At 43.2% G+C, this 228,517-nt stretch overlaps 2 protein-coding genes across 4 annotated transcripts; one reads left to right on the top strand and one right to left on the bottom strand.

The window, feature by feature from the left end:
• Positions 1–45,514: 45,514 nt before the first annotated feature.
• On the top strand, positions 45,515–178,514 carry LOC139583257 (teneurin-2-like). 3 transcript variants are annotated; one of them, XM_071414123.1, is made up of 28 exons: positions 45,515–45,937; positions 111,724–111,948; positions 124,203–124,425; positions 133,266–133,504; positions 144,129–144,251; positions 151,390–151,595; positions 151,814–152,009; positions 153,802–153,903; positions 154,269–154,463; positions 156,293–156,493; positions 156,826–157,011; positions 160,281–160,427; positions 162,300–162,510; positions 162,939–163,058; positions 163,218–163,479; positions 163,893–164,160; positions 164,521–164,664; positions 165,325–165,577; positions 165,690–165,710; positions 169,000–169,232; positions 169,831–169,985; positions 170,428–171,302; positions 171,659–171,834; positions 172,943–173,178; positions 173,548–173,844; positions 174,041–175,661; positions 175,777–175,907; positions 176,040–178,514. In XM_071414123.1, exons 1-28 carry the CDS (start codon positions 45,877–45,879, stop codon positions 176,775–176,777), a joined length of 7,845 nt encoding a protein of 2,614 aa, XP_071270224.1. In that variant the 5' UTR covers positions 45,515–45,876; the 3' UTR covers positions 176,778–178,514. The 3 variants fall into 3 exon arrangements, with proteins under 3 accessions (XP_071270224.1, XP_071270235.1, XP_071270244.1); XM_071414134.1 differs by lacking the exon at positions 45,515–45,937 and adding an exon at positions 102,030–102,531; XM_071414143.1 differs by lacking the exons at positions 45,515–45,937; positions 111,724–111,948 and adding an exon at positions 102,031–102,531.
• Positions 178,515–180,123: 1,609 nt separating this feature from the next.
• On the bottom strand, positions 180,124–187,254 carry LOC139583269 (cysteine-rich and transmembrane domain-containing protein 1-like). The gene is made up of 3 exons (XM_071414155.1): positions 186,899–187,254; positions 185,884–186,235; positions 180,124–180,726 (listed from the first exon to the last, which is right to left on the bottom strand). Exons 2-3 carry the CDS (start codon positions 186,209–186,211, stop codon positions 180,614–180,616), a joined length of 441 nt encoding a protein of 146 aa, XP_071270256.1. The 5' UTR covers positions 186,212–186,235; positions 186,899–187,254; the 3' UTR covers positions 180,124–180,613.
• Positions 187,255–228,517: the final 41,263 nt, after the last annotated feature.

Raw genomic sequence — 228,517 nt, forward strand, 5'->3', positions numbered from 1 at the left:
GCGCCACAATACTTTTGAGCTAGGAACAGGAGCTAAAGCAGTAGAACATTTGAGGTACCAGTACTCAGCTCCGGTGAGCTCCTGCTTCTTATCCCTTGCGCAAATACCCTACAGCTGTGTCTGTCCCGGGCTCACTGGCACTGGAAACTCTGAGGGCCTAAAATATTTTAAGTTCGCTAGCTCAAGCTTCCTTTGGCCAGACCCAAGTTAATAGTTGATACAATATTTCAAGTTCGTTGCAGACTGGCCATGCGTATCCATTGTGATTTATAGGATATATTTTTTATCAGGATATTTTCTGATAATGTTTTTATCTGCAATGTTTTTATTTGTTGGCTTGATGTAGGCTATTTTTACATAGTTGGCAATGACAATATAAGTTACTTTTTAGGTTTGTAACATTTTCATTTAGATTTGGATAGAATTTTGATTAACCACATGACAATTATTTTGATATATGAAGACGTTATTATAAATTATTAAATGAAACTGTTCCACGAAAATGTGTATACAGTAATCCCTCGTTTATCGCGGGGGTTACGTTCCGAAAATGACCCGCAATAAGTGAAATCCGCGAAATAGAAAACTTTTTTTTTTTTTACAATTAGCAACTATTACATGTATACAAATACAGTGACTCACGTGTAGGCCGTTTCGTCGACATTATGGGTTTAGGAGATGTTCGAAATTACAAGATAATTTGGCCAACTTAATGTAAATTTGCCAAGCTGTTTTATGTACGTACACATAACTGCACGAGACGACAAAATGATAGCACAATTCGTAGCATGTTTTGATACAAGAAGCGGGAGTGAGTTTTTAGCGAATCAGAATGCAGAGCACAATGCACCAAAAAAAAAAAAAAAATGCATTATGAAAATCCGCGAAATAGCGAATCCGCGATAAGTGAACCGCGAAGTGGCGAGGGATCACTGTATATGAAAGCCAGCAACTTCAGAAGAGTAATGGCAGAATCTGAGAAAGCCAGCCAGAGCGTGAGGAGAATTGTTGAGTCAGGTTAAGGTTTTTGCCTTCTGGTTATCTAGATCTCTGACTCCCACCCGAGTCATTAGTGTCTTATTTAATCAAACAGTAAGATTAAAGCATCAGATAAGCTCAATGCATATAGTTAAATTCATTAAAACACATAAGGTGTGTCTATATATGGCAAAATACACGTTTAAAATGTTGATCAATCGATTGGTCGAAAGACGACTTTCGGGTCGATACAAGATTTCTTTTAGTCGGGGACAGCCCTAATATGGTGTGTATATAGATCAAGTTGCATTTCATAAATCTGGGCAAAGGCTTGCTTTTGGATGTTCAGATCTCACTAGTGGTACTTTTAGAGGAGACCTGGGTTGATTGGCAATTAGCTATTGTTAAATCCAAGAGGAGGGAGGCTGTGTAATTCCATCTACACAGTGTGTTGCAGTTCCTTGCATTTCTAGAGGCCCTATTAACTTCCTGGGTCCCAGTCAGACCCCACACCAGGGCACTCTATGCCCGTAAGTGGTTCCCTATTTATTTTGCATAAGATTAACAATAATGCACTGGAGTGAACCTTGGTTTTCACCCCCCTCCAAACCAAAATGGCCTGTAATGTGGATTTCCAAGGATGCAGACGCCTTGAAAATTTGCCCGGCTTTGAAAATGAGCCAGCCGGTGAAAGGGGTAGGATACAGTAGCCTTAATGTCTTCGCCACAACTAAGCCCCCATTGCTAAGATAATTAGCTTCAAGCCAGTAAAGGCTATTACTGGCTTTTTCTCCCTTAAACCTTTCATATCTTTTCAGTCATTTTAGTTTGTCTGAACTCAATGTACAGAATGTACCTACTTCAACTCAACAACAAACGACGTCTATTCTCATGTTTAGATGAAGGCCTTTCAGATCATGTTGATGTTCAAGCCAGAGAGCAATGCATCGTGTTAACCAAGATTTTGAACCTGTATGCTATTGTAATCCAATTCATGTGTCCATGAAATACTATACTATACTCATCCACTTGTGCGCCGAGCAAAGTATATCTACTGTAATAGCTGCTGCCTCATCTGAGAAAATAAAAAGGGAACACAGCAAAGTGATAGTGATAGTGGGAGTAGAACCCTGATGCATTGATGGAGGACTGAAATATACTCATAGAGCAATCTCTTGAATTAAAGGGTCAGAGACAGATGCTCCACAATCAGTCGAGGAGCAGGATAAGACACTCTGAAATTACCCTGATGGGCATTTATAAAGCTGGAACTCCAGGAATTGCACATGTCAGTGGCCAACAGTCTGAAAAGCACTGTGCAAAGTGACTGAGATCAGCGAACATGTTACACGCAGCAATGAGGAAACAATGGGGATGATCAATGTCAATGTATGGCGAGAATTCAGTTGATTCATGTTCATATACTGTACAGCTGATAGATATCAAAGATTTGCCATGCCCATGATCACGGTTTAATAAGAAAGTATTTGCTCTATTTGCCTAGGAAATGCAGCTGCATTTCTCTTCAGATATTGATTAGAACCAGGCATGTCAAGTCTGAATCCTTCTGGATGTTAAAGGCATAAATGAAACCCATACATCAGTTATGCCTCCAAACTTCTCTCCCCTTCTGCACCTTCACTTTTATTTTTAAAATGCAGTGAAGCGAGAGAGGAACTCTGAAATAGAAAATGAAAGAAACATATTCGATTTCATTACAGTTATGAGCTTTCATTAAGGGCTGTTCTCCTGTGTACCTGAGAACGGGAGTAGTTTCAGAGAAAGCGGCTGGGAGTCCTCTATTTCAGCTCAGCAGGGATTTTTCTTTGGAACAAAATCTCTGGCATCATTATTACTTATATTAACAGTGCAGACTTGCCTAGGGCTCTCAAGAATTTAGATTTGCACTATGAGGCACAGGTTTGGCTTTGTATCACTCTGAAAAGTAATGGATTTTATCACGGAAATACTGGGTGGCTTTTTCAATCAGCGCTACTCAGCTCAGATGTCTTTACTTATAGAAAACCTTTTGGGCGGAGAGGGGGGGGGGGGGGGGGGGTTGTGCAGAGGAGGGCGGAGATGGGGGGGGGGGGGAAAGCTCCAAGACAAATCTGTTTTTCATCCTGTTTGTCACTGGACACGGCCCGTATCCCTGTAGTTGCAGTCGTGTGCAGGTAGATCTGACAGGCCTGGTCACCTAAGCTTACCCACTCATGTTAACTCTTTCAGACCACAAACACTCTGCCAGTCCTGGACATGCAGCTCGGATATGCATAAAACCATCAATCAGGTTGTTTGAGAGGCCTGAAAGAAGACAATTGAAGTGATGTCAGTCTTGAATTGCCACGCCTTACCTGCTGGAATGCGAACAATGCTGTGTTGCCATAGAAACAGTTTCCTCGACAAATGACCTTGCCTCCTCCTCTCTCCTATTTCAGCACCTCGTTGAAAGGGGCTTCTGGCTCACAGGGCCTGCGTGTTTGTGGATATGTAAAGTGTGTGGACCAACACTGGGACTGAGGAAGATCCTGGGCCGTGACTAAAATGTGTTTGTTAGGGAAATGACCTTGTCTTTTTCTCCCTCAATCAATGGAAGCTTGATGTTAAAACATCTGCATCATCAGTATAGCGCCCATGCCTTTCTATTCTCTTTTGGTTAAACAAAGATCCATAGAGGGTCTCTATTTGAGGGTTTACAAAATAGCTAATCTTTTCAGTTTAGAGATAGAGTTAAAATGTCTTGTGAATAAGAATGACCATACAGTATGTGACCCACCATGTAGCAACATTTGAAATTGTGTTTCTTACATTGGAAAAAAGTAGAGACTCAGAGCTAGGAATGGTATATCATACACTGCAGTTGAGGGACAATAGGAAAGTAATTATGCTTTGAAAGTTGATAAACCTGTAACCCCACTTTTGAGAAAATGGCCCTTGAACAATTTGGTACACCCACTGGAGAGCAACGTTCACACCCTCTTAAGCCTTAGCCCCCACCAACTCTTTAAGGATTCACATGTGAGGCCATGTGCTAAACAGAGTGAGTAGGGTAGTGTAGTGAACAACCAAAGACTTCAAGACAAAAAGTGGTTAAAGTAGTAGCAAAAAGTTGTAGTAAAAATAGACTTCATCTAGTCCTTAGCCTATATCCTAATCTGACTTTGGTGCAGGTCATGTTTTTCTTCACATTACCATCTCTGGTAAACACACACTATATCATATAAAATCAAAGTTTATTTGTCACATGCACAGGATAGAGAAGGTGTAAACGGTACAATGAAAGGGTTACTTGCATAGTGGAGGGTTTTGTTCAGACATGTAGCTAGCTAGCTAGCAAAACAATTACCCATAATCCCAACCCATATTACTAGCAATACAAACTGAGTGACATAGCTAGCCACCATACATGAATCTGCAGCTAGCTAAAGCTAATCAACTAGGTTCAATATTAGCTAGCTCGCTAACAGTAGGCTATAACTAGCAATGCAAATGGCTTTCTGAGATACAAATAATATTACTACACAGATCACACAGTACATGTAATGTTAGCTAGCGAGCCAGCAAGCTAACATTAGCTACTTAGCTAACAGTACCCTTGAATTTACAATGAAAATTACTTTCTGACTAAATTTGAAACGTATAATATCTGAAAATGTAGCTAGACTCTTACCCTTATACATGGATGAACGCTTCTCCCTCTCTGTCATTGATGCCATGTTTGCCCTTAGTTTGAAAATGTAATCCGGAGACAGGTGTTTTATACAACAGCCTTCTGTGTTCTCTTTTTGACTCCCTTCGCATTTGCAATCATACTCTGCTTCCATCGGGTATTCCACTGATTTCAAAACTCGGTCAACTTCTTCCGTGACAAAAAAACTCATCACTGTCATCCAAAGACTCTACACTATCTGGTTCAATTAAAATGTTTTACCTAAATCCGTGATTTCCTCATCGTCTGATTCATTTTCAGAGTCTGAGAGAGTAAGCATGGCACGATCATCCTCCAGAAAGTAGTCCACCGCAACTTTTTTCCCACTGATATTTGTCGATAGCCCCTGTTAAATTCAGGGCAGCAATGTTGAGAGCAGTAGCAACACTTTTGCAGTTCTCCATGTTATCTTTCAAAAATACCACGGTAGCAAGGATTATCTACACATACTGAGCAGCTCGTGTTATAGACAGAAGCATGCTACATGGCAGACCAATCCAAACTCATCTCTCAGCATGTCCAGCCCATCCATTATCTCAGCCACTCATGACTAGCGGGAAGGTTTGTGTCGTCTTCCGTGACTAAATCAGCTAGGTATGTCATATATAAATATTTACAGATGGCATACAAGTTTGTTATTAAGGCATATTTTGTGGTGGCAGGTAGCTTAGTGGTTAGAGCATTGGGCCAGTAACTGAACGGTTGCTAGATCGAATCCCCGAGCTGACAAGGTAAAAATGTGTCATTCTGCCCCTGAACAAGGCAGTTAACTCACTGTTCCTAGGCTGTCATTGTAAATAAGAATTTGTTCTTAACTGACTTGCATGGTTAAATAAAAAAATAAAAAATAAAAAAAACATGAAAGTTCACATGCTCCAGAAGGAATTTCTGCCAAAAAATACATTTCAATGAAAAAACGTTTTACGTTCAAATGCCTCTCCTGTGAAGTAATAACGTGAGGCATACGCCTAGCTTCCTGAAATGGATCACATACACATCATGACCAAAAGTATGTGTACACCTGCTCGTCGAACATCTCATTCCAAAATCATGGGAATTAATATGGAGTAAGTCCCCCCTTTGCTGCTATAACAGCCTCCATTATTCTGGGAATTATTATTCCATTAAATGTTGGAACATTGCTGCAGGGACTTGCTTCCATTCAGCCACAAAAGCATTAGCGAGGTCGGGCACTGATGTTGGGTGATTAGGCCTGGCTCGCAGTCTGCATTCCATTTCATTCCAATGGTGTTCGATGGGGTTGAGGTCAGGGCTCTGTGCAGGCCAGTCAAGTTCATCCACTCTAATCTCGACAAACCAATTCTGTTTGGACCTCACTTTGTGCAAGGGGGCATTGTCATGCTGAAATAGAAAAGGGCCTTTCCCAAACTGTTGCCATAATGTTGGAAGCACAGATTCAATAATCTAGAATGTCATTGCATACTGTAGCATTAAGATTTCCCTTCACTTGAACTAAGGGGCCTACCCCAAACCATGAAAAACAGCCCCTGACCATTATTCCTCCTCCACCAAACTTTACAGTTGGCACTATGCATTTGGGGAAGGTAGCCTTCTCCTGGCATCTGCCAAACGCTGATTTGTCCATTGGACTGCCAGATGGTGAAGCGTGATTAATAATTTCAGAGAACACATTCCACTGCTCCGGAGTCCAATGCCAGCGAGCTTTACACCACTCCAGCCGACACTTGGCATTGCGCATGGTGAACTTAGGCTTGTGTGCAGCTGCTCTGCCATGGAAACCCATTCCATGAAGCTCTCAACAAACAGTTATTGTGCTGAAGTTGCCTCCAGAGGCAGTTTGGAACTCGGTAGTTAGTGTTGTAACCGAGGACAGATGATTTTTACATGCTATGCATGTCAGCACTCGGCGGTCACGTTCTGTGAGCTTGTGTTGACTACCACTTTGCTGCTGAGCTGTTGTTGCTCCTAGACTTTACACTTTACAATAACAGCACTTACAGTTGACCGGGGCAGCTCCATCAGGGCAGGAATGTGGCAAACTGACTTGTTGGAAAGGTGGCATCCTATGACGATGACAAGTTGAAAGTCACTGAGCTCTTCAGTAAGGCAATTATACTGCCAGTGTTTGTCTATGGAGATTGCATGGCTGTGTGCTCAATTGTATACACCTGTCAGCAATGAGTGTGGCTGAAATAGCCAAATCCATTAATTTGAAGGGGTGTCCACAAAGTTTTCTATATACACTGCATTCGGAAAGTATTCACACCCCTTGACTTTTTCCACATTTTGTTACGTTACAGCCTTGTTTTAAAATGGATTAAATAAATACATTATCATCAATTATCATCAATTATCATCAATCTACACACAATACCCCATAATGACAAAGTGAAAACAGGTTTTTAGAAATGTTTGCAATGTACTAAAAATAAAAAACAGTATTCAGACCCTTTGCTATGAGACTGGTGCATCCTGTTTCCATTGATTATTCTTGACATGTTTCTACAACTTGATTGGAGTCCACCTGTGGTAAATTCAATTGATAAGGTCCCACAGTTGACAGTGCATGTCAGAGAAAAAACCATGCCATGAGGTCGAAGGATTGAGACAGGATTGTGGCAAGACAAAGATCTGACGGGTACCAAAACATTTCTGCAGCATTGAAGGTCTCAAAAAACACAGTGGCCTCCATCATTCTTAAATGGAAGAAGTATGGAACCACCAAAACTCTTCCTAGAGCTGGCCACCCAGCCAAACTGAGCAATTGGGGGAGAAGGGCCTTGGTCAGGGAGGTGACCAAGAACCCGATGGCCACTCTGACAGAGCTCCATAGTTCCTCTGTGGAGATAGGAGAACCTTCCATAATGACAACCATCTCTGCAGCACTCCACCAATCAGGCCTTTATGGAAGAGTGGCCAGACGGAAGCCACTCCTCAGTAAAAGACACATGACAGCACGCTTGAAGTCTGCCCATGAGAAACAAGATTATGTGGTCTGATGACATGAAGATTGAACTCTTTGGCCTGAATGCCAAGCGTCATGTCTGGAGGAAAAGCGTGGCGGCAGCATCATGCTGTGGGGATGTTTTTAGTGGCAGGGACAGGGAGACTTGTCAGGATCAAGGTAAATATGAACGGAGCAAAGTACAGGGAGATCCTTGATGAAAGCCTGCTCCAGAGCGCTCAAGGCCTCAGTCTGGGGCGAAGGTTCACCTTCCAACCCGACAACGACCCTAAGCACACAGCCAAGACAATGCAGGGGTGGCTTCGGGACAAGTCTCTGAATTTCCTTGAGTGGCCCAGCCAGAGCCCGGACTTTACATCTCTGTACGAGACCTAAATAATAGATGTACAGCAATACTCCCCATCCAACCTGACAGAGCTTGAGAGGATCTGTAGAGAAGAATGTGAGAAACTCCACAAATGCAGGTGTGCCAAGCTCATACCCAAGAAGACTCAAGGCTGTAATCGCTGCCAAAGATGCTTCAACAAAGTACTGAGTAAAGGTTCTGAATACTTATGTAAATGTGATATTTAATTTTTTATATCTAATAAATCAGCAAAAATGTAAAAAACCTGTTTTTGCTTTGTCATTATGGTGTATTGTGTGTAAATTGATGAGGGGGAAAAAATGGTTTAATCCATTGTAGAATATGGCTATAACTGTCACGTTCGTCGTAACGAGGAGACCAAGGCGCAGCGGGATTTGAATACATTCTTCTTTTATTAAACGAAGAACACTTAAACAAACTAACAAAATAACAAAATTAACGTGAAGCTATAAACAACTAGTGCTGACATGCAAATATACATGAACAACTACCCACAAATACAGGTGGGAAAAGGCTACCTAAGTATGGTTCTCAATCAGAGACAACGATAGACAGCTGCCTCTGATTGAGAACCACACCCGGCCAACACAAAGAAATACAAATCATAGAAAAAGGAACATAGAATGCCCACCCAAATCACACCCTGACCAAACCAAAATAGAGACATAAAAAGCTCTCTACGGGCAGGGCGTGACAATAACGTAACAAAATTTGGAAAACGTCAAGGGGTCTGAATACTTTCCCAATGCACTGTACATGTATATTGTATTAGAAGAACATACTTAAGCAATAAGTCACAAGAGGCAGTGCTGTGTCATGAATACAGTCACAGGTAAATGGCATTGTTCGGCCCGACGCGATAGTGGAGGGCCAATCAGCACATTTACCTTTGACTGTATCAAATAACAATAACAAAAAAACATAAATTCATACAATTTAATTCCAAATCGGGTTGTTAGTTCTTTTGTTCATGATGCAACCCAGTCTTTAATAATTTTTGCATAGTTGCTTTGCAAAAAGACTGGTCATCCGTTCTAAACAAAATATTTGCTTCGCAGGCTGGACAATGCTCTTGTCAAACACTGAATCTGGAATGACTGGCTGCATTTTTTTAATTTTTTTTTTTTTGTCTATTGCCATTTACTTGAACATGTCCGTGATAATGACGTTGATGCGTGATTTCGACTGGCTCAGAAAAAAGTTGTCTCATCTGGGCACCGTTCACTCTATGTATGGTACTAAAGAGATCAAAATTCAAAAGTGAAACATTAATATATATGAATCCCCACTATACCAAACAAAATCCTCGGCTGGAAGCAAGGTTGAGATACAAGAGATGATTCGGACAGCAACATGAACATAATATTCTTACGGAGGCACATTGATCATTTCAGATGGAACTGTTAGCAGGCATAGGTGTGTCTGTGACGGCCAACATAGCACGGTTAGGAACGCTGCTCGCACAGTCAGCATCCAGGATCCAAACAACCAGTTTTATAAAGTACAGTACAGCACATTACAAAAGAATCTTGACTGACGGTAGAGTTGTGCTGTCTTCTTGCTCACCCACTCAGCCTACGTGGAGCTGGCCCCCATCGGTATCAGCTATTTCCTGTCAGGTATGCACTACACAGGTATGTGCCACAGCCATACTAGAACTGTATCCTCTGCACCTTCCTTGGGGACATATACAGGTGTATCCTTCCTACTCTACCCCCTTTGTCTTACTGTACCTGTTGTGTACCAGTGAAGATTCCTCCAGTGTCCAGTCCTAAATAACCTAACCAACTCCCCTTACTCCTTCTGTGGGTGGGTCCAGATCATCTTCAAACTGTTTGTTGTTTGCTTATCGATCATTTTAACATTTTGCTTGTGTTCATGTTTGTACCATGCCTGCGTTAAATGTTGTAATATTTCATGTACATCTTACCTCATACTAATATCTAATATTCACAATTATACAGTGTCTTGTCTTGATATCCCAGGGCGATCAATCTGAGAATATGAGCTGTGCACAGTCGTCTCATATTCTGCTTGTCTGTACAGTGGACGCAGGTCCACGTTGATCATGATACATGTATCCTTTATGATTGATATTTCGATTGTTATTCTTTGATACTGCTAATATCACGCTCATGATGTCTTAAAGGCACAGTACAGTACACAACCCATATGCTGTAATTGCTAAGCCCTTCCTTTTAATGTTGTCCATTATCAATTCACTGTAGTCATCTAATGAGCTCTTGTTATTAATTGATTTCCTACTTTTCAGCTGATTGCAAGAGATCGCATCCACAGTGTTGTTTTAATTAGTGCAGCAAAATGTATTGGGTTGAGCATGCCTTTTTGCTCAATTTCTTATTCTGGAGCTGAAACCTAATTGGGCCTCTGTTTTATTGACTCACTGTTGTACTTTTAATTTCAGGTAATTGTTTTTGTCCCTACACTATTGTCTACTCTACACAACGTGTGTGGATAACCCATAGGTCTTCCTCTGACTCGCTGTCTCAACACATAGTTGAAGTACCTTGTTAAGGGATTGTTGATTAGATGCTATTGTACTTCTTGATTAGCTGCTGTTGTACTTCTACAAGCGGTAGGAGTGGTGAACGTTTTAGTTGTCACATTGACATGCAGCACTGCTGCTGCTCTTCTTTCTCCATCCATTACTCAGAACCCCCATCTTTTCCCTTCTGCTATGTACACACAACACCTGGTGATGGTTCCTGTGTGATTGTGTCAGATTGTTATTTAGAGCAGAGTTGTATTCCGTGTTATTGCTGAAGCATTTCTCTTGCCACAAAGCTTCGTATAATACTACCGCTTTAAAGATGGAATCATTCATAGAAACAACAGCAAAGTGGTCACCTCACCTGTGCTTTCGAAAAAAAAAGCTGAGGGATGGGCCTGGAGAAATGTAACCGCTCTCAAATTCAAAGCGAGATCTATGTATGACTGACCATCCATGAAAATGATATTTGTAACAATTTTTTAACTATTTTACATTTGATGTTTTGAGGCCATACAGTGTTTATTTACATTTGCATTATTGAGAAACATTGGAGTAAAACAAGCTAATACTGTATGTTGGGTTCTCATGGAGTGTGACAGTTGAACTAAGCTCACGAGGCATTTCTAAGTTATATTCTTCAAGAATCATCATTCATTTATAAGTCCAAAAATGGTTGGATTCTAGCTTTAACATTATTTTCTTCTCCTTGTTCTCCTTGTTCTCCTCCTCCACATCACGACCTGTCTTCATACACCCTCGTTTTCAATTCATCCTACTCAAGCCACAGGGTCTTATGGCAATTTTGTCATAATAACCTGGACCATTACTATCTCTGTTATGTCTCATTTCTCTCTATTACACATTTCTCTGACCATGGAGCAGGAGCACCTACCGGTCTGCCAAACATGTCATAATGAAAATTACATTTCTGGTCTATTTCCCCCCATTAATTGAATTGCTTATCTTCAGATCTGCATAGTTGAGCAGTGTTTCCGCTGCAGTCACTTAACTGTGGCGCTGCGCCATGGCAAAATCATTGCTGTCACGGCAAAATAAATAGGCAAACATGCATTCTGACAAGCAGTCAATGCACAACAATTCTTGCAATTGCAGAGAAAACAGACGTTTTAAAGGCCTTTGTTAAAAAGAAGGGGATCCAAGCTTTCCATTACTACTTTATTTATTTTTCAACTTCAAAATATGCACAAACTACACCCTTTAAAACCCAGAGTTTTTAGCAGCGGCATGGTTAAGCACCTTACCAATCCGCAATTCACCATGAGTGCATAGGGGAGAGTGGGGCTAAATGTAACATGGGTCAATTGTAGGGTAACTTGGGGTAAAACTTCACCCTTCCTCCAAATCCTTTTTTGGGAGTGACTTAAAAAATAGTGATGAGACGGATTACATTTTTATGTTGAGCAAGAGTAGTGGCAACCAGGTGGCTGGTTAACCCAATGTACTCTAACTGGTACGCCTAGATTATATTCACTGTGTTTATTCATGTTTTTTTGGGACATACAGTAACATTCATCAATAGGATGCTAACTAGTTAAAAGATCACATTTGCGATCGAGCTAAAGATTAGACCAATAGGATAAATGCAGATAGGCATCCCCATGCTTCAGCCTATTTATTTATAGCCACTATACTGCATCTGTTGGGATACAGGTGATAATGCTTATTGCTAATAGCATACCTTATAATATGGACTATGCATAGGCTATATGCATGGTCCTATATGTAAAAATAATTTGAACAAATAATTTTACCAATATGTTATAGGGCTCATCTGGTAGTGGAAATTATGTTGCCAGCATAATTTTTTTTAAACTCATTTTGGAGTAGCAGGTCCTTTTTTTAAAGTCACTAGAACAGAGCTTCTCAATCCGTCTACATAAAACATTTCCGGGAGGACCCTGGAATTTCTTATACAGCTCTTTGTAGATGTCCACTCTGACGTAATGTGGGGACTGAGCTTGCACATGATGCCCTTTATCTGAGATGCTGTTTTTAAAGAAATGCTAACATTTCAGCAAACAGTAGCACATCTAAATGTCACTTCTCTTTTTACGCCTGCTTCAGCCTGCCTGCCCCACAAACCTCTCAGAATAATATGCATACACATACAGCATCTACCCACCCCTCCTGCCCTGGGTGTAACTGGGTTGTTGCTGTTCTCAGGGAGCTTCACACTGGCGGAGCTGGGAGTGAGTGACCAACAGGCCCAGCACCAGCACCAGCACCAGACCCAGCACCAGCACCAGACCCAGCACCAGCACCAGCACCAGGCTGCCTACCACTCCTCCCACTCGGAGCTGGGCCTGTTGCAGCAGGGCTACTCCCTCAGCGCCGGCTCCGACGCAGACTCTGACCCAGAGGGGGTCATGTCGCCGGAGCGTGCAGTCCAGCTGTGGGGGGGTCACGGGATCAAGTCCCGTCGCAGCTCCGGCCTCTCCAGCAGGGAAAACTCAGCCCTCACACTCACCGACTCAGACAACGAACACAAGTCTGACGACGAGTCAGGTAGGACAGACAGAGAGAGAGAGCGAGAGAGAGAGGTGGGGAGGGATTGGGGGAGTGGAGAAAGAGCGATGGAGAGAGAGGCTGAGGGAGAAAGGGGTAGCTGAGACTGAAACCAACAGAGAAATGTTGTGAGGGTGGGTGTCATATAAAATGTATGGACACAAAAAGACAGAGCTCCTTGGAAGTGCACTTGCAGTTTTTTGATGCATATGTTTTTCTTCACTTAAAATGTATGTCATTGCTACCAACCCAGTCTGGCTGAATGTCACTAAACACTAGTGCTGAGCAATTAAACGAAATGTCTGTTATTTTTCCTTTTTTAAATAACTCATTGACCAGGGTCAGTTCAATTATTTGAATTCCATTTCAGTTTTGTTCTGTGAGGCAATGCGCAGTTTCTCTAGAGATAAATCAGATCAAGCCCGAACTGTGCAATGTAGTAGGGAGTTGTAGTTTCCAACAAGCCAATATTCTACATAGTTTAGCACAGAAAATGTGGTAATTAACTGCAATGACCATAATCTATTGCGCTCCTACTTGTCCGGTCTCAGATGGAGAAAAGAGACAGAAGAGCGGGCGATGGAGAGGGATACAGAGCTTTTGCTTCATGAGCTATCTTTACCTGTAAATACATGACGTAAGATTGATAGTTGGTATTCAGTCATAAAAGTATGCCTCATTTACTTTGAATAACTACTAAAATTGTGATTTTGCCAGACAGCAGCTCTATAGAGATGAGATTATGACTTGGAATGAAATAATAAAGTCATCAAATAGGCCTAAAACAAGTGTAATATACACAACAACTGAAATATTTTATTAAAGTAAAGTAATGTGAATAAATGATGGTTAATAAGGGATACATAGTAATGGGCAGTCACTACCATCATGGGACTTGTATTAATTGTTATATTCTGTGTTGTTACAGCATTTAACCCACATAATGGTTAGTGCATTTAATTTCTAAAAAAATAATCAAAACCCGAAATCGGAAACCGTGAGAATGTTTTAATAATCGACCTGAAACCGAACTGACCTCAAAAAGCACCAATCGCTCAGCACTACTGAACACAATATCAGTAACTAAATGTACCAATTAGAAGTGTTTTTGAATGGACCCAGAGCATTAGAGCCACCAACACTGGATCCTGATCAGGACTTTGATCAGATTAAGTCCTGGACACGATCTCTCCCACTGTGCTGAGTCAGTCAGCCATGCTGCTCTGCCTGGCATGGCGCCCTCCTCTGATTGACAGAATCGCTTAGAGATCAGCTCTTTTGCTCCTTCTCGGTCTCTTCCTCCCTCTATCCCGTTGGCTTCTTCTCCGCTAGCCATCTCTCTGAAACCATCACCACACACAGAGAGAGCATGCTACTGTAGAGTATACCAGCACCACTCTGACTCTCATTTCTCACTAACGTCCTAATAGTATGCATACTAGGATGGCAATGATTTTGTGATTGCTGCCAATGAGAATATACATTTAAGTGAAATTATATTGTTTTCCTCTGGTCCCTTCTCCTCCATCTCCTCCTGTGTTTACTTGGGCATCGGGGGTTTGTGTATGTGAAATGATCTGTCTTTTTCTTGGCCCCTCACCTGTGCACACTGAGCTTGGCAGTAATGGCAGGTTTTAGAGGAGGTGTTGGAGTTGGATTTTGATTTGTGTTTTAACACGCGTTTGTCTACCTGATTATATACCTGGTTGTGTTTGTAGTTTCTAGACAATGGAAGGTGATCCCGTTGTTTGATTCTGTTAGAACTCTGTGAGTTTGGGGGCATGAGGACTCATGCGGTGGTCTCCCCGTAGGTGTCGCGCGTCACTTCTCACTAACAATAGTGCCACCCCGGCTCACGCTGCAAATGACGTGGGGCTGATTTCCACTGGGGAATCATCTGCATTGTTCACAGTACAAATATGCATCAGGGAGCGCTCACAAACCTTTGTGGAGCCTGCTGATGGTTTTTTTCTCCATAAAAGGTTTATTTTTCTGTGTGAAAGCCAGAAATTAAATCCCTGCATCCACCAACCACCCTAGCCTAGAAGTTATCTTAGAACACATCCCCATGCTTATCCTTCAAAAAGGCCACGGCGCTGCATGATCCATTTTAATGTGCCTTTTTTATAGATTGGTTCGTAAAGTGTTTGTGTAGATTGAATTAAATGCGCACGCAGCAAGACTCCAGACACTAATGTATTCTCACCATGGGAGCTAATTAATAAGGACAGCGAAGCGAGCGTTCGATTTGATCAAGAGACCACGGGATGACTAGTGCCAGAGTGCAGGGGACAGTGTTTGTCCTGTGTGTGAGACGATGCAGGGCGAAGCGAGGGGGGCACTGTCTCTCTCGGTTCTGCTCATTATCACCTTACTGTGTTTCGTGGTTGTTCTTGGGTCAGGGGGGCCTCTTGGCGAACACAGCTGAGATGAACTGAGCCATAGTGCTGTCGTCACCATGCCCAGCGACTGACTCCAAGTGACTCCCCTGCATCTGGCCTGTCAGAGTGTCACAGACTTCTGTTGGCCCTCTAGCTCCTCCATAGCGCCTGCTGCCTTGCCTCGCTCTCCCCCGCTGCCTTCTGGGAGCTGTGCCTCTGTGCCAGAGACGCAATGAGAGAGGGCCCTGCACGCACGCCACAGTGGAATAAAAACAATTGGCTTATTAGCATCCCGGCCCTCATTAAAACAGCAGGATTTGTCTGTTATTTGTTGTATTGAAAGTCTTTGAAGCTGATATCTGAGTCCCAATGCACTGGTGCAGAGGCATTTTCTCCATCGGGTAAAGGCAGACTTCATAACACAATAATTGTCAATATAGAATACAACTTAGTAGGAGACAAAGTTTGTGAAGAGCTGAAAACATTATATTAATATTTAATGCTAATTCACAGCGGGGAATATAAGGGGTTGTACAGTGAAACACAACTTACTGCCATGCCTACTGGGATCAGAGAGGAGTGTCAACTACAGTAGCATACAGTTGATGCCACAGGTGTATCTTATCAACACACAGTAGACTACAGCTTCAGTTGTTGCTTACAGTTTTTGACAATTGCTTCCACATGATTTCTGAAGAAATGGCTCCTTTTCTCTAGACTCTACACACAAAACCCCCAAAAAACACACACACAACATGCAAAACGTCACACATCTCTTGCAAAACAAAACACTTCTTTCAAAACTATTTTAACTCTTCTGAAAATGGTGTTCTTGCATCCAAACTCTACACACAAACCGTCAAATGATTAGCTCTTATACACGCCAACTACACATAGATGTGACAAATGTAAAGCACTACTATCTTGTGTCTTTTGCATGTTCAGTGTGCAGTGGAGTCCACGGCAGTTTGTCATAGCACTCACACGTACATGTATGTACAGAAATATATACAGTATGTATGCATATTCAGTATAAATTTACACTATAAACAGAAATACAAGGGGGGGGGAAATATGTATTTTTTTCTCAAAACATTATATTTTCATCCAGATTTCAGTAACAGACAAAAGAAATACAGTGGAAGATAAGCAAATAGGCTTGTCCTTGTCCTCCTCCTCATCTTCCTCCTTGTACTTGTCCTCTTCCTCCTTGTCCCCGTCCTTGTCCCCTTCTTACTCTCACTCCTGTTCCTCTAACTCTCTCTCCAAAATTGGCCTCCATTGTTGTCCAAACCAGGAGAGACAACCTGAAGCCTATTTATAGTGCTCAAGCTCTGATTTCTATGGGAAGAAATGAGCTATAAGTGTTTTGACACTGGGTGTAGATAATCGGTAAACGAGTGTGGCATTTTGAATGGCAGTGTTTTCCAAACTAAACACAAGACCTAGTTAGTTTTGAATGATGTGTCTAACGTAGAGAACCGTGTTTAGTGTTTTGCGCAAAGTGTGCTTTGCGATCGCAAGCTAAGTGTAAAGCTGAAAATGTGCTTGCAGTTTTGCAGACTTGGTCTGAAGATTAGGTACATGAGTTAATGGTTTCACCGAGTGTGCCTCAAGTACTACTTTTAGTGTGTACGCGATTGTAAAAAAAACTGTAATAGATTCCACGTGTCCGTAGTATAGCATAGATTCCATGGGTTAGGCACTCAGAAACCACACACGTGTACCTGTATGTTGGTGGACGTAGTCATCCTTTACGATGGAGTGCATGTAGGAGAAGGCTAGTGGGAGACTGACAGGTGGATTCCTATCTATCTAGTTATAACCTAATCACACATTTCACTGGCTTCCCATATCTCATTAACAAACATCAATCTAATTATGAAGAGATTTGTTGAATTTAACAACCAGGGCGTGTCTGCCTGTCTCCCTCTTTAAATCTCCACATTGTGTCACTTGGATTGTTAAATGAATGGAAATGAACATGTCTGTCTGTCAGTAATGGAAAATTATGGCGCAAGTGGGCAATCATTAGTGCTGAAGTCAAATCTTAGCTATGGTTTCCAGGACAACCATCCTCCTTGAAACAACATTTGGCAGGCCCTTTGGGTCTGGGTGTATTTCAGTGTGCGTGTGTCAACATTCATCCTCACTCCTGTGAATGATGTCTCAGGTTGCCATAGGCTTGGTTGTTTTCCAGTGGGATTCCAATAGTAGTGTAGCTATGGCACTGGAATGAAGGGCTGCTGACTGTCGTACGCTGTTGTTGGATTACAACCCAACACGACTGACAAAATAGCATTGTGAAAGAGTTGTCATAATGTAGGTTGGCCACACTTTCTCCTCTTTTTTTAACGAATAGTTCTGCCAAATGTCACTAACTTAACAGTCAAAATGTTCTCCATATCACATTTGTTTCTTTCTGTCTTATTTTGATAAGAGTGGGAGGGTGAGAAGTAATAAGGGTGCCCTCATTTCATTTCATTTGTGCGTGCTGAAAGTGTTGGGATTGGCAGCCAGCTAGGCTAACGTTAGTGCAGCGCAGCATGACAGGAACAGGGGCCCAGCCAGGCGAGGCATTTCCTGGGCACAGGTGTGACAGGCGCTAATGAATCCACTAATGGTAGCCGTTCCCCTCCATGCTTATCTGTCCCACTTCTATCTATACTGTTATTTCACGATTGTTTACAGGCCATTAGCATTTGTTATGTGATAGAATAACACACACTGGGCCTTTACTGCGGTTGCCTGTTGGGAAAATGGCGGTGACAGTGCTGAACGTTTATTTAACGTGTCGACGGCTACAGCAAAGGAGGTAATTGAGAATTGATTTAGCAATAATGACTTTTCATATGTTCCCCTGCACAATGCTGATGCTGTCTGATTAACTTGCAAGACTGCAATTTGCCACTTAATGGGGTCTGCCCTTTCCCTTTGCAAAAGAGGAGCTGACTTTTGGAGTTGTGAAAATTCACTGTTTGAAATTGTCATTGTCTGCTTTGAAAACCGATCCATCTTTGTCTTGTTTTACTTGTTACCATCAAAGACAGAGATAAGAGCATTGTCTTGGCGAAGGATGTGGAACCAGGGATTGGCTTTGTGGTTACCGCAGTCAGACGCACTGTCTGTAGTCTCCAGTAACTAAGGGGATGCTGTTATGCAGGGTAGTTAACATAACTTAACCATTTACACACTCCATTTGTAAAACCTCTCAGATTAAAGATTGCTTGCTGGGGAATGCGCAGCTGTTCCCCACCTGGAAATTGATTGCCGTTTGGAGGAGGCAGATGAAAACAGAGCTTCCGTAGTTTGTTGTTGAAAGTGCCTGTCCTCCAGCTGTCTACCCCATACCCTTATTTCCATATTGTGCCCCTCAACATATCCTCCGTTCATCATTTGAGTGTGCTCACAGAGGCAACACTAAGGTTTGAGTGCACTAAGAGTCATACCAGCAGCGTGATAGTGCGCTTAGTCATACCCACATAAATACTGTAAAGGTGTGCTTTACCCGTATCCGTAGCACTACACTGAATACAGCACCATTCAGTCTACAGCACATTTGTACTTACTCTGCATATCAATACAGTGGAGTGAAGCTTTCCTTTATACATTCATATAGCAATGGGGAAACATTGTTTGCATTCTTGTGACTATATTATATTTGCACTCGTAATGTGCAGGGAGCAATATGATATTCTCAGGCACGTACAGTACACTGATGTGACAAATGATGGCAATGTGGAACCCGGCAGGAAATGACACATTAGATAACAGTGTGCCACATCTCTTTTACCAAGCACATCTGGTGGCAGATTTAGTCAATACAATAAAATGTCAAAATCACAATGAGACTCCGGAATAGAGCGGGAAACCCCACTGCTTCTTTAAATTGGATTCAATGTTCTAGCTCGGAAAATGGTCAAGTCTAGGAGTATGTGAGAGCACCCAGTGTATGGATTGTGTTGAGAGGCATGACTGACAATGTGTTAGTTCTAGATAGGGACTAGACTGCAGATAGAAACTTGGGTTACTAGGATGTTAGTGTTCAATAATAGGGATGTAAAAAAAATATATATATTTTCTTGTTTGTGTGGGGGGAGGGGGGTCTGTGTACTTGTCTTGTCTTCATATTTACCATGCTGTATTTCTTTTTAGTTCTTATTATTAAAATGTGTGTGTCTTCCATCTCAAGCATACTTCGATGATGAAGGTGATGATGAGGATGAGGAGGATCTGTACAGCCACCACCGTTTCAGTAAGTGCCATCTCACTTTCACCCCTCTACTGTGTACTGCAAAGGCCTCTGTGCTCTTACTACAACTGTGCCTTTACAACCTTCATCTGCGGCTGTTACCTTGATACCACCATCAAAACACACTGTTGTGAATTCATCCTTCATGGCATTGTTCAGTGCTCTGTCGTTGTTTTTCATCCTTTCCCATTGTGTTGGGCTGAGTGGGTTGTTGGGGAAGGCCTTTTGTCAGGGTGTTCATGCATCCAGGACATCAGGTCCCCTATGAGCGGGAGGAGGATTAGCTGCACTCCTGTCCTGTGGCTGTCTGTCAAGGGAAGAGAACAGGGGACAAACAGGCATGGACACTTAGTGGCAGTAGCCTGTTGTAACTGAACAGTACTGTTTTCCCTGATGAGAAGTTGTCACACAGAGACAGATTGCTTTCTTCATAAACCACTCATTAGGAACTCCATTAATCACAATTCCTTAAACAAACCCAGGGCCAATTAGCTTCTTTCATCTGGAAATACCAGTCATCACTGAATTGCTTTTCAGTCCAGCTATTTCAGGCATTTTACAATTATTTGAGCAATTGCCTCCACAAAGGCAATTCAGCAATGAGTCTGTTTTTTTTCTCCATTAGTCAAAGCCACAGCCATATGTTGTGCACAGGGTAACTGAGGGATCATCTGTGTTGTTGTATGTTTAAGTAAGTTGAAGTGTTACAATCATTATTGGAGTTTTAAACATGCTTGATTTAGGCCATAAATGATATATGTGTCACAGCTTATCTCACAGTTTCTCCTCAGCCACCAGCAACATGTATTTAGCCATTGGGAGGGATAGAAGCAGCATCCCTATGGTAGGAGTAATGGTGTTATCCAAAGGTAGTAAATACCACTGGTTAGAATACTGAGTAATATCCACTGGTGCCATTCATATGGCATGGAGATGAAACTGAATGGGAGTGGATTGTAGGTCGATAACAGCAACCACTACTTTGTTACCTAATCAATCACCTGTCAAACATGCACAGGTCTCCTTGGTGCTACACCAGCTCATCATGACCCAGTTTGGCTGTACCTGCCTCTCCTTCCCCAACCCTGTCCCTCCCTGACCCTGCAGGTTGTGTGTGGGCCTATGTGATTACTCCCCTCTCCCAGTCTCCTGCTGTGTGCTGGGGAGCAGAGTGGTGTACAATACAATAGCGCAAACAATCAGAACCTTCATTCTAAGGCACCACAGGAACATGATTTTGCTCCTCAGGGTGACTCAACAAGGGGTTGAGCCTTTCTTTGTACCTATCATTTTGCTCACAGTGCAGCCAGCTTTCTTCAATTGCAGAATGCTGCCTTTGTTATTTGATATCAGATGCTATCTCACTTTTATGAGATTGTATATCCCGTCATTTTAACAGGGTATAATGAGTCTCTGCTTCCATTTGTTCAACATGCTAAGTCTACTTTTTGATTTCATATGTGTAGTTATTGTGTATGAATCAGTATCCAGATTTGGAATCCTTGGTTGATGTATCTAGGTAGGTATCTGCTACAGTTATTTCAAGACCTACAGTACATTGCAATACATTGGAGGGATGCATCATTTGATCAGAGCAATTATGCATGAAAACAGCTACATGATTGGCACATTGTAAACATAGTTACTTACATTCTTTCATTAGCACAGTTCTGATAAACACACTGACGCACATCACTGAGCAGCACATTTCTGCTTTCTCACACTGAGCACACTTGTTTGCTTGGGCTAAATTACTATGGCCCAAACGTTTTCTCCAAGTACATGCATTGAAACTGTGCCAGTATTCCCCTTGAGATCGAATCTGACATAGAAAGGACAGTGATCTAAAAAGACAGTCCGGGAATAATAAATCAAAACTCTTAGGGATTCAGCAGAATAGATATACAGTAAGGAAATGTTGGTTTATTTGTGGCGCTACCTGTGATGGATGGTGAATAGTGATCACTCTAATCAACGTCTGTGGCTGGGAAAGAGCGCTCCAAATTGAACATTATCAGGATGTTGAAATCTTTAATCCCACTGTTTTTTGGCACCTAATTATCATATGCTAGACTCATTTTCCCTCTAGCACAGTCAGACTGTAGGGAAGGATGGGCATATCATTCACATTCATCACTGGATGGATGTTTGCTTTTACACAATAATATTGGTGCAATTGAAAAGTGTCTACTACAAACTATCGCTAAAGATTATTGTGAAGATGTGACCTGCTGCAATGCAAGGTCTACTATTGGATTGAATGTACTACAACACTTGAATAGAAAGGGATTTTGCCCTTTTAGTTTCTAAGGTACAGTAAATAGAAAATGGATACTTAAAAGAGATTTCCCTTCCCACATCCATGTGTCAGTAATTAACAACCCACGTAAGGAAGCCAAAGCAATGAATTTCATTCCATGTTTTGAATTCTTGTCTTCAGAGAAGCATATGAATTGCAGCGTCTTTTATACCATTGGCATTTGGGATTGAAAAATAACCTGAATAGCTGTTTCAGCCAAGCGGATGCGAACAAGTATTGTTGACTTCCTGGATGTCCCTTTATCCTATTGTCACGTTTGTTGTAATGAGGAGACCAAGGCGCAGCGTGATATGCATACATTCTTCTTTTAATGAAGAAAGACCACTAAACAAACTAACAAAGACCCGTGACGCTATATAAACCGAGTGCTGACAGGCAACTACACATGGACAAGAACCCACAAAACCAAAAGGGGAAATGGCAACCTAAATAGGATCCCCAATCAGAGACAACGATAAACAGCTGCCTCTGATTGGGAACCAATTCAGGCCACCATAGACCTACAATATGCCTAGACTTACAAACACCCCTAGACATACAAAACCCCTAGACAATACAAAACACGGATACCCACCCTCGTCACACCCTGACCTGACCAAAATAATAAAGAAAACATAGATAACTAAGGTCAGGGCGTGACACCTATACAGTACAGTAAACACACACACATTGTAACAAAGCAGTGATGTAATGGCAAAGAGGAACTATCCAAGTCAACTGTCTGACACAATCTTGACTGTACATGAATGACGGAAATGCGTGGAAGGCAGGCTCTGTATTACTTGCCTGGATATCCAATGACTTTCACGCAGTAGCCAGAATCTGTCTGTAACACAATGTGACTCAGTGATGATTATTTGTTATTGCGTCTGGACAGGGGCCAGCCAGCGTTGTGATGTCATAAAGGTTCTCCAACTGATATCAACATAAACAAGCAGGATATTGACTGGGCTTGCAGGGCCCCCTTGTGTTGAGTTCGTCCCGGATGCGTATGGAGATGTATGATATTAATTTCCTGTGCCCCTCAGTATGTTCTTCAGGATCAACAATTCAGTTTTGGGGTATTTCAGGGACAGTTCCTCATCCTTTTTTCTCTCTTACTCTTTCTCTCAAATGCCATGACAATCTTTTTTCAAGGTGGATCAACCAAATGACCTAAATATACCTGAAATGTCCTCATTTTTCAACCTCTTCTTTGACTCACTTTGTCCCATGCCTCCTGTTTCCCTCTACTTCTAAAAGTGTGAGCCATGTAATTCCTCATTCACATCAGTGTCTCTAAACATATTTAACACACTCACAACTAGTCAAAAAGCTTGAGTTGTCTTAAAAAAACACAAAAACAGTTTTGAAGTGGATGTGCAGTTACTTAATCATTGATTTACCAGTCAGATCAACGTTGCTCCAATCCTGCAGGACACTAAGCATTTAATCTGAGAACATATGTCAGCTCTATTCCTCGGTGGCTTCTCTTCAGAGACCGAGGGGAGAAAGATTGTCTGCTCTTTGGGGACAGGATGCTCCTGCTGTTTGATAAGCCAGTAGTCAGAGATGTGGGTGGCTGCCAGCCTTCCTCTGCTCTCTGTTTCTCTCTTTGCCGTCAGATCTTTTGTTCTTGTTTCTTAAAACACCAGTGTCACTGACAGTCTCTCTATTCCTCCCACTTCTTTTCAAATGAAAACAAACATGAGATGTTTGAAACGAAGGAATTGTCACTTTACCGATGCAGAGACGAGGCAGATGCTCCTTTCTCGTTGTGCACTCAACGCTGCAAGACCAAAATAAAAGCAGTCGAAAGTTGATTTTCTGAAACACAACAAAAAAAAAAGTGTCAGTGAGTTTGTTGATGAAGAGATTGCCTTGTTTTTATGGGAGCCTTGTCTGCGGAGAGGTAGAGCTGAGCCGATGGCTTCACCTGTCACACGTGGGATTGATCCAATTGGTGTTGGCTATTGATGTGATCTATGCGCCGATCCATAAGTGAATCCTTTTAGTCCCAGCAGCTCTTTCTCAAACTGCACTTTACATCACTTATGTTCTTCAGAAAGCTTTCATACCTCTGCAGCATGTGAGAGAGCCTTCATCTCTCCCCACTGCATGCAGGGAAATGGCACAAACACTTGCCATTCCTGCTGCAACGTTGATGCAGTGATTAAACATGTGGATGTCTGAGAGAGAGGGGATGCCGTCCTCAATCTGGGTTTAGGGCCGGCCACAGCACTTTCCTGCTCTGCTGACAACCCTATCATAATACCTCCTCTGTTTGGAAGGGGAATCTAATGAGGGGTTGAAGGAACAAATTGGAAGATTGAGGCCTAATGATCCTGTCTGCAGGGCTGTTTACTGAGCAGGCCATCAGTGGTGGTCCCCAGTGGCAGGCCTAGTGCACCGCACAGCAGCAGCAAAAAGCACCGGGCTCTCTGGATCCATTTCACACATTCACTCTTCCTCTCTGGATCGGCTAACAGGAGCGGTCAACTTTCTCCCCAGACACCAGCATTGTAGAGAACTGGCTCTTGGTAATTGACAGGAATTATTATGGAAATGGAGAGGATTGCGAGAGATTAACCCGCCAAAATTAGTATTGGAATGAGGCTGGCATTGGCAGGCGAGGGGACTTTGTGTGTGCCGCCTGGACAAATTGGAATTTTTGTAGCCCTTTGGTTGTACATTTGCTGGCTGTTCCATCCTCGCCTTGTTCAGCTCTCATTGCCACACACTGTTTATTCCTGGCCATCGCAAAGTGTGGCTCCAATATCATCATCTCCATTTCACCTGATTGATGACTCCTGTACTGGAGCCATGTACATAGCTTACCTTTTTAAAGGTTATATAACCCTCTTCCATTGCAGATGTCAGATAAGGCTGTGGTGTAGTTTAACCAGGCCTGGCCTATGTGATGCTATTTATTATAGGGGGAGATAAGGGTACTGAGAGGAGCCAAAAGAGGAGAGAGGCAGGCGATGCTCAGCAGTCCAGAAAATAGTCTAACACACTCCAAGGTGGAGGTTCTTATATGGACCCATGCACTATTTATGTGTGTGTGTATTTAACTGTTGTTGTGATATGGGTTTGGTTGAGTGTTAGCTCTAGGAAGACACTGATGCAGGCTGGAAGGAATCATAGTAGTGCAAGTATTCAAGTGTCTTTAGTACTCCTAGACACAAATCCGGCCATGCATAACATGCATAAAATTGCCTTGTGCAATATCGTTGGAAAGCCCAAGTCTAAATAGAGAGAAATACTGTAGCTTGCCATTCATTTTGTCATGCACCATGGCCTCATGAGTTTGAGGGATGTAACATCAATATTCATCATATTTGCCATACATTTTAGACCCTTATCCAGAATGATGATTTTTGGCCTGGCATTTAGCACATTATCCATTCATCATTATTCCAGCTGTAGCACAATAACAAAATGTGAATGTCACTAATTTTCTCACAGCCACACATCACAACTAAGGTGTGGCTCACACAGGCAGACTACTCAGAATAGTCATTCCCTATTCTTCACACCCAGCATTAGAACCATCCCTCTAGTCAGAAGTCAATTTCCACCAGCCCTCTGTCTCTAAATCTCCCCTGCAGTATCAGGGTATTAAACCCACCACCCTCAGGCCACCTACGGGTTACAGCTTTACTCCAGTGGCACGTCCAGCCTATACGGTACACATACTGTATAGCTGTGACCTAGCGTTGCCCTGGCAAATCTTCCCATTAATCAGGTCACAGAATGAAAAAAATGTTCCATGATTCTTCGCCCGCTCTGGGGCCGCCACAACAGACGATGGGCAATGTGTACCATTGAAGATAGAGGGGCTGGCTGAGTTTCAGTGTTGATTACAGCCATTTCAAATGGGTAGAGTCGTCTCTCTCTGCCTAAACACACAACTGTGTCTCTGTCAGAAATCGGAGCGATTACAGGTGGAAGGGAAGGTTGGAGAGAGAAAGGTATACAACATACAACTGTTTCAACAGCTGTAAGACTCTACCGCTGAGCTCAAAGTCAGGCTGAATGAGAGAGGGCAGCAGGCTCGGCAGAAAAGCATGTTTTTCTCCATTCAATCTAATTTTAGCCTTTCTTTTGCACAAATTGTTGTTGTTTTTCTTTGATGCGCAAACTGTCATATTGAATGTAATTTTCCACTGTAGTGTCCTACCACGCCATTACTCATACATCAAAGTATGTATTGAAAATTGTATTGATCTTCAAGTGAGCGGTTCCGTCGGAGTAAGTGGCTGAGCCATCGCCTGTTCTTATCGAGGTAGTGTAAATATTATTGTTGTGGTTGATGTGGCTGTCGTTGCTGGCCCTCCTGCTGCTTCTGTTAGGCATGAGGATTAATGGGCAGAGGGGTGACTCAATGAGGGCTTGATCTCGTCATTTAATAACAAGAGCCTTAAAGACGCTCCTCCCAAGAGAGGGGAGAGTGCCGATACTAAAGGTTCTGGCCCAGATGTTGGGCTGTGTGGTCAGAAAGGAAATGTACTCCTGATGGCATTGACATGACTTTCCGTACGTGAACAAACCCCTGGTTTGACAGTGACTGCCTAACATGCGTGCATGCAGCCGGACCCCACATCCCATTTGCACCGGAAATTCTCAGGGTATGAGTCAGCTGGTTGCCATGGATACTGTTAAACCAATTTGACTGATTTTTCCCCCGCTGTCTCACATCCCGGTCCATTGTTAATGTCTGAAGACCAGAGTGCTAAATATGCCCTCAGCCACAGTTGGGAGAAAATGCCCCCAGCTAACCAGGATGATCTCCAGTCTCATTTTATCACATCACTAAGATTATATATGGGGCCATACATAATGGCAGAAAAACACTTTTCATAGTTTTAACTTCAATATAATTCATGGAAACAAACTTACATTTCAAGGAAGTCATAACTTCAAGGGAAATAGTGTGTGTTTCTGTAATTGAGTGCAGTGGACTGACATAAGCACTGTGACAGCAGATCTGCAGGGGAGTCGGAGTGCAGAGGATCTCCGAGCCACTCCTGCTGACCCATGTGGTGGGTCTCAGCACACGGCCGGGGGGCTCTTAGTGTCATAGACAGAAGACGGCCTGTCACTCATCAGTCTGGGAGAGCAGGCTCACCTCCACGCATCATTAAACACAGAGACGGTCACCACAAACCCGAGCTTTCCCTGACAACCTCCCTGTCTCCTTCCCCTCACCCATCCCTAGCTCCAGCCTCATCCCCAGCCTCATCCCCATCCCCAGCCTCACCCAGCCCCAGCGTCAACCCAATCCTCAGCCTCAGTCTCAGCCCCAGCCTCAGCTAGCCTCTGCCCCAGCCTCAGTCTTAGCCCCAGCCCCGTCCTCAGCCAGCCTCAGCCCCAGCCCCAACCCCAACCACAGCCTCAGCCCACTCTCACCTTGACAAATGGGAGGAAATCAGATCGTCACCTATGCATTATTGATTTTCTGCTCGGTTGATCTCTATTGGCCATGTTTGTGACTGTCTCCCTTTGGGGTGGGGGGGGGGGGGGTGAAGTTGCTCACTGTAGTCAAAGTCACCGAAGTTCAATGACATGGTTACAGGCACCTGTCACTCAGAGACCAGACCGGAAGCCAACCGTACAGCACTCATTAATGGGCGAGACGGACAGAAAGACTAGTGGGGGGAATAGTGTGAGATGTTGATTTCCTGCAGATATGCAATTTACTGGAGTTCCTAACTGTTCGTAAGAGAACCTTGAATTGAACCTAAAACAGGATAGAGATGCAATTTATTTCAACTTTCTTTTCTTAGGGAGGAAAGAGGGCTTGACTCACAGTATGTGTCATAATAATCCTCTGAGGAGACAAAAACATGTGGCCCAGAGGTACTGTATGTTTGAAAACTGTGGCCTCAAACCTTAAATAACAAATCCTTCCAAAAGAATGCATCAAAGGTTTTACTGTTTGTTCAAATCTATTAACATTATATACAGTGTAGGTCAACTTGGCAGTTAACATAGTTTATTTGTATCTGATAATATAAATAGTTGTTGGACCTCCGCAAGCACAGTGGCATGTATTCATGAATAACAAGGGAAGCCAGGCTCCCCCCCCCAAAAAAATATTTAAAAAATAAAAAAACTACATATTAATTAATTTATGTTTAGTCTCTTTGTGTGTAATCCTTTTCCTTCAATTCACAAGAGGCTGAATGTATCTCACTGAAGAAGGAATCCAAACAAGTGAAACAGCGCCCCTCTGTCTCTGTATATGTAGCCCATCTATCTGATGCTGTCTGGTCAAAAACAGTATGATACTGTAGCTTTGAATGCAAGGGAAGCCAGTGAACACACTATAAAATAATAGCCAATCAGCGTTGATCTAAACTAAGTGAGCTCAACTGTGAATTGTCCTGGCGCACCCCCAAAAAAGTGTCAAGGGAAGCCAGTTTGAATTTGCCTTCACACCAATCAAATCACATAAATAAAAAAACAAACGTACATAGGTCGGGGTGCCTTGTAAGGATCCAATGGCGGGTGAGTAATCCCCCTCTACCATCAGTCCTATTAGGCAACGTGCAATCATTGGATAACAAAATGGATGAACTCCGATCAAGACTATCCTACCAACGGGACATTAAAAACTGTAATATATTATATTTCACAGAGTCGTGGCTGAACGACGACATGGATAACATACAGCTGGCTTGGTTTTAGGTCTATCGGCAAGATAGAACAGCTGCCTCCGGTAAGACAAGGGGTGGCCGTCTGTGTCTATTTGTAAATACCAGCTGGTGCACAAAATCTAATATTAAGGAATCTCGAGGTTTTGCTCACCTACAGTATCTCATAATAAGCTATAGACAAAACTATTTACAAGGGAGTTTTCATCTATATTTTTCGTAGCTATCTATTTACCACCATAAACCGATACTCCAATCAAATCAAGTTTATTTTATATAGCCCTTCGTACATCAGCTAATATCTCGAAGTGCTGTACAGAAACCCAGCCTAAAACCCCAAACAGCAAGCAATGCAGGTGTAGAAGCACGGTGGCTGGGAAAAACTCCCTAGAAAGGCCAAAACCTAGGAAGAAACCTAGAGAGGAACCAGGCTATGAGGGGTGGCCAGTCCTCTTCTGGCTGTGCCGGGTGGAGATACTGGCACTAAGACGGCACTCAATGAGCTGTATAAGGCCATAAGCAAACAAGAAATAGTTCATCCAGAGGCGGCGCTCCTAGTGGCCGGGGACTTTAATGCAGGGAAACGTAAATCCGTTTTACCTCATTTCTATCAGCATGTTAAATGTGCAACCAGAGGGGAAAAAAACTCTAGACCCCCTTCACTCCACACAAAAAGACGTGTGCAAAGCCCTCCTTCGCCTACCATTTAGCAAATCTGACCACAACTCTATCCTCCTGATTCTTGCTTACAAGCAAATACTAAAGCAGGAAGTACCAGTGACTCGCTCAGTAAGGAAGTGGTCAGATGACGCAGATGCTAAGCTACAGGACTTTTTTGCTAGCACAGACTGGAATATGTTCTGGAAATCTTACGATGGCATTGAGGAATACACCACAACAGTCACTGGCTTCATCAGTAAATGCATCAATGACGTTGTCCCCACAGTGACCGGACTTACATACCCCAACCAGAAGCCATGGATTACAGGCAACATCGGCACTGAGCTAAAGGGTAGAGTTGCCGCTTTCAAGGGAACCTTGAACCTCAAACTACAGGTCAACACTTAGAAAACAACAAACTTCAGTGATATTTTTAATTGTTTTACAAGAAGCCTTGCCTCCAAAATACAGTAGTGTTGTCAACAGAAACATCTCAATGTCACAGCAGTGTTGCAATGCACCAGTTTAACACTCTCCCCTCCCTATAAATGCAAAGCCAGTAGGATCTATCAGCGCCATGGTGTACCAATTGCGCTACAGAGGACTATGAGTTTGACATCCCTGCTCTAGGGAAATTCAGGTGGATGTTAGAGGGACTTTTTACTGAATGTTTGTTTTATATGGATGTGCTTTGCTTTTAGTGTTTTCTTTGTGTGTGTGTGTGTGTGTGTGTGTGTGTGTGTGTGTGTACAGTGTATTCGGGAAGTATTCAGACCCTTTGACCCCGGACGCTTATAAGATATCCCGCTATGCCCTCCGACAAACCTTAAAACAGGCAAAGAGTCAATACACGACTAAGACTGAATCGTACTACACCAGCTTCGACGCTTATCGGATGTGGCAGGGCTTGCAAACTATTACAGACTACAAAGGGAAGCACAGCCGCAAGCTGCCCAGTGACACAAGCCTACCAGACAAGCAAAATAACTTCTATGCTGGCTTCCAGGCTAGTAACACTGAAGAATGTATGAGAGCATCAGCTGCTCTGGACAACTGTGTGATCACGATGTGAGTAAGACCTTTAAACAGGTGAACATTCACAAGGTCGCAGGGCCAGATGGATTACCAAGACGTGTACTCCAAGCATGAGCTGACCAACTGGCAAGTGTCTTCACTGACATTTTCAACCTGTCCCTGACCAAGTCTGTAATACCAACATGTTTCATGCAGACCACCATAGTCCCTGTGCCCAAGAACACCAAGGTAACCTGCCTAAATGACTACCGACCCGTAGCACTCACGTCTGTAGCCATGAAGTGCTTTGAAGGCTGGTCCTGGCTCACATCAACACCATTATCCCAGAAACCCTAGACCCACTCTAATTTGCATACCGCCCCAACAGATCCACAGATGATCTATTGCACTCCACACTGCCCTTTCCCACCTGGACAAAAGGAACACCTACGTGAGAATGCTATTCATTGACTATAGCTCAACGTTCAACACCATAGTGCCCTCAAAGGTCTTCACTAAGCTAAGGACCCTGGGACTAAACACCTCCCTCTGCAACTGGTTTCTGGACTTCCTGACGGGCTGCCCCCAGGTGGTAAGGGTAGGCAACAACACATCTGCCACGCTGATCCTCAACACGGAGGCCCCTCAGGGGTGCGTACTCAGTCCCCTCCTGTACTCCCTGTTCACTCATGACTGCATGGCCAAGCACAACTCCAACACCATCATTAAGTTTGCCGACGACACAACAGTGGTATGCCTGATCACCGACAACGATGATACAGCCTATAGGGAGGAGGTCAAAGACCTGGCAGTGTGGTGCCAAGATAACAACCTCTCCCTCAACGTGATCAAGACAAAAGAGATGATTGTGAACTACAGGAAAAGGAGGACCGAGCACGCCCCCATTCTCACAAATGGGGCTGTAGTGGAGCAGGTTGAGAGTTTCAAGTTCCTTGGTGTCCACATCACCAACAAATTATCATGGTCCAAAAACACCAAGACAGTCGTGAAGAGGACATGACAACGCCTATTCCCCCTCAGGAGATTTGGCATGGGTCCTCAGATCCTCAAAAGGTTCTACAGTTGTACCATCGAGAGCATCCTGACTGGTTGCATCACTGCCAGGTATGGCAACTGCTCGGCCTCCGACCGCAAGGCACTACAGAGGGTAGTGCATACAGCCCAATACATTACTGGGGCCAAGCTTCCTGCCATCCAGGACCTCTATACCAGTCAGTCAGAGGAAGGCCCAAAAAACTCCAGCCACCCTAGACATGTTCTCTCTGCTACCGCGCGGCAAGCGGTACCGGAGCGCCAAGTCTAGGTCCAAAAGGCTTCTTAACAGCTTCTACCCACAAGCCATAAGACTCCTGAGCAGCTAATCAAATGGCTACCTGGACTATTTGCCCTGGCCCCCCTCTCCCCACCCCCTTTTTTTACGCTGCTGCTACTCTCTTTTTTACTTTAGTAAGTACTTTCTTTACACTTTTGTTTACATTTTAGTATTTCTTCTTCTATGTATTTTTTCTTGTTAACTGTGTTGCTGGTTAAGGGCTTGTAAGTAAGCATTTCACTGTAAGGTGTTGTATTCAGCGCATGTGACAAATACAATTTTTATTTGATTGGTATAGTGGAGGCAGCTTCTGTTTTCTTTGCGACTTGCGGTAGCCTAACTCTCCATGGTTCTAAATCAATAGTTTGTTTAGTAGACTGAACATTTCAGAAACATTAACTTGTAGACCATTCTGTAGGTCATGTAACTGTTTGTTACATGCAATATGCTTTGTCGATGTCACTGGACAGATGTTGCTCTCCAGTTTTGTGATGAAACATAGGTGTGGTTGAATTTATTCTGCCACTGTGTCTTATTGTCTCAGCCTTAGGAAGACACAAGGCATATAAACTAATGAGCAAACAACTCAATTATCACAACACATACAGTACCGGTCAAAAGTTTTAGAACAGCTACTCATTCAAGGGTGTTTCTTTATTTGTACTATTTTCTATATAGCAGTATAAAAGTGAACACTTCAACACTATGAAATAACGAAATCATGTAGTAACCAAAAAAAAGTGTTAAACAAATTCTTCAAATAGCGACCCTTTGCATTGATGACAGCTTTGCAATCTCTTGGCATTCTCTCAACCAGCTTCATGAGGTAGTCACCTGGAATGCATTTCAATGAACAGGTGTGCCTTCTTAAAAGTACATTTGTGGAATTTCTTTCCTTGATGCATTTGATCAGTTGTGTTGTGTTGTGACGAGGTAGGGGGTATACAGACGTTAGCCTTATTTGGTAAAGTAACAAGTCCATATTATGGCAAGAGCAGCTAAAATAAGCAAAGAGAAATGACAGTCCATTATTACTTTAAGACATGGACAGTCAATACGGAAATCTTCAAGAACTTTGAAAGTTTGTTCAAGTGCAGTCACAAAAACCATCAAGTGCTATGATGAAACTGGCTCTCATGAGGACTGCCACAGGAATAGACCCAGAGTTACCTCTGCTGCAGAGGATAAGTTCATTAGAGTTACCAGCCTCAGAAATTGCAGCACAAATAAATGGTTCACAGAGTTCAAGTAACAGACACATCTCAACATCAACTGTTCAGAGGAGACTGAGTGAATCAGGCATTCATGGTTGAATTGCTGCAAAGAAACCACTACTAAAAGACACCAACAAGAAGGAGTCACTTGCTTGTGTAACGGGTTTCGTTCTCCTCGTCTGAGGAGGAGTAGCAAGGATCGGACCAATACGCAGCGTGGTAAGTGTCCATAATGATATATTTAATAAATCAAAACGAACACTGAACGAAATAACAAAAGTACAAAACAAACAACCCGAAACAGTCCCGTATGGTGAAACACTAACACAGGATACAACCACCCACAAAACCCAAAGGAAAACAGGCTACCTAAATATGGCTCCCAATCAGAGACAACGACTGACACCTGCCTCTGATTGGGAACCATACTAGGCCAAACACAGAAATAGACAACCTAGACATACAACATAGAATGCCCACCCACATCACACCCTGACCAAACAAAACATACAAACATACAAAGCAATCTATGGTCAGGGCGTGACAGCTTGGGCCAAGAAACAATGGACGGTGGAAATTTGTCCTTTGGTCTGGAGTCCAAATTTGAGATTTTTGGTTCCAACCGCTGTGTCTTTGTGAGACACAGTATGGGTGAACGGATGAGCTCCGCATTGCGTATTTCCCACTGTAAAGCATGGATGGAGGAAGTGTAGAAAATAGTACAAATAAAGAAAAACCCTTGAATGAGTATTAGTTCTAAAAATTTTGAGCTGTAGTGTAGGTTTTTAATATGGCTTTTTCCCCTGACTTTTCTTCCCCAGTGACTTTACCCACGCACCGCTACTGCGCAAGCAAAACCCACATGCAACCAAAGTTTCCTTGTAACTAACAAGAAATGTTTTCACTGAATAGCTGTCACTGGAATAGCTGCCACATTCTCAGTGCTGCCATATTCATAGCTCATTTCATCAATATGCGTAACAGAGTAACAGAGTCATCACTGTGAGTGAAATGTGACTTAAAAGCCCATGTATTGTGCGATTTCAGAGGTTTGATCCTGATCTCAAATGTTACAGCCATATTGCTTTAATCCAGCTCTTTAGCCTTCTGTGGTAGTTGGTCAGCAGTCCATTCCTAATGTAGTACACTACCCATTGGAGGAGACACATTTGAATGATGAGATGAATATAATTTGCAGTTCAGTATGGGCTTGTGAAATGGGCACATGTTCACCATGCTAAATCTCCAGAGTTGTGTGACGAACAGCTTGTCACACTGGCCCTCTTGTTAGGAGTTTGCAGATGGCATGTCATCCATCCTTAGAAGTCCCTTTCCTCTCTCTCTCTCGCACTCCATTCCCTCTAGCCATTTCTCTTTCATTCTGTCTCTCTGCCACAGGGCACTTTGACGCTACCATGCACCCATTTTCCTTTGAAGGTGTAGCTAAACCAATCTGTTCCATGAAGTAAGCTCTTCCATATTCAATGGCTTGCTTTTGATTGCAGTTTGAATAGATGTGAGGGAAGATAATGACGAGTTTGTTTCGTGCTCTTTTACAGGCAGGTAATGAATCTCTTTGTAATGTATTTATTATTGCGTTATTGACACTAACCCTGACCCTGAAGCGATAATTGCTTTTCAGTGGAATGTTACTGGTAGCTAATCAATACCACAGTATTGTCAATGCCTTTGTCAATACCACAGGTAAAGTCTGTCACCGATTTTCTTTGCTACAATTCCAATAAGAGGTTGTAGAATGTTGCGGTGGGTCCCTATCTGACAGAAACCTGAGACTTGGAAATATTGCAATAGGACTATCATGTTTCAGGAGAAGACCCAGATGCAGACAGTGTCGAAGTAAAAAAGTTTATTACTAGAACAGGGGGCAGGCAAAACGACAGGTCAAGGGCAGGCAGATGTCAGTAATCCAGGGTGGTGTGACAAGGTACAGAACGGCAGGCAGGCTCAGGGTTAGGGCAGGCAGAATGGTCAAAACTGGGAAAACTAGAAAACAGAAACTAGAAAAAGACAAGAGCAAGGGGAATAACGCTGGTAGGCTTGCCCAAATAAACAAACAGAGAACAAAGGTATAAATACACTGAGGATAATGGGGAAGATGGGCAACACCTGGAGGGGGGTAGAGACAAGGACATTTGTCAATTTGAAATAAAGATAAGACCTTGTGGCCATATTTAAATTAGTGTGAATAATGATTGTCTTAATCGTATCTGAGCAAGAATTTAGGGTTTGGGCTACTAAAATGCAATCATATTTATTTCCTGCTTGTTGCAATGTAAAACAAAGAAGAGTCATCCTATCATTGTCATCAAGAGTAAGGAGGAGGGGACAGGGGGTACATGCCCCCCTCAATGTCAGAAGCAGGTAAAATGTTGTTGTTCCCTCCCCCCAATAACAAAAAAAATTACAAAATCTTTGAGAATTACATTTTTAAAAACAAGTCGCCTGATTTATTGAGGGACTTTTATTTTGAAAAGACCCGGCTGCTGGAACGTTAGTCACATCCCCCACTGACTGCTTCGTTCTCACTCTCGGTTGTTACAAGGTGTGTGGCAGTGTGTGAGTGAGGAAAAAGCACTGTGCAGTACCACCGTCATTACTCACCGCACTGGGTAAAGTAATTGTTGTTGGCAACAACAAAGGAAGTTTAAGTAAAAAGTGTATGTGAATAAACTTTGATATGTTAGAACGAACGTGAGCAACTATAAGCTTTCTCCTGGCTATTAGCCATTGGTGTAGAGGTGCCTGGAGAAGTGGGTATACTCAAATTTTACCCCCAAAATCCTGACCTCCGTAGCAAAATGTGTCCCCTCCCAATGTTAAAGTCACTCCTACGCCACTGGTGAGAGCAAACATGAGCTGAAGTTACTTTATGGAATACTGTAGATCAGGGATGAGAAACTTTGATGGGGTGCGGGCCACTAAAAATCTGAACTCATCACGGGGGGCCGCAGTTGCTCACGGGTCTGCGTACCCACATCCATACACCCCCCAATTCGACGATGATAGCAAGTTTAGATCGCTGGCCGCTAAACTAACTGTGCAATCTAAAAAATGTTAGCTGACATGGGTTAATTGACTATCAGTGATTGACATATCAAGAGAAAAACTGCTGATGCACAACCAAATTTTGAAATTGCACTTTGTGTGTATTTTACTATTCTAACTCGCAACAGGAAGTTGAAACTGCTTGGATCAATTTCCCCAAAAAATAAAACTATATATACAGTTGAAGTCGGAAGTTTACATACACTTAGGTTGGAGTCATTAAAACTCGTTTTTCAACCACTCCACAAATTTCTTGTTAACAAACTATAGTTTTGGCAAGTCGGTTAGGACATCTACTTTGTGCATGACACAAGTAATTATTCCAACAATTGTTTACAGACAGATTATTTCACTTATAATTCACTGTATCACAATTGCAGTGGGTCAAAAGTTTACAAACACTAAGTTAAACAGCTTGGAAAATTCCAGAAAATGATGTCATGGCTTTAGAAGCTTCTGATAGGCTAATTGACATCATCTGAGTCAATTGGAGGTGTACATGTGGATGTATTTCAAGGCCTGCCTTCAAAAAAAGTGTAGACCTCCACAAGTCTGGTTCATCCTTGGGAACAATTTCCAAACACCTGAAGGTACCACGTTCATATGTACAAACAAATATATATATGGGTTGGGGGGGATTGATCCGAAGGCCTTCAAAAGGGGGAGAGGGGTTAGATTATACAATTTATGCTGTAGATTATACACTTTATGCTGTAGATTATACACTTTATGCACTATAACATTAATATATTCCCCAAAACCCAAAACCAGAACAGAATGCTGTTCATTGACTACAGCTCAGCATTCAACACAATAGTACCCTCCAAGCTCATTATTAAGCTTGAGGCCCTGGGTCTCAACCCACGCCCTGTGCGATTTGGTCCTGGACTTCCTGACGGGCCACCCCCAGGTGGTAAAGGTAGGAAACAACATCTCCACTTTGCTGATCTTCAACACTGGGGCCCCACAAGGGTGCGTGCTCAGCCCCCTCCTGTACTCTCTGCTCACCCATGACTGCGTGGCCATGCACGCCTCCAACTTGATCATCAAGTTTGCAGACGACACAACAGTAGTAGGCTTGATCACCAACAATGACGAGACAGCCTATAGGTAGGAGGTGAGGGCACTCGGAGTGTGGTGTCAGGAAAACAACCTCTCACTCAATGTCAACAAAACAAAGGAGATGATCGTGGACTTCAGGAAACAGCAGAGGGAGCATCTCCCTATCCACATCGACGGGACAGCAGTGGAGAAGGTGTAAAGTTTTGAATTCCTCTGCGTACACATCACAGACAAACTGAAATGGTCCACCCACACAGGAGGCTGAAGAAATATGGCTTGTCACCTAAAACCCTCACAAACTTTTACAGATGCACAATCGAGAGCATCCTGTCGGGCTGTATCACCACCTGGTACGGCAACTGCACCGCCCACAACCGCAGGGCTCACCAGAGGGTGGTGCGGTCTGTACAACGCATTCCCTGGGGCAGACTACCTGCCCTCCGGGACACCTACAGCACCCGATGTCACAGGAAGGCCAAAAAGGACAACAACCACCCGAGCCACTGCCTGTTCACCCTGCTACCATCCAGAATGTGAGGTCAGTACAGGTTCATCAAAGCTGGGACCGAGAGACTGAAAAACAGCTTCTATCTCAAGGCCATCCGATTGTTTAACAGTCATCACTAACACAGAGAGGCTGCTGCCTACATACAGACTTGAAATCATTGGCCAATCTAACAAATGGATCACTAGTCACTGATGTTTACATATCTTGCATTACTCATCCTATATGTATATACTGTAATTTATACCATCTATTGCATCTTGCCTATGCCGCTCAGTCATTGCTCATCCATATATTTATATGTACATATTCTTACACACAAACTTAGATTTGTGTGTATTAGGTATTTGTTTTGGAATTGTTAGATTACTTGTTGATATTGCTGCACTGTCGGAACTAGAGGAACAAGCATTTCGCTACACTCGCAATAACATCTGCTAACCATGCGTATGTGACCAATCAAATGTTATTTGATGTCTCATGTTATTTCTGCTACACACCATGTATTTTGTGTGCAGTAGCTGTATCTGTTTAAAGTTTCTTACATGTATACTTTTTATGAATACAAAGGGATAAATGAAACATACGACTTCTTGTTCTGTGTTCATGCACTGTATAATGACTTCCCATCACAGAGAAGATGTAGCTAACAGGCTTTGTATCAGAGTTCTGATTGGGATTTACTGTTCCAGAGCTCCAAATCTTTCCACTGTCGGAGCTGTGACAGCACTTTGGCAGGGTCTGGGCTGGTACAGCCAACCGTATCGTCATGCAAATGTTTCCCTTCCTCCCCTCATATGTCAGATGCTAATTAGCAAGTATCTAATTAGTGTTAGAAGATTAATCACTCTTGGGAAGGAGTTGGGGGGGTTCAGTGGCAGCGTGATGTGACAAAGATGCTGGGAGCTACGCTACTGTGTGAAGGCTGAGGCTCCCCTCAAACAGAAAACATGTGGAAGGAATGGGAAAGCCGATGAGTCACATGGTTCCTGTGTCTCTCTGTGTTAGCCTAAAGCTCATAATGACCAAGATAGCTATTATATAGGGAGCTGTGTGATGACCCCACATTGGTCTGAGGTTGACTGAAGGGCAGGTGCCATGTTAAGACATTCAGTGCTATACTGGATGTACGACCGTTCATAACAGAACCGTCTACATTGTGATACAGTCTTACTTGTGGCGGTGAGAGGAATCGAATACTTGTTCAGTGAAAGTAGGGTAGGAGAAGTGGTCAGAGATTAAGCCTCTTAACCTTGGTGTTACTGTTCTTTTTAATAGTCTGCGGTCCCGCACGAGAATCAGTTAACACGAAAAGATGAATGATGGATATGAATGGAATAAATGATAAATGAGGGAATAAATGATGATACCATGAAGTGACACTCTATTTTCTTCTTTACTCAAAGGAGAGTGTTTGATTAAAACCAGTTCCCTTGTTCCCTTCATGGTTATAACCAAATCTGATTCCACCTATTAGCTCTAGTGCAAAATCAAGGATCTGTTATTATAAAATGAATGCTGCTGCCTTAAATACAATCAAAGTTTGAATTACTATACTAATATATCCTCACATTATGCTTAATTAAACTATGTTTACTGTTGTGGAAAAACAGTATATGGTACATTATTGTTATCTAGAAACTTTTTTAAATTGCACCAGATTATTCAGAACTATGGAGCTGGAAATGTAGTGCATCTAACTTAACATTATTCAACTCACTACTAGATACTTGACTTTGGCTTCTCAGAAAGGAATTTAATGTGTGCTCAGAGAGTTAAGAGGGTGGCTTGTGGTGTGGTAGCAGGACATGGCCAAGAGTAGTGATTGTTCATGCAGTTCTACAGACAGCCCGTGGCTACTTAGTAGGCCAAACGGGAGGTGTCTGTTAAGTTTTAAGTTTAATTAGATGAATGCAAAATGAGGCAGCGCTAGGGGCGAGTGAACTGGCATCTAGATGTATGTTAATTGCCATTTGCATGCCTGGCTCTTTGAGGTATGGAAGTGGGAGCGGGGGGGGGAGCACTGAGTTTATCACTGATATAATTGGCACAGGCTTGCTCTTGGTGCTCCCGATTTGATTTTCTTACTCTCCCAGCATTGACGGAGGCGGCTTATGGTAGAGAAATTAACATGACTTTCTCTGGCAACAGCTCTGGTGGAAATTCCTGCAGTCAGCATGCCAATTGCTCGCTCCATCAAAACATGAGACATTTTACAGTGGCCTTTTATTGTCCCCAGCACAAGGTGCACCTGTGTAATGATTATGCTGTTTAATCAGCTTCTTGATATGCCACACCTGTCAGATGGCAAAGGAAAAATCCTCACTAACAGGATGTAAACAAATTTGTGCTCACAATTTGAGAGAAATCTTGTGTGTATGGGACATTTCTGGGATCTTTTATTTCAGCTCATGAAACATGGGACCAAAACTTTACATGTTGCATTCATATTTTTGTTCAGTGTATGACCAAAAGAATGTTGACACCTGCTCGTCGAACATCTCATTCCAAAATCATGGGCATTAATATGGAGTTGGTCCACCCTTTACTGCTATAACAGACTCCACTCTTCTGTGGAAGCCTTTCCACTAGATGTTGGAACATTGCTGCGTGGACTTTCTTCCATTCAGCCACAAGAGCATTAGTGAGGTCGGGCACTGATGTTGGACGATTAGGCCTGGCTCGCAGTCGGCATTTCAATTCATCCCAAAGGTGTTTGATGGGGTTGAGGTCAGGGCTCTGTGCAGGCCAGTCATGTTCTTCCACACCGATCTCGACAAACTATTTCTGTATGGACCTCAATTTGTTTCATTGTAAGCTGTAGCGTTAAGATTTCCCATCACTGGAATTAAGGGGCCTAGCCCAAACAATGAAAAACAGCCCCAGACCATTATTCCTATTCCACCTAACTTTACAGTTGGCACTATGCATTTAGGGAAGGTAGCCTTCTCCTGGCATCAGTTGGACTGCCAGATGATGAAGCGTGATTCATCACTCCACAGAATGCGTTTCCACTGCTCCAGAGTCCAATGGCGGCGAGCTTTACACAACTCAAGCCGACACTTGGCATTGCGCATGGTGATCTTAGGCTTGTGTGCGACTGCTGGGCCATGGAAACCCATTTCATGAATCTCCCGACGAACAGTTATTGTGCTGACATTACTTTCAGAGGCAATTTAGAACTCAGTAGTGAGTATTGCAACTGAGGACAGACGAATTTTACGCGTTACGTGATTTTACGCGTTACGAGCTCTAGGAAGAGTCTTGGTAGTTCCAAAATGTTTCCATTAAAAATGATGGAGGCCACTGTGTTCTTGAGGACCTTCAATGCTGCAGAAATGTTTTGGTACCCTTCCCCAGAACTGTGCCTCGGCACCATCCTGTCTGGGAGCTCTAGAGACAATTCCTATGACCTCATGGCTTGGTTTTAGCTCTGACATGCACTGTGGGACCTTATATAGACAGGTGTGTGCCTTTCCAAATCATGTCCAATCAATTGAATTTACCACAGGCCTTTATGGTAGAGTGACCAGACGGAAGCCACTCCTCAGTAAAAGGCACGTGACAGCGCGCTTGGAGTCTGCCAAAAGGCACCTAACAAGATTCTCTAGTCTGATGAAACCAAGATTAAACTCTTTGGCCTGAATGCCAAGCGTCAGGTTTGGAGGAAACCTGGCACCATCCCTACTGTGAAGCATGGTGGTGGCAGCATCATGCTGTGGGGATGTTTTCAGCGGCAGGGACTGGGAGACTAGTCAGGATCGAGCTTACAATTAAATTACAATTTTACAACCTAAAGCAGGAAGTACGAGTGACTCGCTCAATACGGAAGTGGTCATATGACGCGGATGCTACGGTACATGACTGTTTTGCTAGCACAGACTGGAATATGTTCCGGGATTCATCCAATGGCATTGAGGAGTATACCACCTCAGTCACCGGCTTCATCAATAAGTGCATCGACAACGTCGTCCCTACAGTGACCATACATACATATCCCAACCAGAAGCCATGGATTACAGGCAACATCCGCACCGAGCTAAAGGCTAGAGCTGCCCATTTCAAGGAGTGATATTTTAATCTGTGTTTCATGATCACGTCTGGTGTGGATGGACAAAATCAACATGCGCGCAAGGGCGCACGCGGACACGTGTGTGACTGGTGTAGTCAACATGTTACAAGGAACGGGACAGACATGAATGCATACAAGAAAGCCAGTTACAACCTCAGACGAGACATCAATCACGAAAAAGGAAAATATGGAAGAAAGGTGAATCCTATTACACCAGGTTTCACCATCAATGTAAATCCCTAGTTATTTTGTTGCTTTGACATAGTCATTTCTGAAGATTATTATTATTAGTCTGTCCCTCATTCTAAGGTCAACCCTGGTATGTGACCTGAACTCTCATTTTAATATAGTGAAACTATTGCTTTTTGCTTTTACTGCTTTTACTCAAATCATAGTGTAAAAGCAGATGAGCCAGTTTGACTATTTTTGTCCATTTTCTTGTGTTTTGTGAGAGAAAACTGAGTGGGTTGAGCAAAACGCGTCAACCCTGTTACCCATAGATAGACAGCCTAGAAATGTTTTTGCAATTACATTTTTTTTGTGACGCTGGCATTCAATTGCCACTCCCTGTTGCACACAACAAGCTTCCATTCCCCCTGTCAAGAGGGGATTTATGGCAGATTTTTTTAATGAAATTACCAACCCTGTTACAGTCAACCCTGTTACGGTCAACCCTGTTAGTTTATTTGGCACCCTGTTACGAAATTAGTTGAAAACAAAAACATTTTGTACCAATTTACTCTTCTCAACAGACACCGAATCAGTGTAAGGACCCACATACGTATCTACCTCAAATACCTCGTACACCGGCACAGTGTTTTTTTTTTATTACTTCCTCATCTAGGTACCCAACATATACAATTATCTGTAAGGTCAGATTCAACCACAAAGACCAGGGAGGTTTTCCAATGCCTCGCAAAGAAGGGCACTTATTGGTAGATGGGTAAACATTTAAAAAGCAGACATTGAATATCCCTTTGATCATGGTGACGGTATCATGTTATGGGTATGCTTGTTATCGGCAAGGACTAGGGAGTTTTTAGAATTTAATTTAAAATGCTAGAAGAAAACCTGGTTCAATCTGCGTTCCAGCAGATACTGGGATACCAATTCACCTTTCATCAGTCTGGTAATACGAGGCTACGAGGCATCCTGACACATACAATAAAGGACAGTAAGTTAAAGCATTTAGATTTGTGTTCACTTTTAGTTAGCAATGAATGTTAACATGGACATTTTGGTCTCCCCTGGGCTCTTTTAATCGCTGTAAAATACAATTGGAATATTGTGGGGAAGTGGCTATGCTACCTTTGCTCTTATCCATGCAGGGGCACATTATCGTGGTCGGACAATGCCATATAGTTGTTTCACACGGGATCGCACATTGTGAGGGCTTTTTTGATGGACAGAAAATGTGTCCCTTACCATATCATCTTGATAACTCCAGCAGTACATAGTAGGCCTCACTAAATTCAATTTCTCCTCTATTTGAATGTCTTTGGTGCTGAACATCCAAGCACTTTAATCGTTGACATCCACTGTCAACACAGGAGGGTCTCTGTTAATTCAGATAAATGATACTGTAGCTGAGGGCATTACTTATATGTGAAACACTATAACATGGACATGGTCATGTTCCTATTGGCTTTATAGACGTGTGAATGTCTGATATCTGTACACTACTGATATTACTTAGTTTTCCCCAAACCAATTTTCACAATATACCCAAGATTAGATGATAACCTGCAATATGGCTCAGATAGGTTGTAGGTATGAAATGCATGCCCGGCTCTCAGATATATTTCCTCCAAATCAACAGTAATAGCAGGCCTACTCTCTGATATATTGTGTGTGTGTATAGTGCAGTATAGTGTAGTGTCCTCAGGGACTGCTGTAAATGAGGACCCAGTGGGCCCATGATGAAACAGCTGAGGCCCTACAGAAGTCCATCACACAGTAGAGGAGATGAGCCTTACTGTATTTACTCCTACCAGTCACATTTACTCCTCTCGCTTGGCTTTTTTTTCTTCTTCACCTGTCTGGTGTTTTTTCCTCGTTCTCTGCCTGTCTATTTTCCTTTTAGTTTCCTGTAAAGGTTAACCAATCTTTGCTTAATCTCTGACAGGAAGACAAATGGCCAGGCTCAATCAGAGCTCAAATCCCCTCTCCCTCCCCTCCTGTTGCACGGGCCCTCTGCTTCCATACACACACACAGGCATAATTTAACGACGGCTGTTGCCGCAATATAATGTGATCCCAAACATTTGAAATAAGCTAAATTGCCATTTCCATAAAAAATGTATTCTCATACTTCAGGCATTTGCTTGTGGTGGGTCTTTTAGTGCCTGTCCAGTGATTTCCAGTTATGTCTACCTGATCAAAGTTCTGCTGGAGACGGAACTCAGTGGTTGGTGTTGGAATTACGCAGTATGAGTATGAATATTTACAGTCGGGAAGAATGAAATTGCAGAGCCTGTGAAGATCAAATTTACACTTGTAACAAACATGTGAATATGAATAACTTGATTCTCTTCCTGTGATATCTTATGTTCTCACGGCTTAGAGAGAATAATATTTGATCTCATTAAAATGACTGGGATATCAAAGCACAGGTGGACAGTTGTCAAGCTGTTCTACTTTCTAGATGTGTTACCATCGCGCCAAGCTGACTGATTTTAACTGACGTGGCATAGTAGGAGCCTTGCCTTCACAAGATTGTATGATCCATAGAAAAATGACATACCACTAGTTTACCAGCTCTCTTTAAAATATATAAATCATGTCTCATAAACATTCCATGTGACCTAAAATAGGCCAACTCACCATGCTGTGAGAAGATGACTAATCCATCCAGACCAGTATTATAAATATAGAAAGCAGGTTGATGTTTATTGTCATGAATATTGCCCTGGGGGCAAAACTGAGAGATTTCCACTAGATGGGCCAGCTGCAAAGTCAAAATTGACTATGTCAAACAAATTCCTGAAAACAAAAATAAACTTTTTGGTCTTAATTTAAGGTAAGGTTAGACATTATGTTAGCAGTGTGGTTAGGGTTAAGGTTTAGGGTTAGTTTTAAAACCAGCTAGTGTGCCAGCTAGTGACCACTCTGCAGAGCTGCCTCCAGGGCAAGATTCATGACCCTAAATGCCAACCTGCATATAGATCAGAGTTTGGTTGACTCTGTGCTATTGTGTCCAACACTCCAGATTGGGCTTTTAAATTTAGACTCAAGACAACAGGAGTTTTCTCACACTCCTACAGAACTGCAGCTATGGATCAGTATCCTTTGATCTTTGAGCAGCCCGGGTCCCAGCTCTGCAGCCCTGTTGAACCAGGAAGTCACCCAGGTGGGAGAGGATGGAGAGCAGGAAGCCAGCATGTCCTCCTGGAACCCAGTTCTCCACTGAGTTTTGGACCGGGCGGCAGCATGAAACTTCACAGGAGCATCGGCTGTTGACAGGACACAGCTTGCTCTAGCACTGGCTACTGTCATAGCTGAGGTGATGAGACCTTGGCCTACCTAGGCTACTCTTCAGGCATAACCTGCTCAAAGCATAGAATAGTAATAGTAGGATAGTCATGTTTCAAATAAAATAGTGTGGTGACCACTCATTAACATTTGTAGTAAGCATACTCTGTTATTTCAATGACAAATTCCTTTGTGGGAATAAATACCACTGGGATTCCTGATTGGAAATTAATGTAGCCTATTTACTGTCTTGAATTACTCCCCAAGTACTGATCTATGTTGGAGGTAAAGACCATCATTACAGTCTCATCTACATTGTTTTTAATACATTTTCTGACCCACAATCTTCAAATCAAATTGTCCTCTCTCTCCTGCTCTCTCTCCCTCTCTCTCCCCCTCTCCCTCTCGCTCTCCACATCTCCTTATTCCTAGAGAACATGCTTTACCACTTTCCAACCCCCCCTGTTCTCTGCTGGTAGCATCTTCTTTGTGCAGAACAGCGACGAGGCAGCAAGCTCCATGCTCCCTCACTTCAGAGCAGCTCTTTCTTTGAAAAGCGCCCAGCCCTTTTTCCCGTTCTATTCCTCTCACTCCCAAATATATTTTTCTCCACTAATTTACTTCGCAAACTCGTACTACATGTTGTGTACGGGTGAGTGAGATGCAACACAATATTCCAATAAACTTTACCACAAACTGAAATTATTCTCTTCGGGTCCTGTCCGCGCCTAGTGCCAACACCTTTTGATTTAGAAGTATTATTGAACATTGCGGACCCGCGTTGCTTTGAGACTTTGCTGCAGAATTGACTTCAAAGCGCGGAGAGAGTGGCCGCGTTTGTGCGGAGATATGCGGGGAGCGACGCACCAGTCTGGCTTGCACAGAACGAAAGGGCTGTTACAAGAGCCAGGTAAGGATACCCTTTTAACTCGCACGATTTATTTCAAAGTCAGGAAGAGCGTGCGGTTAACGTGTGATGGAGACCGCGTGAGTGTACCTGTTAGATTGACAACAGACAACAGAAGTGTTAAACTTGTAAGGGTTGTTATTTGAGTCAAGCCATAGACAGTGGTCTCAATAGAGATGGAGCAATTGTGAAATTAGAGATTAACCTGGACAATAACTTGTTATAACGTGCGTCAAAATCTCTCTGTATGTTTGTTACAGAACCGTTAATCTCATTAGTCTATTATGAGTCGTCTTTCCGCCTATTTTTTGCTGTCTGAAATATCAACGGAGATGTGCATCATCTTCACATAGTCGAATGACAGACGGAACGCGTGAGGAAGACCTGTGCCTCTTTATCTGTTGTGATTAGTTGCATATATGCCGGATGCATATATAAAGGAAATATCTTATTCTGTTGGTGGTAAACTCATTTTAATACATTATTTGTAAGCCTGTAATTAAAATTCTTATATAAAGCAGTAGGCCTATGACTACATGTTGAAGTGCTTTCGCATCATTGCATTGGTTTTTGAGAAAGCATTAATGGTTGTAATATGTGTATTGTCATGTTATTAAATGTATAATTCACCTATATTACACATATATTTTTTTTTATTGGGGAAAATAGCGTACTCTACCTCGAGATTTAGCAACCCAAGATTGAGCTGATTTTTTACATAGCAAAATTATTGCATTAGCATTATCAGAGCAAAACAATGTGAGTGACAGGACCCCTGCTAGCATCCTCCAAATAGCATGCCTGAAAATCCTCAAAGTAACTTCAAATGTTGTAACATAATTTCTTGGGGAGGTTGAATATAATATCAAATGTCAGATATTAACTTTGAATAAGCACTTTAAAAAAATGTTTGTCTACTACACTGTTATAGGCCTATGTGGTATTCACCATAATACTGAGATTTAATTTGATTTATTACAGTACAATTATTAATTTCTCACTGGTGATTTTTGGTCTGTTTTTATTATTGGTTGAAAGGGAAAGATGCAATTTAGATGTAATAAAACTGACTTGAATGGAGCGTCACCAATTCATAGCACACACACACACCTCACACACTCCCACTCCTACACATACAGTGCCTTCAGAAAGTATTCATACTCCTTGACTTATTACTGGTTACATGTGGTCTGGTTACACGTGGTGTGAGGCCGGTTGGGCATACTGCCACATTATCTAAAACGACATTGGAGGTGGCTTATGGTAGAGAATTGAATATTAAATTCTCTGGCAACAGCTCTGGTGGACATTCCTGCAGTCAGCATGCCAATTGCATGCTCCCTCAAAACTTGAGACATCTGTGGCATTGTGTTGTCTGACAAAACTGCACATTTTCATTGCGGGGACAAAAAAATGGCCCCGGCACAAGGTCCACCTGTGTAATGATCATGCTGTTTAATCAGCTTCTTGATATGCCACATCTTTCAGGTGGATGGGTTATCTTGGCAAAGGAGAAATGCTCACCAATAGAGAGAAAATACATTTGTGCACGAGATTTGAGAGAAATAAGCTTTTTGTGCGTGTGGAAAATATAACAGATTTTTTTTTATTTCAGCTCATGAAACATGGGACCAACACTTTACATATTGCATTTATATTTTTGTTCAGTCACAGTCTTTTCTGAAAGTATTCATACCCCTTGACTTTTTCCACATTTAGTTGTTAGCCTGAATTCAAAATGGATTAAATAGATTTGTTTCTCTACACACAATACCCCATAATGACAAATTGAAAACATTTTAGCAAATTTATTGAAAATCAAATAGAGAAATAACTAATTTATATACTATACTGTAAGTAGCTCTATTCACACCCCTGAGCTAATACTTAGTAGAAGCACCTTTGGCAGCAATTACAGCTGAGTCTTTCTGGGTAAGTCTCTAAGAGCTTTACACCTGGATTGTGCAACATTTGCCCATTTATTATTTTCAAAATGCTTTAAGCTCTGTCAAATTGGTTGTTGATCATTGCTAGACAACCATTTTCAGGTCTTGCCATAGATTTTCAAGTAGATTAAGTCAAAACTGAAAATTCACTGTCTTCTAGGTAAGCAACACCAGTGTATATTTGGCCTTGTGTTTTAGGTTATTGTCCTGCTGAAAGGTGAATTCATCGCCCAGTGCCTGGTGGAAAGCAGACTGACTGAACCAGGTTTTCCTGTAGGATTTTGTCTGTGCTCAGCTCCATTCTGTAAATGTTTTGATTGTGAAAAACTCCCCAGTCCTTAATGATTACAAGCATACCCATAACATGATGCAACCATTTGCAATCTCTATTTAAACCATTGTAAATTCAGTCTGTAACACAACTAAATGTGGAAAAAACCAAGGGGTGTGAATACTTTCTGAAGGCACTTTACATATGAACCAAACAGTTGTAAACAAACCAGGCCATGCAGTGGCATCGCGCAGATTCGCAGGCCGAAAAACTGGGGCAGAGAGATAAATGTGCTGTTTTATACATAGAGATCCTATTACATTTTGAGAGGCTATGTCATTAACCTTCAAATTCCCGAATGGAGTGAAAATGGCATCCATATTGGTCAGGGAAAAATCGAAACCAGTCTAATGGGAATTAATGGCAGTAGAGGCATAATCCAGATTTTTCTTATGCAGGAATGAAAAAGTAAGGCATGTGATATATCAGAAATTGTGTAATCGAATTACCGAATTAATATTGTCTTATAATTATAAATACAGTTTATACGGGTTTTATACAAATGTTGTGTATAAATAGCCTGTAAATATATGTAAACAGGAAGCTGTGATATGATTCAATATCAGTACCTGTTGCATTGCAAGTCCTATCATCAACTGATTTGGGCCAATGTATGGCTGTAGATTGACTGCATTGTTTGAATGGAATATTGGCAGTTAGACAAATGTATGGAATTATTCATCTAAAACTCTCTGGCTAGCTAGCTAACAAACATAGTAGGCCTACAGTGCAGATAAATTCTTAAAATGCATTATTTTACGCTATCTTATCACAACACTGGCAAACCGTGGTTTGCCAACTCCCTGACCAAAATGGCTGACATTTAGGTCATCAAAAGGCAGCTCATGATCCATTCTATTATTCTAATTCTTAAATCTGTGGTTTTATAGCTAATCTCATGCTATTTTACACATTTTGCCATGAGGAAGAGAGCAAATGTTGCAGTTTTAAAGCTAATTTCCTGTAATATATATATTTTTTAATTTATGACATGTTCATATGCTATCTGGGGGGCCCAACCTCCTGGGAGAACCCCAACCATGATTGCAGGAAAATAGTTATATATCTCATCAATATTCTAAATATTCTAAAAATGTGTTTCGTGTTTATTCCTTTTCCACATCATTGCGGGATTAGTATTGGTTCTCTGTAAGACATGCCTTTGCTTCATTTGACATTTGAAGCAGTGGGACAGATTTCCATTTCATTCTCTATATCTGAAATTAGAGGAAGTCTTGGCTCTCTCAACATGAAATCCTCCTGCTGAAAACATGGGCACGGTTAAGAGGACAGGAGAAGAGAGGGAGAGGACATGAAAGAGGGAGAGGAGATGAAAATAAAACAATTTTCTGCCCAGTCAAGGTGTGTGTGGGTGTGTTGTGTAGGTTTCACCTTTACATATGTCACATCTGTGCAGCGTGGGGTGCAGAGGAGGCTGGGGGTGACTGAGGCACGTCCAGGTTTTTACGAGGCTCTTAAAATTTGACCGGCAAGAAGCAATTTACCTCAGCCTAGGACCCATAAACCTTATGACAGACAGCGGGAGAGGGCGTGTGATTGAAAAGCTTCCCAGACTCCTGTCCAGCATGCATTATGAGGAGCAGCAGAGAGGCATCTTTCAGCAGCTTGTCCATATCAATCCTGACTGCTCTTGGTTCAGGAGCGGGGATTCTGCACACCAATCACTCACCTCTGTCCGTCTCGATGTACCACACTGCTATGTGAACAGTGTTTGTAGAAGGCGCAATTTCTCATCCACCCTGATCACACGCCACTGTGAAACAAGAGTGAAATTTCATGCTGTTTTTCTGCAGCTTGGAGAGGGAGAGAGGGATAGGATAAATGATAGTGGAATACAGGTCTGTTTCCATTGGTCCAGAAAGCTCCTTTGTTACAGTACAGACTAATTACACCCACTTGTGCATCTTTTCTGGCAAAAAAAAAGAGAAGGAAGGTTTAAATTGAAAATATGGATTCCATTAACCTTGCAGGCAAAGGGCCACTCTCCAGCATCACATTAGCAGTGAGGGGAATTGGGGAACGCATACAATTCTATTATTGTTTTATAAGCTGACAATTTGTTAATTTGCTGTGTCTGAAGTGTAAACGGACTGTTTCATCAAGAGCATCTTAATGGGATGTGCGTGATGGAAGCGGCTTAGAGGTGTGGAGGGCCCTGATAAACAGGAGACTGTTGGGATACACACACATGCTCGCGCGCACACACACACACACTCATGCATAGAGGCACACAAAAATATTATGTATACTCAAATACTGACACATGAACACATCAACGTGTTGTTGTAATTGTTGGCAGGTCTGAAACTTCTTGATAGATAATGCCATTCCCTTGCTCAAGGCATGCTTGAACCTGCTGTTGATCTTTGTTGGTGTCAATGGCAACAACAGAGTAATGGTGTCTTCTTCAGTGTGTAGTGTAGTGTCGTAGCGTGCACGTGGCAGTAGCCCCGCTTGATGGTCTCTACTGGTACTCAGCCACAGGGGCTTCTGTTGCATTGAGATTGCTGGGAGGTCAAACTCAGATTAACCTTGAGTTTAAGCACCATCTCAGGGTGGTGTCACAAACCTACTGTATATACAAACATATGAATATCTTCAACAATGTAGTTGAAATACAATCATAAACATAATTGGATCGGGTAGTAGAAGATATGAAATTATTATTTTAAAAGGAACTGTGATGAAGACTTGGTCAGACATTTGATGGGTCAGTTTAACATGTACCCCTGACAATCTCTGTGTGTACTACTGGCCGTGTCCAAAATCCTTATGAAAGTATTCACACCCCATTACTTTTTCCAAATGTTTTTGTGTTACATGAATTCAAAGTGGATTACATTTAGATATTTTTTCTAAACACAATACCCCATATTGTCAAAGTGGAATTATGCTTTTTGAAATTTTTACAAATTTATAAAAAATAAAAAGCTGAAATGTCAATGATTATTCAACTCCTTCATTATGGCAAGTCTAAATAAGTTCAGGTTCAGGGGAAAGTTGCATGGACTCCCTCTCTGTGCAATAATAGTGTTTATCATGATTTTTGAAAGACTACCCAGTCTCTGTATCACACACATAATTATGTGTAAGGTCCCTCAGTCGAGCAATGAATTTCAAACACAGATTCAACCACAAAGACCAGGGAGGTTTTCTTTCTTAACATGTACCCCTGACAATCTCTGTGTGTACTACTGGCCGTGTCCAAAATCCTTATGAAAGTATTCACACCCCATTACTTTTTCCAAATGTTTTTGTGTTACATGAATTCAAAGTGGATTACATTTAGATATTTTTTCTAAACACAATACCCCATATTGTCAAAGTGGAATTATGCTTTTTGAAATTTTTACAAATTTATAAAAAATAAAAAGCTGAAATGTCAATGATTATTCAACTCCTTCATTATGGCAAGTCTTGTTATGCTGGTGAATGAGGACCCAAAAGCGACTTAATAGAAACAGAGTCTTTATTCCAGTCTTAAACAAAAACCGATACTCCTGGATATTATCTTAGGTAAATCCAAAACAGGAAAACTGAAATCCTCTCGTCAGTAGAGAGGAACGACTGGAGACGCGGCCACAGACTGCAGGTCGCTTCGGGAAGGCACAGGCCGTAGCTGACATAGACACCTGCTCACACGCAGCATCTGAAGAAGGCAAAAACACGACAGGGCGGAACAAGGACACAGAACAGCAAACATCAAACAAGGATCCGACAAGGACAGAAGCGGAAAACAGAGGGAGAAATAGGGACTCTAATCAGAGGGCAAAATAGGGGACAGGTGTGAAAGAGTAAATGAGGTAGTTAGGAGAATGAGGAACAGCTGGGAGCAGGAACGGAACGATAGAGAGAGAGAGCGAGAGAGGGAGAGAGGGAGGGAGAGAGAGGGATAGAAAGAGGGAAAGAACCTAATAAGACCAGCAGAGGGAAACGAATAGAAGGGAAGCACAGAGACAAGACATGATAATCAATGACAAAACATGACAGTACCCCCCCACTCACCGAGCGCCTCCTGGCGCACTCGAGGAGGAACCCTGGCGGCAACGGAGGAAATCATCAATCAACGAACGGTCCAGCACGTCCCGAGATGGAACCCAACTCCTCTCCTCAGGACCGTAACCCTCCCAATCCACTAAGTACTGGTGACCACGTCCCCGAGAACGCATGTCCATGATCTTCCGTACCTTGTAAATAGGTGCGCCCTCGACAAGGACGGGGGGGGGGGAGGGAAGACGAACGGGGGCGCGAAGAAAAGGTTTGACACAGGAGACATGGAAGACAGGGTGGACGCGACGAAGATGTCGCGGAAGAAGCAGTCGCACAGCGACAGGATTGACGACCTGAGAGACACGGAACGGACCAATGAACCGCGGAGTCAACTTGCGAGAAGCTGTCGTAAGGGGAAGGTTACGAGTGGAAAGCCACACTCTCTGACCGCGACAATACCTAGGACTCTTAATCCTACGTTTATTGGCGGCTCTCACAGTCTGCGCCCTGTAACGGCAAAGTGCAGACCTGACCCTCCTCCAGGTGCGCTCACAACGTTGGACAAAAGCCTGAGCGGAGGGAACGCTGGACTCGGCGAGCTGGGACGAGAACAGAGGAGGCTGGTACCCAAGACTACTCTGAAACGGAGATAGCCCGGTAGCAGACGAAGGAAGCGAGTTGTGAGCGTATTCTGCCCAGGGGAGCTGTTCTGCCCAAGACGCAGGGTTTCGAAAAGAAAGGCTGCGTAATATGCGACCAATCGACTGATTGGCCCTTTCTGCTTGACCGTTAGACTGGGGATGAAACCCGGAAGAGAGACTGACGGAAGCACCAATCAAACGACAGAACTCCCTCCAAAACTGTGACGTGAATTGCGGGCCTCTGTCTGAAACGGCGTCTAACGGGAGGCCATGAATTCTGAACACATTCTCAATGATGATTTGTGCCGTCTCCTTAGCGGAAGGAAGCTTAGCGAGGGGAATGAAATGTGCCGCCTTAGAGAACCTATCGACAACCGTAAGAATCACAGTCTTCCCCGCAGACGAAGGCAGACCGGTAATAAAGTCTAAGGCGATGTGAGACCATGGTCGAGAAGGAATGGGAAGCGGTCTGAGACGACCGGCAGGAGGAGAGTTACCTGACTTAGTCTGCGCGCAGTCCGAACAAGCAGCCACGAAACGGCGCGTGTCACGCTCCTGAGTAGGCCACCAAAACCGCTGGTGAATAGAAGCAAGCGTACCCCGAACGCCGGGGTGGCCAGCTAACTTGGCAGAGTGAGCCCACTGAAGAACAGCCAGACGAGTAGAGACAGGAACGAACAGAAGGTTACTAGGACAAGCGCGCGGCGACGCAGTGTGAGTGAGTGCTTGCTTTACCTGTCTCTCAATTCCCCAGACAGTCAACCCGACAACACGCCCTTCAGGGAGAATCCCCTCGGGGTCGGTAGAAGCCACAGAAGAACTAAAGAGACGGGATAAGGCATCAGGCTTGGTGTTCTTATTTCCCGGGCGATAAGAAATCACGAACTCGAAACGAGCGAAAAACAACGCCCAACGAGCTTGACGTGCATTAAGTCGTTTGGCAGAACGGATGTACTCAAGGTTCTTATGGTCAGTCCAAACGACAAAAGGAACGGTCGCCCCCTCCAACCACTGTCGCCATTCGCCTATGGCTAAGCGGATGGCGAGCAGTTCGCGGTTACCCACATCATAGTTGCGTTCCGATGGCGACAGGCGATGAGAAAAATAAGCGCAAGGATGGACCTTATCGTCAGAATGGAAGCGCTGGGACAGAATGGCTCCCACGCCCACCTCTGAAGCGTCAACCTCGACAATGAATTGTTTAGTGACGTCAGGAGTAACAAGGATAGGAGCGGATGTAAATGCTTCTTGAGGAGATCAAAAGCTCCCTGGGCGGAACCGGACCACTTAAAGCACGTCTTGACAGAAGTCAGAGCTGTGAGAGGGGCAGCCACTTGACCGAAATTACGAATGAAACGCCGATAGAAATTAGCGAAACCGAGAAAGCGCTGCAACTCGACACGTGACTTAGGAACGGGCCAATCGCTGACAGCCTGGACCTTAGCGGGATCCATCTGAATGCCCTCAGCGGAAATAACAGAACCGAGAAATGTGACAGAGGAGACATGAAAGGCGCACTTCTCAGCCTTCACGTAGAGACAATTCTCTAAAAGGCGCTGGAGTACACGTCGAACGTGCTGAACATGAATCTCGAGTGACGGTGAAAAAATCAGGATATCGTCAAGGTAAACGAAAACAAAGATGTTCAGCATGTCTCTCAGTACATCATTAACTAATGCCTGAAAGACAGCTGGAGCATTAGCGAGACCGAACGGCAGAACCCGGTATTCAAAATGCCCTAACGGAGTGTTAAACGCCGTTTTCCACTCGTCCCCCTCTCTGATGCGCACGAGATGGTAAGCGTTACGAAGGTCCAACTTAGTAAAGAACCTGGCTCCCTGCAGAATCTCGAAGGCTGACGACATAAGGGGAAGCGGATAACGATTCTTAACCGTTATGTCATTCAGCCCTCGATAATCCACGCAGGGGCGCAGAGTACCGTCCTTCTTCTTAACAAAAAAAAACCCCGCTCCGGCGGGAGAGGAAGAAGGCACCACGGTACCGGCGTCGAGAGAAACAGACAGATAATCCTCGAGAGCCTTACGTTCGGGAGCCGACAGAGAGTATAGTCTACCCCGAGGGGGAGTGGTCCCCGGAAGGAGATCAATACAACAATCATACGACCGGTGAGGAGGAAGAGAGTTGGCTCTGGACCGACTGAAGACCGTGCGCAGATCATGATATTCCTCCGGCACTCCTGTCAAATCACCAGGTTCCTCCTGAGAAGAGGGGACAGAAGAAACAGGAGGGATAGCAGACATTAAACACTTCACATGACAAGAAACGTTCCAGGATAGGATAGAATTACTAGACCAATTAATAGAAGGATTATGACATACTAGCCAGGGATGACCCAAAACAACAGGTGTAAAAGGTGAACGAAAAATCAAAAAGGAAATGGTCTCACTGTGGTTACCAGATACTGTGAGGGTTAAAGGTAGTGTCTCACATCTGATACTGGGGAGAAGACTACCATCTAAGGCGAACATGGGCGTGGGCTTCCCTAACTGTCTGAGAGGAATGTCATGTTTCCGAGCCCATGCTTCGTCCATAAAACAACCCTCAGCCCCAGAGTCTATCAAGGCACTGCAGGAAGCAGCCGAACCGGTCCAGCGTAGATGGACCGACAAGGTAGTACAGGATCTTGATGGAGAGACCTGAGTAGTAGCGCTCACCAGTAGCCCTCCGCTTACTGATGAGCTCTGGCTTTTACTGGACATGACATGACAAAATGTCCAGCAGAACCGCAATAGAGGCAAAGGCGGTTGGTGATTCTCCGTTCCCTCTCCTTAGTCGAGATGCGAATACCTCCCAGCTGCATGGGCTCAGTCTCTGAGCCGGTGGGAGGAGATGGTTGAGATGCGGAGAGGGGGAACACCGTTAACGCGAGCTCTCTTCCACGAGCTCGGTGACGAAGATCTACCCGTCGTTCTATGCGGATGGCGAGTGCAATCAAAGAGTCCACGCTGGAAGGAACCTCCCGGGAGAGAATCTCATCCTTAACCTCAGCGTGGAGTCCCTCCAGAAAACGAGCGAGCAACGCCGGCTCGTTCGTCACTGGAGGCAGCAAGAGTGCGAAACTCTATAGAGTAATCCGTTATGGATCGATCACCTTGACATAGGGAAGCCAGGGCCCTGGAAGCCTCCTTCCCAAAAACTGAACGATCAAAAACCCGTATCATCTCCTCTTTAAAGTTCTGATAATCGTTAGAACACTCAGCCCTTGCCTCCCAGATAGCTGTGCCCCACTCCCGAGCCCGACCAGTAAGGAGTGATATGACGTAAGCGATCCGAGCTCTCTCTCTTGAGTATGTGTTGGGCTGGAGAGAGAACACAATATCACACTGGGTGAGAAAGGAGCGACACTCAGTGGGCTGCCCAGAGTAACATGGTGGGTTATTAACCCTAGGTTCCGGAGACTCGGAAGACCAGGAAGTAGCTGGTGGCACGAGACGAAGACTCTGAAACTGTCCTGAGAGGTCGGAGACCTGAGCGGCCAGGGTCTCAACGGCATGACGAGCAGCAGACAATTCCTGCTCGTGTCTGCCGAGCATTGCTCCCTGGAACTCGACGGCAGTGTTGCGAGAATCCGTAGTCGCTGGGTCCATTCTTGGTCGGATCCTTCTGTTATGCTGGTGAATGAGGACCCAAAAGCGACTTAATAGAAACAGAGTCTTTATTCCAGTCTTAAACAAAAACCGATACTCCTGGATATTATCTTAGGTAAATCCAAAACAGGAAAACTGAAATCCTCTCGTCAGTAGAGAGGAACGACTGGAGACGCGGCCACAGACTGCAGGTCGCTTCGGGAAGGCACAGGCCGTAGCTGACATAGACACCTGCTCACACGCAGCATCTGAAGAAGGCAAAAACACGACAGGGCGGAACAAGGACACAGAACAGCAAACATCAAACAAGGATCCGACAAGGACAGAAGCGGAAAACAGAGGGAGAAATAGGGACTCTAATCAGAGGGCAAAATAGGGGACAGGTGTGAAAGAGTAAATGAGGTAGTTAGGAGAATGAGGAACAGCTGGGAGCAGGAACGGAACGATAGAGAGAGAGAGCGAGAGAGGGAGAGAGGGAGGGAGAGAGAGGGATAGAAAGAGGGAAAGAACCTAATAAGACCAGCAGAGGGAAACGAATAGAAGGGAAGCACAGAGACAAGACATGATAATCAATGACAAAACATGACAAGTCTAAATAAGTTCAGGTTCAGGGGAAAGTTGCATGGACTCCCTCTCTGTGCAATAATAGTGTTTATCATGATTTTTGAAAGACTACCCAGTCTCTGTATCACACACATAATTATGTGTAAGGTCCCTCAGTCGAGCAATGAATTTCAAACACAGATTCAACCACAAAGACCAGGGAGGTTTTCCAATGCCTCGTAAAGTAGGGCACCTATTGGTAGATGGGTAAAAAAATGAAAAAGCAGACATTGAATATCCCTTTGAGCATGGTGAAGTTATTAATTAGACTTGTGTGTGTCAATACACCCAGTCACTACAAAGATACAGACGTCCTTCCTAACTCAGTTGTCGGAGAGGAAGGAAACCGCTCTGAGATTTCACAATGAGGCCAATGGTGACATTAAAACAGTTACAGAGTTTAATGGCTGTGATAGGAGAAAACTGAGGATGGATCAACAGCATTGTAGTAACTACAAAATACTAACCTAATTGACAGAGTGAAAAGAAGGAAGCCTGTATAGTATAAAACTATTCCAAAACATGCATCAAGGCAGTAAATTAATACTGCAAAAAATGTGGCAAAGCATTTCACTTTTTGTCCTGAACAAAAAGTGTTATGTTTGGGTTAAAGCCAATACAACACATTAATGAGTACCACCCCCAATATTTTCAATTATAGTGGTGGCTGCATCATGTTATGGGTATGCTTGTAATCGCTAAGGACGGGGGTGTTTTTCATGTTAAAAAAGAAATGGAGGCCTCACGAGTGGTGCAGTGGTCTAAGGCACTGCATCGCAGTGCTAGCTGTGCCACTAGAGAGCCTGGTTCGATTCCAGGCTCTCTCGCAGCCAGCCGCAACCGGGAGACTCATGGGGCAGCGCACAATCGGCCCAGTGTCGTCCGGGTTAGGGGAGGGTTTAGCCGGCAGGGATGTTCTTGTCCCATTGCGCTCAAGCGACTCCTGTGGCGGGCCGAGCGCAATGCACGCTGACACGGTCGCCAGGTGTACAGTATTTCCTCCGACACAATGGAGGAAACACTGCCTGGGTTACGCGGGCATTTTGTCAAGAAGCAGGGTTGTGTTTCGGAGGACGTACGGCTCTAAGACCTTTGCCTCTCCCGAGTTCGTTTGGGAGTTGCAGTGATGAGACAAGACTGTAACTACCAATTGGATACCACAAAATTAGGGAGAAAAAGGGGTTAAAGTATTATTATTTTGAAATGGAATAGAGCTAAGCACAGGCAAAATCCTAGAGGAAAACCTGGTTTAGTCTGTTTTCACCAGACACTGGGACATGAATTCACCTTTCAGCAGGACAATAACCTAAAACACAAGGCCATTGAAATTGTCACGCCCTGACCTTAGAGATCCTTTATTCTCTATTTTGGGTTAGGTTGGGGTGTGACTAGGGTGGGCATTCTAGTTTCTTTATTTCTAGGTTGGCCTGGTATGGTTCCCAATCAGAGGCAGCTGTCTATCGTTGTCTCTGATTGGGGATCATACTTAGGCAGCTTTTTCCCACCTGTTGGTTGTGGGATCTTGTTTGTGTATAGTTGCCTTGAGCACTGCATAGCTTCACGTTCGTTTTGTTCTTTATTGTTTTTTGCCGGTTCACGTAATAAAGATGATGAACCCAAACCACGCTGCATTTTGGTCCGATTCTTACAACAATGCTTGTGACAGGAGTTGCTTACCAAGACGACAGTGAATGTTCCTGAAGGGCCGAATTACAGTTTTGACTTAAATCTACTTAAAAATCTATGGCAACATCTAAAAATGGTTGTCTATCAATGATCAACAACCAATTTGACAGAGTTTGAAGAATTTAGAAAATAATAATGGGCAAATGTTTCACAATCTAGGTGTGGAAAGCTCTTAGAGACTTACCCAGAAAGACTCACAGTTGTAATCGCTGCCAAAGGTGGTTCTACAAAGTATTGACTCAGTGGTGGGAATAGGCCTACTTACATAAATGAGATATTTCTCTGTTTCATTTTCAATAAAAAGCATGTTTTCACTTTGTCATTATGGGGTATTGTGTGTAGATGGGTGAGAGAAAAATATATATATAATACATTTTGAATTCGGCCTGTAACACAACTAAATGTGGAAAAGGTCAAGGTGTATGAATACTTTCTGAAGGTACTGTACATACTACACTGAACAAAAATATTAATGCAATATGTAAAGTGTTGGTCCCATGTTTCATGAGCTAAAATAAAAAAGCTTATTTCTGTTGCCAGATAATTTAATATACATTTTTCTACAATAAGGTTCCAACGCTGTTTTAGAGAATTTGGCAGTATGTCCAACCGGCATCACAACGGCAGACCACATGTAACCACGTCAGCCCTAGACCTCCACATCCGGCTTTTTCGCCTGCAGGATTGTCTGAGGGGGGTGCTGGGGAGTATTTCTGTCTGTAATAAAGCCTTTTCTGGGGAAAAACTCAATCTGTTTGGCTGGGCCTGGCTCTCCAGTAGGTGGGCCTGGCTGCCAAGTGGGTGGGCCTATGCCCTCCCAGACCCACCCATTGCTGCACCCCTGTCCAGTCATGTGAAATCCATAAATGATGGCCTAATTTATTTATTTCAATTGACTGATTTCCTTACAGTACCAGCCAAAGTTTGGGCACACCTAGTCATGCAAGGGTTTTTCTTTATCTTTACTATTTTCTACATTGTAAAATATTAGTGAAGACATCAAATCCATGAAATAACAAATATGAAATAATGTAGTAACCAAAAACAGTGTTAAACAAATCAAAATATGTTTTATATTTGAGATTCTTCAAAGTAGCCACCCTTTCCCTTGATGACAGCTTTGCACAATCTTGGCATTCTCTCAACCAGCTTCATGAGGTAGTCACCTGGAATGCATTTCAATTAACAGGTGTGCCTTGTTAAAAGTTAATTTGTGGAATTTATTTCCTTGATGCGTTTGAGCCAATCAGTTGTGTTGTGACAAGGTAGGTGTGGTATACAGAAGATAGCCCTATTTGGTGAAAGATCAAGTCCATATTATGGCAAGAACAGCTCAAATAAGCAAAGAGAAACGACAGTCTATCATTACTTTAAGACATGAAGGTCAGTCAATTCGGAAAATGTAAATAACTTTGAAAGTTTCAGTCGCAAAAACCATCAAGCACTATGATGAAACTGGCTCTCATGAGGACCGCAACAGGAAAGGAAGACCCAGAGTTACCTCTGCTAAAGAGGATAAGTTCATTAGAGTTACCAGCCTCAGAAATTACAGCCCAAACAAATGCTTCACAGAGTTCAAGTAACAGACACATCTCAGTATCAACTGTTCAGAGGAGACTGCATGAATCAGGCCTTCATGGTCGAATTGCTGCAAAAAAAACAAAATGTAGAGATTTTGGTTCCAACCACTGTGTCTTTGTGAGACACAGATCAGGTTAACCGATGATGTCCATGGAGGGCGAGGTGTGATGGTGTGGGGGTGCTTTGCTGGTGACACTGTCAGTGATTTCTTTAGAATTGAAGACACCCTTAACCAGCATGGCTACCACAGCATTCTGCAGCGATACGCCATCCAATCTAGTTTGTGCTTAGTGGGACTATCATTTTTTTTCAACAGGACAATGACTCAACACACCTCCAGGCTGTGTAAGGGTTATTTGACCAAGAAGGAGAGTGATGGAGGGATCCATCAGATGACCTGGCCTCCACAATCACCCAACCTCAACCCAATTGAGATGGTTTGGGATGAGTTGGACTGCAGAGTGAAGGAAAAGCAGCCAACAAGTGCTCAGCATATGTGGGAACTCCTTCAAGACTGTTGGAAAAGCATTTCAGGTGAAGCTGGTTGAGAGAATGCCAAGAGTGCGCAAATCTGTCATCAAGGCAAAGGGTGGCTACTTTGAAGAATCTAAAATCTAATTTGTTTAACACTTTTTTGGTTGTTACATGATTCCATGTGTGTTATTTCATAGTTTTGATGTCTTCACTATTATTCTACAAATAGTAAAAATAAAGACAAACCCTTGAATGAGTAGGTGTGTCCAAACTTTTGACTGGTACTGTAACTCAGTAGATCTGAGAAAAGTTTGCGTGTCGCGTTTATATTTTAGTTCAGTATATTTAGAACGTACTGTTTAGTAAAACTGAATACAGTAAGCAACAAATATCAGCATGCTCGGCTCATCCTACTGAGAATGCATCCTCGAATGAGCAATTGCATTGATTCCCTCCATTCGTTCATTTTGGTCGAGCGCGTCCCCTCAGTTGATTATCAGCTGTTGTCAGACACACTTGGGTCTCAAAAGACGATTCTTTTCCTCAATAGTGTGCAGCAAATTCTACTAATGACTATGCTATGCTTCTACAAAGTATTGAATCAGGGGTGTGAATAGGCCTACATACAGTATGTAAATGAGATATTTATGTATTTCATTTACAATTCATTTGTAAAAATTTATAAAATATGTTTTCCCTTTGCCATTATGGGTTATTGTGTGTAGATGGGTGAGAAACAAAAGCAATTTAATACATTTTCAATTCGGGCTGTAACATAACAAAATGTGGAATAAGTCAGGGGGTATGAATACTTTCTGAAGGCACTGTACATACTATTTAGAAAGTACTATTGAGAAAGTAGTAAAAATGAATACAGTAAGCAACAAATATTAGCATACTAGGCTCATCCGACAGAGAATGCATCATCTAATGCTCAATTGCATTGATTCCCTTCATTCGTTCATTTTGGTACAGCTGATTATCAGCTGTTGTCAGACACACTTGGGTCTCGAAAGACGATTATTTTCCTCAATAGTGTGCAGCGAATTCTATTAATGAGTATGACATCCTGGCATTTAAAGCATACTACATTTTCGAAATTTCACATGCGATAAAACATTCTTTTTTCAGCATACCCAAAATGCCGACTATTTAGAACGCAAGTATGGGTATTCAGACACGGACATTGATACATACTAAGGTATAAATCCTGTTGGTTATTATTTCATATAGAGTCTTGTCTAGGATTGTGCTCTCTGTCACCTCAGCAGCATCCCATGTCCTAGCCAGTGGAGAATGATGCATGTTGATTCTGCTTTGGCTATCACTGATTTGAGGTTAAAAAAAATAAAAAATAAAAAAATAAACATCTTCTCATACCGCTATGTCGGCCTTGGGCGATTTGTTTTGATTGAGTGGCCCCCAAGAGGGAGCAGTGAGACAGAGATTCGATCAGCTTGTGTCTCCTGTTGCTGTCTGTTGCTGTGAACCAAAGAGAAATTGTCATGCACGTGTAGCACAGAATCCGCTTTGACATTTGAATTGTAGATATGGTAGAAAAAGAGAACGAGAGATGGAAAAGGAGAACAGAGTATTTGGCCTAAAAGAGCTATTTACCGTCTGTTTTCCCTGCATACTATCAAACTGCCTAACTGCTGGCCTAACAAACGAACTGTATTGTTTAAGTGTGAGACCTTGGAGGTCAGTCTTCCCAAGATGGAGAAAGAGAGGGAGAGGGAGGCGGTATTATTCCTGCTGTGATCATAGAGAATGATAGAATACATCATTGTATCAGTCGTATTATGGCATCTGTGAGCACACGGTCAGCTTCCTTAACCCATAAGAAGTCTCACTCAGTTGCATACTTTAAAATGGTGGAATCCCTCAATGGCACTGTCCATGCCAAAATAGGTTATATCCATCTAGAGTCCCCTATCTAACTCTATGGCTGTGATGGATTGTATGTGTGTTGTTTTCTCTCTCCTCTCCTCGGCTGTACCTCCTCTGCACCTGGGAGGCTGCCTGGCTGTATGTGGGCTCAGATGGAGGTGCAGGGGACTGTGACACGGCTACTGCTCTTTAGGAACTATCCAGCTCAAGGTCACAGCTGCAAAGTCACATGGAATCGGGTTCCAGGCTGCCCCTCATGATCCTTTTCCCACACTTACATTATGCTGTGTGTTTGTGTGTGAGTCATTGTCAAACTATTATGCTATAACCTCCATGTATATTGACAAAAGCAAGATAAAGCCCACTGAAATGTTAGCTGGTGTGTGTGTGTGTGTGTGTGTGTGTGTGTGTGTGTGTGTGTGTGTGTGTGTGTGTGTGTGTGTGTGTGTGTGTGTGTGTGTGTGTGTGTGTGTGTGTGTGTGTGTGTGTGTGTGTGTGTGTGTGTGTGTGTGTGTGTGTGTGTGCACGCGCGCTTGTGTATGTACAGGTAACTGCCAAAATAAAGGAAACACATAAGTAAATGAGGGATACAAAATATATTGAAAGCAGGTGCTTCAACACAGGTGTGGTTCCTGAGTTAATTAAGCAATTAACATCCATATAATACTTAGGGTCATGTATAAAAATTGCCCATTATTATGGCTAGAAGAGATCTCAGTGACTTTGAAAGGGGGGTCTCAAAGGAGCATAGAGGTTTTAAAGGGTCTGTGTGTGTGTGTGTGTGTGTGTGTGTGTGTGTGTGTGTGTGTGTGTGTGTGTGTGTGTGTGTGTGTGTGTGTGTGTGTGTGTGTGTGTGTGTGTGTGTGTGTGTGTGTGTGTGTGTGTGTGTGTGTGTGTGTGTGTGTGTGTGTGTCAATCACCAGAGGCCAGGGGAGGTGTTAATTTTGGAAGTGGGCTGCTCAATTGACGGCTACATGGAGCAGGCCTTTGCCGAGAAGGTGCTTAAGTACCAGCCCCTCGTGGCACGCTTGGACAGCCTCGGGTGGAGATGCAAGCTGGTGGCGATGATATTCGACAGTCTCAGCCATGTACACAGGCTTGCAGTGCATGGCCTCCAGATTGCGGGCCTGACAAAAATTAGGGCAAAGCAATTGGCTAAGTACTGCTCTGTTTCAGCTGTCGTGGGCAGCCTAGCTATTTGGAGAAGGAGGTGCTTTCTGTACCCTTTAGTGTCATGCATACAGGGACCTCTGAAATGTTTGGATCCTTTATTTGTACATTTGATTAGTGGATTCAAATAAAGTATTTAAAAAGTGTGTGTGTGTGTGCGTGCGTGCGTGCGTGCGTGCGTGCGTGCGTGCGTGCGTGCGTGCGTCACCAGATCTCAACCCAATTGAACGCTTACGGGAGAGAGATTCAGCATTTTCCCCCACCGTCAAAACAAAACACCAAATTATGGAATTTCTCGTGTCACATTCCTTCAATAGAGTTCCAGACACTTGTAGAATCTATGCCAAGGTGCATTGAAGCTGTTCTATTAAGACACGTTCTGTTGGTGTTTCCTTTATTTTGTCAGTTACCTGTAGATGTAACTGTATGGGTGGCTGGCCAGGGTTCCTGGGTGTCTCTGTGGTCAGTTGGAGACAGGCAGTGGCAGGCTCTCAACCAGGCCTAAGTTTGCGCCTCACTTCACCCAGTGCTCTTTCTAGCGACTCATTTGCATGTGGCATTTCCATGTGCTCTCCGTCTCCCTCATCAGAAACCCTCTGATCCATTACTCCACCACTCTCTATCTTCCTCACTCTACTCTTCCCCCCTCTCTCCATCCCTCCCTCCCTACCTCCTCCCCTTCCTCATTTTCTCTCTCTCTCTCTCTCTGTTTCTCTCCTGCCTTTCTATCTATCTTTCTTTCTTCCCTTCTCTCTTATTTCCCTCTTTTTCTCTCGCTCTATCTTGTCCTTTATTTTCCCAGGTAAGAACCCAGGTGTAAATGATTTCATGATAAACATAACCTGTGTTGATTCGAAGTGGGTGGGTTGTTTTTTTCCGCTGATTGAACTGGATGAAATTGTATCAAATCAAATCCAAATGTATTTGTCACATGCGCCGAATACAACAAGGGTAGCCCTTACAGTGAAATGCTTACTTACAAGCCCTTAACCAACAATGCAGTTTTAAGAAAAATACCTAAAAAAATAAGAAATAAAAGTAACAAATAATTAAAGAGCAGCAGTAAAATAACAATAGCGAGGCTATACACAGGGGGTACCGGTACAGAGTCAATGTGCGGGGGCACTGGTTAATCGAGGTAATTGAGGTAATATATACAGTGGGGAGAACAAGTATTTGATACACTGACGATTTTGCAGGTTTTCTTACTTACAAAGCATGTAGAGGTCTGTAATTTTTATCATAGGTACACTTCAACTGTGAGAGAAGGAATCTAAAACAAAAATCCAGAAAATCACATTGTATGATTTTTAAGTAATTAATTTGCATTTTATTGCATGACATAAGTATTTGATACATCAGAAAAGCAGAACTTAATATTTGGTACAGAAACCTTAGTTTGCAATTACAGAGATCATACGTTTCCTGTAGTTCTTGACCAGGTTTGCACACACTGCAGCAGGGATTTTGGCCCACTCCTCCATACAGACCTTCTCCAGATCCTTCAGGTTTCGGGGCTGTCGCTGGGCAATACGGACTTTCGGCTCCCTCCAAAGATTTTCTATTGGGTTCAGGTCTGGAGACTGGCTAGGCCACTCCAGGACCTTGAGATGCTTCTTACGGAGCCACTCCTTAGTTGCCCTGGCTGTGTGTTTCGGGTCGTTGTCATGCTGGAAGACCCAGCCACGACCCATCTTCAATGCTCTTACTGAGGGAAGGAGGTTGTTGGTCAAGATCTCGCGATACATGGCCCCATCCATCCTCCCCTCAATACGGTGCAGTCGTCCTGTCCCCTTTGCAGAAAAGCATCCCCAAAGAATGATGTTTCCACCTCCATGCTTCACGGTTGGGATGGTGTTCTTGGGGTTGTATTCATCCTTCTTCTTCCTCCAAACACGGCGAGTGGAGTTTAGACCAAAAAGCTCTATTTTTGTCTAATCAGACCACATGACCTTCTCCCATTCCTCCTCTGGATCATCCAGATGGTCATTGGCAAACTTCAGACGGGCCTGGACATGCGCTGGCTTGAGCAGGGGGACCTTGCGTGCGCTGCAGGATTTTAATCCATGACGGCGTAGTGTGTTACTAATGGTTTTCTTTGAGACTGTGGTCCCAGCTCTCTTCAGGTCATTGACCAGGTCCTGCCGTGTAGTTCTGGGCTGATCCCTCACATTCCTCATGATCATTGATGCCCCACGAGGTGAGATCTTGCATGGAGCCCCAGACCGAGGGTGATTGACCGTCATCTTGAACTTCTTCCATTTTCTAATAATTGTGCCAACAGTTGTTGCCTTCTCACCAAGCTGCTTGCCTATTGTCCTGTAGCCCATCCCAGCCTTGTACAGGTCTACAATTTATCCCTGATGTCCTTACACAGCTCTCTGGTCTTGGCCATTGTGGAGAGGTTGGAGTCTGTTTGATTGAGTGTGTGGACAGGTGTCTTTTATACAGGTAACGAGTTCAAACAGGTGCAGTTAATACAGGTAATGAGTGGAGAACAGGAGGGCTTCTTAAAGAAAAACGAACAGGTCTGTGAGAGCCGGAATTCTTACTGGTTGGTAGGTGATCAAATACTTATGTCATGCAATAAAATGCAAATTAATTACTTAAAAATCATACAATGTGATTTTCTGGATTTTTGTTTTAGATTCCGTCTCTCACAGTTGAAGTGTACCTATGATAAAAATGACAGACCTCTACATGCTTTGTAAGTAGGAAAACCTGCAAAATCGGCAGTGTATCAAATACTTGTTCTCCCCACTGTACATGTGGGTAGAGTTATTAAAGTGACTTATGCATAGATAATAACAGAGAGTAGCAGCAGCGTAAAATAGGGTGTGGGGGGGCAATGCAAATAGTCTGGTTAGCCATTTGATTAGATGTTCAGTAGTCTTATGGCTTGGGGGTAGAAGCTATTTAGAAGCCTCTTGGACCTAGACTTTGCGCTCCGGTACAGCTTGCCATGCGGTAGCAGTGAGAACAGTCTATGACAAGGGTGGATGGAGTCTTTGACCATTTTTAGGACCTGCCTCTAACATCGCCTGTTGCACTACCGTACCCTCTGTAGTGCCTTGCGGTCGGAGGCCAAGCAATTGCCATACCAGGCAGTGATGCAACCAGTCAGGATGCTCTCGATGGTGCAGCTGTAGAACCTTTTGCCAAATCTTTTCAGTCTCCTGAGGGGAATAGGTTTTGTCGTGCCCTCATCACGGCTGTCTTGGTGTGCTTGGACCATGTTACTTTGTTGGTGATGTGGACACCAAAGAACTTGAAGCTCTCAACCTGCTCCACTATAGCCCCGTCAATGAGAAGGGGGGCGTGCTCGGTCCTCCTTTTCCTGTAGGACACAATCATCTCCTTAGTCTTGATCACGTTGAGGGAGAGGTTGTTGTCCTGGCACCACACTGCCAGGTCTCTGACCTCCCTATATGCTGTCTCATTGTTGTTGGTCATCAAGCCTACAACTCTTGTGTCATCGGCACAACTTAATGATGGAGTTTGAGTCATGCCTGGCCGTGCAGTCATGAGTGAACAGGGAGTACGGGAAGGGACTGAGCACGCACCACTGAGGGGCCCCTGTGTTGATGTGGCGGATGTGTTGTTACCTACCCTTACCACCTGGGAGTGGCCCGTCAGGAAGTCCAGTATCCAGTTGCAAAGGGAGGTGTTTAGACCCAGGGTCCTTAGCTTAGTGATGGTGTTGAACACTATGGTGTTGAACCCTGAACTGTAGTCAATGAATAGCATTCTCACATACAGTGCCTTGCAAAAGTATTTATCCCCCTTTGGATTTTTCCTATTTTGTTGCAATACAACCTGTAATTTAAATAGATTTTTATTTGGATTTCATGTAATGGACATACACAAAATAATCCAAATTGGTGAAATGAAAAAAACGGAAAAGTGGTGCAGAAAAATGAAGCCCCTAAATAAGATCTGGTGCAAACAATTACCTTCAGAAGTCACATAATTAGTTAAATAAAGTCCATCTGTGTGCAATCTAAGTGTCACATCATCTCAGTATATATACACCTGTTCTGAAAGGCCCCAGAGTCTGCAACACCACTAAGCAAGAGGCACCACCAAGCAAGTGGCAACATGAAGACCAAGGAGCTCTCCAAAGTTGTGGAGAAGTACAGATCAGGGTTGGGTTATAAAAAGATATCAGACACTTTGAACATCCCACGGAGCACCATTAAATCCATTATTTAAAAATGGAAAGAATATGGCACCACAACAAACCTGCCAAGAGAGGGCCGCCCACCAAAGCTCACGGACCAGGCAAGGAAGGCATTAATCAGAGAGGCAACAAAGAGACCAAAGAAGGAGCTGCAAAGCTCCACAGCTCCACAAAGCTCCTGGTCCTATGGACACAGTATCTGTCCATAGGACCACTTTAAGCCGTACACTCCACAGAGCAGAGTTTACGGAAGTGGCCAGAAAAAAGCCTATGCTTAAAGAAAAAGATAAGCAAACACATTTGGTGTTCGCCAAAAAGCATGTGGGAAACTCCCCAAACATATGGAAGAAGGTACTCTGGTCAGATGAGACTAAAATTGGTCTTTTTGGCCATCAAGGAAAACGCTATGTCTGGCGCAAACCAAACACCTCTCAACACCCCGAGAACACCATCCCCACAGTGAAGCATGGTGGTGGCAGCATCATGCTGTGGGGATGTTGTTCATCGGCAGGGACTGGGAAACTGGTCAGAATTGAAGGAATGATGGATGGCGCTAAATACAGGGAAATTCTTGAGGGAAACCTGTTTCAGTCTTCCAGAGATTTGAGACTGGGACGGCGGTTCTCCTTCCATCAGGACAATGACCCTAAGCATAATACTAAAGCAACACTCGAGTGGAAACATTTAAATGTCTTGGAATGGCCTAGTCAAAGCCAAGACCTCAATCCAATTGAGAATCTGTGGTATGACTTAAAGATTGCTGTACACCAGCAGAACCCATCCAACTTGAAGAAACTGGAGCAGTTTTGCCTTGAATGGGAAAAAATCCCAGTGGCTAGATGTGCCAAGCTTATAGAAACATACCCCAAGAGCCTTGCAGCTGTAATTGCTGCAAAAGGTGGCTCTACAAAGTATTGACTTTGCAGGGGCGAATATTTATGCACACTCAAGTTTTCCGTTTTTTTGTCTTATTTCTTGTTTGTTTCACAAAAAATATATTTTGCATCTTCAATGTGGTAGACATGTTGTGTAAATCAAATGATACAAACCCCCCAAAAAATCTATTTTAATTCCAGGTCTAAGGCAACAAAATAGGAAAAATGCCAAGGGGGGTGTGGTAACCCGTGGGGTGTTGGGTTGAGCGTGCAGCGATTAACACAGAGACTGGGACACAGATACCGTTTTAGTCAGCAAACACGACTTTACTAGGCCATAAAATAAACATAACAAAGAAAATCACATAGGTTTGTCTTGGTCCTTCTTCTCAGCTTTGGCTATGTGTCGGTCTTTCCCGGTTCTCTCCCGCGGTGTGCCACAGTGCTCCTTTTATGTGGCCTCCGCGGCTGGTTGGCACTTTCCCCTATTTACCTCCACTTGGAGCCATCCGTGTCGGGTTTCCCAGCTCGTGTACTCCCAGCAGAGGGAGCCAACGTCGCAGCACGTACCTCCCCTCTATTACCACCCCCCGGGGTAGACCTCCCAGGATACCACAGGGGGTGAACACAAGCCACTGTAGGTGTTCCTTTTTGTCCAGGTGTGAAATGGCAGTGTGGAGGGCAATAGACATTGCATCATCTGTGGATCTGTTGGGGCGGTATGCAAATCGTAGTGGGTCTAGGTTTTCTGGGAAAATGGTGTTGATGTGAGCCATGACCAGCCTTCAAAGCACTTCATGGCTACAGACGTGAGTGCTACTGGTCGGTAGTCATTTAGGCAGGTTACCTTGGTGTTCTTGGGCACAGGGACTATGGTGGTCTGCTTGAAACATGTTGGTATTACAGACTCGGTCAGAGACAGGTTGAAAATGTCAGTTAAGACACTTGCCAGTTGGTCAGCTCATGCCCGGAGTACATGTCCTGGTAATCCATCTGGCCCTGCGGCCTTGTGAATGTTGACCTGTTTAAAGGTCTTACTCACATTGGCTGCAGATAGCATGATCACACAGTCGTCTGGAACAGCTGATGCGCTCATGCATGTTTTAGTGTTACTTGCCTCGAAGCGAACATAGAAGTAATTTAGCTTGTGTCACTGGTTAGCTCTCTGCTGTGCTTCCCTTTGTAGTCTGTAATAGTTTTCAAGCCCTGCCACATCCGACGAGCGTCAGAGCCGGTGTAATACGATTCGATCTCTGTATTGACGCTTTGCCTGTTTGATGGTTTGTCGGAGAGCATAGCGGGATTTCTTATAAGCTTCTGGGTTAGAGTCCCGCTCCTTGAAAGCGGCAGCTCTACCCTTTAGCTCAGTGGGGATGTTGCCTGTAATCCATGGCTTCTGTTTGGGGTATGTACGTACAGTCACTGTGGGGACAACGTCATCGATGCACTTATTGATGAAGCCAGTGACTGATGTGATGTACTCCTCAATGCCATCGGAAGAATCCCGGAATGTATTCCAGTCTGTGCTAGCAAAATAGTCCTGTAGCTTAGCATCTGCTTCATCTGACCACTTTTTTATTGACCGAGTCACTGGTGCTTCCTGCTTGCATTTTTGCTTGTAAACAGGAATAAGGAGAATATATTTATGGTCAGATTTGCCAAATGGAGGGCGAGGGAGAGCTTTCTACACGTCTCTGTGTATGGAGTACAGGTGGTCTCGAGTGTTTTTTCCTTCTGGTTGCACATTTAACACGCTGGTATAGATGAGGTAAAACGGATTTAAGTTTCCCTGCATTAAAGTCCCCGGCCAGTAGGAGCGCCGCCTCTGAATGAGCATTTTCCTGTTTGCTTATGGCTGTATACAGCTCATTGATTGCGGTCTTAGTGCCAGCATCGGTCTGTGGTGGTATGTAGACAGCTACGTAAAATACAGATGAAAACTCTCTAGGTAGAGAGTGTGGTCTACAGTTTATCATCATCCAGTTTGTGCACCCTGTTGTCACAACCTTTACTTCTGTTTTCATAAATAGCACTAGAATTGTGTCCTTGGGTGTGGGACTGCAGGGGTTGTATCAAATCCTTTTCGATGAAATCCTTTTTTAGAAGGTGAGACATAGTAAATGTGAATGCGGCTGAAAGCAAAGCCCAGATCACTGCTGCTTTCTGACATTTGCCTTTGAGTCATCCTGGCTGAATATAGCCCAAACACACCGCTCCACGCACATAAGAGGTGCAGGAAGTGAGGCAGTGGCTGGATGAGGAGGAGGTTACTGTATCACCTTGTTTTGGAGACAGTGATGTAGTGGGAGCCAGCCTCCTTGTGAGAGGATCATTGCAGTGACAGACGTGACAAATAACCAGAGGTAAACTGGGGGGGGGGGTTGAGAGTGGCGCGCCGTAGCATCTCCATCCATCAATAGGGCTCAGCGTCAGGCAGCCCACAGAGGCCATTCCTCAGCACACAGACACACACCGTACTGCCTGCCTGCCAGGCTGGAGCGAGATGCTAAGCGTCTGTCACCTCGCCCTGCTCGCCTTACCCCCCTAGCCTCACTGCTGGCCACTGGTAATCTGTTACTCACTCTCAAATACCACCGGTGGAGTTGTGACCTTCAAACTGCAAGCTAATAGAATGCTTACATTTAGTCCTGTGCGTCTTTTCAGCTTTCAAATTCCACAAGAGAATTTCAGCTTTCAAATTACACAAGAGGCTGAGATTTTACATTTCCGTGCTCATACAAATGTGTGCTGTGTTTTTTTGCATCGATATTGAGAATAAAGTCTCCAACCCCATTTCATGTTCTACATCAGAGGAACTGTTTGATTAGCGTGTGTCGGAGAACAGCTCTTGACAAAAACCACCATTGGACCACCATCAATATCCACAATGTGCCTGGAAAGGGAATCAATGGATGGAGAATCAGCCCGCCCCTTTCCTTCTACTATCAACACAGCTCTCGACACACTCCAAAATGAAGCCATTAGGCAGCTCATCCAGGTCCCCACCTAGCTTAGAGAGGGATGGAGGGGCTCTGGACTGTTTGTTATCCTGGGACTTGTCCTCACTAGACCATGTACCTGTGTCATCCCAGCGACCACACCCCCTCTGCTTTATGGTGTAAGTCAGGGCTTTATGGCTGGTTTACAGACCCACCAAGGAGCCCCACAGTGGGGGAGTGGAAGGTGGAACAACAAGGTTAAAGGGAGGTGTATTCATTGCTCTGTATTTACGTGTGGTTTTCCCCTTAGAGATGAGTGTTAAGGCTGACCGCTGGCCTGGAGTTGGGAGTTGGTTCATCAGACAGGGTTCGGTTTAAAACAGATCAATGGAGAGAGAGAAGAGCTGTGAGGATATGATGGTCCCTCTAATTAGGTGTGCATGTTAGCTATCGCAACCAGCTCTCTCAGTCTCACATCAGAATTAGACGTTCATTCATGTTTCTCAAACATAAAATTTCGAAGTTGCTCCAAACGTGAAATGTTGACGTGTTTAAGGTTAAGTTAAGGCATTAACTCCAAATGTTGAAGGTTAGTGTTAAGTTCAGGCATTAACTCCAATTTCTTAAGGTTAGACATTAACTCTGAATGGTTAAGGTAAGGGTTATGGTTTGGGATAGGGTTAAAACCAAAATATAAAAACAACTTTCTGTCACTGGATTTGAAATTGCAACCTTTGGAATTAGAGGGAGATGCTTACACCCATCCACATCCGGATTGTTGTACCAAAACCGAAACCTATTTGAAGGTAACAGCGCTCTCTGGTGCCCCTAGTAGCTGGTTGTGCCGGATTTCCTCAGACATGAATGGACGTCAAATACTGACTTGTATCACGGGTAACCTGGCTGAGCTATTGTCCCATGTCCCACTGTCAGTTTTCTTTCTGTCAGTTTTCTGTCTGTCAATTTTCTGTCTGTCAGTTTTCTGTCTGTCTGTCAGTTTTCCTCTCTGGACAACAGCAAGGGCAGGCGGAAGACATAACATGAACTAACTCAAAGTACCCATCGTCCATGACTATTTTTAAATGTATCTATGTCTTTGTTAAAAAGAGAAAATATGCACATCCAACAGAACAGAAGAATGTATCAAAGAAAAAACTCTGGCATGCTCTGGTATGCTCCCATTAACCAGACGCACAAAAAAGACAACGCTTCGATCAGAGTTGGATCTTCATCAGGTCACACCACTGTGAAACACACCTACTTAAATAACCTCTAGAGGCATGTACATCCAGTCAATTGAATACATATAATATGTTAACATCACAATAAAGATTACACAGTAGAAATATATGTAAAAACATGAATACATTTATGTTTGTTGATCCACGTCAAGTAATGTACAGTAGGTGTGCGTGCGATAGATAAAAACGGGTGAGACAAACGTGTCAATCATTTTGTATACAATATTATATAGGGGAAATGGCAAAAAAACACCCCCTGTGAGCTGAACACTTCTTGTAAATAGAGTGTTGAGGAAATGTATCGTTCTCTCCACATGGTATATTCACATGTTCAATTCCCAAGTAGCAGAGCGAGGACAAGTTGTGCTTTGCCTGGGAAACGCGCACAGCAAGGGGACATTTGATATCATTATTTCTTATGCAACTCCTGTGTTCTGTGATTCTTGTTTTAAGCGCTATGTGTGTCTTTCCCACATATGCTAATCCGCATGGACACTTGATTAAATAAATGACATTGGTGTTGCAGGATATTTAATTTGGATCTCTTTGTCAGTCTCTGGGTGATAAAAAAAAAAAAATCATTTGTGAGTAAATGCCCACAAACATAATTCTCATCTGGAATATCACTAAGAAAGTGGCTCGCTGGGGGCGGGGTTAGGAGGCCCACTTTCATTAACATGTCTCTGAAATTGTGGCCTCTTAAACAATGCCTAAACTTCATCTTCATTAGCCCCCGAGTTTGTCTGTCAGACTTCTAGAGAAACGGAGCATTGCAGCAGGTTCCTCCAGTTGGCCATTGATCAGCTTATTGTGCTCCAGTGCAGTTATCAATGTTTTGATAGCTATCTATTTATCTATCTATCTACATCAGGTGTGAGTGGGTTTTGAGGCTGTGTTTTGACAGGCAACCTACAAAAAAACAATGCTGCTGACATTTTCAGAGGTGCTTTACGTAACGGCAGCAGCAGCACTCACTCAAGTAGGCCGGTGTTCCCTTGTGAAGGGACTGAGCCTGAGCAAATCTTCTCGTTTGACGTCACCTCCTACACCTTTTTTTGTAGCTTTCTAAACTGATACAGGGTGCCTGACATAAAACACACATCTTCATTAGCTCTATCTGTATGACTGTGTGAGTAGTGTAATGGAGGCCCTAATAACAGTGTTTGTGTGCTGCTGTGGGACGCCTCTGATAAGGCCGCGCTGCTTCTCCACTGCCCATTATTCAGAGTGATGCTCTCATATCGGCCCGGTGATGTATGGCTTGATTTATCTGCCAATTTCCATCTGGTGGGGGGGGGGGGGCAGCACATGCTGTTATGTTTCCATGCCAATGGGCCTCCAGCTCCCATTAACCAAGATGTTATGGGCTTGTTTTAATTACAATTGAACTCTCGTCTCGGATCGGCTCCCTATATTTTTTTTTACACGTGTGTGTGCCTGTGCTTTCTGTGTGTGAGGTGTTAGCATGGATGGAGAGATTTATGTACAGTAGAGAACGTTGGTCCGCAGGCCATGGGTTGCAAGGGTCTTGACGTGTTAGGTCTCAAGGGTAAGTCACACACAGAAGTGAGAACTGGATATTTTACAAGCATTAGACATGCTGTGTTCTTTAAGCCCAGTGGCTGGGCCTTTTAGAGACTCTTTCCTAGGGAGCCCTGCAGCTGCTAAAACAGCCAATCCTGCCCCCCGCTCAGGGTCCGTGCTCCTCTTTCTTCTGCCTCTGAAGTGCAGTTAAAGCTTCTATCCCTGGTGGGCTGGATGACACAATCGCCATAATCTACATTTTTTATGAAGGCAAGGGTGTGTTTGATTTCCCACACAGACACTAATTGTCTGGGGTCTTCCCCGGGTGGAGCACCGCCCTGTCAGCGGTGGGCCCCTTCTGCTTTGTGCAAAAGGCTAGAAATATATTGTTTTTTAAATATTTTTATGCTCTCCTCTCTGGCCACACTTAGCAGATAACAGTTGGACTTTGGACTCTGTGGAGAGAAGGGAGAAGGGAGATATAAAGAAAGAGAGGGAGGGAGAGATGAGAGCTAGAGAGAGAGAGCTAGAGAGGAAGGGAGAGATGGAGAGAGAGAGTAAGGGAGATAGAAGGTATTGATCCTCCATGGCAACATGAATGGGGTTTAATTACCTGAACCTCATCTTGTGCTGCTCTGCTCCTAACCACTCTCAAAGGAGTGTGTGTGTCCGCGTGTGTGTGCGTGCATGTGAGGAGGAGATACTAATTGCTTGCATCTGGTACATTCTTAGAAAAAAGGGTTACAAAAAGGTTATTCGGCTGTCCCCATAGGAGAACCCTTTTTGGTGGAAAGGAAAGGGTTCTATCTGGAATCCAAAAGGGTTCTACCTGGAACCAAAAGGGTTCTACCTGGAACCAAAAAGTGTTCTTCGAAGGGTTATTTTATGGGGACAGCTGAAGAACCCTTTTAGGTTCTAGATAGCACCTTTTTTTCTTAAGAGTGTGTGTTATGGACTGGATAGGCCTGAGTGGATGGTTTAACTGTATTTCTGTCTAACTCAATGCTTAGCGCTGCATGGATGTAGCTCTCCCCTTCCACCAGCACCAACATGGCAGTTTCCCTCTGATCAGGATCGAACCTGCTTAGCTTCAGCATTAGACAGCAGAGCGAAGCAGGCAGGGTGGTATAGCTGCAGGCTATATCAGCATCACTTGGCTACTTGTGGGACTGGGAGTATCAGAACAGCAGGTTTACCACACCTGAGGTAGCTGAAACTATTACATTATTTCTGTCATCCATTTCACATCAACCGTGGTTCATGAGGAATGTTTCTTTCTTCTCAGTAGAGCATGGATTAAGTTGTTGATGGCATGCTAAAAGAATTGGATAAATCAATAGGCATTTACATGCAATGTGCTATTTTCATATTCATTGATAATGTGTAGCAGACATACGGTGCATTCTCCTGAATAAAGCACCATTCTCTACAGCTAAATGGTTGCTGCTAATTGCTGTATTAGATGATCTAATGAAAAACCGCGCTCAGCTCTTAACTGGAAGTCGTAGCCTGCACATTCGGAACTCACTGCAAGATCAGTGGGTTTTTTTCTGTTTTATTTCACAGCAGGAGTATCTAGCCCGTTCACTCGATAACGTGGAGCCCTGAGTGACATTTATAGCAGGCATGAGTGACACTCCAGTGTGCAGTGCCTTATCATCATTCCTGGGTCTCCATTACTGTCAGGCCCAAAGATCCTCTCTCACAGCTACCTGTGAGGCTGCAACGCAATGTGATCCCTCTCTGATTATAATGATCATAGGTGGTGGGGAGCATTCTCCAGTCTTTTTCCCATTTAAAAGTATATCTGGTGAACATCTAGCCCAGTTTATTGTTGTTCTGTGTTCGACTCTGTTGATCAGGTGCGATAAAGAAGCGAAGTGCGGCAGCAGGTATTTTGATGAGAGTGACTATTAGTTTCCATTGAACCATGGGGAGCCATATTATTTCAGCCACACCCAATTAGCTCCCAGTTTGAGTGGCGGAGGGTCGTTTCACAGTCTGACGCCCTTGCCTCAGCGCTCGGCACGCAGGCAGAAATCTCACAGACAGCCATGCATGACAATGAGACAGGGGGTGGAGCAGCTCCATTCACAGACCAATTATGTGCCAGGAATCCCTCCTCTGCTGACACTTCCAGGAGGACATCCGTCTGGGCCCCGAGCTCCATTGGCAGGTCCACGCCGAGCTGTGATAGGTCAGAAGCACGGCTATAGACTACAACTGTTGTTGTTGTAAATCCTCACACTGTATAGTCAGGATGAACACATCGACATCAGCTGCTAGTCGAGATGAAATGTTGAAATGTCTCGAGTGCTGTTGAAATGGGATTTCAGTTGGCAGGATGAGTAAAACACACAGTGAAACTACACAAGGCCAGGTAGAATAGAGGGAGTATTAGAGTAGGCTATGCATGCTGGCAGAATGCCGTTAGTTGAAGTGGTCTGCAGAGGCCTTGGGTCTAAACTAGGAACAGTGTTTTATAGTTCAAATCAAAGTTTATTGGTCACGTACACAGATTTGCAGATGTTATCACAGGTGCAGCGAAATACCTATGTTTCTAGCCCCAACAGTGCGGTAATATCTAACAATAAAAATAACAATACACATACCAAAATCTCAAATCCCCCAAAAATATCAGAACGAGCAATGTCAGAGTCCGGAATAAATATAAAGTGCTAAAACAGTATGTAAAAATGGATCAGTGACCAGTATTCAATGACTCTAGAAGCCTTCAGAAACTTTCAATAGAAAGACAACAAGGAAGGAGGATGTGATGATGTTTAAAGCATCCAATGTGGTCCATGTCAGTATTGACCCGCAGTGCTATTGCCAATATCTCAACCTGATGAGCATTTCATTGATGAGTTGCTCCTCAACTATCTGCCTCCCTTCCCATCTGAATCAGTAACTTAATTGAACATCTCCCTGTTAATTAAAGCTCTCGTTGTTTTTTTCTTGCTGGTAAACACAGCTTCATCACAAACAGAGGCGTGTGTGTGGCTGCCTGCGTGGAGGCCTGGCAGGGAGAAGGCAGACAGGTGTAATTGGAATTCTGGTGTGAAGCGGGAGCAGGAAATGAATGTGACAGGATCAGAGGGATCAGGTCCTCTGCAGGAATCTCAATTAGAGCACCAGGCCCAGGGGAGGGAGGGAAACTCTTCCAAACTAACTCCACAATTTTCCACAAAAGTTTCAACCTAATGATGCCAGCATAGACAGAGCCTTTCCCTGTTTTTGTGTCTGTATGAATCTGTAAAGGGAGAAAAAGAATGCTTCTGTTGTGTTTGTGTGAAATGCAAAATACCCACCGCGTAGCCAAGGTGATGGTATGAAATATGAAAATATGAAAGGCGATAGTGTCATTTGGAAGTGTTTACTTTAACCCTCTCTCCACCTGGGTGGAATCACAGATGAGGCGTGAATTATTTTTCAGATAGGCCAGACCCCAGTCAGTCAATCAGAATGGAACCTGCCTCTCGTTTTCCTGTTGTTTTATCCTTCCAACAGTTCAAGCAAATTTTCAGTCAGAATTGTTGTTTTTTGTGTTAAATATGCCCTAGTTAAATGGTTTACTTTACACATGACATGGAGGTGTGCAGGGTTGGAATAAGGTTGTGTGCTTGTGTTTGGTTCAGGGAGCACGCATACAGAATGCATAAAGAGTGCATACAAAGTGGGGCAAATGGGTTTGTTTAGAGTGGAGGCGCTGCTAATGTGCTTGTTTGTCGGCTCATTGACCTTCTGTATTTGCATGCTAAGTTTTGCATGGTAACTGCTGCCAACGACAGGTTGTTTTGCATGTGTTAAGCCAGGCTACAATGCTTGCCCGCCCGCCACAGCGCTAATACTCCTCAATTAGAGCACTTTCAAAAGGTTTGATTTAATAAACAAGGAGGAATTTCAATCTTTTACTGCTCCTGGCCTCATTTGCTTTTCTTGACTCAGAATAAGTGACACCCATTTTCTCTGTAATAATGTTAATCCTAATGAGCTCGAGCCGTAAGCGGTTCCATCATGAGGCCTTAATGATGCGTGTGTTGCCTGGCCTGTCTGATGTATTAAGTAAGGCCCTCAAATGAATGCTATCTGGGGACAGAGAGAGAGAGCTAGCTTCGGCAGTGGGCCCCAGGCCCGGAGCCCAGGCCTGCAGTCTTCCTCCGGCTGCACATTCCCACCATCTACTTCCCCTTTGAAGAAAGCTGTTTGTCAGATAACGCAAGTGGGCCTCTAGATACCCGACGGAATTCATGTATTGCAGCCTCCTGATGCGTGAAGCAGAGAGGAGAAGGCGTAATGTCAAAGGGATGTTCCCTGGCGAGATCTCTAGCTAGCTCTACCCGCAGCCAGACACCCGCCGCACCCACTGAGAGAGAGAGAGAGAGAGAGAGAGAGAGAGAGAGAGAGAGAGAGAGAGAGAGAGAGAGAGAGAGAGAGAGAGAGAGAGAGAGAGAGAGAGAGAGAGAGAGAGAGAGAGAGAGAGAGAGAGAGAGAGAGAGAGAGAGAGAGAGAGAGAGAGAGAGAGAGAGAGAGAGAGAGAGAGAGAGAGAGAGAGGCAATTTTACAGACAGGAGATGTGGAACATGCTATGTTAAGGCACCCTATGATTGTATCCCTCTGTCTGATATTTTTCTAAGTAGGCCTACTACATTTCCATTAAAAAAGACAAGATCGTCCTTGTATCATTTGAAAGGTATTGGCCCACTAGGCCTGATATCTACTATATCTACAGCATTTCACCCACACAGCTGCTTTACATTCAAACATATCAGCCTCATAATCATGTCCTATGGTAACAAAATGGACTTCATTAAAACCTGAAAGACAAAATGTATGTTTGGAATATGAATTTATACTTGCAAAGAGCTGCTGCTATCTGCATTTGATGTTAAAATACCGTATCACTGAAGCCAGTGGCTGTCGGTGACGTTTAAGATGAGGGAGGATTTTTTGTGGCCTTATTTCTATTACAGCATATTGGAAGACTGTCATTCATATTCCATTTACCCAGCTCAATGTAACATTGATAGGTTTAGGCTACTACATGACACTCAAATTTTCCCTGTTACCATCATGAGGTTGCTACAACTTAGCCTATGAATGAAAGTTTACAATGTAGGTGGAAAGGTCGAGAGAATTTTGAGTAATCATTCACATTCAATACCACCTTGCACACTCTTGCCTGCATCTAGCTGATCTAGGGTGTAATCATTAATCCAACAGTTGCAAATGACAGTTTCCATTGGAGAAATTCAGGTATGTTTATTCCCGTTTCGTTTCGTTTGCTTCAGTTTAAGAAATGTTTTTCAACAGAATCGGCAGAATGAATACACCCCTGATTACACGCTAACACAACTCACTTTCATAGCAGCCATATAAAAAACCCATGATCACTTTGCTCATTGTATATATCATTCCTTCTCGCAACTGCTACGCGCTCTCCTTCTCTAACCTTTTCCCTTCGCTTGGGGACTTCAGTGCACAGCACATCAGCTATCTATGACCAGGCGAAAAAACCTTTCCAAGCCAAAACATATCATGACTGCTAACTGCTACGCACAGCCTACATCGTTGTCACCTCATAGTCAACATTGAAACTGGAACTAACGTGTTAGTAAATCCGCTACAATCATGCAATACAGTGTACAGTCAGAACTCAGTTTAGCAGATACACCGGCAGGCCCCGGTGGCAATAAATTAATAAAATCAAAAGCTTACCTTAACTTGGAAGAGATCCAGTGTTGGATAGCCATAGCCAGCTCGCTAATATAACAACCCTCTCTGTTTAAGCCGGGTGTTTGAGAGGGCTGAACTAGCTAGCTGCATTAAGTTTTTTTTAAATACAACCAAATCTCTCTCTTTCTTGCTTCTCCTTAATTCTGGAAGAAATTAATTTGTTCAAAACTGTTTAACTATTATCTTTCTCTCTCTTTGAGTCAACTACTCACCACATTTTATGCACTGTAGTCCTAGCTAGCTGTAGCTTATGCTTTCAGTACTAGATTCTCTGATCCTTTGATTGGGTGGACAACATGTCAGTTCATACTGCAAGAGCTCTGATAGGTTGGAGGACGTCCTCCGGATGTTGTCAAAATTACTGTGTCTAAGGAAGCGGGTGAGAACCAAGAGCCTCCTAGGTTTTGTATTGAAGTCAGTGTACCCAGAGGAGGACAGAATCTAGCTGTCCTCCGGCTTCCCTATGGTGCTACCCTACAGAGTGCTGCTGAGGCTACTGTAGACCTTCATTGCAAAACCGTGTGTTTTAATCAATTATTTGGTGATGTGAATATATTTGGTATAGTTTTGTCTAAAAAGTACAACCTTTTAAATGTTTCAATATTTTTATTTTTATGAAAATCACTGAAGAGGATGGTCCTCCCCTTCCTCCTCTAAGGAGCTTCCACTGGCTGAAGAACATTGTTCATCCAGCATTCCGATCAACAGGCATGGCTGGCATAGGCTGCCAGTTGGGGAAGAGACAGACACAAGCTTTATCACTATCACACCTTATCCACAGCCCCGTCAAACAAACAGATGTCCATTCTGAATGTTTTCCTTATCAATAGTCACACCACAGTGTGTGTACGTTTTTCCCACACATTTTATAGAGGGAGGATAATTAGTGTGCATTAAAAAATCGCACAGGAAAACAACTATCAATACATTTTCCAGTCTGAATTCCCTGGGGCTTCAACCTTACATATTTTGTAGTGAAAAAGGTGAGGTGATTATATGTTAGCCTCTCTTCTTCAGAGCTGTGTGTCTATCTGTGCAGGGGCATCACGCATCCATTATTTTAGAGGGAGCATGAAGTACATGAGAGTTTAGCATTTTTCAAACACCTGAAACTGCTTGTTCCTGCAATCTAGAGCCATAATCATTACGCCTAATTCTATGTAAAAAAATAAAATAAATAAAAATAAATGAAGGGTAAAAAAAAATAAAAAAAATAATGAAGGGTACCGTAACACTTTTCCGTAGGTTGGGTTTATTTTAATCCTACCCACATGCCCACAGCTGGCAGTACCCAAGTAATCATCAATTAGGAGCACAGTTGCAAGGGACTCAATCATAATGGTCATGGTCAATTTGGTTTGACATTTGATATCCCTATGGGGCTAGTTAGGGACCATAAGTAAATTACACAATGTACATGGGACAATATTTTGAAATGTCAATAGCTCCAAATGTCAATGACTTAAAAACCTCAAACCAACTAGAAATTGTAGAAATTCAAATACAAATATTGAAAGCATTTAATGAGACAAGTAAAATATATGCTACATTACTATAAATATTAATAGCTAAATATAGAATATAAGATAAACAGAATTGTAAAAATATATATACTGAATATTTTTTAATGGCTATATATAATACAGATCGAGATGAGGGCGATGGAAATGCATTTGGCAGTTGATCTGCTTCTGTTCTGTGGGGGCGGGGTGGTCTGCCGGGCATTGGGATGACAACTCGTGATGAGGAGGGGTTTTAGCGGGTGGAATAGTTTACTTAGTAGCAATGCAAATATCATGGTACAGCTACGGTATATAGACACTCAATCATCATGTTGCTTTTTAATGGTACGTTTACTTTTTCTTGCCACTGTATGTTTGTATGTGATCCCTTTGGAATTACCTGGATTTCTGCATAAATTGGTCATAAAATTTGATCTGATCTTCATCTAAGTCACAACAATAGACAAACAGTCTGCTTAAACTAATAACACACAAACAATTATACTTTTTTATTCCTTTATTGAACACACCGTGTAGACATTCACAGTGTAGGGTGGGAAAAGTATGTGAACCCTTGGATTTAATAACTGGTTGACCCTCGTTTGGCAGCAATAAGTTCAACCAAACGTTTTCTGTAGTTGCGGATCAGACCTGCACAACGGTCAGGAGGAATTTTGGACCAATCATCTTTACAAAACTGTTTCAGTTCAGCAATATTCTTAGGATGTCTAATGTGAACCGCTCTCGAGGTCATGCCACAGCATTTGAAATCAGGTTGAGGTCAGGACTCTGACTGGGCTACTCCAGAAGGTGTATTTTCTTCTGTTGAAGCCATTCTGTTGTCAATTTGCTTCCTTGTTTTGGATCATTGTCCTGTTGCATCACCCAACTTCTGTTGAGCTTCAATTGGTTGACAGATAGCCTTACATTCTCCTGCAAAATGTCTTGATAAACTTGGGAATTCATTTCTCTGTTGATAAGCTGTCCAGGCACTGAGCTGTCCAGGCACTGAGGCAAGCAAAGCAGCCCCAAACTATGATGCTCCCTCCACCATACTTTAGAGTTGGGATGAGGTTTTGATGTTTGTGTGCTGTGCCTTTTTTCTCCACACATAGTGTTGTGTGTTCCTTCCAAACAACTCAACTTTAGTTTCATCTGTCCACAGAATATTTTGCCAGAAGCCCTGTAGAACATCCAAGTCCTGTTTTGCGAACTTCAGACGTGCAGCAATGTTTTTTTGGACAGCAGTGACTTCTTCCGTGGTGTCCTCCCATGAACACCATTCTTGTTTAGTGTTTTTTACGTATTGTAGACTAGTCAACAGAGATGTTAGCATGTTCCAGAGATTTCTGTAAGTCTTTAGCTGACACTCTAGGATTCTTATTAACCTCATTGAGCATTCTGCACTGTGCTCTTGCAGTCATCTTTGCAGGACGGCCACTCCTAGGGAGAGTAGCAACAGTGCTGAACTTTCTCCATTTATAGACAATTTGTCTTACCGTGGACTGATGAACATCAAGGCTTTTAGAGATACTTTTGTAACCCTTTCCAGCTTTATGCAAGTCAACAATTCTTTATCTTAGGTCTTCTGAGATCTCTTTTGTTCAAGGCATGGCTCACATCAGGCAATGCTTCTTGTGAATAGCAAACTCAAATTTTGTGAGTGTTTTTTATAGGGCAAGGCAGCTCTAACCAACATCTCCAATCTCATCTCAATGATTGGACTCCAGGTTAGCTGACTCCTGAGTCCAATTAGCTTTTGGAAAAGTCTTTAGCCTAGTGGTTCACATACTTTTTCCAACCTACAGTGCACTGTGAGTGTTTAAATGGTGTATTCAATATAGACAAAAAAATACAATAATGTGTGTCATTAGTTTAAGCACACTGTGTTTGTCTATTGTTGTGACTAAGATGAAGATCAGATCAAATTTGATGACTAATTTATGCAGAAATTCAGGTAATTTCAAAGGGTTCACATATTTTTTCTTGCCACTGTATATTATGATAAATATAATTGAAACTTGTGTCTCATAATGGTAATTGGTGAAATAAGTATAGCCAGTTATAATTGTAATGGCTTAGCAGATAATAAGAAAAGACAATCAGTATTTACCTGGCTTAAAGAGAAGGAATATATTATCTATTGTTTACAGGAAATTCATTCAACAAATTTAGATGAAGTTTTGTGGAAAAGGACTGGGGGGGACAAAATATATTTCTCCCATGGGTAAAGAAATTTAAAAGGGGTGAGGATTTTAATTAACAGTAATTTAGATCCAAATGTGCAAATTGTCCAAACAGATCATCAAGGTAGATGGATTATTTTAAATATGTTATTGGACCATAAACAGATATGGCTTATTAACCTATATGGTCCAAATAATGATGATCCAAGCTTCTTCGAAAATATATATAAGAATTTATTAACTCTACAAGCAACACTATATTATTATAGTGGGATATTTTCATGCGGTTTTAAACACCTCTATGGACCGTAAAATAAATCACTATCACCCTCAAGCACTTAAGGAAATCATGAATGGTATGGATATATTGGAATTAGTGGATATATGGAGGCTTAAAAACCCTGACCTAGTGAGATATACAGTTGAAGTCGGAAGTTTACATACACCTTAGCCAAATATATTTAAACTCAATTTTTCAAAATTTCTGACATTTAAGCCTAGTAAAAATTCCCTGTCTTAGGTCAGTTAAGATCACCACTTTATTTTATGAATGTGAAATGTCAGAATAATAGTGGAGAGAATTATTTATTTCAGCTTTAATTTCTTTCATCACATTCCCAGTGGGTCAGAAGTTTACATACAGTCAATTAGTCTCTGGTAGCATTGCCTTTAAATTGTTTAACTTGGGTCAAACGTTTCAGGTAGCCTTCCACAAGCTTCCCATAATAAGTTGGGTGAATTTTGGCCCATTCCTCCTGACAGAGCTGGTGTAACTGAGTCAGGTTTTTAGGCCTCCTTGCTCGCAAACACTTTTTTAGTTCTGCCCACAAATTTTCTATAAGATTGAGGTTAGGGCTTTGTGATGGCCACTCCAATAACTTGACTTTGTTGTCCTTAAGCCATTTTGCCACAACTTTGGAAGTCTGCTTGGGGTCATTGTCCATTTGGAAGACCCCATTTGCGACCAAGCTTTAACTTCCTGACTGATGTCTTGATATGTTGCTTCAATATATCCACGTAATTTTCCTACCTCATGATGCCATCGATTTTGTGAAGTGCACCAGTCCCTCCTGCAGCAAAGCACCCCCACAACATGATTCTGCCACCCCCGTGCTTCACGGTTAGGATGGTGTTCTTCAGCTGGCAAGCCTCACCCTTTTTCCTCCAAAGATAATGATGGTCATTATGGCCAACAGTTCTATTTTGTTTCATCAGAACAGAGGACATTTCTCCAAAAAGTACGATCTTTGTCCCCATGTGCAGTTGCAAACCGTAGTCTGGCTTTTTTATGGCGGTTTTGGAGCAGTGGCATCTTCCTTGCTGAGCGGCCTTTCAGGTTCTGTCCATATAGGACTCGTTTTACTGTGCATATAGATACTTTTGTACCCGTTTCCTCCAACATCTTAACAAGGTCCTTTGCTGTTGTTCTGGGATTGATTTGCACTTTTCGCACCAAAGTACGTTAATCTCTAGGAGGTAGAATGCGTCTCCTTCCTTTTTTTAATGATATTTTCACTATAAGGTCAAAATAACACTGACATTTTGAAAATTATGATAATGCCCTCTTTGTGTAAGAGCTGTTTTAAAACAAATGCCAGTTCAAAGGCGAATTGAGTTGTTGCACACGTGCACTTCACATAGTAGGCATTCCCTAATGGAAATATGCAAATAAATGCTAGAACGTGCCAATAGGATCTCACTAAATCGTGATTGGCTCTGCCCAACTCCTTGCTTGTTCTCCCCACTATGATTAATTTGCTCTCATTGCAAACAACAGGCTCTGGTCTATCTTGGGTTAGTTATAACAAATTATGGTAGCTAGCAATCTAGCTAACAAAGTCTGTGAGCTAACTAATGCTAGCTAGCTAGCCTGTTGACTGTTGTTCAAGCTGCAGTCAGTCACCCAAAACAGACCAAGGTAGCCTACTTGGTTTAGCTCGTGTCTTGTCTTTTTGATGCTAATGTTTTCTTTCATGACTGTCCAAAATAAAATGCACAAATTGACAATTTCAAGATTATTTGTCTTTAGGTATTAGAGCTAAAATGAACTGTTTTTGGATTAGATTAGTAGACTAGCCAGCCAGCCAGAAGAAAAAGAGAGGGTATATAATGATTAGCTAGCTACATATCTCATGTTTATCTGTGATATGATTCCGAAAAAAAATGTGTACGCTTTCTGGCTTTTGAATGCAAGAATGAATGTATAACCCTTATGATAGATCCCTCAAACTCAACGCTGGACCTCGAAGGCAGTTCCACTGCATTTTTTCATTGTTCCCCTCTAATCAGGGACTGATTTAGACCTGGGACACCAGGTGGGTGCAATCAATTATCAGGTAGAACAGAAAACCAACAGGCTCCCTACATCATAGGGCAAGAGTTGAATAACCCTGTGATAGATCATATGATTTATGAAAGCTCACTAAAACAGGTGTTCCTTATTTTGTAAGGATCAGAATAGAAATACCTTTTACTGTGAGTTATACCTTCCAAAGCTTGAGTTGGAAAACATTCACTTGAAAACATACTTACATGCTTTGATTTTGACTTTCATTATATCACTGTTTACGATGAATAATGACAACAACCTTTAATTGCAGTCTGGTTTCTTTATTTACTTTCAACAACAGAAAACATTCCAAAATGTGTAATTCAAGAGTGTTTACTTTATAATTTATCTATTTTCAAAGGATAAAGCTAAGAACGTTAACAACTTCATAGTTAATAAGAGTATAACAATATATAAGAAAATGAAACGGATTCTACAAGATCCAATATCACTCCCAAAAAACACAACCCTATGGAACAATTATTGGATAGCTTTTCAGAATGCACCGAAAAATTGGTCCACATGGAACACTAAAGGCATAGAAACCGTAAATGACTTGGTAATAGGAAATACATGTATTTCCATGACAGAATTAAAAAAGCAATTTTGGACTGACCAATGTAGATATTTTCAAGTACATGCAATACATCACGAAATACATCACGAAATGTTGATTTGAAATCTTTTGGACAACAGTACAATCTTGAGGGAAACCTGTTTGAGTCAGAAAATGATACTCGTATGATAGGTAAGATATACAAAACCTTGCAGAGAGCCAATCCAGCTCACAACCTCTCAGAAAAAAATATAAACTATTGGAACCAAGACAGTGAAGGACAAGATGGAAGGAATGTTGGAACATAACCAATGAAATAACAGGTAACGAAAATGTACGCTTAATCCAGTATAAACTAATGTACAGTGCATTCTGAAAGTATTCAGACTCCTTCCTTTTTTCCACATTTTGTTACTTTACAGCCTTATTCTAAAATGTATTAAATAATATGTGTTCCTCTTCAATCTACACACAATACCCCCTAATGACAAAGCATTGTTTGCAAATGTATTTTAAAAAAATACTTATTTACTTAAGTATTCAGACCCTTTGCTAGGAGACTAGAAATTGAGCTCAGTTGCATCCTGTTTGCACTAATTATCCTTGAGAAGTTACTACAACTTGATTGGAGTCCACCTGTGGTAAACTCAATTGATTTGACATGATTTGGAAAGGCACACCTGTCTTATTTTTTTTTAACTAGGCAAGTCAGTTATGAACAAATTCTTTTTTTCAATGATGGCCTAGCAACAGTGGGTTAACTGCCTTGTTCAGGGGCAGAATGACAGATTTTAATCTTGTCAGCTCGGGGATTTGATCTTGCAATATTTTGGTTACTAGTCCAATGCTCTAACCACTGGGCTACCTGCCGCCCCAAGGTCCCACAGTTGACAGTGCATGTCAGAGCAAAAACCAAGCCATGAGGTCGAAGCAATTGCCCATAGAGCTCCGAGACAGGAATGTGTCGAGTCACAGATCTGGGGAAGGGTACCAAAAAATGTCTGTAGCATTGAAGGTCCCCAAGAACACAGTGGCCTCCGTCATTCTTAAATGGAAGAAGTTTGGAACCACCAAGACTTTTCCTAGAGCTGGCCGCCCGGCCTAACTGAGCAATCAGGGGAGAAGGGCCTTGGTCGTGGAGGTGACCAAGAACCCAATGGTCACTCTGACACAGCTCCAGAGTTCCTCTGTGGAGATGGCAGAACCTTCCAGAAGGACAACCATATCTGCAGCACTCAATCAATCAGGCCTTTATGGTACAGTGGCCAGATGGAAGCCACTCCTCAGTAAAAGGCAAATTTGGAGTTTGCCAATAGGCAATAGGTATGGAGTTTGCCAATAGGTACCTAAAAGACCATGAGAAACAAGATTCGCTGGTCTGATGAAACCAAGATTGAACACTTTGGCCTGAATGCCAAGCATCATGTCTGGAGGAAGCCTGGCACCATACCTCCGGTGAAGCATGGTGGTGGCAGCATCATGTGGTCAGGATATTTTTCAGCAGCAGGGACTGGGAGACTAGTCAGGATCCCAAGAAGACTCGATGCTGTAATCGCTGCCAAAGGTGCTTTCCTTTCATCAAAGTACTCAGTAAAGGGCCTGAATACTCATATAAATGTCATATTTAAGTTTTTTATTTGTAATAATCTGCAAAAATGTCATCATTATTTGGGTATTGTGTGTAGATTGATGAGGGGGTGAAAAACAATTGAATTAATTTTAGAATAAGGCTGTAACATAACAAAATGTGGGAAAAGGGCCGAATACATTCCAATGTATATAATTTAGTATTCAGAAATTCTACAGCACAACGGCAGGGTCATGTCTTAAGTGTAAAACTAACAATAAATCAATAATCCATACCTTCTGGGAATGCTATAAAGTCCAAAAGTTATGGGCGGAGTTTGAAAGTTGGCTGTCAGAAGTATTACAATGTAAATTTACTTTTAATCCATCTGTCTGCATATTTCAAGTAATGTCACATGAGGGGGCAGTGAGATACTTGATGGGTTGGACTCGATGGGTTCTTCTCGTCAATTATCTTGAAAAAAACATATACTTAACTGGAAATCCTCCATTGTAAAGACAATGGAAAAATCATGTGCTTCATTATCAAAATATGGAAAGAGCTTGGGCTATGGAGAGGAACAAAATGGTGCAATTTGAGGTGTAGAGTAGTGCAGGCACTGGAGATAGGAGAGAGAACATGTGGGTCTGGGTAGGAGTGACGTTGTTGTCTTTTGTATGTGTATGTTTTGTATTGTTTGAAAAATATAGAAATAAAATCTTTAAAAGGAAAATAAGAAAAAATCATATTTGATATAAGTTATCTCCAGTATCATCACAAAGTATATTTTGCATAATGATGAAATGTACTTTGTGATGATACTCAAGATTATATCATACTAAGTATTAGTGTCGTTATGCGTTTCACAGGCCTAACACAGCAAGTAATACTGCGTTACTGTGTGGTGCCTCTCATACGCAGACGATGGTCCACCATGCAAACAGGCTTTTCTGGTCCTGCATCTTCTGGTGACCTACTTCCTCTTCTGGTGACCTACTTCCTATTCTGGTGACCTACTTCCTCGCCTCTCAGTGGTCCAAAGAGGCTCAGGGAAATAAAATAGAAAAACTATATTTTGTAGTTATATTAAAAAAATTAACGCACACAGTGATTTATTAGACAAATGTATTTAAAAAATATAATTATGGTGGCTTTAATGAACCAAATCTAAAACGAACCAAATATAAAACGAGGCTAAATAAGAAGTGCAGTCACCCTTTAAGAACTTTTATGCCTTAGGAGTTTAGTACAGCTGCCACACTGGTATACAGTATCATAACCCAAGAATTAAAGCCAGTTTTGCATTTTATGAAGTCTAGCAATCTTGCCAGCAGGCATGCCACCTAAAATAGTTAGACAAGCTAGCTACTCTAACTTGATTGATAGCCTGAAATGGCTTGGTCGCTAGTTATGAGGTTGGGAGATTATCTATCTGGATAGCTAAAAATGTTTTAAAATAATAGTTTAATTGTCACATACACCAGAATAAAATTGCTAGGTGGGTAGAATTACAGAGAAACAACAACATTTTTGTTGTATTTATTTATCAAGAAGGAATCAAAAGGCTACATCGCGTGATCAAATTAATTTACAAACATACCTCCTGGGAGAACTGCCCATTCTCGGCAGCTAAGATCAAATCAAACTCTGTGCGTGTCACTCTACACTCTATCTCCTCCTCCACTGACGATGCTGTCGGCACGCACTCGAGCAGGGGTATTCAACTCTTACCCTACGAGGTCTGGAGCCAGCTGGTTTTCTGTTCTACCTGATAATTAATTGCACCCACCTGGTGTCCCAGGTCTAAATCAGTCCCAGATTAGAGGGGAACAATGAAAAAAATGCAGTGAAACTGGCTTCAAGGTCCAGAGTTGAGTTTGAGGGCACTTAGAGTATCCAACGTCCAGCCTAGCATATCTTTGCTCCGTTTTGCACCTTGGAAGGAATCACTTACTAGGGAGAATAGGGAGAATTGCCTGGTCCATTCAGTGTGCCCCCTCTGCAAAATACAGCTTTTTATAAATAATGAAGATACAACTTGGGCTTAAAAATTAAGTTGAATAATTAATTAAATGAATATAAAAGAGGAAAATGTGTGTGTGGGCATGGTGTGAGAACAGAACCTGCTGTTGTTAAGGAAGCACTAATGAGCCTGCTGTACCTGTCTGGCATCCAGGTCCAGCTCTTTCTCTTCTCCACCTCTCTTTATCCCTCCTCTCTCTCTCTCTCCCCTCCTTTCTCTCTCTCTCTCTCTTTCTCTTTTTCTCCTCTCTTTTTTATATGTATTTATCTTTCTCTCGTTCTCTCTCTCTCTCTCTCTTTACGAGAAGAGAACACAACACAGGACCTGGAGGGGCTATCTGATGTGAAGAGCCCTGCTAGCCTCTCTCTGTCTCTCCCTCCAGTCTGGAGCTGCCTGCCATGCTGCCTGTTAGAGCCCACAAAGTCAAGGGCAGAGAGAGAGAGAGTCAGTCCTGGGTGATCCATGTGTGGGGAATGCCTCCTCGCAGATATCCTTGGTGTGCAGGGGTGGAAACGAAGGGAGAGTGTTGCTCACAAATCTCATTAAGGCAGCAGGTGCCAGGAAGGCTTTAATTGCAAGGCACGTCTTCTAAATCGCCCCTCTGATGGCCGATGGGGAGGGCAAAGCAATTGGCTGATGATTTTGTCAGAGCGTAGTGCACCTGATAGAGACGGTTTTGGCTGTTAGGACTGGAGGAGCTACCAGGGCCACAGTGAACAGAGACCAGAGGAGACTCCTTCTTTTTCTGTCCCCCATTAGTTAAATAAAGGTTAAATAAAAAAATTAAAAAATATATTCAAGTTCAGTCCAAGCTAACTTTATTTCTGCTAATTAAGGCAACTTTCATCACCCCTGTCAGGCAGCTCAAATATTGGGAATTAGAGTTCATCTCCACAGCTTCCTTCCGGCCCCGACTTAAGTCTGACGGAGGGAGGAGAGTGTAATGAACCAGGGCCTGAGTTGAGTTCTGTCTTGTGTGGTTCACCACAGGTAGGCTAAGACAGAGGATGGCTACCTTCGCAATAATGAAGCCAGCGGAGTATTTTTAGCCTTTGGTTTTCTCCCATATCATTTCTCATCCCCAGGGACTTCAGCCATTCTGCATCGGAGAGTTTCTTTGAAGAAAAAAAGTCTAATGAAAATAAAGTATTTTAAACAAACGTAGGATTGAGACAGACAGTGGCTACAAGATGTCCGTGATGGATTTTGTTTTGCTCGGTGATGCAACAAGTCAGCAACTAGATGATTTGCGATGCCCATAAACAATACCATGTCATGTGTTCCAGTTTCTAAATTAAGACTTATGTTTATCTGATGCAGGATTCTATGCCTGGAGATGTACTCAGTAATTTATGCCTCTCTTTGCATAATTTATTCACTGTAATGTTGTTTGACTGCAGAATTTTGCCATCACTCACTCCTCTTTTCAGAGAGTCTGAGCTGGGAAAGAGAGATAGAGCGAGAGAGATGGGGGGGGAGCAGTGGCGGAGTTATATTTATTTCTCTCTAGATCCTCCCAGGTGAAGTTTTCCCCCCGTCCATTTTGTTGGCGTTAACGTTGCATTTCATAATTGATCTGCTTTTAAAAAGCAAAAGCCAATGCCATTCAATTCACTGGAGGCCCAGAGCTGTCCAATCAAACAGTCTAGCAATATCCCTCTCTATACCTCCTTGGAAGCAGGGAAAGTGGGTTGCTCTTGAGGTGCGGTTTGATGTGCCTGCTTCTGTTTTAGCTGAGCTGTTTACCCCCACACAGCACACCCCACCCAAATAAGGTAATTGGATTCTCTCCCCCCAGCACAGTGCTCATATTGGCAGTCCATAAATCGTGGGGCAGAAATAGCTCTGCTGTGTTTTGTATGTGTGTGTGTCACCTGGTCTACTGTTCTCTCGTTGTGTATGTGACGCTGCAGGAGTCCTATCTGGGTGGCCAGGTAACATTCCTGAACTTCACTGGGCGCGTTTACACAGGCAGCCCAATTATTGGCAGATGATCTGATTGTTCAAAAGACCAATTAGGGGGGGGGGGGGAGTGGCTTACATGTGATGGTCTGTGGTGGTCCAAAGACTGTGTGATCACAACGGAACGAATTATGCTCCTTTTGCGCTATAAATACTGTACATACAGTATACATGGGTGCACATGCACCAACCCCCCTTACTCCACGCCGGTCCAGACTGCAATCTCTCAGATACGATAATGGGGAAATTCAGTGAGAAAACACGAAGTACTAGTTGTGAGCTTTAGTCAGATCGGCTACGTTCAGTGTGGAGTGAATGCTATGCAAATGTATTATTAGGATGTGTTCAAAAAGAGACTGAAAGGAGATGGCGTGGTTGAGAGAGAGCGGATTGCCACAATCACCCTCCATGAAAGAATAGAGAAGGACGTTTTGAATCGCAGTCTGTAAACATGCATATGACCAACATGCTATCAGAGGCACCCAAGTGACTTATCCAGCATAACTAAATCGATTCATTGTCCATCTGAAATGTACTGTTTACATCTGTCAAAACAATGACAGTTGTGGTCTTTGAACAGTAATCAATGACATTCAGTCGTAGAAATCAGTTGTAATGATAGTGACAACAGCAGGTGTGGTTAATCATTGGTTGATTGATATCTTCTCGCCCCTACACTAGAAGGTCCCAGGTCTTTGTCATTGTCGCTGGTGTCCCAGTGAGTGGTGGGCGTTTGCCACACAATGAGTCGTCAATGTCGGGGTCGCTTATCCGCATCTGGCAATGGTGGTTAAAAACGGACAGGGTTGAAAGGAGCAAGGGAAGCATTACAGGCGGATATTGTCAGATAATAAGTCACTTTCCCTTTTTGTGAGGTTATTCCTGATTCGACTCATTTGGACGGCATTAGGCCTTTGCTGTTGTTCTACAGGAACCCCCCCCCCCCCCCCCCCCCTTCTATCCTCCTCTAGCTCTTCTCTCGCAAAACCCCTATCATGCAGCCAGCTCCACTCCACCATGCCTTCCTCCCACTCTCCCTCCACATGATCGATAGGTCACCTCACTTATTAGACCCTCAAACGTATTCCTCAAATTCTTCCTTTTCCGTTCTCCTCTCACTCCCACTCTCGCCTTTATCTCTCTCTTTCTCTCTCTCTCTCTCGCCTGTCTCCCTCATCCCCCACTTTCTCTCACCCTCTATCCTGTATTCTGGCCTCGGGGTCAGTGCATCACTAGATAGATCTTGCCTATTCTTGTACCCTTTAGATTCTGTCCTATTTTCTCTCCTCAGTCTGTCTCTTGTAATCCTGCCCTTTGCCCTGTCATTTCTTTCTCTTTCTCTATCTCTCTCTTCCTCTGTCTCTCTCTCTCTCTCCATCACTCCCTCAGCTGGAAGGCTGTGTTAGGACTGTAAAGATGACAAGATGACTGATACATGTTGGAACAGGTTGTTGATGGATAGATTTTTCTCACTAACACTTCCCGAGAGCAGTGTCCTGTTTCCCAGGTACACATATAGTATGTAGGTATACAGTATACTCAAAGGTAAATGTCAGTTATATCTGTCACGTCTTTTATTTCACAAACTAGTCTCAACACCAGTCTTTGGATCTTGATTCTCTTTCCCGAGAATCAGCTAACGCTTGCATAGGTACTGACAGACCGCTTTGAATCAGTGTGTGACAGGACTACCCATCAAGAAGCCCATCTATCTCTGGCTCCAAGGTGTGGGAGACTGTATTCTCCCTGTTTTTGGTCCGCGGGGTGACATCAGTGCCATGGCTCGTTAGCCACTAACAAGCCCCATCACAGGCCCTTATTAACATCCTGGAGTCAGCAGCAAGATACTAGTGGAGTGAATCACTGTCCTTAATGTGCTGTGTGCTGCACTTTCTATGACGTCCCTATGCCCCCCCCCCTCCCAATGTCGCTAACAACCTAGCACCCCGGCCCCATCACTCTCCCCTTTCTAATTTAGCTATTTGTTTTGGAGTGTCCTCCTCTCTCTCCCTTCATCTGTCTCTCTCTGGCATTCTGTCTTGCTCTCCCTCTCCTCTTTTCTGTCTGTCTCTCTCTCATCTCCCTCCGTCTGTCTATCCCCCCCCTTATCTCTCTTTGTCTCACCGCCCCTCGCTCTCTTCTCTCTCTCTCTCTCTCTCTCTGTCTCTCCCTCCCTTTCTCTCTGTGTGTGGTGGTGTGACTCCAGGTTTTAATTAAACTCTCACAGCTGGCAAGGGCACATCATATCCTATCTCATCAGCCCTGCCGCCTGGCTCCCCTCAGTGTCACTCTCTCAACCAACCTGGCTGTGTTACAGCCCCCTCACTCCATCTACCCCCCCCCCCTTCCCCCCACCGCCATCCATCCCTCCCTCTCTCCCCTCTCCTATCGACGCCTAGGGCAAGCCACTTTGTATCCTGACACTCCACTCCTTTCCATCCAGTCGAGATTTATTACAAATCATGCGCCACTGAAAATATGTATAGGAAACTGTAGGGTTTTAGACATGTTGATCTGTTGTGTTGTGTACGCCATTAAACCTGGAATGCTTTCATATGTTTATTATGTTATTTGTAGTAGGGTTTGTATTGTTGTGTGTTGTGTTGCTTGTATATGCATGTGTTGATAGAACGCAACAAGACCTATGTAGACATCCATTAGGAAGATAATGTGACAGTGAATGGAAGTCCTCGCTGTGGAGAAACCGCAGTTTACAAATGTGAGCAGGGGAACCACAAAAACTCTTTCACATTCAGGAGACTAAATGTTTGATGGATGGCGTTTGCCATGAAGAAATGGGCATTTTATCTCTCTAAAGGTTTTGTAATTGCTGCAGAAAGAGGATCCAGTACTCAGACATATTGCTGTAATGGGATAAAACAGGGGCAGGACTCTGGCAGAGCAGTGCCAGTAATCTGATTCTCCACAGTGTGTCTCACTGCTTCTCCTGATCCTGTCTCAGATCTTCGGGTTCACTTCCCCTCCCTGGGTGATGGGGCAGCATGGGAACTTGGGACACGGTCCTGCAACGTTTCAAAGCTGCCGGCTGGACCTGGATGGCAGCAGCTCTGGTGCTCTGGCAGTCTTTGTATGAAACAGGAGGCATTTCCGAATAAATATTGAAGGAGTAAACACATTACTTTAATTGTATTGTAATAATGTGTATTGCATTATTTGAAAAGCCTTTATGGTGATTTAATGTCTTCTTAACAGGGCGTGGAAACATATGTGTGGGTTTAGCTCTGATTTGTTTGAGATTTGCCTGTTGATGTGGAGCAGTGGCTCACACGGTATCTGCATATTTTTACATAACACAGAGGTATTTCCATATGCTGTTTGCATCGGCCTACAGTTCTTAAGCCTTTATTGCTGGTGAAGTGGCTGAGATGAGAAAAACTGTCGAAGCGTTTGTCAGGCTGAATATCCAATGCCAGAGAGCATGTGTGTCCAGACTGACCATGCCGGTATCAGTCTACCCTGGCATATACCTTTCCTGGCTCCAGTCACTGATCCTGTACCCAAAATGGCAGCACGGACATGACTGCTTTTCTAAGTAAGAGTACTCAATAAAATCTATCTGTCTTGCTCCAGATATTGAGCTTTTAGACCAGAGGTGGACATTAGTTGTCCTGGAGGAACCGGGCTTACTCATGCTTTGTGTCCCCTGATTAAATTACTTCATTAGAGGGAAGGTAATCCAATAAGCACTTTATTAACAGCTGGCAGCAGCAGTGTAGCGCAGGTGAGCTTGGTGACTCACTCCTTTTAATGACACTGGGATGGCTGGGAGGATGGTGTGTGTACCATGCACACAGGCTCATTGGACAACAGCAGGGTTAATCACACACACACCTCTCTGTCCGGACTGGTTAGAATAGCTGAATTCAATTAATCTGATATATTGCACTGTGCTTTAAACTTTAAAGTTGCATGGTCAAAATCCATTGCGGAGATTTTATACAACGGATACAATGCCGCTGTACACTGACTATGCTTTTCGGTATGGAAAACTGAGTGGAACCCTAGGTTCAAGGACAGCATACAGTGGAAATTGAATATATTTAGGTGAAAAATAATCCTAGAAAAACTAAATAAATATTTTTAACAGTTTCGTCACAAACAAAGAATGTTCAACTCTTTTTTCCTGTTGATTTCTCTTTCTTTCTCTCGTTTGCATAGCCATCTCTTTCCATCACAGCTGGAAAAAGGACACCTACACCTTAGCATGCCTCCTGCAGCGTAAGTCCTCATATTACCTCTGAAACGACCTCCTGGCTGCTCTGCTACCTCCATACGGCACTTGGCAGCAAGATCTCACACATTCACAGTGGTTAATTCAGTGTAGCACACACGCCACCCTTACTCCCTGTGCCCTTCACTGTCTCTTGAGCTTTCTGTCAGCCTGCACCTCCATTTCTCCATTCAGCCTCCCTCCCTTTTCCTCTCCTAATAAGCTCAGGGACTGGCCATCCGCCTGAGTGACTGGGGGAACCCTCCCGCTGCTTCGCTTTTCTCGCCAATTCCAGATAGAAGGCCATGATTCAGTGGCTCCACCTCTGATGGTCCTTAGCTGCTAAGTGGAATTTAATGAACAGGGACAGATACTTTGAGGAAAAATCTGGGCTCTCTGAGCATGAATACGAGGATATTGGGAAAGCAAGCAAGTAAAACCATACATTGGCTTACTGCTGCCTTGCCTCTTCTCCTGCTTACCGACCCTCCCTTCTACCGCCTCAGATGTTTATAGGACAAGTATTGGCAATGACATAGAATAGGATTATACAACTGCACTCCTGTAGGACTGCAATGTCTGCTGGTTTTTTGTTTAGCCTCAGCACATAATTGATCAGTGACGGGCATTGATCGGATGGTAATCAAACCTGGTTTCCCATGCCTTATCGTTTTGCTGATCGAAATGTGAAACGATGAAAGCAGCAGACCTGCAGGACTGGAGCCGTACTCCCCTGGTACAGAGGAACTCATAGTACTGAGTAAAGTCATAAAACTGCATAAATTGTTCTTCTCTATTCCTCACAAGCTTTAACTATTGGGCGGCAACAATATTAGGTATTCAGTGTTGGTCTGGTCTCCGTGGCCTGTGGATGCAAGTTACGTAATTCAGTTCTGTATGACAACAGCTAATTCAGCCCGAATACATGTACATGTATTCATGTATTACTTGACTGTTGTGTGCTATCAGACCATTGCTGCTGTTTACTGAAACATTGCTGATAACTGCATTTAGACTCCATTGGAGACGACCAGCTAGAAACCAAATTAGGTCAGGTTATCTGATGGAAATATTCAATTTAAAAGAGAAAGAGAGGGATAAAAAGTATTTCCTGTGACATTTGATTGGGGAGCAGTTCACAGCAAGGACATGTTGCATGGTAAGGGGCTGAAAAGGAGGAATTACTCCACACACATGTGAAATGGAAACAAACAAATCCCACCAAAAGTAAATGTTATGGCGCGCCGCATAGAACAAAAGGTAGAGCGAGGCAGATAACGAGAATTTAAACACAGACTGACACACCTGTGGGGATAGGTTATGGGGGAAATGCGAAGAATCCGCTTGCTGACACTGCACCAACGCTCTTCCGTCTCCTCCACTTCCTGCTGAGAGAAGTAATAGGGAGGATGGATCTGGTGCACTTTCAAAGGCTCTCTCTGTGGAGAATACCCAGCGGTGCTGTTTTGACAGACACACATCCTAGAATGAGAGTGTGTTGCAGAGTTAGGGGCATAAAAGAGAATGCAGAGCATGACTGAGAGCCCACCTATATTAAAAAAACAGACTCCGGCGAGGAGAGCAAGACGCTGTAGAGGACAGATAGGCGCAACTGTTCTGTTTCATATCCCTGAAATTAACTTTACATTACAGATATGTTTTTTTTTATTTATCAAAATGGCCAGCTGTCCAATGGCTTTATGAAAAAAATGTACAGTGAACAATTAAAATCACAGGTCAGGATCCTTTGCCCTTGAAATATTATTTTTAGGATTAAAATGTAATCCCCTTCTTAATTTGTTATAGCAATTAAGCAGTAGTAGTTGTGGCATTGTAACAGTGTAACATTCATTTCCAACGCGTTATTTCCATATGCAGCAAAGGTAAGTGATGGTTTCATGTGTATGTGTGTGTATTCTGGAGTGACAAGGACAGATAGAGGAGAGTCCAGAACCAGCACTACAGCAGTCTGTACAGGAGGGTATAGTCCATTCCGTTTTGAATTGGACATGAAACGTGTTCATAGGAATTGCATAGCTTTCTGAACTGACTGGATTTACAGGGCCATAGTGTAACTGCACTGCTTTTGCTCAAATGTACCTGCTGTGTTTACCCTGTTTTTATTTCCCATCCTTCTCCTTCCCATCCCTGGATCCTGTGAACACCTGAGAGGTTCATTAGTGTGGGTAATGTTCTGGTTCCAGTCACTGCTCCTCCGCAAACAGCCCATTCCCCCTGGGGGCACAAACTCACGTCAAGAAAATTCATTTTACATAATGTGGGACAAACTTTCTCCCAGTGAAAAGCTGAGCACCCCTAAGTCAATTTGGAAGTGAGGGCTTTGTTCCACTCTGATTGAAACAAATGCGGGCCTTTGTCTTTACTTCCAGTTTATACATGATGGTGATCGAGACCTATCTGCCAGCCCACCTGATTAAAAGTGCTCATGATTAAACATCCCTACGAGAGGAGAAAATAACTAATTTGAATATGTTTCGGGGAAAAAAATGCTTAATTGCTTTCTGAAATCGTTTGCATCAACAAATTGGAAAACGTCTGTTATTGTTTGTAGTGCAAATCAATTCTCAGCTTTGGGTGAAGCAGTGAATAGTTTTCTGCATTTTTTAACTATTGATATGTGTGTTAAAGGTGGCCATAGAGGATAGTTAAAATATTATATTATCTGTTCAGACACGATTTGGAGTATGTATTCTACTATACTGAACAAAACTATAAACACAACATGCAATAATTTCAAAGATTTTACTGAGTTACAGTTCATACAAAGAAGTCAGTCAATTGAAATAAATCCATTAGGCCCTAATCTATGGATTTCACATGACTGGGAATACAGATATGCATCTGTTGGTCACAGATACTGTACCTTAAAGAAAATGTAGGTGTATGGATCAGAAAACCCAGTCAGTATCTGGTGTGACCACCATATGTCTCATGTAGTTCAACACGTCTCCTTCACATAGACTTCATCAGGCTGTTGATTGTGGACTGTGGAATGTCGTCCCACTCTTCATTGGCTGTGCGAAGTGGCTGGGTGAAACATGGGACCAACACTTTACATGTTGCATTTATATTTGTGTTCAGTGTATTTGGGGTAAAGAGGAAAACACCGAGTGGAGGCATGGAGAGGTTCATGCTGGCAATAGGTGGAGTCAGAAGGGATTGCTGGGTGAAATAATACTGGTGTGTGTATATACAGTATCATACTGCAGCAGATTCTAATAGAATTTAAATGGATTTCATGTCATTTTTTGATAAATGGCCCTCTTGGGTGTGTGTTTCTGTTTGTCCCCGTGCGTATGCTTGCCTGTGTGTGTGTGTGTGTGTGTGTGTGTGTGTGTGTGTGTGTGTGTGTGTGTGTGTGTGTGTGTGTGTGTGTGTGTGTGTGTGTGTGTGTGTGTGTGTGTGTGTGTGTGTGTTCGTGCATGCATGTATGTGTGTGAGCTGTGTTTTTGCCCTGTTATTTTTAGGCTAAGGTTAAACTGTTTGTTGATGTGTTCATGGAGCGAGCCTTGATAGCTTAGTGTGAAGAAACCCCATAGAGTTGGGCTGGGCTCTTTCATTTTCTCTCATTTAAGTATGCTGTGAGAGGGGAAAGGCCAGCTCTCACCTCTAAGGGGCACTGGGGAGAATTGCGAGTGACAGCATGTTTTAGCAGGGCTACACAATCTCAGGAGGGAGCCCAGAGTGTCTTAGGTGTCACTGTGTGTACGTTTTCGTGTGTGTGCTTGTGTGTAGTATGTGCACATGTGTGCGTTTTGCCTTTGTTATTGGGTGACGTACTGTACAATCTGCATGCCTGCAGCTTTGAACGCTGTGAGCTAAACAAAGGTCTGCCTCCATTGTTTTAGCTCTGTAAGGCTGTGGAGTGTGAGTATGAGTGCAGCTGGGTCCAGGGTTTGGGGCCTCTGGGATACGGATGCATTTTCATCAATTTTCTTCCCCAATTTCCATGTGTTTTTTCCTGTCAGGGAAACAACAAAGGGCATAACACTGCCTCCACATCTTATCTCCCTCTATTTCTCCCTCGCTCTCCCCTCTCTCCCTCTATTTCTCCCCTCTCTCCCTCTATTTCTCCCGCTCTCTCTCTCTCTCGCTCTCCCTCTACTTCCCCCTCTCTCCTTCTCTGTCTCTCTCCCTCTTTCTCTCTGCCTCTAGTATTGTTCTGTTTCAACCCCAACTCTCCAGTGCCGGCGTCTTTCTGTGGCACCAGCCGAGTTTCTGCGCCATGGCGCTCTTTGTGAGCTCTGGCAGTCGAGAACTGCCGTGGTTAATGAGGACGGATGCCCGTGCGTGGGAAGCGCTGGCGCTTTGTAGTGTCGCTGTACAATAGGGAGGCTCCTGGAAGCAGTCAAAGTATTGCCACACAGTAAACAGAGCTGCCCAGAAATGCGGGTTTAGCAAAGACAGTTTCTGAATTAGCACTAATTAGATTACCTCTTATTCTCACTTCTGCTTAACTGTGGGCTGATGCTCTATGCTCAGTGTCACAACAATAAAATATTAAAAGGGAGGAAAGTGTAGTTGACAATGATATTTCCTCACCTCGTAGCACAAAGCTGTTGAAACCGAAGCAAAGCGGCACTGTGCTTGTAAGTGGTTCCTTGGTGTAAGTTTCCTTTTTGTTAATCTCTTGTGGTCTAAAGATAGAACAATGGACATTGTACAGATTGTATCATCTCAATCTCCCTTTAGACACACACAGTGAATGAACAACAGATAGGCTATTATATGTTTCCAGAACTAGGCTTGAATCTGGTTTTATAGCATGCATCAAGAACTACAATTGTATCAAATGCACTGATTAGCCTTAGAATTCTGTGTTTCTGGACTACAGAGACCGTGGTTTGGAACTGGTTTAACAGACACAGATGAATCTACTTCTGGACTATTGATCATTAGGATTCATGGACATGGTTTGTAGTATTCAGCAATATATTGTACATGTACATGAATATATAGGTAAACACACAGGCAGAAGGTTGTTATATAAAATGTAAAGGAATCGGGGAGATGATAGCCCATCTGTGATGGCACTCTATATGGGTGGCACCCCCAGACTTTCAACATGAAAACCACCCTTTTTCCCAGTCTGTCTGGGCAACTGCAGCATGCCATGGAAAATTCACCCATACTAGAGGGACACTGCCATGTCAGCCCTACAATACCGTACACTGGAGGGTATTCTAAAGGCTCATAATCGTGTGTGTAGCCTGTAGGAGTGGAGAGCTGGAGACTGATCCGTAAAAGCCCTATGGTGCATGGCATGATGATCTAAACACAATTTGACTGACCCCATAGCGAGAGCATAATGGCAGTAAATGTATACCGGAGACACTTGCTGCAAAGGCAGCATAACAAAGAGAGAGATAGGAGTTGCCTAGTTGACCACACGGGAGGTACAGACAAATCCACTCCCTATAATGACACCATGAGCTCACCTTTACGCACCAGCCCGCCCCTCTGCAACATTTGTACTGGACACTAACTGCATGGCTCTTTGTCAGTTTGCCTGCGCGTAATTCATGGTAACGTTAGTGCACTGTAGCGCTGAAGATTTAAGTTGGATGTCTGTCTGTTCGTTTCGATGCAAACACATCAGCAACCAGACAAAGCTACTGCCGCGGATGCTAACAACCTCAGTTTCGCGCCTTTCACTGTCTTCTCTTGCTGCACGTCTGTGTAGCCGACACAGAACACAACGCTCTTTGCTGATGCTGGAAAAATGTCTACCTCCCTTGCATGAGTAGAGCAGAAACCGAGTTCGCAGCATGGTGAAAAGCAAAGGTAAGCCGAATAAATCGACTTATCTTTCTTGCTGTGTGTGGCTCATTCAACTATGCCTGGATGCTGTTAAAATAATATTAGGCGTTTTTTGTGTTCCCTCTGGATATGGTTTTAAAGTTGGTTGACATATGGGGGTGCATCTGTCGTGAGATATCCAATTTCAGCCCGTTGAGTTTTTTGGAACTGAATTTTGGTCTGAATTCTGACTCCCATCCCATGATAATGTCAGCGTCTTTTGGAATAAATCATTCCAACATCTGCTTTTTAGGATGTAGTGTAGGATTAGAGCTGTATGCAATCTATTCTGTATTAGGGCTTCATCTAGCAACACCTGGTTGCTTTTCATATTTACATTTTTTATTAGTTTTATTTTACATCACATAAACCCCTTTATCATAATTGAAGGGTCTTATGTAACCTATATACAATTTATGAACTTCGTTTTGGTATGTGTTCGAAATTGGGCATCATCTACACTCTTAAGGGCATTTTAAATGTGTGTGTGTGCATTTAATTAGGTTGATGAACGTTGTTTGATTTTGTTGTTAGAATAATCGTGACGTTTTAATGTAGTCTAGGGACACTCCCAGAACAACTGATTGCAATCAAAGTAAGGGGGAGTGGTTGGCAGCTTAAAATGCTAAATTATTCTACATTCTTCCTCAAATAATCAGCATTTTCCGATATAGTCCACCTGTTATTAAATATTTGTGTTTTAGCATTCTTCGGTTATTGTCAGTCTCAGGAAAATGTATATGTAACCAAATATTCATCTACCACTGAGAATCTGATTTACTAATCATCAACGTGTATTGCACCATCTTCTATATCTATTTTAGGACATGCCCTGTGATGTGTTTTGAATTTGAAGATATATACTTTTTATATGTTCTGGATTTTGGCTGATAATGTTTTTACAGTGGATTTCCACAGCTCTTCTTTGGCCTACATAAAGTGTTTACATAAATGCTTTCAGTGAGCTTGATATATATATAAAAAAAAACTTTAGACACATACTCATTAGCATGTTCTATCTTTACAGGGCTGTAACACTCGTGCCTCTTTTTCTCCTTTTTATCATAACTACTATCTACGTAGGAGTGTTTTCATCACTGTCTGTGTTTCGTGTCACTAGGCAATATTCTTATTTAGCAGAGCTGCTTTTTCCTTCTCCGCCTCTTTTCAGGTCAACTCAGTGCCCATGTCTCAAAGGCTGATAATGCCATTACTAATTGACATGTTGGACTGTCCAATTCATAGTGCATTACTCTAATATATTTTAGTTATGGGGGGGGGGGGGGGGATTGATAGAGTTACGTATCACAATATTTGTTTTGGACGATATTATATCAATATTTGACTCCAAGTATCAATTTGTAAAAATCGATATGCCAAAAAACTTGATTTGTCATCCTATAGCTTGTTCTCCATCTTCTTTTTAAATAGTGAGCCAACATGTTTTCATCGCCTTTATTTCCATGGCCGATCAAAATAAAAATCTCGAATTATCGAATCGCAATACATATAGAATTGTGAGAATTGCATTACATATTGTATCGGCACCTAAGTATCGTGATAATATCATATTGTGAGGTCCCTGGCAATTCCCAGCCTTGATATATTCTGATATGTGCCCTCACCACACGGAGGCATCCCTTCTCAAAGCATCTGCCAAGTTTGCAAAGTCCTAGCTGGAGAGAGAGGTAGCGAGAGAGAGCTGCTTGGAGAGTTAACGTTATACAGAAGGCTTGCTTATTGTTGGAAATGTAGGGTACTATGTGGGAGCCAAACTATCAATCTCTGAGAGGTGTAAATATGGTTAACTTGGTGATTATAATACTCCAAAGCTATATTCTTAGACAGCCTATATGTGGGGCATAGGCTTTTGAACCATTTCTCACTTAATAAGTCAAAATGAGCAATACCCTACTAAGACATTCACTGTTATCAGTGTATGGATTAGCCCGAAAGGGGAATAGTTAGTGCTGGGTTGATGACACTTGTAATAAATGCATTAGCAATGTAGGAAAAACACTAATGATTTAAACACTAAGGATCTCATTTACAACTAGAAAAGAAAACATAGTGCGTAAGTGGAGAAAAATGTATGACTTCCTTTGGTTGGAGAGGCTCGATATACCTGCTCTTCATGAATACTGGAGTGTGTGTATCACCGACTATCCTTGAACTGTCCAAGGAAGGAGCACACTTCGGTTTTTCAAGGCAGTGTTTATTCTGTGTTAAGTGAAGTGAGTACATGCTCATGTCTGATTGGGCATTACGTACAGTACAGCCAAGTAAATGTGCATCATACGTATGTGCGTGGGGGTGTATGAGAGGGAACGACAGACAATGCCTAGCACATGTATGTTTGTTTGTGGTGTGCGTCAGTGCTGCAGGGTATTGCCACATCCACTGTGGGGCTCTGTAGGGGGAGCTGTGCAGAACAACATCAGCCAGCCTGCTCCTCGGGGTCAGATGATGCAAAGAGGAGCAGCGTTTGCCTCAGTGTGCTGTGTGTGCTGATCCCAGAGCCTGGAGTAGTGGGGCTGATCCTACTACTGGCTGGCCTAGCGCTGCGTGTCACACAGCAATGGCCCTGTCACCTTGCAGCCTGGCGCAGTCACAGTGCCCAGTGGGCTGCTGGTCACTAATGACCTGTGTCCTGCTGCTGTCCCCAGGACCAGACGTAGGGCCCCCTGGACACTGATGTTAACAGTTGTCAGATGGCTAATATGTGACTGGCATTTGCCTCTGGGATTCAGCTAAAACATTCTGACATTTATTTTATAAGGCACTATAAAGGTTTAGGAGGGGGTTGTGTGACTGTGTGTGTGTGTGTGTGTGTCTGCATGCATGCATGCGCGTGTGTGTAATTTGTGCAGCTCTAGGCTTGGGCGATATACTGTTTATACCGAATACTGGGGTATTCTGAAATACCTACAGTATGATTTTCAATACCGACCACTGTTTATAACTATACGTATAACTATAAGAAATCTAAGATGTGTCAAATAAATTATGTTGTTTTCTAACTTGCTAGCTAGCTAAGTGGCTAGATGTCAAGACTAAACTTCTTGGTTACAGCAGAGACATTCCAGCCTGAGTCCCAGTCACTTTAGCTAACAACTCCTTGTCACTCCTTGTCATTGCCAAAGAGCCTGACCTTTCTGCCATATTCAAATATGAACATTCTATCATTAATGAACTCAAGGAACAACAGAGGAGTTGATCCTGATTCGATAACCCTCACAGCGATCATCCAATAACAACAATTACCTAAATATTGGCATTCAATCACTTTTTTCTCTCCACAGAACACGTTGGTATCTGGTTGCTAAGCAGCCATTTTTTGTTTATCCAGACTAAACCAGTCTGTCAAAAGATTCTAGCTCTAAATTCTCTAAATACATACTGCAAACCACAAAACCTATTTGCTTTGAATTTAAACCTCAAAATACAACAACTTGTCTAGCTAACAGCGGTTTGTTTTTGACTTTATAATTCTATTTTCGAGGCTCAACATGTTGTCATGGAAAATATTAATGTTATTTTCAACAACTCTGCCTTAAATCCAACTGCATATTGAACGTTGAGATTGCCGAAAGGCCAGTCTCTTTTGCAATGACATGGTGTGGCAAGGAGTGGAATGTTAGCTAAAAGACTGGTACCCAGACTAGAGACATTCAATTACCTCCTGGATGAAGATCCCTGTTGCCTAAATATTTTTGTGCGTAAAAATAATAATACATTGAAATTTTCCCCCTTGTGTGCATTTCCGATAATACTGTATACCCTGGGATGGTACAGAAACTTAGTGATGGTAGGAAAATTTGGATACTGCCCAACCCAAGCATGCATGCCTACATACCTGGCCTCAGAGCATTTCGTATTATTCTGTACGTAACTCCATGACACTCAATTTAGTATGATATGTTATGTTTGGTATAGTTACGTAAGACAGATAGTCAATTACGGAAAAAACAAAATGAGGGTGGTTGGATCGGGGTGGTTGCCAAAGATTGCGAGTTTGAATCATCACGCACAATTTTGGCATTTGAGCTAATTAGCAACTTTTGAACTACTTGCTACTTTTTTGCTACTTAGCATGTTAGCTAACCCTTCCCCTAACCTTAACCCTTTAACCTAACTCTGAAACTTAACCTTAACCCCGAACCCCTAACCTAGCTAACGTTAGCGAGGTAGCTAACGTTAGCCACCTAGCTAGAATTTTTAACATATCATATGCTTTGTATATTGGTAACATATTGTACGTTTTGAGAATTCGTAAATTGAAATTGAATTGAAATTCGTAACGTATACAAAATGGTTGATGGACATCCACAAATGAAGACATACCATACGAAATGTAACATCATACTAAATGGAGTGTCTCGGATTTCCGTACAGAATAATACGAAATGCTCTGAGACCAGGTTGGTCTGTTAGCAAGCCTTTTAGTTGTCTTTTCATTTGGTTCAAATTACATGTTTACAGTGCAATATGTTGATTTGAGTAAATGAATGAAGATGGTGGCGTCTTTGTGATAAAAGTGCATCCTCTGAGGCCAGTGACTCAAACTCATTGCCATTGAGACCTGCTTCAAATAAAACTCAAAGCAATATGGTGTGTCTTTGACAAAATCTCTCTCCCCACTTCAAAGGCATCAGTTCATTTGAGTAATTCCCTTATTTTGGGATTATGAGTGCTTTCGGTTGGTGGCATAGGAAAAACACTTTCTCCAAGTGAACGATCACAAGACCCCTAAAATCAGAGAGAGAGTGAGAAAGTGGCAGAGAGAGGGAGAAGAATTGAGGCATGCAGATTTGCAGGTTCTAGGAAAACAAACAAACAAAAAAAAGCTGTGATTTTTATGCGGAATGTGTTGTCAGGGGGGAGAGGCTGCTCTCATTGGTTTGGAATGGAATCTAATTTCTCACTGCTTTGATCCTGTGTGAGGGCAAAGAGTTCTTAGGATTCCAGATTGGGAGGGGGGGGCAGAAAAATAGGGGGGGGGGGGGGGGTGTAACAGTATGGGGAGGGGGGAGGCTCGAGGATGAGTCGGCGTATAGAAAAGTAAGACCGTTTCTAAAAAACTTTTGCGACACCAGATAAAAATAGTGCCTGAATGGAAGCATCCTACTTCAAAGGCAGCGATGTAATAAGTCATTTATACCGTACATATATTAAAAGGCAACAGCTGATGGCGGAAGTGGATCTTTAAGTGGCGCTTTGTTCTGTGTGATGGAGAGCCGAGTCAGCACATCTTAACCCGTTTCCCAGCTGTCTTTATAATGAAACATACAAGGATAGAAAGGGAGATGATAGTGATATTATTGCTCAAGTCTGGTTTTCCGATGTGCTTTGCAGCTGAGCCTAAGTCTTGGTTCTTGCCTCCCTCCTGCTGTGCCACATTGCCATGTTCTGGGCTAATCTGTACATCAGCAACGAGACACACACAGGACAGTAGGAGGGATGTGGGTTTGCTGCTGAGGTGGCTGCTGTGTTGTTTGTGCTGCCGGATTTAGCAAACACTCCAAAACCATCCGTGTTTCTGTTGGGTTGAGGAGGGGTAGCTAGGTTGATGAGGGAGTTGATGGATGAGGGTCAACTTGTTGTGACGCCGGTGTCGTGTCGTCTCGTATATCATAGCACACATATATCACCATATCACATTGTGGTGGATCGCTTCACCCATTTGCTCGAATGAAATTGAACAACTGAGCCGACATTGAAATCACACAATGCTCCATAGAGTTGTCTCCATGGCTGATGAGAACAAAGTTGGATTTCCATTTCAATTTGGACATGGAGATGCCACTACTGCTTGTTGTTAAGGGACCACATGCTCCTGGGTGTTTGTGAAACTGTTTGTGGTTGTGAGATCACAGGGAGAGGCAGTCTGAAGAGATGACTGGCCAGTGCCGTGTGTATAATAGTGGCCTGGTGGTGCCTGTGGTGATGACTGGCCGGTGCAGTGCGTTTAATAGTGGCCTGGTGGTGCCTGTGGTGATGACTGGCCGGTGCAGTGTGTATAATAGTGGCCTGGTGGTGCCTGTGGAGGAAACAATAGGATCAAATCAACAGCAATCCGAGGCCATGTTGGTTTAGACAGTTATAGAGAAGAGCCACACAGAGATTGGTTGGGGGGCATTTATCTTCCACCATTTTACCTTGTAAATGGTGAAAATGATTTGAGAAATAAAGTGTGGTTTCATGTGAACGATGGTGCCTGGGCATGGGGCTACTGGGGCTGTGAATGTGCTGAGGATGCAGCAGGGAGCCATCCCAGTCACGGGGAGTGATGACACAAAGAGGCCGTGACAAAATGGAGTCAGGCCGATTGGAGACAGTTCTTTTCAGACCACGCTGAATGTTGTTGCGTGAAAAGGACTTGGCAAAGGAGAGAGGGGGCAGTGAGGGATAGAAAGGTGCTTTTATGGAGCCCCCACATCTGGATGCTATACCTAACAGGGGCTCAGAGTGGCACAGTGGTCTACGGTACTGCATCTCAGTGCAAGAGGCGTCACTACAGTCCCTGGTTCGATTCCAGGCTGTATCACATCCGGCCATGATTGGAGTCCCATAGTGCGGCGCACAATTGGCCCAGCGTCGTCCGAGTTTGGCCAGGGTAGGCTGTCATTGTAAATAAGAATTTGTTCTTAAACTGACTTGCCTAGTTAAATAAAAAATTAAAACATATCAGGCAATAGAAAGAAAAGTACTGTACTACTTGGTCCAAAAATACATTATAAAAAGCCTAGCGTTCATTTACATTTGAGCTGCATATTAAACAATTTATGGTGCACATCAAAGCCCTCAGCAATCAAAATACCAACATAATCAGATGCTCATATGTAATGCAAGGCGCGTTAGGTAGTGTGATGTATCTTCAAGTGACATTTCGTGAAGTAATCTTTGTCGACTTGTCACATTAGAGCTGGCTTGTCCTCACTTTCTCTCTCTCTTTCTTGCACCTTCTTGATGTCAGCGTTTGGAGCCGTGTTAAACGTGACAAAGAGGACAGAGGCGAGGAGCTTTGCTTTCTTTTGGTCCTCTAGTTTTGTTTTGGTGTGTGATGTAGGAGGACACTGATATGATACATCTCTGCAAATGTCACAGCTAGACCTGCTGTGTGTAGACAGCCACAGCAGGAGTCAGCGAGGAGGAGAGAGGAGAGAGGGGGGGAGCCAGCAGCCCTGTGTGTTTGCTTCCCAACATTTTATGTGACTCAGAGGACAGGGACGCTAACAGCAGAGGATAAGGCTTGAAACAGCGATAACGGCTCCAAATGAGCCACAATGAAGGCCTGTGCCAAACATCCACACTGGAATAGGAAATGAGGGCTGTTCTGATACTCTGTGACAGGAACCGATTTCATCCTCCAATCTTCCATTCAGAAAACCTTCCTATTTTATGTTGATGTTCTGATATAGCGGCTAATGCCTGTTGTTGACAGGAGAGGGGGGTGAATCCTCATCATTAGAGAGAGATTTGCCCTCTATCGCCGTCCAGCCACTCTCTGCCTCCGCAGTACTGTACTATATGTCCTCTTCCCCTCCACTGCCCATTCCGATGTTCTGCTAGCCTATTTGCTTTGAAGAGTGCTGTGTGGCAGCAAGCTAGTGATGCAATGGTTATCTTCCACTCCGGGACTTTGAAGCAGGCATATATTATTCAGCAAAAGCAGGCCACTTTAAAAAAAAAATAATGTTTTAACTACACATGACAAGAACTGACATGAAGTCAAAAAATCACCCGGCCTCTATACAAGGACACGTTTGCCAAAGCAGCCCGTGGATGTTGGATCTGCCGACTTGCTCAGAGGCAAAAGTGGGTGGCGGCGCTCATGTTATTAGTGAGAGTATTCACACGAGCTGGGAGTGCTTTGCCTTGTACTGACAGTTACAGGGCCTTGGTGACACCATTCCATCACACCACAACAAGGTGTAGGGTTGATAAATGTGTCTGTGAACTTGATGAGCTGCATCAAAACATGCTAATCTGAAAGGACACCATGGATGCGTGGGAGTAGCCCCTTTGAGGGAATCAGCCTTCGTTTCGCCATTGCTGTGTTGGACATAAGTAGGAAAATAGAATATATTAAATGGGAATACTGTAATTGACTGAAATCAGAAAATGGAGCAATAATTATTTTGAGAAATGGTAGCCTTGAATAAATGTACTTTGCTTACAAATTGTCTTTATTGAAGAATGAGTATTTTATGGAATTTCTAGGCCACGCATGATCATATGTTTGATCGTTCTCAAAACCCATTATTAATACAATCTCCTTTTGTTGTCTCCTTGAAATGTCCTAATAAGCGAGTTTGTCCCATTTCACAAGTTAAATACTTGTGGTTAGTGGACATAGTTCCTTTTTACAAAGCAAATATTCGATGGCCTAAAATAGGATGTGAGAAAGGGTTTATTTAGGATGAAACAAAAAGAAACGTAAGGCTACACCTTGGATTTTCTGTTGGGGTCAACCATTTTGCTTTAACCAAATGTTGAACTCTAGTGTTACTGCGGGCTTAATCATGCAAATCAATGCTATTTTCTCAGTGCAATCTGGTTTGGTTGCGAAAGAGATAAAAAGGAGGTAGATCCCCCATGACTAAAGAAAATTCTGCACCATCGATGGCACAAAGAATCCTAATGAAAACTCGTATGCTTTCCCTATTTATTTCTCAAGGTCAGAGTCAAACGGAGGAGCTCTTATTTCAAGGCAAATAAAATACCTCACACGATGGTTAATTTAAAAGCCTGCATCAAAGTTGACCTCCTTTCAGTGTGCTGCTATTAAAGAGCAAGGTTATCAGAGCGATTGAAGGAATTGAAAGCCCTGTAATATTTCTCCATTTTCTATATCTCTTTCTTTCTCAATTGTTTCTCTCGTCTTTCATTATCGTTATTTTATGGCTCAGCTGTCAATGGAATTGACAGTCTCCGCTTGAAAATAATGGTAGCCATGAAAGAGATTGACAGTGTGTTTAAAAGAGCATTGTATTGTCATGGAGACGAGATTGTGTAATTTCTAGCACTTCTTCGTGTTCAAAGAGGATGCCGCCTATTGTCCTCCTGTAACTTACAATACCAGTGTGCATAGTAACACGTGCCCTCCATCCTCTGTGTGTGTGTGTGTGTGTGTGTGTGTGTGTGTGTGTGTGTGTGTGTGTGTGTGCTCCCCAGGTCGTCCCCTACCTCCCACACCTTCGTCCAGCCTGCTACCCCCTGCCCCACCTCCACCCACTGGCCCACCCCATCCTGTCCCCCCAGCCATCAGGGAGTGCCAAGTGCCCCTGCTGGACAGCGGCTCCCCCCACGTCATGCTGGACCCCCCTCCTGACGACGAATTCTCCCCCAATACTTACCTACTCCGGGCCTGCGCACCTCCACCCCAGCCCCCCTCTGCGGGTAAGACCTTCCCCAGCCAATGTAAAGTATCATAGATATGCCATCTACCATGGAATATCTCTCTGTCTCTGTTCACCGTGGTTCAGGGATAGATACAGATTTCTGAATAGTTTAGATTTAGTTTTAAAACCAAAAAGTAAGCGCATAGTGAACAATTATGCCATATCGTTGAAGGTGAAGGACATTCTACAACGATCTTTTGTAATGTTAAAATCAAAATGACCCTCAGTCTATTTTTTAAAAATGACTCACTCGCTTCAGGTAGAAAATCAAATGTATATGCTAAGATTGAATTCATTGATATACTGCAATTCCAAATATTTTTCACACGACAAAGAAAGTAGTCATTATGAATTTACAGTTATTTGCTCTTATGCCACCCAAAGTCATAAAAATAGGAAAGAGTTTTGAAAGCAGCTCCTTTGAATCAGAACATATTATTTCCATATTTATAACTACCATTCCATAGTAAATTATGAATCCCTTATCATTCACTCAGTTTCTACCTTTACTTGTGAGACTGGTTGCATATGCAATGAGCAACACACTTAGGGTTTATATTTCCACTCTTCTCTGTGGTTTATTGGATAAAATGTTGAAAGCTTATTAGTGTACATTAGTATTTAAAGAAAATACATACATTTTATTTGACTAAGAATATATTATTTATAAAATGGAAGTTCTGTGTTCATTTTCAGTTCAAAAAAAGCTAACTGGTGAATTTATCAATTCTTTGGAAATTGATAAATATCACAATGGATAAATTGTGGTTTAATAAAGTATTATTAAATTGAAGTAGTATTACATAGAATTATTGAATTGAGTCTGAAATGCAAAAATATGCTTGAAAGATGTTGAATTGAGGGAATTTGTGGAGTTTAATTTCATTTCAATGAGTTCAATCTGTGAAACTGCCCCCCCCACTGTGAATGTCTATCAAAAAACAATATTAAAAAGCATTAGTCATTAGGAACGGTGTAGAAATAGGCCCACTTAATCCATTTTTGTATTTTCTGCCCGTAATTGCTTTGCCTTTTTCTGCGCTAGCATGAACAAGCAAGAAAATTGTGCGTCTTTGAGTGTGCTTTTGTTCCAAACACCGTGAATGCAGCTGTTAGTTTCTAATCACGTCAGTATTCAGAATGAGAGTTCCTAGGTGACTGAATTCTCCTCAGTGGGTGAGAATGGTGGAAGGAAAGGATTTGAGACGATTACTGCGATGTCAAACAGAGACTCTGCTTGTAGCCGGAGATACAGAGGGGGCTTTGTCTGGGTTTCCGATGGTTTCTCTCATTCTTTTATGTTTTTTTGACTGTACGTTCGACACTAAAGATATAATACTTGTATATTTATGTCTTCTAAAATGTGGCTAGGAAGCGCAGCTTTTGTGGTTTCATGTTGAATAGTTCTGGTACTACATTTTCCCTTGATGAAATTGTGTACTGTAGGCTATGTATTTTGCCAGTGCACTTGTTTGTAGGTAATGAATGGTCCAAAAATAGCAGTTTTACATGGTATTGTTTATATTTTTAGTGTTGCAAAACTGCTCGGCCTACACGGAAATATGACATTTTTGAAATGCACTCAGTGTGACGTTATAGCCTACGTTTGAATTCCAGCACAGATCCCAAAAAGAATACGTATTGTATAGCTCATTGGTCATGTTGGCTTTACATATATATTTCCAACCCACTGCGTCTGTGTACCACAAAGTAATAGTACATTATGGAATAATACAAGTAGGAATATTACATTAACCAAATGTTCCTGTTTATGGAGCCGATTTAGCAGGTAACAGATCACTTTTGTGTCCAAAGTTCATTGTCACTGTAGCGACAGGCTATAGATCTGCTCCTTGAAATGGGTCTGTCCTTTTCCTAAGTTGTCTTCTGATCCACATCATCCCATTGCCTTTGAGTTGAAAGGCCACTGACTCCCATTGTTGGGGGTCATGTGTTTTCCTCTGTGAATAGACTGAGGTGACACCTCACTAACTCAGAGAGAAAAATATATATTCTCTGTGCTTGGTCATTCTGGCTCTTTCTGAACCCTCACTGTTCCATGTGACGTCCATTCCCTCTGAGGAGGCAATCAGGAAAGCTACTCTGAGCAATACCTGCCAATAACCCAAACAATCATAGAATCAAGTCAACATACGGACGCCTGATGGGAAATAGGGGAATAAATCTCTAAAATAGACCTCCTTCCTCTTCTATGGATCTAAATCAGTAAGTGTTATATCAATATGATAAACGAAAATCGGATTTTGCAAAATCAGTTGGAACCATTTTTTTTTGCTGGAACAAGGTCTAGTCTTAATTAGATTAGTCTGTCCTTTAATCAGCCATAAATCTTTATTAAAACCATGGGGGGGGGGGGGGGGTTCAGAATTCGAGAGTAACGTGATTATAGCCAATTTCAATCAACTTTGCATCAGGGCTGAAATTGGTTTACTTTTCAGAGGAGCCACATCAATCATGACGAAGCACACATATCAAATAGGTTAGTGAAAAGTTTAGTCCTCTTAAGACAGATATGGTTCTTATTGATTGGGGAATCCACAATTAGATTTTCATTATGGTAGCTTATAGGTCTTGTTTTCAACAGATACTACTATGTTGTATGATATTCCTATTAATTATTGTGTTGGATAATGTATTGCTGCATGGCCTTCTGCTCTTAAAGAGGCTGCATTTCTGGAGATTTGAGTCTCAGTGTAACATTTCTCCATGCTGCGTTTGCGTTAGGCCTAAATGTGGAAAAGAAACAGCACAGAAAGACAGAGTAGTTTAGTAAACAGTAAAATGCAGCAACTAGAGGTTGCTAGCAATTTGGTGAAAATATTGTATGTGCCATTTTTCAGTACTCATGCTGCTTAAGTGCCGACATGTTGCTCTGGCAGTATTCTAGTGCAACATGTGTGCGTTACTCTTAAAATATGCTGTACTGCATATTACCGAGTATTGCGTCTTTCACTGTTCACCTATCATGTACCACATCAACAGGGAGTAACTAAGAATACTTTGAAAAAGAAAACAGTCATCCTATGTACTAGGATTTAAAATTATGAATTTTTCAGTTTGATTTTCACCGATTTTAATTCATTTAGAAAAGTGCATCATTACGATATTTGGTGTACATAGCGTAATTAATATTGTTTGCATTAATAAAACAATGAATATAATTCTGCATTTTGTTCATACGTTTTCAATAACTAGACCTCAAGTAAATACGTATTATATATATATATGCATATTGTTAAGAAACTATGTCATACCAGCTTTAACTCATCACGTGCATGCAGTTCATAAAGCATCTGTGCAAGAAATCAAATCAAATCTATCACAGTCAGTCAGGCGGTTAAAAGACCATAGAATGATTTTTCCATGGAAGTGTCAATACTTGCAGGTATGACGAAGTGGTATGTCTACGACATGAAATGGCATATCACCAGCATATCATCCTCATGGAAGTGGCAATACTTGTAGGTATGACGAAGTGGTATGTCTACGACATGAAATGGCATATCACCAGCATATCATCCTCATGGAAGTCGATGGCCTGGTGCTGCTGTATTAATGCTTTGATATGACTCTCTGCTTCTCACCTCGTCCTGTTTGGAGTCAGAACAGAAGTGATATTTTCGACTAAACACAATTAACCCAGATTGTTAGACAGGTAGGCACATGTATCAACACTGTCGACATTGTGCCCTCATGTTCTCCATGGAAGGAACGTAGGAGTATTTTTAGCTCTAAGAGGTATCACAGATCTAAAGCGCTTTTTAGATTTCCTTGTCATCAATTCCATTGAGATTTCAAACACATCTCCTCCTTTGTCAAGTGTGCTTTTCCTTCTTTTTTTCTCTCCATTGTTTAGGTAGCTGGATAGAATAAATAATATTTTAATTGCCTGTTGTTTTCCACTCTGGCATCTCTTTCCCTGTTTCTGATAATGAATCCTGCTATCGTTTTTGATTGAGGTTCCTGTATGTAGAGCACACACAGTTCACATACTGTGTTCTGTAATAGGATACTATAGTTCTCTACAAAGCATTCTGATGTGCTGTTTTGTAACTTACTTTTCCCCGCCATCTGCACACGTTGTGTCGTCTCAGGCTCGTCTGTACTTTTCTCGTACAATCACCTCTCAAAGGGAAACATTTTCACCAACAACCACCAAGAAGCTGAATGATGAAACGGATAATGAGCCATTTTTTCCCCGTCATATTGCAATGCTTTTTATTCTCCAAGGTTACACTGCAGTTGGATTTCCTGCCCACGTGCCTTGTTCAGTTATCGACTGATTCCCTTATTATTACGACAACTCAGTCATCCGTCCCCTCTACTCCTCTAGCCTCATTGCATATTTTGTTATCCCAGTTTAAATCACTGTGTGTTGGAAGTTGGATGACTGTTGATTTTTGCGTTCCCTGCTCCTAAATTCCACATTGTATTATTGTGACGGCTTTTTCATTCCCATGATCATATTTGCATGCATAATATGCCTCTTCCATATTGTGGCAGTGTTGCATCTCTCCAAACAAATGCTAAACATTGCCTTCAAACGTGTAGTCTGCCCCTGAAGCCTCCACTCTTAGCCTTGCTTGTGGCTTATCCCCAGTGCCGGCTGTGCGTAATTGGTATGCGTTGTTAGTCTCCTGCTAATTTTTGCGCTAACCCATGCTACAGCATTAGCACCTTGTGTACGCTCCATCTCTCTTCCTGAGGCCGTCACATTCCCGGGTGCCATGGGGGGAGAAGTGAGGTGTCGATGGCATCAGCACTGTATGTGTGCCTGCTGGGGCCTGTCTCTCCACACACTCTCTGGGAAGGTTTAGCCAGAACTGGATGTGAGCAGTGGCAGACGCAGGAGCTACTCCTGGAAAGACTCAGGCTCTTAGCGCACTAATGCTACCAATGCATTATTCATCTGTTGTTTTTTTTCCCCCCTCTTGCGATTTCCGGTGTCTATGCGTTTTATGAAGTAGGAAAACATTCCAGCAGGGAAATCACTAGAGGTTTGTGCGGTGTGTTGCATGTTTGATCACTCCATTCTCTATACCACTTTGTTACCAAAGGAATTTGTCTGGTCTTAAATGTTGTATTAATAAATTGTATTAATGCCACAGATCTCTCTGGTGATGAATGTCATTTCATAGCGTTGGGGTATTTGATTTGGAGGGGTTTCAAGTTGAATGTGCAGTAGTCTCGTCTCCCTGTCTGTTGCTGCTGGACAGTTATTATTGTCTAATTAGTGGAGATGAGTGACCGAGGCAGGGAAATAGTGTGCGCTGAATATTTAAAAACTACCTCCGTCTCATCCCCCCCCCCCTCTTCTCTCCATCAGTATGTTTCTGTATTTCATTTGCACTAACGTACTGCAATCTTGCTTTTTAATTAAATCCCCAAGAAAGAAAAAGATCAAGGGGACAGGGCTAAGTAGTGCACTCCGAAACTGAGCTGTCCTTCGGCAGTTCCAGATCCTCAGCTCTTTAGAAGAGTAGGGGTATGATCCACGGCTTCTCAAGCATGGCCGCTCACTGATCTGACTTGGTGTGGTGTTGCTGCGGGTCTGTTTTTTTGCCACCCATCCTATCGCTCTGGAAACGCCCGACAGAATTGTCAACATGAAGTTTATTCACCGAACAGAAGTGGGGGAAAAAACGAATGGAACTGCTTCTGCTAATCCTGCCGTTCTCTATTACGATATGATGTGCTAGCAGTGGAAGAAAAGGAAGTCTGGACTCCCTCAGCTGAATCCTGGCTCTTGCATATCCATAACACCGTTCTTACCAATTTGCAGCCGAAGCCAAATGTTAACCCATTCAGCTTGGCAGGCGTCCAACACTCGTCGAGGCGTTGAGAGCTGTCATGAGTACACTGACCTTTTGGGCCTGTTTCAATGAAGAGATTTGCACCTGTCTTTGGTTTGTGTGAAGAGATAGATAGGTGGAACGAACAAACGGGTGGAAGACAGAAAATAACCCCCTTTCCAATCATGCCACCTCATTTATTTTTAAGCGGGCTGAGTCACAGTAAAAATCACAATTTCTATTACCTTGCGCTGTCTTGAGGCTTCTCTTGCCCTGTTTAGATTGTGTCTTTTATCATTCCAAATTGACATTTATGCTTTTACTCGTATTGTTTTTCCAAGGTTCCCACCGCTCATGTTGGGCAATTTATTTTAATCCTTGTCATTCTAGCCCGTAGCCTGCGAATCTGAGCTGCAGTAATTTCAACATCGCCATGCACCACTAACAACAACAAGCGGACCCGGGAAGCTGTTGTGCTGTGCTTCCATTTCGCCCTGCATTGCCTCTGATCTGTAATTGCTTTTAGCCTTTTTTATTCCCTCTCAGCTTTCTGTCTCTTTTCTCCACATGTATCTTTGATAGCTGAGGTGGCTATAAAACACATTTCTACACCTGGGTCATTATCTACAGCAATTGTTATTTTGCCTGGACTCCTAAACATTGGAGAAACAAATAGGCATGTAGACCATTTCATGTGTGTATGTGTGTTTTCCTCTGTTCCCATACTGTTTAAAGAGAGTTGGAGCAGATTTTCAAGTTCAAACAGAGATTTTCAAGTTTAAACTGAGTTTTGTAGCAAATTGGCTTGAGCTGGCATCCAGTTTTTTGTTCAGGAATGATTCTAAAACAACAACCATCATATAGTAGCTTATTTGACACGGGCTCTCGTCTCTGTTTTATTGAGTTGTCTTTTGCATACTGTAGGTTTGCACAGTAAATTAGAACTTAATTATGAATCAACTCTTGACGGGGAAGAAAATAAAAATAAAATTACATTTAGAAAAGCAAAAGGAGGTAGAAGATAGAGGGGGAAATGAATGTCATTTTTGGGTTGAACTACAGCTCAGTGCTGTTTCCTAACAGTTTTTACATTAAAGGAGCTTATGAGATTTAAAGCTACAGAACAAAGTTTTAGTCATGCTCATATGGATGTTGCTGCAGCTTGGCTGATATCAATTTTACTTGGATAAATCTTGCCATAAATCTTTGTTTTTAATGGAAACATTTATTTTATTAATTTAGCAATTTTTTGGGTGTAATACATATTTCTTACAATAAATATAATATCATTTTTTCCCCTGATTAATATAAAGAAAACAGACACACTCTCAATTTCCATTTCTGCCACAGTAGCGAGGAGCTGCCTTGCTGACAGAAAAGCAATTAACCTTTTAGAAGTTTGTTCATTCTATATCCATGGAGTGGGTAATTACCAACATGGCTGGCTGTTATTAAGTTTGTATCCTCATTTGCTAATTTCTAGTTTGCCCCTCTTGCTCCTCATAGGACTTTGTTTGGAATTGGAATGATTGTCTTCCAGGCAGAAAGAGAAAAGGCATAATTCTCCGGGGATAGGTTGTGTGAGTGCACTTGTTCTGCCTGGCTGATGTTGTTGCTTTCTGTTCACGTGTGTGATCATGTGTGTGCTGTGTTAGGCACCCCTCCACTCTGCTGTGACCCGAACGTGCTGCATCTCTTTATTGTGGAGGGTTAAGTCACCATGTCATCCATTCTGAAAAAGCTGCTGCTCCCACTAATAACACAGCAGTGCAGCTACAGTTTTTTTTTACCTTTATTTAACTAGGCAAATTCTTATTTTCAAAGACGGTCTAGGAACAGTGGGTTAACTGCCTTGTTCAGGGGCAGAACGACAGATTTTTACCTTGTCAGCTCAGGGATTCAATCTGTCAACCTTTCGGTTACTAGTCCAACGCTCTAACCACTAGGCTAGTTTACATACACATAGGTTGGAGTCATTTAAACTCGTTTTTCAACCACTCCACAAATTTCTTGTTAACCAACTATAGTTTTGGCAAGTCGGTTAGGACATCCACATTGTGCATGACACAAGTAATTTTTCCAACAATTGTTTACAGACAGATTATTTCACTTATATATTAATTCACTGTATCCCAATTCCAGTGGGTCAGAAGTTTACATACACTAAGTTGACTGTGCTTTTAAACTGCTTGGAAAATTCCATAAAATTATGTCATGGCTTTAGAAGCTTCTGATAGGCTAACAGACATCATTTGAGTCAATTGGATGTATTTCAAGGCCTACCTTCAAACTCAGTGCCTCTTTGCTTGACATCATGGGAAAATCAAAAGAAAACAGCCAAGACCTCAGAAAAAAGATTGAAGACCTCTGGTTCATCCTTGGGTGCAATTTACAAACGCCTGAAGGTACCACGTTCATCTGTACAAACAATAGTATATAATAGTATATAAACACCATGGGACCACGCAGCTGTCATACCGTTCAGGAAGGAGACGTGTTCTGTCTCCTCGAGATGAACGTACGTTGGTGCGAAAAGTGCACATCAATCCCAGAACAAGAGCAAAGGACCTTGTGAAGATTCTGGAGGAAACAGGTACAAAAGTATCTATATCCACAGTAAAATGAGTCCTATATCAACATAACCTGAAAGGCTGCTCAGCAAGGAAGAAGCCACTGCTCCAAAACCGCCATAAAAAAGCCATACTGCGGTTAGCAACTGCACATGGGACTGATGAAACAAAAATAGAACTGTTTGTCATAATGACCATCGTTATGTTTGGAGGATAAAGGGGGAGGCTTGCACGCCAAAGAACACCATCCCAACCGTGAAGCACGGGGGTGGCAGCATCATGTTGTGGTGGTGCCTTGCTGCAGGAGGGACTGGTGCACTTCACAAAATAGATGGCATCATGAGGCAGGAAAATTTTGTGGATATATTGAACCATCATCTCAAGACATCAGTCAGGTAGTTAAAGCTTGGTCGCAAATGGGTCTTCCAAATGGACAATGACCCCAAGCATACTTCCAAAGTTGTGGAAAATGGCTTAAGGACAACAAAGTCAAGGTATTGGAGTGGCCATCACAAAGCCCTGACCTCAATCCTATAGAAAATTTGTGGGCAGAACTGAAAAAGCGTGTGTGAGCAAGGAGGCCTACAAACCTGACTCAGTTACCCCAGCTCTGTCAGGAGGAATGGGCCAAAATTCACCCAACTTATTGTGGGAAGCTTGTGGAAGGCTACCCGACCCGTTTGACCCAAGTTAAACAATTTAAAGGCAATGCTATCAAATACTAATTGAGTGTATGTAAACCTCTGACCCACTGGGAATGTGATGAAAGAAATACAAGCTGAAGTAAATCATTCTCTCTATTATTATTCTGACATTTCACATTCTTAAAATAAAGTGGTGATCCTAACTGACCTAAGACAGGGAATTTCTACTAGGAATAAATGTCAGGATTTGTGAAAAGCTGAGTTTTTAAATGTATTTGGCCAAGGTGTATGTAAACTTCCGACTTCAACTGTAGGTGCCCTGCCATTCCTCTACCGTGCAGCACAAGCCACAGTGGAAGGGCTGATCCTCTGTGGAAAGACTGGCTGTGACAGGTAACCGGCAGGTAACTGGAGGGTTGCTGGTTCAAATCCAGGGTCAGAGCGGGAAGTGAGCTGGCGTCCGGAGGGTTGCTGGTATCAAATCCCAGCTCCCCAGACTCCCAGTGTGGCAGCCCCCTGCACCTGTCCAAGCCTGTATGTGTGTATTTCGGAAGAGTTGAGCTAAAAGCGGAAGTCAAATTGTGCTATCGACCAATAAAATTATCTTAATCTTAATTAAAATATATATATTTAACTAGGCAAGTAAGTTAAGAACAAATTATTATTAAATGATGGCCTACCTGGGAGCAGTGGCTTAATTGCCTTGTTCTGGGGCAGAAAGACACATTTTTACCTTGTCAGCTCTGGGATTCGATCCAGCAACCTTTTGGTTACTGTCCCAACTCTCTAACCACTAGGCTACCTGCCACCCCAAGGCGGATGAAAGGACATTAATTCCATCTTAGAAGGCCTTTGTATTAGAGCTATGAAACACACAATACAGTAGACCAATACAGGCCAGCACGCTGCAGAATGCTGTAATCTGCGTATTACAGAAGGGACTTTGATAACCCCCCTGCTCAGATCTCCACTGTGATCTCGGCAGTATGTTTAAACAGATGAGGAGCCCGGCCATTGTGTTTGTGGGATTCCACTGTTTCACACAGGGATGTCGTTACTGAAGGTTAGAAACTGAGGCCTCTGACTGTGCGTCCTTTTGTGTGCCCACAGACCTGTTGAGGGTTGGTAAACAACCTCCATGGCTGTCAGCTCGATTTTGAGTTTGAACGGCAGTTTGCAGGGGGAAACAGTGGAAGAAGCATTAGATCAGAGCCCGACCAAGGTTATCAGAGCACATTAAAGGGTTAGTACCAGAATACCATTGTGTTTAGCCAGGGCTGTAGTGTGGAGTGGTGCTTTGATGGACACGTCACACTTTATAATCCACTGCTCTCAGCCCTATTGTGCTGCTCAGATTGTTCCCTGCGTCCCTGCAGTCCAAACGCAGCTTTTGTGAACTGTGGGTTTTGTAGCACTGGGTCTTTCTCCAGTTCTTACACAGTGTGGTGTGGGAGATTACACACCCTGGCCCTCCAAACCATGACTGATCTCAGCTCGGCCCAATCCCTTTCTCATTTCTCCTCTTTTCACAAGACATTTTGTGTAAAAGGCCTCCCTTTCTTAGCTCATGTCTTAGGTCTTGGTATGACTCTCATTCTTTCAGTTATCAGTGCTGTGTACGTAATCAGGTAGGCCCACTGTTTTTTTTACGATGTTGACATTACATACTGTATGGGTAACGGATATTTTTATGCTACTCCTGAAATGTTCAATAGCTGAAATTAATTGTACAAGGAAAGGAAGGAGAAACCCGTTGGAGAATACACACGGGGTATACAAAACATCAGGAACACCTTCCTAATCTTGAGCTGTACCCCCTTTTGCCCTCAGAACAGCCTCAATTCATCGGGGCATAGACTATACAAGGTGTCGAAAGCGTTCCACAGGGATGCTGTCCCATGTTGACCCCAATGCTTCCCACAGTTGTGTCAAGTTGGATGGATGTCCTTTTAGTGGTGGACCATTCTTGATACACACAGGAAACTGTTGAGCGTTAAAAACCCAGCAGCGTTGCAGTTGTTGACACACTTAAACCGGTGTGCCTGGCACCTACTACCATACCACTTTTAAAGGCACTTAAATCTTTTGTCTTGCCCATTCACCTTCTGAATGGCACACATACACAATCCATGTCTCAATTGTCTCAAGGCTTAAAATTCCTCCTTTAACCTGTCTCCTCCCCTTCATCTACACTGATTTGAAGTGGATTTAACAAGTGACATCAATAAGGGATCATTATTTCACCTGGATTCACCAGGTCTGTCTATGTCATTTTGTACACTCAGTGTATGTGTTTGTGTGCTTTTTTTATACAGTAGGCGTTACCTTTTAGTCAATAAGACTGTTATTGCATCATGGAAGAAGTATATATTGTCTTTTATTTTGTTGATTCATTCAAAATGAAAATGTTGATTCATTGATGTCTTGCCATTGTCCGATCAGTCCGTCACGCAGGCTTTGTAAAGAATGTGTGGAGGTGGAAGCACTAAGATTTTATTCATGTTGCTACACAATTTGTTCTCTGTATCATACAGTATCTGTAGATAGAAATTAGAATCGTTCAAATATTTCTCTTTAGACTTGAGTAATTAGTGATATTTTCTAATACCTTAATTTAGAGATTTAGATCTCATTTACCAAAATCGGAAGTATTTACCTACTTTCATTATCTTTTAATTAAATGGAATGATTTAGGGCTGCTACAAAAATGCATACAAGTATTTGTATCATATTATTTGATTAAATGTTTAAAAGTTAAGAGCACTTGATTCCAATATTTGGATAGTTTTAATCATAATTAACATTTTAAACTTTCACAAAGTTATAATTCACAGCTTTCAATTTTCATAAATGTTTCCCTTTTTTAGTTATGGAATGAATAAGGTGAATTGGTCACTACAGGAGGTTGGATTTAGTCTGTAAAATATTATACTTGTACAATTTTAGTTATTTCTTCAGAGGTGTTTTTGTATTTGGATCTGACCTGTTCTCATAAAGCAATTTGTAACACATGAAATGAAAAATGTTCTATATGAAACTAAAGCATCCAAACATACATCACTGTCAATGGATAATGCTTTCATTAAATCAGTCAATTCAGGCTGTGAAGTAGTACACATTTATAAAGCCCCCGCCAAGTCTATAACAACTGAAATATTCACTATGCGCTAGAACACCATTCCTGTCAAACAATAAGCCCTAATTTGTTCCTGTGTTCTCCTTCAGGTCCTCCCAACAACCACCACAGTCAGTCTCTGCGGCCGCCACTCCCTCCTCCTCACAACCACCACCAGTCGTCGGCCAACTCCCTGAACCGCAACACCCTGGCCAGCCGCCGCGGCCCAACCCATGCCCCCTCGGCGGCCCCCGGGGAGGGCCCATCCACGCCAGAGTCAGTCCAGCTCCAGGAAAGCTGGGCGCTGAACAGCAGCGTGCCCCTGGAGACCAGGTCAGTCACACTGTCTTCCTACTATCCATTCATGTTTGGACACCCTCCCTATTCAGAGGGACAGGAACACTTTATGCTTCCTCTCAGCTTCTGGTACTGTACAGCTGGCTGTATTTATCCAAGTGACAAAGATCTTTACCTTAAACCTAAAGGCTCTGGTCAGGTTTGTGGGTGCCCTCTGCTCAGCTGCTAGAGCTCTGAACTCAACATCCCCTCCTGCCGTTGCCCATCTTCACACACAGCCACACTGGCACACAGGCAGAGGCCCTGCCTGCTGCTCTCTCTCTCTGGTATTCTGGTAGATGGAAGCTGGTGTCCTCCTCTCCCCCTCTGTTCTGTCTTTTGTTTGGTGTGTGATTGCCGTGCTCCTGCTGGGTTGTGAGTCGCTCATCTATGTTCCCAGATCACACTCCAAACACGCCGCATGCACAATTCATGTTACTGGGACTACAGGGCGTGTCTCTCAGATGTTTTATTTACCAGGAGCTCCTGCTACTCCTGCTACCGCCGGGCGCCTTTACCTGCCTGTTCCCTCCTTTCCAAAATGGAGCCTGGCGCCTGAGTTCACAGCCAGCATGCCTCTACTGAGTGAGAAAATCAGTTTTACTCAAGGAACTCCGTTTTTTTTTTTCAATTCCATCATGTTAGCTGAGATACGCAGGAATAACGAGACAGTGTTCAGGATGTTAGGGTTGTATTTCCTGATCTGGTTTCCGAGCAGCATGAGTTGTGTTCTGCTGCTTTTCAGGTTTTTAGGCCATGCATTTCCCCAAAAGTCTCCAGTATGGTGGTTTGTTAGCAGTGGTGGAAAAAGTACTAATTTGTCATACTTGAGTAAAAGTAAAGATACCTTAATAGAAAATGACTCAAGTAAAAGTGAAAGTCTCCCAGTAAATTACCACTTGAGTAAAAGTCTAAAAGTATTTGGTTTTAAATATACTTAAGTATCAAGAGTAGAAGTATGAATAATTGAAAATTCCTTATATTAAGCAAACCAGGCGGCACAATTCTTGTTTTTTAAATTTACGGATAGCCAGCGGCACACTCCAACAGTCAGACATATTTTACAAACGATGCATTTTCTGTCCTGCTAAGCATTCAAAATGTAACTTTTGGGTGTCAGGGAAAATGTTTTTAAAAAGTACATTATTTTCTTTAGGGGTGTAGTTGTCAACAAAAAAAAAAGTAAGATACCCCAAAAAACGACTTAAGTAGTACTTCAAAGTATTTTTACTTAAGTACTTTACACCACTGTTTGTTAGTTCGTTTATTAGGTTTTATGACTTCCCTTTCTACTGTGGACAGCAATCCAATTTCCTCTTCCTAATCCTACACTTTACATAGACAGCTATATACACTAACACACTCACACAAATGCAAACTACACACAAAACAAAACAGTACAAGAACCCTGTGTCTATTTGCTCACTATCAATTCCCCCTAGTGCTCCTTGCCCTTTTCTCCTCTCCCCCCTTCCGTCTCTCCTCTTCTCTCTTCCCTCTCTCCCTGCCCCCTCAGTGCCTGTTCTCAGCAGGCAGATTAATATAGCTTCTGTCGGGGCATATGGGCCTGACCTCACACACTTCAGTTCATAATTCTTTGTCTTTCAGATGCCCCTGTCTAGGGCATCTTGCAGCGCTAGCACTTTTACTTAGTTTCACCCATTAATACTGCTTGGTCTTTACAGAGTCTCCCTCATAGGCACAAAACAACATTTCATCTGGGGCCTGACCCTTTACCCTATGACCTGGAACCACCCGACATGCTGTCCATCATACCACTGCTGGAGATAATATAACTCATACAGTACATTCACACATTCACACACACACTAGCACGCACATGCTCTCTCCCTCACACACACACACATACACACATCACACACTCACATTTTCAGGGAGGCAGTGACTTGGGTTTGGCTTGGAAAAGCAATTTTTTTGCAATGGAACAAATCAACTGTAAGGTTACCATATTGCACATGACTACAGTAGAAAGACACATACCAACATTTTCTTTAATACATTTTCGCTAGCTAGCTACAACAGAAGACCATTGTGGATAACTTTTTTATGTCTCTGCGTCCAGTATGAAATAAGTTAGAGATAGTTTCACGAGCCAATGCTAACTAGCGTTAGCGCAATGACTGGCAGTCTACAGGAACAGTTACCGTGCTAGCTGTTCCTGTTCATCCAACTCTGGGGAAGTAGATAAATGGCTTCATTGCCAATATCTCAAACCATCCCTTTAATATGGAGGAAATTACAGTCATTGGAGCTAATTACAGGGGTTTTTCTGTATAGAAAATTCTTAGGCGGGCTGTCTAAGTGGTAATTTTCGGGATGGAAAAACAGTTTCATTGTCAACTTAAACGACCAAAACCAGATAAAAAGCATGCAGAAAAGATATTGAACTATATATATCTTTTCATAATACAATGTTTGAGAACTAACAATCGAATAGAAATTAGACAGTCAGGGCACATGCCCATTGATTTTGTTTGAGCAGAGGAATACAGCATTAGCCATGGCAAAATGCATTTAATTGCAGGAAATGTGCTTTAAAGCGGCAAAATTGTCCCTCAACTCCATGCCAAACTGTATAGAATTGCTGGAAATTAACTTCAAATCTTAAAATTTTTCTTTCAGCTCAATGAAAAAATCTGAAGAATTGCAGAAAATGACCTTTAAAACAGCTAAATGTTCTCTCCTGCGACAAGATACCTTTCCCTTTTCAGCTTATAGGCTATGTTAGAGTTGACACTTCCTCTTCCAATTAATTGTGGGGAGGTCAAAATAATGAAGCTATCAACCAAATCTATTCATTAAAATAAAGTATTTATTTTACTTGCCATTATCGTTCACCTTTTTTCTAACATATGCTGGGTCGCCAGTTTGCCTGGGCAAGAAAAGTTTGAAAACCACTGTCATAGTGCACTATTTTATATAATTCCCTCACGAAATGCTTGCCCTAGTCTTTATGCGCCATGGAACTACAGTGCATAAATGAGCTGCCAAATTATTCAGCGATGACATCAATGTTATCTATAAAGAATCCTCCTTCTTTTGTGTAACAAAGTGGGATTCAAATTGAATTAATTGTATTTTTTTTGTCAGCAATGTACACGAAATACTCTGTCAAAGTGGAAGAATTTTTTAAACATTTTTTAAAGGTGAAGAAAAATGTAATAACTAAAATATAGTTGTTGCATAAGTCAATACATGTTAGAAACACCTTTGGCAGTGATTACAGCTGTGAGTCTTTCTGGATAAATCTCTAAGAGCTTTCCACACCTGATTGTGCAATATTTACCCATTTTTATTATTTAAAAAATTATTCAAGCTCTGTCAAGATGTTGGGGATCATGGCTCACAGTACTTTTCAAGTCTTGCCATATGTCTTCTTGGTAAGCAAATCCGGTGTAGATTTATTGTAGGTTATTGTCCTGCTGAAAGGTGAATTCTTCTCCCAGTCTCTGGTGTAAAGCAGGTTTTTCTTTAGCATTTTGCCTGTGCTTAGCTCCATCCCGTTTCTTTTTATCCTGAAAAACTCCCCAGTATTTGTTGATGTCAAGCATACTCATACCATGATGCAGCCACCACCATGCTTGAAAATAAGGAGGTAATTGCTCAGTGACGTTTTGAGTTGGATTTGCCCAAACATAAGGCTTTACATTTATGCAAAAAGTGTAATTCTTTGCTGTGCTTTAGTGACTTGTTGCATGTTTTGGAATATATATTTTTTCTGTGTATTTGTATTATTTTCACTGTCATTTAGGTCCCTACAAGTTGTTTAATCCATCCTCAGTTTTCTCCCATCAGTCATTAAACTGTAGCTGTTATAAAATCACCAATGGCCTCATGATAACATCCCTTAGCAGTTTCAACCCTGTCCTGCAGGTCAGTTCAGAAGGACAACTGTATCTTTTGAGGTGTCTGGGTGGTTTAATACATAATCCACAGCATAATTATTTACTTGACTATGCTTAAGAGATAATCAATGTCTGATTTGTTATTGTTACCCATCTACCAATCACTGACCATCTTTAAGAGGCTTTCGAAAAGCTCCGTTCTCTTTGTAGTTGAATCTGTGCTTGAAATTCAATACTTGACTGAGGGACCTTTACAGAGGTTGTATGTATGGGGGACAGAGGAAGGTTTAGTCATTCAAAACTCATGTCAACCCCTATTACTTCACACAGTGTCCATGTAATTTATTCTGTGATTTGTTAAGCCACATTTTACTCTCAAACTAATTTTGGCTTGCCATAACAAAGGGTCTGAATACTTATGCAGTGACTGTATTTTAGTTATGAATGTTTTATTTATCTTAAAAAATATAAATGATCGCTTTGACATTAGAGTATTTTGTGTACATTGTTGAATTCTTTTTTTTTTACTATTAAATACATTTTAATCCCACTTTGTAGCACAGTAAGATGTGAAGAAATCCAAGGGGTCTGAATAATTCTGCAAGGCACTGTAACACTGTCATACTCTAGGGTCCAGTCTCATCACATTCCAGAACTGGTGAATTGAAATGAAATAATAAAAAATCCATTATCCTGAGAGGTGAGCTGAGTCGCTGCCCGGTCCGCTCTCTCCCTGTATCCCCATGGGCTTGTTTGAGAAGGCTGGGACCATTCCTCTCTCTCTCTCCCGCTCTTCCTCTCTCTCTATCTGCAGATTGAATGTCCTCCTCCAGCAGTCGATTTCTGCTGAGGAGCCCTGAAATTAAACGGGGTTGGGGGAGATAAAAATCACAAAGTGTAGCGAGTAGTGGCCACCTGTGCAATGGTGCTTTTGGCCTATAGGTGTTCCTCCTATATTCTCGACAACAGAATGCATAGCCTGTATTTAGCCAATTTGCATGGATGAGCCCTATTACTGTATATATTAGCCCTACTACTGTATGCTCACAACGTAGCGTGAAAGCCCATATTGTATGGCTCCTGTACTATGAAGACCAAGCCGCTGATTATTATGGTACGCACTGGTGCTGTATTTGCATGTTTATGGCATGTTTATTGAAATTAATTATGCACTATTAATGGCAGCCATGTTAAATGGTAGTGTTTGTAGCTTGTTCAATTTCCAAATGCCTTTTTTCTCTGTTTCAACCCCACTGAGTCCCAGTTTTTTTAAATGTGAGCTCTGTCTAGGAGAGACATCCTCTGAGAATGGATGGGTTAGTTATATAACATGTTTTTCTCTGTGTTCAACTGCGGCATTGTGGTTGCTGTCCTGTCAGATTTTTTGTTGTTTTTTGTTGTGGAAGTCTTCAAAGGTCGATTGATTGATTTTGATTTGACAGTTTAAAAAAATGACATATACACACAGTACATACATTTTTAAAAAACTAGTCGGGGATAACACAATAAAGTCAATGACTTTGTGGTCCCTTAAAAAGCCATGGTGCTAGGGGGATTCAACTCCCGAACCTTTTGATGTTGCTTTTTATTAGATTAGTTTGGCTGACTCTGGCACCGTCGGTATGGCCAGGATGGTTCAGTGTGTTAGCGCCCAGCTCAATGTGTTGCCGTGGTTGCACCTTGCAGACAGACCCGGCCCTGCCTGCCTGATATTCTGGAGGTATTGGTATTGAGAGAGAAACAGCCAGAACCTCCAACAGTTCAGCCCTCCGTGACTTGAATCCCAAACACGGTTCATTACATAAATTCTTATGCTAAATTTCTGTTGCCCTTGATAGCTTTACCATTATGTCCTGGCATGTCTGGTAGAATACTAATAGAGCTACACTCCAGTTGAATTCCTGTTCATTATCTGTAAAATCTCCATTTACTCGTTAATTGCACTGGCTTTACACGCCCTCCCTCAGGATGAGAGAAGTGTTTACTGTGAAAGAGAGACTATGAACACAGTTTTGTCTTGCTGCTTTGTTTTGTTCTGTTTGGCTTGGTTTGTATTCATCTGTGGTTTTGTTAAACTGCCTGTGTGGGATAAACCCCTCTGAGTGGCATGTTGTGGCCAATTTACAAACAGGAGCAGGAAGGAAAGAAAAGACTATCACCATAAAGTGCTATTTAAAATGATGATCGTCAAACATCTGGATAAAACAAATTAACAAAAAGACAGAAAGGCTCACCTGAAAGATAATCGTTTTTTTTTTGTGTCCTTTTTCAAATGCAGCTTGGATGCTGGCTCTCCTCTTTGAAAATGTGCAACTCAAGCATGTATTTGATATGATATGTGTAACTAAAGCAATTCACGTATGAAAGCCTTTATATTATAAGCTCGTTTTGTCCTATAATCACATTGAAATAGATTTCAATTTTTTTTTTTAAGTCAGAGTAGGCATGTGAACTGAATGTCATTGTAAGCTAGAGGGGCATTTTAATAACTGCTGAATAGCATGTACGTTTATGTTCACTGTGGACCGATTTGGATAGAAAACAGCCTTCTTTGTCATGTCAGGAGAGAGAATATTACACTCTCTACAGTATGTTGTGAGAATGTTGTGTTGTTTAATTCAGGTGGTAATACCCACACATAATCAACTGTGATATCCTCCATCTCATCTGTTGTGTGCTTGCCAAAGCCATTATTCTATCTCTGTTTTGCTTTGCAAAGCTGTCTCTGACGACGGCTATATGACTCATGCCCTGGTGGATAAAATATGATTGATTTATGGATTCATTTACCTGCTGCCTGCTATGGTGCAATTAACATGCATCTAGTTGAGAGGATATTCTCTCCACTAACACGGTGTGATGTGATGGCCGTGGCCAGCCGCCTGCGTGCTTGCCTGCCTGTCACCAAGGGACAGGTCATTAATCAGGCAGCGTCGGGAGGGCAGGCCAAAGTAAGGGGCAGGGCGCTAACCTCAGCCATGTTTTCATTAGTGCACGTACACAGCCGTCAGGAGGGGCTGCTTGGGGGGGGGTCACTCCTCTCCAAGTGTAACATCTTCTCAGGTCGCCGCAGTGACACCTCTTTTCACTGTCTTCATCGCTTTTATTATATACTGAGGAGGAGGTGTAGAGGATGGTACTCTGATGAACCATAATGGCCAGCTGGCTGAACGCATATTTAACACAACCAATCAAACATGTTTTTTTTTATGTGATCCCTTTGATTGCCCCTATACAGCCATATACAGTACAGTATATTCAATATATTATGTTCGGACAAACCATTCCTCCAGGTGTTTATTTCACTTCACACGAGGTTGTTAGAGTGAATTGAATGAGGATTATTAGGTCACATGTTGCAGACCTTGGGATTAGTTGACGTCATCAGCTAGCCATCGTTTGATATTGACTGGTAATAGGGTAGACAGGCAAGTCAGCCCACTTTATCATCGCTATTCCAGGGTGAGGAATGCCGACGCACAATCGTCACGGCTATGAAACCAGGCTGTTGCCTTGAGCAGGTTTCACATTTGACCTTGCCTGCACGTGAAGCCCAAATGTAAGACCGATCTCAAATGTAAAGACTGACGGAGACACATCGAGGTAAGGCCTTGAGTTATGTGCGCACGCCTCCTACAGCTTGTTTGTGCGTCCTACCTGGGTTTTTTTCTCTCTCTCTCTCACTTATATCTAAGTCATTCTGTTCCTTTCTCGCCCCATGAAATTATTATTTCTGAGCTGACGCTCTCATTTGGACACAGACCACCAGACCGGTGAATTGAGAATTGACGTGAGGATGGACGGTCAATCCACTTGTTACTCTCTCTGCTGCTTCCCGCTACCTACTTCAAATAAGAGTTATTTCCCTCTACAACACATATAGTCGATTTAACAGACGTCTCTGACAGATTTCCTACTTATTTCTAACTGCAACTCCCAGACCTTTTGTTACAAGTCATCCTTGGTGTTCTCCAGCGATTTCTTCGGTTGGTTGAGAGATGGGCTGTGGAGAGCCTGTTAGTGTTGCTCTCAGTGTTCTACTGCTAGGATTGATCAGACACCAGCTCAGGAGTTGAGATGCGTAATTGGTAGATGTGCACCATTGATCTAGTCTCTGCTTCTCCAATTGAGGAGAAGAAACTGTCCTCTTGTTGTGTGTGAGTGAATAGAAGGGAAATTTCGTTTTTTTGAGGCGAGAGAGGAGTGACACCATGAGGTTTGATGCTGGGGGTTTTTGGACTTCCTTCCCCGTCGGGCTGGAGCTGTGGAACGAGATCTGAGAGGAGAGTGTTTTTGGGTTCAGTGTGGGGCAGCAGCTTGTGAGAGCTTCCGACCAGCATCAAAGCGGCACGGTCAACCGTCTTCCACTTTCATCCCCATCCCATCTGCCTCCTCGTAGACCTCCCCGCGGGGTCTGCCGCCCACCTGGCACAGGCCAGCATTGCACTGGCCTGGCACTGGGGTCTGCCTGTAGCCAAGCTGGGCACCGGACGGAAAGGAGGTGCTAGGGGAGAGATACTGTCGAAGCAGACTAACTTAGCTACAGTATTTACTCCTCTTCACATTGGGTAGAAATTAGACTGCTGATGACGAAGAAGCAGTTGATTTTTATTCTTAGCCTAAGCACTGACGAATATAATGAGCATAATAATCAAATGCCGGTCTAGGAGTCTGGAAGGAGATAATCTGTATATTCTGTATGCTTTTAGCTGTATAATTCAGAGTCCTTAGACCGCTTTGAGTAGCGTGAATAAGAAAATCAATGCATGTAAATGACCAGTGAATAATTGCTGGTGGAATATAGAGGGGCACTTCATTGCTCCAGATGTCTCATTATATTCTGAAAGCTACTGTTCACTCCAACACAATTTGCACATTCTATTGGTAACAGAGACCATGTAGTAGCTGATTCTAACGCTCCGTGTCCGCCTCTGTCTCTCTCTCCTTTCCCTTTTCTCTCCTTCGCTGTAGGCACTTCCTGTTTAAAACCCCGTCCGGGACCACTCCCCTGTTCAGCAGCTCGTCTCCAGGGTACCCCCTGACGTCTGGGACCGTCTACTCCCCCCCACCGCGGCTGCTACCCAGAAACGCCTTCTCCAGGAGCTCCTTCAAGCTGAATAAACCCTCCAAGTACTGCAGCTGGAAATGTGCTGCCGTGTCGGCCATCGCTGCTGCCGTCCTGCTGGCCGTGCTGCTCTCCTACTTCATAGGTAGGCTACAGTACAATACAGTACAGTACAATACAGTACTGTAGCCCCCCCTTGTTATAGTGATATGCTATCTGCTATCAGATTGGCTTGGCTCGTTTCACCTGTTTTGGGAGTGAACTGGAAGATATTCCAACTGAAAATATTCTTGTCAAGGGTATGGTTGACTGAAATACCGTAGGCCTATCGCACTAATGATATTAACATTCACAGACACCTGACATGGAAAGCAATTTTTAGAACCTTGCACATATATCATAATTAGCTTGACATTTGACATGCAATGAGTCCATGTGTGCCTGTTAGCATATTATGTTGGTTATTATAAAATGGAATATGTATTCATGCTCGCGACAAACGCATGACCGAGGACGCAGCACGCAGAAAAAAAAGCTGTACGAACACTCGGCCTACTCTAGCCTTACTCCATCGTCGGTTTCGTCCCGCAATATTTACTATTAGCGTTGTTTTGTTTTGCGAGGTGGCGATTTCTAGTCGGCGTTGAGAGGTCTCTCCGGCAGTGTTCGGATCTGACATGGTGGTTGTGAGTCATCGCAGCACTGCGGGGTGCATTGCGCTGTGCTGTTAGCTCCACACACCAGGGTGAGAGAGGGAGCCGGGCCGCTCCCCGAGCCTTGCTCCTCAGAGGACTGTGGACACAGTCGATACTCAGGCGTAAGAGCGCTAGAGTGAGAGAGGGAGCAGAGCCCACTGCAGGAGGAGGTCGGAAAATGAGAGTAAACGCATCAAAGGGCTTTGATGAGCCGATCAAGAGCCTCACTGTGGTCACATAATAACAGCTAAGGCCAATCATTTGGGGGGGTGGTATTGTGAGTTGCCTGAATGTGCAGTATTAAGGGCTCTGTGGGGTAGAAACAGATACATTAGTAGTGGTGGCCAAGCCTATGTGGTATTGTGGTTTCAAGTCAACTTCACCCGGCTTTCAGGGCTTCACTGTTTGGAATTGCAATGATTGTGGATATATTTATTCACTGTGAGATTGCGTTGACACGCTTGTCCTATTCAAATCTGGAGAGACACACACAGAGCGGGAGAAAAAAGAGCGAGTGGGAGAGAGAGAGCTGGCTCATTGTCTCTGGGCAGCCATGGGTGGAAGCTGGCTGTGTGTGTGCACTGGTGTGTGGTGCGTGGTGAAACTCCCCCATTACCTGTGGGATTATGTTTTGCATGGCGTGGCACTCAGGCACACCGAGGGAGGGAGGCAAGGCCACAGCTCAGCAAGCAGAGCGCTCTGTACCCCAGCGCCAGGATGGGTGTCTAGGCTTTACGGGCTGAGCGGTTCCGATCCAGCCCCCCGGGCCAGGCCAATACTCAGCGGGCCCCGGACTTCTGAGCAGAACCGAACCCTGTGCGTGCGTGCAAACTGCAGAAGTAAATGTGACCGTGGCTTTTTACAAGCAATCAAACCTGGACGTCTGCAGCTGAGCTCTCCACCGCAGACACAGCCATAGCCAGCCGCAGACACAGCCGCAGACACAGCCATAGCCAGCCGCAGACACAGCCGCAGACACAGCCATAGCCCAGACTCTGCCTACGTGCCAGGGAGATCTGCATTAATGCATCTGGAAAGGCAGCAGTCAGACAAATATGAGCTATTTCTGTTTCCCTCTTTCATAAGCGTCTAAAAAATGATGCCGTCTGTCCTTCTCTTGAACTCCAGAATTAGTGTCTGAGGAGAACTTCTCTCAGAGACTCGAGACAAAAGAATATACTCTGAAAGGGTTGAACGCTAGGCTCCTTTTGAGTCTGCATAGCATGCCTCTTAACCCAATGCACTCGTGGGATAGGGCTAAATTGAAATGTTTCTTACACAAGACATATGGAAAGCATATGCATAACCATGGTAACAATCAAAAGGGAACAGATTGGAGATTATGTGAAAATGATTAAATGTGAGAACAAAACAGTTCATCTGACACAAGACTTAATCCATACATTACGTTATTGATTTTATGCATATTTTACATTTACTGTACTTCGCCACATTTGTTGATAACTAAATCTGTAGATACTCTGGATACATTCAGTAACATGACTAGATTATTCCTGGGAAATGTGGGGTAGGTGCAACATAAGACAATAATGACAAGGGTTTGAGTGAGAAGTTTAACTGGTATCTCCAAGTGGCGACACACAGTTCCTACGTAATTTGAATGCACTTTTACGACTCAAAGAGGAGTCTTCAACTATAAGGTGCTATTTTGAGCTCTCCTAGCTGTGCCGTTGAGGAACTAGAGCAAGCAGACTTGTAGTTGTTATCTCTGGAACACAGCCCTGCATCCGTGTCAATTACTGTTGTTGTTCACACATTCCAAAAACAGTCCATTATAAATCGCAATCTGGTCAGATCTGGTCAGATGGGCATTATTTGAAAGTGTGTTCTATTGGCAACATGGCTAGCTAGCTAAATTACTAAATAGGATCTTACAGTGTTAGGCTTTCACGAGGCAGTTCAGAGAAGCAGGCCATCATTTTGGTGCATTCAGATGCGTGTTCCCCACCAAATGTCTTTTTAACTGTACATAGCATAGTGATCCTAAACGTTGACACTACTGTATATGAGTTTTATGATATGGAAATGTGAACTGCACATTTGGACTAACGGCTGTTTGTCCAATGTCTCGTCTTTCAAAAGACATCGATTCCCCAATCAGCATGAGGGATCGGGGCGAGTCAAAACCAATACTGCACAGTGAAGATGAGTCCTTGAGCTCTGACGTCATGAGTAGCATGTTATTGTACAGCCACTGCGTGTCCAAATCTGCTATTCTGAAACAGTGTACGTGTAGAAGTGTAAGGAGCTACTGGGCCAATCACAGGGCCGGTGTTACATCATGAAAGACTGACACCCACCAGTTGTCCTTGTGTCTCTCCGCTCGTCCATTCCTCTAAGGACACTCGTTTGCCACAAAGGTCTTTTTATATTCCTTGTGGTTTGTTGTGAAACGCACTCGCTCACAGGCCTACCGCATCCAAGGGGCTGAGAGGTTTACTGTTGCTAGGACACAGGTGAGGTGAGCAGGCCTGATGCAAGCCCGAGCAGGTCTAGCATCATCGTGCTAGGTGGGGAATGGCGATGGAGAGTGGAGAGCCCTGCTCCTGCTGCCTCCTCTCTCTCGCTCTCCCCCTCCCCTTAAAGGACAGCAGGTCTAATTTACACTAATTGGTGAACGATGATGAAAGGGAGAGATAAATGACAAGTATGTCTAGGCTTAGCTATCCACCTCCCAAACCCCCTTTCTGTTATAGGTTCTACTTTTATCCCCGTTACGGTACATTCGGAAAGTATTCAGACCCCTTAACTTTTTCCACATTTTGTTACGTTACAGCCTTATTCTAAAATGTTTTTTTTTTTAAATCCCTCATCAATCTACACACTACCCAATAATGACAAAACAAAAACAGTTTTTTTGAGTTTTGTGCAAATTTATAAAAAATTCAAAACTGAAATATCACAGTTAGTATCACAAGTATTCAAACCCTTTACTCAGTTATTTGTTGAAGCACCTTTGGCAGCGATTACAGCCTGGAGTCTTCTTGGGTATGACGCAACAAGCTTGGAACACCTGTATTTGGTTAGTTTCTCCCATTTCTTCTTTGCAGATCCTCACAGATCCTGCACAGCTATTTTCAGGTCTCTCCGGAGTTGTTTGATCGGGTTCAAGTCCAGACTCTGGCAAGTCCAGGCAAGGGCGTTCAGAGAATTGTCCCGAAGCTACTCCTGCGTTGTCTTGGCTGTGTGCTTAGGGTCGTTGTCCTGTTGGAAGGTGAACCTTCGCACCAGTCTGAGGTCATGAGTGCTCTGGAGAAGATTTTCATCAAGGATCTCTCCGTACTTTGCTTCGTTCATCTTTCCCTCGATCCTGACTAGTCTCACAGTCCCTGCCACTGAAAACATCCCCACAGCATGATGCTGCCACCACCATGCTTCACTGTAGGGATGGTATTGGCCAGGTGATGAGCAGTGCCTGGTTTCCTCCAGACGTGACACTTGGCATGGTCTGAGAATCCTTTAGGTGCCTTTTGGCAAACTCCAAGTGGGCTGTCATGTGCCTTTATGGTAGAGTGAATTCCGTCTGGCCAATCTACCATAAAGGCCATTTTTGCTCTGACATGCATTGTCAACTATGAAACCTTATATAGACAGGTGTGTGCCTTTCCAAATCATGTCCAATCAAATTAATTTACCACAGGTGGAGTCCAATCAAGTTGTAGAAACATCTCAAGGATGATCCATGGAAGCAGGATGCACCTGAGCTCAATTTCTCAAAGGGTCTGAATACTTATGTAAATAAGGTATTTCTCTTTTTATTTTTAATAAATTTGCAAAAATGTCTAAACTTGTTTTCACTTTATTATGCGGTATTGTGTGTAGGTTAATGAGGGAAAACATTCATTTAAATCCATTTTAGGATGCTGTAGCGTAACAAAATGTGGGAAAAGTGAAGGGGTCTGAATACTTTCCGAGTGCACTGCATGTTACCATGAACTGATGCTGGAGCTGCTGCTCTGGCCATAAGCAAGAGCTTTCATTAGGCATGATATGAAACCAAGAAAGATGGGTCATTGACACTGAAATCAACCTAATGACTCATAAAACAGGATTAGAATGGGCATATTTAGAATAACCCACCACCTGACACACACAGACACACATCCACTCATATTAATCCCCTTCTCTCTCCGGTATCAGTGATGGAGCAGGGTTGGCGGTTGTCACTTTTATGTGTGTGTTCTGATTGTAGTCATCTGTCCATCATTAGTGACAGGCCATGTGGTAAAACATGTGAGACAGGTGGTAGACGTCCTCAGCCCTGCGTGGTTCTCCGCTCTCCGGGTGAAACCAGTGCTCCATCAATACGCCTAGTCTGTCACATTTTTATTTTTATTTTTTATATCTGCCTCATCAGACTGGCTCTGCCCTGGAAAACACGACCCCCAATGTCCCCAAGCTTTTGGAGACTTTGACCTTCATGCTGGCAAAACTTAATGTGCAGAATGAATCCGGTGTACACTAGAGAGAGCCTAACCTGAAATTCCTTCCCTTCCTACTTTGGAGATGAGGCTTTGAGTGAAAATTTTCCTTATGCCGCATGTCATGGATGTGTTAGATATTCTATACAATGCACACGCTTTAAACTGGAGGAAAACAATCCACAACCCTGAGTCCTCGTCTCTTCATTCTACTCTAAATTCTGCTTCTGGCTTACAGAAATGACAATCAAAATTCAACTTTATTTCCATTCCACTTAATTTCATATTTTCACTATAAACAAATGCCAGCCTGCATAGTAATAGTAAATTCAGGTCTATTTCGGATTCAAAGCAGCAGAGAGCAGAGCGCCTTGGCAATATTGCTGGAATGGCCAGCCACCATTGGTGAACTTGGCCGGTTACGGTTAGACGCATATAGTATGAGCTGTACAAGAGCTGCAGCTGTAGAGAGGGAGGCTGAGCATGTGGCCTGACTCCAGATATAATAATAATAATAAATAATTGATTGGATTTATATAGCGCTTTTCTACCAACTGAGGTACTCAAGGCGTTTTCTATAGTAGGGGGAAACTCACCTCATCCACTATCAATGTGTACTGTAGCACCCACCTGGGTGATGCACAGCAACCATTTTTGTGCCATTTTTCACCACACATCAGCTATCAGGAGGAGAGGTGAGGAGTGAAATATGCCAATTAGGAATGAGGGGGACAATTAGGTGGCCATGATGGAATGGGGCCAGGGCCCTACTGGCCCTCCAAAACCACTGTAATCCTATCCTAGGTTTCTTCCTAGGTTCCTGCCTTTTTAGGGAGTTTTCCCTAGCCACCGTGCTTCTACATCTGCATTGCTTGCTGTTTGGGGTTTTAGGCTGGGTTTCTATATAGCACGTTGTGACATCGGCTGATGTAAAAAGGGCTTTATAAATACATTTGACTGATTTGACTTCAAGCAGCATCTGATCCCCCATCCAGGGACCGACAGAACCGACCCTGCTGAGCTTCAGGGGCAAGCCAGCAGTGGGATGCAGGGTGGTATGCTGCTGGCATATGTGTGGATGTTCTCCCTTGCTCTCCTTCATGAGACCGATCGGGGTATATAACGCTGTCACACAAATTGTCTCCTCAGCACTTGCACATGGGCAGGATGGTGACATGGTCCATTTGGAGTCGGTGAAAGAGTAAGAGAGAGAAACTCATAACACGAAGGTTGTAATTATAGAAGAAAGAAAAGGTGTCTGGGGGAACCGATGGTTGGGCTCAGGGATTTTGACAAGCGGAGTGGAATAGATTGGATCCATCTCGTCACGCTGCTCTTCACACCCACATCTCGCCCTCGCCGAGTGGGGGTGGGGGGGGGGGGGGGGGGGTAATCCTTTTTAGATTCCATGGGTCTGCAGAAAGGGTGATGATCAGACAACAAAATGGCTCAGCAGCACAGGCATGTAGCATCATCTCTCAGAGGTGAGGGGATGAGGCTGGGGTCCCTCCGTGGTCAAGGATAGAGCAGCGGATAAGATGCACACTGTGGAGGGATTGGAGAGAACGCTGCAGCGGGGATGGATAGACCCCAGAAAGGGCTGCTGTTATTGGCTTGGCTTTTCATTGTTAGGAGAGACACTGTCGATTCTCATAGTCACACATTTGTATTCACAACAGTGTTGCTAGAAGCTGTGAACGACAAATCAAACAGACTTCAAAGATGGAAACACGCCGGGAGATCAGTGGGAATAAAAGCTTTTTATTTCATAGTGCGCTTTTTGTGTGTGTGTTTGTGTGTGGCAGAGTGTTGGTGATTTGAGTTTGTGTTGATAAGTGTGTGACTTATATGGTGTGTGTGTGTGAAAGTTGGAGCCTAACGTCTGTGTTTACACACCTATAATTTGAGTTGTCTCTCGGGGATGGGGGTGGTGGTGGTGGTGGTGCTGCTGCACAGACTGCACACCTGCTTTTAACTTCCTGTAATCCTGTCCTCAGATTGCTGTGAACTGCCACTTAGTTGCATCAGTCAGAGGAGGTGTGGCACCCAGGGAGCAAGGCCCACGGCTGTTTTCATTACCGGTTCATCAGAGGCTGGTCCTGCCAGGGGACCAACCCGAGCAGGCCTGAGCTACGCTCCTCCATCACATCACGGCCCATCCTCATCCCCAGCACGACCTGCTTTCCTTTCCTCAGCTGGCCCGGCAAGCTCCCTCCCTGGCCCCTGAGTCTGCTCCACTTTGTAGTTGAACTTCAAAGCCTTTAGACTTAGCTGTGTTTGCGTTTGCAGGAGAAATCCCCTGGAGGGAGCAGCTCCCGTGTGGGTATTACAAGAATAAAGGCTTAATATTCGGGAAAAAAATTCTGCCACACCCAGTCTCAGTCCTCAAACTGAGGTCGTTTCACCTGTTAGATTCATAGCATTTCATCAGACTCCCCAGACCAATGTATTACAACTTGATATTTTTTTGGATCGTCACATTGAGTTTTGATACATAACCACTGAAGTGAGTGGTAGCCAATAATAAATAATTATACTGCATTAGTCCACCGGGGGTGTCTCTCTGTGCTCTTCCTTGATGATGGATGTGACCTGAGGTCGGATCGTCTTGCTCCTGCGGCAGAGACCGAGACGGGGAACTCACAGTGCCTTCCCGGTAGAGTTGAGGTCATCTCTCAGATTAGTACTTCTCTAGGTAATGTTATACATCACTTTGAGGAGGTGAATTATAGATAAAGATTACATAAATTGTTATGCACCATCTCATGAATTTCTCATCTAACACATTTTCTGTTAATTATTCATGTTTATTGCAGGGCCGAAAATGAGTTTGTGGAAGATTTTCCCCAGACGTGATTAAGCAGTCTTAAGTGCATTGAAGCGACAGAGAGTATTTAACACTTGCCATGCTGGTTCATTGACAGACCGATGAACCACTGATTACCTCGCTTACATTGCTTTACATGTATGTGTGTGTCTTTAGAGAGGCCTGCAGAAGACCGTGTGTTGTACGGAAAGAAGCTAGAGAGGGCGGAGGAACCCGAAGGCGAGGATTTATTAATGCCTCGGCAGAACTTGGGTTCTTGTTCAGGATTAACGGAGGATGACCAACAGCTTGAGGGGCCCGCCTGTCATTTAGGTTTATTTTTACTGTCTCTTCGCCTCATTGACAAGCTTTTATTCAATCGGCTAATGATTATCTAGGTAAACCTTGGGAGTTGTACAGGCAGCAAGCAGTAAGCAGCGCAGTGCTGCAGCTCTTGTCTTTGAGCTAATGTATGCAAAGTACCTGTTTCTCTGATTCTTTTTCTACACTCATCCCCATGGGCAAATTTCTAGTGTGCATAACTATAGCTGCACAGCCAGCCTGATTTTTTGTTTTGTTTTGTTTCTTGTGTTTAAATGTAGGGTGACTGTGTGCACGCCTTGAGGAGATGGTTTGAAAATAGTCATTGAGAAGTGCTATTTTTAGAATGGCATCATTTTGATTGTTGTTAAATGGTCTAATTATAATGGACAATTGATTGTATGTGGCTCTTGGCACCGTCCTGGATTGAGGAAGGTAGCGCCGTTGCTGTATAGAGGTGTGTCTCGCTGCAACACAGAGTCGATATGCAGGATGGCTCCCCATGCATAGACCTTATCAAAAATTCCCCTTTGAACTCTGCAATGGCTTATAGTAAGGGCGCCCTCTGCAGGCTGAGTAGAAAGACACAGGTTTCTTGCCGGCATCGACAGAAATGCAGTGAATTGTGTCCCATTTAGACAAAGCTTTCAGAGAAGAGCTTATTATTGATAACGTTCCTGGACTTCTTTGTCCCTGATCTGTGCCAGGATCAGCAGCAGCAGCCCAATGTCTGGATAGCAAAGTGTATCTGGGACAGAGGCCTCGTGACTGCCGTGGGAGAAAAGAAAGGCTGCAGAGAGCGAGATGAATGAAGGAGATGTGGAGGTGGAGGTAGATTGAAGGAGAGAGATTGTGGCAGATAAGCAGATAGAGGAGAGCGAGAGCGAGAACGCGAGAGCAAATGGAGTTAGTGAAGAAAGGCTGCTCCGTCTCTGTGACGATAGAGAGGTTGACAGTGGTGTGGCACAGGAGCATAGCCTGCCTGCCCACAAGTCAAGCTGAACAGCTCAGACAGGAGCTATACTGAGGGGCCCATCCTGCTCCATTCATTCTCCTCAGCCTACTGTCTGCCTCAGCCCTGAGGAGGAGGAGGGGGGGGGGGGGGAATTTAGCTGGGATAGTAGGGCACAGATGAAGGTGAGTCATTAACACTGATACTACATACGTCTGCATCTTCGCGTGTATGTGTGTGTGTGTGCGTGCGTGTATATGTTTGCGTGTGGCCTCTATGCTTGCTTGCATACTGCTGTGCCTGTACATACCAATGTCAGTGTGTGTGCTGGTGTGCATCCATGTGGACTAGGGTAAGAGGGACTGGGTAGAATATTAAGACCCCCCTCGGCTTCTCCCCACGTAGCCGTTTGTAGAGTAGATTTCATTTCTACCCCTGTTATTCACAGCCATTGGACCACTCTGCATGTTGTCATGTAGATGACCTTACGACCTCTGACTGACAAAACTACTGTTCCTTATACTATCATAGAGAGCGGCAGGTAGCTTAGTGGTTAGAGCATTGGGCCAATAACAGAAAAGTTGCTGGCTCGAATCCCCGAGCTGACAAGGTAAAAATCTGTCGTTCTGGCCCTGAACTAGGCAGTTTAACCCACTGTTCCCCGGTAGGCCGTCTTTGTAAATAAGAATTTGTTCTTAACTGACTTGCCTCGTTAAATAAAGGTACTTTTTATTTATTTATATATATATATAAAATAAGAGTGCTGATCTGTCTGACTTGTTATAGTGAGGTTGACGTGTGCTTCAAGCAGATGCCATCCCCGTCCCAACCTAATAGCTACATTTTGGGGAATTTTGATATACCTGAATGTTCTCCTCTCTGGGTTTTGCTCTGTGCAAAAGGTCAGTGGCAGCAGTAATTGGAGTTCTGGGGAGTAGGTGAAATATTGCTGAGATATTCACCCAAGGTCTTTTCCTAGCGATGGAATGTACGAGCTGATTAACTCAAGAAGAGGAGTTATCTTTGCTCATGTCACTTTGTCACTGAATTCATAGCATTATATATATTTGTATTTGAGTATTATTCAGATTCAGCCTATTTGTCTCTTTTTAATCAAGATATACAGGAAGGTATGAGACAAAGCCAACTCTATCATGGCTGTTTTAAAGAGTTTTCTCTTGAGTATTGGGATGAAGTGATTTACCTAAAGGCCATTGTGATTAAGTAATGAAGTGAGAGGCTTATTAAACTGTTCTCCTGGGCTGTGGGCTTACAGTCCACCTGTGTGGGAAAGCTGCCTGGCCATTGTGGCCAGCCCAACCCAGCCCAGCACAACAGCTCAGCTCTGTGTATTAGTGGTATATACACTACAATATTCACACTATGGTATTGTGCTCTCTCTATCGCTCTCTATCTATCTTGCTCTCTATCTATCTCTATCTATCTATCTATCTATCTATCTATCTATCTATCTATCTCTCTCTCTCTCTCTCTCTCTCTCTCTCTCTCTCTCTCTCTCTCTCTCTCTCTCTCTCTCTCTGTGTCTCGATCAGTTCTGAATCTGCTGGGGCTCAACTGGCAGCTGAAACCGGCCGATGGTCACCTGATCAACAACGGACTGAGCACTGGCCTGCCGGGCAGGAGCGACGTGGCAACAGTGCCCTCCGGAGGCAGAGGTAAGAACAGCCAGAGTCCACACAGCTACCGCCCCTGGCCATGGTGCTGAAACCCTCCACTACACTACACTGAGGCTGCATGGGTGACTGGAGACTACTGGGGGTTCTAGTGAGGCTCTGGCTGTTCTGGTAGCTCTGGGCTAGAGGTCTGGTAGCTCTTGGCTAGATTTGTTTATGAACGGAGGGAACGATGTAGTGGAAATCGACAACCTGCTAATGTGCAAGAATGAAGAACAAGAAGTGCCTGGCTTTCATTTGTTAATGAACAAATTATAACGAGTTCTCCCTTTTCTGCTGTCTGGAGTGTTTGAATTATCGCAACGCTTACCCCGTCTGGTGCAAAACTCCTAATAGAATGCTAATCACATCAACAGAGCTTACACAGGTTCTATTAAAGGAGCGTTGCCAATTGCATTAGAATTCAGGTTATTTACCTTGCGCTTTGAAGTTTGCTGTTGGAGCGCAATCAAAGGATGGCACAAGGCTGACCATCCGTCCGCCATAGTGCCTGTAATGCCTCATTTCCCTTGTGAATTAGTAACACATTAGAAAGGAAGTCTTCAGCCCTCAGATAAATATTTAGTAATTCCTCACACATACCAATGCACATTTGTTTGATTGCTGTTAAAACACCATATCACTCCCTTCGGTCTGTAGAATTTGCTGGCCTCGTCAGAGGCACGTCTTAATTTAGGAGGACTGTAACGACACATTCCATCTAATCCAACTAGAGGAGGCGTAGTGTGGGCAGAAGGAGCTGTGAAATCGCTCTCGGAGACTCGAGCTGTGAACTCGTCCTCTGAAGTGTTTTTCCAACAGCGTGACGTTGGCTTTGATGGAGGGCCTCTGGAGTGGCTCTGAGGAGCCGCCAAGCATGGGCTGTCTGATGAGCCGACACACCCGCACACACACACAAACGCACACACACATGTCTGGGCCAAGCTAGTTTGTTTAAGCCAGACGCTGAAATTGAGCGTTTGAATTTGCTGGGTTTCATGTAATTAGAGAAGGTTGTGGAAAGGACAAGATATGAGTGAGAGCACATCTGTCATCTGTTGGGAATGGCATCAAACGCCTCTCTACTGAGAGATACAGCAGTCGCGTTGGGTTCTCCGGGGTTTGGCAGGACTGGGAACAGTTTTTCATAAGACTGTGTTGTGAGGCCGACCTCAGACTAAACGGTCGATGCCTCCCTAACCTCCAGGGCTTGGATCCTGGTGTCTAGATGAGTTGAGGTCACTCTGCAGTAAAGACATAGAGAGGGAGCTGCGAGACTGTGCTGGAGGCGAGCCAGAGCTTTGTGGTTAGTGTGATTCTCTCGCTGTGTGTCTGTGATCCTCACTGTCAGGAGGACTTTGCAGATCTGCCTGATGTGTTCAGGAGGAATAACACCCCTGCTTTAATACTGTGGGAGGAACAGATCGCTACCTAGGACCTCATCTGTATCTCCCTTCACTCTCTCTCTCTCTCTCCACCCCATTCTTTCTTTATCTCTCTCCCTCATCCATGTTTAATACAGCCAGAGGTTTCTCAGCTAGGAAAATAAACTATTTGTGGTTAACTGCTCAAAACCAGAGAGGGATAGCAACCTTTGCAGTTATAGTTAATACTAGGAACTTCATGTTCCTGCACCAATTTCTCAAGCGTTTTTTTTTTAAGGGGAGATGCAGTATGTTGCACTACAGATGATGGTGGACTATGATGACTTATTAATCCAAGATGGCGTAGCAGTCGGACGTGTCTTTGTTTGTCCTGTCCCGTGTAAATAGTCTTCGTATTTTTCGTATACATTTCGTATATATTTTAATTTCACTTTCCATCTAGGAACTGAATATACATTCCTACATTCCGCCTCACCCAATGTGGTACGGACCTGCTATTTTTTTATACTTTAGAACCGTAACCCCAATCAGAAGCTAGCCAGATAACTAGCTACTAGCTAGTAGTCAGTTAGCCACTGCTGCGGTCTTCACCCTCAACTCGGACACAGCCAGCTTCAATACCGGGCCAATACCTGCCAGTCTGCAAGCGCGATATCAACCCAGAGCATATAGGACTGCTTTTTCTCTACCACATCACCGGATTCCTGACGCAAGCTCTGGACAATTACACCGTATCATCACAGCTAGCTAGCTGCAACCGAGTGGCTACTACTGGCTAACACCTCTGTCCCGAAGCAAGCACCAGTTAGCCTTGAGCTAGCCTCGAGCTAGGCCCATCTGCCGGCTAGCTGAAGAGGTCTACCAGCGAATTCTTGGGCTACAATACCAGCTACAAGCTAATTTAGACATTTTTTTGCCGCTGCTAGTAGCTTTTACCTTCTGCACAGACACCAGCCCTGTTATTAGCCTGGATATTACTCACCAATTTACCAGCATCGGACTGTCTCTCGACAACAACGCCGGATTCCTGCCGTAATCCCTGAGCCACTGCTTCTGATCCTCACAGCTAGCTTGCGGCTAGCGCAGCTAGCGCCACTGCCACGAAGCTAGCACCAGTTAGCAAACACAATTCTACAATTCACAACCTCTCTTTCGCCATCGCCATCTGGCTTGGATTCTCTGTCGACACGACCACGTCTGAGCAGACCCCCTCCGTCTGAGCAGACCACCCCCCGGGCTACTAACTTTAAACGCCGCGTGCTAGCTTAGTGGAGGCCTCCCTGCTCCATCTACGGCTGCCCCCTGGACACTATGATCACTTGGCTACATAGCTGATGCATGCTTGACTGTCCATTAATTCACGGTACTCCATTCTGTTTATTTGTGTTTTATCTGTCGGCTCTGTGCTTTAACTCAGGATCTGTGTGTAGTTAATCCGACCCTCTCTGCCTAGTCGTCGCCATTTTTTACCTGTTGTTGCTGTGTTAGACTAGCACCCTGTTATTGCTGCTATTATCTTACCTGTTGTATTAGCTAGCTCTCCCAATCAAGACCTGCAATCACTTTATGCCTTATTGTATGTCTCTCTCAAATATCAATATGCCTTGCATACTGTTGTTCAGGCTAGCTATCATTGTTTTGGTTTGCAATGGACCCTGTAGTTCCACTCTCCGTACCTCTGATACCTCCTTGGTCCCACCCCCCACACATGCGGTGACCTCACCCATTGAGACCAGCATGTCCAGAGATACAACCTCTCTTATCATCACCCAGTGCCTGGGCTTGCCTCCGCTGTACCCACGCCCCACCATACCCCTGTCTGCACATTTTGCCCAGAATCTATTCTACCACGCCCATAAATCTGCTCCTTTTATTCTTTGTCCCCAACGCTCTAGGCGACCAGTTTTGATAGCCTTTAGCCGCACCCTCATCCTACTACTCCTCTGTTCCTCGGGTGATGTGGAGGTAAACCCAGGCCCTGCATGTCCCCAGTCACCCTCATTTGTTGACTTCTGTGATCGAAAAAGCCTTGGCCTCATGCATGTCAACATCAGAAGCCTCCTCCCTAAGTTTGCCTTACTCACCGCTTTAGCACACTCTGCCAACCCTGATGTCCTTGCCGTGTCCGAATCCTGGCTTAGGAAGGCCACCAAAAATTCTGAGATTTCCATACCCAACTATAACACTTTCCGTCAAGATAGAACTGCCAAAGGGGGAGGAGTTGCAATCTACTGCAGAGATAGCCTGCAAAGCTCTGTCATACTTTCCAGGTCTATGCCCAAACAGTTCGAACTTCTAATTTTAAAAATTAATCTCTCCAGAAATAAGTCTCTCACTGTTGCCGCCTGCTACCGACCCCCCTCAGCTCCCAGCTGTGCCCTGGACACCATCTGTGAATTGATCGCTCCCCATCTAGCTTCAGAGTTTGTTCTGTTAGGTGACCTAAACTGGGATATGCTTAACACCCCGGCAGTCCTACAATCCAAGCTTGATGCCCTCAATCTCACACAAATCATCAAGGAACCCACCAGGTACAACCCTAAATCCGTAAACATGGGCACCCTAATAGACATTATCCTGACCAACCTGCCCTCCAAATACACCTCTGCTGTCTTCAATCAAGATCTCAGCGATCACTGCCTCATTGCCTGTATCCGCCACGGGTCCGCGGTCAAACGACCACCCCTCATCACTGTCAAACGCTCCCTAAAACACTTCTGCGAGCAGGCCTTTCTAATCGACCTGGCCCGGGTACCCTGGAAGGATATTGACCTCATCCTGTCAGTTGAGGATGCCTGGTCATTCTTTAAATGTTACTTCCTCACCATATTAGACAAGCATGCTCCGTTCAAAAAATGCAGAACCAAGAACAGATATAGCCCTTGGTTCACTCCAGACCTGACTGCCCTCGACCAGCACAAAAACATCCTGTGGCGAACTGCAATAGCATCGAAGAGCCCCCGCGATATGCAACTGTTCAGGGAAGTCAGGAACCAATACACGCAGTCAGTCAGGAAAGCAAAGGCCAGCTTTTTCAAGCAGAAATTTGCATCCTGTAGCTCTAACTCCAAAAAGTTCTGGGATACTGTAAAGTCCATGGAGAACAAGAGCACCTCCTCCCAGCTGCCCACTGCACTGAGGCTAGGTAACACGGTCACCACCGATAAATCCGTGATAATCGAAGACTTCAACAAGCATTTCTCAATGGCTGGCCATGCCTTCCTCCTGGCGACTCCAACCTTGGCCAACAGCCCCGCCCCCCCCGCTGCTACTCGCCCAAGCCTCCCCAGCTTCTCCTTTACCCAAATCCAGATAGCAGATGTTCTGAAAGAGCTGGAAAACCTGGACCCATACAAATCAGCTGGGCTTGACAATCTGGACCCCCTATTTCTGAAACTGTCCGCCGCCATTGTCGCACCCCCTATCACCAGCCTGTTCAACCTCTCCTTCGTATCATCTGAGATCCCCAAGGATTGGAAAGCTGCCGCGGTCATCCCCCTCTTCAAAGGGGGAGACACCCTGGACCCAAACTGTTACAGACCTATATCCATCCTGCCCTGCCTATCTAAGGTCTTCGAAAGCCAAGTCAACAAACAGATCACTGACCATCTCGAATCCCACCGTACCTTCTCCGCTGTGCAATCCGGTTTCCGAGCCGGTCATGGGTGCACCTCAGCCACGCTCAAGGTACTAAACGATATCATAACCGCCATCGATAAAAGACATTACTGTGCAGCCGTCTTCATCGACCTGGCCAAGGCTTTCGACTCTGTCAATCACCATATTCTTATCGGCAGACTCAGTAGCCTCGGTTTTTCTAATGACTGCCTTGCCTGGTTCACCAACTACTTTGCAGACAGAGTTCAGTGTGTCAAATCGGAGGGCATGTTGTCCGGTCCTCTGGCAGTCTCTATGGGGGTACCACAGGGTTCAATTCTCGGGCCGACTCTTTTCTCTGTATACATCAATGATGTTGCTCTTGCTGCGGGCGATTCCCTGATCCACCTCTACGCAGACGACACCATTCTATATACTTCCGGCCCTTCCTTGGACACTGTGCTATCTAACCTCCAAACGAGCTTCAATGCCATACAACACTCCTTCCGTGGCCTCCAACTGCTCTTAAACGCTAGTAAAACCAAATGCATGCTTTTCAACCGTTCGCTGCCTGCACCCGCACGCCCGACTAGCATCACCACCCTGGACGGTTCGGACCTAGAATATGTGGACATCTATAAGTACCTAGGTGTCTGGCTAGACTGCAAACTCTCCTTCCAGACTCATATCAAACATCTCCAATCCAAAATCAAAGCAAGAATCGGCTTTCTATTCCGCAACAAAGCCTCCTTCACTCACGCCGCCAAACTTACCCTAGTAAAACTGACTATCCTACCGATCCTCGACTTCGGCGATGTCATCTACAAAATAGCTTCCAATACTCTACTCAGCAAACTGGATGCAGTTTATCACAGTGCCATTCGTTTTGTTACTAAAGCACCTTATACGACCCACCACTGCGACCTGTATGCCCTAGTCGGCTGGCCCTCGCTACATGTTCGTCGTCAGACCCACTGGCTCCAGGTCATCTACAAGGCTATGCTAGGTAAAGTGCCGCCTTATCTCAGTTCACTGGTCACGATGGCTACACCCACCCGCAACACGCGCTCCAGCAGGTGTATCTCACTGATCATCCCTAAAGCCAAAACCTCATTTGGACGCCTTTCCTTCCAGTTCTCTGCTGCCTGCGACTGGAACGGAAAAAAAAAATCTCTGAAGTTGGAGACTTTTATCTCCCTCAACAACTTTAAAAATCTGCTATCCGAGCAGCTAACCGATCGCTGCAGCTGTACATAGTCCATCTGTAAACTACCCACCCAATTTACCTACCTCACCCCCCATACTGCTTTTATTTATTTACTTTTCTGCTCTTTTGCACACCAGTATCTCTTCTTGCACATGATCATCTGATGATTTATCACTCCAGTGTTAATCTGCTAAATTGTAATTATTCGATTTATTGCCTACCTCATGCCTTTTGCACACATTGTATATAGATTCTCTTTTTTTTCTACCATGTTATTGACTTGTTTATTGTTTACTCCATGTGTAACTCTGTGTTGTCTGTTCACACTGCTATGCTTTATCTTGGCCAGGTCGCAGTTGCAAATGAGAACTTGTTCTCAACTAGCCTACCTGGTTAAATAAAGGTGAAATAAAAAAAATAAAAAAAATAAAAAAATAGCAAAGTCTTCACTATTGTCGACCCCCTCAGTCCCATGAGAGCTGCATGATAAACAGGTCTGGGAATACTGTAATCCCCCTCTCCGAGGGAGGAGGAGAATGGTGGCAGATCTTTAGTTCCTCACCGTCCCCATAGGGAAAAGGAGCTACAGGAACTGTGTGATGCCGCATCCTGCAGTACTACAATGTAAACATTAATCTAAAACCCTTTTACAGTGTGAGATGATTAATAGTGCCGTAAATACACACCTTAGTAAAACAGGATCTGTATGTTGGTTTTTCCCCGCAATGAAACACAAATATTTGCATTGCCTCCATGAGCTGGAGACATTGACTTTCCTCTGGGTTTTATCACAGCAGAGGTGTTCTTTCAACAGAGATCTGAGGTAAACTCACAGGGACCTTCACCTTGGATTTGATATGTCTAACCTACTCTTTCTCTCTTCTCTCTTTCACTCACCCCCTCTCTTTCTCTCTCTCTCCCGTCCCCATTCCCTCCTCCGTCTCTCTTTCAGGACCATGGGTGTACAGGAACAGTAGTATAAGTACAGGTGAGCTGGAGGTAGGTCGGCGGGTGAGCCAGGACATCCCCCCAGGAGTGTTTTGGCGCTCCTTACTACACCTCCGCCAGCCCCTGTTCCTCAAGTTCAACATCTCCCTGGGAAAAGATGCACTCTTTGGGGTGTACATCCGCAAGGGTCTGCCCCCCTCCCATGCACAGGTACCCAGCAATGGCCATCTATATTGTTTTAGACCTAGATAGGTCATGTTTTAAGACCTGGATATAGCTATCATAGAAGTATATTGCATATGTCACAGATATGTTATAGACCTTGACATTAATTCCACCTGAATTTAATAAACAGGGTTGATTCAGCAGAATTGACTACTTCCTGCCGTGCCCCTTCCTTCCTGACTAACCCTGTTCTCTCTGTTCAGTATGACTACATGGAGCGTCTGGACGGGAAGGAGAAGTGGAGCGTGGTGGAGTCTCCTCGGGAGCGCCGCAGCATCCACACGGTGGTTCTGAACGAGGCCATCTTTGTTCAGTACCTGGACCCTGGCACCTGGCACCTGGCCTTTTACAATGACGGCAAGGACAAGGAGTCTGTCTCCTTCAGCACCGTGGCTCTAGGTGGGTGCTGTTATTGTATTTCCCTGCTCTATATCTCTGTTTTCTCCTTCGTAAAGGCAGGGAAACCATTTTGGATTCTGGTAGTGAGTAACTCCTCTGAGTGAGTTCTACAAATGCACCATTCCAGGTTTGCAGCCCTGTTTGCCAGATAGGGTTAGACTGATGTTAGTAGTGAACTCTGAATGTGTTGGCAAGGTTGAGCGGGAGAGATGGAGTTGTAAAAGATGTATGCCTGTGGAGTCCTCTCCGTCTGTAAGCTGCGTTTAAAAAAATATATAATAATTTAACTCGTCAAGTCAGTTAAGAACAAATTCTTACTTACAATGACGGCCTACCAGGGAACAGCGGTTTAACTGCCTTGTTCAGGGGGAGAATGACACATTTTTACCTTGTCAGCTCGGGGATTCGATCCAGCAACCTTTCGGTTACTGGCCCAATGCTCTAACCACTAAGCTACCTGCTGCAGCTGTCACACAGTTCGCCACCGCTTAACAGTAAACAAGCGTGCCACAGCTGAGAACAAAAAAAGAAAAAGAAAAAAAAATGCTTTGGTTTTGAAGTTTTCATGACTGTCAGGAGCTCCCCCGAAGAAAACCACTATCTCTACACAGCACACAGCCAGGCTCTGCTGCAGAAAAGGCACGAAACAACATCTTTGATTTAGAGATCAGTTGAAATTATAACCAGTGATGAGAAAGACCGGTCTGAAGGATGATGCTACTGAAAGGAGAACAAAGGGCAACAGAACAGGGCGTGGGCTTAAACTTGACTAAAAGAGAGGGGAAAGTGAACTGAGATGAGTGGGTTGGCTTGGCTACTGGCTACATTGATTAGCACAAGGTCAAAGTGGAGTTTTTGTATTCAACAGTAGACTCTCTTAGTACATGAATACACATCTGCTCATTATTCATTTGCCTTATATGCTTCCATGAACCTCTAATCCTCCATGGGGAGGCACACAGGACATGCAACAGTGGCAGCAACATACAGTGGTGGAGTAGCCTCTGCCACTGGCGTACTGCCGTAGGGACACTGAGTGATTGAGGCAATTATATTACAGTAATTGTACTTAACTGAGCAGTGGGGATGAGTAATGTTGTAATGGGGGAGGTTTTCACTTGTGGCAGAGGGGTGGAGGAGGGAGGGTTGTTTGAGGACATTTGGGGTGTGCTAAAAAGAGTTTTGGTATACTGAATCATTTGAATAATGTGTGAGAAGTCACGCCACAGAGGCTTTTTGAATTATCTGTGCTGTGCATTTAAAAAAATATATACAATGTTTAAAGCTTCGCTAACTGTTTCTCTGCTAATGGATATTTACAGAGAATTTTTTTAATAAAAATGACCGAATCTCAAAAGATCATCTCTCTCTACCTGTCCTCTTAACACTGAGCTGTAATCTTTGTATAAGCTATACAGTATATGTTGACATGCCCCCAGGAGCTGCCCCTTTTTGAGTAATGTCAATGTGTTCACACGTTATAGTGCTTGATTGTATTCTTCCATCAAACACTTGACGTTCTGCATTCAACTCTCATTGCAACAGACTTTTATATTAGCTATAGAAAGAGTAGCCGCTTCAGCCTCCAGTAACGCGTTAATGACTGTTAATTATTTAGACGTATCTAATTATGAGCGGTAAGGAGGTAAGAGGTGATGAGGTAGGAGGTCTGCCTAATCAAAACAGGAGAGGGAGGTGAAAGGAGTGGGAACAATCACATCCTATATAATATTATATCTCCTATTTTGATTGTAATAACTTGTCTGTTTCAATTATTTCTGTTCGATCGTAGATTCAGTGCAAGAATGCCCGCAGAATTGCCATGGAAACGGAGAGTGCATGTCGGGCGTGTGCCACTGCTTTCCAGGATTCCATGGCATGGATTGTGCCAAAGGTATGTACTTTGGTATCACTGCGCTAGGCTGTCAAGTTATGTATTCTGTAGGTATATTGTAGAATATTTGACCCCTATCTTGAAAATCATCACCAGTTGTTTTGAGACATGTCCAATAGAATCGTCTCAACGTAAGTGACTCAGTACTGATATATAAAAGTGAAGCATCACTCAAATTGTATAATGTGGAATATTTTACCCCTACCTTGATCCTCGTAACAAGAGCCACCATGACTTGTTTGTCCAATCTCAACATAAGTGATCCTCTACGGAAATAAAAATGGAGCATGACTCAAATATGACCTAAAGCCCATGTCTTTCACCTTGTTTCACTTGCTGTATCTCATTCCTCCCACGTTGTCTAGCTGCCTGCCCGGTCCTGTGCAGTGGCAATGGCCAGTATGACAAGGGCTCGTGTATCTGCTACAGCGGATGGAAGGGTTCAGAGTGTGACGTCCCAGTGGGCCAGTGTATTGACCCAGTTTGTAACGGCCATGGCACTTGCTCCGAGGGCTCCTGCACGTGCTCTGCAGGTTACCGTGGCGACACCTGCGAGGAAGGTAGGGTGTACAGCGCTGTAGATCACGCACACACTTGTTCACACCCACTCTCAGACACACACACACACACACATACCTGCCTTCAGGGAGATTCACAATGTAGTGCCATATTATGTTTCAAAAAGTATGAGACTGCAGTGATATACACTGAGTGGACAAAACATTAGGAACACTTGCTCGTTCCATGACACAGACTGACCAGGAGAATCCAGGTGAAAGATATGATCCCTTATTGATGTCACTTGTTAAATCCACTTCAATCAGTATAGATGAAGGGGAGGAGACAGGTTAAAGAAGGATTTTTAAGCTTTGAGACAATTGAGACATGGATTGTGTATGTGTGCCATTCAAAGGGTGAATGGACCAGACTAAATATCTAAGTGCCTTTGAACGGGGTATCACTAGGTTCCTGGCGCACCGGTTTGAGTGTGTCAAGAACGGCAACGCTGCTGGGTTTTTCACGCTCAACAGTTTCCTGTGTGTATCAATAATGGTCCACCATCCAAAGGACATCCAGCCAACTTGACACAACTGTGGGAAGCATTGGGGTCAACATGGGCAAGCATCTCTGTGGAACGCTTTTGACACCTTGTAGAGTCCATGCCCTGACAAATTGAGGCTGTTCTGAGGGCAAAGGGGATGCAACTCAAGATTAGGAAGGTGTTCATACTGTTTTGTGCACTCAGTGTATACAGTGGGTTCTGAAAGGATTGACACCCTTGATAATGATGAGCAAGTATTGTCTGTATAAAATAAATAGTTCAAATACAATAAAATAGCTTTTTTTTTATCGTGTCATCAGACCAAAGCTCCAGTTCCAATCCAAGTGCCAATGCTGTTCAGGCATTTCCATTTGTTAGATGACATGAAAATAGAGCTCTTTGGCCATGCACACCAGTGGTGGGTTTGGCGTCAAAATTAGATTGCATGATCAGAAAATAATATTTGATGTTATGACGCTATGACGCTACCGCTGGTCTTGGGGCCCTTATTAAGGTCAACGGCATCATGAACTCCATCTACCAGGATGTTTTAGCCAAAAACCTTCAAAAAATAAATGGTTAATTGGTGGACTTGAAACCCCATTAAAAACCTGCTGTTTGAATTGAAGAGGGCAGTTCGAAGGATATCAATGATCTCGAAGGATTCTGTATGGAGGAATGGTCAAAGATCCCTCCCAATGTGTTCTCCAACTCATAAAACATTTTAGAAAAAGACTCAGTGCTTTTATCCTCACAAGCTGAAGTATTGAAAGGTATTGAAAACAGGGGTGTCAATCATTTTGACCCCCTACCTTTTTGAGAATGGTTTTGAAATGAGTTGTTCGACTAAATCTCTTTCTCTGAGCAGTTCTATTTGTATAAAATAATATACTATCATTTGCATACAATATAGCTCAGTATCTAAGTGATTTATTTTACACTGTCATTTTTGCTCAACTTTATCGAGGTTGTCAATAATTTCAGACCCCACTGTACATCAGAAACGTTATTAAGGGAATGGACTCTCTTTTATTGATCCAGCTTTTAAATAATTGCCCTGGAGCTGATTCATTCACTTATGTTCTGATGGGTTTCTGCTCATCTGGGATGAAGTGGAGTCGGAGCCAAAAGTAGGGTAAGTAGAGAAGCGAGATGTGTGATGGCAGAGTAGAGAGAGTTCTAGTTATAACGAAGAGACTGAGAATGCATCAGAAATGACCATTTTACCTCCTTTCTTTCAGAATATTCCCTACTTTAAGTATAGTCACTATTCACTACTACTGCTACTACGTTTTTTTGCTCGGTGCATTGACGTCATGCCTCTGTTTCTCTCTATCTGTGTATCAGTGGACTGTCTTGACCCAGGCTGCTCTGACCATGGTACCTGTGTGAGTGGGCAGTGCCACTGTAAGCCAGGCTGGGCCGGCCCGCTCTGCGAGCATCCCCGGGCCCAGTGCCCAGACCAGTGCCACGGACACGGTGCCTTCATACCCGACACAGGCATCTGTAGCTGCGACCCAAACTGGATGGGACCAGACTGCTCCATGGGTAGGTAATACCACACACACCTTCCCCTCTGTGATCCTCTGTAGCTCAGTTGGTAGCGCATGGTGCTTGCAATGCCAAGATGGTGGGTTCAATTCCCGGGACCACGCATGCATGTCTGTTGCTTTGGATAGGACGTCTGCTAAATGGCATATATTATATTTACTTCTCTCACTAGTCTCTACAACTCAGGAAGACACTCAACACACGCGATGGCCACATCTCTTTGTGACTACCTCCTCTGTGAAACCCATCCATTTCCCTATGTCCATCTACTGTACTGCTTTCCTCTCCTATTACTGTGCTCATGTGCCTACATGTGTGTTTCTCCACAGAGGTGTGCTCGTCGGACTGTGGCGCCCACGGCCTGTGTGTTGGCGGTGTGTGTCGCTGTGAGGAGGGCTGGACAGGCGCCGGGTGTGACCAGCGTGTCTGCAACCCGCTGTGTGTGAAGCACGGGACATGCCGGGATGGGAAGTGTCAGTGCCAACAGGGCTGGAACGGAGAGCACTGCACCATCGGTATGCATCCGGCCAGCCAGCCAGCCAATCAGCCAAACACACTGGGACGCTAACACACACAGTAGTATCACGCCTCTATCTTCCCACCATACTAATTCTCAGCCAAAGAGAGGAACTGTCACTACCCCCACATGTTTAAAAGATACATCCTGTATGCTGCCTAAACCACTCACCTTGGTTGGATTATGAGGATGTACCGGCAGTCCATAGCCGCGGGAAATAAAAACATATATATACTTTTTTCTGTTATAATTTTTTTATTACTGAACTCGGCCTTTATTAATTCTGTATGAGCGGGGAAAAATACTCCTCAGCACCAAACCCCACCCCCTCGACAACACCCCTAACACAAAACATCTTCCCGCAGCCATGTCCAATGTGTCTCTTTCGATGATTATATAAAGAGCATTCTAAACTGGGTGGTTCGAGCCCTGACTGCTACGTTGTTTCGTGCTTGAGAACAGCCCTTAGCAGTGGTATATTGGCCATATACCACACCCCCCTCTGGCCTTATTGCCAGAGGGGGGTATAGCACTCAGCAGCAGATACTTCCACCAATGCTGATGGGTGCCCTCCTTCCCTGCTCTGCTCCTCCATGTCATTAAGACGCTCTCCCATTCATTTGGAATGGTTTCTCCACTACAGTGCAAATGTTTCATCCATGGCCAAAGTACTCAGCCACATCTATCTGCAGCCTCGCCCCTCCAGCCTAGTCACCCACTCTCCGGTGGAGAAGGCTGGGCAGCAGGCCTCTTGGTGCTCCCTTAAGGCGTCTGCATGCTTCCCGTCCAAAACAGTTCGGGAACAGATTGTGCATTTTTTGTGACGTTTCTGTTAGTTTTGGTCTTCGTCAAGGGGTTTTTCCTGCTTCGTGCGCACTTTTTGTTTGGCTCAAGGCAAGCCGAATTTCGGTAGCTGAAGTCTACGCCCCTTCGTTGGTCATTGGTCAACAGTAGGGATTCTTCAAGAGTTTGTTGTCATTCTACGATAGATTACTATTTTTTCACTTGAGAAATACTGCACCAGACATCTTAGTTAGATGTAAAAACCCTAACTAAACCCTAACCCTAACCCTAACTATTTTGAGGATGTGTATACTGGCTACGGCTTCTCAAGGTGGAGAAACAGTACTATTGCAGCTTTTTTCTTGTTTTTCAAGCGAAGGCCTTTTCAGGGAGTATGCCAGCACACTCATTTGATTTGCCTAGCCTAGTTCGGCTAGGCGCCAGCCGAACCGAAGCATGTGGAAGCCTTAAGACCGACTCAGCCTCCCTGGGAGCCAACAGAGAGGGACAGCCACTCTGCCCCCTCATTCTCCCCCAGAGTGCTCTTGAGTGCCAGAGGGCTTTATATTCCTATTTTCCTCTCTTTATCTTCCTCCCATCTGATGAGAAAAACACTTCCCTGGGGCTCCACTGTGGGCTGTGTTAGAGCTGTGCTAGCTCCCATTCTCTGTTCATTATGTGTCTCTCTCTCCTAGTGTTGGAGAGTTGCGTGTGAAGGAGATGTAATCTCTCCTGTTTACCTGTGATGAACCCACGCCATGTTAAGAATCCCACTTTGTCCTCCACACACAAGTAACGTATCAAACCTGCCTATTTTGGTTTGACGCAGACTTTTGGGATCGCTTGGAACGAGGTCTTGTATTTGGACGAGAGGTGGATCTGATGTGTGCGTTAGTTCCCCACGCCTCAAAACAGACCACTCTCTTGTGTAGAAGAGGGATGTGGTAGAGGGTTCCTTTAGTATTGTGAAGTGTTGAGTAGTGTTTGTACTCAACGTCTTAGTGGTAGCTGGTGTTTTAGACTTCCAGTAGAGTGACGCAAACTCCCATTTGCTAGTATCCCCAATCCCTATTGGTCCCTCATATTGGGATATTCAGCTAGTGCACCCTTTCTACCACTTCCTAATATTGGTTAACCCAGATGGTACCATTTTGTATGTTGAACTAATCTTTCCACTACAGATGAACCCCTTCCTCATAGACTTAACATTTGGATCCGTTGCGTTGATTTCTCTCTTGTGCTTTGTTCTTCCTGTGTTCGTTTGTGAATGTCGGCCTGCTAGTCCATCTGTCTGTCAACGTTTTGTTGTAAACACACAGTTAGCTGGAAGTGTATGTTAGCGTTGCTACTCCATCTTAAGTAGGTTCAACGGAGACCGATCGGCAGCTATTTCTGCTGCAGCAGTCTGCTCCCTCCATGGGAATATTAATGGCCTTGGCCTTTTAGCTGCATCTGCCCAGCAGTAGGTAGAATACTAATAGATGAGTTGGACCAGTGAAGCTGCATGCTCATCCCTGTTGGGAGAATACTAATGACTGTGCCGCTCCACATCGGGACAGGACGGCGGACATGTTGTTAGGAGGCTGGCTTAAATGAAAGGTTAATACGGTTTAATGAGATTTTAGTCTGTTCGGGAAAAAGTCCTAATGTTAATCTTGACGTTTCCTAATTTGACGAAATTGTCTGATTTCTAAATGCAGTTTATGGATTCATATTTATCACTTCTTCATTTTTTTTTTTTCAGTTAGGTTTGCTCTTTTGACCTTTTTGGTGATGGTAATTCGTGGAATACCATTAGATTTACAGTCCAATACCTCCGACTGCCTGGTCCCATATGTCTGGTCTACTGTACAGACTGTACTACACCACTGAGACAGATGTCCCAGCAGCATTCATCATGTCCTCTTCATTAACCTAGCCTGGGAGAATATTACATCTGCTGAGGGGGACTGCAGTCTTCAATGATGTGTAACATCTCTCCTGTTGTTCTCCCTCCCTGTTTTCAAAGTCTAGGTGGCTTGTAATCTCATCAGTTTTGCCTAATCAAATTCTCTCATGAGGCAGCATTTACAACCCAGCCAGCCTCCAGAGGCAAATCAACCACTGCAAATGAATTGGCTGTGAACTTGTGTACTTTCTTTTATTGAATACTTTTAGCTATGAATGGATATTGAACAAAACAATTTACCGCATGCCAAAACCCTCCTTTTTTTGCCTCTAGGGTATATACTGTAGCTGTATGAAATCCACATCCACAAGAAGAGAATTGTTGTGATGAGATGCAATCCCCTTGCCATGTAATCAATCGTTTAAAAAAAAATGTTATGCCCTTGTGTGATGCAACAGTAGACCGAGACTAAATATATAAAGTTGGTGTGCTGCTCTCCCTTAGCTGGCACAAGTTACCCTGTCACTATTACTGATCGGTCCTCTCCTCTGGTCCCTGTCCACTCCTCCTCTATTTCCCTCCTCCCTCTCTCTCAGACGGGTGCCCGGGCCTCTGTAACGGGAACGGCCAATGCACCCTGGGACAGAACAACTGGCGCTGTGAATGCCACACTGGCTGGAGAGGACCTGGCTGCAGCGTTGCCATGGAGATCTCCTGTGCTGACAACAAGGACAACGAAGGAGGTGAGTGTGTTGAAGAGGTGAAGGATCGCAGCACAGGAAGGCAGGCTGACGCTTTGTAAATTTGCTTCTGAAGAATTATACCCATGATTTTGAACCAGCTGTGGCGGAGTTACCGTATTTGTGCAACTGTACTGTTGATTTGGTCGAGATTTTGAATCCGTTTATTTCCCAATAATAGCAGTGTCTCTCAGGCGTAAAAATTATTTGATTCTGACTGATGAGCAGCAGTCAGCCAGACAGCCAGACGCCTGCCCAGGTTTCTCTGAGAGGTTTCCTCCCAGTGAGTGTTTTTAGCGGATCAAAGAGGTGTGATTGCGGGGCTAGTGCTATCAGGTCTGAATGGCCCCATTATGGCATCTTTCTGTCGGTGTGAGCTAGCACTGAGAGGGCTGGGGAGAGAGAGGAGAGGCTGGCTGGATCAATGCCTCCTCCTCCTCCTCCTAAGAGCATGTGGGGATCAGTGACCTAGAGTTTGCTGAGATGGATGCCCATATTATTTCCTCCACCTCCCTCCCTGGTGGGAGATGGAGTGACCCCCTCCTGTGACCATTTGTGAGAGGATCAAAGAGGCCTCGGCAATAGATGCTTTTCACAGGGCAAGCAGCAGCTCCGAGCAGTCAGCCAGTCAGCCTCAGTCAGCATGTCAGGGCAGGGTTATCTAACATGAAAATGATACCCAGGTGTATTTTTCCTTGATTAACGGCTAAGTAGTTTGCAGAGGCCAGAGCTGTGTCAATTTTAAAGAGCGCTTTCTCTGTGGCATGTCATGCAATTGAGGATGCCCGTCGCCAAGGAAACAGGTGGTGATTGAACAGGTGTCTTAATGCAGCCCCTGGAAGCCTTTAATCTTTCATCTCCCCCGTCTGCGTCTGAGCAATAAGGTCATGGGCTCCGAGGACAATGGGTTTTTTAACAGCCCTCCATTACCAGACTGGCTCAGTGCGTGTGTCAATGTGTGACTGGCTGGCTGCTTGGCTGCCTAACTGGCTGTCTGATGTGGTTAATCCAATCGTCTTCCTTCTTCCGTGGAGATGTTGTGTCATACTTCCTAGTTCGCGTCCTTAATCCTTAACAATCTCGCTACGTTTGTATGTCTGTCTGTGTGTTTATCAGTCTCCCTCCCTCTTTATTTGTCTCTGTCTGGGTTTTATTTCAACAAATAATACCTGAAAGATCAAACAGAAAATGTGTACAAAGTCTCTGAAAGTAGTCGGCAGTGTTTGTTTTGGCAGGTCTGAAGGGGACGGGAGGTGTTAAGGGGAGGGAAGGAAAATAGAGGCGGGCGAGTGCACGGCGCGCGCTTGTGTCGGTGCGTAAAAGAGAGATGGAAAAAGAGGAGACCCCCCCCCCCCCACAGGGTTGTGCGTTTCTGTCCCGTTTGACTTCGATGCCGGTGTTATTGGGTTTGATTAAAAGGAGGACATGCAGGCACTGTGCCGGGGAGCAGGCTGCAGAGCACCACTTCTACAGGAGAACCTGGAGAAAATGGAACGCCACGCACCCGTCCTAATGAAAACGGAGCGTTCGATGAAGAGCTCAATTAACTGTCTCGTGAAACAATCATGAAAAGAATGGAAAGGGATTATACATTTTGAGTCATGCACAAGTTGTGGTTCGCATGGACACGGTATAGAGGGCATCCAAATGCTAAACATGCGTGCGATGTCTTTGAATATTAAATTCCATTTCGATTTTTCTTTTTGGCACTGTTTTATCAGCTCTGCTCCTGCGTGAGCAATCATCTGGTTCTGTTCTGCACCAACTACAAGAGGAACAATTTGACATTTAAAAAAAAAATGCCATTGATTCCTTATTTAGCTGCGGCGCTGTCTGTCTGTCCAGATTTATATTTCTGTGCGTTTCCCCTTGCAGACGGACTGACAGACTGCATGGATCCCGACTGCTGCACTCAGAGTCTGTGCCTGACCAATCCACTGTGTCTGGGAGCAAGGGATCCACTGCAGATCATCCAGCAAAGCCAATCACCATCCCTGAAAGTCAGGTCATTCTATGACAGGGTCAAGCTACTGGTGGGGAGGGATGGCACCCACATCATCCCCGGAAACAACCCCTTCAACTCAAGGTAGTGTACCCGGTATCTGTCCATTTCACTTCCTTCAGGATGGAATCAACTAGCTATACAATAAATATCAGCATTTATAAACTGGGTGGTTCGAGCCCTGAATTCTAATTGGCTGACAGCCGTAGTATATCAGACCGTATACCACGGGTATGAAGAAACTTTTATTTTAACTGCTCTAATTACGTTCTTAACCAGTTTATAATAGCAATAAGGCACATTGGGGGTTTGTAAGAACAGCCCTTAGCCATGGTATATTGACCATATACCCCCCCCTCCCCCCTGGGTCTTATTGCTTAAATATATATCAGAGTTTCAAATATATCCAAAAGTGTATTTTTCTGTTACTAAGATCACTTGGTGCTACATCATCTTCATGCCTTGGCAGTCAGTTAGGAAGCAACTGTATCTTCTTTCACCTCCTCTTGCAGCCTGGCATCGTTGATCAGAGGCCAGGTCCTGACCACGGACGGGACTCCCCTGGTAGGGGTCAACGTGACGTTTGTCAAGTACCCTCACTATGGTTACACCCTGACTCGACAGGACGGCACGTGAGTGACTGTTTGGGTTTTGAATATGACAATGACCACCGTTTTAGTTATTTTTTTATTAATGGATTTAGTTCCCCCATGAATTACAAACATCTTAGAGTGAATGGAGGACAGTGTGGATCAAAGTCTTTATAACCCCCTGTCTTTGTTCCTCTGTAGATTTGACCTGGTGGCCAATGGGGGTGCGTCTCTGACCCTGCGCTTCGAGCGAGCGCCGTTCTTGAGCCAAGAGCGCACGGTGTGGCTGCCCTGGAACCAGTTCTATGCCATGGACACGCTGGTACTGAAGACGGAGGAGAACACCATCCCAGCCTGTGACCTCAGTGGCTACGTCCACCCTGACCCCGTGGTGGTGGCCTCACCCCTCTCCTCCTTCTTCAGCTCCCATCCTGCAGAGAGGCACATCATCCCTGAGACTCAGGTAATTACTGTACATACATTCAGTAGCTCTCCCTCTAGCTCTCTTTGTCTGTTACTTTCCCCTCTCTCTCTCTCTCTCTCTCTCTCTCTCTCTCTCTCTCTCTCTCTCTCTCTCTCTCTCTCTCTCTCTCTCTCTCTCTCCCCCCTCCCTCTAGCTGTCTTTTTCTGTTACTTTCTTCTCTCTCTCTCTCTCTCTCTCTCTAGCTGTCTTTGTCTGTTACTTTCTTCTCTCTCTCTCTCTCTCTCTCTACCTCCCTCTAGCTCTCTTTGTCTGTTACTTTCTTCTCTCTCTCTCTCTCTCTCTCTCTCTCTCTCTCTCTCTCTCTCTCTCTCTCTCTCTCTCTCTCTCTCTCTCTCTCTCTCCCTTTAGCTGTCTTTGTCTGTTACTTTCTTCTCTCTCCCTCCTCCTCCTAGGTGGTTCATGAGCAGCTAGAGATCCCAGGTACAGGTCTGAAGCTGTGCTACCTGAGCTCTCGTGCTTCGGGGTACCACGCCCTGCTGAAGGTGACCATGACTCAGACCCTGGTGCCCCTCTCCCTGGTCAAGGTGCACCTGATGGTGGCCGTGGAGGGACACCTCTTCCAGAAGTGGTTCCACGCCTCTCCTAACCTGGCCTACTCCTACATCTGGGACAAGACGGACGCCTACAGGCAGAGGGTCTATGGGCTGACCCAGGCTGCTGGTGAGTGGCAGTGTGAGATTCTGTAGTGTTTGGATGATGTTTGGTCGGTTATGTTAGACGTAACTGTGTAGATCTATCTGTCAAGACACAGGACCGTGCCATCTATTACCGCAACAGGCTGGCAGAACTTCTGTTGTGGCTTCCTGACAAAAGAAAGCCACAACACAAGCGTTTAATTAAGTTGACACCTACACAGTAAGATACTGTGTGGCGCTGTGTAGGTGTGAACCATGCATTGACAGAAACACCATGTGATCACACCGCATACGCTTCTCCCGACGCACGCGTCTCGTTAGATCGCACTCGCTTGATCAACATTCTTGTTGAAGCATGCTAAAACCTGATGCGTTCGTTCCACAGTGTCAGTGGGGTTCGAGTACGAGACGTGTCCCAGTCAGATCCTATGGGAGAAGAGGACAGCGGTGCTGCAGGGTTACGAGCTGCTACCGTCCAACCTGGGGGGCTGGTCCCTGGACAAACACCACGCCCTCAACGTTGCCAGTGGTACGACCTACAGCCTTTAAAACACACTTAGAACATTTTAGAACGAACCTCACTCACACCAGGACAGATCATTTACACGTGTGTTTTTTCTTTTGTTAGTGTTGAGAAATGTTTTTTTTTTTTTTTATTATTATGGTGTAGCTACATTAAATGAATCACTGAAACCAGACAACTTCTCGGAATGCATGAATGAATGTTCAACGTCCAAGTAGTCGTGTCTTTTCTTGTCTCGCATCTGTATGTCAATGCAGTGCCACTGAGGATCTTCTAAAACAGTGTTCTTTCGCCTCCATGTTTGACAGCACCACGTGTGCCCTGAAAACCAATGGAATATTCCTGTGCCCAGGCAGTGACAGACAGGGGACAAGCAGAGAGTCAATAAGATGGAAAAACACTAATAGTATACCTCTCTGACTCTCACACCTTCACACTCACTCAGTTTCTATAGCAACAGTTTGAACAGTATTATTGGATTACTTTATTGTTTTATTTTTAGGTACACAGGTAATTGAAAGTCTAAAATGATAAGTCAATATTAAGATAGAGGATGATTAAAAAGTGACACTGGGTCTTTGTTCCCGGGCTCTATTCATGGCGTAGATGTGAAGTTTAGGATCTAAAAGGATATTGTTTTGAATCGGAATGCCTCTACTGTCTCAGGGATCCTGCATAAGGGCAGTGGGGAGAACGTGTTTGTATCAGAGCAGCAGCCTCCAGTCATCAACAGCATCATGGGGAACGGGCGCAGGCGCAGTATCTCTTGCCCCAGCTGCAGTGGTCTGGCTGAAGGCAACAAGCTGCTGGCCCCCATGGCACTGGCCTGTGGGGGGGACGGCAGCCTGTATGTGGGAGACCTCAACTTCATCCGCCGGGTCTACCCCACTCTAAACACCACAGCCGTGCTGGAGCTCAGGTAGGTCGGCAGACATGAGGGATGGACAGAGGTTATCAATGGAGGAGGGGTTGAGTAACATGACAGGCGGAAACTAACAAGGTTGTTTTCTTTTGTTTTTGTTTTTCTCCAGAAATAAAGACTTGAGGCATGGGTAAGTTATGTTTGTGTGTCCTCTAGGGCTGACCCCATTTAGTCGACTGGTCGATTGTTTGGTCGATAGGCTGTTGGTCAACCGAGATTTCTTTAGTCAAGCAGCAGCAAACAAAAATAAAAATCATGTCGTACAAGACACCTGTCTGAGTGGACTAATATATTGTGGAGGCCGTGGGGATGGCACAGTCCATCACTCTAAGACATGTGCTGCTGGAAATATATATGGTTGTATTAAGTAAGAACAATGGTGCCACACTAATAAAAATGATATTATTTTATAACAATTCTCTGGCTTGGGTAGCGGTCGCTGTCCGCTATTCTGAAATACATCACTGCGCTGTTGAATTGGTGCCTTTTCCTAGACCATGTTGCTATGTGAATAATAGCAAAGTTAACCAGCATATTGGTGTTGAGAACAATGGGCGGAGACAGCAGCGGAGTTAGGAGCGGAGGAGACAGCCCTTGCCTTAATTGTCTAAGGCGAGAGGAAACCCCAACTTAATTAGGTCTATAATCAATAGCGTAACTGTTAAATGTGCCTGGATTTATAAATCATCAATATATTGTACATTTACAGTGAATTCAGAAAGTATTCAGACCCCTTGACCTTTTCCACATTTTGTTACATTACAGCCTTATTCTAAAATTGATTGAAGAAACAAATTTCCTCATCAGTCTACACATCCCCCCAAAAAATTGAGCTCAGGTGCATCCTGTTTCCATTGATCATCCTTGAGATGTTTCTACAACTTGATTAGAGTCCACCTGTTGTAAATTCAATTGACTGGACATGATTTGGAAATGTGTTGCATGTCAGAGCAAAAGCCAAGCCATGAGGTCGACGGAATTTTCCTTAGACCTCAGAGAAAAGATTGTAGAGGCACAGAACTGGGGAAGGGTACCAAAACATTTCTGCAGCATTGAAGGTCCCCAAAAATACAGTGGCCTCCATCATTCTTAAATGGAAGAAGGTAGGAACCCCCAAGACTCGTCCTAGAGCTGGCCGCCTGGCCAAACTGAGCAATTGGGATTGAAGGGCCTTGGTCAGGGAGGTGACCAAGAGCCCGATGGTCACTCTGACAGAGCACCAGAGTTCCTCTGTGGAGATGGGAGAACCTTCCAGAAGGACAACCATCTCTGCAGCACTTCACCAATCAGGTCTTTATGGTAGAGATGCCAGACGAAAGCCACTCCTCAGTAAAAGCACATGACAGCCCCTTAAAGTTTGCTAAAAGGCACCTAAAGGACTCTCAGACCATGAAAAACAAGATTCTCTGGTCTGATGAAACCAAGATTAAACTCTTTGGCCTGAATGCCAAGCGTCACATCTGGAGGAAAACTGGCAACATCCCTACAGTCAAGCATGGTGGTGGCAACATCATGATGTGGGGATGTTTTCAGCAGCAGGGACTGGGAGACTAGTCAGGATGGAGGGAAAGATGAACTGAGCAAAGTTCAGAGAGATCCTTGATGAAAAACTGCTCCAGAACGCTCAGGACCTCAGACTGGGGCGAAGATTCACCTTCCAACAGGACAACAACACTAAGCACACAGCAAAGACAACGCAGGTGTGGCTTCAGGACAAGTCTCTGAATGTCCTTGAGTGGCCCAGCCAGAGCCCGGACAACCCGATCGAACATCTCTGAAGAGACCTGAAAATAGCTGTGCAGCGATGCTCCCCATCCAACCTGACAGAGCTTGAGAGGATCTGCAGAGGAGAATGGGAGAAACTCCCCAAATACAGGTGTGCTAAGCTTGTAGCGTCATACCCAAGAAGCCTCGAGGCTGTAATCGCTGCCAAAGGTGCTTCAACAAAGTACTGCATAAAGGGTCTGAATAGTTACGTAAATGTGATTTTCATTTCATTTTTTATAAATGTTTTAACATTTCTCAACCTGTCTCTGCTTCGTCATTATGGGGTATTGTGTGTAGATTGATGAGTGAAAAAACGATTTAATCAATTTTAGAAAAAGGCTGCATTTTTTGCCAAGTAAAACAATAACATGACATATCACATTTACATACAGTACCAGTCAAAAGTTGACACACCTACTCATTCCAGGGTTTTTCTTTATTTTTACTATTTTCTTCATTGTAGAATATATATTTTCTACATTGAAGACATCAAAACAATGAAATAACACATATTGAATCATGTAGTAACCAAAAAAGTGTTAAACAAATCCAAATATATTTTATATTTGAGATTCTTCAAAGTAGCCACCCTTTGCCTTGATGACAGCTTTGCACACTCTTTGCATACTCTCAACTATCTTCATGAGGTACTCACCTCGAATGCATTTAAATTAACAGGTGTGCCTTGTTAAAAGTTATTTTGTGGAATTTATTTTCTTCTTAATGCTTTTGAGCCAATCAGTTGTGTTGTGACAAGGTAGGGGTGGTATTCAGAAGACAGCCCTATTTGGTAAAATACCAAGTCCATATTATGGAAAGAACAGCTCAAATAAGCAAAGAGAAACGACAGTCCATCATTACTTTAAGACATGAAGGTCAGTCAATCAGGAAAATGTCAAGAACTTTAAAAGTTTCCACTCGGGAGCCCAACGTCGTCTGCAGAGTGAAGGAAAAGCCGCCAACAAGTGCTCAGCATAATATGCTGAGCACTTGTTGGTTGCTCTGTTCCACTTGTTAGCTGCTTTTTTTTCACTCTGCGGTCCAACTCATCCCAAACCATCTCAACTGGTTTGAGGTCGGGTGTGTGCCTTATGTGTGTCTTTTGAATTCTAAATAAATCACCAAAGTGTCACCAGCAAAGCACCCCCACACCATCACATGTGGGAACTCCTTCAAGACTGTTGGAAATGCATTCCAGGTGACTACCTCATGAAGCTGGTTGAGAGAATGCGAAGAATGTGCAAAGCTGTCATCAAGGCAAAGGGTGGCTACTTTGAAGAATCTAAAATCTAATATATTTTTATTTGTTTAACACTTTTTTGGTTACTACATGATTCCATATGTGTTATTTCATAGTGTTGATGTCTTCACTATTATTCTGCAATGTAGAAAGTAGTAAAAATAAAGACAAACCCTTGAATGAGTAGGTGTGTCCAAACCTTTGACTGGTACTGTAAGTACTCAGACCCTTTACTCAGTACTTTGTTGATGCACTTTTGGTGTCCTCCAATTTGGTAACATTGCCAGACATACAGCTTTAGCAAAAGTGATGGTTACCTGTATGTCATCTCTCTTGTATTCCTATAGTCTCTGGCTCAGTCCTTTTGAGGGATTATCTATCTAGAATATTCTCTAATTTCCTATCTACCTAGGAACAACCCAACACACAAGTACTACCTAGCGGTGGACCCACTGTCTGGGTCGGTCTTTCTCTCGGACACCAACTCGCGACAGATCTACCGCGTGCGCTCACTGACCGGCGGGCGGCAGTTGTTGGACAATGCCCAGGTGGTGGCTGGGACCGGCGAGCAGTGTGTCCCCTTCGACGAGGCCCGCTGTGGGGACGGCGGCAAGGCCGTGGAGGCCACACTCATGAGCCCTAGGGGTGAGTTCCAGGAGCATAGTGTATCAACCCTTACTGTGGAGGTGACAGTGACCGTAGCCTTTCCTTATTTTAGGGATGCTCTGCTCCACACATTTCATATAAAATCAGTTCCACTAATTTCCACCCGGATTATTTTGTTATATCTGACTGTTACTTACAGTCTGTCACTTATACCCCCTTGTAGGAAGCACTCATATTGTGTGATTTTACACATGTTCACCTGCTATTCTTTTGGGGTCTTTAGCTGTCACTCAGTATCTATCTAGTGGTGTCCTCAGGAGGGAGGGTGTATGTAAACGAGTGATTTGCAATCTGTTTGTTCAGAGCGGTGACCTGGAACAGAAACAGCGGGTCTTCGTGACACCAAACTGCCAGGCGGAGTGTTACACTGTCACTTGGTGTCACAGCAGAGATGACACTTAACACAGAGACATTCTGATGTCAGCACGAGGTTACAACCCTGCAGAATGCCTGATGAGCCCAACTTTGACAGTGTTTTGACTGTTTGTGTTAGCAGCCCCAGATGTAAAGAAGAACTAGTTTTCATATGTCAGAATGTTATGATTTCGAACTCTGCCTCCGTCTTTCTGTCTGTCAGGGATCGCTGTGGATAAGAACGGCCTAATGTACTTTGTTGACGCCACCATGATCCGTAGGGTGGACCAAAACGGCATCATCTCTACCCTGATCAAGACCAATGACCTCACAGCGGTCCGCCCACTCAGCTGTGACTCCAGCATGGACGTCAGTCAGGTGAGGAGAAAAACTGGGGAACAAAAAATCGATATGTTTCATATCTGTATATTTTGGACTTATAGGCCCTTTGGGGCAGAAAACCTGTGTAGTGCTGAGGCTATATGTTTTTCTTAATAGCCAGGTGGGAAGAGAGTCTGCAGTCTAAATGATATCCCCATCTGTCCTATTTGTCCCCCTCTGCCTTATGGCCAAATACGCTAAGCATGGACTACTACAGAGACTTTTCTTTAGAGGGATATATCTACTACTGTCCAACATAAGAGGGCTGCCTCTTTGTTGTCATAAATTGACAGTATTTATATCCACCTATCCTAGCTGTACTCTCTTCTGAATAGTGTGTGAGAGAGAGGAATTTGGATAAAGACTTGGAGATCTAAAGAGCGCTGGGGAGTTCCAGTGAATTTGCGATTACTCATGTGTTGTGTAACTGTTCATCCAGGTGCGTCTGGAGTGGCCCACAGACCTGGCGGTGAACCCCACGGACAACTCCCTGTACGTGCTGGAGAACAACGTGATCCTCCGCATCACAGAGAACCACCAGGTCAGCATCATCGCTGGGAGGCCCATGCACTGCCAGGTCCCGGGCATCGACTACTCCCTGAGCAAGCTGGCCATCCACTCTGCCCTGGAGAGCGCCACGGCCATCGCCGTCTCCCACACTGGTGTGCTCTACATCGCCGAGACGGACGAGAAGAAGATCAACCGCGTGCGGCAGGTCAGCGCCTCCGGAGAGACCTCTCTGCTGGCCGGCGCCACCTCCGAGTGCGACTGCAAGAATGACGTCAACTGCCAGTGCTTCTCTGGCGACGAGGGCTACGCCACGGACGCCGGGCTCAACGCCCCCACCTCGCTCGCCGTGTCTCCCGACGGCACGCTGTTCATCGCGGACCTCAACAACATCCGTGTGCGGGCAGTGCGGCGCGACAGGCCCATGGTCACGCCAGTGGGGCTATATGAGGTGGGGTCACCCCGGGAGCAGGAGCTGTATGTGTTCAGTAGAGATGGGCTCCACAGACAGACAGTCAGTCTGATCACCGGAGAACCTCTCTATAACTTCACCTACGGGCCGGACAGGGAGCTGGCTGCTGTTGCTGATAACTGTAACAACACCCTGAGGGTGAGGAGAGACGGATCTGGCCAGCTGAGGCTGGTGCTGTTGCCTGAGAACCAGGTGGTCACCCTGGGGCTGGACCCTGCCGGTGGCCTGCGCTCCGTATCTGCCCTCAACCAGGAGGTGGCGCTGATGAGCTATGCTGCGAACACAGGCCTGCTGGCCTCCAAGGCTGATGAGACTGGATGGACCAACTTTTATGAGTATGTGGGAATTAACTAGTGTATGTGTGACTGTAAATTAGCCTAACGTATTCAGTGATACAGCTCACAGTGCAGTGTATTAATATTAGGTGACGAAAAGGAGCAATAGCCATTTATTGGTGTGGAAATAATGCATTAGTCAGAGAGAGAAAAAGAAGTCTGGATTCCGTCAGGCCACTCGGAGTCAAATCAACAATATGGTCATGTCACATTGTCACCATCTGGTGTCTGACCCTGGTACTGCTCTGAGTGCTAGAAGACATCTGTTGGTCTCACGTTTGACAGACATTCCAGCACATGTAGGATTTTTCCTCCATGGCCCCTCGACTCAGCTCCATCCTACTCTTCCCATGCAGGTATGACAGTGAGGGGCGTCTGACTAACGTCACCTACCCCACGGGAGTGGTGACCAGCCTGCACCGGGAGATAGACCAGTCAATCAACATCGACATGGAGAGCTCCAACAGGGATGACGACGTCACCGTCATCACCAACCTGTCCTCTGCGGAGGCATCCTACACCGTGGTGCAAGGTAACAAACATGTCACCTAAAAGGATCATTCTCATATTTAAACTACAGTACTATAATCCCCTACCCAGCTCGCTCTCTCTGTCTCCCCAACTCCAACACTTTAGGGTACCTGACACTTTTTACAGTCCTATGACAAATGCGATTAAGGAGAAATTCATTACCTAGGACACAGTAAATCTTCATCTGTGTCTGTGGGCGCCATAGGAGGTGGCTGCTGCCCAACAAGAAGGCCCCTGGTCCCAGAGCTTATTTCAGCCGTTTAACAGTGTGGAGGAAAGAGCAGGAGAGAGTATAGATTTCCCTACTGACCCATGGGGGTGTGACAGAAAATAAATGCAATCTCATCTGTACGTCTGGAAACTACTGGAGCCGTGAGAATAAGAATTGAAGAGATTTATATGAAAGTGTGCCCTGGGGGGCTCATAAAAGAGGGAAAGCGACTTGGCTACCTTAAACTGCACACTTTATTTCAATCTAATGTGGGAGTTCTGACTGAAATGGACTCTACAAAGTAAATCTGGCTTCCAAAGTTTGCTTCTACTGTTTCAGGGAGATAAATTGAGTTTGAAAGCCGTTAAAAGCTGGTTTTGAGTACTCTTGTCTGGTTAGACGTGTTCGGGAAGTTTCCTTCGCATTAAGCTCCATGGATTATTTTGCTTCCAGGTACCTTTCCTCCTCAAATGTAGTACATGATCTCATTACTGCATGTAAATGGAATAAAAAGCTCATGTTCTGCATTTTGCTGAAAGACTAAAAACCCTCTTATCTTTGGTCATGTCATTATGAGAGAGGATACTTGTTATTGTCTGGTAGAAAAGTACACAGATCCAGCCCCAGAGACTGCATTTCCCCTAATGCAGAGCATTCAATTAGATCAAATGTAATGTCTTCTCTGTAATAAAACGTGCCCTCAGTTTCTCACTTCTAATCCAACCTGTGTGTGTGTGTGTATGTGTATGTGTATGTGTGTATGTGTATGTGTATGTGTGTGTGTGTGTGTGTGTGTGTGTGTGTGTGTGTGTGTGTGTGTGTGTGTGTGTGTGTGTGTGTGTGTGTGTGTGTGTGTGTGTGTGTGTGTGTGTGTGTGTGCCTGCTGCTCCCCCTGCAGACCAAGTACGGAACAACTACCAGTTCTGTTACAATGGTACTCTAAGAGTATCGTATGCCAATGGCATGGGCCTCAGCTTCCACACAGAGCCCCATATCCTAGCCGGCTCAGTCAGCCCTACCATTGGTCAGCGCAACATCAGTCTGCCCACCGACAGCGGGCTGAACTCTATCGAGTGGAGGATGAGGAAGGAACTCATCAAGAGCAAAGTGACCGTCTATGGCAGGAAGCTGAGAGTAAGCTGGACACAATGCACTTAAAGTGCTCAGTCTCTAATGTCAATCCATTTCTGGAGGTTTTTTAATCAATGCAGCTTGCTCTCTGTCATACTGAAGTCCCTCTCTGTCACTGAGAATAGAGCTACAATATAGGATTTGTAGAGTAATATTGTTGTTTTGAACTATATATTATACACAGCCAGCTCTGAGCAAAAGAGAGAAAATGTAGTTTTTCACCCATAAAAACATTTGATTTTATCAGAATGCAAATGATTATACAGGCTTAGGATGTCTTCCTCTCATGTTTCATGTACAGTCAGGTGCCAATAATTTTTGACCTAACTGTACCTATGACTAATGAAATGTCCTCCCTCACACTCTGCACAGGCCCATGGCAGGAACCTCCTCTCAATTGATTTTGACCGCAACACTCGCACAGAGAAGATCTATGACGACCACCGTAAGTTCACACTGAGGATCATGTATGACCAGCAGGGCCGTCCAGCCACCTGGCTTCCCAGCAGCAGCCTGGCTGTGGTCAACGTGTCCTACTCCCCCACTGGACGCCTAGTGGGCCTGCAGAGAGGCAGCATGAGCCAGAGGAGCGAGTTTGACACCTTCGGACGCATCCTCTCACGCACCTTTGTGGACGGCAAGGTGTGGAGCTTCAGCTATCTGGACAGGGTGAGGCATTTTGATACACTACTGGATGTGTCTGTCTGTGTCTGTGTGTGTGTCTGTGTGTGCTGTAAGCTGTAAGGGAACAGTGTTTTTACTCTTTTGTTGTGAGAAGTTTTTCAAGGCTTCTGTTATTGTGGATGTACAGTAGAGAATAAAAATGGATGTACCTTTTTTTTGTTTTCTCCATCTTCCTCCCCAGTCCATGGTGCTGCACCTCCAGCAGAGTCAGAGGCAGTATGTGTTTGAGTTTGACACCTCAGGGCGTATCATCTCTGTCACCATGCCCAGCATGGCCAGACACACCATGTCCACCCACGTGTCCATCGGCTACATCCGCAACATCTACAACCCTCCCGAGAGCAACGCCACCGTCATCCACGACTTCAGCGAAGACGGACGACCCCGTGCCACCTTTTACCTAGGCACGGGTCGACGCGTCATCTATAAGTATGGCAAGCTGGCCAAGCTGTCTGAGGTTCTGTACGACGGCACAGCTGTGACGTTCGGCTACGACGAGACAGCCGGAGTGTTGAAGATGGTTAACCTGCAGAGTGGGGGATTCTCCTGCACCATCCGCTACCGTAAAGTTGGCCCCCTAGTGGACAAACAGATGTACCGCTTCTCTGAGGAGGGCATGGTCAACGCCCGTTTTGATTACACCTACCACGACAACAGCTTCCGTGTGGCCAGCATCAAGCCTGTGATCGGCGAGACGCCCCTGCCCGTGGACCTCTACCGCTACGATGAGATCTCAGGCAAGGTGGAGCACTTTGGCAAGTTTGGCATTATCTACTATGACGTCAACCAGATAATCACAACGGCAGTGATGACCCTCAGCAAGCACTTTGACGCCCACGGCCGCATCAAAGAGGTGCAGTACGAGATCTTCCGCTCGCTCATGTACTGGATGACGGTACAGTATGACAGCATGGGCCGGGTCATCAAGAGAGAGCTGAAGATCGGGCCATATGCTAACACAACACAGTACCGCTATGAATATGACGGTGACGGCCAGCTTGTCGGGGTCAAAGTCAACGACTGGTCCACCTGGCGTTACAGCTATGACCTGAACGGCAACTTGCACCTGCTGAACCCTGGGAACAGCGCACGCCTGCTGCCGCTGCGCTACGACTTGCGCGACCGCATCACCCGCCTGGGCGACATGCAGTACCGCGTGGATGAGGATGGTGTCCTGAGCCAGCGTGGCGCTGACGTCTTCCTCTACAACTCCAACGGGCTGCTAGAGCAGGCGTACAGCCGTACGCCCAGGGGTTGGAGCGTGCGTTACCGCTACGACGGCCTGGGCCGCCGCATCTCCAGGAAGACCAATGAGGGAGAGCACCTGCAGTTCTTCTACGCAGATCTCAACTACCCCGGCAGGATAACCCACGTGTACAACCACTCTGGAGGGGAGATCACCTCTTTCTACTACGACCTGCAGGGCCATCTGTTTGCCATGGAGGTGACCGGCGGGGAGGAGTATTACATCGCCTCGGACAACACGGGCACGCCGCTCGCCGTCTTCAGCAGCAACGGACAGATGGTCAAGCAGCTTCAGTACACTGCCTACGGGGAGGTGTACCACGACTCCAACCCTGACTTCAACATGGCGGTGGGCTTCCACGGAGGGCTCTACGACCCCCTCACCAAGCTGGTGCACTTTGGCCAGAGAGACTACGATGTGCTGGCAGGCAGATGGACTGCTCCAGACCATAAACTCCTACCTAAGATTGGCAAGGAGCCGTCCCCGTTCAATCTGTACATGTTCAAGAACAACAACCCACTCAGTGATATGATAGACGTCAAGAGCTATGTGACAGGTGAGGATGATTGAGTTAGCTTCTTCTTATGGAAAAAGATCCATCAAGTGAGCTAAGTATGTTATGACATCTTGACATGTTTTTTTTTCATTAATACTCTTGCCCTATTTTGCAGATGTGAAGAGCTGGCTGGTGATGTTCGGTTTCCAGCTCAGTAACATCATACCAGGCTTCCCCAGACATCCCATGTATTTTGTTGAACCGCCTTATGAACTACTAGCAAGCCAGGACTGTGAGACTGCTCAGGTGAGTTATGTATCAAATACATATTTGAGCTACTGATTACTGAGACTACACAGGCAAATCTCCATGTATTTTATGTTTATTAATTTAAACAAAATAATCAAGTGACTGGCTGACCCTCTGCTCTGTCTCCAGCTGATCACAGGGGTGCAGCATGCAGCGGAGCGCCACAACCAGGCCTTCATGGCCCTGGAGGGGAGGTTGCTCAACAAGGAGCACCGGGCCAAACGGGACAAGCCTGGGTACTGGTTTGGCACCAAGATCCCCATCGTGGGCCGGGGCATGATGCTAGCCATCAAGGACGGCCATGTGGTGACGGGAGTGTCCGGCCTGGCCAGCGAGGACAGCCGTAAGGTGGCCCAAGTCCTGAACAACGCCATCTATCTGGAGGGAACCCACTACACCATAGACGGGAAAGACTGCCACTTCTTTGTGAAGCTGGGCCTGGCTGACAGTGACCTGCTGTCTCTAGGACTGAGCAGCGGGAGGAAAACCCTGGAGAATGGCGTCAACGTGACCGTAAGCGGCCGCTCTCGTCGGGGCGTCACCGTGGAGATCCACACGGTAGCGTTGTCCCTGAGTGTACGTTACGGCCTGGCGGCTGACGTGCTGGAGAAGGAGCGGGGTCGTCTGCTGGAGCAGGCCCACCAGAGGGCCCTGTCGGTGGCCTGGATGAGGGAGCAGCAGTGTCTGAGAGAAAGCAGAGAGGGTGGGAGGCTGTGGGCAGAGGGAGAGAGGCAGCAGCTCCTGGCAGCAGGGAAGGTGCCAGGTTACGATGGGTACTATGTGCTGCCTGTGGAGCAGTACCCAGAACTGGCAGACAGCAGCAGCAACATCCAGTTCCTCAGACAGAAGGAGATGGGCAAGAGGTAACAGAGTACAATACAACACAGCCCCTCTGACACTTCATCTCCTAGGGAGAGTAAACATGGGGTTTCCCTGGCAGTGCTGCAGGGGCATCTGAGAGGACACAATCTCACAAAACAGATGTCTTGCTGAAGGCAAAAACAACGCCTGAATGAGTTCAGACTATGATTTTAAAAAGCACCCTTAACTACTGATGATATGAACTGTACAGACTTTTTTATGAGGAAAAAAATTGAAAATATTTTTCACTCTTTTTTTGAGGGATTGGTATTGATGCCAGTGAGGTTAACTGCTATTCCAACAGCTTATCAGACGTATCCGACCCAACGCAGACAATGACAACACAGTCAAGGCTTTTATTTCTAATGGCTAAACAACTCTTGAACTGTCTCAGGCCACCATCTGAAGAACATAGAGCCATCACTTGCCAACATCATCATAACCATGAGCAATGTTTAAGGACGCTCAATTGTTCTTCATTCAGAGTACATAGTAAAATATGGTTTAATTTAACAACAACAGATTGAGGATATGACATATATGTAGATTTGTATGTTCCTGTGCTGTAGACTTTGAAACAAGACATTCACTTGGGCACTCCTGTTGACTTATCCAAGATAAGTCAGGATAACTCTCTCACAATTTCAAGAAAAATACAAATGGAATCACAGGATAGTTGTTTTTTTCTTGCTCTTTTTGTTTGCACTATATGACAATCATGAAGAATTTGTATTGAGGATGAAATACATGTCTTTTAAAAAATATATATATATTAAAGTATTCTCAATACATATTTAAATTTGCAGCCCAAGACATGTTACAGATAAAATATGGTAACACTTTACTTGATACCCAGCATCATAACACGTTATTACACGATCATAACCATGTCATAACATCTGACATAACTTGTCATAACACTGTCATGACACATTTAGACCTGTTGTGACATAAGGTGCATTATTTTATGGCTGGTTATGACACCTACATAAGTGTCAAAACCCACCAAACCTACCACACAAGGCAAAACATTCCATTACACCATAGCCTATGTGTCAACAGTATGCTTGTTATATAAACATTTTTGAAATTGACCATATAAAATGATCATTGTAATTGCACACACGTTGATGTCAGACATGCACCTACGCTAATGCTCTGTTGCTGATGACTGGGATGAATGCAGGAGCAGATTTCTGGAGCAGGACAAGACACATGATTGTTATGACCATATTATGACAAGTTATGTCAGTTGTTATGACCGTGTGACACTGGGTGTCAAGTAAAGGTCTACCTAAATTATGGTGTATGTTGTGTTTTTATATTGTTTACTTTTTTTGTCTTTACAACTGTGAAACATGTTTCCCTATACATTACCAAGTTAAATGTGTACATTCATTCAGCAACATAAATCCATGTCCTGAAAGCTGTCTAATTTGTAAATTTCTCAAAGGTGGTTTAACTATAGTTCTGTGAAGATCCATAGAAGAGATGTTTACATACTGATCTTTGACTGATTTGATTGCCAAAACTCAAACATCCCCTTTAAACTGGAGATTTTAATTCATTTTTTACCTAGTGGTTTCTCTGTAACCAACCATATCTGTAAAAAGTATCTTTTCACTGTGAAGAACCACAGTATGGATGTCAATATGTACATGAATAGGTATCATGAAACATTCTTTACACTAGGACGAGGATTATGTGGAAGGTTTATCAGAATAAACGTGTTTTTTCATGTTGCATGAAGTTCTTTTTCCACTTTCAGCAAGCAGCTGTGGATCGACGTGCTTTCCTGAGGGTCATTTGGGAGACTATTAACTACCTACCCTCAACTTTCATTGACCACTTACAGTATTTTTGTCATTAGCGTAAAATTAGCAAATTGTGAATAAATCAAAGCAATTTAATCTGTCAAATACTGATTGACAGGTAAAATTGCCTTCCTTTGTACTACTGAGGTAAATGTATATTAAAGGCAGGTATTGTATTATTCAAATTGAGATCATTGGAGGCAAACCTCTTCCTGTCAGCTGCAGTGGGTTCTCATGGCTCCCAGGTTATTTTTACCATTTTAATTAGCACCTGCCAGAAGCATCTTTGACCCCCGACACTAACATATATGAAAGACTGTAGTACTGCAGTGAAGTGTGAGGTTGGGACTCCAAGCTAACAAGCAGATTTAATCATTAACATCTCCATTGACATACAGTAGGACTGAGCCCCTCCATGACCGTAGAATCATTTACCTCTATAGAACAGCGGTAAGCAGAGATACTCAGCAGTCCGGACTGTTGTTCTGAACGAGTTGCAGCTATTTTCACACACGCAGATCAAACTCACTGCTCCCTGTCCAAAGCCCTGTTTATACCCTGGTGCGAAAATGTGTCCTGATCTTGTCCACATTCTGATTGGGCCCACATTTTTAGACCGGTGTAGATGATTAAAATAACTGATGGTGATCAGAATGTGGACAAGATCAGTACACATGTTAGCACCAGGTATAAACAGGGCTTAAATCTTGACCTTTCAGAAATAGAATCACAGACCTCCCTGGCCCCACACTCAACCCACATGAGAGCGTTAAGCCAGGGGGGTGAGAAGCACTGCCCAAAATAAGTTGTGCAAATATAGGCACCTGACTAAGACACACAGCTAAAATGCACATATTTAAATGTGTATAGCACTAGCTGTAAACCATTGGAGGTTGCTGATGGGAGGACGGCTCTTAATAATGTCTGGAACGGAATAAATGGAATGGTATCAAACACTTGGAAACCATTTTCAAAAATGTTACTGAGTTACAGTTAAAATAAGGAAATCAGTCAATTGAAATAAATTCATTAGGCCCTAATCTATGGATTTCACATGACTGGGGGTCCAGGCCCAGCCAATCAGAATTAGTTTCCCCCCACAAAAGTGCTTTATTACAGACAGAAATACTCAGTTTCATCAGCTGTCTGGGTGGCTGCTCTCAGATGATCCTGCAGGTGAAGAAGCCAGATGTGGAGGTCCTGGGCTGCAGTGATTACACGTGGTCTGTGGTTGTGAGGCCAGTCGGACATACTGCCAAATTCTCTAAAACAATGTTGGGAGGCGGTTTACGGTAGAGAAATTAACATTCAGTTCTCTGGCAACAGTTCTGGTGGACAAAACTTGAGACATCTGTGGCATTGTGTTGTGTGACAAAACTGCACATTTTAGAGTGGGTTTTTATTGTCCCCAGCACAAGGTGCAGCTATGTAATGATCAGGCTGTTTAATCATCTTCTTGATATGCCACAACTGTCAGGTGGATGGATTATCTTGGCAGGGATATAAACAAATTCGTGGACAAAATTTGAGAAATAAGCTTTTTGTGTGTATGGAACATTTCTGGGATATTTTATTTCAGCTCATGAAACCAAAACTTTACATGTTGTGTTTATATTTTTGTTCAGTCTAGTTTTCTTTACCATGAAAAGCAAATATTTAAAGGTGGGGATGAAAGAGAAACGCAAGTTTCCAACGTATCTAATATGAAAAACAAACAAATATAATCTGTTAATAATTAAGACTGATTATTCAACATTGTTTTATATATTTTTCTTCTGTGAAGATGTGTCAATATTTGTATATTTAAAAAAAGTTCGCTTTAGTACTTTGAGTGTTCAGGCTAGGTTTTAGTTGCCGTATGATGTACAAAGTCACGTGTGCAACAATTTAGCGAGCATAATAAAGTTAAGACAAAGAGACAGGAAGTAAAAGATCAGTTAACTTCCAGACGGTTTTACACCATGGTAGATTTCTCTTGGGAGGACATGGTGAGGTAACAGTGAGGTCTCGTCTCGCCAGGTTCAGTGATCAGGTCATCATGTCCCACAAACAGCAGCAGCAAAGGGCCGTCCAACAGGCCGTGAGACAGGCGTGCTCCCCTCCGCCTCCGCCATCTCGACTCCTGTCCTCCACCACATACACTGATAGAGACGAAGACAAGGAGAAGTTATTCAATGCTGTATTCTCAGTCCCTCTTATCGACACACATCACAGGAGGTTGGTGGCACCTTAATTGGGGAGGACGGGCTCGTGGTAATGGCTGGAGCGGAATCGGTGGAATGGCATTAAATACATCAAACCCATTCCATTTCAGCCATTATTATGAGCCTTCCTCCCCTCAGCAGCCTCCACTGACACACATGCATGTTCATAATATTGAAAAAACAAAAAGCTTGTATCCATTATTTAGACACTTACACTAGTAGTAATTGGCCAGAGCTAGGCCACTCCATGTTACGACACTCGTTAGCTATCTGTCATTAATTCGTACTACTGTCAAGGCACTAGTAATGTCAATGTGTGCTAAGGGAATGAGGGCAGATTCACAAACCCTCACTTCCGGCAAGAGCGAGATGGGTTTAGACTGGGAGCTGGAATTGGATGCCCCTGTGGTCTGATCAGACTCTCACTGAGTGGAACTCCATTGATTAGGGGTGACCACTGTCAGAAGCAGGGACCGAAGGAAAGTGGATCAAGCCAGCAGTTCTGCCATTAGTGTCATATCTCTTCAATGGGTAGCGGGGTTAAGTTGAATTTCATTCCTATGAGCGTTCAAATCCATTTAATCACTTTGGCCTCGTCACAAAGCCAGAGATTGCCTGGCCCAGACTGTCTACATGCTGGGAAAATTATATATTAGTGTTCATTCAAATCAAGTTTATTTTATATAGCCCTTCGTACATCAGCTAATATCTCGAAGTGCTGTACAGAAACCCAGCCTAAAACCCCAAACTGTAAGCAATGCAGGTGTAGAAGCACGGCGGCTAGGAAAAACTCCCTAGAAAGGCCAAAACCTAGGAAGAAACCTAGAGAGGAACCAGGCTATGAGGGGTGGCCAGTCCTCTTCTGGCTGTGCCGGGTGGAGATTATAACAGAACATGGCCAAGATGTTCAAATGTTCATAAATGACCAGCATGGTCATTTGAGTTGTACTAGCCTACTCTACAAACATCACTGACAATTCTGCACCTCACATCAAGAATCCTTTCTATAAAAAGGTAAAATAGTTGATTTATGCATATACTGTATGTACAGGCAGTGGTTAAGTTGTGCCTCAGCTTCACGCAACCTGGCTCCTGCACCTTGGGTTAAAGGCAGGGTTTTTCTGCATGGAAAAGTATTGGGCAGGCCGCCTAATATTTATTTTATGGGCCACCTAAATCCAAACAGTCAAAAAAGACTAGAAATTAGTTCATATTTTTCAGGATGGAAAAACATTTCAGTGTAAACTTAAACTAAAACCAAATATACACTTTATACCAAATATACCAAACATTAGGAACACCTTCCTAATATTGAGTTGCACCCCCTTTTGCCCTCAGAACAGCCTCAATTGGTCGGGCATTGACTCTACAAGGTGTCAAAAGCATGTTAACTCCAATGCTTCCAACAGTTGTGTCAAATTGGCTGGATATCCTTTGGGTGGTGGACCATTCTTGATACACAGGGGAAACTGTTGAGAGTGAAAAACCCAACAGCGTTGCAGTTCTTGGCACAAACCAGTGCGTCTGGCACCTACTACCATACCATGTTGAAAGGCACTTACAATTCCTCCTCTGAATAGTACACACACACAATCCATGTCTCGATTGTCTTTTAAGGCTTAAAAATCATTCTTTAACCTGGCTCCTCCCCTCCATCTACTCTGATTGAAGTGGATACTACACTGATTAACAAGTGACATCAATAAGGGAGCATAGCTTTCACCTGGATTCACCTGGTCTGTCTATGTCATGGAAAGGGCAGGTGTTCCTAATGTTTTGTACACTGTAGAGAAAATAATGAGCCTATATTTTTTTTAATGACCAAAATCACCAAAATTACTAACAATCACCAAAATAAAAGCTAGACAGTCTAACATTTCCAAACATTATGCATTCAGGATCATTTTTGTCATGGTATGGGGCCCTTATTTTTGTCATGGTATGGGGCCCTTATTTTTGTCATGGTATGGGCCCCGGGCGCTGACAACTTGGACGTCGATTAAGTCAGCCCCCACACCAATCTGATTCAGAGGGGTTGGGTTAAATGCGGAAGAAACATTTTAGTTGAATGCATTCAGTTATGCAATTGACGAGGTATCCCCTTTCCCTTTATTGAATTTGTTATCATGTTCGAGTCACTCAGATAAAATAAATCATGGCAAAATGTGTAATATGTAAGGAAATTACACTACACGACCAAAAGCATGTGGACACCTGCTCGTCGAACATCTCATTCCAAAATCATGGGCATTAACATAGAGTTGGTCCCCCCCTTTGCTGCTACAACAGCCTCCACTCTTCTGGGAAGGCTTTCCACTAGATGTTGGAACATTGCTGAGGGGACTTGCTTCCATTCAGCCACAAAAGCATTAGTGAGGTTGGGCACTGATGTTGGGCGATTAAGCCTAGCTCGCAGTCGGCTTTCCAAATCATCCCAAAGGTGTTCGATGGGGTTGAGGTCAGGTCTCTTTGCAGCCCAGTCAAGTTCTTCCACACTGATCTTGACAAACCATTTCTGTATGGATCTCGCTTTGTGCATGGGGGCATTGTCATGCTGAAACAGGAAAGAGCCTTCCCCAAACTGTTGCCACAAAGTTGGAAGCACAGAATTGTCTAGAATGTCATTGTATGCTGTAGTGATTAATATTTGCCTTCACTTGAACTAATGAGCCCGAACCATGAAAAACAACCCCAGACCATTATTACTCCTCCACTACACTTTACAGTTGGCACTATGCATTCGGACAGGTAGCATTCTCCTGGCATCCAGATTTGTACGTCGGACTGCCAGATGATGAAGCGTGATTCATTACTCCAGAGAACTGCTCCAGAGTCCAATGGTGGCGAGCTTTACACCACTCCAGCCGACGTTTGGCATTGCGCATTGTGATCTTAGGCTTGTGTGTGGCTGCTCGGCCATGGAAACCCATTTCATGAAGCTCCTGACGAACAGTTCTTGTGCTGACAGTTCTTGGCTGTATGCTTGATTTTATACACCGGTCAGCAACAGGTGTGGCTGAAATAGCCGAATCCACTATTTTGAAGGGGTGTCCACATTCTTTTGTAAATATAATGTTGGTTTAAAACTGCAAATGTTCTATCAGCACCATGGCAAGCTGTGTAGAATTACAGGAAATGAGCTTTAAAACTATTTTCTTTTTTATCTCAGACCCCATTGTAAAATGTATAGAATTGCAGGAAATTAGCTTTACAACAGCAATATTTTGTCACTGCGGCCAACAGGAGGGCCTCAAACATTTTTGGTCGGCGGTGACGCCATTGGCCAGGCCCACTGTCACACCCACCACCATTTTGATCCAGAAAAAAGCTCCAGCACCTTACGGGTCCAAAGAGAAAAGAGGAATAAAATATATTTTTTTTAAAGGTTAGGGTTAAACTAACCCTTGTATCCACCACAGGATGCAACAGAATATAATTACCCAACAGGATAAGAAAGAATTTCAACTGTGATATACAACTATATACACAAGCAAGCTGAAAGCTAGAACTTACAACATGAGGCTTCAATTGGGTGCAACAGCACCAAGAGTGGAAGGCCTCTGTTAAGAACATCCATCTCACTGATGGTTGATAAGTATGTACAAGGTTCACAGTATGCTCACTTACTGTATCTGGGTTGAGAGAGTGTTTCCCCATAACACACAAAAAGCTGTTCTGTTTGACTAACAGTTCTTGTTGCAGCAAGATAGGCACTCAATGCCCTAACCGGGAAAAGTGTATGCAACTCACGACTCTTCAGTGAGGAGTAGGAATGCAGGTGAAATGCTGCTATGATTAAGGGTTGGTTAACATGTGATGATGAAAGGACCTTAGGTAAGAATGCTGGATTTGGCCAAAGCACTGCCTTAGATCCATATTCTGCTAAAGTGAGGCATAAAGGATGGGTAGAAAGCGCATGTACTGTAATTCTCTAACACGCTTGGCTGAAACCATAGCCAATAGAATGGCAGTCTTGACTGAGATCTCCCATAGCTCAAGTGAAGACAGTGGCTCAAATGGTGGACTCATAAATGATCGTAGTACAACATCTAACTCCCATGAGGGTACTGAAGTAGCCTTGGGTGGCCGTAGCCTGAGGGTACCTTTCATGAATTGTGATACTAGAGGGTGTGCCCGTAGTAATGCATCCACAATCTGGTCATGACCCATAGAGATGACTTTCAATGTAGATGGAACTTCCCTGCAGCCATAAACTCCTAGAGGAAAGCTAATCAAATGGCTACCCGGACTATTTGCATTGCCCCCACCCCCCACTTTTTTACACTGCTGCTACTCGCTGTTTATTATCTATGCACTTTACACCTATCTACATGTACAAATTACCTCAATTGCCTCGACTAACCTGGACCCCCGCACATTGACTCGGTACTGGTACCCTCTGTATATAGAGCCTAGTTATTGTTATTTTATTTGTTGCTTCTTTATTTTTTTACTTTAGTTTATTTAGTTAATATTTTCTTAACTCTTATTTTTCTTCAAACTGCATTGTTGGTTAAGGGCTTCTAAGTAAGCATTTCATGGTAAGGTCTACTACACTTGTTGTATTCGGCACATGTGACAAAAAATTTTTTTGTTGATTTGACTAGATTAACATCAACTACTCACAGCACCTCCGAGTTGCTGAAGAACTGTAATCCGAAGGGGATTAATAGCAATCTCGTAATGTAAAACACAAACGTGAGTGAAGAAAGACAGAATGTCACACCACACTGCCTTTTATAGTGACAGGTCACATGGGTACAGTAAGGGTGTGGCGTGACTGCAAACATCTTTGATATTAAGTATCTCAATCACATTGCGTGAAGGGGAAGGAGTTCTCAGAGGTCATTTGGCAATCCATTACGAAGACTAAAAAGAACCCTAACACCAATTTTGGCCTATTATCTATCTCTAACCCTTAGTCTTATAGTCAACCCTGGCTTAACCTAACCCGGCCAAAATAGGGCTCCTCCACCTCTGAATTCCCAATTTAACCCCTGTATACAATAATCTGTTCAGATACACAGCCAGACAAAAGTGGGTCAGTGGGTTATTCTATGTATTAATTTCCATATCTGCTTCATAAGATCTCACCTGTGTTCTTAGGCGCTTCTCCATACATTTGTGCACCAGGGGGTGTATCCTGCCATCCTAACTGTGGCTGAGGGGGAATCTGGTAACCCTGGTAACCTGGCTGCCCTTGGTATAAACCTGGGGGTCCTGGGGGGAAGTTAGAGTAGGATGGATCTGTGGGTGGATAACCCGGAGCAGGGTATCCCTGGGCTGGGTATGCCTGATCTGGGAACCCTTGGGGTTGGTACACAGGGGCCATGGGGGTTGGATACCCAGGTGCTGTAGGGGCAGGGTATCCTGGGGCAGAGGGGCCGGGGCCCCCATAAGGAGGCGGCTGATCAAAATTCATCGGTGGACAGCAAGACGAATCCACCTAGGAATGTGGGAAATCACAAAACAACAAAAGCATAAATATGGCAAGTGACAAGTAATGTCTCTGACCAAATGTCAGAAACATAATGAGAAAGCCACGACAATTGACTGTCAGATTCCCTTGTCTTGTAATTGGAGTGGAGAATGTGCATGCTGCTTATGTTTAACTGAAAACAGTCCAATCTAGTGAATGAGAGCTTTGTTGCCCTGCTGCTGCAGCGAGTAGGGTGATGTCAGCCCTGTGACTGACTGTGAAAGACTGACTCAGTCTGAGAGGTGACATTCCACTCTGGAGGCACAACTATTTTAACAGTGTAATGATAATTGATGAACAAGGCCAGAGTCTGAATTTAATTATAGGCAATACTTTCCACTTCCACAGACACAGTTAATCAGGAGAGGTATGTGGATCATATGGCCAAGAGCCCATTCAGTGGCTGGCTATTCCAATCCATAAAATACTATTCTAGGGTAATTTGTTCAGTTATTGCCGTTTAAGAAAAGGTCAACTATAGTGTAGGCAGCTTCAGCACCAAAGTTATATTCAAACTTTCCTTAGTTTACTTAGACAGATTCTAGACATTCAACATTCAAGAATAAATAAATAATGCAGACCATTTCTACTCTTCCCTTGTTAAAACGACCTATAGTGTGTCTGTATTACCTCGGGTTGAATGAACTGTAATCTTTAATGTGCGTTTCTTTCTCTCTTCTTGGTTCAGATTGGCATCAACACAGCCTTTTTCTTGATTTACGTTGTATAATCCATTGAGTGTTGCTTGCTGGCGTGCTCCTCCGTTTTCACTGGCTGCAACGGAAAACTGGCTGATGGGTGCGTTGATGTTGATGTCTTCGAGACAGCTGAGCCGGTCGGCCGATTTTGGCCTACTATCATCTGACTCGGTTTTCCCCCCACCTCTCATAACCTTACGTCACAACCATGAGTAATTTCACTCTCTGCTGATCACACTCACATTTTAACTTTACATTGGTGGCATTTCATTGTAATACTACTAGGGTAGTAGGGGGTAACTACCCCCCCCCCCCTGTAATCCATATAAAGACCACAAGATGTCAACAAATTATTTTCCCAACACTTTTCTTGGCTGCAACTGCTCTGCTCAACAAAACATGTCCTCTGTGTCATCACAACTTTTGGAGATATTTCAACAAAACGATTTTGTGGTAAGTTGTAGATATATTCCAATGAAGTTAGATCTATAATTGTTTTTTTAAATATACAAGTAAATAATCCACTTGTTTAGAGAGAAAAATGTTGATACTTTTTTTGTAAAGTAGTATAGTTAGCTAACGCTCTTTTGTACATTGCGCTGTAACGTACAATTTAACTTATTTTAGCACCCAAAAAACATAATACTTCCAGGTCAATGAACCTATGAACACCATTGTAAAGCACAATTTCTCCCCCTTCCAGCAAAATCAATGACAAGACCTTCATGCTGCACGTCTCTGCATAATTGAAGAAGGAAATTATCTCTGTCGGATCTTTTTAAAAATGTCAGGTGGGGAAGTGAAACCTACTGCATAGGGAAATGGGGAGATAAGCCGTGTGGGGAAACTGCTTTTTTCACCCGATCTGTCCAACTTATCACCTCTAAAATATAAATAAAACACTATAAAGAGTTATATAATATGTCATTACATACCTATTTGAAGGTTTGTGTCGAATTTGAATCGGGTTTTTAGGGCGGCGCTAAAGTAATCTTCAGAAGTAAACAGCGGCTGTAGCGGCTGTTGAGAGTCATGATGGCTTGCAGTGATAACGCAAAAAAAATTATGCATTCAGTTTTACAATTGACTAGGTATCCCCCCTTACCCTGTCCCTTTCTTGTTTTTAATCTGCGAGAGAAGTGCTACGTTTCTACTTATCAGTCACACACCTCTCATTAGGACTGTGTGTGTGTGTGTGTGTGTGTGTGTGTGTGTGTGTGTGTGTGTGTGTGTGTGTGTGTGTGTGTGTGTGTGTGTGTGTGTGTGTGTGTGTGTGTGTGTGTGTGTGTGTGTGTGTGTGTGTTTTTTCTGGTCTACATCTGTGTGATGCCTCAAAAAGCATCTTGCTTAAATCAGTTTATTCCAGTTCCGAATTAAAATGATTTATTGTATTTTAACAGCAACTATTCCAAGCTAGACAGATATGTAAGAGGGATTTTAATAGGGAAAAATAAACATGAATAGCTATTTATATGGGTATTTAATTTAATTGTTATTTGTCTATATTGCATCTGTTTTAGGTATAAGGGCAATGAAATGTGCTGATATTTACATATAGTCGCCAGTTTTCATAAGCTTGGGTCCCAGGAAAACACAGAATTTCTAATTTGGGTCCCAGGGTGAAAAAGTTTAAGAACCCCTGCTTTAATGATTACAACATGCCAAAGATTAGGCTACCATATCTCACATTCTCCCACATTTAAGTTTGGCAACACAGGGAACCCAAACATGAGCAAAAAAACAGTACTATTAATACAGAAGGTATTACCCTTTATCACATAGGTACACTACCGGTCAAAAGTCTTAGAACACCTACTTGTTCAAGGGTTTTTCTTTATTTTTTAAAAATTGTCTACATTGTAGAAGACATCAAAACTATGAAATAACACATATAGAATCATGTAGTAACCAAAAAAGTGTTTAACAAATCAAAATATATTTTATATTTGAGATTCTTTAAATAGCCACCCTTTGCCTTAATGACAGTGTTGAACACTCTTGGCATTCTCTTAACCAGCTTCACCTAGAATGCTTTTCCAACAGTCTTGAAGGAGTTCCCACATATGCTGAGCACTTGTTGGTTGCTTTTCCTTCACTCTGCAGTCCAACTCATCCCAAACCATTTCAACTTGGTTGAGGTCGGGGGATTGTGGAGGCCAGGTCATCTGATGCAGCACTCCATCACTCTCCTTCTTGGTCAAATAGCCCTTACACAACCTGGAGGTGTGTTGGGGTCATTGTTCTGTTGAAAAACAAATGATAGTCCCACTAATCCCAAACCAGATGGGATGGCGTATCGATGCAGAATGTTGTGGTAGCCATGCTGGTTAAGTGTTACTTGAACTCTGTGAAGCATTTATTTAGGCCGCAATTTCTGAGGCTGGTAACTCTAATGAACTTATCCTCTGCAGCAGAGGTAACTCTAGGTCTTCCATTCCTGTGGCAGAAGACCCAGAGTTCTTGCCATAATATGGACTTGGTCTTTTACCAAATAGGGCTATCTTCTGTATACCTTGTCACAACACAACTGATTGGCTCAAACGCATTAAGGAAATTCCACAAATTAACTTTTAAGAAGGCACAGCTGTCAATTGAAATGCATTCCAGGTGACTACCTCATGAAGCTGGTTGAGAGAATGCCAAGAGTGTGCAAAGCTGTCATCGAGGCTATTTGAAGAATCTCAAATATAAAATATATTTAGATTTTTGACACTTTCGTGGTTACTACATGATTCCATGTCTCCACTATTATTCTACAATATCGAAAATAGTACAAATAAAGAAAAACCCTTGAATGAGTAGGTGTCCTAAAACTTTTGACCAGTAGTGTATGTGGTGACAAACTGGATCAGAACATCTAGTGCTTTCTCAGCCAGGCAGGAGACTGCTTCCTGCTGTAGATAAGAAACACAGAACTTTGTGTTTGCCTCAAAAAGTATCTTGCTTCGGTTTATTCCATTTCAGAATAAAAAATATTACTTGTATTTTAACAGCAACAGTTCCAACCTAGACTCAAACCTAATTTCTACAGTAAGATGTACCTGATCATGTTTCAACTTCATATGTACTGTTACTTATGCCGGTTGCACTATCAGTAGCAAGGTAGCTTGCTTTGGCTAACGTTAGCTAGCCAGCTATTAGCTGTGTACAAGGGGATTGTTTGAAAGAGAAACACATCGACTACTACGAGAGATAGTACTCCCTTATTTTGGCTTATCACTCGTTATAAAATGACAACAACGCCTTGCTAGCAGACTCACTATTCCACTGTCGAAGCACTGTTTCCTGAAGCATTCTACGCTGTTCTGAAATAACTGACTGGGTTTACCGTCATGCTGTGGATGTTTTGTCAGGACGTGTCGTTTTCATTTGTTCCATGAGAGACTCATTAAGCACTTACCCACACAAAACACATTGTGGGCGTTCCTCGTTATTTATGAAAGTGTGTATTAAACCAAGACAGCGCAACTCATCGCTGTTTTTGCGTTTCATGACAACTGAGCTCGACAATTGAGCTCCTAGCTTGAGTCCATTCGATGACAGCGGTGAGTGATGGCGAGTGGGAATGACAAGTCAGTTGCCGCGTTCAAAATAACTGGGAACTCGGAAATGTCCCACTTACGGCTTCAGTATGTTAAAAATAACAGGGAACTCTAAAAGAAAACGTGCTCCGACTGGGTAAAAGTTATTTGAACTGTCATCCAACTCGGCCTCTTTCTATAGCTCCGACTTTCCGACCTGACGATACCTAAAGTCATGATTAGACCTCGTATTTTCCGAGTTCCCAGTTGTCATGAACGCGGCAATTGGCTGACCACGCTTCATCATCTGCTGCTGTACGACGGTACTTCAGCTTGTGGGTCGCGGAGTGATCAATGATGCCAATTTAGCAATTTTGTTGCTAGATTTAGCAACTTTTCAGACTACCCTGGCAACTTTTTGTCAAACAGCACCTAGCAACAAATTTAGCTACTTTTAAAAATGTATTTGGAACTTTTAGCAACTTTTGAAAAGTGACTCAAACGCTAAAATGCACGCATTTTCACTCTAAATGACACAAAAACGATTTTCTCTGTCACAACACACGTGCCTGGCTACAAACGTGCATTGTGAGTGACGTCTGCAGTAGGCGCTCAGCTCGTGCACAGGCAGCAGCAGGCCAGCAGCAATTTCAGCAAATTGCAAATCATTGTTGGCTGACTGCTGCAGCAGTAGTACGGGTTCGACGAGCCAAACCCAATGAATATAGTTGGTCACGAATGTTTGATCTTTAACAGAACTTACAATATCAATCAACATGTCTCAATCAAAATTGTACAGAAAAGAGTGGGAGTCTGTACCTGAACAAATGTCAAATCATATTTTTGGCCGAGATGGCCAGTCAATTTGAGTAACGTTATTGTGTATTCTACATAATGCAATGACATCACGCAATGACATCACAACGTCATTTAGCAACAAATCAACCTGCCTCTAGCAATTTACCCTGAAAATTAGCTGGCAACACGGGGTGATCTTCAAGAAAATATCAGGTTAACCTCGAAGCACACAGGCATCTCCCACCCACTCGCGCAGCTGACATACTGTAAAGTACTTAAGTAAAAATACTTTAAATTACTACTTCAGTCGTTTTTTAGGGTATCTATGCTTTACTTTACTATTTATATTTTTGACAACTTTTACTTTTACATTCCTCAAGAAAATAATGTACTTTTTACTCCATACATTTTCCCATACATTTCTCCATAGATTTTGAATGCTTATCAGGACAGATAAATTGTCCAATTTATGCACTTATCAAGATGACATCCCTACTGCTTCTGATCTGGTAGACTAAACACACTTGCTTCATTTGCAAATTATGTCTGAGTGTGGTAGTTTGCCCCTGGCTATCTGTACATTTTAAAAACTAGAAAACGGAGCCGTCTATTTTGCTTAATTTAACGAATTTGAAATGATTTATGCTTATACTTTTACTTTCGATACTTAAGAATATTTTAGCTGGGTGACTTTCACTTGAGTCATTTTTTATTAAGGTATCTTTACTTTTACTCAAGTATGACAATCAGTGGCGACCCGTCATTCGGGGCAGGTGGGGCAGAGCCACCTGTTTTGAGCCCCACATTTTTAAACCCCCAAAAATGCTGTGGGGGGTGACACACTTGCCTGTTTTGCATGTTATTTTTGCATTGATACGTGTCACATATCAGTTTGCAGACAATGTAAAATATATATATATATCATTGAGTTAATAAAGCCGAATACAAACATGGTCTCTTTTTTGTTTTCTTTAGTGAGGCAGCTCCAAAATGCAGGTGTTTCAGCCTAACTCAGTGCTTTCTGTGGTGGTGGGGCGAGCCAGCAGAAAATAGGAGCATTGCGCCGTGATCAAATCAAATTAAATTGTATTAGTCACATGCGTTGAATACAACAGGTGAAGACCTTACAGTGAAATGCTTACTTACGAGCCCCTAACCAACAATGCAGTTTAATTTAAAAAATATATATATATAATACGAATAAGAATAAGAAATAAAAGTAAGAAATAATTCAAGAGCAGCAGTAAAATAACAATAGCGAGACTATATACAGGGGGGTACCGGTACAGAGTCAATGTGCGGGGCACCGGTTAGTCAGGGTAATTGAGGTAATATGTACGTGTAGGTAGAGTTATTAAAGTGATAACAACAGAGAGTAGCAGCGGTGTAAAAGGGGGGGCAATGCACATAGTCTGGGTAGCCATTTGATTAGATCTTCAGGAGGCTTATGGCTTGGGGTAGAAGCTGTAAGCCTCTTGGACCTAGACTTGGGGCTCCAGTACCGCTTGCCGTGCGGTAGCAGAGAGAACAGTCTATGACTATGGTGGCTGGAGTCTTTGACAATTTTTAGGGTCTTCCTCTGACACCGCCTGTTATAGAGGTCCTGGATGGCAGGAAGCTTGGCCCCAGTGATGTACTGGGCCGTACGCACTACCCTCTGTAGTGCCTTGCGGTCGGAGGCCGAACAGTTGCCATACCAGGCAGTGATGCAATCAGTCAGGATGCTCTCGATGGTGCAGCTGTAGAACCTTTTGAGGATCTGAGGACCCATGCCAAATCTTTCCAGTCTCCTGAGGGGGAATAGGTTTTGTCGTGCCCTCTTCTCGACTGTCTTAGTGTGCTTGGACCATGTTACTTTGTTGGTGATGTGGACACCAAGGAACTTGAAGCTCTCAACCTGCTCCACTATAGCCCTGTCGATGAGAATGGGGACGTGCTCGGTCCTCTTTTTCCTGTAGTCCACAATCATCTCCTTTGTCTTGATCACATTGAGGGAGAGGTTGTTATCCTGGCACCACACGGCCAGGTCTCTGACCTCCTCCCTATATGCTGTCTCATCATTGTCGGTGATCAGGCCTACCACTGTTGTGTCATCGGCAAACTAATTGATTGTGTTGGAGTCATGCCTGGCCGTGAACAGGGACTACCCTTACCACCTGGGAGCGGCCCGTCAGTAAGTCCAGGATCCAGTTGCCGAGGGAGGTGTTTAGTCCCAGGGTCCTTAGCTTATTGATGAGCTTTGTATGCGTCTCTGTGTGTGGAGTGATTGGCTCAGTGTTCTGTCACTCATGGGGACACTACGTCATCGCCAAGTTTAGGTCCTAAGTAAGGGTAGACATCCAATATTTCAGCCCTTAGTGTTATATTGCAAGTGCCCTTCCAAGAAGGCTCAAGAGTCATATTGCAAGTGCCCTTCCAAGAAGGCTGAAGAGAAATTATAGATAAAACGTATCGGTGCTCATATGCCATTGGACATAAAGATTACACAACAAATTGGAAATTGAACATTCAACAATGAGTGGTTTGGAATCAGTGGCTAACTGCAAACATTGCAAAGCATCCTCTAGCCTCCTATTCAATGGAATGGCTGTGTTTTTTGTTCGAGTTCCCACCATAAATCCAGAGAATGCCAGACTTTGATGACAAAGTTTGATGACCAAATTTTCCCACAAAGGACCACCTTCACAAGGTGAGTCCAAAAATGTATTGTGTGCTGCTGCATAAATTATGTATTATGCAAGGGAGATATGTATACTGTAGCTAAGAAAGTAATACTAAGTGTATGTTGTGTAGTAAGCTGTTAGTAGCCATGTGCCTCACCCTAACATTTGGTCTATTTTCACCAACGCGGTATTGTAAACACATCGTTCGTGGCCGGTGTGTGCTTGTTTGCAAACTTTATTTGTAAAGCTTTGACAGTGCTACTGATAGTAGTGGTGGTGCTTGGCTTGCACATGCAAATTCAGCGCACATAACATTCTATAATAGAATTGTGTTATTTGACATGTCAAATTAAAAGCTTACCTGTATCTTTTTTGACACTTAAAATCCCAAACGGCGTTTAATGTGCCTCACCCTAATAATTTGGTCTATTTTCACCTCTTAATTTCACCTACTGTTTTAAATTCTATAACCTGTTTTATAGAAATGTAATCATCGAATATATTTATATGCCCCCTTTATTTATCCTACGGTTCTGACTTGTTGTACAGGGAGTACACTGTAAGAACGGCCCTTGTTCTGAATTCTGTCGCTGTACATTTCAAAAGTGCTGAACAAATAGTTATATTGACTACGTCCGTCGTCGCTCGCTCATTAATGTTTTAATCGAAATTACAGATTGCCTCTAATCCGCTCATCGTCCTCTTATGTCATAGTTTGTACATCTCAATTATCAGTAGAAACCACATTTGTTTAAGCAAGTCAGCCATATCAGCTATGTTTTTTAAAAGCCAGTAAATGAGGTTGAATGAACTGTTTCGCTGCCAGACAAGTCTCCGCTGATAGCCAGGTGTATTAGTGGTAAGGATTCACTCCATGGTGCTGAAAAAAAAGCTCTGCTGTTGGGACAGTTTTATTTCGGCCCTAACAGTTTATGGGCACCGTTAGTCACCGTTATAGTGCAAGTCATGTATTGTTTAATGTTGTGAAGTGGCTTTGTGGCACGCATCTAAAAAAAAAAATTGCCCCACCAAGATTTACATGCTAAAATCGCCACTGCATTACACAAACATTATACAAAACTATTTACAAATATCACACATTACAAAAGATATCTAAAAATATTATAAATAAATCCAGAGAGACACATAAAAAGTATATTACTGTCACGACTTCCGCCGAAGTTGGTCCCTCTCCTTGTTCGTGCCGGCGTTCGGCGGTCGACGTCACCAACCTTCTAGCCATCGCCGATCCACTTTTCATTTTCCATTGGTTTTGTCTTGTCTGCCATCACACCTGGTTCCAATTCCATCAATTATATGTGTATTTAACCCTCTGTTCCCCCCATGTCCTTGTCCGTAATTGTTTCTTGTAGTGCTTGTGCACGGTATGCTGGTTATTTACCGGGTTTTGTTTGACCCATTTCATGTATTGTTCTGTTGACGGTGGTTTATGTTTATTAAACGACACCGTTGTAAATCAGTTTTCGCTCTCCTGCGCCTGACTTCTCTGCCGCCAGTACGCACCTCATTACAATTACGCTATAGACAAGTTACATTCACAAATACTGTAGACACGTCTTTGATAATTTGGTATTTATATAATTTAAGGATGTTATATAATATTGTAAATCAAGTAGAAAAATATTGAATGTTTTTTTTTTACCCATGAATTTCATTTTATAGATGAAACATTTACCCAATAAAATGAACAAATTCACAATGTATTGGCAGTCACTGTGTGTTCATGTAAAATATCTAAATAATATTAAATGCAGTAATGCTTATAGGTTTACCCATCTTATCACTAATATATATTTTCATACCTGTCCAAAATATTTCGCTAAGCAAACAATCACAAAATAAATTCTCTAATTTCATTTTCCAATTCACAAAAGCTACATTCATTTTCTACATTAATTACATATTTAGAAATACGACTATTACAAGGATAACATATGTGAAGGATCTTCTAAGAGACTTGTTTTACTTTATTAGTTATCACATTTTTATGTGGATTAGTCCACGCATTCTGCCATTTCACATCAAATGAAGATTGAAAAATTGCAGCAGGGTAAAAATTCCTGTTAATTTCTCTGACACAATTGTTGTTACATTTCTTATCTAATATATTGATGCCATTAATTTCGACACTAATCACCACTATTATAACCCTAACTACTGTAGCTGGGATAGCAAGCTAGCAGTAGCCCTACAGTACGCTCTGCATTTATAGGGCTAGTGTTGATAATTGGATATGGAGAAGGGCGAGCCGGTCAAGGATCGATTCAGACAAGGTGGTAAATTGTATGACAAGTGACAGTTTTATTTAAGAGTAAAGATATCTGGTACAAGCGTGCACGGACTTATTCATTTAGCTCATATGGAACTTGCAGAAATAAGCCCAGATAACAGAGTGCATATACATTTTATACAGTACAGAAAGTAGGTTGAGTCTGGAAGTTCTGGTCCTCTGGTTGGTTCTGATGAGTTGGGCGAGGTCTCCTTCAGGCTAGTATCACTGTCCCATTGGCTCTGAGTAGAGTTCTTTGTCTTCAGAAATGTTCAGCTAAAACAGGAGATTAGGTGTGTGCGTAGATGTTCCTATTTTGACATTTCTGTGTGTCTCTGTAAAATGTTCAGACTGAAGAGGAGATTTTGTGTGTGCGTAGATGTTCCTGTCTTATCTGTGTTTATGAAAGGTTTACGTCAGCCCTCTGTCCTTGGGTATGTGTGTGTCTCGGTATCTCGTGAAATACAGTACCAAGCACCCTTTTCTTGTCAGTGTTTGTAAAAGGTCTATGTCAGCCATCTGTCTCTGGGTATGTGTGGGTCTCAGTATCTGCTTATGAGTTTGTGAGAAACCCTGTTTTGAAAGAAGTTAGTTATAACAATGTAATAGGGATATGCTTGTGTTATATTAAATGGTATTTATTACAAATCCCCCTCTTCACGTCTCATAAGAGACGTGACAAAAGCTAGGACAAAAGCTATAAATGGCAAAATTAGAGTAAACTTTATCAGAAGATAAAGTTTTGATTCCCTCTCTTCACGTCTCCTAAGAGACGTGACATAAACTAGGTAAAAGTAAGAAAAGCAAAAGTAAACAACCAGGGAAACTTTCTCAGAGAGAAAGTTTTATTCCCCCTCTTCACGTCTCACAAGAGACGTGACATAACTTTAAGCGAATCCAGGCACAAGAAGGGAAACTTTTTCCAGAAGAAAAAGTTTCATATGCCCTCTCTTCACGTCTCCTAAGAGACGTGACATAAACATGGGATCAAGCAGGAGTAGTATATGCAGAAACTTTCTTGAAGAGAAAGTTTCATATGCCCTCTCTTCACGTCTCCTAAGAGACGTGACATAAACATGGGATCAAGCAGGAGTAGTATATGCAGAAACTTTCTTGAAGAGAAAGTTTCATATGCCCTCTCTTCACGTCTCCTAAGAGACGTGACATAAACATGGGATCAAGCAGGAGTAGTATATGCAGAAACTTTCTTGAAGAGAAAGTTTCATATGCCCTCTCTTCACGTCTCCTAAGAGACGTGACATAAACTAGAAAAAGGTAAAAGCAGCAGGCATGTTGTTGTCCTCAAAAGATGGAGGGCCTTCATCCCCTAAAAGAGGAAACATCTGGGAAGGGCTTGTTGGGTCAATGGCTTTAGATATGACCCTAGTGGTGAGTGAACGAATGCATGGTATGCAACAGCAACCACACAAAACCAAAATGGCTGCAAACACTGAGATAGAAACCAAAATTGAGGACACCAGGGTTTTATATTTCCCAAAAGCATCCATCCAGGAATCCCACATGGAGGTGTCTACACCAGAATGGGATTTCATCTTACCATTAAGAGTCCTCAAGCCTTCTAAGGCAATGGTCAGGCTACCATCAGTGGCGGTGTTGTTAGGTATAAAGGTGCAACACTGTTCACCAAACATAGAGCATACACCTCCCTTCTCAGAGAGTAGCATGTCTACTGCAATGCGGTTTTGGAAGGCCATCAAGCTGGTAGCCGCCAATTGGCCATGTACCGCCTCAAAGCCTTGCTGGGTCCAATCGCCTAGTTTTTGGACATTAAAATGGATATAGTTGATCCTGTCAACATTTTTATTAATGGTGCACCACCAGCACACTGATGATTCAAAACCGGCTGCAACCTGGTCTACGAGTTTATACTTATCTGGCACCCCCCTAGGGACTCCTATGGCGTCAATATAGGTGGGGTCTCCAGGATCCACTCCTGTTGATCTTTTGGACCGGGATAAATCCCCGTCCCTCTCTACACGGGCCATCAGGTCCTTTACTTCCATAGGATACACTGAAACAGGAAGAAGCAGAGAGACAAGAGCACAAAGACCAGTGGCATTTCCTGGCAGACGGTCATATAGATGGTTTCCTCCACACCACCACCAGACATCAGCTCTAGATACTGGGTAAAAAGGGGCATTAGGATAAAAAGTGTTATTGCACCATTCATAAGGTATTCCTCCCAGCAATGGAGGGCCCAGGGTCATATTTACACAAGTGAAATTAGCCCTGGCAACCCGAGAAGAAAACATGGGGGCCCGTCTGGTACTTTTAACAATAGGATAAACCTTGTCCCACATAGAGCAGTTGGCAGTTGGGTTGTCATGCTTCATAACAGGAAGCAGACATACATCAGGTAGGGTAGCCGGTACAATGCGTAGGAGTGGACGGGCTCCCATACATACCACACAGCTCTGGTGGGTGGCCTTGCCCGCCTCCTCAGCCAATAATAGCCAATTATTCGTAAGTCCCGAGACCCCTGTAACTGTAAGGATAGCACCGTCGAGAGTGGGCGGTGCAAGTTTGCCCACGATAAGGATGAGCAAGGACCAAAGGAGACCACTCCAAGAACTACCCCTGGACACATTAGTAACCAAAAAACGAGAATATGTTAAACCCTGAGGTCCATCCCTCTATACAACCTGTACCAGGTGGGCTCGTCGCCACCCGGGAACTTCAAACCTTCACAACAGGGAGGACAAACATCACTTTTTATTCATTCGACAACCTCTACTACAGCAAACCAAGGGTCCTCCTCTGTCAGGCCCACTCTCCTGCGAAAGCTTGATTCCGTATCAGCCTCTCCAACTGGAGCATCAAGCAACGGCATCATACCCGAGGTCCTTGCCAGATCTGTAACAGACTTCTTCAACCAAGGTATGATACAGGCAGCACAGCACATGAGCATAAGAAAAACAACAACTAGAGTCAGAAATCCAGCAACCATCATTGTAGTGCCAGTAACCATCATTGTAGTGTACTTACCAAACCAACCACCCAGCCAGGGGAACAGTCCACTCTCCTCCACACCTTCAAGACCCTCCATCTCCACCGATAACCTTGCCAACCCACTCAGAGCTTTTTGAAATGCTCCCATCCGGACTAGTATTGTTAGGGACAAACGTGCAACACTGTTCTCCAATCATTTTACATACACCTCCCTGGTTGGCCAGTATCATGTCTAGTGCTAGCCTATTCTGTCTAGCAGTTCGAGAGGTGGCATCCAATTGTTCAGCCATCCCCCTAAGTGCAGTGTGGGTGTAGTTGACAAATCATTGTTGATTATATTAAAGATAATTGATCCAGGCATTTTGTTTAGTATCACCAATAGCTGGGCCAATGGTGGGCATCAGATGCCACAGACCATCATTTCTGTTTAATGCCTGGAATTCGTGGGGGGACCCCTATTGGGACCCCAACAGGTTGGTGTGCATGTTATCTGTACCCTCGGACCAAGGAGCGTCACGGTTCTGCCGTCTCCTGGGTTGGTTCCGAGCCTCTGTGTCATGTGCAGCTCCCAGAAGTTGGTTAGCTATAACCTCAATAATAGGCAATGGTGGTATCAGACTGGCCAGTACCTGTGCAACGACAATTTCCTTTCAAAATGGGGTCAACCGCCTGGCAGGTCCACACATCCACCATACATCAGCAACACCTCTAGTTAATAGTGACAGCAGTAGGGAGCAGTAGGCAGCAGTAGGGAGCCTCCCATAGTCTATACCCCTACCTGTACCAGTGTTACAGCTGTAATATCCCCCATATGCCTTAACCCCCCATGGTGTCTTCTGGGGAGGGACTTCTGGGAACACAAGACTCAGAGTTTTACACAGGGTTGAATTTGGCTTAAACTTTCCAATATGCACATCCAACCTTCCCACTGCTTAGGGCAAATGGGTGAGCAGCCAGAATAGGTCTGGCATGTCCACATACGACACAGTCCTTTCTATTAAGTGTTTTGTAGGCCAACCACATATTCTCCCTTTCCTCATAACCAGTTTCAGTCCCCAATTGTTCACTATCTGAGATGTCTTTCACATTTATTACCTGTACCGGATTGGAGAGCTTAGGTGATGGCGTGGGACTTGGTCTTGAAGTGGTGGAGGAGGCCGGCTGAATCCCTGGTCCGTTGGAACTGGTGGTGGTTCTGGCAGTACCGTGATGGCAACATCCCCATCGTATCCTCATCAGACAGCTCAGGACCACAAGCAGTCCTGTAAAGCCCCATCCTCTCCCAGAGAACACATCATCAGCCAGAGATCAAGCAACACTTTCACTTCTATGAACGTACACAGTGAGGAAAGGTCGGGGTCAGGGTATTCTTCATTAAGGAGTTGACCCCTGAGCTTTATTAGCAACAGTTCTTCTCCTTAACTCTGTGATCATTCGGCAGTGTCAGTGTGTCTCACCCTCCAAGTGCGATATGCCCCCAGGTCGAGTGAATCACCTTCTCCTTTAATTCATCTGTAATGCATAAAATCTTGGACATACAGGTTTGGTTAACAAACAGTTTCTCATTTGTTCTATCTGATTATATATTTAACTTCTATGCCTATTTTTTAGCTAGAATTTTTTAAATTTTAAATTAGTTTATTATTCAATAGGCCCCATCCTATCCTAGACCACACTGTACCCCTCCCCCCTCTGATACCTGGCTCTGGCCAGGTATCAACCTTACCTACTCTGAATAATGACTTAGGTAAGATTGTTAATATATGTTTTACAGTGTGGATACCTTATCAACAGTAAAGTACCACTCCTAAGAACTGAAACTTCTTTCTTTTCATTAATGATTTAAATGCTTATGTATTTTCCTGCCCTATAGGCGTAAAATATCTCCCGTTCAACCCTCAATGTATCATTTCTTCCCTCATTTATTATTGATGACAAATGGGATTTTTTCTCTTGTATTACCAAATCAATAACAGCCCATTCAAAACCGTCATAGTCAATGTTTAAAAACAGGAACCTGACTCCTTTGTGGTTAAAACTACAATTATGGTCAAGAGTTATAAACTCTATTATAATCAATTTACCTCAAAATTAGTATTCCAAATGACCACAATTTCATTATCCTCACTACATTCTCCTGTGGGTGATCAAACCACATGAAAATGCAATGTCGACAGGTGAAGAGGTTACATCACTTCCTTACATTCGTGTTCCATACCATATCTAGGCATACCAAAAGAACCCTTTATCTTCTCAAAGTCCCTTGCCTAAATATAACTCAGAAAGTAAAACTCCTATTCCAATATGAGTGTATTCTTTTAAGATATCTTGTCTCTGGGAACACGGAAAACCCCTTAACCCAAACGTTTACCACAAAAATAAAACCTAATAATTATGATAATACCCTTAAATCATTCGTTTTAAATTCCCCCGATGTTTCATGTAACACAACTGTGATAAACGTGTACTGTCCCTTTAAAAACTCCCTGCCAGCCATACCAGGTTGCGAGTCGTTCATTGTTCCCCATAATGAAAACAGATCACGTTTAGAATACGTTTTACTTATTGTTCGAATTCTCTGGTGTTACCTAAACAAAAACCAATAACTTTCAGCAACTTTTGAAAAGTATCTCAAAGCTATAATGTACACATTTTCCCTCTAAATGACACAACCAATTTTCTCTAGCATAATTTAATACGGCCACACCCGGTGGGGAAAGTACACATTTTATCCCGTTCCTCCTATAATACTCAATGCTAAATTCAAAGTTGTGGTTAAATATATGGATTTGCCAATCATTATCAAATGTTAAATATACAGGTTTAGTACTTTTATCAAATAGATTAGTATAGTTCAAATAAAGATATGCGTTTACTAGCGCTCAACCTGTGTTCAGAACGCAGCAACTAGCCAATATAATACCAAAAATGACTGTCTTATTCATGCCTCTAGGCAAAACATCTAGTTACTCCAACTGAGTTTAGCAGCAAAACTATCGTATAAGTAAAATCGACTTCTCAACTTTCTCCATTCCAAAGTGTAAACTTACCATATACTTCGCTAAATTTATATCGCATGTCAGCAAATCCATAACAATAATATCATTAGTCTGTAAATTTAACCTAAATAAGTTATTAAATGTATTCTCTCTACTCCGAATTGGTTCTAAGTTTTTCTCTGTCACCAGCATTCAAACAGGCTCCCCGTTTGCTGGGAGACCGTTGAGTGCTGCAATACTGCCATCTTCTGTCCATTCTCTGTACAGCTCTCCACTCCCAAACTATTCTAAGAGTTATGAGTGTGTGAAGGAATATCACAAATAAGGGGCCAGATATCCCTAGCCTTGCCCAGGGAGGGAGAAATGTCCCTCTAACTGGGTGAGGTTCCTTTTTCAGGGGAGGTGGAGTTTGATGCCGCATATACATCAGTACTCTTCTCTCCCCCTCTTGTTTCTGAAAAAGGACCGAAGAAGTAAAGCCTTCCTTTTCAGAAACATCCAAGTGAATATCGTGTATTTTATGCTTATTTATATTTTACTTTATTAGCTTAAATTCTATCACAAATTTAACACTGTAATTAGACTATCTGAATATACTTAGCCCGTCACCGGTTAGTACCAGCAATGTATTCCTGGAGACACGTACTCTGTCTTATCTCAGAGCTTCTCCCTCGTACACTCAGAATTTATATGTATTGTTTATTTATCAGGCGTTGTGGAATGCGCAACCAACAGTTTACAACAGTACATTTATACTCATCATTTATCACATAAATTTTCACATTAACACATATGCATTCAACCCTTACATAGTATTTTATACATTTACAGGTTCTGAACTTATTCCTTACCGAACTCAGTCGGACCGGTCTCAGCCGGACTTAGAATAGTTACCACTTTATCATTTACCACTGTTCACCTTAAATACATCCTTCACCGAATGAATATTCAGACTTTTGGATGAGGCTTTTACACTTTAAGACTTCCTTACCGGTCTCTGCCGGACCGGTCGCTGCCGGACTATCGGATGAGTCTTTTATCAATCAAACTATTCCTTACCGGACTCTGCCGGACCGGTCTCTGCCGGACTATCGGAATCAAATTATCAATCAAACTAGCAATGTTCATCATTAAACAACATCCATTAAACAGTTGACATTTACACATCCGACCCTATTGGTACATGGAGCGTTTGTCATTTAACTATTCCTTACCGGACTCTGCCGGACCGGTCGCCGCCGGACTGTCGGAATAGATTTCCCTACCGAATCTAATCGGACCGGTCTCTGCCGGACTTAGGACTAAGACTTCCTTACCGGTCTCTGCCGGACCGGTCGCCGCCGGACTATCGGATAAGTCTTCTTAATTAACTTTTAACTATTCCTTACCGGACTCTGCCGGACCGGTCTCTGCCGGACTATCGGAATATAACACAATTTTATCCCTTACCGGACTCTGCCGGACCGGTCGCCGCCGGACTATCGGAACAAAATTATGGCCACATATGTTTACTTCACTGTCTTTCACATGTCATCTATACACATAAATTTAAACAAGAATTCTTACCCAGACTCGGTAATACTGATCGAAATTTGGATAGACTATACGACAATATGCAAAGTTTGATTTAACAGGTCTTGCTTACCTTGTTTATGGTCGACCAGGAGATCAGTTTCCCGAGCTGAGCAGAACTGTTGTCCTCCCCCCCAAAAGATTTCACCTGTCCTCCGTGAACCGTCCTTTCACCAACTCGCCCCCTCACATCCACATCAACCACTCTGGACCGGGTATCTAGACAACCATCCTCTGCTTACCAAGTTTCTGTTGATAATTGGATATGGAGAAGGGCGAGCCGGTCAAGGATCGATTCAGACAAGGTGGTAAATTGTATGACAAGTGACAGTTTCATTTAAGAGTAAAGATATCTGGTACAAGCGTGCACGGACTTATTCATTTAGCTCATATGGAACTTGCAGAAATAAGCCCAGATAACAGAGTGCATATACATTTTATACAGTACAGAAAGTAGGTTGAGTCTGGAAGTTCTGGTCCTCTGGTTGGTTCTGATGAGTTGGGCGAGGTCTCCTTCAGGCTAGTATCACTGTCCCATTGGCTCTGAGTAGAGTTCTTTGTCTTCAGAAATGTTCAGCTAAAACAGGAGATTAGGTGTGTGCGTAGATGTTCCTATTTTGACATTTCTGTGTGTCTCTGTAAAATGTTCAGACTGAAGAGGAGATTTTGTGTGTGCGTAGATGTTCCTGTCTTATCTGTGTTTATGAAAGGTTTACGTCAGCCCTCTGTCCTTGGGTATGTGTGTGTCTCGGTATCTCGTGAAATACAGTACCAAGCACCCTTTTCTTGTCAGTGTTTGTAAAAGGTCTATGTCAGCCATCTGTCTCTGGGTATGTGTGGGTCTCAGTATCTGCTTATGAGTTTGTGAGAAACCCTGTTTTGAAAGAAGTTAGTTATAACAATGTAATAGGGATATGCTTGTGTTATATTAAATGGTATTTATTACACTAGCTAGCAGGTGCATTCACACATTTGTAGCAAAACTAACCTAACTAAAATCTGGCTAAAATTGTTGCACTAGTTAGCTAGTTTCCGTAATTAGCTAGCTAACTTAAGCAATGGCAAAGGCTAGCTTGTTAAATCGTCCCATCTCACTAAGTTATCTACCTTCACGTAAACCTTTTGCCTTCACCTCATAATCACCGTATTTATATCCCAGCATTTTCCCCCACAATAAATACAACCATACAACTCCATCAACTACCACAAATTTTAAACATCGGGATTGGAAACAGAAATTCATAAAGGGGAAGTTATGTATAGGCTATTTACGCCTAGCAACCCATAGCTCCGAACAAAGGCAGTTCTATATCACATTATGATTTCACTGGTCAATAATGATGTCATGATAGCAAACAGTACTAATTCAGCATTATGATACAAGATACATAAACTATTTGAATATGTGGTATGGGCTAAAAGTGGGCTCTCTGGTTTACTATCCATTTTAGCATGATTATCATATTTAGGAGAGTCAACAGAGTGGTGGGGGTGTCACATTCCTTCGAGCAGGCTTCCCCAATTAGCGGCCAGCGGCCGAATTTGGCCCACTGGTGATTTTCTTTGGCCCCCAAGTTTGAGCAAAAATTATTATTATTTGAATACATTTTTTCGTACATGACAATCAAAACACCAGCTAATCAAGTCCAAGTTATTTTAATTTTGGAAATCTGTTCCAAAGTATTCCCACGCATAGAGATATTGGATCGTATGCAAATGTAAGCAAGGTGTGATTTGATTTAGCCCAAGATGTAACGTAAACTCACCCCATTCCGTACAAATGTGCGTAACCGCGACATTCAAACGAGGCTACAAAGAAAACTAATGGGACTGTAGCGACTGTGTTGACTTCAAAATCAGGGGTTTGAACTAGGTTTCTATTCAACCGTTGATCGACATGGTAATGGCTCTATAGTATTGGAGAAAAGTTGAAAAAACTGACCCTCCGTTACATCTTGACGTGTCATGTCGTAACGTACAGCACGCATAAAGCAACTATTTCTGTCTTACAATCTCTCCATCAGGTGTAGCACTTCTCTCATCGTTTAAAAACAAGAAATGGACAGTGATGGGGTAGGGGGGGATACCTAGTCATTTTTTCCGTCATCATTGCATGCAATCATCATTCTCAAAGCCGCTGTTTACATCTAAGATCACTTTAGCACCGCCCTAAAAACCCGATTCAAATTCGACACAAACCTTCAAATAGGTATGTAATGACACATTATATAAACTCTTTATAGTGTTTTATTTACATTTTAGAAGCGATAAGGTGATAAGTTGGACAGATCGAGTGAAAAAAGCAATTTTCCCACACGACATCTGTCCTTCTCACTATAACGCATTAGTTTCGCTTCCCCACCCGCCATTTTTAAAAAGACCCGAAGGAGCTCATTGCCTTCTTGAATTATGCAGAAACGGGCAGCGTGAAGGTCTCGGCATGAATTCTGTTGGAAAGGGGAGAAATTGTGCTTTACAATGGTATTGAAATTACAGTTGATCTCGAAGTATTACGTTTACGCTAAAATATTACGCTAAATATATATTACGCTAAAATAAGGTCAATTGTACGGACCAAGGCGATGTACGAGTTTACGTGAGTTTACGTTACTCTTAAGGAGCTTAACGTTACCGTTACTCCTTAAGGTCCAAGGAGCTTATGTTATTTTCAGCCAAAACAAAACAGCCAATTACTCCATCTAAATGTGAATTGATTCTGAATTGCGATACGGTTCTTGAAACGTAAAGCCCTTTACTTTCATATCAAATCAAAATAATTTCACAAATACAAAATGCACACTTACTGTATACTGTTTTAACCAGCTTTATCACAGTTGCAGCCAACAATTTTTCTCAGTGAAAACACGTTTCTGCCGGCCTTCTTCCATTACACACAGGTGTTCGGTGCATGCTATATAGCTAATTAGCACAGGTGGTTCCTCTGTCTTCCGTTAACACGAGCTGTAACATGGAGATATGGCCGTGTGGGAACACAAACCCTAACCCTATAAAGGTTTGTATCAATTTTTTAATGTTATTTTTTTATTGTTGAAGATAAGGTCCTTATGCTTCCAAAACGGTAATGCAAGCGATGTGTGTTAATGTTCAGACCAAATGCCAAGGCTCTTAAACGTCCCCCGTACAGAAGACGCCTGTGTCCGATGATTCATGTAATGGAATTGAATAATTAAATTATGTTTTAGTCATATTATATCTGTTTGGGCTTCTTGCGATCAATTTGCAGTCTACAAACTATTTGTAATTTTGTTCCGGCCTGACCATTCGCTCAAGAATAAAATCTTCCCGCGGCTGAATCAAGTTGATAATCCCTGCCTTAGAGTGACATCCTGACACATTTGAGTCTGTTGTGCACACTTGGAATGGTCACTTCAAAGATGCACTTTGATCTGTTCTTGCAATAACAGAGAAGCATGGGCAATTTGTCTTTACTTGTACTTCAAATATTCTGATTGAACTTTCAAACAATCTCTCTGTTATCTAGAATAACGTCAAACTGATGACAAAGTGGACGAGGCACATGAGTCGCTGACACGTGGTGGTGGAGAAGGGTGGCAGATAAAGTAACAGGTCATCCTTCTCATAACCCGTTTTGGACATGGTCCCAAAGTCCAAAACAAATTTTTGGCAATGCAAAGTTTTGTACTCAACCAGGATTGCATGGAGCTCCCTTCCATCTACAATTACTCAAGCAAACACCAATATTACCTTTAAAAAATTATTGGAACGGCAGGGACACACAAACACAACCTAACATACACATTATTTTAAGTTGTATTGTTTGTATTTTTGGTATTTCGTTGTATTTGTGTATCTGTGTTTTGTTACTGGACCCCAGGAGAGTGTCTGCTGCTTCTGCAAAAGCTAATGGGGATCCAAATAAACAATAATTAGAATGTCAATACCTCCTATGGTATGGTATGGTATAGCTCCCACATGTCTGGCTGTTACACAGTATGTCATTAAAACATACATTTCCATAGAAACCTGAAGGAAGATTTTATATCAGATCAATAAATACTAAAGAATATTGAACAGAAATGAACTATATATAAGGGTAGGGAAAAGGTCAAGCTAGAAACCACTCAATTTAGGAACAGATGACCAATTCATTGGCAGAAAGGTTAGCTATAGTATGGCAGCAGTCCTCTGTTTCCCACTGGGGTAGGTCAAGGGGGAGGACTGAGTGACAGGTTTTTACACATTGTCAGCAGAAACCCAGTGAATTTACCGGTAGCGTGTTTGATGTTGTTTCTTAGGGCTATACTTTAACAAACCTAACGCAATGGTCATTCTAAGCGCTAGCGCTATACATAAGGGAGAGGGAAAGGGGGATACCTAGTCAGTTGTACAACTGAATGCATTCAACTGAAATGTGTCTTCCGCATTTCAGGTTCGAGGGTCTTTTACAGTCTTTTATGTATTGCTCTGGAATCAACTCCAATTCCAATGTTAGTTCGTTATCGTTTGTTAACAGCCTACAGAAGAGAAAAAAAACATTTTTTTAGACCTATCCCATCTTTCCTAAATATGTTAACTTGAACCTGTTTGCAGTCCATACTGTTCTAAGTAATTGCGTTTAGGGTGACCACATGTCCTGGATTGTGCGGGACAGTTACGCATTTTTCCCCTTTGTCCCGCAACGAAACAATCATGTCCAGCATTTTATCAACAAATTCAAGCACCACTAATTTAGAAAAAAAAGGTTGATTTGTCCCTTATTTTAATCAGACATTCCAACCTATATCTTGCAGTCATGCTGCGCTTGTGAAAATATATATATCATAATGATGTGCAGTGTTGCCAACAAATTTTCAGGGTAAGTTGCTAGAGGCAGGTTGATTTGTTGCTAAAAGTTGCTAAATGACGTTGTGATGTCATTGCGTGATAACGTAAAACTGCGTCATTACGTAGAATACACAATAACGTTACTCAAATTGACTGGCCATCTCGACAAAAAATACGATTTGACATTTGTTCAGGTACAGACTCCCACTCTTTTCTGTACAATTTTGATTGAGACATTTTGATTGATGTTGTAAGTTCTGTTCAAGATCAAACATTCGTGACCAACTATATTCATTGGGTTTGGCTCGTCGAACCCGTACTACTGCTGCAGCAGTCAGCCAACAATGATTTGCAATTTGCTGAAATTGCTGCTGACGTCACTCACAATGCACTTCTGCAGCCAGGCACGTGTGTTGTGACTGAGTGTGTGACAGAAAATCGTTTTTGTGTCATTGAGAGGGAAAATGCATTTTAGCATTTGAGTCACTTTTCAAAAGTTGCTAAAAGTTCCAAATACATTTTTTAAATGAGCTAAATTTGTTGCTAGGTGCTGTTTGAAAAGAAAGTTGCTAGGGTAGTCTGAAAAGTTGCTAAATCTAGCAACAAAAAGCGTGCTTCTGGTGAAGAGCTACAAAAGTAAGTAAATAGCCATATAAGACTGAAAGATAAAGGGAATTTTGTCAAACTTGTAGGGCTCTCCATGCTCATTAGTTGCTGCTACTTTACTCAATCCCGTTTTAAAAGACTCCCTAACTGTTTTACATTCCCTGAGACCAACCAGAAATGTTTCCTTTGCCAAATATTCCCCGATTTGGCCACACATGTGGTCTCTCGTTTCTGCCTCACAAAATGTTGCATGAGGCATAAAGGGTAAACTAGGTGGCTTCAATTGCTTGTTCGTGCAACAGACAGCTGATTAATGAGTATTCTACCAGTAGCAGTCTGTGCTGTTTAAGATAAGGGAGGACAACATGTTTTTTTATGAGTATGGCCTTATTTCTATTACAGCATATTGGATGACTGTCATTCATATTCCATTCACTCAGCTCAATGTGACATGATATGTTTAGGCTACTACGTGATACTCTAATTTTTCCTATACCCATCATAAGGTTGCTACCGCCTAGCCTATGAATGAAAGTTTGCAAAGTACACTAGGTGCACAGGTTGAGAAACATATTTGTAATCAAGGTGATAGACATTGACACATTCAATACCGCCTTACACACTCTTGCCTGCATCTGGGTGATCTAGAGTGTAATCATTAGTCCAACAGTTGCAAACGAGAGTTTCTCAAGGACAAATTAATGTATGTTTATCGCCATTTTGTTCCGTTTGCTTCTGTTTAAAAAACATTTTAACAGAATCTGTGGAATCAATACACGTAGACACAGTTCACTTTCATAGCAGCCACATACATACACAATACAGTACAATCCCTTGATCGTTATATAATTTCTTCTCGCATCTACGCGCTCTCCTCCTCTCACCTTTTCCCTTCACTTGTGGACTTCAGTGCACAACAAAATCAGCTGTCTGTGACCAGGCAAAAAATCCTTTCCAAGCCAAACCTTCATATCATAACCGCTACACCACCTACATCGTTGTCACCATACTATATTGTCTTAGTCAACATAGCTACTAGAACTAACGCATTAGTAAACCCGCTAATAATCATTCAGTACAGTCAGCAAGGAGTTTAGCAGTTACACTGGTGGGCCTTGGTGTCAAAACATTAACAAAACCAAAAGCTTACCTTGGCTTTTAAGAGTTCCAGTATTGAGCCTCCTAGGTTTGGTATTGAAGTCAATGTACCCAGAGGAGGATGGAAACTAGCTGTCCTCCATCTAGATCATGATGCTATCCTAGAGGAGTACTGTTGAGGTTACTGTTGACCTTTATTGCAAAACAGTGTGTTTTAATAAATAAATTATTTGTTGACGTGAATATATTTAGTATAGTTTTTATCTAAAAAGGATAACTTAAAAATAAAAATAAAATTCACTGAGGATAGTCCTCCCCTGCCTCCTATGAGGAGCCTCCACTGTATTCTACATAACATAACCAAATGTAATAGCATAGTATAACGTTACTGTGTTACACCAAAAACAGCACCTAATTTCTTAGGAGATTTTAGGACATTTAGTGGGGGGGCTGCCAAATGTTTGTATTCATGTAGGCTACAATGTCCCGCAAAATAATCCTGTTGTCCGGTATTTGTTTTTTTTAAATGTGGTCACCCTAATTGAATGGCTTCAATGTGGAAATATATAGATAGCATTTGCACTGATATAGGGGCTAGGCCTACTGTAAATGCATTATGGCTGAGCATGAACATACCAAATGTTGTCAATAAGAAAGATTCAATTCAAAAAGAGAGCAAATAATTCAAATCAAATTCTAAACAAAACAACTTGTTTTAAATGTCTAGATACACTATATACAATAACTTCTTCCCGTGGGCATATCATATTTAAACCACGCAGACTATTTACGCACATTCAAACTTTTCACAGTAGCTGGAAAAATGTCCAATATAAAGACAAAGGGAGAATATCCACTCACCATTATACTGCTCCCAAATATGTTTTATATACATATTGGAACCATCTTACAGATCGCCTTCACACTTCACACGGACATGCTCACCCTAAAACCAGGACATTGAATCATTCTAATAAGTTTAGTTTTAAGAAAACTCAACGAAAAAGTAATGTAATGGTATCATAAAATCGGCAGCATAAAAAAAAGACAACGCTTTGCTGTTGAAACAGCTTTCGTTATAGTAGGCCTAGTGTAAGGGTAGCCTACGGAGGGCTTGGGTTTTATGGATATGAAACAGAAGACAATTGTTACAGTAAAATATCTTCTAAATATAAGTTTCACCTGTATTCACAAAGGTTATAATCTCTCGTGTTATGATGGGCATGGCCACATCTAGCTCACACCATGGAGGGGGTTTTATGGACGTCCAAAGAATGTGTAAAATAATGTAGGCCTGCCTACAATGCATAGATAAAAAGAGAATGTCAGCTCCCTGTTTTGCTCCTCTCAAACTTGATATTTTAATACAGCTTTGGTGATTAAGATGTATTTCCAAGCGTTCTCACGAGCCAAACACTTTATAGACGGTCTTGACTAGCCTACTTGATTACATTTTGGTATTTGGTATTTTATTAGGATCCCCATTAGCTGTTGCAAAAGCTACTCTTCCTGGGGTCCACACAAAACATGAAACATAATACAGAATGACATAATACAGCACATCATTAGACAAGAACAGCTCAAGGACAGAAATACATACATTTTTTAAAAGGCACACGTAGCCTACATATCAATGCATACACACAAAATATCTAGGTCAATAGGGGAGAGGCGTTGTGCCACGAGGTGTTGCTTTATCTGTTTTTTGATACCAAGTTTGCTGTTTAGTTGAGCAATATGAGATGGAAGGAATATCCATGCAATAAGGGCTCTATATAATACTGTACGTTTTCTTGAATTTGTTCTGGATTTTGGGACTCTGAAAAGACCCCCGGTGGCATGTCTGGTGGGATAAGTGTGTGTCAGAGCTGTGTGTAAGTTGACTATGCAAACAATTTGGGATTTTCAACACATTAATGTTTCTTATAAAAAGAAGAAGTGATGCAGTCAGTCTCTCCTCAACTCTTAGCCAAGAGAGACTGGCATGCATAGTATTTATATCAGCCCTCTGGTTACAATAAAGAGCAAAACGTGCCGCTCTGTTCTGGGCCAGCTGCAGCTTAACTAGGTATTTCCTTGCAGCACTGGACCACACGACTGGACAATAATCAATATGAGACAAAACTAGAGCCTGCTGGACTTGCTTTTTGGAGTGTAGTGTCAAAAAAGCAGAGCATCTCTTTATTATGGCTAGACCTCTCCCCATCTTTGCAACCATTGAATCTATATGTTTTGACCATGACAGTTTACAATCTAAGGTAATGCCAAGTAATTTAGTCTCCTCAACTTGTTGAACTGCCACACCATTCATTACCAGATTCAGCTGAAGTCTAGCACTTAAGGAATGATTTGTACCAAATACAATGCTCTTAGTTTTAGAGATGTTCAGGACCAGTTTATTACTGGCCACCCATTCCAAAACAGACTGCAACTCTTTGTTAAGGGTTTCAGTGACTTCATTAGCTGTGGTTGCTGATGCATATATGGTTGAATCATCAGCATACATGGACACACATGCTTTGTTTAATGCCAGTGGCAGGTCATTGGTAAAAATAGAAAAGAGTAGAGGGCCTAGAGAGCTGCCCTGTGGTACACCCCATTTTACATGTTTGACATTAGAGATGCTTTCATTAAAGAAAACCCTTTGAGTTCTATTAGATAAATAGCTCTGAATCCACGATATGGCAGAGGTTGAAAAACCATAGCACTTAAGTTTACTAACAGTACAGCTCCCACAATCTTCTTATTATCAATTTCTTTCAACCAATCGTCAGTCATTTGTGTCAGTGCAGTACATGTTGAGTGCCTTTCTCTATAAGCATGCTGAAAGTCTGTTGTTAATTTGTTTACAGAGAAGTATCATTGTATTTGGTCAAACACATTTTTTCCCAAAAGTTTGCTAAGAACTGGCAGCAAGCTTATAGGTCTGCTGTTAGAACCAGTAAAGGCCGCTTTACCACTCTTGGGTAGCGGAATTACTTTGGCTTCCCTCCAGGCCTGAGGACAAAGACTTTCCTCTAGGCTCAGATTAAAAATATGACAGATAGGAGTGGCTGTAGAGTCACTACATTGGGCAGGACAAAAATAAGACAGGCTTCATTGAGTCGAGGGGAGGCTATGCTTGGTTTTTAATCAAATAAAACGAAATGGGGAAAATACATGTGTTTATTGTCTCTAAATATGAAGTATACAGGCACCAAATCACATCTTGTTCTATATGGGCAGTGTGCGTCATGGCTGGATAGGCTGCATTACCGCTGTCAAAATTCATGCCATAACCAACTGTTAAAGCCAGCTTTTGGTTGGTCTTAAATATCCCTACCAGCTCTTTAAATAGCACTTTGGATCATGTTTTTAAATACATGCCTCAAATATTTCCCCCTGTCCTATCTGAGCGGAATCATGCTGATGTTAGACAGGTAAATTGCTGAGCCTGGTGTTAGGGACGTTTTTGCATGACGAAATTGCAAACTAACTGGGCATGTACACTAGCAAGTGGTAAATTGCCTCGTGCCGCTTTGGCCACCCATTGTGACTCTCTTGTGGGCGTGCTGGCAGCATGTTCGATCGTGCATCAAGAATTCAGCATAGCAAGTTTGTATGAAGGTCTGGTTATTAAATGGGTAAATAGTTCAGTAGTAATATGCTCTAAAACGCTCTGGTGACAAACACACTTTGCTGCCCTGTTTCCAATTGTCCACATGTCTGGGAGAACCTATTCAAGTAAGTAAATACATTTCGAAAATGTAAAACAACGATGTATTATTAGCTAACTAGCTACAGTGCAGGCTAACTCAAGTGAGCTAGCTAGTTAGTGAGCTAGCTAGTTGGCAAGCTAGCTATCGAACCAACTTTACATACTGTATAAATAGCTAGCAAAGTGAATGAATTATCACCAGCTACCTAACTTCATATTAGCTAGCTATCTTGATGTATTTATCACTGTAAAAAACAAACTCCAAATGCATTTGTAGGTAACATAGCTAGCTAACAACCATGAGAGAGGGTGAAAGGAGAGCAGCCCCAACTGTCAAAGTGAGAGAGTAAGTTAGGCTATTCTGGTAGTGCAGGTACTTGTGTAGTTCCAGTCCCTAGAGGTGAGGACAGAGATAATAGTAACATAATATTCAGTGTGGTGTAAAATGAGTATAATGAAGTCTGTTTCTTGTGAGGTTTTCTGTCCTCCGATAAAGAGTGCTATGAAAGCCGGTCTACAGATGAAGAGGTCCCAAATGAAGAGCAGTGGTTCTCAGTCCTGGTCCTGGGGATTCAAAGGGGTGCATATTTTAGTTTTTGCCTCGGCACTGCACAGATGATTCAAATGATCAACTCATCATCAAGCTTCAAGTAGTATTTATGTATTCATTTGTGATGCTATCCTTGATATAATTCCTGCTATCATCACATGCACATGCGTGTGCACATGCATCCATCTATCCAATGTTATCATGATTTGTTATAAGGGATATTATACTTTAGTAATCCACAATTACCTGGTGATGTAAATGTCTAATAATGACAATATCTTCCATATTCCTACAGATTCCTTGTAACTGGAGATTCTTTCAAAACAATTACCTACAGTTATCGTGTAGTGAACTGCAAGGTTGGGTGACCAGGGCCATCTGGGACTGCCTCCTGGAGGAATTCAGACATGTGAAGGCTACCTATGTCCTTCATAACTTCATGAGGATGGACACGAGGACCAGGAGGGGATCTGCAGCTCGCCGCTGTGTGTCAGAGGAGAAGTCTGCTGCTCTGCAGGATGTTTCAAGGATGGGGTCCAACAACGCAGCAAGAGAGGCAATCTGTGTGCGGAAGTTCTTCACCTCCTGCTTCTTTGAAGAGGGTGCTGTTCCCTGGCAACACCATAGACTGCACTATGCACAACCAAAGGCTATTTTAAGAGCCATCCACATTGCAATAAGAGTATTCTTCCATTTACTTAGCTATGTCAACTGCAGTTATTCAATACCCAGTTTCTCGCTGTTAAAGTTTTGAGAATTACACAAATATTAATTTTCACAGTCTGCTGCCTCAGTTTGTATGATGGCAATTTGCATATATTCTAGAATGTTATGAAGAGTGATCAGATGAATTTCAAAGTCCCTCTTTGCCATGCAAATGAACTGAATCCCCCAAAAACATTTCCACTGCATTTCAGCCTGGCCACAAAAGGACCATCTGACATCATGTCAGTGATTCTCTCGTTAACACAGGTGTGAGTATTGACAAGGACAAGGCTGGGGATCACTCTGTCATGCTGATTGAGTTTGAATAACAGACTGGAAGCTTCAAAAGGAGGGTGGTGCTTGGAATCATTGTTCTTCCTCTGTCAACCATGGTTACCTGCAAGGAAACATGTGCCGCCATCATTGCTTTACACAAAAAGGGCTTCACAGGCAAGGATATTGCTGCCAGTAAGATTGTACCTAAATCAACCATTTATCGGATCATCAAGAACTTCAAGGAGAGCGGTTCAATTGTTGTGAAGAAGGCTTCAGGGCGCCTAAGAAAGTCCAGCAAGCGCCAGGACCGTCTCCTAAAGTTGATTCAGCTGTGGGATCGGGGCACCACCAGTACAGAGCTTGCTCAGGAATGGCAGCAGGCAGGTGTGAGTGCATCTGCACGCACAGTGAGGCGAAGACTTTTGGAGGATGGCCTGGTGTCAAGAAGGGCAGCAAAGAAGCCACTTCTCTCCAGGAAAAACATCAGGTACAGACTGATATTCTGCAAAAGGTACAGGGATTGGACTACTGAGGATTGGGGTAAAGTCATTTTCTCTGATGAATCCCCTTTCCGATTGTTTGGCTACAAGACCATGGTGCTTGCCTACGGAGCTGTGAGGGGAACGGCACCTCCGTACCTTCAGGCTCTGATCAGGCCCTACACCCAAACAAGGGCACTGCGTTCATCCACCTCTGGCCTGCTCGCCTCCCTACCTCTGAGGAAGTACAGTTCCCGCTCAGCCCAGTCAAAACTGTTCGCTGCTCTGGCACCCCAATGGTGGAACAAACTCCCTCACGACGCCAGGTCAGCGGAGTCAATCACCACCTTCCGGAGACACCTGAAACCCCACCTCTTTAAGGAATACCTAGGATAGGATAAAGTAATCCTTCTAACCCCCCCCCCTTAAAAGAGTTAGATGCACTATTGTAAAGTGGTTGTTCCACTGGATATCATAAGGTGAATGCACCAATTTGTAAGTCGCTCTGGATAAGAGCGTCTGCTAAATGACTTAAATGTAAATGTAATGTAAATGTTTGGGACATCTGGATAAAAGCTTGTCCGGAGAAGACAAGGTGAGCGCTACCATCAGTCCTGTGTCATGCCAACAGTAAAGCATCCTGAGACCATTCATGTGTGGGGTTGCTTCTCAGCCAAGGGTAGTGGGCTCACGCACAATTTTTCCTAAGAACAAAGCAATGAATAAAGAATGGTACCAACACATCTTCCGAGAGCAACTTCACCCAACCATCCAGGAACAGTTTGGTGACAAACAATGCATTTTCCAGCATGATGGAGCACCTTGCTATAAGGCAAAAGTGATAACTAAGTGGCTCGGGGAACAAAACATCGATATTTTGGGTCCATGGCCAGGAAACTCCCCAGAACTTAATCCCATTGAGAACTTGTGGTCAATCCTCAAGAGGAGGGTGGACAAACAAAAACCCACAAATTCTGACAAACTCCAAGCATTGATTATGCAAGAATGGGCTGCCATCAGTCAGGATGTGGCCCAGAAGTCAATTGACAGCATGCCAGGGCGGATTGCAGAGGTCTTGAAAAAAGAAGGGTCAACACTGCACATATTGACTCTTTGCATCAACTTCCTGTAATTGTCAATAAAATCCTTTGACACTTATGAAATGCTTGTAATTATACTTCAGTATTCCATAGTAACATCTGACAAAAATATCTAAATACACTGAAGCAGCAACCTTTGTGGAAATTAATATTTGTGTCATTCTCAACTTTTGGCCACGACTGTATGTACAAAAACAAAAACAGGCTATTTTAAGTCACCCATATTGAAAAAAATGTAGAACAATTAGACATCCTATAACCCACACCTACGCACTCATGTAACAATCTGATTGATGGATTGTGTTGTGCAGTAAGCAGGCTCAGGTGTATAACTGGCTCCTTCCACCTTCAAAGAATAGGCAAGAGGGCCAACCATGGAGAATAGTAAGACACTTAATTATTTCTATAACTACACTATATTTTTTGTCCTTGTGTCCGTTCATGTTTTTCAGCATAGAGTACTCTGCAGCCACTTAGTGTGGACACCAGGTGAAGCCACACACACAGATTCCTGTTGAACACACTCTTTAACTACCTTATTTTCTCAGCCTCTCCTTCACTTCATCCCTTTCTCCCTAAATCCGCTAGGTTATATCAGCTGTGTTGGTGAACCCCTCCGACATATGAACTGTCTACATAGAGGGCACAGCATGATCAGAGGTGAGGTCACTTGGTCAGGTCAACAGGAAGTATTATTAAAGAGATGCTTCACATTGAAATACAGAGAGCTGCAGTAATCCCAGAGTTAATGATCCAAGGTCCGTTTCGCATTTCACCTCCTGACGATTGATGACTGACGGTGTTAGAATCTATAAAAAACGAGGCTTAAACATGCTCTCTCTCTTGTCTGCAGGTATGTTTTAATGTGAGAGAGGATGCCAACCCCCAGTCCCGTCATCGCCACCTCACCCGCTCTTAAGATAACCTTCGGGCTGACTGGGAGCCCAAGGCGGGTTAGGAAACACCACTAGAGACACTTATGTAATTGTGATGAACTGAGAGAATATTAGGGTAGCACTGTGATTCATTAATCACACGCTGTGTTCCCTGCTCCTACTGTATGTTCTTATCTCTTTCCCTTTGTCTTTTACACCTCTCTCGCCACCTCTTTCTTCATCTGATTTATAATTTACAACAGATGCACATTGAAGTAAAGATTGAACTTGTATTTATAATATTACAATTATAATATTTATTACACTTGGATAATGAACTTCTTTCAATAAAGCGTTTCACATTCTCTTCTGGTTGAAATTAAGTCTCTCATTTGGTGAAATACTACACCTATCCTGTGTTTATCAGATCAATGCAGATGAAGGAAATGAACCGGTTTTAGAGTATTTACATGATGCATAGGAAGTGTAGTGTACTGTTTTTTTAAAATTCTATTTCTGTATATAATTACAAATCAGCCTTTAACTAGTTAAATCATGTTTCTAGTCTATTGCATAGTTAGTGTAACCATTGATGTCCCAGGACCAGGATTGGTAAACACTGTTGAAGTGTATAATTGTAATACATACATGCAGACACAGCATCAAAGACTGTAATTTGATGCTCCTGGTATTGGATATGACTGAAAAATAATCTCAGACATTCATACCTGAACTGCACCTTATTTGTCAAGGATGAGTACATGATCAGTGATTATATTAAATGTACAGGCTACAGTGTGGAGATCTTAGGCATTGTAATAACTACACGTATATATAACTTGCATCCTTGGCACAAAGTTATATTATATTCTACTCAATCGAAAGGCTTCATTAATGTCATTCAGAGTGTTTTGAAGTTAATACAACTGGCTATGATAGCTGAGGTTCATAGCCAGGTTCTGAACTAATATGTATACCAGACGTTTTAGGGTCCATACACAGATCTGCGACATAACTAGCTACGCATACAGGTATTTTATCCTCCACTGCACAATAAGCAAGAAAATAGTTACCTAACTACGTTATTTCATCTGCATTGCATGGCAAATATCAGCAAGGTAAGCTTACACAATTGTACATTCAATATGCAGTCATTTATTTTTTATTTGTTTTATTTAACCAGGTAGGATAGTTGAAAACAAGTTCTCATTTACAACTGCGACCTGGCCTAGACAAAGCAAAGCAGTGCGACAAACAACAACACAGTTACACATGGAATAAACAAACAATCAATAACACAATAGAGAAAAAGTCGATATACAGTGCAAATGAGGTAAGATAAGGGATGTAGGCAATAAATAGGCCATGGTGGCCAAATAATTACAATTGAGCAATTAAACACTGGAGTGATAGATGTGCAAAAGATGAATGTGCAAGTAGATACTGGGGTGCAAAGGAGTAAAAAAAAATAACAGTATGGGGATGAGGTAGTTGGATGGGCTATTTACAGATGGGCTATGTACAGGTGCAGTGATCTGTGAGCTGCTCTGACAGCTGGTGCTTAAAGCTAGTGAGGGAGATATGAGTCTACAGCTTCAGTGATTTTTGCAGTTCGTTCCAGTCATTGGCAGCAGAGAATTGGAAGGAAAGGCCGCCAAAGGAGGAATTAGCTTTGGGGGTGACCAGTGAAATATACCTGCTGGAGCACGTGCTACGGGTGGGTGCTGCTATGGTGACCAGTGAGCTGAGATAAGGCGGGGCTTTACCTAGCAAAGACTTATAGATGACCTGGAGCCAGTGGGTTTGGTGACGAATATGAAGCGAGGGCCAGCCAACGAGAGCATACAGGTCGCAGTGGTGGGTAATATATCGGGCTTTGATGACAAAACGGATTGCACTGTGATAGACTGCATCCAATTTGCTGAGTCTCTACTCAGGTTGGCTCCAGGTCATCTATAAGTCTTTGCTAGGTAAAGCCCCGCCTTATCTCAGCTCACTGGTCACCATAGCAGCACCCACCCGTAGCACGCGCTCCAGCAGGTATATTTCACTGGTCACCCCCAAAGCCAATTCCTCCTTTGGCGGCCTTTCCTTCCAATTCTCTGCTGTTGGAGGCTATTTTGTAAATGACATTGCTGAAGTCGAGGATCGGTAGGATAGTCAGTTTTACAAGGGTATGTTTGGCAGCATGAGTGAAGGATGCTTTGTTGCGAAATAGGAAGCCAATTCTAGATTTAATTTTGGATTGGAGATGCTTAATGTGAGTCTGGAAGGAGAGTTTACAGTCTAACCATACGCCTAGGTATTGTAGTTGTCCACATATTCTAAGTCAGAACCGTCCAGAGTAGTGATGTTGGACGGGCGGGCAGGTGCGGGCAGCGATCGGTGGAAGAGCATGCATTTGGTTTTACTTGCATTTAAGAGCAGTTGGAGGCCACGGAAGGAGAGTTGTATGGCATTGAAGCTCGTCTGGAGGTTAGTTAACACAGTGTCCAAAGAAGGGCCAGAAGTATACAAATGCTTTAGCTAGCTAGATTTTTTACATCCACTGTTTCACAAGACGACAGCCTGGTTTGCTGGTTGTTTCAGGATTCCCTAAAACATTAAACAACCAGAATTACAATGTCATACTCATGTCACAACACCCATAAAGCTAGCCCTAATGTTAGCTAGTCAGCTAGCATGCTAAATCGCGATTTTCGTAAATTAACTTCCTGGTAAAATATGCATAATTGTTTGTCTCTACATTAACATATTCCTGTCAAATGTATTTTTTTTTTGCATGATTCGTTATGACGTTATAATCACTTACATTTGCTTCCATCCTAGTATATTTGTCAGCCATCTTTGCTGAAGAACGTCTCCAGCCTTGGGTCGCAAAGTGTCAAATTCGTCAAGGGAACCACTCAATTGGTCATCGCCCAGCGGTCGCCGCTGGTGATTTTCATAAAGTTGGGAAAAGTTTATTTTTCACCACCTCCCATGCCACCTTCACACCTCCCAAAGGTCACCGCCCTCTCCGCTTTCCTTCCATTGAAATGAATGGGAAGCGGTGTTTCACCGTACGACATCTTGTGCTAGTGTACATGGGCCGTAATGTGCGTTTGAAAATAGAGCCCTTAGAGTTTATTAATGGGTGAATTATAAATAATGAGTGTGTTAATAATGAGTATGTCAGCAGTAGTACTAAACAATTATTCACAGTTCATCAGAAAATCCATGGCCCACATCTTCAGAAACTTGTGAAGCTGGAATTATCAGAATTGTCAATGTACAATAATACAAAACCAGCCATCATATTTACCATTATCAAGGGCAGACATCCTTGATAAAGATGAGCAATAATGACTGTATGAAATAAATAATTCAAATACTGAGCTAAATTGTTTGCTCCAAAAAAAGGGAAATAATATTATTTTATATTAATACAATTGCTCAGAGAAAGATTTTACTTAAGTCATCCTTTTTTTTCAAAAAAGGTAGGAGTCAAATTATTGACACCCCTAAAGATTATTATAAAGTAGTAAAAAGTTTAGTATTAGTATTCCTAGCACGCAATGACTACAACAAGTTTATGACTACAAACTTGTTGGATGCATTGCAGTTCATTTTGGTTGTGTTTCAGATTATTTTGTACCCAATAGAAATGAATGGTCACTAAACTATTGTCTCATTTTGTAGTCACTTTTATTGTAAATAAGACAGTTTCTAAACACTTCTACATTAATGTGGATGCTACCATTAATGTAGATGCTTTCAAGCCACCCTTTGCCTTGACAGCGTTGCACACTCTTGGCATTCTCTCAACCAGCTTCATGAAGGAGTACCCACATATGCTGAGCACTTGTTGGCTGCTTTTCCTTCACTCTGCAGTCAAACTCATCCCAAACCCTCTCAATTGGGTTGATGTCGGGTAATTGTGAGGCCAGGTCATCTGATTCAGCACTCCATCACTTTCCTTCTTGGTCAAATAGCCTTTACACAGCCTGGAGGTGTGTTTTGGGTCATTGTCCTGCTGAAAAACAAAATTATAGTCCCACTAAGCACAAACCAAATGGGTTGGCGTATCGCTGCAGAATGCTGTGGTAGCCATGCTGGTTAACTGTGCCTTGAATTCAAAATAAATTACCGACAGTGTCACCAGCAAAGCACCCCCACACCTCCTCCTCCATGCTTCACAGTAGGAACCACACATGTGGAGATGATCCGTTCACCTACTCTGGGTCTCACAAAGATACGGAGGTTGGAGCAAAAAATCTCAAATTTTGACTCATCATACCAAAGGACAGATTTCCACCGGTCTAATGTCCATTGCTCATGTTTTTTGGCTCAAGCAAGTCTCTTCTTCTTATTGGTGTCCTTTAGTAGTGGTTTCTTTGCAGCAATTTGACCATGAAGGCCTGATTCACACAGTCTCTGAACAGTTGATGTTGAGATGTGTCTGTTACTTGAACTCTGAAGCATTTATTTGGGCGATAATCTGACATGCAGTTAACGCTAATGAATTTATCCAGTCTTCTTTTCCTGTGGCGGTCCTCATGAGAGCCAGTTTCATCATAGCGCTTGATGGTTTTTGCAACTGCACTTGAAGAAACTTTGAAATGTACCGTATTAACTGACCATGTCTTAAAGTAATGATGGACTGTCATTTGTCTTTGCTTATTTGAGCTGTTCTTGCCATACTATGGACTTGGTCTTTTACCAAATAGGGCTAACTTCTGTATACCACACCTACCGGGTCAAACACATTAAGAAGAAATTCCACAAATTACCTTTTAAGGCACACATGTTAATGAAAATGCATTCCAGATGACTACCTTATGAAGCTGGTTGAGAGAATGACAAGAGTATGCAAAGCTGTCCTCAATGCAAAGGGTGGCTACTTTGAAGAATCTAAAATATATTTTGATTTTTTAAACACGTTTTTGGTTACAACATGATTCCATATGTGTTATTTCATAGTTTTGATGTCTTCACTATTATTCTACAATGTAGAAAATAGTGCAAATAAAGAAAAACCCTTGAATGAGTAGGTGTGTCCAAACTTTTGACTGGTACTGTATATATATATTTAATTTGTTTTATTGTTGGACATAAGACTAAAAACACCAGCATATCAGCTGCAAGTGATTTTAATTTTGAAAATCTGTTTCAACGTATTCCCACCCATAATAGAGAGATATGTGATCGTATACAAATGTAAGCAAGATTTGAAATGATTACGTTTTAGTCAAATAGGTCTGTTCTAGTTGATCCCTACTCTAAACTAATTCTTTATACATTGGCAATGAGTTACTTCAAAACATACCACACAAACGCCACCCTTCTCGGGCTATTGCCATGTCTTTTCAAACAATTAGATGATTAAAAACACACAAAGCACCCTTAATAACTTTATTCTTTCTTTCAGTTCCCTTTCATTTACTTTTTCTACAGCTGAACAGCACACACTGTCAAAGAGCCCAGAGATTAATTGAAGTAATCTCTGGATCACCTCATACTCTGCTGCCAACCAACACATATAAAAATGCAACTTGAAAATATTTGTTCCCATGAACAAAACTCTAATTGTACATTAATTAATCCTGTAAAAACATAAAGTACCTAGTGTACAACATAAAAAGTACATCAGATAAAGGCAGCAGAACAAGGCGTTACACTATTTGGCACAGTTAGCAGACTGAATACAGCCACCCTTAAAATTTACCCAGAATTCTTCCTCTAGCCTCAGATCAATTGAGCCTTTAACGGTTCTTGAATCATCCACCAGGATTAAACAGAAGGGAATATAAAGTGAGTGTTCTGTCCGCTGACCAGTAGAGACCACCCAGTGGTCTGAACGGAATACAATTTCTCCAACAGAGCTGGTCTGGATGAGTAGGTTCAGATGTCAATTACAAACTGGGCATCATCAGCTGTAGGAACAGAAGAGAGAACACAAGTCAGCTTTGAGGACATATCCTTTCCTGAACTTCCAAGAAGCTATGCGCACTGATAGAGCCCTTTCTGGTGCATGCAACCTAAATGGGGTGGTCACAAGATATGCAGCACAAGGCTTGACATACGTTTGCTTTTCTCATGGAGCGGTTCACCTTGAAACTTGGCCTAATGCTGGTACAAAAAAAGTTAAAAACACACAAACTGACTCGTTTGCACACTAGGTGAGTGTATGGCCATTGGCCACCTCATACACACTGCACTGATGACAACAGGCCTAAGTAGCCTGCTTCCTTATCTGAAATAAAGTACTTCTTGACATCTGCCTGAACCAAGCCACCTGTCCGCTCCCTTTTATTAGTGCAATTTAAGGAGACAGTAAAATGAGGCAAGTTAGGAAGGCGAGACATCAGAACATATGAATGCACAATAGAGTAATTCTAGTGACAAGTGACTGAATGACAAGGAGATACTGTATTTTTATCTTAGGATATAAACAAATGCACCATGAAACAAATGTATAGTTCTCCTAACCACCTTTTAGACCTAAGCAACTGCTTTCTGTTTCCCTTCACTGTGAACTATTACGACAGAGTGAGTGCAATTACTGAATTTACTGTCCTTGCACCGCTTCTAAGGGCATAAAGTCTCTGTCTCAGAGGAAAAACACGGACAGTAGTACCAGGAGACTCGACAAAAGTCACAAGGTGCAGCAGTGTGTCTAGACCATGAGGTATTCTTGTGCACAATAGTTATCCAAGGTGGGTTAGTGCAGGCTACATAGAAAATTGCAAGGTCTGTACTTTTCCCATTTTGCACTTTTATTTCACCTTTATTTAACCAGGTAGGCTAGTTGAGAACAAGTTCTCATTTGCAACTGCGACCTGGTCAAGATAAAGCAAAGCAGTTCCACACATACAACAACACAGTTACACATGGAATAAACATACAGTAGAAAAAGTCTATATACAGTATGTGCAAATGAGGTAGGATAAGGGAGGTAAGGCAATAAATAGGCCATGGTGGCGAAGTAATTACAATATAGCAATTAAACACTGGAATGGTAGATGTGCAGAAGATGAATGTGCAAGTAGAGATACTGGGGTGCAAAGGAGCAAGATAAATAAATACAGTATGGGGATGAGGTAGTTGGATGGGCTATTTACAGATGGGCTATGTACAGGTGCAGTGATCTGTGAGCTGCTCTGACAGCTGGTGCGTAAAGCTAGTGAGGGAGATATGAGTCTACAGCTTCAGTGATTTTTGCAGTTCGTTCCAGTCATTGGCAGCAGAGAACTGGAAGGAAAGGCAGCCAAAGGAAGAATTGGCTTTGGGGGTGACCAATGAGATATACCTGCTGGAGCGCGTGCTACGGGTGGGTGCTGCTATGGTGACCAGTGAGCCAGTGGGTTTGGCGACGAGTAATGAAGCGAGGGCCAGCCAACGAGAGCGTACAGGTCGTAGTGGTGGGTAGTATATCAGGCTTTGGTGACATAATGAATGGCACTGATAGACTGCATCCAATTTGTTGAGTAGAGTGTTGGAGGCTATTTTGTAAATGACATCGCCAAAGTCGAGGATCGGTGGGATGGTCAGATTTACGAGGGTATGTTTGGCAGCATGAGTGAAGGATGCTTTGTTGCGAAATAGGAAGCCGATTCTAGAGTTGTCCACATATTCTAAGTCAGAACCGTCCAGAGTAGTGATGCTGGACGTGCGGGCAGGTGCGGGCAGCGATCGGTTGAAGAGCATGCATTTAGTTTTACTTACATTTAAGAGCAGTTATAGGCCACGGAAGGAGAGTTGTATGGCATTGAAGCTCGTCTGGAGGTTTGTTAACACAGTGTCCAAAGAAGGGCCAGAGGTATACAGAATGGTGTCGTCTGAGTAGAGGTGTATCAGAGAATCACCAGCAGCAAGAGCGACATCATTGATGTATACAGAGGAGAGAGTCGGCCCGAGAATTGAACCCTGTGGCACCCCCATAGAGACTGACAGAGGTCCGGACAACAGGCCCTCCGATTTGACACACTGAACTCTACCAGAGAAATAGTTGGTGAACCAGGTGAGGCAATCATTTGAGAAACCCAAGGCTGTTGAGTCTGCCGATAAGAATGTGGTGATTGACAGAGTTGAAAGCCTTGGCCAGGTCGATAAATACGGCTACACAGTAATGTCTCTTATCGATGGCGGTTATGATATCGTTTAGGACCTTGAGCGTGGTTGAGGTGCACCCATGACCAGCTCTGACACCAGATTGCATAGCGGAGAAGGTACGATGGGGTTCGAAATGGTCAGTAAACTGTTTGTTAACTTGGCTTTCGAAGACCTTAGAAAGGCATGGTAGGATAGATATAGGTCTGTAGCAGTTTGGGTCTAGAGTGTCTCCCCCTTTGAAGAGGGGGATGACCGCGGCAGCTTTCCAATCTTTGGGAATCTCAGACGATACGAAAGAGGTTGAACAGGCTAGTAATAGGGGTTGCAACAATTTCGGCAGATAATTTTAGAAAGAGAGGGTCCAGATTTTCTAGTCCGGCTGATTTGTAGGGGTCCAGATTTTGCCGCTCTTTCAGAACATCAGTTATCTGGATTTGAGTGAAGGAGAAATGGGGGAGGCTTGGGCGAGTTGCTGTGGGGGGTGCAGGGCAGTTGACCGGGGTAGTGGTAGCCAGGTGGAAAGCATGGCCAGCTGTAGAAAAATGCTTATTGAAATTCTCAACTATAGTGGATTTATCGGTGGTGTCAGTGCAGTGGGCAGCTGGGTGGAAGTGCTCTTATTCTCCATGGATTTTACAGTGTCCCAGAACTTTTTTGAGTTAGTGCTACAGGTAGCAAATTTCTGCTTGAAAAAGCTAGACTTAGCTTTCCTATCTGCCTGTGTATATTGGTTCCTAACTTCCCTGAAAAGTTGCATATCACGGGGGCTATTCTATGCTAATGCAGAATGCCACAGGATGTATTTGTGAATGTCAAGTGCAGTCAGGTCTGGAGAGAACCAAGGGCAATATCTGTTTCTGGTTCTAAAGTTTTTGAATGGGGCATGCTTATTTAAGATGGTGAGGAAGGCACTTTTAAAGAATAACCAGGCATCCTCTACTGACGGGATGAGGTCAATATCCTTCCAGGATACCCGGGCTAGGTCGATTAGAAAGGCCTGCTCGCTGAAGTGTTTTAGGGAGCGTTTGACAGTGTTGAGGGGTGGTCGTTTGACCGCAGACCCATTACGGATGCAGGCAATGAGGCAGTGATCGCTGAAATCTTGGTTGAAAACAGCAGAGGTGTATTTGGAGGGCAAATTGGTTAGGATGATATCTATGAGGGTGCCTGTGTTTACGGATGTGGGGTTGTACCTGGTGGGTTCATTGATAATTTGTGTGAGATTGAGGGCATCAAGCTTAGATTGTAGGATGGCCGAGGTGTTAAGCATGTCCCAGTTTAGGTCACCTAGCAGCACGAGCTCTGAAGATAGATGGGGGGCAAACAATTCACATATGGTGTCCAGAGCACAGCTGGGGGCAGAGGGTGGTCTATAGCAAGCAGCAACAGCGAGAGACTTATTTCTGGAAAGGTGGATTTTTAAAAGTAGAAACTCAAATTGTTTGGGTACAGACCTGGATAGTATGACAGAACTCTGCAGGCTATATCTGCAGTAGATTGCAACACCACCCCCTTTGGTAGGCCTATCTTGTTGGAAAATGTTATAGTTGGGGATGGAAATTTCATGGTTTTTGGTGGTCTTCCTAAGCCAGGATTCAGACACGGCTAGGACATCCGGGTTGGCATAGTGTGCTAAAGCAGTGAATAAAACAAACTTAGGGAGGAGGCTTCTAATGTTAACATGCATGAAACCAAGGCTTTTACAGTTACAGAAGTCAACAAATGAGAGCAACTGGGGAGTAGGAGTGGAGCTAGGCACAGCAGGGCCTGAATTAACCTCTACATCACCAGAGGAACAGAGGAGGAGTAGGATAAGTGTATGGCTAAAGGCTATCAGAACTGGTCGTCTAGTACGTTCGGAACAGAGAGTAAAAGGAGCAGGTTTCTGGGCGCGATAGAATAGATTCAAAGCACTCACTGTATCTGGTCATAAAAGGCAGGGAAAACATGTTATGCAACCCAACTCTTGAGACTGCAGTGTGTCCTGAACAGAGGGAGTAGAGAGTAGACAACATATACCTGTTGTCATACAGTTAATTCCCTCAGTTCTCTCTGAAAGGCTGCTGACTGATTTATCCTCCTCACACACATAGCCCCAGATCATTGCTGTAAACGAGAATGTGTTCAGTCAACACACCTGGTAAAATAACAGTTAAAAATAAATACAAATAATATGTACACTCCCACAGATGTTGACATATCAGATCAACTCATCTTGACAGAGATAATTTAATCCGTTTTTGCTTGATCCATACAATAAGGATGCTGCTAAAATTATGGAAACAGGTAAAAGTGCATTTAATGCAATAGGACTAAGTACTGTACATAAGTTCCTAGAAAAATGGCACAGAATCAGCACAGAGCTCTTGAGGTCTATCTTTAGGCACTGGTGCGCAAGGCGCTTCATTCTCCAAACTAGTAGCTACAGTGCATTCCAGTGTGTTTTTCAATA

Source organism: Salvelinus alpinus, chromosome 1 (genome assembly GCF_045679555.1).
Source record: "Salvelinus alpinus chromosome 1, SLU_Salpinus.1, whole genome shotgun sequence".
Classification (NCBI taxonomy): Eukaryota; Metazoa; Chordata; class Actinopteri; order Salmoniformes; family Salmonidae; genus Salvelinus; species Salvelinus alpinus.

Excerpts from the sequence above, each read along its gene's own strand:
- LOC139583269 (XM_071414155.1), bottom strand. The coding sequence starts at position 186,211 with ATGAATTTTGATCAGCCGCCTCCTTATGGGGGCCCCGGCCCCTCTGCC. Across the intron at positions 180,727-185,883 it reads AGAAGCGCCTAAGAACACAG|TGTATGTGGTGGAGGACAGG; the intron begins GTGAGATCTTAT and ends CGTCTCTATCAG.
- LOC139583257 (XM_071414123.1), top strand. The coding sequence starts at position 45,877 with ATGCGGGGAGCGACGCACCAGTCTGGCTTGCACAGAACGAAAGGGCTG. Across the intron at positions 133,505-144,128 it reads GCTGCTCTCCTACTTCATAG|TTCTGAATCTGCTGGGGCTC; the intron begins GTAGGCTACAGT and ends TGTCTCGATCAG. Across the intron at positions 171,303-171,658 it reads GGATGGACCAACTTTTATGA|GTATGACAGTGAGGGGCGTC; the intron begins GTATGTGGGAAT and ends CTTCCCATGCAG.